At 34.3% G+C, this 287,198-nt stretch overlaps 2 protein-coding genes, 1 long non-coding RNA gene and 1 pseudogene across 7 annotated transcripts; 2 read left to right on the top strand and 2 right to left on the bottom strand.

Annotated features, from left to right (window-relative positions):
* Positions 1–74,345: 74,345 nt before the first annotated feature.
* Positions 74,346–121,359, top strand: HECA (hdc homolog, cell cycle regulator). 3 transcript variants are annotated; one of them, XR_012489178.1, is made up of 5 exons: positions 74,346–74,637; positions 102,221–103,261; positions 112,329–112,483; positions 114,411–114,564; positions 117,455–117,564. XR_012489178.1 is itself a non-coding variant. In XM_074309686.1 (4 exons), the coding sequence occupies exons 1-4, from the start codon at positions 74,346–74,348 to the stop codon at positions 117,617–117,619; spliced, it is 1,653 nt and encodes a 550-aa protein (XP_074165787.1). In that variant the 3' UTR covers positions 117,620–121,359. The 3 variants fall into 3 exon arrangements, 2 of the variants coding, with proteins under 2 accessions (XP_074165787.1, XP_074165788.1); XM_074309686.1 differs by lacking the exon at positions 114,411–114,564 and having other exon boundaries at positions 117,455–121,359; XM_074309687.1 differs by lacking the exons at positions 74,346–74,637; positions 114,411–114,564 and adding an exon at positions 94,191–94,251 and having other exon boundaries at positions 117,455–121,359.
* Positions 121,360–125,945: 4,586 nt separating this feature from the next.
* On the top strand, positions 125,946–202,563 carry LOC141565917 (uncharacterized). The gene is made up of 3 exons (XR_012489177.1): positions 125,946–127,871; positions 134,148–134,246; positions 202,156–202,563. It is a non-coding gene; the product is annotated as an uncharacterized LOC141565917 (long non-coding RNA).
* Positions 195,795–271,628, bottom strand: TXLNB (taxilin beta). 3 transcript variants are annotated; one of them, XM_074309685.1, is made up of 10 exons: positions 271,535–271,628; positions 247,444–247,905; positions 234,803–234,894; positions 223,998–224,168; positions 214,294–214,488; positions 211,765–211,884; positions 210,451–210,525; positions 206,398–206,490; positions 202,557–202,652; positions 195,795–201,386 (listed from the first exon to the last, which is right to left on the bottom strand). In XM_074309685.1, exons 2-10 carry the CDS (start codon positions 247,889–247,891, stop codon positions 200,598–200,600), a joined length of 2,079 nt encoding a protein of 692 aa, XP_074165786.1. In that variant the 5' UTR covers positions 247,892–247,905; positions 271,535–271,628; the 3' UTR covers positions 195,795–200,597. The 3 variants fall into 3 exon arrangements, with proteins under 3 accessions (XP_074165786.1, XP_074165784.1, XP_074165785.1); XM_074309683.1 differs by lacking the exon at positions 271,535–271,628 and adding an exon at positions 257,082–257,197; XM_074309684.1 differs by lacking the exon at positions 271,535–271,628 and adding an exon at positions 256,957–257,159.
* A 2,943-nt stretch (positions 271,629–274,571) lies between these two features.
* On the bottom strand, positions 274,572–275,696 carry LOC141565916 (histone-lysine N-methyltransferase EZH2-like; annotated as a pseudogene).
* Positions 275,697–287,198: the final 11,502 nt, after the last annotated feature.

Here is a 287,198-nt window from a genome sequence, read left to right as displayed (position 1 = left end):
ATTCTCTATTAACATGCTTGAAGGATGACCCTCCCCAACTATTCTGTGCTGGCTGGATCAGTGGGTGTGGACAAAGAAGGGGAAGTGACATGAGTGGAGGAGTAGGAGGAGGAAATTGAGGCATTCTCCTGGAGGTGGAGAGAGAGGAAGGAGGTGTAGAGATTGCTAGATCTAATCCCCTGACCTCAACCACAAAAGACCAAGAATAAAGACTTTGGATTATCCTGACTCAGGCTGATTTCTGGGAAGACAGGATTCCAAGAGAGAGGAAATCAAGTCTTCAAAGAATGAACAAAATAAAAGAGCTAAGAGCAGTAGATTTTAAGGAGCTTTGACTGTCTCATAAGAACTTTTGTATTTGACCTCAGAGGCAATAGGGAGCTACTGGTTGTTACTGAATGGGGGAGGGACTGACATAATTGGATCTGCTCTTTAGGAAAATCATTTGTGATTGAATAAAGGATAGATGGAATGGGGAGAGACAAGGCAGGCAGAACCAACAGCAGTTTATTGAATAGTACAAGTGTGAGGTGATGAGAGCCTACACTTGAGAGGTAGGAGCAAAGAAGAGAAGGTGTGCAAGGTAAAATCAACATGTCTTGGCAATAGATTGGCTTTGAGAGGTGAGAGAGTGAGAATTCAAAGATGATATCTAGTTTTTGAGACTGAGAGACTAGGAGGAAGATATTGGTTTCACTGATGATAGGAAAATTAGGAGGAAGTGAAGGAAAGAATTCTGTTTTGGACATAATGAATTTAAGACATCTACAACTAGTTTAAGAGGTTTTAAAGGCAGTTGGAGATTGGAGAGTACTAGAGAGGTTGGGGCTGGATAGGTAAATTATCAATATAAAAATGGGAAGGGCTGATTAGATTAGAAGTAGTACAGAGAAAGTAATGCTATAGCAGAAGAAAAGAGGACCCAGGACAAAACTCAATGAGACATTTTATGGTTAAAGAGCATAACCTAGAGGAAGGTCAAGTGAAGGAGACTGAAAAAGAGTGGAAATTGATAGGTAGGGGACCAGAAGAGAATAGTGTTTGCAAAACAGTAAATCTGCAAAAACTTACAAAAAAGAAAATGCCAAGAAGTAAGTGATCAACAGTGTGAAAGGCCGCAAAGAGGTTAAAAATAACAAAATCAAGAAAAAGACCATTTAATTAATAAATAAATTAATTATATTAAAGCTTTTTATTTACAAAACATATTCATGAGTAATCTTTCAACATTGACCTTTGTAAAAGTTCCAAATTTTTCCCTCCTTCCCCCCCCACTCCCTCCCCTAGATGGCAGGTAGTCCAATACATGTTAAATATGTAGAAATATATGTCAAATCCAATATATGTATACATATTTATACAGTTATCTTGCTGCACAAGAAAAATTGAATCTAAAAAGAAAAAAAAAACCTGAGAAGGAAAACAAAATGCAAGCAAACATCAATAGAAAGTGTGAAAATGCTATGTTGTGGTCCACGCTCAGTTCTCACAATCTTCTCTCTGGATGTAGATGGTTCTCTTCATCACTGAACAATTGGAACTGGTTTGAATCATCTTATTGTTGAAAAGAACTACGTCCATCAAACTATATAATCTTCTTGTTGCCGTGTATAATAATCTCCTGATTTTGCTTATTTCACTTAGCATCAGTTCGTATAAGTCTCTCCAGGTCTCTCTGAAATCATCCTGCTGATTGTTTCTTTTTCTTTTTTTTTTTTTTATATTTTATTTTATTTTTTTATAATATTATCCCTTGTATTCATTTTTCCAAATTATCTCCCCTCCTCCCTCCACTCCCTCCCCCCGATGACAGGCAATCCCATACATTTTACATGTGTTATAATATAACCTAGATACAATACATGTGTGTAAATACCATTTTCTTGTTGCACATTAAGTATTAGATTCCGAAGGTATAAGTAACCTGGGTAGATAGACAGTAGTGCTAACAATTTACATTCACTTCACAGTGTTCCTTCTCTGGGTGTAGTTGTTTCTGTCCATCATTGATCAACTGGAAGTGAGTTGGATCTTCTTTATGTTGAAGATATCCACTTCCATCAGAATACATCTTCATACAGCATTGAAGTGTACAGTGATCTTCTGGTTCTGTTCATTTCACTCAGCATCAGTTGATTTAAGTCTCTCCAAGCCTCTCTGTATTACTCCTGCTGGTCATTTCTTACAGAGCAATAATATTCCATAACCTTCATATACCATAATTTACCCAACCTTTCTCCAATTGATGGACATCCTCTCAGTTTCCAGTTTCTAGCCACAACAAAAAGAGCTGCCACAAACATTTTGGCACATACAGGTCCCTTTCCCTTCTTTAGTATCTCTTTGGGATATAAGCCCAGCAGTAATACTGCTGGGTCAAAGGGTATGCACAGTTTGATAACTTTTTGGGCATAGTTCCAAATCGCTCTCCAGAATGGTTGGATTCTTTCACAACTCCACCAACAATGCCTCAGTGTCCCAGTTTTGCCACAGCTCCCCCAACATTCATCATTATTTGTTCCTGTCATCTTAGCCAATCTGACAGGTGTGTAATGGTATCTCAGAGTTGTCTTAATTTGCATTTGTCTGATCAATAATGATTCAGAGCACTATGACTAGAAATAGTTTCAATTTCTTCATCTGAAAATTATCTGTTCATATCCTTTGACCATTTATCAATTGGAGAATGGCTTGAATACTTATAAATTTCAGTTAATTGTCTATATATTTATATATAATTTTGAGGAGAGTAGTTTTGGTGGAATGTTAAGGCTGGAAGACCTTGTAAGAGGATAGTGGTTGGAGAGAAAATGGAGGCAGCTATTATGGATTACTTATTCAAGGAACTTAGCTTCAAAGGGCAGAAGAGTTATAGTATGATGATGATGAATCAAATGAGGGGTTTTTGAGGGAGACATAGGTATGTTTATAAGTAGTAGGGAGGGAGCAACCAGATGGAGAGGTTGAAGATAAATGATAGATTGAGGATGATGGAGTATTTAAATAATCTCCTAACTACTCTCACTGCCTTCATTCTCTTACTCCCCCTACTATTTAATCCAAGCATTGTATTTAGATTAATCTTTTTAAAGCACAGATCTGACACTTTCATCTCCTTTCTAAAACAAATAAAGTAGTCTCCATTGTCTACTAAATAAAGTCATTTGTTCATAAAAAAATTGATTTTAAAAGGATCTCAGATGTTATCTAGCTCCAATTCTATGAATTCATTCTATAAGATGCCTTTTAAAATTCAGAATTTTTTATATTGTAGTCCCAATACACCTTCCTTGCTTTTTTCCCACAACCCTCACAAACACAAAACAAACTAGATAATTTATTGTTTGTCATTTTTCTACTCCCATGTTTTTGTTTATATTTTTGAATGTCTTTTTTCAGAATTAACCATCAGATGGCATTGATAGTTACTCCTAATTATTTGTATCTTCCCATTTGGGTGCAATTGCCACCCAATTAAGTGCATTGTGAACTGAACTTTCTAAGAGAAGATTAGATAGATAGAAAGTTAGATATCTATGTATATATGTGCATACATATATATTTGTTTATATTTATGTTGAATGTATATATGTGTGTACATATATTGTATATGTTTGTGTGTAGAGTGGATAGACTGCAAGCCTTGAGTCAGAAGATCTGAGTTCAAATCCTGTCTCAGACATTTACTAGCTATGTGACCATGACACTTAAACTCTGTTTGCCTCAGTTTTATCATTTGTAAAATACAGAATAATAATAGCGCTTACCTCCCAGGATTGTTGCAAGGATCAAATGAAATAAGAATTGTAAATCTCTTAGCACAATGACTGGCACTGTAAGTGCTATAGAAATGTTAGCTATGACATATATATATATGTGTGTGTGTGTGTGTGTGTGTGTGTGTGTTTCTATATATAATGTATATATACATCTATAAATGTCTCATTGACAAAATTGTTTCTTTTTTTGTCACCCTTAACATCCCCAGCCCCTCATAATTCTCTGTCATCCTCCCCCCTACAAGAGAACTTTCCTTCATAATAAATAAGTATAGTCAAAAAAAGAAATTCATCCATTGGCTATATCTAAAAGTATATGTCTTTCTTTCTTGTCTAGTCAATCACTTCTTTGCCAAGAGATAGGAAACATTCATCAACAGACTTCTGGAGTCATGATTGATCATTGCATTGATCATAGTCCTTAAATCTTTCAAAGTTGTTTTTCTTTATAGTGTTGTGATCATTGTGTAAATTGTCCTATAGGTTTCACTCACTAGATTTTTCCACCTTTAGCCCATTACAGGGGCTAGTCTTTCCTTGCCTGCAATGCTGAAGACAATTAATAGCTGTGTCTCATGGACTTTTTCAGACTTTTTAGTGCAAAACACTGACATGGGGTACTTGAAAGGACAATTGTTTTTCAAATTTAATTTAATAATTTTCTAATTAACAAGCATTTATTTTCTCTACTTTTTATTCCCCTTGCATTGAGCAATACAAGGAAAAAAAAACACTCAAAACAAAGATGCATAGTCGAAAAAAGCAAATACCCACATTGGCCATGTATAGAAATGTCTTTCTGCATTTTAAGACCATTAGTTGTCTGTCAGGTGTTGGATAACAGGTTTCATTTTCAACTTCCTGGAATTGTGATTTGTCACTGCAATGATGAGGGTCCTAAATTTTAGATTGTTTTTCTTTAGAATATTGTCATTGTCTAAACAAGCTGCTCTCCTAGTTCTGCTTACTTTTCTGTAATCTTCACAAAGTTCTGCCCAGTTGCCTCTGAAACTATCTATTTTATCATTTCTTATGGTGCAAATAACATTTCAATTATTTCAAATACCAAATTTATTTAGCCGTTCCCCAACAGGTGGACATTCCTTTAATTTTAATTTTAATTTTAATTTTTTTTTTGCTACTATAAAAAGAGCTGCTATAAATATTTTTTGTGCATGTGGATCCTTAAAAGGAAAATTTTTTAGACTCTTTGATACTGCAAGATTGAAGATGTGGACAAATGTGCCAAATGTCATCTTGTTGATTTGTTCAGGACATTTGACTGGAGGAAGAATGTATTAGAGGAGCTGAATTTGAGTAGGCAAAGTACAAAGCTGATCTTACCAGAGGCCAGCTGTATTTTGGTACTTTGGGGATTAAGCTTCTGCCTGTGTGTGACTCAGTCCTGAGACTGTTATGTTAGTGAAGAAGAGAAAGTTCTATTTCTTCAATTCTCTTGTTTGAGAAGTAGTTCTCTTTATCACTAGACTTCTGTGAGAGGAATGGGAGTGGGTGGCTGTTCCCATATGAAGACTGTATTAGATGATATTGTACCTGGGCTTCTTTTCTGCTAATATTTCCTTTACTAAGAAGATGATTGAACTTCCTTAAAATGGACATATCCAGAGTTAGAGGTGATTGTGGGAGTTTGGAAAATTCTGGGTCTATTAGAAGTCGACTAAAAGCAAGGCAAAGCAAGATTCTTCATAAGAGAAAATGAGAACTAGCAGAAGATATGGATGAGAAGCTGATTGAAGAATGAAATGTTGAAGTGAAATGTGAAATGCCTACCTGGTAACCCCATAGAATGCTTTATGTTCTGATGAGCTTTAAGTATTGCTCTTCTGAGAGAGAGAATAGTAGTTATAAGTTAAATTACTGAATCTTCTTTTTTAAAAAATATTTTTAAATGTAAATAGTATTTAATTTTTTCCAGTTGCATGTAAAGATAGTCTTCAACATTAATTTTTATAAGATTTTGAGTTCCACATTTTTTCTCCCTCCATCCTTCCCCTTCTTCTTCCCCAACATGGCAAGCAATCTGATATATGTTAGACATGTGCAATCATATCAATTATAATTTCACATTAATTGCTATATCACAATCTGAAGTTTTCAAGGTACTGAATCCTCTTAAAAGTTATTCTGTCAGTGCATGCATGTGAATGCTTTGTGTCCCTTAGCATTTCTTTTTTGTATGTAGAAAATAAATAGCAATCCCATGCTTGATTAAAAATGTATGTAATACACTTCTACTCCCAGTTCTGAGGAGACCCTACACATAAGCCAAAATCTAACCTTTAAGTGATTCATTCTAAAGGCAATGGAGTAGAGATTTCACAAGCCAAAACATATGAGAATTAGACTTGCCTATTATTCAGAAGCCAGAATGCTCTGAAGCTGGCTTAAAATGCATGCCCACGTTGGTCCAGTACATAGAATCCTCTGAGTGAAGAAGATGAACATAGTGCCTTAATCCCATTGGGCTTGGGAATGGTTCTTTAATATTAGACATATGTCATCAGTATTTATGTATAATTTCTGCTAAAGTATTTAAATTCATAGAAAAAGTTGTATCCACTTATATGAAAATACATAAGAATAGGACAAATCAGTTGAAGTCTTGTCAGAATAAATTTGTTATCAAATTTATTCTATATCAATAAAAGACTTTCTTTGCATATTTCACATCATATTAATAGTATTTTATTAGTTGTATTATTAGTATGTATTAAATGGAAGGTACAATATGAAAAGTTAATTCTTGATGATGATATACAATACCATATCCTTCAATTCTATCTTCTCTCCATTTTCTTTAAAACACATTATAATACCTAAACTCTGCAGGTGATGATTATTTTTAAAACTATTAATCACCGTATGTAACAGAGAGCCAAATGAGTACCAGATGTTGTTCAAAATTCAGTACCTAACTTAATATATTCCCACAAAAATCTGATCATCATTGTCTATTGTAAAACTTGATTGCATAATTGTAGTGATGAATGCAAGGTGTTTCCCAAAGCCTGGGAAAGGAATGAATGATGCACATTATTATTAAAAAATCATCACTAATTCCAAATAAGTATTAAATACTTACATTTGATGTTGCTGTTAGAACCTCTACAATGCAAGTTAATCAGATATGCTAAACACCTAGTAATGTTTTGCTTCATGAAACAAATAGTAATGATGATAAAATTCTAAAAGCCACAAGAGATAGTGAAATTGTGTGGTGTGTTCTTTAAAAAGTCTGCAGCTCCTACTTATCACTGGTTTCTTTAGAAACAGGGATTCTTCTAATGCCTACAAATGCATCAGCATTTATGTTAAACACAATGGAACTGAATGTGTGCTTATCTTGTGTTTAAAATTCCTATTCATTACTTTGCTTTTTCTTCCAGAAAATATTTGCATGCATAGTTATAGTAAATTGGTCTTTAGAATTCCCGTTTCTCAAATGATTTTTCTGAATACCACCCAACTTCCCTCTTCTTTCTTCTTTTGTCCTTCCCTTCCTTTCTTTTTTCCTTCCCTCTCTCCTTCCATCCTTCCATCTTTCATTCCTTCCCTCTTTTTTTGCTTTCTTGCCTTCCTTCATTCCTTTTTCATTCCCTCCCTCCCTTCATTTTGCTTTTCTTCCTTTCTTCCCATTGTTAGTGCTCTCCCCACCTTGAACCACAGAATTAATTTAGTGTTTGTATATTTTATACTAACTCATCTATATACAGGTTTTTTCTCTCCAAGGAAATGTGAAAGTAGGGACTTTCCTGGATTTTTGAGGGTCCTTTTATCTTATGTATCTAGCAGTGATCACATGTAGTGAAGTTTTAAAAATATATGTTGAAAGAATGAATGAATACTGATTTTATTTTTGATAATCTTTATGTATTTATTTTTACTTTATACATGGGGCAAATTCTCCTAAGCATTCTTTTAAAATTTAGGTTACTACTAGCTTTCTGTTACATCTAGTTTACAGGTCGGGGTATGTATGTAAACAAAAGCAAGATTTTGATATATTTATTTATTTATTATTATTCTCGGTGATCTCTAGTATGGCAGGAAACTTCCTACATGGGATCCAAAAGGATAAGCAAATTCCAATAGAAAGATTCTAGAAGTGTTTCTCTTCACAAATACCACTATGCTGATTATAGAAAGCTCTGGACAGAGTGTGGTCAATGGGATTTGTGGTCATTAAGAAGAGATTAGTTTAGCAATCCTGGAATCCAATACTGGAAAAGAAAATATAGGAAAAACACATATTTCTGAAATCATGGCATAGTGTAGACCAGATAGCACTTTGAGTTGATGCAATACTACATATTTTGGACAGATCCTAAAGATTAACTGTGATCTAGGTCTAGAACTGAATAAGATGAAGAAAGTAGACTAGATTATCTTGAGAAATTATGCAACAATTTCAATAAACCCAGACTATCTCCAAGGGAGGCCAAGATCTCTTTCACAAAAAGAATTTATAAAATATTTAATTTTAAATAATTGTAATCACTTAATTTCCACACTTCCATTATTAGTATGTTAAATAGTTTGCTAATTGTTAATTTAGGCAAATAAAAAGTTAATAGATATAAATATATAAAACTATACAACCTAAGTTTTAGCAAAGTGTATTTTTTTCGTTATTTTGTGCATGACACACAGAAACATGAGTATTATCCTGTGCAAGATCAAAAAATGAAGATTGTATATAAAATCACAAATCTTTATTACTAATCAATCAAAAAGTATTTATATAGCTGTTACAAAGTACCAAGCACTATGCTGAGTACCTGATACAACAGGCAAAGGCAAAATTGGTTACTGTCCTAAAGGAGCTCATGTTCTAATATGGAAGAAAACATTTAAGAATAAGTAAATACATACTAATTATATATAGAGCAGATGGTAAATATTCTTCATGGGAACACACCACGAGCTAAGATGATGTTGGGGGTAGGGACTGAGAAAGGTCTCTGATGGGAGGTGGGATTTAAACTGAAATTTGAAGGAAAACAGAGAAGCTAAGAGGAAGTGTAGTAAAGAAGAAGAAAATTGTAGGCATGGAGGAGAGCAAGCCCCAAGACATTGAGAGGGAAGATGGCATGTTGTGTACAAGGAAGAACAAAAAGACAAGTGTGTAATGTACCTGAATTATAATGTATGTGAAATATAAGAAACATGAAATGGGAGGGAGGTTCCAGTTTACAATGATTTTTAAAATATCAAACAGAAAACATAGGGTGAAGATGGTTAACAGGACAAAGTATTAGGAAAAAGTGTAGCAAGCTCCCCTCCCCCACCCAAATTCATTCAAACAGATCTAGAAAACACTCTAGAATTGAATCTTTTTTTCTAGCCCAGAGAGGTCTGTGGGTAATGAGGGTAGAGTCTGGCCAGAAATGCATCATGCAGAATCCCAGAGACTGAAGGAGAATTGAAGCTGTACATTGGGGTAAAATGAAGTGATATTGTCAAAAGGGTAGGAATAGGTGCTAACAGGTAGCTTTGTTTCTCACTACATAGTTCCAGGTGACAAATCCAAGACTGAACAAAGCAGGGATCCATGCCCAGGGACAGCATTTTGGGATAAAAAGAAGTTGGGAATTCTAGCTTGTGTACTGAGTAAGGAATAAATTTAAAATCAAGCAGTTGCTGTATTGGGGAGTCTTAAGGGTCTGGAGAGTACTGGGGTCTCAATTTCAATTTTTGATGCAGTCTGAAGGTCAAACAGGTATAAACAAAACAGGAATTCCAGACTAAAGGGAAGTCTACAGTTTTATTGCTCTGAACCAGCAGAATTTTCCAGTTAGATGACAGTGGCTGAGTCCTTCAGCAGTTTCCTGGAACTACAAATGGGCAAGCTCATACTTGTTGCTCTTTCTTGGTGCAAAGATCTAAACCTGGGTCAGGATGTATAAAGTCAGAGCAAGGGGATAATGACCTACAGACTTGCCCTGAATCAGAACATTTTGGGAGCATTGTAAGCTTACATGTCCTCCATTTGAGCTATTTCTGAGATCCTGGAAAAACATAATATTCAATACCCTAGGTAAGCAGAAATAGGACCAGCCCATGTATTCCCTCAGAAAGTGTACATAACTTGGCCATTGTCAAGAAATAGACTGGAAGAATGACCAAACAACAAAAAAGAATCCTATTATAAAAAGCTATTATAGTGACAGGGTCATTCAAGATAAAAACCCAGAATAGAATAAAGAAAAACATCTATAAAGAAAACTTTTAAGAAAAACAGAGCTTGGGCACAAATTCAACTTAGAATTATTAGAAGAGATGAAGCAAGAGGGTTTTTTTTTTAAGAGAGTTTAGATGTTTTTATAATGAAATAATGAAATGAGAGCATTAAATGGAACAATTAGAAAAAAAAATGAGAGAAATGGAAGAAAGAATTGGAAAGAGAAATAACATCCTAGCACAAGAGATAAAAAAATCTGGCCTAAGTAACAAACTCCTGGAAAATTAGAATGGCTCAAATAGAAGCTATAACTTCATAAAACAAGAAATATTAAAACAAAATTGAATATCTGAAAAAGTAGAAAATTTAAAGTATTTCATAAAAAAAAAATTGACCCAGAAAACAGATTGAGGAGAGAAAATTTAAGAATTATTGAACTATATGAAAGTCATGAGCATAAAAAAGAGCCTCAAAAAAGTTTTTATTGATAGGGGATATCAGGAATGTCTTCTCACAGATTGCATTTGACTTGGACTTTAATGAATGGATAGAAATTCAAGAGCCAAAGAAGAATAAGAGAAGGCATTATAAATATAAGAAACAGGCTAAACAAATGGAAGGATATAAGGATATAAGAAGTCATTCCAGGGAGAAAGGAGTTGGTCTAATTTGATTGGTATTGAGTACACAGAAGGAGTAATGTCAGATAAGAGTGGAAAGCTAATAGCAGCAGATCATATAAGGCTTTGGTCTATAGTCCAGTTATCCTTCACCTCTCTTCTGTCCCCCAACTCTCAAACTGATGCCTTGGTTGGATGCATTTTTGCTTTATCTTGCTCAGAAATTAGGCCTTAATACCACTTTCTGGTTATCTCCACATAATGCTGCTGGCATTACTCTTTCCCTTTCCCAGCTACGTGCTGTATATTTATCTTTTCTAACTAAAATGTAAGATTCTTAAGAGCTGTTGTGACTGTTGTGGTTTGCTTATATTTTTATCTCTAGCACTTAGCACGGTGTCTGGCATGAATAAAATCAAGATATTGGTGGGTGTTTGCTAGAGTTGTATACAGCCTGAATTTTTAAGAAAGTATAATAAATTCAACATATTAGTTCAAAACTATATTGCTTCTCTGTCTCCTTCCTAACATTCTCTTCTGTGCATTTAAAAAAATGCAATGAACTACATGGATCTCCTTTTCTTTTATTATTATTATCTCTATTGCTAGTTCTCCTTTCTCCCTCTCAAATCCCCACCCCCAATAAAAAAAAAAACAACCCAATAACTCTTGTAAGAGCCCTTTAAATGGGCTGCACAACAGTGCATCGGGAGATTGAGGCCCAGAAGTAATTTCTGTGGATATTAGGACTGCCTTGTAGGTGGGATCGCCATTTATAACGTGTCCTCCTGGCAGTTACAAACTCTCCCTTATAACAAATAAGAACAATTCAGAAATGTATCCAGACATTGACTATGTATGAATAATATATATCAATATGTCCTTCAAATCCCTCACCTCTTTTTCAAGTGATGAGTAACATGCTTACATGATTTGTCATTGATGGTTTGCTGGAGTAATGGTTTCTCATTGTATTGATCTGGGTTCAAATTTTGTTTTCTTTATAATTTAGTCATTGGATAAGTGGTTCTCTTGGATTTTCTAATTTCACTTTGCATAAATATATAATTCTTCCCAGATTTTTCTGAATCCATTTCTTTCATACTTTCTTATAATGCTATAATATTTCATTATATTTTATTTGCCACCTATAATTTTTTAGCACTTCCCCTATTTATGGTCATCTCTTTATTTGCTGATTCTTTGCTACAACAAAAAGAACTTATACATATTTTCTTTCCTAAATAAGATAATCTCTGAGTCTAAAGGGAAAAAAAACTTATGGGCATGTGTGAATAAGGACTCTCATTTTCCTTCATGGCAATAACAGGATAAAAAAGAATGATTGTACTTTTAAACTGGAGCTCCTCCATTTTAGAAAATTTCTTTCAGTACAAGGAATTCTGGTAAAAGTAATCACAGAGAAATGCATTTCCCATAGGGAACAACCTGGCCTTTAATAACTCCTGTAACCCCAAATTTTGTGCACATGTCCTGTTCTGCTGGGGAATTCCATCGATGGTTCTGTGATATAAAAGAGGCCAAAAAGCTATTTTTAAAAATCCCAATCTGTACCTAAGAAGCAGAAACTTATTTTTCTTTCAATTTGTCTATATACTTTTTGATTGTCAGTCTTATAGACCTCATGTCTTTATTGCCCCTGGGTACTTATAGAACCCAGGATAGGGAACTCCCTCATCAGTACATAGAATCCTCTCCCTTTTACTTTGATCCTTTTGGGGAATATGTTAATATAGTGATAGCATGTACAGTTTAATGACTTTTTGGGTATCATTCCAAATTGTTTTCCAGTATATTTGGTTGAACCAAGTCAGAACTCCATCAACAATGCATTCATACGCCTGCCCTCCCACAGCTCCTCCAATTGTTATTTATTCCTTAAATATTTTTTCAAAATAAGTTTTCATTGATTTTTTTTTCACCAACACAGTTTCCTTCAGTATCTCTTTTCTTCTCCTTCTTTACAAGCAATCTCACATAGCAAATTGGATTTTTAAAGACAAAGAAAAAGAGGAAGAAAATCAGGATTATTGATTAACATATTGGAAAACTCTGTAAATATATGCAATGTACAACATTTATGAATCTTTCACTGAGGCATAAGGCTGGTGAAGGGATGTTTTCTTATATCTCTTTAAGTGGAGCTTGTTTGTTTTTTTTAATTCTGCAACATTCAACTTTTGATGTTTGTGGCTGTTTGCATGTGAATATATATGTATGGATGCAAGTATATTTGTTCTTTCCAAATACATTGTTGTAGTCATTGTGTATATTGTTTTCTTGGCTCTGCTCATTCCTCTCTGCATTTTAGGAGATCTTTCCATGCTTCTCTGTATTCTGTCACATTTATCATTTCTTACAGTACATAAATATTCCATTATTTCATGCTCTGCAATTTGTTTAGCCATTCTGATTTAAACAGCCATTAGTTGTTGGTCATATACTTTGTTTCCATTTCTTTGCTATCTTTGCTAAGTGTTGTTATAAATATTTTAATATACAGACTTCTTTTTAATATTGCACATCTTGGTGTAAAAGCAAGTAGCTCCACCAATAATACACAATATCCCCAATAATTATTTTGGATATTTTTTCATTTTTGTCAATTTGCAGGATGTGAGGTAAAAGTTCAAACTTGTTTTCATTTTCATTTCTCTTATTATTAGTGATTTGGAACACTCTTAATGTGCTTCTTAATAGTTTGTAATTCTTTTCTGTTTAAAGAACATTTTATTCATATTTTTTTAATCACATATTTATTTGGAAATTGTTTTTGGTCAAATGTGTGGATTTGTGTGTGTGTGTGTGTGTGTGGTATTTTTCTTAATTATTTATACATCCTGGATACCAAGTGCTGATCAGAAATAAAATTGATATGTAGATTCCCCCCTCCCATTTGACCTCTTTCCTTCTCGTCCTAGTTGCATTAATTAGTCTATGCAGAAGCTTTCTAATTTTATTCAGTTAAAATAATCTATTTTGTCTTTTTTTAACTGCTTCTGTCATTTGTTTGATTAGGAATATATCTTTTACCCATAGCTGTGAGAGTTATATGATCTGTTCCTTTCCTGTTTTTAAAAAGAATAGTATGGTCTTTAATATTAAGGTCATGTGTTTATTTACATTTAAAAAATGGCATAAGGTACTACTGAGTTTAAGCCTAGTTCCTGCCAGATTACTTTCCCATTTCTCCAGCAGTTTCTTTCATATAAAAGTTCTTTTCTAAGCAATTTATGTTTTCTGGCTTATCAAACATTGAATTTTTTAGTTCCATTGTTTCCAATTTTCCTTTGAGTAATCTATTCTATTGCTCTATTTTTCTATTTCTAATCAATACCAGATGTTTTGATGACTTTTGTTTTATAAAATAGTTTAAAGTCTGCAATATTATTCCTCTTTTGCTCCATCCCCTTTTATCATTTCCTTTGACATTGTGGATCCTTTTTATTTTATTTTTAAAAATTTTTTGCTGAGGCATTTGGGGTTGTGACTTGCCCAGGGTCACACAGAGAGGATGTGTTAAATGTCTGAGATCTGATTTGAACTCAGGTCCTCCTGACTTCAGGGCTGGTGTTCTATCCACTGCACCACTTAGCTGCCCCCTTTTTAAAATTTCATAAGTGAATTTTGTTATTTTTTAAAAAATCAATTTCCATAAGATATCTCTTTGATAATTTGTGTGGTATAGCATCAAAAGTATAAAGTTTATTGGTACAATTTTATCATATATATATATATATATACATATATGGAGAGAGAGAGAGAGAGAGAGAGAGAGAGAGAGAGAGAGAGAGAGAGAGAGAGAGAGAGAGAGTGTCCAGTCATGAGCACTGAAAATTCCTTCAGCTATTTAAGCTCTTTGTTACTTTAAAGAGCACTTTGTAATTGAATATATGCTAGGTTTTTGTGGGCTTTGGCAATTTGTTTCCCAGATGCTTTATGTGTTTCATAGTTATTTGGAGTAGGAGTTTGTAATTTTTTTTCTTTTAACATTGCTTCTAGTCTGATCCCTCTGACTTAGAATCTCAGTTACAGTGATTTGGAGCATTGTTCAATATGGTTATTGACAGCTTAGATGTCTTCTGAGAGTTGCTGTTCATAGTCTATGACCATTTATCTACTGAATATCTCTTGTGTATACTGTAATTAGTTGGATATCAGACCTTTTTCAGAGAAACGTGCTGCAAAGAATTCCCCCCTTCTCCCCCTTAACTGTTTCCCATCTAACTTTAACTGCATTGATGTTTATTTATTCATATTTCATTTTTAATTGACACAGCAATGGTTTTATTTTTTGATGCAGTAGAAACATTTTCTTGTGCAGTATTTGGAGTTTAATCTGCAGATGATGAGGAGATACAAAAGGAAATTCTGAAGCTGCTTTTGGAAATCTGGATTTCAGGGACTTCATCACCCAGCAAAAAAAGTTCTGTAATCTCTGGGCTTTTGCCTTTCATAAGACATAATTGAAGCCTCTGGCTTTGAACAGCCCATTTTTATATCCTGACTGACTCATTCTAACTCATTATGTTTAATATCACTGTTTGCAGTGGGGATTGTCGATATGCTCTGGAGACTCAAATATCTAGGTTGCTAGTTCCACTCTAGCCTGAGGTCAAAGTTGTGCCTGAAAGTTATTACCCATTAGTGATATTCAGTGACACATCCTAATGACAATATTGTAAGGTTCCCAGACAGTTTCATGAATAGTGCTATCTTATCCATACAGTACTCCTGAGAACATTTATCAATTTAATACATCTGTGTGTGTGCTTATGAATTCAAATTTTGGAATTCTTTGTGCTGGGCTCTACCTGACTTGATTCACTTTGATATGCAGCATCTGCTAACCACTTAGCTTGTACTCTACTAATTTGTTTTCTTTTTAGCCAGAGGCTGGCATGCTCTCTGGGACTACATAGTGTATTCAAAAACATACAGTGTACATGATTACTATTGAATTTGTCTTATGTAATGAATTACTGCTAAATTAGTGAAGGTTCATAAATGTCCTTATGTGGTGTGACTTTATGGGCAATCGGAAGCCTCTTTTGATCCCCCACATAAAAAAGTCTTCCTCCCTCCAGCTCAGTACTTCTTGGTTCCACAATTAGAGTTTCACTCCTTTCACTTAAGCTCCTTTGACTTAAGGAAGCCAGGAGCATCGTTCCCTGATAAGAAGCATATTACCTTGAGAAAAATATTAGATCTTAGTCTCATTTATGCTTTAGTTTAAACAAATCCATTAAATCTTTTGCTGGGAGCAGCATTTGGCAAATGGGAATGTTAAAAAGAGCTTGAGGACAGTTTGTACTTAGAACAGGGATCTCCAAAATGAGGACTACAGCCCCTGGAGGAAATATGTAACCTGGACCCAAGACAATCATGGTCTGACTTCTAAATGGTGTTTGATCAACCAATGGGTTGCATCCCATCCTGACCAGCAAATCTATTTGTGGGCTCCTCTCCAACACAACTGTACCAGTCCTTCTATTTATTATAAGGCAACACTTCCCCATTTAACTTCTTCCCAATTATTGACCTCCTACTGGGCATTTGGGTTATAGGTTATAACTTAACCTAAATTTAGCTACACGGGCAACATTTTCCCTCTAATATCTCCCCAATCCCCAGTCATTTTAAGGCTGTCACAGGCCTTGTGCCTTAATTAGAGGCTTGTACGATATTTCACTTTTTCAATGGGAAAAAATTAAGAATCACAGGATGAGCAGGTATGAATAAGTTTCCGTCTACATTGCATATTTCATTACATTATCTTATCTTTTCTATCAATCCTTCTTTTAAATTTTCCTTCCACATAAAGAACCATGTTCTTTCTCATTTTTTTCTCATCCTTTTCTTCACCCTTTTTAAAGTTACCAGTAATTTAGTTGCCAAATTATTTTTTTCCCTACAGTTTTTCAAAGTTCCATGTTCAGATAAGATATAGATAGTTAATAGTAGTAGCAAAACCAGAAATTTCTCCTTTTCTCTTTCATTTTCCTATTCAGCTCCTTCCCTGTTTCCTAAGCAGTGGTCTCCAATCTGTTTTGATTAAGTACCCATGAATAAACAATTTGAACTCAAAGCTTAGTATCTGTATATTTACTTTTTGATAAATTATATGCATGTACTACTGTACTAATGATTATGTGGGTTACTTCAGGGCTTCTTAAACTTTTTCCAGTAGTGACCCCTATTTGCCCAAGAAATTTTTATGTGGCTCTGGGTCTATAGGTATATAAAATAAATATATAAATGAAATATTTGCTGATAATAAATCATAATTTTGTGATTCTAACATTCAGTTATGAGACTCCACATAGACTCTCAAACCACAGTTTAAGAAGCTAAGTATTATATAACACATGCAAAAATTAGACATTTAAAAAGGATAATATAAAGAAGAAATAATATTTTATTTATGGCACAAAATCTTTCTTGCTTCCACCAAAATTTTTATTAATAATTATATTTTTACTGAGAGTAATATGATCATATAAGCATCATTATTTTTTAAAAGTCACGATTTAATATTAAGTCATAGTTTAATAAAATGAATCTGAGATCTGGTCCTAGGCTCAATTTATTTCAATACTTGCTTTTAATGACTATCACAAATGAAAAAGATACTTCACAAAGAATAGATGCAAATGAAAGAAATGCCTTGTTAGCTCTGTTTACAAAATTATGATACTCATTTTCTAAAATTTCCCCATTTTGCAAAGATTTTTGCTGAAATTGAACCAGTAACTTTCTAGTTTCCTTGATATAATGTCAGTCGGTTGTTCCTGAAAACCAGAAAGTGTTACATTTTAATTTTTCAACAAAAGAGTTCAAAGCTCACTAAAATGCTTCATTTAGGTTTTAAAAAAGGTTAGAAAATCTGTTTCTATGTTTTTAAAGTATAGATAACAGAGTCTTGATAGATGGGCACATTTACATTGTTTTCACCATGAATTCTGAATGAGTCACAGTTTAGGGAATGGTTAGTGAAAATGGGTAAGTTAGAAGTAATCATGTTAATCTATGTTCCTAAATTCCAGTACAAGATGTGATCTGCCCGTGAAAGATATATCTATCCACATAGGTTGTCTAAACATATAGAAAGGCTAAATATCTCTGAAATTTTGACTGCTTTTTCCAAGGGAGACTTTGATATCTTTTTCAAGGAACCAAGAAAAGGGGCCATAAAATGAGTCATTCTGTTTCCCTCTAAAAGAGTGAGTACTTGACTAGAATTACACTGATATGCTTCCCTACATATTGCTGGTATAGGGGTATGATTTGTTTTTAGATTTAAAAGCAAAAATTTTAAAAAGCAACTAGTTTTCTTAGTCATTAACCCTTAAAGGCAGCAGTTTTCCCACCAAACATTAGTTACAAAAAAAGACAAATGGCAAATAGTAAAATCCTTTATTGAAATAAATAGCAAACAGAAATCAGACATGTTATAAAGATTAAAATACACTAGGAAATATGCAGAGTCAATGAATTCTCTCTCTGGGAGTGAGATATCCCAGTTTAATCAAGAAAGAAATTCCAATCTTACTTAAGGGCAGATTCCCCCAAAGTCTATAGAAGATAGCTCCCCCTATATGTTTGCTGCTTCCAATACATTTTTTTCCTTTCGCTTTCCTGGAGTTGATATTAAAGAGAGCCTGGATTACTCAAATTTACTCTTGAAGAAGGAAAAAAATAACACCTTTCCTCTAAAAAGATCAGGGTATATCATACTGGACTTGAAGTTATTAAGATTCAGATTTTAATTTGCCTTAGGTATTTCTTAGCTGTGTGACTGTGAGCTAATCACATAATTTCTGCCTTGATTTCTTCAACAATAAAAATAATAACATTGTTATTAACAATAATAACATATTATATGTTACTATAAAATAATAATAGCACTGTTTCCCAGAATCAGGGTTGTTGTAAGGATCAAATGAGATAAGATTTGCTAAAGTTCTTGCCATGATACTGGCACAAAGTATATACTTAATAAATATTTATTCTTCTCCAAAATTTTTGAACCAACTCCTCATTCAGACATATAAAATTAGGTCATCATTCTTTCTACCAATCCAGAATCATGTTCTACAGGTAGCATGCAGGACAGGGGGTTCTTGTCTCCCACCCAACTTGGTTGAGAGTTGAGTTATACCAGATACTAAGGGAGGGAGATCTAATTCAGTATCCATGAAAGGACAATAGCTGAACATTGCGTACACTGGCCTAGGGAATGCTTCTAGTATTTCAAGCAGTAAAATATGATTTCCCTTAGTATAGAAAAACAATAGGTTGACTACCATCTGGCAAATTTTATATTCAGTTCAGTTGTACCCATTCATCTGAAGGCCTCAAGCTTATTTATTTTAAATGAGTTAAAATCACCTGCTGAAATGCAGGTTTCAGAGTACTAAAAAGAAAAAAGAAACTGTCAGATAGATTTGATTGTCAAGGTAATAGGAACTCCTCTACTTGGCATTTAAATCTGGTTCCAACCCATCCTTCTAGACCAATTAAACATTCCTCCCTCTCACAAACTTTTTGTTTTAGCCAAACTGACTTTTCTTTTGGTGGTATAGCACGTTCTATATTTCAACTCTATGTCTTTGCAAGGTTAATACTTTTGCCTGGAACTCTCTTCTTTACTACTACCTCTTGAAACCCTAAATTCCAATCAAGGCTCACCTAAATGATGTATAAATGAATGAGCACTTATAAGCAATTTCCTCTGATTAATCATTTAGTAATGATTCTCTTACACCAACTTACTTTGCCTTATTTTGTTTTTAGCATAATGTCTACCTGTAATTCAACTGATGCCAAAGATGTATTTGCTATCTTTTACAAACAAAAGATATACATTTTTTTGGCCAATTTCTATCTTTTACCTAGCATAGTTTGTCTATTGTACTGAGATTGTCTGCCTCTTCAATTGTAAAATTGGGCTTCCCAGTGCTTCATTCCATTCTTTCATTGGATTCCCAAGGAACAAATTCAGTTTTGGCTCACGGTTAGGCCTTCCCCTCAAAAGATGGGGTAGAAGCAAAAAAAAAAAAATACTGAATATATTACTCAAATAAATTCTATGATAAGTTTTATTCCCATATAGAAAGCAATGATAATCACAAGATAAACATATTGAACATTCTACAGAATGATTTAAATGGGACTCAAAAGTTCAAAGGATAACGAGGTTATAATAGATTGGTAAGTCAGGAGTAACTTTATTTAGACTTTTTAAAAAATTTAAAAATATTTGTCAATTTTGCAAATTAACCATATCAGAGCATATTACTTCTACTGAACACAGTTGAATAGTTAACAGTTGTTAGGTGTCTGGAGGTCCCTCTTTCTCTAATGTGAATTCTTTCCCTGGTGCTAGCATACTTATGCTGCTGCTACTGCTGCAACGGAAATGAATTGTTCTGATGTTAAATGTAGTTACTGTCCTACTAAGATGTCATGATCCAAAAATCATAAAGATTTGTCCATGTCTAGATTGAAGGCATAGGATTTCCTAGGAAAAACATATGCTTATGGATTCATGGGACACATAAACAATAAGACTTCCACCATTATGTACTTGAATCTCCCAGACAGTTCCAGATTGTGTGAACAATTGGAAATTAGAAAAAGAAGAGAAGCAGTGAGGGGTGAATTGCCACATTTGCATATCCCTAGAGTTATGGCTAAGTAGAGAATTACAAGACTTTTTGTCGTCACACAGTACAAACTCTTGAGTCATTCTGATTGATAGGAAACAGTCAGAAGGAAGGAAGGTGTGGTGGTGGAGTCAATTCCTTGAACTGGAGTGCTGACTGAGCCTACTCTAAGGAAGGTGCCACTAGGGGTCACTAAATGTATATATATTATGTATTTTATTATTACTTCTCCCCAGCATACTGTTTCTAGGAAGCATACTCATATTATTGTCTTCGTATTTCCAGCACCTGGCACAAATTAGGTGTTTAATATATACTTGTTGGATTTAATTTGTGGATTAAATCTGCAAGGAACTGTGAGAGAATGGGATACATGCTAGAAGATTAGAGGCAAGAAAAGTATCCTATTTTCAAAAATAGGAAGAAAAAATTCTAGAAAGTATAATCTATTGAGCTTGATACTAATTTTCATTAATTCTCCAGAATAGATTACCAAAAATGGGTGACTTGTGAGTCCTAGAGAAGAAAGTGGCAATCACCAGAATTCAGTGTGCTCCCACTAAACTTACTTCCTGTTTTGATAATAGTATTTGATTGGTAGATAAAGAAGATGCTTCAGATAGAGTACATGGATCTTAGCAAGGAATTTAATAAAATCACCTCTGATAATCTTTTGGATAAGATGGAGAAATTTGGGTTAGAGATATGGGTAGATTAATAATTAGGTGAACAATTTTACTCAAAATGTTTCATAATGCTTTAGTCAACCTACAGTTAGATTTCTTGTTATATTCCAGAGGACTCCCTATTTGACTCTGTTCTATTCAATATTTTTATTGGTGGATTGAATGAAGAAATGAATGCCATACCTAGTGTCATTTGAGGATAATGGGGAACTTAGGATAGCTAATTAAATGATTGAGTCAGGAACCAAAAGTATCTCCATAGGCTAGAAGAAGGGATAATTCTATAAAGCCATAATTGTATAGGCAAAAAATGAGATCTTGCATTTATATTTTAAAATGTTTATTTTTTTATGTGTATATTGTCTATATTTCCATAGTGTATCACTTCTCCCTTCCTGCCATCTCAGCCTGGACTGAGTCAGTAATCCTGGGCAAGTCATATATTTTCTTACTATATTTCAATTTCAAAAAATGAAGGAGTTGAATTAGATAGCCTCCACCGTCTCTTCTAGCTCTGAATCTATGATTCTAGAATTCTTATAAAATGAAGAATTAAAAAGAGAGAAAAAATTCAGCAAAACTAACTCATATAAAAAAAGATATGATGTTACTTGTATTGTGCTAGACTCAGTCCTAAACTTTTTCAAAGAAGTAGAAGATGCTTTTCATAGGTCTTCTTTGGGGCCAAATCTGGTGTTTATATTTTGACAGCATTCAGTTTACATGATTTTTTTGCTATTCTTATAAATTTACATTGTTTTAATCATTGCATTTGTTGGTTTCATGGTTATGTTTAATTTACTTTGAATCAGTTCATAAGCATCTTCTTATGCTTCTCTGTGTTAAACATTTCTTCTAGCTTACTACTCTTTCCAGTGCCTTCATGTATTACAATATATTTGGCTATTTCCCATTCCATGGACATCTACTTGGTTTCCAATTCTTTCTTACTACAAAAAGCTAAACTTAATTTTAAGAAATCAACTACATAACTACAGGATGGGAGTAATATGAAAAAAATCTTAGGGTCTGGGTTGACTTAAACTTCAATAGAAGCCAAGAGTGTGACATAGCTACTAAAAAAAAAAAAGAAAGAAAGAAAAAAAAAGATAATGCGATCTTGGACTGGATTAATAGAAGTATTGTATTCTGGCCTAGTTTGGCCACAAATGAAGTATTTTGTTCAATTCTGGGTGTCTCATTTTAAGGGGAAGTTTGCCAAAGTGAAGCATGTGTGGGGAGGAGGGCGAGGAACTATATTGAGGGTTGAGAAGGGGGACATGAAACTATGTCTTATGAATACTGGGCCTGAATGAATTGGAGTTGTTTAGCCTGGAGGAAGGAAGATATAAGGGGACATGATAGCTGTGATCAAATATTTAATGGATTGTTATGTGAACAATGGAGAAGGCTTATTTGTGATTCCAGAGGACAGAATTAGGAATGGGTTGAAGTTATAGGGAAATTGTTTTTGATTCAGTATTAAAAAGAGTGTCTGTACAATTTGAATCAACTTAAAATATAATGAACTGCCTTATGAAGTAACATGTTTCTCTATTAATAAATATAATAATAACAATATTATTATTATTATGGTATTTCTGGAACAAAAAGTTGTAATGTTCTTAAATTGTGAGGGTCTGGTCGTCTCTCAGTTGTAATCCTTCTCTGGGAGGAGGTTTCTTTTCTGTATAATCTTTTCCTCTATGAGCAGGTTTCTTGGGAGGCTTCTGGAGCCTCCAGCCAGCCCCTTCTTCTTCCTGAATCCTGGCTCTGAATCTCCTCCAGCTCTTGTCCTTCCCCAATCCAGACTGCTCTCCAGGCTCAATGTTGCCTCTTTTATCCTCCCAGAGTATAGGGCTTGGGATCATACAAGGGCTTCTGGGAAGAAGTACTCCAACCAATGAGCTTGCTCCTCATAGAATTCCTAAGGTGTAAACTCCCTTTAAAGGCCCAAACCAAAGGTCTGAGCCAGAGAACTGTCAAGTCAACCTGAGTTCTCACCTTGTCACTGTCCAGACAACCTGAATTCTCACCTAGTAATCCTAACATTTCTCCATCATAGAAGTTGTTCAAGTAGAGACTTGATGGTCACTTGGTTGGGACGATATAGTGGGGACTCTGGATCAAATCCAAAAGATTGAATTTCATGACTTCTAAGTTCCCTTTCAACTCGAAAGATTTTATGAAATGATACCCTAGCATCATATAGGGAGGGAGGAAGAGCCAACCTTCAAAATAGAATTAAATATATATGTCTGGTACCTCCCTAATATGATTTGGACACTAGAAAGACTGATTTATTTGATACTATTCCAAGAATCATATGTAAGTAATTGAAATAGATCTAGTTGTCAGCACTTTCTTATATATTTTATTTATAATCTCATAAAACTAGACAAATGATAGGCTTTATATTAATAAAAACTGTTGGAACATGTTACAATAGAAACACATTGCAGTTTTTAAAGCCTGAATATATAGTTTCTCATCAAGCACTTTAGTCAAACTGTCCTTAAAAGAGACACAGAGGTTTATTATATTCTTGAAATCTGGTCATAATGATTCTTTTCATCTTTATTTAACTTTTAGACTAAGCCTAGGAATCATTCAGGCAATTTGATATGTTGAAATTGAATTTGTTATAATTTGCTAGTAATGAAATGTTCCAGAATACCCTGTCAAAGAATATTTTTAAAAAGTAATCAAGATGTACCAACATGTTATACCCAACAGTTACAAAAATCCCTTTTCAGAACCAGAAAAATAATGTTCACAGTTTTCCCCAATGACTAATCTTCTTGTTAATTAAATTATGTGGGGGAGGGGAGAAGCTACATTAATTCTTTGAGGCTACTCAGGTGCCCTTTTGTGCATTAAAACAGAAATAACACAATATAAGGCCTTTAATAATTTATCACACCTTCCTGATGACAAGGCCCTCCTTTTAATTATATTCTCAAAGTCTGTATTCCAATAGTAATGTACTAAATAGATCCCTTGTGGTCTGAAAGAGTTAATGGTTCCCAGTAAGCTTAGAATTCATACAGTGAATTCAGGGCTGGAACAATTGTACTCATATGTTTATTTATTTATTTAAAATATGAAGGTGCTGTTGCAGTCTTCAATAGAGCAGGGGCTTGGAGTTGCTTTTCCTGGAGTGGGAATATATTGGGTACTAATCAAGTCCCAATTTCAACCTGTTAGCCCTATATTTTCATTTTCATATTGTCCCAAAGCTAAGAAAAAAGTTTATCTTTCTTTCCCCCCATCTTTTAGTCACCATCTCTTCTCTCTCTTATCTTTCAATTACAAATTACAAAATTTGAAAAAGTTTTTTGAAGGCCTCTATTTCTTCACCACCCACTCTCTCTATAAAACCTTTGCAGAATGGTTTCATTTCTATTAATTTACTGTTCCCTTTCTAGAGATCCTTCCTGAGGTTTCAGATCTGACTTAAATGAACACTTTTTGGGAAGGCTATAAAGGGATTCCTTTTACAAATAGTTGAACTGGATAACCCAGACTGAGGTTTTTTTTTCCAATTCAGATTTTGTGATCTCAAAGTCACTAATAGTTTCCAATCTATGTAGTCTTCATTACATGTCATTCTATCACTTCTCTGCAGTATTTGATATTAAAGCATTCATTCTTTCTGAACATTTTCCCCATTGATTTTAGAGAAATCACATCCTAGTTCTTTCCTTTCCTTTTGTGCTACTCTTCTATCTTCTGTTCATTGTTTACTTGTTCTTTTCCAGACTTCTTAATGTAGGTATCCTTCCTAAGGATAAGTTTTTGTTCCCCCTTCTCTTTTGTCCTTACATTCTTTGGTATCAGCTTACATCTTTATACTAGAAATTCCCAAATCTACACCTGAAATCTTGACTCTTCTTCTGAGTATCATACTTGAATCTTCAATTAATTACAGGACATATTCACCCAGATCTTCAATCATCAACTCAAATTCAACAATCCAAAACAAATCTTATCTTTTTCCCTAATCTCACTCCCCTTCCTGACTTTGCTATTTCTATCAATAATACCATATTTCACCCAATTTCCCATGTTTGTAAACTTCAGGTTATTTGTATTTCTCTTTTGTCCCATCACTACTTATGTTATATTATGCTTATTGACATACATGTTATACCTCTCCTACTAGACTGTATGCTCTTTAATGATGGGACAGTCCTCAGTGCTTAGCATGGTACCTTGTGTTTATTAGGCTGAAATCAAGTGAGGTTTCAATCTTTCATCTTTTAAATTCAATTAATAAAGTCCATCAAATGTACCTCCACTACACTAATGTAATCCATCACTTCTTCTCTATTCCCAATGCTGCTAAGTCTTATTACAAATAATTTCCTATTTGTAGTAGCCCTTTTTATAGGGGCAAGGAACTGGAAACTGAGTGGATGCCCATCAGTTGGGGAATGGCTGAATAAGTTATGGTATATTAATGTTATGTAATATTATTGTTCTATAAGAAACAATTAACAGGATGATTCCAGAAAGACTTGGAGAGACTTACATGAACTGATACTAAATGAAGCATCAAGAGAACATTGTACACAGCAACAATAAGATTGTGTGATGATCAACTCTGATGAATGTGGCTCTTTTCAATGAGATGATTCAGGCCATTTCCAATGGTCTTGTGATGGAGAGAACCATCTGTGTCCAGAAGAGGACTGTGGGGACTATATGTGGATCACTACATAGTTTTTTCAACTTTTTGCTATTGTTTAATTTTTTTTCTTTGTCATTTTTCTCTATTTTGATCTGACTTCTTCTGCAGCATGACAAATGTGGAACTATTACAGAACTGCACATGTTTAATATATATTAGATTACTTCTCTAGGGGAGGGAGGGGGGAAGGGAAGAAAAAGAGGGGGAGAAAAATTTGCAATGCAAAATTTTGCAAGGGTAAATGTTGAAAATTATCTTTGCATGTATTTTTAAAGTAAAACAAAACTATTATAAGAATCTTCCTGCTTCTCTTCTCTTTCCCCTCTTTCTTGCTTCTGCCAAACCAATTATTATTCCTTATTATAGATTGTCATTTGACTAGTCTGCTCAAAAATCTTTATTGGGTATTTATTGCCCACTTTGTAAAGTTCAAACTTTGTCAGATATTCAAGGTCCTCACAATCTAACAAAACTCCATTTTTCTAGCATCATCTCATATTTATTATACAGTAATGCTGCCTATCTTGGATTCTACTTCCTGTCAGGGTTTCCCATCCTTTTTGAGGACTAAAGGTGTCTAGGATCTCTGAAAATGGTTTCAACTGCCACTAATAGTGTTTTCCTTAGAGTAGGAATACTTCCCCCTACCTCAGTTCCATTTAGCCACTAATAGTAATATGTTTTTACAAAAAGAGAGTTACTTCAGGTATAATCACAAATGTACAAACAGTCCACCAACACAGGGGAGATGTAATTGTCCCCACCCTTAACCCCATTCTGGCTGTTAGTCTCTGAGAAGAGAAAATGGATTAGGTTCGTAGATTAGCTCAGTTCTTATAGTGCATAGTCACATTTCCAAGTCCAAAAAACTCCTTAGGTTTGAGTTCCAGGTACCCTGACTTTTATGGATTTCTCTGCCAGGTTGATTGGCTGTACCATCCCACCTACAATCCTGACTATAAGGTTACAACTCCCAGGTTCCTCTGGCACCTGAGACCAAGGAAGATAAATAACAAGAACAGAAACAAACAACACCAGGCTCATTTCTCAGAGCTGAGAGTAAGAGAGGTTTAGTCCATGATGAGCAGCAAGAAAGAGCACACAGTATAAAGAATGATGGAAAAAAGCAATAGTTTTAAAGACAAAATTAACCAATCAAAAGAAGCTAAACTCAACTTGCCCAGATGGTAGAGGAGATAGAGGCTTCCATATTAGGCAATTTGAAGATCCTTGAAAGGATAAGTTCAGGTGACAAGATTTTGTCATAACATTCTCCCCATCAGTCTGACTGCCTCTGAAAATGTTCCAGGTTTTTCTGCTTTGTTACTTTTGTTTTCCTTTCTTTCCTTGCCTTTATCTGTTGGAGTGCTACTTTTATTTTATTTAAAAAAATCTATTCCTTTATTTCATCTGTATCTGTTAGATTTCTATTTTTATTTTAAAAATTATTTTTATTTATGTTTTCTGAATATTACTTCACCACAGTATCCCATATATACCTCACTCCTTGCTGCCCTCAAAAACCATCCTATATGACAAAATTCTATTTTTTAAAAGAGGAAAAAAAGTCCACATAATTTGAGAAAGTCTGAAAAATCCCACCTCCACAAAGAAGGAGATAGGTTTGGGGATTGGGATATTTCTCAAATCTCTTTGAGTCACACATGATTTTTATAATTTTATTATATTCACATTTGATTTTTGGTGTATCATTCTTTTTCCACTTATATTGGAAATTATAAATTACTATTTATATTATCATTTATGTTTATATATATTATATGTTTGTATTATATATATGTTACATATTACTTTATATAATTATTATGGATATTATTTTCTTGACTCTACTTACTTTATTCTGTATCACTTTATATAACTCTTTCCATGCTTCTTTGTATTCATCACACATCTTTTCTTACAGCATAATGCTATTCCATTACATTTATGTGCCACAATTTGTTTAGTCATTCCCAGGTTGATAGTCATCTACTTTGTTTCCAATTCTTAGCTATCATAAAAAGTGCAGCTATAAATATTTTGGATTATATAGAAACTTTTTCTTCAGTGACTTCCTTGGAGTTCCTACTCTATTTTAAATCTCTTCTTAAATGTCACCTTTTCTGTGAAGCCTTTTCCTAATTCACCCCTGTCAACAGTAATTATCCTAATTAGAATTAATATAACTTAAAGAGTTTTGCAAAATGCTTACAAATATTATCTCATTTGTTCTTCACAGCAACCCTGAAAATAGGTGCTTTTTTTACAGATGAGGAAATTGAAGCAGACAGAAGTTAATTGATTTGCCCAGGGTCACACAGCTAATACATGTTTAAGGCTGAATGAATTTGGGTCACCCTGATTCCAAGTCCTGAACTCCATCCTATAATGATCTTATATTAGCCCTTTATCATGTAATTATCACTTGTATTTTATAGTTACCAGTCTTTGACTTATATCCCATTAGATTGTAAGTTTCATGAAAACATTAACCATATCCATGGAGGTAGTGGATGGAAACACTATACTTGGAGTAAGTAAGACCCCAGTTGAAATCTTAGCTTAAGATATTTCTTAACTGTGTGACCTATAACAATTCACTTTCAAGTCTCAGGTTCAGTTTCTTCATATATAAATTGAAAGAATGAACAAACTATTACACATTCATTATGTACAAAGTTCTGGGGATATAAACAGAAAAGTAACATGTTAATAGGGGAGATAATACATAGGAAAGATCACAGTTTCAAGTCACATGGAAAAATTCCATGGTAGTAGCAAAACAAATGTCGCTACCTCTTCTTTTTTCTTTTTTTTTTGAATTCTGAGACAACTCTTTATTTTTTTCCCTCTTGATTTTTTAAAATATACTTCCACATTTATGTTGCACAAGAAAAATCAGATCAGAAAGGGAAAAAATGAGAAAGAAAAAAGGCAAGCAAACAACAACCAAAAAGGTGAAAGTACTATATTGTGATCCACATTTAGTCCCCATAGTTCTCTTTCTAAATACAGATGGCTTTTTCTATCACAAGTCTATTGGAACCTGCCTGAATCATCTTATTGTTGAAAAGAGCCACATCCATCAGAGATGATAATCACATAATCTTATTGTTGCTGTGTAAAATGTTCTTTTGGTGCTATTCACTTCACTTACTATCAGTTTGTGTAAGCCTCTCCAAGCCTCTCTGAAATCATCCTCCTGATTATTTCTTATAGAACAATAATATTCCATAACATTCATATACCATAACTTATTCAGCCATTCCCCAACTGAAGGGCATCTACTCCATTTCTAGTTCTTTGCCATTACAAAGAGGGCTGCCACAAACATTTTTGCACATACTGGTCCCTTTACCTCTTTTAAGATCTCTTTGGGATGTAAACCCAGTAGTAATGCTGCTGGATCAAAGGGTATGCACAATTTGATATTTTTTTTGAGCATAGTTCCAAATTACTCTCTAGAATAATTGGATCAGTTTACAATTCCACCAACAATGTATCAGTGTCCCAGTTTTCCCACATCCCCTCCAACATTTATCATTATCTTTTCCTGTCTGAAGGTGTATAGTAATACCTCTTCTTTAATGGGATTTTCACTAATATAGCCATATTAGCTTCTGATGTTGAAATAATGATGATAATATTACATTTACCTTATAGGTTTGTGGTGAGGATGAAATGAATTTCATTTTGGTCCTCACAACAATAGGCAATTTGTAATACAGTGGATAGAGTACAAGGCCTAGAGTCAAAAAGAACTGAGTTCAAACTAGCTTCAGACAACTTACTTACTAGCTGGGTGGCCAAGCCACTTGACCTCTGTTTGCTTCAGTTTTCACAACTGTCAAATGGAGTAATAATATCTATCTTTTAGAATTATTGTGAGAATCAAATGAGATAATATTTGTTAAAAATGTTCAATGCCTGGCAGATAGTAGGTGCTACATATGTACTTATTGTCTTCCCCTTCCATATATTTATAATACTCTGAAGATTTTAAAGCCCTACACAATGATTAGCTGTTCAGGATGATTTCGAAAGGCCTGGAGAGATTTACATGAACTGATGCTAAGTGAAGTGAGTAGAACCAAGAGAACATGGTACACAGCAACAATAAGATTGTGTGATGATCAATTCTGATGGATGTGGCTCTTTTCAATAGTGAGGTGATTAAGGCCAGTCTCATGGACTGGGGATGGAGAGAGCCATCTGTACCCAGAAAGAGGACTGTGGGGGTTAAGAGTGATTACAACATAGTATTTTAACTTTTTTGTTTTCTTTCTCATTTTTTCCCTTTTGGATCTGATTTTTCTTATATATCATGATAATTATGGAAATATTTTTTTGTACAGCATAATAAGTGTGGAAATATGTATAGAACAATTGCACATGTATAATATATATGCTGTCTAAGGGAAAGGGTGGAAGGAAGGGAGGGAGAAAAAATTGGAACATAACTTTTTGCAAGGATGAATGTTGAAAACTATGCATATATTTTGAATATAAAAATTTTTAAAAATAAGAAAATAAATGTTATGTATACATATATTGTATTTAATTTATACTTTAACATATTGAACTTGTATTGGTCAACCTGCCATCTGGGGGAGGGGGAAAGGAGGGGAAAAATTAGAACAAAAGGTTTGGCAATTGTCAATGTTGTAAAATTACCCATGCATATATCTGGCAAATAAAAACTATTAAAATAAAAAGAATTAATAAAAAATGTAAAAAAAATAAAATAAATGTTAGCTGTTGTTACTACCTTATCCAAGTGTAATTATATAAGCTTTGTATCTCCTATATATTACATGTTTGATAGGTATTTGCTGTTAAATGAAATTTTTTCTTAGTAGCCCAGAATTTAACATTACTTGTCTAGATTGTAAGTTAAGTTAAAGGCTGTCCTATGTCTCTACCCAGAAGCAAAATAGTTAGCAATTTAAATGGAATCAAATCTTTCCAAACCAAAAATCTCTTATCAATCAGGTGTGAGACTGAAATAGCTTCTCAAAGACTTTCTTAAACAAGTGTATTTGAGCTGGTTTAAGGCATGACACCAAGAGGCACCATGGCTTTGGAGCCAAGAAGACCATATAGTTGTTTGACTGTGCAAATGGATTAAGTTTTTCTTTTCCCAGACTAATTTCCTAGTTCCCTAGCAAAGTTTTTGGGCAGCTAGATGGCACAGTGGATAGAGTGCCAGATCTGGAATTAGGAAAACTCATCTTCCTGAGTTTTTGGCCTCAGACACTTGCTAGCTGTGTGACCCTGGACAACCCATTTAACTGTATTTGCCTCAGTTTTCTCACGTGGCAAATGAGCTGAAGAAGGAAATGGAAACCACTACAGTATCTTTGCCAAGAAAACCCCAAATGGAGTCACAAAGAGTTGACTAGGACTAAACAATAACAATAATAAATTCTCTAACAATGTTAAGTTATGCATGAATGCCAGAATTGCACTGGCAGAAGGAGTTTCTATATTGGGAATCCTCTATACTGATAAAATGGCAGATCTATTCCAATTCAACAAACATTTATTTTAAAAGTCCGCTATTTATAAGGCACTGTGTTAGATATTGCAGACAGTATTTGAAGCTGTTGCTGACATTTTGTGGGGAGGGGACGACAAGTAATTATGTGGGAAGTCTATCATATTAATGCATTTGCTCTCTTTTGTTGTCACATTATAGTTAGGCAGCATAGTTCAGTGGAAAGGGTACTGATTTTTTAATTGGTGGACTTGTTTTCAAAACTCTTGTACTTACAAATTATGTGACTTTGGGGAGTCACTTAATCTCTCTGGGCCTCAGTTTCCTCAGCTATAAAATGAGATTATTGGATAGACGATCTTTGAGATCTCTTCTACTTCTGTGAAGCTATGATCTCAAGATTGAGCTGAGGGATAACCAGGTCTAGGTAGGTAGTTTTGGGAATCTGACAGCAGCCTTAAGGTACTAGATAAGTGGCAAAGGTGGTGATATTGAGCACTGGGAATGAAGTGGGGAGGAGAACATCTATTAAAAATCTTGCTTTCTTCCCATCTTGGACCTTCTTATATTCCCACAAATTAGGTTACTGAAGACAGACTTTGTCTCATGTTCTCATCATTTCAAGAGACATACTCAATGATACTTCTCTTCTTTGCCTGGATTGAATATCTGCCTTAGTTATCCAGTACAGTTCAATTCAAGTCAATGGAGTCCAACAGAACAAGCATTCAATTGACAAAGTTTTGTCCTTCAAGGTGATCTTAAATTCCACTCCAAATGCTACTTACCTTCTACATAAAAGGCACTGTGCTAAGGTCTGGAGATACAAAAACAAAAATCAAAACCAAAATCCAAACACTTCTGCTGTCCAAATTCAGATTACAAAATTCTTAAGCTTAGATGTTTAACAATTAAATGTTGGGTACTAGACCTGATGGCATGTACCTGTAATCCTTGCTACTTGGGAAGATGAGAGTGGTAGATCTTTTAGTTTCTGGAGTTCTGAGTTTCAATGAACTGATTCAATCAGGTCTCTTCATGAACATAGAGAGCTCCTAGAACCAGGGGCTATCAGGTTGCCAAAGGAAGAGTAAATTCATTCAGGTTAGAAACAGAGCGAGTCAGGGTTCTTGTACCATTCAGTATCTGGGTGAGAAAAGGAGATTCAGTCAACAAATAAATAAACAAATAAATTAAGGATATATACATAAAAAAGTAAATAGATGAAAAATAAATTGATAAATGAATGAAGGAATAAATAAATAGATGAATGAAGAAATATATGATTGGGTAAATAAATGAATGAATAAATCAAAAAATGAATGAATGGGCAAGAGACAAATAAACAAATAAATAGATGAATAAGTTAAAAAATAAATGAATAGATAAACATGTTATATTAAAAAAAATCTTATATCTTTTGATACAGCAGTGTTACTACTGGTCTTATACCCCAAAGAGATATTAAAATATGGAAAGGGATCTGTATGTGCAAAAATGTTTGTGGCAGACCTTTTCATAGTGGCTAGAAATTGGAATTTAATGGATGCCCATTAATTGGAGAATGGCTAGGTAAATTGTGGTATATGAATGTTATGGAATATTATTGTTCTGTAAGAAATGACCTGCAGGATGAATACAGAGAGGCTTGGAGACACTTACATGAACCAGTGCTAAGTGAAATGAGCAGAACCAGGAGATCATTATACACTTCAACAACAATACTATATGAGGATCAAATCTGATGGAAGTGGATTATCTTCAGCAATGAGAAGATCCAATTCAGTTCCAATTGATCAATGATGAACAGAACCAGCTACATCCAGAGAAAAAGCACTGGGAAATGAATGTGGACTGCTTGAATTTTTGTTTTTCTTCCCAGGTTATTTTTATCTTTCTAAATCCATTTTTTCTTGTACAACAAGAGAACTGTACAAATATATTATATTTAAGATATACTTTAACTGTTTAACATGTATGAAACTGCTTGCCATCTAGGGGAGGGGTGGAGGGAAGGAAGAGAAAAGTTGGAACAGAAGTGATTGCAATGTTAAAAAACTACCCATGCATATGTTCTGTCAATAAACAAACAAATAACATGTTCATATAAAAAATAAAAATAAAAATCCCTACCTTATTTTTTTACCCATTAAAAAACTTGTTATTAAATATCAATATAAACAACTAAAATTGTTGAAGTGTGACATAACTTCCACTTGCAAGGTTAAGATGGCACTCAGCTATAGGAAGAAAAGAGCTGGGCTCACTGTTAATGGGCATTTCAGATTACTATGCTCAAGTCACTGAGATCATTAGTAATAAAAGGAAAAAGTGAAGAGAAACATCCTAAAAATCATAATATAACAGATTTAGAATTAATTGGATATAAATGATAAGTGCAAAATTTAATTAGAAATCAGATAATAGTTTTCCATTAAGAAGATTTCTAGATAATTAAAATTTAATTTAATTTCTGTGAATTGAATCCAAAACTAGGGATTTGATAATCTTGCTTAGTCTACTCTGATTGGATCATGTTTGGAATATTGACTAGTTCTGGATACCACATTTTAGTATGAAATGGAGAGTAAGTACTCAGAAAAGAGTCATATGCCATATGAAGATTCTTTGAAAGAACCAGAAGTAGTATGGGGAAGAAAAGATTTGGGGTAGTGGTGGGGAAACTACAAGATTGCTGCCTTCAAGCACTTGAAGATCTATCATTTGGAAAAAGGATTAATTTTTTCTGTTTGGCCCCAGAAAGAAGAGCTAATTGTAATGTAATGAAAGTTAAGGGAAGGCATATTAAGGCTTCAATGCATAGAAAAACTTACAGTTATAACCCTACAAAGTAGAATAGGCTACAAAAGCTGGTCATGTTTCTGGGGGCAATCACTGTGAAATTATTAGCATCTCAGATACCTTTTCAGATTTGAAATTCTAGTCGATTTGGAGTTTGGGACCTGGAGTCAGAAAATGCTGTGTGACTGGACAGATTACTTAGGGATTGGACTAGTAGGCTTCTAAGGAACCTTCCAACTCTCCTGTAATTCTGATCACCCACAGAAATTGAAACTCTTCATTATAGGCACAAAATAGGAATATTGTTGAAATGAAATGTGTCACCATTTGCTGAGCATCCAATCTGATTATGGCATTGATAACAACTATAGGAATTTTTATAAGATAGCTGAAATGACTTAAATACAATGTGAGACAATTTCCTTTGCAATTGTTAAACTAGTCCTCTGCCTATGGGAAGAAAGAATTGGGGTCAATGTTGGTGGGCATTTTAGATTTGTTCTTAGATCACTGAGCTTATAAATATTAAGAGGGAAGGCACCCTTAACTACCCTCAATTATAGTTTCTGTTTCAACTTTGCACACTGCTTATTCACATCCGTTTCTAGTTCCGGAACATATTTTCTCACGGAGGTAGAAAAAGATTCAGCAAGTTGTCAGGGAAATAAAGTTTCGAAATCTCCTATCTGGAATAGACCTTAGAGTTCATTGAATCTAACCTAATATATGGAAATGGGGACAAGAGCCACAAAAGACAGATCTGTATTTGCTATGATCTTTGTTCAGATTGAGCCAGAATGGGAAGAGCTTTTTTCCATTAACTTCTTCTATGCCAAAGTGTTTATAGGAATAAAGATGTGACCAGAGCTTATAGAGAAGATACTAATACCTGGAAAGCCTTAGGATGTATAAATTCAATAAAAGTTAGTATTCTATTTTACACAAAGTACAGAGAGACAATTTGGAATGAGTTTGTATCTTTGTTAAAGATATGAAGGTCTTTAGGAGGAAAAAAAAGGAAAAAAAACTAAAAACAAACAAATAGCTATAGTTTGTTTTCCCCTACTTTCCCTATCTTCTCAGTTTCTCAGGAAAAAAAAAGTTGGTTAAACATTTCCTTCTTTCTTTGTTTCTCTTCCTCCCTGAGACCTTCACAGTTTTAAATTAAGCATAGATTATAAGTAATCATCAGCCAGTTTTCCTGGTATTCTCTCCCTTGTCCAGATATACATATGCTTTTTCACTCATTCTTAACTCCTAACATACATACCTTCTGCTCAGTTTCAGGTGATTAAAAAGAAAAACAAAAAACAAAAAACAAAAAAAAAAAACTTGGGTTCTTAAAAGGGCCAGAACTTTTTTTTTCCTGTCTGAAGTTTCAAAATGAATTTACAACCACAGTCAAAGATCTACTTCCTAAATACATTTTGATCAGAACAGAACACTTAAAAGACATTTTTAAAGTATTTTCTGCATAAGATGCTGATAAGATTACAAGATCTTCTAAAGTCAGAAACTGATTTATCTTTGGCATTCTTTGTGATCCCTAAGAAAGTACTTGGCTAGCACTTCTTATTGGTTATGTACAATTCTATTATGATGTTTTTGGGTTATAACTACCAAACTGATAAAGCCATCACCTAAAGTGTCACTCCAGTGTTAGGCATACCAGAGACAAATAGTATGGAAAAATACACTTAAGTATGTTAAATTGTTATGCATAATTAATTATGAAGTATTTTAAATTAATTATTTAATTTATTATTATTAAATCATGAATTTTTAATTAAATTATGTATTAATTAAATTATGAATTTGAAGTATTTTAATTAAATTATGAAGTATTTTAAAATACAAAGTAAATAAATAAGTGAAACCAAATAGGAAAAGATCTTCTGTATTCGTATATGAAAGTGTACAAATGTCCTAAACCTTCAGGGGAATCATAATCAAATCTTCTTTCAGTTTAGTGGGAAAGGAAGGGTCACTTTGCCCTCGGGCTGAAGGGTGAATGCTTATCAAGTGCTAACACCAACTTATTAAGTCTTTTTGAGAAGATTGTAGAATAGCCAATGGTTCTTACTTTGGGTTTGTAGTTATCCTGATCCTGATGCTCATGGGTGCTGGAGTTCAGTGCCAACACTGTTGCACATCATCTCTCCTTGATTTCTGATCTTTTTCTCCTACTTCTGTCTTTGACTCTGACAACAAAACACTGTGGCTTTCTCAGTTCCATTTCCCAATCCTCCTGGGCTCCTGCTTTATGATGCAGTCAGTCTTTGCCTGATGGTACCACAACATTTTAGGTTCATACTCAGCCTTTGGAGTTTTATTTTCTAAAGACATTTTCTCCTATGAGTGATGCTTTCCCAACCTATATCATGTTGGAAATGGAGTCCTTGAACATTTCCTTTACACTTGCTGTATTGAAATGGATAGATTAGTGTTGTCCAGATGCTAAAAACCGTTTTGGATCTTTTGAAACTATTAACAACCAGCTCTGATTTAGTATGCAAATCTATCCCCAAGTTGGTAATAATTCTGTTTTACCAAAGCAAACTGCAAAAATATTTCTTTTTTTTTTAATTAAAGCTTGTTATTTTCAAAACATATGGATGGATAATTTTTCAGCATTGAGCCTTGCAAAACTTTGTGTTCCAAATTTTCCCCTCCTTCCCTTCACCTCCTCCCCTAGATGGCAAGTAATCCAATATGTGTTATACATGTTAAAGTATTTGTTAAATCCAATATATGTAAACATATTTATACAATTATCTTGCTGCACAAGAAAAATCAGATCAAAAAGAAAAGAAAATGAGTAAGAAAACAAAATGCAAGCAAATAACAACAAAAAGAGTGAGAATGCTATGTTGTAATCCACACTCAGTCCCTAAAGTCCTCTCTCTGGGTGTAGATAGTTCTCTTCATCACAAGGTCATTGGAACAGATCTGAATCATCTCATTGTTGATGAGAGCCACATCCATCAGAGTTGATAATTACATAATCTTATTGTTGCTGTGTAAAATGTTCTCTTGGTGCTATTCGTTTTGCTTACTTTCAGTTCATGTAAGTCTCTCCAGGCCTTTCTGAAATCATCTTGCTGATTGTTTCTTATAGAACAATAGTATTCCATAACATTCATATACATTAGTTTATTCAGCCATTCTCCAACTGATGGGCATCCATTCAGTTTCCAGTTTCTTGCCACTACAAAGAGGACTGTCACAAACATTTTTGCACTTGTGGGTCCCTTTCCCTCTTTTAAGAGCTCTGTGGGTTAGATTCTTTTTTTATAGCAAAATAACTGTATGGACATGTATACATATATTGTATTTAACTTATACGTTAACATATATAACATGTATTGGTCAACCTGCCATCTGGGGGAGGGAGTGGGGAGAATGAGGGGAAAAATTGGAACAAAAGGTTTTACAATTGTCAATGCTAAAATTACCCATGCATATATCTTGTAAATAAAAAGCTATTAAAATCTGTTTGGAATATAGGACCAGTAGAAACACTGCTGGATCAAAGGGTATGCACAGTTTGATAACATTTTGAGCATAGTTCCAAATTGTTCTCCATAATAGTTCACAGCTCCACCAACAATGTATCAGTGTCCCAGTTTTCCCACATCCCCTCCAATATTTGTCATTATCTTTTTATGTCATCTTAGCCAATCTGAGAGGTGTGTAGTGGTATCTCAGAGTTGTCTTAATTTGCATTTCTCTGATCAATAGTGATTTAGAGCACCTTTTCATATGACTAAAAATGGTTTTAATTTCTTCATCTGAAAATTGTCTGTTCATATTCTTTGGCTATTTATCAATTGGAGAATGACTGCCAGAATATTTTACAACTTACTTAAAAGGTTTTTATTATTTTGCTCTGCTTATCAGAAGTCAGAGGCACTTTCCTTTAGCATTGTTTAACAGTATTTTTCTTTCATAGTATTTTCCATTTTTAGTTAATTTAAACAAAGTCCCATAGGGTTTCCTCAGTTTTGCTCATCAATGTCCACATATGATAGATATATCTTTTGATTTACCTTTACACATACACACATACATACAAATAGAAACATAGAATATAAATGTAGCAGGTGCTGGGTTTATAGAGAGCAGGTGTGCCCAGGTTTCCCCCCTCTTCCCAGAAGAAGCCTTTCCTAAAACACAAACCTCTTATTTTTCTTTGACAAGGTGTGAATTCCCTAGACGGGGTGTTAATTCTTCTTTTTGAGTCCACCTTACTTACAAATGAGGCCTTTGTTTTGTCATTTGATTCAAGTTCATAGCTAGTTCAATTTTATTCTTCACCTTAACCTTTAAAAGCTAGTCTGAACCTCAGATCAAGACAGCTGCCTAATGAAAGTAGGTCATTTTGTTAAAACCATATCCCCCAACTCCCAAGAAAAACTGGATTTCAGAAACTGGGTTTGAAAAAGCCCTAAACTTAAAATGACTAAGAAATCCCAAACTCTTTTGCACATCTAAATAAAAGACCCTAGTCTCCTTCTCTATCAGAACCCTCCTCCATAAGAATAGCAATGGAAATCTCAGGCAAGACTTCCATCTCCCTGCCCTTGTCTTTGATGTATCCCCTTAACAAACAGTTGCAAAAATGTCAGATAAAGAAGCAGGTTAACCTGTTTTCTGGTCTCTGTTAAACCCTATAAAAAACCCTATGTGGTTTTGTGCAAGACCATGCGATTTGGATGCTAATCCTGTGTGGTCAAGTCAACTTAATAAATTCTCCAATTAAAAATGAATATTTCTCAACTCTTCTTATATTTTGATACAACATTTTAACTCTCTTATAACTACTAAGGCAAAAACCTGAATTCATATTGGATCAAATAATGATCAAGGAATTAAATAATAAACTTTAGAAAGTTACTTTTTCTACTCCAGAATTTCATCTAAAGTCAGCCATTAGCCCATAGGCAATGGAAAAGGACACCACTACCAAAGTCACTGTCACTACAGGTGAACAAGCCTTATAGAGAGACCAGGGATAGATCATAGACATATGTAACTTGCAATGAATGCTCTTTGTGTCCAAAGGCATCAAGAGTGAAGAGATCCTCTGAGAAATCCCTGGGCAGAAGGAACAAGAATTTAAGAGCTGGAAGTTTTAACAATGAACAGTGCATCATAGAGGCCCAAGAGCTCTAAGGCCTCTAGAAGTCTGAACTGAGATATCATAAAATATCTTAAAAGATCCAGAATAAACTGAGATAACTATGCCACTATATTCCCTACCACAATTGAATATTTAGCTACCAGGTTTCAAACATCTGGGTAGTGGATAGTGTTTTATTTTGTTCTGTAGACGCCCTTTATAAATATTTAACAAATAATAAAATTAAAAAATAATTGAAGTTGAAAAATAAAGAATATACTGAGACTCAAAGACTCAGGGGATCCTAAGTGTTCCAATGTAAGACCAAGCAAGCCAAATCATTTCATTTAAAAGGATAACAGGTCAGGGAGCCTGCCCCTGACAAAAAAGCCCCAATTCAAGATCTCACTATAAAAATGAGTAAATCAAAGAACATTCAATCTCGTAACAGAATTATTGTAGATCTAAATCTCCCTCAAAAGAAGAAGAGAGTAACATCTGCAAGCAAAGAATCAAAGGAAAAACTGGATTTTCTACAAGGACTGCATGAATACCTAGAAAAAGCAAAACAGAAATTATAAAATGAAATAAAGACTTCCAAGGAAAGAACTAAAAAGACAACTTTATCCAAGTGATGGATTTCTTGAAAATTAGAATAAACCAAAAAGAAATCAGTGACTCTATGAAATAGTAGAAATAGTAGAACAAAATCAAAAAATCAGAAAAAAATAGAACAAGTAAGATATCTAATATGAAAAAATAACTGTCCCAGAAAACAGGTCACAGAGATAACTTAAGAATCATTCAACTTCCTGAAAACCATAACTATATTTCAAGAAATCATAAATGAAAACTGCTCCAATCTGCTAAAACCAGAAACAAAGGGGAGATAGAAAGAATCTACCAATCATTTCCTGAATGAAACCCCCAAAGCAAAAGTCCAGAAATATCATGGCCAAAATTCAGAACTCCGACATGAAAGAAAAAATAGTGCAAGCATCCAGAAAGAAGTAATTCAAATACCAAGAAATCATACAAGATCTGGCTGTTTCTATGTTAAATGAAAGAAGACCTTGGAATATATTTTAATAAGCAAAATATAGGCTTACGCCTAAGAATAAATTTAATTTACAATGCTAAATATAATCCTGCAGGAGGAAAATGGATATTTAATGAAACAGAAGATTTTTGTGTATTTCATATAACATATAAGAGCTGAGTAGTAACTATAAGTAGCAAACATAAGGTAAGAGAAAACTAGGAAGTTAAATTTATTTGATCAATTGGGACTCCATAATAACATAGTGCTTGTATTCTAATAGGAAGAAAAGACATAAGTATTCCTTTAGAAACTTAATATCTTCAAAGAATAATGAGGAATTAAAGAACCCAAGTCTTGAGTGGATGCCCATTAATTGGAGAATGGCTTAATAAATTATGGAATATGAATGTTATGAAATACTATAGTTATGTAAGAAACGATCAGCAGGATGATTTCAGAGAGGCTTTGAGAGGCCTACATGAACTGATGCTAAATGAAATGAGCAGAACCAGGAGATCATTATACAGGATAACAACAAGACTATACAACGAACATGGCTCTCTTCAACAATGAGAGGATTCAAACCAGTTCTACTTGTTTAGTGATGAAGAGAGCCATCTATAACGGGAGAGAGGACTGGGAACTGAGTGTGGAACATAATATAGTATTCTCACTCTCTGTTATTTGGTTGCATTTTGTTTTCTTTCTCAGTTTTTCTTTCTCTTCCTGGATCTGATTTTTCTTGTGCAGCAAGATAACTGTATAAATATGTATACATATATTGGATTTAACATGTATTTCAATATATTTAACATGCATTGGACTACCTGACAGCTAGAGGAGGGGATGGGGGAAGGATGGGAAAATTTGGAACAAAAGGTTTTGCAAAGGTCAGTGTTGGAAAAATTACCCATGCATATGCTTTGTACATTAAAAAAAATAAAAATATATAGCTAAGATAAAAAATTCTGATTATGATTTAATCTTTTTTATGACAATGAGTAAGACATAACAGTTAAGATCGCCGCAGGATCCCACAAAGCCTTAGTGTCCTTATTATGATCATCAGTTTTATTGTGCACCATTAAAGATACAGGAGATAAAAGAAATTTGACTAGAAATGTACAGATTCTATGACATATCCTAGAAGATAACTTACCACTTCAATGTTAAACTTATCATTTAGGTCTTTCTAATGGATATATACATACATACATATAGATATAAAGTTTTTTTGTATGTATAATAGATGTATACCATTAAATTTTCTAATGATTTGAAATCTAGATAAGCAGACCTTTTGCCAATTTCAAAAGATAGTTTGAAGGAGGTGGTTCAAGAATTTTAATCAAGAAAATAAAATGCTTTGTTTTCTTACTCATTTACTTTCTTTTTTTATCTGGTTTCTACTATGCAGCAAGAGAATTATATAAATATGTTTATACATATTGGATTTAACATAAATATTTAACATGTTTAACATACATTGAATTGCTTGCCATCTAGGGAAGGGGTGAGGAGAAGGAAGAGAAAATCTGAAATACAAGGCTATGAAAGAGTGAATGTTGTGAAATTATCTGTGCATATGTTTTTAAAATAAAAAGCTTTAAAAAGAAGAAGAACTCAACTCTTGAGGATGAATTGATTTGATTTCAAGGATTTTAAGAGAGGACAGGAAGGTAAAAGGAGGAATAGATTGCATATATACACTAATGGATACAGAAAGGAGGAGCAAAGGAGTGAAACTTACTACCTCTCATAATTGGGGTATGCTATAGAAAAATTTAAAAACATGGAGGAAAAGGTAGAGATAATACATATCAGGTGAACCTCACTCTTATTTGAAGCAATGTTGGTTGAACATACATACAATTACACACACAAATAGTTTGGTGTAAAAATATATCAGATACAATGAGAAAGCTGGTAAGATTTAGAAGAAGAATATCAGAGAGGGAATAATCTTAAGCAAAATAAACTTCCTCATTCTGCAAAGAGCTAGAACCTAAGAGGGTGGCTTAGATTGCCTCTTTGACAATTGGAAAATGGCTGAAAAACTTATGATATGTGAATTTAATGAATCTTATTACATGATAAGAAATATAAGGATGATTTCAGAGGATCTTTGATAGTATGAAAGACTATTACAAAGGTTACATATAAAACCAACTTCTTCATTTTATATATTTGGAGTCCCAAGGTTAATTTACTCAATTTCATTTAACTTAAATGTTCTTTTCTATTTACTATTTTACCTATTCATTATGCCATCAGGTAGAGAATGCTTTCTTTGTGAAAAAATTACGATACAGGAGACAATGAAGTAGCACAACAGAAATTTATTTTAAAAGGTTAGAGAATTTTACTTTCCCCTTTATCTCAGGATAAAGATTTGGGTAAAGCGTATTCAGACTTTTTAGTCTGGGCTTTGGGTTTTAAATTTCTTTTCTTAGACTCTGCCTCATTTGTATAAACTGTATAATTGATACCTGCTTCTTCCAAGAATTATTTCAAAGAGAATGGAAAAGATTAGTCTTTGCAAAAAGAAAAATTAAAAAGTAACTTCAATGCTTCTGTAACGGAGTTCTCATCATCAAGGCCCAGGCACTGAACATGCTGGGGATAACAGCTGGTGTGGTGACATTAATAGACAGCCATTGTCCTTGCACCTGGCCAGCGGGCTTGTAGTCTGAGGCTATAACCAGGGCAACTACAGAGATGCCTGTCAGATTTTTCTGAGACATCAAAATTAGATGATAATCATAGTAGAAATATATAACACAGAGTGTTAATGAAATACCTTAGATATCCAGTCCAAATTAGGAAGGTATATAGTGAAAAAGAAATTAGTCTCTCTTCTCTGGCCTTATTTCTGGATTCCTTTAAACTATTTCATTATTTTCTTGATAAAAATGAATTTAAAAAAAAAAAACCATGTTATTCAGGAAAGCTGACCCAAAATAGAAGGATGTTTCTTTTTTTTTTTATTAAAGCTTTTTCTTTTTCAAAATATATGCATAGATAATTCTGCAAAATTAGCCCTTGCAAAATACTGTATTCCAGTTTCCCCACCACCACCATCTCCCTCCCCTAGATAGCAAGTAGTCCAACATATGTTAAATATGGTATAAATATATGTTAAAAGAAGGATTTTTTTAGTGAAAGAATAATTTTTCACTAAAATTTAGACTTTATATAAATGTTAGCTACTTTTGGAATCTTACACTATCTGAAGCCTTCTATAAATAGTAAGAATATGATTGTAATTAAAAAAAGAGAAAGAAAATGAAGAAAGTGAAAATAATGCTCCATTTGTACTTTAGATATATCCTGATTTTATATATATATATCATGATTTACTTAAACAATTTCCCTCTTAAGTCCACATTTAAGGAAAAGGACAATGTGATTCTTTGTGTCAGAATTATTAGATAAAACTTTTTTTTCTTTAAATAAATTTTGAGATATCAGAATTTAATTATTAAAGTCCTCCAAATCCTAGTAATATGCTCAGATTCAAACAGGCTATTAATCAAAGAATAATGAGGTTTCTGAATTCTAATCTTAACTTGCTAGGAGTTCAGCCAACAAGTTAAGCCATCAGAGTCTGTATTTTATATGGGTCAGTCCTATTTTCATACATATTTATACAATTTTTATGACAGATCTACTGATATTGATCTGTATTATGTTGATATAAATACAGGTTACAGCCTTAAAATAAGAAAATTCTTTGAAAGAGAAAAAAAACAGTCTGAAAAATTACACTAAATTACTTAATTTTATGGATATATCATTCTAATATTTTGCATTTTCCAAAATGACTATATAAAAATACATTCACTTTGAAAAATGTTTATTTTAGTTTTCATATGAATGTGATATTTTATTTACTTTTTTATTTTATTTACTTCTCTTTTCTTCTCTTTATAATTTTTATTATTTTCTTGAGGGCAGGCATTTTAAAAATAGCACCTGGCATGGTATTTTGCACATAGTAGGCATTTCATAAATGTGTTTTTGAATTGAATTCCCCTTATTCCCACAACCAATCATCTTCATGACCATCCATTAAATTTAACAAGTAACATTTTTTTTCCTTAAATCATGGATGAGATTGGTGAAATGCTATTTTCTCCAAAGCTCAATATGCTATCTAAGATCACATTTTACATGTAGAAAACCATACACTAGGAGCAATTATAGGCCATACTCAGTTTTTTATACAAGCTAGCCTTTGGGGAGAAAGGCATAGAAAACTTTTTATTTGAACAATATGGTATTTATTGAGTTCCAACATGGGTCTAGAAGAGTAGCATTTTTCAGACAGAATTCTTTTAACTAGTCAGTTTTACAAAATACTATAAGAAGTATTTTATATATATATATATATATGTGTGTGTGTGTGTGTGTGTGTGTGTGTGTGTGTGTGTGTGTATCTACGCATATACATATATACTTTTTTGGCCTTTTTTGGTTTTGTTTGGCAATGAATGTTTTCATCTAGCTGACATAGTAGAAAAGCATGTTGAACTGAAGAGTCAGAAGGCCTGACTTTTAATCCCAGTTCTGTCATTTACTAGCTCAGTTACTTTGATCAAATGACTTCCCCAATCTGATTCTCAGTTCCTTTATCCATAAAGCAACGAAATTCTTCCTTTCCAGTTGGGCCATTTGTGAGATTGTATTTTCTTTGCTAGTATGTTTCTTTTCCTTTCCACTGCTTTTAGAAGGGGGAGATTAACTGGAATATGTGAGTGGATTGCCCAGAAGTTTGCCTTTGAGAAGGAGAATTTCTGATTGGCTAAAATTAAACCTGAGATCTTAAATCGGACAAATGAACTCTGTTCAGACTGCTAAATCTGCAGCTGTGAGGCGGGGGAGTTGTTCTGAGAAGAAAGAAGCCAGTTTTGTTTAGAAATAGAGCAGAGCAGAGGAGATTGAGACAATTAAGTGTAGAACCCAGGGCCAAAATGATTCAGGACCAGATTGAGGATTCATCTGGTGATTTATTGTCAAACAGATTATATTAATACATGTAGAGGGCCAATTAGTCTGTATGAGGTTGTTTTATATTACTTCTGAAGTTTTACTTTACTTCTTTTAAAGGAACAAATAAATAAATATTTCTTAAACCTAGGAAAACTTAGATACAGTAATGAAAAAGATGGAATATTAGAATTAAAATTATCTCAGAAGAGCAGCCTTTTTATATGGGGATCTTTGAATCTTAGGAGGCAGTTCGGTGGCTCAGTAGAAAAAGTGTTGGACCTGAAGTCAGGAAGACATGAGGCCCAAGATACTTAGTAGATGTGTGACCTTTTGCAAGTCACTTAACTTGTTTTCCTTAATATACTGGAGAAGAAAATTATAAACTACTCCAATATCTTTGTCAAGAAAACTTCATGGACAGTATGGTCCACAGGGTCACAAAGAAGCAGACATGATTGAACAACAACCTAGACTTCTAGAGAATAAGGTTTAGGAGTTCATATAGTTAAAGAAACCCTGAAAAAGCTCAGGAATTTAACAGAATAGGTGAATTATCTGCTCCTGTCCACAAGTAATATGGTTGTAGAAAGGACTCTGGATTTGAAGTCAGGGGATCTGTTAGAATTCCATCTCTTCTACTTAGTGCTGTTCGTGTGATGTTATCAAAATATATATTTTTAAAAATGTGCTCAGGTTTAAGAAGTCCTAAACAATAAACCCAACTTCTAAACCCCCAAAGAATCTAGAGAATGAAAAGCAATTAAAATATCTGTATAATTTCTTTGGATTCTTGAATTGATCTTACTTTTTCTATTCTTTGGTCTGAGTTAGAGATTTCTGCCCATTTCTTCCTCTCTCTGCACTATCCCACTCCTTAACCCCAGTACTTCAAGCATTTTTTTTCTGACAAGTAACCCCTCCTCTCTCCTAGAAATGCCACCCCCTTAATTCAGACACTCAACTTCTCTGTCCTATTGTTGTTATCTTTCATTTTCAAAGAGGACCAGTGACATCATGGATGATATCTTTACTTGTACATGAATTAGATTTAAGTGAGGTGGAGTTGCACCAAGCTATCAGCCTCATTCTCTCTTCCAGTCATCAAAGTCTCATAGCAAGACACACGTTAGGATGACTGGTGACAGCTCAGGTTGCAGCGGATGACCTTGGTGATTTCAATGTCTGACAAAGCTTTAAGTGTTCGACAGCACCTGCTTCAGCTGTCTACATGTCTGTTGGAACAAATTGTTCTCGTCTGTTCATTCTTCTGGGAGAAGTCTTCCCATGCTTGGAGCAGACATTTCCTTAAACACACTGATGGATTGGAGACCTGTCAGTTACCTTCAACTTGGTTTAGCCTGTTTGCTCAGACAGTTTTACTGGGGATGTTCAGGAGGGACCAGCACCTCTGGCATAAGGGTTTGTCTAAGCCCTTTCAGGGCAGTTCATTCATGTTTGGTGTCCATCTGTGGCTCCAAGAAGCTTTAGCAGGGAGATACATTGTGGAGGCAGAAAGCTTTGGCAACTAATTGGATATTTAATTATTTTGAAGTAAAGCTAGTTAGTTCAGCAATTGGGTTTCGGGTGTGTGTGGGGGTGAGGGAAAGATTTGGAAACATAATAACAGAATAGAGAGGGTTAGGGAAGAAACTTACTCAGCTTAACATCTTATAGCTTCCTAGTTGTATTATTCATGTTCATTAGGTGTTAAAAGAGTACCCTGGACTAAAGCTATAGTCATCCTATTGTAGTTATATGTTGGTACTCTACCACTCTTGATCTTCTAGAACTATCCTATCCCTCATCTCAAAAAATACTGTGACACTTAACCCTGTTTGTCTCTGTTCTTCATCTACAAAATGAGCTGGAATTAGGGAATGGCTGAATAAGTTATAGCATGTGAATATAATGGAATATTATTGTTTTATAATAAATGGTAAGCAGGTTAAATTCAGAAAAGCCTAGAAAGACTTACATGAACTGATACTGAGTGAAGCAAGCAGCACCAAGAGAATATTATACACAGTAGCAAGATCATGTGATGATCAACTATGATGGACTTGGCTCTTCTCAACCTTGTGAATCAAGGCAATTCCAATAGGTCTGGAATGGGAAATGCCATCCACATTCAGAAGGAAAACTATGGAGACTGAATATGGATCAAAACATAGTATTATTTTAACCTTCTTTTGTTTATTTATTTGTTTATTTTCTGTCTCATGGTTTTTTCCTTTTTGGTCTGTTTTTTTTTGTACAACACGGCAATATGGACATATATTTAAAAGAATCATTCATTTATAACCTATATCAGATTGCTTGCTGTATTGAGGATGGAGGAGGTAAGGGAGAGAGGGAGAAAAAAATGGAAACACAAAGTTTATGAATGTTGAACACTATCTTTACATGTTTTTGGAAAAATAAAATACTATTGAAAATTTTAAAAAATACAGTATGACAGATCTTAACCAATAGTAATTGGTTAATTACTATTAGTAATTGGTCCTACATTATATAGGCTCCTGTTTAGCCTCCCTGTCTCAAGCATCTCTCTACTTTAATTCAATCTCCACAATAATTTCAATGTGATTTTCCTTAAGTGCAGGTATGATCATGTTTCTTATATCAGTAAATTCCAGAAGCTCTATTTTACTTCTAATATAAAATAAAAACCCCTCTCTTTGGCATTTAAATCAGGAGGATGAATTCAAATCCAGCCATAGACACTAGTTACATGACCTTAAGCCACTAACTATCTCCATCTGCCCCAATTTCCTTCTCTGTGAAATGGGGATAATAATAGCACCTACCTCCCAGAGTTGATGTGAGGGTCAAATGAGATAATATTTGTAAATCTAGAGGTCTTATATAAATGCTATTTGTTTGCTCTGACTTTGAGGAATGAATATTTAGTTCTAAAATTCTATGTCAAAAGGCAGAACATTGTAAGAGATGAAAAAGAGAAAGGAGTCGGAACAACAAAACCCTTTTCACTCTTCTGAATGAGGTAGAAGAAGTAAAAAAAAAAAGCTTTGTCTTCCTCAAATGGTAAAATGGGAATAATAATAGCCCCTACCTCCCTAGGTTATTGGGAAAATTGAATTATACACACACACACAGAGAGAGAGAGAGAGAGAGAGAGAGAGAGAGAGAGAGAGAGAGAGAGAGAGAGAGAGAGAGAGAGAGAAAGAGAGAAAGAGAGAGAGATACCTGGTGCATAATATGTTACTTAATAAATACTTGTTTTTTTTTTCTTTTCTTTCCTTCTTGATGATTAATCAAAAATTTTAAAAGAACAATAGAAAAAGAGATGATATGAAAAGAACACTGGATTTGGAGTCAAGGAACCTATTTTTGAATTCTAGCTCTGCTATTTATTTATTACTTCTGTGTAATTTCTGCTATAAAAAATTCTGTAAAAATTTCATCTCTCTGCCTTACTTCCCTTATTTGTGAAATGGGGAAATTGGACTAGATAGTCTTTAATGACCTATAAGTTTTACAGTTTGTGTGATACTGTTGTCAAATGGGCAAAGCCCACTGACAGGCTTCAGTTTTTTTCACCTATAAATGAAGAGGTTAGACTAGATTGCTTCTAAATTTTCTTCTAGATCTGCATCTATGATCCTGTGTCTAATCTGGCAAATTTTCAGGAAGAAATCAAATGTGTATCTTTTTAATAGATGAATCAGTTTCCATTAGAATGAATTCAAAAAGATAATACAATAGCATTGAAATTTTGTCATAATAAACTTTTTCCTGTTGTGATCCACACTGAGTTCCCACAGTCCTTTCTTTGAGTGTAGATGGTTTTCATCATCACAAGATTATTGGAACTGGTCTGAATCTTCTCATTATTGAGAAGAGCCATGTCCATCAGAATTGATCATCATATAATCATGCTGTTGCCATGTACAATGAAATCCTGGTCCTGCTCATTTCATTCAGCATCAGTTCATGTAAGTCTCTCCAGGCCTTTCTAAAATCATCCTGCTGATCATTTCTTACTGAACAATAATATTCCATAACATTCATATACCACAATTTATTCAGCTTTTCTCCAACTGATGGGCATCTGTAGAGGGCCGCAGATAGTGGGGGAATTCTGGGTAAGGTATAAGACCCTTTAGCCCAGAGGAAACCTGCTGAAAATGTCTGGTTTGACTCCTCATTTCCCTTGGTGTTCACACCTTTTCCTGAGAAGTCAAGGAGGGTTTGATTACTTGTGTTCTACTTGAAGCAAGGGATACTTTGCTATCATATAAAAAGTTGCTACCAACATTTTTGCTCAGGTGGGGCCTTTTCTCTCCTTTATGATTTCCTCCCACTTCTCAGGAAGGCTGATAAGCTCCAAGGGAAGATGAGAGCTAAACTAGACATTGTCATCAGGTTCCCTCTGGGTTAAAGCTTCTTATATTTCACAGAGAGTTATTCCACCATCTGTGCCTCTTTACAAAAAAAAATACCAGTAAGAATACAAATACATTGGAAAATATAAAATCTTCATTCTTCAGCTTAGTGAATTTCCTTCACTTTCTCTTCCATTTTATCTCCACATTACACACAAAGATCATAATCTCCTTGTTTTTCCTATTATTCAAAACTGCTTTTCTTTCATGTTCATGAAGTATAAAACTCCTTTATTTCATCATAATCTATATCATTCCAGTTTTCTCTATGAGTTCTGGTTCCTGAATTTAGTCTTCATCTTGATTGTGACCTTCATTCTCTTTGTTCCTATGTTTTTTTAACAGGCAATCACTCCTATATCGGTTATGCTTTCCTTCCTTCCCTAGACTTGATTCTTTGGTGAACCAGTTTAACTCTTAAAAATTTTTTTTCCAAATCATTTTTATTTTTATTTTCATTTCCAAATCCTTTCCTTTCCCCTATCTATTGAAAATACAAAACAAAACAAAACAAAAACCTTATGATACATATGAAATCATGCAAGACATTTCCACATTTTGTTCAGTTATTTTTTAGTGGCGTCTTACTCTTGGTGACCCCATTTGGGATTTTCTTGGCAAAGATATGGGTGTGGTTTATTATTTCCTTCTCCAATTTTCACATTAGCCATGTTGAGGGGAAAAAAGTAATAAAAATAAAGATAACTTAAATTCTCATTTGCAAATCCCTTGTCTTTTTGTCCGAAAGCAGAATATGCCTTTCAAAACTCATTCCTGGCTTATTTTCCATCCTCCTTCTTTCATATTCAAGGAATATGTGTGTAGTGGTACCTCAGAGTTATCTTAATTTGCATTTCTCTGATCAATAGTGATTTAGAGCACTTTTTCCAATGACTATAAATGGTCTTAATTTCTTCATCTGAAAATTGTCTGTTCATATCTTTTGACCATTTATCAATTGGATAATGGGTGGCTTATATTTTTTTAAATTTGAGTCTTCTCTCTATGCATTTTCTTCTGCTATTATCCTGACCTTCATCACTGTCTCACATGAGGGTTGGCCCTCCTTCTTGTCAAGATAATCCCCTCTATATTCACAAGAGGTCTTCTTCCATCCTGTCTTCCCCAGTAGATTCTCCCTCCTACCTCTGCCTCTATCATCCCTTCTCTCTCACTTATCTTCAATCTCTCCCTGTCTACTGATTGCTTTACTACTGCCTACAAATTCACCAATCTCTTCCTCATTCTTAAAAAAGCAAAAAACAAAAAAAAACAAAAAACTCTGACCTTATTCATTCATCTCTGATAACTATGAGCTGTAGAAAGCTGGAACTCTGAAAAGGTGTATTTGAATCTAAGACAGCAGAGCTCTTAAGGTTAATTACTTACTCAGTGTGAGATATTGGTTGTATAAGCATATACTTACATGATATGGTGATGTGATGGCTCTCTTCACGATTGGTGCTTGCTGAATGTGGTGTGGTGAGGTAATCGGAGGCAAGGATTGGAGGGCTGAGGGAGTGGGTCAGAGTCTCTCTGCCACGCACTCTGAGGAAGGAAGACTTCAGGTTCCAGACTCCAGAGTCCAAGATTTGTCTTTGATGAGCCATGTGGCAGCTTGCCTGCCTCCTTTACTTCTCCTTCTAAAGACCAAGAACTCTGACTGATCCTGACTCTGATTGATCCTGAGGCCCTCCAGAGAGTTAATCTGGACATTATAATGGTCCTATATTATTTCTTCTTCTCTTCCTTATCCTTCTCCTCCTTGCTGTAATTGTAATTATAATCGTCATCCTCCTCCTCCTCTTCTTCCTCCTCCTATTCCTTCTCTTTCTCCTCCTCCTTCTTCCAATTGAACTTCTTAGAATGGTTATATATAATCAATGCCACCATATCCTTTCCTCTTATTCTTTTACCACATTTCTGTAGTACATCTTCCAAGCTCATCAGAAACTGTTCTCTCCAAAGTTAACCTTTTTCTTTTAATTGCTCAGTCTAACAATATTTTCTTAATTCTCATCTTTCTTGATTTAGCTGCAGCTTTTGACAATGGGAACTATTCCCTTCTCCTTATGACTCTCTTGCTCTAGGTTTTTGTGACACTGCTGTCTCCTGGATCTTTGCCACCTGTCAGAACACTGCTCAATCTCCTTTTGTCCACTTTAATCCAATCAATTCTTATTAACTGGGAACAACTTCAGGGTTCTGTCCTAGGTCTATATTATTAGATAGCACTATATTATTAGATAATAATTTTTACCCACCAGAATAGGAATGACCCAAATCCAGAATTAACTGGATTTCTATTGGCTATAGTACTGTAGTAAATATTCTCTTTTAAACAGTTTTTAAAACTGTTTGCCTGACCAATTGATAGTAATGGATAATCATGGGGTAGAGGGAGCATACCCTTGGAGGTATCTGACTATATAATCCCCAACCCCAAGACTTCTGTAGTCTGTAGGGAAAAGTAATAGTCTTTCTCTGGGCACTTATTTTAACAAAGTGAGTGGGAATTGAGAGATAAATCCAGAATCTCTGTGAAGCTATATAGATATATGTGTTGATTTCCTAAAGTCTTGTGATTAGAGGTTGTTTCATTCTTTGAACTGTATTCCCAGCACTAGCACAGATGATTGGAACAGAATAGATGTTTAATACATTCTTGTAAGTGATTGATTCCTCTCTGTTCTATGTGAGGCTCCCTAAACCATCTGGTCTCTAGTTTTCATTCTCTTTCATCTCATAATTTTAACCAGGGTTTTATAAACACCTGAATACAAAAAGATAGAAATAGCTTTCAAATTGAAGACAGATGATGAATTTGGGCTGAGAGAATCAGTTAACATAGATCTATTTAACTTAAAACTAAGCACAGAGTAGAAAATCTCTAAGTATGAAATAGACCTCAAAAACCTTCTAGAATACATTAAACCACACATGGACAAAGATATCTTGTACAATCTTCCCTATATGTGGTTATATAATCTCCCTCTGAAGGCCATTAGTAAAGGAGATAGCCTCCTTTTGAGGCAAATTATTATATTTTGAGAGAACTCTATTTGGAAGTTTTTTTTTAATGTCAGTACTATCTACATTCCTAATTCTGCTCTTTCAGGTTAAATAGGACAATTTTAAACCTTTTTTTCACATAACAGCATTTGTTAATACTTGAAGATAATTACCATGTCTCCTCCTAAGTCTTTTCTTTTTCAAGTTAAGACATACTCTATTTCTTCAACTCCTCCTTATATGACATGGTCTCTAGATTCTTTTCTATACTGGTCATCTTCCTCTGGATATGTTAGAGTTTGCAAATGTAATCTCCAAACTGTATTTTCCAGAATGAACATGATTTTTCATTTATAGTCTTAATGTAACAGAACTATCATCTCTTTTGTTATGCATACTCTATGCCTCTTTTAATATAACCTTCTATATAGTCTCATATCAATTTTTTGCTGTTTTGCCATATTGTTGACTCTTATTATGCATGTAGCATACTAAATCCCCTAGGTCTTTTGCACACTAACAGTTGCCTAACTATATCTTTCTCACTCTGTATTTGTACAATTGACTATTTGAATCCTCTTGTAGAACTTTATGTATATTCTTATTAAGTCTCAACTTATTCCATTTGGTCTATTCTTTTGGCAAAGCAACATATATATTTTGAATCCTGACTTTCAGCCAACACATTCATTATCTCTTGCAACTATAGTTTTATGCTTTTTCCAACATGAATAAATATACCATCTCCATCTTTATCCACCTTGTTGATAAAAATGTTGTATAGCACAAGGACAGGAATAGAACCCTGGGGCACTCAACTAAAGACTTCCCTCCAGGATGATATTAATATGTTAAGTGCTACTCTTTGGTTCTAACCATTCAACTATTTTTGATCTATACTACCTAACTGCTCAGTTATGCAGGTCACATCTCTTGACAAGCCACATCTCTTGATGATCCATAACTATTATGAGAGATCTTGACTAAAAAGGAGTTATGTATACTTGGGGTTGAAGTGAAGGATGAAGAAGCTATCACTTAGTCCTTGAGATAAGGGAAAGATTTCAATAGTTGAAAGTCATGAATAGGTAAAACATTCCAGATGTGGAGACATGGACAAAAGTATGAAGGCAGGAAAGAACATGGCATGTTTGAGTAATTATTAACTCACCTTAATAAGAATATAAACTAGGGGCACTTGCCCTAGGGCAAGTTTAAAAAGTAGGATGAAATCAACTTACCTTCCTAGGTCCAAGTTAATGAGCTTAAATTTTATTTGAAAGGCAAAGAGAAGCTAACAAAATTTTCTTTTGTTTTTGTTTGTATGTGAATAAGATACTAAGAATTGTGCATTGGGAATATTTTTCTGGTAGCAATACATAAAATTATTTGAAACTGAATTGAAGATTTATTAGGAATTTATTGGAACAGTCTAGCCATGTTTCCATGATCAGACCTTTATGTGTAAAAGATTATTTATAAGATAATATTAAGGATAGCTTGGAATAGTGCAACAATGAAGGTGGGAATATCTGTAAGACTATTGTAACAGTTCAGTTGGTTATCAGAAAGGTTATGTACTAGGCTGATGGAAGAAGGAAAAGAGAAGAAGGTCTAAATTCAAAGGATATTGTAGAGGTCAAACTCTACTGATAACTGACTAGATTTGAGAAGTGAGTTAAAGAGAAGAGTTCATAATAACATCAAGATTATGAATATGGGTTTCTGAATATTGAACATTGAAGGAAATAGTGAAGATGGACATCTACTTAAGGTTATAACAAAAGGTTATAGATGAGCTGAGCTATCCCACATGTACTCCAGTACTCATCTACAAAATATGCAAGATAAATGATTATGAAATCAAAGAAAAATATCAGTAAGCTCTTTCATTTGGGTCAGGATTGAATAGAAAAATAGCTAGAAGCTATGAGCACTGGATGAGACATCCCCTTGGAAAGCTACCTGGAGCTCAGGTGAATAGACTAGAAGCTGCATCAACACAAGACCAGGAATACTCTATGAGATTGAAATTCAAAAGCCTATAATAAAGTAGAGAATTTCCAAGCAATTTTAATGAAAAGGGCAGAATTGAATAGAAATTTTGAAATGCAAAGCATGAGTTGAGAAAAGCCTAGAAAGAAAAATGCACTTGAGCAATTACCTCGAGTTACAGCATGATGAAGTGTTTGCTGCATTTTATTAAGGGAAGAGACAAGTCCCTTCAAAATATTGATGTCTTCAAGGGCCACAGAAAGAAAGAACAGAAATAGAGAAATGAGATGGGGATGACAACAATAGAGTTTTCCTATATTAGTGGTCTTAAGAGAGGAAAGAAAAGAGAAAGGAAAACATACTAGGAAGGAAATGAAGATGGTAAAACTTATTATAGCTCATAATTGGAGTACATGTGAAAAAGCATATATAAACATGAAAGAAGAGGGGATAAGACATCAAATGACTTTCAATCTTACCTGAAACAAAGGGAAAGAATACATATTCACATATGCACAAATACATAGTTTGGGAAATAGATGGGGACAGAAAAAGGGGAGGAAAGGGTTTAAGAAGAAGAAATACTCATAAATAAAACAAATTTCAACTTTTCAGACTGATAAAGGAAAGATTTGAAGGGAAGAAAGCTCATGAATCAATTTTTGGGATATGATCAAAGGAAAGAGAGGAGGAACAATGGAGTGGAAATTGATTGTTTCAATTACAATGACTAGATATGTAACATTTCTTGCCTTTCACCACTATCTTCTTTGTGAAGAAGACAGAGTAGAGAGAAATGGGTATTAAAAATAGTATAGAGGGAAATTCATAATTAACAATAACTGTAAATGTGAATCAGATTAACTCACTCATAAAATATAAGAGAAGAGCAGAATAAATTGGAAAGTGGAAACCAACAAGTCGGTCAGTCAATTAAACATTTTTTAAGTGAAGACATCAATATTTTGAAGGGGCTTGTCTCTATATATAATGGGTGAGAGAACAAAAACCCTGTATGTACAAACATACAGAGGGAAAGTACTGGGATTAAGAGAGTTTGGGAAAATTTTCCTGTGAAAGATGGGATTTTAGTTTGAACTCAAGCAAACCAAGGAATCCAGTATGGAGAGATGAGAAAGGACTTTGAATGTCAGAGGATTTTATATTTGATCCTGAAAATGATAGGGAGCCACTGGAGTGTATTGAGAAAGGGAGGTAACGTGGTTAGTCCTGCCCTTTAGTAAAATTACTTTGATGGCTGAATGGAAGATGGATTGGAGTAGAAAAAGACTTGAAGCAACAGATCCACAAGTACATTCCCATAATAGTCCCTGCATGAGGGTTGAAGGTTTGTACCAGCGTCATGGCAGTGTCAGAGGAAAGGAGTCATATTCAAGACATGTTGTAAAAGTGGAATCTACAGGTCTTGGCAACAAATTGCATTTGAGGGAGGAGAAGATGATACCTAGTGACATGACTGAGTGATTGGGAGGGTGGTGGTATCCTTTACAGCAATATGGAATTTGGAGGGAGTCAAATTTTAGGAAAAAATATAATAGGTTCTATTTTGGACATGTTGAATTTAAGATACATGCTGAATATCTAATTTGAGATATCTGAAAGCCAGTGGGAGAGGTGAGGTTGGAAGTCTGCAGAGAGATTTGGCAGCATAGCTCTGCTTGAAAATTATTAATACAGAGATGGTAGTTAAATAAATCCATGGGAATTGATGAGATCACCAACTGAAACAATATGCAAAGAGAAGAGAAGAAGGTCCAGGACAGAAGCCTGAGAGGCACCTATAGCTAGAGGGCATGACTTGAATGAGGAGCCAGAAAAGGAAATCAAGAAGTTATAAGGAAAGTAATATGTTTATATGAAGCATACTTAAAACCAGAGATTGATATAGTTAATTACAACAAAGGACAAAATCTAACGTGTCAGGTAAATTAAAAAATTTAGCGTAACCATTATAACTTCAGACAAAGCAATAGTAAAAACAGAAATAACAAAAAGTGACACACCGGGAAACTATATTTTACTTAAAGTCACTTTATGAAATCATATTGGTCCTTAACATATGTGTACTGAATGCAATGGCATTTAAGTAATTAAAGGAAGAGTTAATTGTTTTCCAGAAAAAAAACTGGACAGCAGAACTTTAATATTTGGGGATTGCAGTATTCTCTCTCAGACATAGGCATATTTAACAAAAAGGTAAATAAGAAAAAAATTACAAAAGATAAATCTTTGGTGATTTCTGAATAGAGAGAAAAGGATTATACACTTTTATTTACTTTCATGACATCTTTAGAAAAAAAATGTACAAAAGCTTAAAAAGCAAAAAATCAGAAATAAAAAAACATTCTTTACTGAACATAATGCAATAAAATTATAATCAACAAAAGATTTTTCAGATAGGACTCAAATGATGATCAAAAACTTAATTCTAGAGAATTGTTGAATTAAAGAATAAATAATAGAAATAATAATTTTATTAAAGAAAATTGTAACAACAAGATAACATAACAAAACTTTGAGGATATAGTCAAAGCAGCAGTACTTAGGTGGAAATTTATACAGCTAAATATTTTCATCAGCTCTCTCCTTCCTCTTCTCTGACTTCTAGATTCCCTGGCTTCCTTCAAATCTGAAGTCCCATCTTTTCTGAGAAGTCTTTTCCATTCCTCCTTAATCTTTTCTTTCAAACTACTCCTAATTTAGCCTGTTTTTGTCTTGTTTGTATGTAGTTGTTTAATATTGTCTCTTCCAAAAAACTGTAAGATCCTTAAAGGCAGGGACTTATTTTTTGACTTTCTTTGTATCCCTAGCACTTAGTATATGCAATTCACAAAAATAGAAATCCTGAAAATCAAAGAAGAGATTAACAAAAGCAAAAAACCTCATTGAAGTGACAAAATAAATCCAAGACCTTTTTACTTAAAAAATTAATAAAATAAATAAATCATTAATTAATCTGATTTTTAAAAAGGGAAGAAAGTTATCAATATTAAATTGTAAAAAGGAGAATTTACAATAAATGAAGTAGAAATAAAGGAAAATATTAAAAATTATGTTGCTCAATAATATGTTCAACAAAATTGTTAACTTAAATAAAATGAGTGAATATTTAGAAAAATGTTCTAATTTCTCCAATACCCAGATTCAGAACAGGTCAGAAAATTTAAAGCAGTCTCAGAAAAAAGCTTGAATAATCCATAAATGAAGGAGTTTTGGGGAACAAACTCCTAGGACCAAATGTATTGACTATAATAAACATTTTTTAAAAGCAACTAAATCCAATATTAAATAAACTATTTTCAAGAATAGGAAATGAAGAAATTCTATCATGCTCCTTCTCTAAAATAAATATCATCTTGATACCTAGACTAAGAGACAAAATAGTCAAAGAAAACTATAGACTGATATTTTTAATGGATACTGATGTAAAAATATTGAATAAATGAATAAAGAATCTATGACAATAAATATACACATAGATAGGTAGATATGATATACAAATGTATTTAAAATATGACATAACAAAGTTGGATTTATGCCAGGATTGCAAGATTCATTTAATATTGGGTAAACTATAAACTTAAAAGACAAATTAACAACAAAATTAATTAATTAATAACAAAACTTAAAATTATATCATTGTATCATTAGATATAGTAAAAGTTTTGACAAAAATAACACCCATTTATTTTAAATTTTTAATTTTTCAAATAACAAGTATTTTTATGATATTCCCTCCCGATAGATTTCTTCCCATTCCACCTAATTGAATAATTTTTTTAAAAAAAGGAATCCTTAAACCAAATCCCTCAAGGAATATTTACATAGTCTGGCAAAATAATGTCTGAAATTGTATGTTGCTTTCTGCATTTTAAGTTCATTATTTCTCTAGAAGGAAGGGAAGTAACATGTTTCATCATTATTCTTTTGGATATGTGAACTTCATTCTTGCACTTGTGGTTTGTAATTATATATTTATCAGATGTCTAAAGTTTTTCAAAGTTTTTTTTTCCCCCTATAGTGTTGTTATCATTGTATATATTATTCTCCTAGATCTGTTTAGTTGACTTCACTTCAAAAAAGATTTCCAAATTTCCCCTTTAATTATTCATTTCATGATTTCTTATGGAATAATAATATTTCATTACATTTATACATCATACTTTGTTTAGATATTTTCCAATTGTAGGACAGTCCCTTATCTTCCAGTTTTTAGTTACCTTGAAAAAATATGTAAATATTTGTGTATATATAGATCTGTCTCTCTTTTCCTTGCTTCCAATAATGATATAGCTAAGTCAAACGACTTGTACTACTATGTATTAATTTCCTGGGCACAGATCTAAATTGCTTTCCAAATTGGCTAGGTTTCTATTAACAATACTCAAATTAACTATTTTCCCACAGCCCCTTCAAAATGTTATTTTCCTCTTTTTAAAAATATTTACTAATATTTTATTTCTAAGATTGAACCTCAAAGTTAGTTTAATTTGCATTTTTCTAATTATTATTAATTTAAAGTATTTTCATATTATTATATGGTATGATAGATTATGTTGTTTCTTCCTTTGAAAATTGCCTATTGCTTGATGTCTAGAGGAGGGGACAGGGAGAATGGAGGGAAAAAATTTTGGAACACAAGGTTTTGCAAGGATGAATGTTGAAAATTAGCCGTGTATATGTTTTGAAAATAAAAAAGCTTTAATAAAAAAATTTAAAAGAAAATTGTTTATATTATTTCACTATTTATTTATTGGGAAATGGATCTTAATCTTATAAATTTAAATTAGTTGCTTATAAAAATTGGAAATTACATATGAGGGGAGTATGATAAAAGTGAGAAACTTTTTCCCAATTAACATTTCTTCTCAATTTTTTTACATTTGTTTGTACAAAACCTTTTAAATTTATGTAATCACAATTATCCATTTTTATTTAGTGATATCAATCATTGGATTAGTACTAAACTCTTTCCCTATGAATAGATTCAAAAGTTAATTTCTTCCTTGATCTACTAATTTATTTTTGATGTGATTTAAAAAAAAGAAACCTAAGCCACATATGCATTTAGAACTTAACTTGATATAAAGTTTGAAGTGTTGATTCAAACCTAATTTTTACCAGCCTGCCATCTAGTTTTCCTAAGAGTTTTTATCAAGTACTGAATTATTTACTCAATAAGTAAAATCTCTGGATTTATAAAATACTATGATGCTAGGTTTGTCAGCTTCTTTATGTTATATACCTAATCAATTCTACTGATCTACCTCTCTTTTAACCAGCAGTAAATTATTTTAATGATTATGGCTTTATAGTACAGTTTGAAATCTGCTGCCTTTTCCTTCCTACATTTTTCATCATTAGGATTGAGATTCTTGATATTTAGGTTTTCCATATGAATTTGTTATTATTTTTTTCATAAAGTATCCTTTTAATGGTTTTATTGGTATGGCAATAAACCAGTTAATCAACAAATACTTAAGTTCCAGGCACTGTGCTATTGGCAAACGATAAAAAGAAAAGTAAAAGATCATCCTCGCTTTCACTGAACTCACATTCTAATGGGGGAGACAATATGCAAACAGCTGAACAAATAAGGTCTATATGAGATATATTTGGGATAAGAGGGAAGGCATTGTAATTTAGGAGGATTAGGAAAGATTTCCTTTTGAAGATATAATTTTAGCTGGGACTTTTGACACAGAGACAAGGTTGGAGAGAATTCCATGTATGGAAGATAACCAATAAAAACACCTGGAGTTGAAAGATGGAATCTTTTGTGCAAAGAACAGTAAAGGAGCCAGTATCACTAGATCCCACAATAGGTTAAAAGTTTTTTTTTTTAATTATTTTCAGGGGCAGCTAGGTGGCCCAGTGGATAGAGCACCAGCCTTGAATTCAAGAGGACCTGAGTTCAAATCTGGTCTCAGACACTTAACACTTCCTAGCTGTGTGACCCTGGGCAAGTCACTTAACCCCAGCCTGGGGGGGGGGGGGGGAATTATTTTCAGTTCCAAATTCTCTCCCTCATTCTGTCTCTTTCTCCACTCATGAGAAGGCAAACAATATCATTCTTATTACAAATGTTGTCCTGTAAAATATATTTCCATATTAGATATGGTGGGGAGGGGATTAGCCATTGCAAACAAACAAAAAACCCCAAGCAAAATGAAGAAAGTAAAAAAAAAAGATACACACACACATTAATCTGTACTTAGAATTTATCAGTTCTCTCTCTAGAGATAGACATCATTTATTTTTTTCATGAGTCCTTTGGAAATGTTATGGATTATCCTAATGATTAGAATTGCTAAGTCTTTCACAGTTGATAATTATTGCCATTATTATAGTATTGCTATGTACAAGGTTTTACTGCTTCTAATTTCACTTTGCCTCAGTTCATATAAGTCTTCCTAGGTTTTTCTGAAACCATCCTCTTCTTTGTCTTTTCTTATAGCACAATAGTATTCCGTCACAATCATATACAACAACTTATCCAGCTATTCCCCAATTAGTGAGCATCTCCTTAATTTCTGATTATTTTCCTCCACAAAAAAGATCTGCTATTAAAATTTTTGTACATGTGGATCATTTTTAGTTAAAAAAAAGGCTCTTTAGGGTATATCTATATATATAAAGTATTGATTGCTCTTTAGGGTACAGATCTAAAGCAGTATTGTTGTGTCAAAGGGTATGTAAAATTTTACAGACTTTTGGGTATAGTTACAAATTGTTCTCCAGAATAACTGGGCCAGTTTGCAACTCCATCAACAATGCATTAGTATATTTATTTTTCCAAACCCTCTCCAGCATTTGTCATTTTCTTTTCTTGTCATGTTAGTTAATCTGAAAGTGAGGTAGTACCTCAGAATTATTTTAATTTGTCATTAAAATGTCAAGCAGAGGATTTTATATTTGTTCCTAGAGGTGATTAAAAATATATTGGAGCTTATTGAATAGCAGGTGACATGGTTATTAGACCTGTTCATTTAGAAGAGCAATTTGATAACTGAGTAAAGAATAGATGGAGTAGGGAGGGATTTGAAGTAGAGATCCAATCAGCAGGCTACGGCAGTAATCTAGATATGAAGTGGTAGGATCTGTGATAGTATCAGAGGAGAAAAGGAGAAACTAGGAGATATTTTTATAAAGGTAAAATTTATTGGCCTTGTCAACAGATTTGATATGGTAGTGGAATAATAAAGGAAAGTGAGGAGTCAAGGATTACAAGCCTAGGTGACTGGAAGAGTTACTGGAGTTATAAGTTTAGGTGACTGATAGGATGGTAGTACCTTTAAGAGTAATCCAGAAGTTTGGAATATGGAGGTTTAGGGAGGAAATATAAGTTTAGTTTTAGACATCTGGTGTTTAAGATGTCCAGTTCAAGAAATCTAATAGGCAGTTAGAGCTGCAAGTCCGGAGGTAAGGAGAGATGTTAGGCCAACTAAGCAGATTTTAAAATCATTGAAATGGAAATGATAATTGAATCCATGGGAGCTGATAAGATAACCTTGTGAAATATAGAAGAAAATAAGAAGGGAAACCAGGACAGAGCCCTGGGGAACACCCACAGTTAGTGGATCCGACCTCGACAAAAATCTAGCAAAGTAGACTGAGTAGTCAGATAGGTAGAAAGAAGATAAAAATAGAATAGTATCATGGAAACAAAGAGAGAAGAAAATATCAAAAAGATGGTGATTGACAGTTTCAAAGTCTCAGAGAGATCAAGAATAAGAATTTGGAAAATTAAATTTGGCATTGAAGAGATTATTGGTAACTTTGGAGAAAATAGTTTTGGTTGAATGGTAAGATTGGGAGGCTAGATGCTAGAGATTAAGGAGAAGAGCTGAGAGCATGGAATTGGAAGCATTGATGCAACACTACATAAGTAAATTAATTTACTTAGTATTGTCATTTTTATTTTATTGACTCAAGTCACAAATGGATATTAATGCTTCTCCAATTATTTAGTTTTGACTTTATTTCTTAAAAGAATATTTTATAGTTAGATTTATAGAGTTCTTGTGTGAATCTTGGAAAAGAAACTACCAAGTATATTGTAGCTTCTATTATGGTTTTGAAATAATTTTTTTAGCTCTTTTAGGAAATATTTTATTATAATGCTCAAAAAAACATATTAATTAGTATGCTACTTAAATCTAACTAGAGATTGTTAGAGATGACACCCTGACCTTAGTAAATCTCCAAGAATGTTGAGATAGCTACAAAGAATTTTTGTTTTCCTCAGGTCCTGGTTCCACCCAAAACAAGGATTTTTTAGATCTCTACACCCTCTTCTTGTTTTGGCTCAAGGCAAACTTGTGTTTTGTGTTCCCTTGGTATTTTGGCTATGCCCAAATTTTATTGAATGTTTACATTTACTCATATCTGTTTCAATCTACTTTGCTTTCAAATTGCCCTCTCCACAAAATTGCTTAAAAACATACATGTGGTTTGTGTGTGGGTATCCTTGTCTAAGTCCTATATAATGCAAAACTTCTAGAACCTGGAGGAAAGGAAACCTCCTTTACATCTTGCTCTGCTCTTATTAAATGACCTAATAAATTTGTGTTATATATAAGAATGCTGATGATATGTGGATTTATCTTATATAACTATTTTAATTAAATTTGAGTTAACTCTCTAAGATTCTCATATAATCTGAAAAAGATGATTATTGTGTCTTCTTCTTTTTCAATGACCATTCATTTTCTTTTTCATCTTGTCTTGTTGCTAGCATTTCTAGTATTAAGTTAAATAGTAATTGTTATTGTGGTGGCGGTTGATGGTGGTAATGGGTTTTTCCCTTATCTCACTGGAAAGTTAACTTTTTACTATTACATATTATGTAATGAATATAGAGTAATACTATTTACAATATGAAAAATTATATTCCTATATTTTTCAACAGAAATGAATGTTGCATTTTGTCAAGAGCATTTTCAGTATTATTGATATAATCATGTTTCAATTATTTATATTATTAGTGGTTTATTATATTTTATTCTTCCTTATATTAAATCAATCTTTCATCCCTAATAATACATTTCTTTTAAAAAATTAAAAGAATAGATAATAAGAGCAATCATGTACAATGTTCAATTATAAAAGATTAGGTTCTTCTCAATGGCTCAACAATACAAAACAATCCCAATAGATTCTGGCCAGAAAATGCCATCTAGATCCAGGAAAAAAAAAAACAAAAAAAAACTATGGAGACTGAATGCTATGATCATTTCTTTTTTTCTGTTTTTTTTTTTCTCTCCCATGATTTTTCCTTTTGTTCTGTTTTTTCTCTCCCCACATGATTCATAAAGCAATGTGTATTAAAAATAAATAAATTAATTAAAAAATTAAAAGACAGAAATAAATAATAGAATAAGTAATATCTGTCTAAAACCAAGGGCTCATATTATATCAAATGGAAGAACCTAGCAGACATTCCAATAAGATTGGGTTAAAGAAAAAAATGCCCAATCTTAGCATTATTATTTGATATAATTCTAAGGAATTCTAGGGGAATAGGCATAAACATGAAGAAAATAAAAGATATAAAGGTATACTTGGAGGATCCTAGCAATTCAACTAAAAAAATAGACAAAACGATAACCTTAGCAAAGTAGCAGGATATAAAATCAACAAATTACAAGAAATTATGAAGACACACACACAATTTATATGGATATAACCAGAAACTACTCTTCACAGAAATAATGACAGATACACATACATACACACACACACACACACACACACACACACACACACACACACATTTATAATTGGAGAAATATTAGTTGCTTTTGGTTGGATCACATCAACATAATAAAAATGGGCCAAATTAATTTGCTTATTCAGTGCCATACTAATCAAAATATAAAAGGATTATTGTATAGAGCAAAAAAAAATAAGTACAAAAAATAATCTGGAGGAAAAAAAGATGAAAGATCTCATAGGAAATAAAAAAGAAAGAAAAAGTGGGATACAGCAGTATTAGATTTCACATTACACTAAAAGCTGAAATCACTAAAACTATTTGGTATTACATAATAGAAAAGTTGATCAGTGGAAAAGATTAAGTACATACAAAGCAACAATTAACATAGCAAAAGAGTGTTTGAGAAACTCATAGACTTTCTAGTAGGGAGTAGGTTTTTTCATTAAACATCTGGGAAAACAGGAAAGCACTGTAACAGAAATTAATTTTAAGCCATCATCTTCACACCATTTACCACAATAACTTTTCACATATGTATGTTTTACACATATAAAGTAATATTAATATATTAGAGGAAAAGGGAAGAGTTCCTGACCAAAAAAGAAAAGACAAAATCATTGGAGATAAAGTAGACTTTTAAAAATATAAATTTGAAATTTTTTGCACAAAACCAACAAAGTTATAATTATGAAGAAAATGGTTAACCAGATGTGTTTATAATGAAATTCTCATATTAAAAATCTGTTATATCTAACTTATAAAGGAAACATGCAATTATATAAGAAAAAGTGCCATTCACCAATATGTAAATGTCAACAATTATAATATACAGATGATTTTCAAAAGAATACAAACTTTCAATATTTACATGAAAAGCACTCCAAATCACTAATGATAAGAGAAATTCAAATTAAATAACTCTTAAATTCTACTTCCCATCCACAGATTAATAAAACCAAAAAAGAAAAATCACATTCTTATAAGCTATAAGGAAGGACAAGCACACCAATGCATTGTTGGTCAAACTGCAAATTGGCAAATTGGACCAACAATTGTGGATATCACTTTGGAGCAATTCCTCTAAAATATACTAAACTGTGTATACTTTTGATCAGTTATGCTATTCTTAGGTATAATAGACCCCCAAAAGAAAAAAAAAATGAAGGGAAGGTGTCATGAGAACAAAAATATTCATAGTTGCACCTTTTGTTTTAGCAACTTGTTACAAAGGAGGGATCTTTTCTAGGAAGGTAAATAGGGATAAGGGGTGGTAGAAAGTGATATTGGTACCCAAAAAGTAAAAGAAAGAAAATTAGGTCTGAAGGATTTAAAGAAAATGAACAAAGAAAATTAGAAGGAGGTTTAGAAGACAACACAACATAGTTTTTGAACTAACAACTTGCACTGAGTAGACACTTTATAAAAAGCTGTAGATGTTAAAATTTGCAATTCTATGTACAATCTTTTTTCTATTCTTCTTTGTATTTAGAAAAGTTTGTAATTGTTGGTGTTATTAGGTACACAATAATAAAACACTTTTTAAAAATAGTGAAATCAGAGGAACACTACCTCATAATTTATTATGTAGTATATATTTTATGTTTTTTTTTTTTTTTAAGTAGGTGAACCATTTAAAAGATGATAAAATAGGGGAAGTCAGTTGGGAAAAAGATTGAAAATATTTTCATTGGCAATTGTAAAAGTGACTATATATTTTATATAGTAAGAATGCTCATTTAAAATATATTTCATTCATTCTGAGAAAGTTCAGTGCATTGCCAAAGGTTTGAATACACTTGTGAGTACTTGCAAGTTCTATATGAAAATGAAGGGAAATTCTCTTAACACCCAGAATCTCACACCACAGTTTCCTGCTAGAACTTGCTTGTCTCTTTCATTTCAGCAAGAAAAACCAGCTGCTGTTTCAAAGCAGTCAATAATCACCCTGCAGTTTGTAGGTCCTATTTTCTTTACAGTAGCAGGTAAAAGTGAAAAAAAAAAAAAAAAAAAGCCAAAAAGCCAAAACAACAACAACAACAACAACAACAACAAAATCCACCAAACACACCACCAAACACAAAGTATAACTGATCTAGTCATCTACCCATAATAAAGGCCTATTTACCAGTTCTTACATGACTTTGGAAAATATCTTACAACACACACACACACACACACACACACACACACACACACACACACACACACACACACACACAATGAAAAGCAATGCTCAAGATGTCCATCTTTGAGTCCTGGGGAATGATGCTTAGATTGATAAAGCTTGGAAGACATGAAGTTCTTGGCAAAGCCCTCCTCTCAGACTGAAGGCTAAGAAGGGATGGGAAGTTGATTGTAACTCAGTCCCACTAACAGCAATCATGAACCAGAATGAAAACATTTCTCTCAGGGAGTTCTTTAACTTAACTGTGTCATCTGTTTAGAGACTTAAATCACTAATCTCAAAATGTAATACTTTATATAGTAAATAGATTGGTAGGTTTGATTTTAAGAGCTTCCTTAGACAAATACTACCTACATGACTGGGATAAATTACTTAACCTCACAGCTCATTTGGCAACTCCACAAAACTGTAAATTATACATGAGTTATCAATATTGATAGGCAGACTCATAGGTCTGGGGGAAAAAATAGTCCCTGAAGAGGAGAACTACCTTTGTTTTAGGACTAGTAAGCAAATTTGTTTAATTTGGACTTTAAAAACAAAACAAAACAAAACAAAAAAACACCAGAAAACTTTAGTATGTTTCCTTGTGGGGCTTTTAGAAGACAGAAAATGTTATTTTCTTTGCTCATCTTGTTTTCATTCTTAAGAATATCTCAGCTGGATGACATGTTAATAAAGAATACAAATAAAGAAACAACACAAAAAATATTTAATTCCTCACTTTCATCCCTATCCCCCAACTAATACATAAAAACATTAAGATTCTGACATGAAATCTTGTACTTTATTCACAATGTTGTCATTTCTAGACAGTCACAAAATCTCTTGTATAGATCCCCTTTACTCCATTCATATAGCTCTTATTCTAGCTCAGAGCCTCATTACTTTTTGACTGGACTAATTCAATGGTTTCCTAATTGGTTTCCCTACTTCATGTGTCTCTCCCCCCTCAAGCTGATCCTTCATTCGACTGCCAAGGTGCTTTTCCTATTAAAGCATAGGCTTGACCTTGCTACCCTCTTACTCACTAAACTCCATTGGCTCCCAATTAGCTTCAGGATCAAATATAAGATTTTTTATTTGACATTTAAAGCCATTTGTAACCTACCCCTTCCTACCTTTTAATGCTTCTTACATTAGCCAACTTGCGGTTCCTCTCACATGACACATGTTCTTGCTCCTTATCTCAACTTTTCTGGCTTCCTAATCTCAAAACATGTCCTTTGCTGGTCCTTTGAGCAGCTATTGCCTTTCCCTATGAGATTATCCTCTATCTCCTCTGTAGGCTAATTCTTCTTAGAAGCCCTATTTTCTTTTCCCTACTCAAGAAATTCTTATTTTACAACTTCAAACTCTAACTCCTCTGTTTTTAACGTTTGACAACACAACATCACATTTATTAAGACAATATAACATACATTTATTAAGACTACTGTGCAACATGCTGGAGAATATATATAAATTAAATAAAGCATAGGTCTACTTTTTTGTAACTTCCAAATTGGTAAGTAAACACTAGAGATTCACAAATAAGTATACCATACTCAATCTAGTATTTTAATTAATCATTGTGGACGTTCTTTCCAAAGATGCAGATTGTAACTCAAATAAGCCCCATTCTGCACAAACCCTACCTTAATTTTGCCCTAACTGATTCATCTAACACACTAGAGACCTTTCTGGCTTTCTCCTGACATACTGAGAGTTTCAGTGGAACAGTCTCTGGCTGTCTTTCTATCATCCCTCCTCTTTGGCAACCTCCTCCACAAACCTCTAAACAGCTACTTCAGTGATCACACCCAAAGACCTCCAAGTCTTTAAGGAACTTCTGTCCTGGGATCTCCACCTCCTAATTAGGGACTTGTCTTACCCTGAACACCATTTCAGCAAGTTTTTCAAAATGTTAGAATATATGCTCCTTGAGATTAAGAATCATTTCATTCTTTTTATCAGTATTCCCAGTACCTAACAGTGTCTGGCACATAATAAATATGTGATATTTGTTGACTTATTGGTAGAGAATAATAAATCATGCTGTATAAGGTCAACAGAATGCACAAAACAGAGATAGAAATGAGTAAAGGAATTAATTCCCTTTTTGTGTATATTTATAATAGTATTTATTGTTTTACATCAATTTTATAGATGAAAAGTGGGAATATATAAATATGCATATATATATATATATATATATATATATATATATATATATATATATATAAATATCTGTGCAAGGAATTTTAGGAGTGCATGTATATATAAAAATATACACATAAAACATACACACATTTGTTCAATTATTTTTCAGTAGTGTCTAACTCTTTTTGACTCATTTAAGGATTTCTTAGCAAAGAAAAGTGTTTTTTTTCCAAAAATCTTTGATTCCAACTCAAATTGCTCCCAGACTCCAGCCAAAGTTTCAATTATAAAAAGAGGCAATGCTCATTCCTTACAGAGGATCCTCTCTCTCCCCTTGGCATAGCTGTGACCCTCTGCCCGCTTAAAAGACATTCTCTTTCAGTGTTACTCCCTCTTTATCTCTTACCTATTTCCCAATAGGATTCTACACCTCTTTACTTTTCTGTCAGAATTTCTCTGCTAGAAACATTCTCTGCTAGAGGATTTCTCTACTAGATCTTTACTTCTCTGTTGGGACCTTGCCACAAAAAAGTCAGCCTGCAAAAGCTGACCTCTCAGTTCTAATAATAAACTTTTTTTTTTTTTTTGCCAATTTAACTTTACAGGTTCATAAATTCATTTTTGAAGCACCTGCACTGACTAGAAGGGGGTTCCCACAATTCCCTGCCCTGCACCAAACTTCATTATTAAGGCATGTGTTTATATGTATTTTTATATATTTATGATGTTTTAGAATAGAATAGTCAGAGGATGCAAGGCAACTAGATGGTTCAGTGGATAGAAAGTTGGGCCTGGAGTCAGAGAGACCTGAATTCAAATACAGTTTCAGATATTTACCAGTTATGTGACCCCCAAGCAAGCCACTTAACTTTTATTTGCCTTAATCCAATGGAGAAGGAAATGGCAAACACTCTAGTTATTTGCCAAGAAAATCCCATCATGAAGAGTGTGATACAACTTAATTCCACAACAAGCTAGAGGGTAGTAGGCCTATTAAAGAAACATCATGACATAATTAACTCTCCATTGGATTGGGATTTAGAAAGATCTAGCTTTAACTTCTTTCTCTGACTCTTTTTAGCTATATGACCATGGTCAAAACACTGACTTTTTCTATTTCTCCATTTACGCATTTATAAAATGATAATAATACATAGCACTTACCTTATACGACTTTAAGAGAAAATGCAAACAAAATGTTTGGCATATCTTAAAGTGTTATAGAAATGAGAGTAATTATTAGACTTTTTTAGTGTTTACATTATAATCTTTCAGTATTTTCATTCACAGGTGTCTTTCTGAGATATGTTTATGGTCTGTCTAATTGCTGATCACTGAAAAAAGATAGTCACACATTTTGTCTACAATATACATATCATTTATCATGACATGATAGTTTTTATTTTCCAAAAGAAAAAGAAACACAAATATAGTATCAATTATTAAGTAGTATCACCTTAAGCTTTTTGCAGTGCTGGATTTAGAACTATTTATTACTTGTGTTTCCAAACAGCTACATGTGTAACTTTGGTTAGTCAAATTTGCATGGGACCAAGTGAAGATTTCTCAAAAAGTCTGTGAGATGGAGTGAGTCTAGACCTACGGTTCAGGAAGTCTCGTGATCCTTATTCTCAGAGGCTGAGGCAGAAAACGTTAGACCCTAGATCTGAGCTTCAGGAAGTTGTGTGACCCACAGGAAGTAGATAGCATTGATGACCATTGGTCAGTGATTACTTCCTTTTCAGTCCATCCAATGAACCCATGTCTTTTGCTATTTAATCAAATTCACTATTTCCAGCTCACTAGGCCAGCCAGGCACAATGCTGGGAGATGGGAGCTGAGAGGCTCTGGGTCTGCTCAGAAGGTATGTTTGGGTCTCTCCTTTTAAGGACCGAATAATTGCTTCCTCTTTGTATCTGAAGATGCCTCTGAGTAGTCAATTTGGTAAGGGGATCTAGCACCTGTCACACACAAAGTTAATCCTATAGTCAATTCTAAGACTCTTGATAATCTCCATTTTGATAACTAACTTTTCATTGCTTGGGTTGCTAATGAATAACCAGTGGAACTCAATTTACCTTGAGATCTCAGGACACAGATCCAAAGTGTCCAAAAACTAGGGCACTGGAACAATGACTGTTTTATTTAACTTTGGAGGATACCATCCAGAACTGGAGGTCCTTTTCTCTAGGGACCTCATTCTCCTACAATGGCGCCACCATTCCCACCCCTTTCTGCCAGAGGCTAATTTGGGAGTCCATAAGACTGGAGGCAGAACTGTTTTAGTTGAGGTAATTCAAATTATCTAGGAATATAGTTTCATTCTATTGCTGATAGACTAGATTTTTTTATATGGCTGGCCTCACTAATTGTGTAAGAATGGACATTGGGTCACAAACTTTTCTAATCCTCAGTTCCTTGCTTTTTAAAGAATTAGAGACTGGATTTAGGATTTTATTGATATTAGAACTCCTGGAGAAGGAAACTTCCTGTACCAATTACAGTTTGTTACCTTCTCTGCTATGTATAATCTTGAATAGTTGTTTAGAGCACTGAGAATTTAGGTGACTTGAATGAGGATCACTCAGCGAAATTCGTCACAAGTAGGACTTGAATCTAGTTCTGAATCTGAGACCACCAATTTACCAATATGCCATACTGCCTATCTTGTATGTAAGATAGAGAAGTAATAAGATCTGCAGTATCTATCTACTTTACAGAGTTGTTTTGAGGCTCAAATGGCGATGTATGTAAAGTGCTTTGAAAACTTTAAAACCTATAAACAGGTCCATATTAATTATGATAAAATTAATAAAACTTTATTGACTGATAAAACTAATAATGTTACTTCTAGGGTTTCTTATATGAGAAGGATTTCAATTGTTTTTCCTTTTTATATTTTTCAGCATCTTACCATTTGAGCTTTCAGAAGCAAGGCAGTTAATAATCAATAAACATTTATTAAGCAATTACTATGTGCCAGGAACTAAGGTAAGAGCAGAGATTAGAAATAAAGGTTTAAAAAAAAAGTTCAAGAGAGGAGGCAATTCACAAAAAGGAGCTAGAAGGTTGGGGAATAGGGGTCCAAAGATGGTGATGGGGAATGGTGCTTTGGGAGTGTCTGGCTCCATCTTCAATAAAATGAAGTCAAAGAAGTCTCAAAGTAGTACAGTCAGATAGGAAATGAAATTTCTGTTTTAATCCCCTTAAGTTTGGAGTTCATGGTTCTCATGATGTTAAAAAAAAAAAAAAAAAAAAAAAAAAAAAAAAAAAAAGGGGCATACACACACATAATAACAAAAGTGGAGTGGGAGAAAGCCTTGTATCAGGAAGAACTACCAACAGGCTATTGCAGTAATCAAGGCATGAAGTTATGAAGACCTGCACAATGGTGATGTAATCATCAGAGTAAGAAAAATATGCTACAGATGTTACAACAGTGAAATAGCAACAGATTGGATGGGTATGTGTGTATGTGTATTGAGAAAGAGAGAGAGAGAGAGAGAGAGAGAGAGAGAGAGAGAGAGAGAGAGAGAGAGAGAGAGAGAGAGAGAGAGAGAGAATCTCTTGACTTTGCTATTTATCCATTGTTATGCTGCTTCTCAGGTTTCCTTAAACTTTGTTCCTATCATCTAGTTTTTCTGCATTTCTGTCTTTGTAGTTGATTACTTAGATCTATAATCTCCTCACAAAGTTTGATTTAGGCTGATAAAACAGTATCTGGAATGAATTAGGAATGGAATCACTTGGCTTTTCTTCAGCCTCTTTTTTTAATTCCTCAGGTTTGAATAAGGACATGCATAGTTCATTCAATTAGGAGGAATAACAATGAGCTCAGATGGTGGTACCCTTTGAACCAGTTACAATCTTGTTTGCAAGGAAGGGTTCTAATCTTAGTTCTTGGATGTATGGTTGGTGGTAGCTGAGAATTTCTGGAAGATATTCACAACTACTTACATAAATAAAGTCCCTTAGATGATAGTAAACTTTGTGGTACGTCATCTCAGTTTTTGTATGCTCTTAGGAGAATGTGTTTTAGAGCTAAAGTTAATATGTTTCTGAATCCTTCACTATTAGAATGTGAAATCACATTTATATAGTGTTTTTAGTTTTACAAAGCATCTTCCATTAAAAAATCTAATGAGATACAGTATACATTATTGTCATTATTTTACAGATGAGGAAACTGACAAATCACAAAACTAGAAAACATAGAAGCAGAACCTAGAATAGGGCTGCAATTCTTCTTCTTTTCACTTCTACAGGGTTGTGAGTCAAGACTTGTACTTGAAAGGTAACAATATGAAACTACATAAGAGCCAACCTTTTTCATATCAATTGCTTTAAGACAACGAGGTACAGTAGTAAAGCACTGGGGTTGAAATCAGGAAAACCTGAATTCAAATCCTAATTAGTAGACAAATACTAACTGAATGACTTTAGGTAAGTCATATTACCTTTTTCAACCTTAGTTTCCCCATGAGTAAAACAGGGATAATACCACCTACCTAGTGAAGTTGTAAAATTTTAACTAAATAGCTAACATTTGTATAACACTATGTTTCAGGTACAGTGCTAAGAGATTTACAAGTATTATCTTATTTTGCATAACAACTAAGGAAAGTGGGTACTATTATTATCCCTATTTTACAGATGGGGAAACTGAGAAACAGGTTCAATGATTTGTCCAGGTTCACACAGGTAGGACGTATCCGATGTCCTACTTGAATTAGATCCTGTCTCTCTCTCTCTTTATATATATATATATATATATATATATATATATATATATATAGGGGACTAGACTAGATCGTTTTTTTGTTTTTGTTGAGAGGCAATAAGGGATAAGTGACTTGCTCAGGGTCACACAAATAAGTGGTAATTATCTGTAGTCGCTTTTGATGCTCTCTCCATTGCGCCACCTAACTGCCTCTACACTAGGGGGTCTTTAAGTTCTCTTCCAGCTCTAAATCCCTAAGCCTTTACTCGTAACTACCTAATTTTGTTTCTATCATCTAGCTTTTCAGCATTTCTGTCTTTGAGGCATGATGAGCTAACTCTATTATCTCTTGACAAAAGTTTGATTTAAGCTAATCTAGGATATAGACTAGGGTCTCCAGTTCCTTAGTAATTTAAGGTCCTATTTCTACCGCTGTCAGTTACTACAGTAAGAGAATTCAGAACCACTTCAGGAAGGACTGCACGGGGCCGTTCAGTGACATCACTGTGGGAGGGATCTGTCAAAAGCCAATTCGCAGAACTCCATCAAAAGAAGGTGAGCCCCTTCTCGCGGAAGACTCGTGACGCCACTGGGGCGGACCCGCTGCCCATGAGATCACCATGTGGGCGTGGCGAGGAGGACTCCTCGGGTGTCGTCACGGGCGGCGGGCGGGGACAGAGCGTGTAGGAGAAGCAGAATCAAAACAAGCTGGAGACCCGCCTTTTCCCTCCGGCTCCCAAGTGTCTCCCTCACGCCCCAGAAGCAGGCGGTGGCCGCGGCGGCTGCTGGCCCTGCGAGTGCGCCGCCGAGCCCCAGGAAGCTGGGCGGGCGGGGAGCCTGACGAGGGATGGAGCGGGAGATGCATGAATAGACCGGACCCTGGCCCGCGCCTTTCATTCTCCGCTCCGCTGCCGAAGGGGCGGGTGGCCGCGGCAGCCGCCGGGCGTGGGGCGGGGGCCATGAACAGCCTCCCCCGGGGGAGCCGCCTTCGCTGAAGCCCGGCGGCCCCGGATCCTCGCGAGATGCCCAACCCCAAAAGCAGTAAAGGTGGCCGCAAGAACAAACGCGCCAACAGCAGCGGGGACGAGCAGGAAAATGGAGCCGGGGCCCTGGCGGCGGCGGCCGCGGCTGGCGCGGCGGGCGGAGGAGCTCTGGCCGCGGCGGCGGGCTCGGGAGCGGCTGCGGGCGCGGGAGCGGCGGGAGCCGGAGCGGGCGCGGCGGGAGCCGGAGGAGCGGCGCCCGGCGCGGGCTCGGGAGCGGCTGCGGGCGCGGCGGCTGCGGCGGCCGCGTCCGCTTCGAACGACGCTAAAAGCGGTAAGCCGGCCGGGGCTCACCTGGGAGGGGGCCCGGACCGCGCGCCCCGGCTGCAACTTCCTCCGGGCTGCGCCTGGAGCGCGAGCACAATGCGAGAGTCGGGAAGTCCCCCCAGCCCGACCGGTGACAGCGCCCTGCGGCCCGGGCCCCGAACCTCTGCGGCAGCGGGCACGGGCCGCTGCGGGTCCGTCCCTCGCGACCCCCGCCCTTCCTTCCCTGCTTTGTAAGGGCGGCCGGAGGAAGGAAGGGGCTGCGAAGTTAGGGAGAATGAGCCAATGGAAAACTTGGGCATCACCACTTCCCCCCAGCTCTTTTAAATAAAAGGAGGGAGAAGAAGGGGGAGCATCAGCTCCTGCAATCTGGGGGTTTGCTGTCCTCGTGGTCGCAGGTGACTGGGCTCCCCAGAGAAATTCACACTGGGGTGAGACTGGCTGTTTAATTGGCTAGAGGAAGAGACTCTCAACTTGACTTCCGTTCTTAATCGGAGTGAAAACTATTTGTAATTCTGCTCTACGGATTTCCTTTTTTTTTTTTTTTTTTTTTTTTTTTTTGGTTGGGAGGAACCCGGGTTTTCAGTGGATCCTAAATTACTATACATTTTTTGGAAAGATGTTTGGTGGTTAGCAGCTCTTGAGGCGCAGAAAAGTTTCAAAGTACTTCGTGTTGGTTTGATCTAGTGCAACCTATTCATGAAGTGGTTTTGTGTGTGTGTGTGTGTGTGTGTGTGTGTGTGTGTGTGTGAGAGAGAGAGAGAGAGAGAGAGAGAGAGAGAGAGAGAGAGAGAGAGAGAGAGAGAGAGAGAGAGAGAGAGAGAGAGAGAGAGAGAGAGAGAGAGAGATGCTTTTCTAGAATGTTTCTGTGATCATTTTCAACTTTGGGAAGCATTTCTTAGCTATAAGTCCATATCTAGGTGGTGCACCTGCACTTTAAAAGTAGCAATTCGATGCTATTAAGAGAAGATAAAAGAAGTAGTGCAGGTTAATAAAACTAAAACTGCAAGCTTCATTTTTTATGGCTCTGTGATTTTGAATTAATCTGTTACACATGATTTTGAATAACTGGATAATTAGGGCGATTCCCCCCCCCCTTTCTTTTTTTTGACTGATAGACCTGGATGCTTAATTTTATTTTAAACTTTTTGGATCAGTTGAATTTAGGTTTTTGTTTTTCTCCCCTTTGACATTCTCCTACAGTTTTTGGTTATAATAAAAGATTGCACTTGAGAAACCCAAGCAGTCAATGTGAATGCCCCTGGTGGAGTGCCAGTGAAAGACTGAGAATTGCAGGCAGGTATGCATTAAATAGAGTTTATTAATTCCTAATGAACTTTTCGGATTGTTTCTGATTTCCAAAAGGAACCTGAGACATTCCATAATTAGTTAGATCCATGGTGCTTTTTGTTGGTATTTGCTGCTTATAGAGAGGTCCAAGGGATCTGCAGTGGAAGTATGGCTCCTTGAATTCAGTGTGAAAGGTTAAGTGTATATTTGTAATTATATCTATATTTGTATGTCTTTATATAGCTATATACACATCAGTTTCACTTAGTAACTGCTTATAGTTTTTCCTTAATAAATGTTTAGACTTTTAAAAATTCCATTTACTTTACCACCTCTTGAGGAGGGAGGCTGGAGGTAATAATGAGTCCCATTTTTTAACCTGCTCTACTAACTAGTACTTGATATGTCCTAAATATACCCTGTTCAAATTGAAAGTATCTCCCTGTTCTCATATGAGTATTTTGATGAACAAATTTTGTGTTCCCTCCTATCCATGTCTTTCATTATCTTTTAGATTTCCATTCTGCTTCCTTTTAATCTTTGCCCCTAGCATGAAGATTCCTTAACTTTATTATAGTCTAATATAATACTTTGGGGAGTGTTTACATGATATTGTGGGGGAAAATCCTGTTTTTTGAGTAAGAAGACCTGGATTTATAGTATGCTTCTTCCACTTAATCATCTTTGTAATCTTAGGTTAAATTGCTTTACAAACTTTCTGGATCTCAGTTTCTTCATCTTTAAAAATGAAGAGGCTGCACCAGATTGTTCTAAAGTTCTTTCTACTTTTAAATTTATGATCCTGTGATCTTTCCTCTTCTCCATTTTTGGTTACAACCTTCTGGGAGGGACATTCTCAGAGAACAATAGTAATAATAATGGCATCTTAGATGCATCTTTTTTTCCTTCTGTTGGCAGTATCCAGGTTCATTGGATTGATACCCTGTGGACCCAGACAAGAGGCACATAGAATTAGGGAGCATAGATGAGTTGTGATCTGTATCTTTTGGGGAGATCATCCATGTTGTTGAGGACCGTTGAAGTAGTGAAATAGTTTGCTTTTGTGTTAGATACAGAAATCCTTTCATATATCCAACTATTTTATTTGATCCTCACAGTGATCCTGCAAGGTTGATATGGATACATATCTATCCCAAAAAAGCTTGTTGTGAGAAAGGAACATAATAAATCTCATGTTAAATGAGTAGTTTTTTTTTCCCCAGACTATAATTTCTCCTTCTTTCCCTCCCTCTCTCTCTCTCCCTTTCTCCCTCCTTCCCTCTCCCTCCCTTTCTCCCTCCCTCCCTTAATCCCTCCCTTCCTTCCTCCCTCCTTTCCTCCCTCTCTCTCTCTCTCTCTCTCTCTCTCTCTCTCTCTCTCTCTCTCTCTCTCTCTCTCTCTCTCTCTCTCTCTCAAAAAAAAGAAACAGATTTGCTTAGAAGTTAATGTCTTAAGAACTGACAGACAGACCAAGTGTTTTTCAAGTCCATTGTGCTATCTACTCTATGATACCTTTAAGTAATGATCATCCCCCTTTTTCTGTGTTTGACTTAGCCTAAAGACCTTCATTTATACCTCCAGTCTTTTTATAAGTGATTATCTTGTATTTATTTTATTATATTTTGTATTTTTTTTCTTTCCTGGAATAGATTTCTTAGCTCTTCCTATCTTGTGTCCTCTTTAGTTTGGCATTTGTCTACATTGCAAAGTTGAGTGTCATCTGAAAATGTAGAACTTTTTGTACACTTTTCAGATAATTAATGAAATATATTCAATAAGACCCATGCTAACCACTAACACCTAAAGAAAGGCCTTCTCACTTCACATCCAGAAATATCCCCTTTTATTCTTTCTTTTTTCTACTCTACTCTACTACTTTTTTCCTTGTCAGAGAAAACAGAACCCTATTATACCTCTGATTCCAGGGTGATTTAGTTTTTTGTTAGTCTTTGGTGTTCAACTTTTTATTAGGCTTTTTAAAAGTCTAAGGGACTTGGAGAAATATTTTTTTTCTTGTTTAAATGCCTATTTCTATAAGAACTCCAATAAATTAGTCCATTTACTTTCAGTATATTTTGGTGCCTATGTGGAAACTCAAGGCTATTTCCTCCCCCCACCCCCCTTTTTTCTTTCTCTAATACAGAGTGTGGACTGAATAGATAGTCTAAGAATCAGGACTGTATGAGGGAAGTCATTTCTTGTGGCATTGGAAATCTTTTGGCAAGTTCTTCATGTGTTAAAATAATCTGAAAATATAATTATTCTTTTAAGGAATGAGTTGAAAGATGGATAGAGGATCCTTTAGGATATGTTTCTGGTTTGGGTCTTATTGAATAGGTAGGAAAACTGAAAGAAAGAATGACAAAGCAAACATTATTAAAGGATTCATGATGGGGGAGATAGTCAGAATTGTATGAGGTCAGATCCTTATCTCTAATATGGGAATAAAATTGGCACAAATCTGAGAAGGCACTGGTTCAAACTAACTGCATGTGGGCCAAGTCTATCCATTGTCAGAATTTTTTTTTTTGAATTCTGAATGAGGAGATTACCATTTAGGGGAAGGAGGGTAGTGTTGGAAGAGTAATGCTGTAAATTTATAATGAAAAGAAGAGGCAACAAAAAGGATCTGTGATTTAAAACAGTGTTTTTGGGGTGCTTTTATATATTTGACTGGAGAAAAGGTAGAGATTTAGCCACTCTCTTCTATCAATGTTGGTAAAGAAACAATTTCAGAGAAGTTATGATTTTGTTCAAGATCATATACTGCTAAGATATAGTAGTCAGGACCCCTTGAGCTTCCTAGATTTAAAAAATAAAAAAAAATTAAATTGATGCTCTTTTTTTCCATTGTTGTCACTTTCCAATTACTTTTCTTAATCCTTTTCCTCTTCTTTTCTCCTTGGACCATCAATTTTAGGTACAGCATACTCCTAAGCAACTTCACTTAACCTAAAGCAGTTGTGTTTTTTAGTTCTTAGTTCTTTTATTTCTTATCCAAGTGAATATCAACTGGTTCCCATAACAGGTGGAGAAAACACTAGTCACTGGTTGTAGTAAGTACAGCTGGAATGAAGAGATAGGAATTTGTATATAGATCTTGGATAACTTGGATATTAATTTTGTAATTTCTTTTTTTTACTTTCTGAGAAGAAATTGAATATAAGATGTTTCTTTTTACTTATATAAAATTGGATATTTGAGACTTTTGGTAGGAATTTGTGGGAAAATATAAAAAGCTTCATTTTGTAGCATTATGACAACAGATAAATACTTTTAACATTTTTTGGGAGGGGGGTAGAGAGGAAATACATTTATTATACTGTGTATCATAAGCTATAGTTTACATAATATTTGCCCCTTTGCACTCTTCTTGGCATCTATGAAATTCTGATGACTGCATCTTATCTCTTACACTATATAAATTTGTAAGATTTTGATTCCCAGTATATTATATAATCTCTGTACTGTATTGATGCAATAGTCCCCAGCTTTTGTTTTTATTAATCCCTGTTACCATCACTGTCTAGATGATTGTTATTTATTCATTTGGCATATTAATTAAAAGATTCAGTGTTGACTAGTATGAGGCACTGTGTGGTATACAAATTTTTAGCAGATATTGTCCCTTGCCTTTTAGGAGCTCGTGATTGAATAAGGGATATAAAACATATACAGAAATATGGCATAATACAAGGGAATTCAGGATAAATATAATAGAAGTGTTTTAACTAAGTACTGTAAAATACAGAGGAAGGAGGGAGTTATTTGTAGCTGAGGTAATATGATAAAGTATCATAGAGGAGGTAGCTTTTGAGCTGGGCTTTGAAGGTTTAATAGACAAAAGATGTAAAGTGAAGGCATTATAGGCACAGAGAATGACATGAAGGAAGCTGTGGAAGTGGAGAGTTCAGTTAGAGGAAAATGTAGATTGGAGAGGGGGAAACTGGAGTTTAAATCTGGACTCATATACTTATGGCTATGTGAACCTGGGCAAATCACTTAAACTCTCTATGCTTCAGTCTCCCCACACATCAAAAAGTAGTTGTAAGGATTAAATGAGATAATATTTGTAAGTGCTTAACAACTGCCAGGCACATGGCAGACACTATATAAATGTTAGTTATTCTTATTATAATCTTGATCCACACTAGTCTCCATAAAAGGTCATCTTAAGTACTACCTTCTCTTTGAGGTCTTTTCTGATCCCCCCAACTATTAGTACCTTCTCCCAAAAAATTGACTGGAATATAATGTTTGTGTTAGATTTAGGGCTTATTTTGTAGATAGTGAGGAGCTAGTGAATATTTTTGAGAAGAGACGGGCACAAAGTGGTATTTTTAAAAGATTAATCTGCTGGCTTTGTGTAGGAAGCAGAGAGATCAATTAAGAGTGTGTTACAATAATTTGGCATGGGGTAAAAATTACATCCTAAACTAGGGTGGTGGAGGCTGGGGGAAGTGGAAAGGAAGAAACAGATCACCCGGCTTGCTGGAGCTGATATGCAGCCTGTCTTCATTATTACAACACCCTCTAGATTTACTCATGTGAGTAGCTCTTCTTGAGGCAGCTGGATAGAGTAAGTAAATTGGACCTTGGCTTTACTGATGGATTCAATTCAAATCCCATCTCGCCTCTCTGGGCCTAAATTCTCACTTGTATTATGAGGAGGATGGCCTCCCAGACCCCCTTTTTATTCTTAATATATTATTTTATCCTTTGTGTTATTTTATCCTATGCTTTGTGACTTCTGAAGCCAATGTTGGGAGAACTGGAAAGTCCCCAATCTTATTTCATGGGTGCAAAGGAAAATTGGGTGTTTAAATGGAATGTAAGCTTTTTTTTTGGTTAATCAGCATGCATTATCTAAATGCTATGTTAGTTTCTGAGAATACAAAGACAAAAAAAATGAAGCAGTTCTTGCCCTCACAGCTCTGTATATTATCAGGAGAAGCATTGTGTATATGAATAAGCATATTTCCAGAATAAGCATATATAAAATGTTTTAAAGGTGAAATTCTTTTGGGAGAAGGTACTAATAGTTGGAGGGATCAGAAAAGACCTCAAAGAGAAGGTAGTACTTAAGATGACCTTTTATGGAGACTAGTGTGGATCAAGATAATAATAACAATAACTAACATTTATATAGTGTCTTCCATGTGCCTGGCAGTTGTTAAGCACTTACAAATATTATCTCATTTAATCCTTACAACTACTTTTTGATGTGTAGGGAGACTGAAGCATAGAGAGTTTAAGTGATTTGCCCAGATTCACATAGCCATAACTATATGAGTCCAGATTTAAACTCCAGTTTCCCTCTCTCAAGGTCCAGCACTCTAGCCACTTCCCTACCTAGCTGCTGATTTTTTCTTATTTTTATCTTTGCATCCTCAGGGTGGAGAGGATGTGTTCTAGCATTTGATATTGAATTCTGAACACATAGAAATTACATAGAAATATATGCATGGTAGTTTGGTTCAGTGGAATATATGCTGTAATGCAGAGGTTCTCAAAGTATGGTCTATGGACCAGTGCACCTTCAAGATCCTTTTAAGGCGGTCCAAAAGGTCAAAACTATTTTTATAATAATATTCAGATTTTATGTGTCGACTAAAATACTCCTCCCTTTCCCAATTACACATCCGTATGAAGCTAGATCTTAATATATTTCAATTGAAACAACATATTGCAATAGATTATGAATGCAGAAGAGGTATGCAAATTTAGCTGTGTTCTGTTAAGCTAGACATTAAAGACATTTGCAAAAATAAGTAAAGCAGTGCCATCTTTCTCAACAATATTTTAATTTTAGAAAAGTTATTTTTTTTCTAAAATAAGTTATTTGATATGTAATATATTATTATTTTTAAATGAATCAAATATTTTTAAGATTAGCTTAAATTTCTAATGTGATGAATATTGATAGATAAATCCACAATCATTTTAAAACACTTTATAAAAGTGTAAAGGGGATCCTGAGACCAAAAAGTTTGGTGAAAAGTGAATGGAAAGAAAATAAAGAACACCAGAATTCTCTGGAGTTCTAGTTCTAGCTGCTCAATCATGGGCAACTCTTGAGCCTGAAAGGGTTCCTCTGTAAAATTGGATAAATATAATAAACTACTACTTCACTTCACAGGTATGTTGTGAAGACTGTGCTTTGTATTTCTTACATTATTGAAGAAATGTGAACTACTATCTCATCACCTGGTTGAAAGCAAAGTATTTTTTCTACTTTAAAGTGAGATATAAAGTGAGTTGTCCCTATTGTTAGTGTTCAGCTACATTGGGCTTCCTTTTGAAAGTAAAGAAATATAAATCTTAACTAAATGGTTTGGTAAATTTGAGAGCAAGAATTGTCTTTCTTTAACCCTTCTAGTTCTGCTACCTTCCACCTGGTAGATGTATACTAAATGCTTATTATTGCTAATGAAAAAGACTTTTGTGGTCTAATCTTTGAATCTAGCTACCATTTACCCCTGTGGGAAGATGTGTTTTGAGTTCTAGATGGTCAGTGAACTTTGAGTATATGGCCCATTTTTTTGTATACTAGATCACCTTATATATTTATGTCCTAAGTTTGTAATGCCTATTGAACTGTAGACATTGGGTAATTTCCAACTTAAGGAATCAATTCAACTTGTCATTTCAGTTATGTTCCCCTGTTTCTCTCTTTCCTCCCCTTTTTGCATTGAAGAAAATAGGAGCATTTACTTGCCCTTCAATTCAACAGCCGTTATTCTGAGTTATTAACTGGAAATATTTTCTTTCCTTATCTAGAATGCAGCTCTGTCAGGTATTTTAAAAGACTTTGGACTTAAAGGACTTTATCTTCTAAAATCCTTTTTGTAATTGGGATTGGTAAAAGATGTTTTCACCTCATTTCCTTTCTTTACATTTTATCTACTAAAGGGAATGATGAATTATTCTTAACCCTGGAAATGGCTTCTTTCTTGTTGCTTATATTGCTTTTCATATTGCTTATCACAAGGTCTGGAAATTTAACCATTTAGCGAGTTCAATAAAATGTTTCCTTGAAAAGATCTTTAGAAAGAAGTAGCAGCTAAGTGTTTATAGAGAATCCTTTGTAGATCGTTTAATTTGAGAATTGCTAAGGGGATCAGAATCAAGATTTGGCCACAATATTTCACTTTTGCATTCTGACTTCTTTAGATCACAAACTCCATGATTAGATAGGAGAGACTTCCTTGGATTTCTCTTTAAAGTATTTGAAGGTATATCATTGATTGGAGGCCTGCTGTGGGGCCTGAGTCTGCAGCAGTAAATTTGATCTGGACTTTACATCTTCTTAGGCTGGCATCTCTCTGTTCTGTTGCTGCCACCTCTCTAGTTCAGACCCTCATACCCTCACATCTGGACTGTAAAACTAGCCTGCCAATGGGTCTGTCTGCCTCAAATCATTCCTATCTATTCTTTATTTAACTACTAAAAGTATTTTCTTACAGCACAGGTCGGATCATGTCACCATTTTGTTTGGTGTACTCCAATAAAATACAAAATATTCTGTTTGGCAGTCAAAATTCTTCATAATTTTGCCTCTTCCTACATTTCCAGCCATGTGCTCTTTGATCCAATACATTGGCCTTTAGCTGTTCCATAAACAAGACACACCATTTCTTCTTAACTATAGACATTTTCTCTGACTCTCCCTCATGCCTGGAAAGCTCTTCGTCCTCAGTTTCTGCATCTTGATTTCTCATTAGACAACCCATTGGCCTGTGAGCTCCTTGGAACAGAGACTGCCTTTCACTTTTCATCATATTTCCCATGCTTAGCACAGTTCCTGACATATAGTTGATCCTTAATAAATATTTGTTGACTGACTGGCTTCAGTACTCAGGATTAAGAGTTTCATAACATTTGATTCTGTATGCAGAGTCCTTAGTAATTATGGGCATCTCTCTGCTTCCTGAACCATGGGGGGTTAGCTAATTGAGGTTCTTTTTGGACAATTAAATATCAGAGGAAGGCTTTGGAGCTGAGTAGAAAACCTTCCTCAACGAAGAGAGAGAGGAGGGCATCCTTTTGTTTTTCATGCATCAGTAGAAAGTGGCTAATTCCTGGTTTTGGCAGTGAACTAATTATCTTGTTATATCATTTTAGTTTTTGGTTATGATTTAAATACATTTTAAAACATCAGACTTGCTGGAAAATCTTTTACTTCAAAAATGAAGAATTTTCTGTCTTTCAGATCTCTAATTCTCAGTAGCTGGTGAAGCAACAACTCTGACACAGGATGTTTTCGTTTGAATTAGAATGTTTACTTTCTCTTTAAAAAAAAAAACTACATGGCCATCAAAAAGTGGGTGATTTTTGACAATTTAAAAACTATATTTTTAAAGTAGAAGTTGAATCCAGAATATTTCACTTAAAAATAAGCACAATTTTAAAGGCATAGTCAGGGGAAAGATGTTTAGGGGAAGTTTAAACCAATAGGAAGAGTTTAAGAGGAAGTATGTGTTAAATATTAGTCATGTTATTAATTTAACTGTAGTAGCAACAAGTTTAGTTGAATTTTCTCAGACATTTAAAACACAGATTATGTCACATGAACTCCAGTGTACCAAGTATCAAATTATATTCCCTAAAAATAACCATATGCTTGTGGCAAAAGCCTAATAGAAAATAAGGTTTTCCTGTGATTCTCTTACTAATCTTATACTGGAAATTATAAAAGTATTTTGTTGTATTTTTATATTGGTGCAAATAAATTATGCTTTTAGTTTCAGATTTTTTTTTTTAAGTTCAGACTTTGAATGTTTATATGCATTTAGGTAATGTATCTAATAGGAACCCCAATTACTCATATCAAGTGCAGAGATAATTGACAATTTTTAAGTGCATCTGTTTTCCTCAGGTAAACATAAGGATCAGGTTAGCATTATGCCATCTCTCTTCAGGATATAGTAGCTTACGGCCAAAGAAATTATTTTGGCACTCCAGTTCTGAAGCTTGATATGTTCTAGGTTTCTAAATGAGCACATATAAATGTAGTGACTATTGTATAAAATGCAATCAGACTTCATTATAATATGGCTAATTATTATAGTAATACCTTTCCTAAATAAAGCTTGGAATTGGGTGCTTTCAGCAATGTGAATTGGACCTGAGAACTCAAGTTAGAATTTCCCACAGCACTCAAAATAACTGTCACAAAGCCAGGAACTTTTCTTCCTGGACAAGTCCATAAGCCCTTACTCAGAACACTATTTACAGTGTTTGTAGGTTACACAAAGTATCAAATGGTGTTTTACCTCTGCAGCTAATTTGAAGCAGAAAATTAGAAAAGAGGTAACAGTAAAGGGGGAATTAGAGCTAATTTATGGAAACTCCATAAAAGGAGAAGGTGCCACTGGCAGTTGGTTAGTAAGTAACAGCTGTAGTATCCCAGCTGAATAATTTTTTTGGGTGAGGTTGGTCAGATGCAGCAAACAAAATAGACAAAAAATGAACCTCTGTGTTTGTAGGATTTCAGAGAGACTGGCAAACTCACAGGTATGAAAATGTGTGAGTACTAGAAAGTTGGCAATTACTTCAACTTTGCAAAAAGTGAATGGTTATTTCTGAACTCAGTAAGATGCATTGTTCTGCTAAATTTCTAAGGTTTTTCAGTTCAACACACTACTCCTTGCCATGTTGACAGATGAGCCTTAACTTCTGCGACCCTCAGTTTCTTTGCTCTGATCTAAATTGCCTTGTACCTTCCTTACATTGTTCTCATCCCAAGGTAGTTTAGTTTCTTACTGTGAAACTTGTAGGTACTGAAACTCAATATTTACTTATTTACTGAATCTCCTTTTCCCCATCATCCTATCCATGAACTGGGTCCAAAATGCTACAGTTTCCTTACTATAATAACAAGGTTAAATCCTAGACCATCAAGAAAGACCTCATGGTTCTCATTTTGGTTATTTAATTGAAATTAAATGTGCATACTAACAAAAGCCTCACTTTTTTGCACCTTGTGCGCCAGTATTGACCCAATTTCTTCTATCTTCTTCCCAAGTAATTATGAGCCAGAAGAATTCTCTGAATTTAGTGCTTTGTTGATCATATTTTAACTTTGTTGCTCTTCTGGGCACAAGTGGGCTTTTGACAAATCTGAGTGTGATTACTGTGCTTTCTTTTCAACTTGAGATGAATAATCAACAAGGATGTTTCCTCTTGAAAAAAGAAACTTTTGCTTTCAGAGCTCACTGTGGAGACTTTCAAATATGAGGATTGCTTGGCTATTATGCTAACATAGATCCTCCCCCAAGATGATTTAAATGGCTAATAAGATTTGTTTTTTAATACTTGGGAGTAACACACAGTTACTGTGCCTTAGTGTTAGTCTTTGGATTCACATGTAGATCCTTAAATGAACCCCTCAATTGTGTAAATGCTTTACTTTCCATTGAATCATAGAATGTTAGAACTGAAAGGGGAATTTAGAGATTATTCCAGTTGAGGCTCAGAGAGCTAAAATGATTTAATTTGCTCATAGTTAACAGAAATCTGTATTAAGTAGCAAAAGTGGATTCTATTCAATCCAATCCATTGCTCCTTCTGTTAGCTTTCTTGTTCAGCCGTAAGAAAGTACTTTCCAAAAGTATTGATTTTCCTAGATTACTCCAACTGACTTTGGTTTTTTGTGTGTGTGTGTGTTTTTTAAGGTTTACACCTATCATATAGGTATATAACTAATTAATTCCTCATTATTCCTATGTCATTTTATTCACTGCTATATATTTTCTATACTTATATGATTTATTTTTTTCTGCTGCCACATGAAGTAGGAATTCTAGGACTGTAATGTTTACGTTTAGTTTAATATGGGCTTTAAAGCTTAAAAGGACCTTAGGGATCTTTCAAGTCCAAACATAATTTTTGTTGTTTTTGTTAATATGTACTATTTTAAGAAGAAAAGAGGATGGTTAATTTTGATTTGTTCAATCATCTTTTCTTGCTATCTGAATTGGAATTTTTACTAAGACCTATCTGAATTTGTCTCTTCTGAATTTATCTTTTCCTTTTGAAGAATTTTTTTTTTTTTAAATCACTTACCAAGGCACCTGTGAGTCATTTCCCCCAAACTATTTCCTAATTCCATGGTGGAGTTAAACTCAGGGCTGGGGCCAGAATTAAGCAATCCTAAAGTATAGGTTTGCTTCTGAAGTGACACAAGGTATATGTTAGATTAATAAGGAAGCCTTTCATTTGTGTTAATATATCAAGCTCGTGAACTACATTTAAAAAGGCAAACTAGATTGATCAGTTTGTCAATAAGTATTTATTAAGCTACATGCCAGGCACAGTGACAAATGCTGGAATCTCTTGTTGTTGTTCTCATAGTTTAAGAGGACCATAGAACCACAGACAAATGGATTCTTGCTTTTTTCTTTATTTTTTAAGTTAACAAACATAAATGCCTCATCCATCTTCGATTGCTTGATTTTTCTTAACTGAAACAGTTCCATTCTAGACAATGTCATGAGTGTCCTAATAGTTCAGTTTTACTGATTTCTTCGTCATACTTTTATTAATTTTAAAATTAAGGAAGAAACATTGTCTTATAGTAGAGAAAGTGCAGACCTCAGTGCCAGGATGGCTCAAATCTAGATATTATTCTTGATAACATGGTGAGAGTGTGACACTGAGTAAGACCCTGAATGTCTTGACATCCTAGGCAACTCTATAAAGACCATAGGTTGTAGAGAAAGTATCTACTTACATTGGTCCTCATCAGGGAATTCCTTATATTAATGAAATAACAGGTATAGTACCTATTTCTATTAAATTAAGTAATAAATACCAGCATGAATTCTATGAAAAAAAAAATCTTATAAATTTTACTGAGATGAATTAGACATGCCAGTTAGACATACTAATTCAGCATCTTGCCTGGAAGTTTTTCTTGAGGTTTAAATTAATTTTTTTTGAATTAAACCTTGAAACAGACATATTTAAAAATTAAAACTCTTATAAGTTGGATAGCTAATTTTAGTTAAGTTTTTTTTTTTTTTTTAATCTATCCTAGCTTCATAGTTTATAGGTGAGTTGAAGGAAGAATCTTGGGGGAGACTATCAGTTTGAAATTTTTTTATTTAAAAGATTTCAGTAGATCTGTTTGGAAGTAAAATATTATATTGAAATAATGATTTATTATAGCAAAATTAATAATTATAATTGTTTTCTTGGGGCTTCTTAAACTAAATGCATATTTGTTTCTGTGGCTGCCTCATGGTTCAGCATTCCTAATGAACTGGCTGGCTGATTGTTTCATCCACACATCAGTCTAGTCATACCTTTTCATCCTATGTGGGCCTTGTCTATAAAGTGCCACATAGTTCCTATAGATAATCTGTCAAATGTCCTGCATGCCTTCCTTTGATTCTTTTAGTATTTCATTCTTCATATATGATTGACTCATTTTCTTTTCCAGTCATGTCCATCTTTGATGTCTTTTACTATCCTTGCATACTATTAATTGTTGGTAATAGCTGCTACAGACTTTGACCAACCATGCATCTTTCTATTACTGTCAAAGCCCTTTATAATTTTGATTCTTCTGAGATCATTCTGTTCCATAGTTTATTAATTGCCACATGTTGCCCTGTAGATAATTTAAAAAAAAATACTGACTTTTGCAGCAGGGAGCAGTTTGGCTGTATTAGAAGTGATGTGCAATTTCTCAGATGCTATCTGAGCATTTCTCCTTGGAGAGAACAAATTAATTTTAACAGATATTTTCACTGAGACTACAACTTCATAGTTGAGTATAAGGTCCCATAATGTTTATTGTTTGAGCTTGTGAGTTGGTAGACCAATTTAAATGTAGCCTATTTAAGGTGGTGCTCTGATGAAGGATATACTATGCATTGTTCTACAGTCTGCTGAGCATTGAAGCATAAAATAGGCAAATGTATATCTACCAATGAAGCATACTTTGCACAAAGTGCAGATGGGTGAGGCATTCCCTATAGGTCAAGAATTCTTAACATTTTTTGTGCTGTAGACCTCGTAAGAAGTCTAGGAAGCATTATGAACTTACTCATAGAATAATCTTTTTAAATGCATAAAATAGAATGCTCAGATTTACAAAGGAATCAAATTATATTGAAACTTAATTATCAAAGTGTAATGCAAGCAAGTAAAGAGACAAAAAATAAAAACCCAAGTTCATAAACCCCAGGTTAAGAGCCCCTACTAGAGATAATGAGGTTTTCTAGGTGTTTTGATTATATAGAATCCTAACACTCTATAGAGACTCCTTATCTGTCAGTTAGAGGCAAAAACACTGAATTTGAAATAAGGGTCTGGTTCAAATTAAAGCTCTCCTACTTACTATTTTGTGTGATTATGAGCAATATGTTTATCTTTTCTGGACTTCAATTTCCTCATCAGTAAAATGAGGTTGGATTTAGATGATCTCTTAAGGTCTCTTCTTGCCTTGAATCTTAATCATCCTAATGAGATCTATATAGTCACTTAACACATTGTCCTTAGTAATGCAATGGAAAAAATGAGTGAATGAAGAATGTATAAATGCAATTTATAATTTTGGAATATCCATTCAGTAATTGTAACTTAAAATACTACTGCATTTTAATAATACCCCAGTATTCCCTATTAAAACTACTGTTTTGGGATAAAAGAGGGCTCAGTATTAGTATTTTGACATGACTAATTTAAAGTTTCAATGATTCCCATTACTTTGAACTTCTTATAGTAGGGAAGTTTTATTAAAGCTTCTAAGTCTATGTGTATTATTTGGTAGCTAAGTTTATTGCTAGAATTTAGGCATGACTGTGGTTCTTGAATGTGTGGTTTAATTTTATTCTAAGTATATAAAATGTGCTGACACTCCCTCTCCTTTGGCAAGCCTTTATTTGTTGAAACAGATCTTGTAACTTGTCTGCAACTTGGTTGCTGGTCTTGCTCTTAAAAACATTTTTGACCTGAAGCCCCCAAGGCTTTATCTGTCAGCTCCACACCCTAGGAGAAAAGCTATTTGGGTAGGATCTTTCTAAGGCTTTTTAAAAGGTTAATTGGGAGGGGAGAGTTGGAAAAGAAAAGCAGATGTTTCAAGGAACACTAGGAAAATGGTTACATGCTACAAGACAGTATCTGGTATTAGTTGTTGGAGGATATAGCAAAGCAGAGAAACTAAGTTGAAAGTGATGGCCTAATTTGCTGCTGTATTAAAATATATTACTGTGAAAACAGTCTTGTTTTCAACAGCCTTGATATATTGACATGAAAGTGGTGCATGTGGGAAAGGAATACAGTGTATATGTATTCAGTGCTTTTATAAGATATGTATCATCACAAAATAGTCTGCACATATAATAACTTTCCCTGTGTGTTCTTCTATTTGGCAAGTTTATGCTCCCCCTACATGAATTAAACACATGGGAAATTGGAGCTCTTAATGTGAAACAGTGAGAAGCCTCAAGTCCTACATGCCTTCCTACTATCTTATATGCTGCTAAATTGCTTATTCTTTCTTTCTTTCTTTTTTTCCCCCCCTGAGGCTGGGGTTAAGTGACTTGCCCAGGGTCACACAGCTAGGAAGTGTTAAGTGTCTGAGATCCAGATTTGAACTCGGGTCCTCCTGAATTCAAGGCTGGTGCTATATCCACTGCACCACCTAGCTGTCCCCTATTTTTTCAATATTAATGAAATAGCTAGTATTCCTCTACTTAATCTTCATTGCCAATGAGAATTTCTTCATTTAACTAAATGGCAAAAAGTAGGTCCTCACAGATGATGTTTCTTTCTTTGTTTTTTTTTTTTTTTTTGTTTTTTTTTTGTATCAAGGTAATTCCATTTAGACTGCTTGGTATAAAGAACCAAGTTTTGAAGTCAGTGAACTAATTTTTAGTTAAGTGATTACTTAGTAAAATCAGTTGGTTATAAATTGGTCAAGTCCATAAACCGGATTAATTTCCCTGTAGATCATTGAAAACCTGGAGTCCCAGATACTAAGAGGATACTGCCATATTGGGTAAAATCCAACCCTACTGTTAAGTATATAGGAAAATTAATTTGATTTTGATGCATTCTGAACATATTAAATGGCATACAATTGTTATAAATTAAGGGGCAAGATGTCATAGTCTTGCTGTAAAATTGTTGATATCTTTCTTGCCCATTATTTTTCCTTCAGTGAATGTAACTAAAAATGGAAAAGGTATAATTGCCCATTTCATGTTCTTAGAACCTCACTTGGTTTTTGAAGGACACATTCTGGAAGAGCTACAATACTAATTTCTTAATCAGATATTTAGTATAGATTAGTTATATTGGGCTATTCATTCTTGGTCTCCATCATACATTTGCCTCATTTGTGTCAGTCTTCCACTGATACCTGGATACTTCTAAGAAAGAATAGTAAGTTAATTGTTGAAGGAAAAAAAAAAACACAAAACCCTGATGCTTTGGCATGTTGATATACTCAAAGTTAAGAAAGATTTGTGGGTTTGAACTGAAGGTGTGAAAGAAATTAGGTTTGGGAGAAAATTCAAAAGCAAACATTAAACTATAATTTGAATTGGCTGTCTACCTCTAGGGAATGTTCATTATGTTATAATGGTTTTCTTATTTGCATTGTGTAGGCATCAGATTATTTCTAATGGATGTCCTCTGTGGTATGGTAGAGTGCAAGGTTGGGTTCTGGTCCTAGCCCAGATGCTAACAAAGCCAGTAAGATGAAGTGAGTTAGGTGGTAGTGAAGTGTGTGATGCAAAGAACATAGGATTTTGAATCAGAAGGCCTGTTTGAATCCCAGGTTATACTTATCTACCTAACAGACTTTGGCAAGTATCTAGCCATAAATCCATGAGTATTATGTTTGTAGCACTCCCCTAGTTTATTAGACTTAATAATTCAATCCAAAAGCAATCTGAGATTAGTCTGAAATAATTTTAGTGTTAGTGAGTTCACCATTCTGACTTAGTAATTATTGCTTCCCTTTCTAATAGTTCACATATCATCTATATGAGGAACTTTTTAAAAAAATATACCAATGATAATAATGCTAATTTTTGAACATTTAAACTTACTAGTTATGTTGTTATTTTTTTTTGTTGTTGTTGTTTGAAAGATTCCTCTGAAAATATTCTTTTAGACAGCTCAGATACATAATTGGCTTCTAATTGACATTAATAATAAAGCATTGCCATGTCTTTAAAATGATAGCTAACATTTCCTGTTACTTGTATTCCTTTCTGAATACAACATTTTGGAAACAATATTAAGTTAGAGAACATCCTTCCTTCCTATCAGGAAGAGATTGAAAGCCGTCCTCTGAGGAAGACTGGTTGTGTGTTCTAGGATGTTTGGACTGAGGATGGGAGAACTCTGGAAATGTGGTGGGATATGTCTTTGCCAGTAGATAAAGAATTGTCATATGGAAGAAGCACTAGACTGATCTTTGCTTGGCTTCAGAATGCAGAACTACAAAAAAATGGGTAGAAATAATAGATTGGCTAGGATGACAGGAAAAGATAATGACAAATGTTGGAGGACGGGATGAGGGAAAACTGGGGCACTAATACATTGTCAATGGAACTGTGGAGGGATCCAGCCATTCTGGAGAACAATTTGGAACTATGCTCAAAAAGTTATAAAACTGTGCATACCCTTTGACCCAGCAGTGCCCATCAATTGGAGAATGGCTGAATAAATTGTGGTATATGAATGTTATGGAATATTATTGTACTTTAAGAAATCAGGAGGATGATTTCAGCGAGGCCTGGAGAAACTTATGTGAATTGATGCTAAATGGAGTAGAATCAGGAGATCACATTGTACACAACAACAAGAAGACTATACTGATGCGGGCGTAGCCTCCTTTAAGATTCCTTTTCTGATCTACAACTTCCTTTGAGACTGACCTTTGATTTATAAGATCTGGTCAAAACCACCCTTTTGTATTCCAAGGGGAGAGATCTGGATCTGAGCCAGTTTAGGCTTGTACCCAGCCCCCACCGGATCTGAGCTGGCTTGGATTTTCTCAACCCCCCACTATCTGCTCAGGTTTCCCCAAAACAGTTTCTTACTTATCTGAAAAGCCCGCCAAGAATCTGACACTGCCCTAGGCTCCTTGAAGCAAGTAAGAAGCTAAGTTGGAATCATCCCTGGGTGGAGAGTTGAAAGATACCAGCAAACATTCTTTGCATCACAGACTCTCTGTCCCGCCACTTTGGTGTATTTCTTCCTCTATCTAATACCTTTTACTAACTAGACTTTAACCTTACTTCCAAACCCTATAATAAACCTCTTTTTATCAATCTAGGTTTTCAGGCCTGTAAATTCATTTACAGGGGACTCTCGCTGCTGCTAGACCTCATTTAACTTTATATCCTTGTGCCGAATCCAAAGGGGCTGCAGGGGAGCTCCATTTGACTCCCTGTACCTCAAACCTGCCACTAGACCTCAATTAATCCTAATTTTATTGAGGTATAGACCACATCATTAGGTATATATCTCATTCATATATGATGAACAATTTTGATGGATGTGGCTCCACCACAATGAGATGATTGAGGCCAGTTCCAATAGTTTAGTGATGAAAAGCCATCTACACCCAGAGAGAGGATTTTGGGAACTGAGTGTAGATCATAACATAACATTTTCACTCTTTTTGTGTTCTTTGCTTGTATTTTGTTTTCTTTCTTATTTTTTTCCTTTTTGATTTGATTTTTCTTGTGCAGCAAAATAATTGTATAATTATGTATACATGTATTAGGTTTAATATATTTTGACATGTTTAACAGATATTGGATTACTTGCCATCTAGGGCAGGGGTTGAGGAGAAGAGAGGAAAATTAGGAACACAAGATTTCACAAGGATCAATGTTGAAAAATTATCCATGCATATGTTTTGAAAATAAAAAGCTTTAATAAAAAAATAAATAACTAGAGCAAATTTAGTCTTCATATAAGGGAAAAAAGCTTCTTAGCCATTAGAACTATGATGTAAACTGCTTTAGAAATGAAGGTAAGGATGTATTAAATGCTTACTGTATGTCAGGTATTGTGCTATACTTCAGTATATCTCTTTTGGAATAATGAGGGTCCTCACTAAAAGGGGAAAAGAATAAAAATTTGTATGTTTGAGTAGCATGAGATGTGATTAGTATCCTGGGTATGTCAGAAGCTGTTTATTTACTATGTGAGGTAGACCTGTGTGGAAAATTAAGTCATTTGAAGATCAGAACACTGTGGTGAAGAACTTTTTTTTTTTTTTTTTTTTTTTTTTTAATCAAGTAGGTATCCTAAAGGAAATTGGTTTTGACCTGAATGAAAGAAAGCTGGGAGTATGATGGTAAATATTTCACAGTTAACTATCTGGGGGGGAGGGGGAAAGTATCTATACAATTCTGAGTCTAATCAGCATTATGAGCATTTTCTTCATTCTTTTCTTATTTGAATAATCAAGAAAACAATCAAGCCCTGATTTATAGTGTTTGCTAATTTCTGAGGAGCAAATATTAATGCTGAAAATTTAACAGTGAGCCTTACTGGTTTAATTGGTCCCAGCAATTTGTGGGGAAACACCTGCTGACAGCTAAAAATAATTCTCTTGGCTTGGGGATTATCCCAGTAAACTCATATTATTATTTCAGTTTTTTGGGGGAAAAAGGCAATGATTTAGCTTGGTGAGAGCTGTTTAATTTGGTTGAGTTGAAATCTTGCAACTGACCCCAAAAACATAACATGTAGTTACATATTTTCAATATGTATAAGGTTTGCCCCTAGAACCAATGTTTAATTTGGACTTGGGACAAAAATATACAACTTTTTTCTTAAAACTATAGGATTTTAGATCTGAAAAAATTGTAAGGAATTATTGAGGCAATTGTAGACTTAGGAAAGAAGAAGAAAAAAAGAAAGTTAAATTCTACTTCTTAACAGTTACTAACTATGTAACCATGGGCAGAACATTTGCCCTATCTGGGACTCTTATTTTTCGCATTTATAAAATGTATATTTTATACATATACATCTGTATGTGACAGTGGTTATGAGGAGAAGGGGTTGTATTCTGGGGCATGTAAAGGGCAGGTCTGTGGCAAAAGTACGGAGACTGGAGATGGTGTCATATAGAGGAACAAAGATTGTATGAAAGAGTACTGAAAAGGGAATGATTAGAGAGGGGTTGGCTCTAGCATGTGAAGGATTTTAAAACATAGCAGAAGATTTATAATCTATCCTGGAGATAGTAGGAAGCCACTGGGATTTTCTGCAAAGGGCAGTAACATGGTTAAGATCTGCATTTAAAGAAAATCACTTTGGCAATTGTATGGATGACATACAAGGAGAAACTTCAGGCAGGAACAACAGGTGGAAAGGTGATGAGGGCCTGAACTAATATAGCTGTTAATAGAATAAGTCAGTTTTAAGATTTATGGGTTAGAAATGGCAAGATTTGGCAACTCCCCCCTCATTGAGGGGGAGTGCAAATTTGAGGATAAGGCTGGGATTTAGAACCAGGTTGCAAACCTCAGAAGCTGGAAGAATTATGATGCCTTTGACAGGAATAGGGAAGTTTGGAAGAGAGAAGTGGTTTGGAAAGAAATGAGTTCTGTTTTGGACAGCTTTAGTTTGAGATGTTCTTGACATGTTTATTTTGAAATATATACAATAGTTGGTGATATAAGATTCAGGGAGAAGATTGGAGTGAATATACAAATCAGTGAGTCATTTGCATTGAGATTATAAACCCAAAAGAGCTAATGTGGTCAACAAGTAGCTCATAGGGAGAGAAAGGACAAAGTCTTACGGCATACATGCTTTAGGGGGCCCCAAACAATAATAAGCCAGCAGAGGAGGGTGAGGAAAAATGACCAAATTGGCAGCAGGAGAATCAGTTATCAAGCCATGTTAAATGCAAGTCAAGAAAGATGAGAACTGAGAAAGGATAATCAGACATTCATATCATTGATTACTTTGGAGAAAGCTCTTTCAGTTGTGATGAGTTAAGAAGCTAATATCAAAGGTAGAGAAGTGAGGGAGCAGTTGTAAATAAAATTACCTTTTTTGTATTTTTCATCTTGCATTACAGTTTTCATATTTGTAAATGTTAATTTCATAACAAAATCAAAACAAGAAGAATAGAGGTGTCAAAGCAGGAAACATAGGCAACATTTTCTGGTTGTTGGCTGAGAAAAGGAGGAGAGATATAGGATGAAGGATTGAGGAGATGGATGAAGGAGAGTTGGCCTCATTTGAAATTAGTAAGGGAAAAACAGTAGATAGAGGGAAAGTTTGTAGATTAATGAAAGGTGAATAATTGAATGTGTAATTGCTGGAAAAGGAAAGATGAGATCAAAGGCATTCTTGGTCTTGGCAAGAAAGGCCATCTCATTATCAGATACTGGAGGAAAGGAGGAGAGAGTAGGGAATGATGTCAGAAGGCTTTAAGATGAGCAGCAGAAGAAAAAAGAGCTCGTAAATGGTTTCAGTTTTCTCAGTGAAATAATTAATGTGAAGGAAAACTGATCGTTAAATTTTCAGTGATATCAAGAAAGGAGAGATTTAATAATTGTCTTAAATACACACATATACACATATAAATTTTCATGAATTATTTTCTGCATGCCAGCATTACACTAAGTATTGAGATAAAAAAGCAAAAGAAAAGACAGCCCTGACTCTGTTGGAGCTTTAATTATTATAAAAACAGAGTGCTAACTATGGAATAGTGGTCAAGGATGGCACCCACTTTAGGTTGTTTAGTGGGGACATGGAGGAATGGACATGGTCTTTCCAAGAGCAATATGAGAACTAATTTCATAAAAAGGTTTCAAAACTAGAGAGCAGGGAAATGAGATGGGGGAGTGAGATTGCAGAGTAAAGGTCTCAAAATATAGATGAGAGATGGGACTTGAATTCAGGACTTCCTAATCTTTGTGTCAGCTGTTTTTGACTCTGGGTTAGGCAACATTGCCTCTTGGCATCTTCTATAATGTGGTAACAATTCAGTATCAGGGTGACAAGTGTTTGAAGATTTCAGAGGTAAGTAGGTTGATGTTTGGGAAGGACATAAGCCAAACAATAGGGAGGAAAGCTATTTTAAAGTGAGCAACAGTGGCTCTTTGTTAAAGTGATAGAAAAATATCAGGGTATTAGAGTGCTCACACAAGCTCAAAAGAATCTACTACATGGACTTTTTTTTTTTTTTTTTTTTTTCTGAGGCAATTGAGGTTAAGTGACTTGCCTGGAGTCACACAGCTAGGATGTATTAAGTGTCTGAGACCAGATTTGAACTCGGGTCTTCCTGACTTCAGGGCTGGTGCTCTATTCACTGCGCCACCTAGCTGCCCCTACTTTATGTAAATAGTGTGATGCCAGGGGATATCCCTGGGGATTTTGTACATAGCTATGGTATGACAGTCTCTTTGTTCATCATATTAGAGTCATTTTCCTTCTACTGGCCAGTGGCCTAATTTAGTGTCTGAAATATGTGCTGTTTAGTAAAAAGTCCTTATAAATACTTACTGATCAAATATAAATTATTCAATCAAATTGAGTGAGAATTTGATAAGTGTTGAAAACTTTTGTTTTCAGTTTCCGTTAGTCCTTGAGAGCAGGGACTTTTGGGGGGACAGAGAGAAGGGGTGCTTTTCTTTGTATATTTAGATCTTAGCACAGAGTCTGGCATATAAGCATAATAGGCTCTTAAATACTTGTCTGCTCACTGACAATAGAATGGCATATAGTACTAAAAAGGATCATTTTCTCGATGGTACACGAATAAGTAGTATTTCGATATGTACGAAGAAGAGAGCATTGCAGGTGGGAGAAACTACATGAATAAGAGGCCAGAATCAGCATGGCTCATTGGGTAAGGCTATTGGGGTATCTCATTACAGTTTAGAATTAAATGAATGTCAGGAGATGGAGCTGAGTAGGGACAGAGTTTTAAGCCTAGAGGATATGAGTGAAAATGCCAAGAACTGGGAGGTACCACTGAGTCCTGTTTAAGGAACAGCAAAGAGGCCAATGCTTGAAAAGAATGTAGTTAAAGTGTAAGAAGACTGATAAGGTAACAAAAAGTTTGGGAGAGAATAGCAAACTAATTATTTTGGGTAGTGTGGAGGGGCCATGTTCTAGCTAGAAGGCAAGTTTGTGAAGCAGATTTTATTTTTTGTAGTATATTTTCTCAGTTACATGTAAAGATAATTTCTAGTATTAATTTTAAAACATTTTTGAGTTTCAAATTTTCTCCCTCCTTCCCTTCATTCCTCCCTAAGCAATTTGATATAGGTGCTATCTTTGAAACATATTTCCACATTAGTCATGTGAAAAAGAAACAGACCACAAGGAAAAAACCTTCACCAAAAAAAAATTAAGTGAAAATAATATGCTTTGATTTGCATTCAGCTTTTATCAGTTCTTTCCCTGAGTGTGGATAGCATTTTCCATTGAATCCTTTGGAATTGTCTCATGTTTTTCTGATGTTCTGTGCACATTCATTTGATATAGATTTGGATCATGATTACTTTTACATGTGTTTATCATCCTGTTTATCAACAGCATGTTGCACATAGTTGGCAATTTAATAAGTGCTGTTGAACTGAACGATAATAGAAGTTTTTCTTTTTCTATTATATAAAAAAGTTACCTTTTAGTAAAGATCCTTTACCTAGAAGTTATTTCCTATTTTACAATCTATACTACATTATAGTCTTGTGAATTTTTGTCTAGCAGTATTTTTATCAGCTCTATTTTTTCAATACTTTTTTTATTTTCCCCAATATATGCAAAGATCGTTTTCAGCATTTACCTTTACAAAATCTTGTGTACCAATTTTTTCTCCCTTTCTCCATTCCCATTCCTCAAGACAGCAAGCAATCTGATATAGTTTAAACATGTATAATTCTTCTAAACATTTTTCCCTATTTGTTGTGCTGTGCAAGAAAAATCAAATCAAAAGGGGAAAAACCACAAGAAAGAAAAACAAGCAAACACAACAACTATAACACAACAGGTGAAAATACTATGCCTTGATCCACATTCAACCCCCATAATTCTTTCTGGGATATCTATTGGGATTAACTTGAATCGCATAATTATTGAAAAGAGCCAAGTCTGTTATAGTTGTTTTATTAGTTTATTGGTGAAAATCACAATAATTTAGAACGCAGTATCACGGAGATAGCATATAGAGGTTTGTATTAAAATGAGCTAAGGACAATTGTAGAATTGTAAGACTTTTTAGAGTTGAAAAAATCTTAGAGATCATATAAGTTAATCTCATTTTGCAGATAAGGAAACTGAGGTCCAGAGAGGTTGACATGGTGAGTTATCTGAAGAGACAAATAGCTGATGAGAGGAGGAAATTTTAACTTTGCTTTAGAGCTGGGATCTGTCATATAAAGTTAGGGAACTAAGAACTCATGATAAATAATAACTTAATAACTTTAGTGTAAAAAGGTAATTTTAAAAGTTTTTGAAGTACTTAAATTTTTTTTTCATGGTATGTTTTTTATTTTAGTTTTGGCCATGATGACTGAAAAATAAGATCAGGGAATCAGTGAGGGATAGGGAAACTCTAGCCCAGAGCTTCCTGGCATTTGGCCCTAAGTTAATTTTGTTATGCCTGCCACCACAGTTTTAAAAGATACTATATCGTTTCCTTTCCTGTGCCCTACCCTGAATATTTTCTCTCAGGTTATGTTCAGCATTTTAAGAACAGCTGGCAGGTGTTTAAAAAATGTTTATTTGATTAAATTTGTTGACTTTTAAAAATTTTAATTAGAGATTAAAGGCCCAAATAACTGAGCATTGGTAGTTAACTACCATTTCAAAAGAAAGGTGTTAATAGTGAAGTTCCATAGTTCTAGCTCTTGACAGGGTTAGTATTCAAATTTTAGGAGGTTCTATGTTTCTGTCTTTAGTGGTGGTTTTCTCTTTGAGTTGCTGAGACTTGGATATTTCTTTGGTTAAAACTATAATTCCTCCTCCCCTCCCCCCCTTAGTTTAACCAAAGAAACCTTTCTTTCTTCTCTCACTGTCATCTTTTTCATCTCCCCTCCCTCCCCCAAGATTGTAGATTTAGAGTTCAGGAATTAATTTTTTTGATGATTCATCTTATAGATGTGGAAGCTAACCTCCTCCATTCCCCCTTTTCCATAATCACAAAAAGCAATGGAATTAAATTTCAAAGTATTGTTTTAATTTTTTGCCTCCTGTTTTAACTTAAAAATCAAGTGATCTTAACTTTTAAAATCCAATTTTAATTTTTCAAATTTATAATTAACTATTGGACCTGTTAGACCCTCAATAGCAGTTCAGTTTATATGGGATGCATTTCAGTGATTTGTAGACCTGGTAGACTTGCAGAAGCTACAAACCTGTACTAAAGCTATTGAACTTTCATGCAGAATAGTGTGGAATTTCTGGTAATTGTTTCCTCTTGTGTTCCAAGATAAGTCGTCTTTACCAAATGAGTCTTCTAATATTAGTAACATTTTATTTTATTTTTTTGAAGTTCAGTTGAATGGATACCTAGTTAGGCTTAGGTTTTCCTTTGTATCAGTTGTTGTTTCACAGAATTTATTCTTTTAGCATGATTGCTATGCTATCACCAAAGATGATCTTGTCAATTTTGTCTGGTAAGCAGCATTTCAAATCTTTGGAAGCTGTGCTGCCATTGTCAGAGGCAGAATAGATCTTGATTTTTTTTTTTTAAAGTTTACTTCTTCCACCTTTATTTGTAGTGAGACAGAAAATCAGAAGATAATATATCTAGAGCTGGAAGAGACCTTACAGATTTTCTAGACTGGGGTTCTTAACCTTTTGTTGTTGTTGTTATTGTTTATTTAACAGACCCTTGGGCAGTGTGGTGAAAACCTTCTTTGAATAATGGTTTATTGCTTCCATAATAGGAGGAAGTGCTAAGTTAATGGTTTGTGAAAATTAAGATGTAATTTTTTTTTTATCATCCAAATTCATGAATCCTTTGAAGTCTGTCTTTATTTTTATTACTTTTGGACTCTAAGTTAAGAAAATTGATTCTAGGCCACCCCTTAGAGAAAGTAAGAGTTTGCACACAAGCAGATAATAGATCAAAGTATCTATGCAGATATATCTAGACAGATCTCTCTATATACATAGAGAAGCAGTAAGCTGACACAGGAGTTAGAATTATTGCCTATGATGCTTAATGATTTTTCGTCTTTGGTCCAAGTGCCTGCAGGAATCTCTTTCAAACTAAAAGCTGCAGAGATAGATTGGTAGATGAAATTCCTCACCATGATCTTCTTTTACCAATGAAATTACAACTCCAATTTAAAAGAATTCTATATAAATAGAATTATGCTCCACCATGGGATCTCTCAGAGATGCCTATAAATCTAATGTTTTAAACAACTTCAGCAGTTGAGTTGAACTTTTCTAAGTTTTCCCTTTTACACTGTCAGTCATTCAAAAACATTAACATCCCTCATGCTTTGAATTTACTTCCTTCCAATTTTTTCCTTTTGGAATCCCTAGCTTCTTTGAAATGCAACTCAGATTCTACTTAAGGAAAACTTCCTGAAATTTCAATGTTCTCTCCACTCAAATTACTTTGAATTTATTCTGTATATATGTTAGATCTTCCCTACTCCCACCCCCAGCCCATCATCAAGTTCTGATCAGCAATTATAAATAAACTTTGATTGATTATTTGATTTGATTGTCCCATTTGTGCCACACTTCTTATTTTGGTGATAATCAGTGATGTGTTTCTTTGGGTAAGGAATGAACATGAAGTAGTCTTATAGTAATACTGTTTTAGTTATAGGAGATGACAACCTACCTTCTTTAGAATCATTTTTGTTGGTTGTGTTGGTGTAACTTGACAATGCATGGCAATAATATGTGCTTATCATGTTGCTTCATGATTCCCTTTGGTGACAAAAATAGTGAACATGTTTGAATAAAAGACGTGTCAGGAAGACATGAGATAAAGTGTTGACAAATATAGTTACTTTTTAGAACATTTGATTTTCTCAGGTTCATGGATAAAGTTACCTTTATATAACAGAATTCTTCCATCCTTTCCCCCTTCCCTCCCCAAAGTAGAGGTGGGCATGGAACATGAAACAAGAGCAAAATGCTGTCTCATTCTATGTGTATTTTTTGGCTCAGTTGCAAAACCTTGACAATACTTTTTTGCTGTATCAAACTGGGTCAGAATGATAGCTTTTATCTCAGAACATGTGTCAGCGTGAAGTTCAGCGTAGGGTAACATGAATGGCAATAAGTGTCCATCCTGGTTGACTTGTCTGTTTTGTTTTCCTCAGAAGCACCTTGTGCCACGCCACTCATCTGCAGCTTTGGAAGGCCAGTTGATCTTGACAAGGATGATTACCAGAAAGTGGTCTGCAACAATGAGCATTGCCCTTACAGCACCTGGATGCATCTTCAGTGTTTTTATGAGTGGGAAAGCAGTATCCTGGTCCAGTTTAACTGCATTGGCCGAGCCCGGAGTTGGAATGAAAAGCAGTGTCGCCAGAACATGTGGACCAAGAAAGGCTATGACCTAGCCTTTCGTTTCTGCTCTTGCCGCTGTGGACAGGGTCATTTGAAGAAGGATACAGATTGGTACCAGGTGAAGCGAATGCAAGATGAAAAAAAGAAGAAGTCCATGTCAGAGAAGAGCACAGGGAGGCCCATGACAGAAACTGGGGAAGAGATAAAAAAGTGCAGGCCTCTTAATAAGACCCAGAAAGGACTGAGTCATGACCTCCCACGGCGACATTCTATGGACAGACAGAACTCCCAGGAGAAAGGGGTCAATGCAGGGGGCTATGGAGTACGCTCCCCTTGTGGCTCTCCTGGCCAGTCTCCTCCTACAGGGTACTCCATTCTCTCTCCAGCACATTTCAGTGGACCCCGCTCCTCAAGATACCTCGGGGAATTTTTGAAGAATGCCATTCACTTGGAGCCTCACAAAAAGAATATGACTGGAGGGAACATGTTCCGAAATGCTCACTTTGACTATGGAGCAACTGGCTTGCCAGCACACAGGGGTGGGCATTTTGATGCTCCAGTGCAATTTCTGAGGAGGCTTGATCTCTCAGAGCTCCTGGCTCACATTCCCAGGCACAAGTTGAACACTTTCCATGTAAGGATGGAAGATGATGCTCAAGTAGGCCAAGGGGAGGATCTACGGAAATTCATTCTTGCCGCCCTCAGTGCCAGCCACAGAAATGTTGTAAACTGTGCCCTTTGCCACCGGGCCCTCCCAGTATTTGAACAGTTCCCCCTAGTGGATGGAACCTTGTTCTTAAGCCCATCAAGACATGATGAAATTGAATATGATGTTCCCTGTCATCTTCAAGGTATAGGTGTTAGTTCGCCTTACCTGCTTTCCCTTTTTTAAAGCCCAGGAATATGTTTTTGTGTTTCATTTTAGCTAAATATTGCTGCAGTGTTTCTACTCAGATGCTGGATAACATTTGGACATTTGTTATTTCAACTTTACCTAATGATATTTTAAAAACTTGATGTCATTCTTCCCAGCACAGGGATATTTTTTTAGTAGAGAAGGTCATTTTGTGTTTGTGTTTTCCAATGAAGAGAGATTTCCTTCAAGGCTGCTGGTGTGTAGCAATTCCCTTTTGATCATGTGAGATTTCAAAGAATGAATTGAATGGCTTATTCTGCAGCTTGTAGGAAATAAGCTGGTGTTACAATTTTTTTTTTTTTTCTGTTGATGTCCTTGGAAAGCTTTATATAATAGGTTACTTTAAACTCTTCATTCCATATTATGATATCAAGATTGAGAAAGATGAGGGTTGGAAAGGTTTGAAGAGGTTTTACATCTGGTAAAATAGTTTTAAGGGTGCCATGGGGAGTAGGGATAGTAAATTTGATTTAGGACTATTAAAGACTATTGAGAAAATGGCTTAAGAGAAGCTCCTTTTGACTATCTATAATCTATAAGGACTTTGTGTTTATCCTATCCTAGCCCTCCAGAGAAAAATCAAAGGAATTCTCTGAGGAACCTGCCATTTCAAATAAAATGTAAAGATAGGTTGAATTAAGACCTAGAGGAAAAAAAAAAAACCTCATAGAAAATAGGGTCAACCTCTATCCTTTCTGGTTAAACCCAGACTTTTTATTCAAATAAATATTTATTGATTTATTTATTTACTAGGTACTGTACCTCTCCACCTCAGGAGATAAAAATATATTTGGGGAGAGCCGATACCTATAATTTGTGGTATAATGGAAAGGACATTGGATTTACAGTCAAACTCAATTTGAACTGTAGTGTGTGACTTTGGGCTTAATTATCTGGGGTTTGGTTTTTGCATTTGTTAAATGAAGGGATTGAATAAGGTGACCCTCAGGTTCTTTCTGGATCTAAATCTATGATGATATGCTCCTGGATTCCAAGAAATAAAGAAATAATGATAAGGTAGAGAAATATCAAATAAGCAATACAGACATATTCAGAGGAGGTAGATTTTTTTTTTTTTAACTTGGAGGTAGTCAGGGAAGGCATTTTCTGAAAGGTATGATTTGAATTGAACTTTTGATTGGGAGGTAGGATTTGGGTAGGAAAATTGATAGATTGAGAAATGGGAACAAAAGTACAGATGTGGGAAAATTCAGTTTATTTTCGGGAAACCTGAGATATTTGGCTTGAAGTAGACAGTTTACAGAGAAGCATTGATCTTAGAAAGATAGGTTGGGACCAGTTTATGGAGGTTTTAAATGCCAAGTTAAGGATTAGAATTTTATCCTGCAGGTGTTGAGGCACCCCTGAAAGGAATGCTCTTATGAAGGTGGTATTTTAGGCAGTTTACTCCAGTAGCACTGTACAGAATGACTTGGTGGAAAGGACAGAGAATGGAAGCAGATAGGAGGTTAGTGCATTAATCCAGGTGGTTTGATTAAGATGTAAATTAAGGTGTAGAAAAGGAAGGATAAGTGTCAGAAACATTTTGAAAGAAGAAACTATTGAATTTAACTGGCAGGGGACAAAAGTAAAGGAGTCAGATTTCAAGATTTCTAGCCTGGGATACAGAGAGAAATAAGCCCACAAACATTTATTAAGCACTTACAGTGCGCCAGGCACTATGCTAAGTGCTAGAGAAAAAGAAAGGCAATAAAACAGTCCTTGCTTTCAAGGACCTCACCGTCTACTGGGGGAAACAGTATGTCATCAATTATGTCCAAATAAGATAGAAGCAGGAAAAACTGGAAATAAGAGAGGGAATGCATTACAATTAAGGAATACTTGGAAAAAGCTCCTTATAGAAGGTGAGACTTTAGCTTAGACTTGGGGGGGGAAAAAACCTAGCAGATGGAGATGAGAAAGGAGAGTTCTAATTATGGGGTGCAGTCACTGAAAATGCCTGGAGTCAGTAAATGAAAGTGTTTATGCAAGAAACAGCAAGAAAATCACTGTTCAACTATATCATGAGTAAGTGGAGAAGGAGGAGATATAAGATTAGCAAGATAGGAAGGGGCCACATTTTAAAAGGCTTTAAAAGTTTAACAGAGGAGTTTGTATTTAATCACAAGAATTTATTAAATGGAGATATATGATTAGACTTGTTATTTAGGAGGTTCAGTTTGACAGCTGAGTGGAGGACAAATTAGAAAAAGGAGATATTTGAGTCAGGGTGTTTATCCAGTAGGTTATTCTCTTATCAGAATAACTCAGGCATGAAGTAATGATGAGATTGACTTGACTAGTGTGGTGCCAGAATAAAAAATGAAGAGAGAGTATTTAAGAGAAATGGAAGTTTAAGTGATAGACTTAAGTGGCAACTGATTTGCTGTCCAGAGAGAAATGGGAGGGTAAGGAGAAAATAGGGATAATATTGGAAGAAAAATCTGCTTAGTTCGAGATGTTAAATGGGTTGTCCAGAGATTGAGCAGTATTGGTAGCTAGTCAGAAAAAAATGACTCAAACTCAGAAGGTACTAGAAGTAAATATGTGGCAATCATATATATCAGGTTGGTGGGTAAAGTTATCAAGGTATATGAGCTCTCTAAGGTGGTTGTTGAGTTTAAGAGAAGAAAATATAGAACTTTGGGGTGGGGACACGGGGTCAGAGAGGCAATTGGACTGCTCAGCAGATTCAATTAAATGTTGTGTCTGCTTCTTTTGTAGACTTTTAACCTTTTCAAGATCTGTTTGTGAAAAATTGTAGTTATTAGTGTGCCACAAGGGCATTAAAGTACATTAGCTTATTATGATAAAATTGTTCAAACATCAGAATGTTATGATTGGTGGCCACAAATTTGTCCATGGCAAAAGTGTTGACATTTTTTGGGAAGATAGCCTCTAACTTCTATGAAATTCCATTTCTAGGATGCTAAAGTAAATCCTTCCATTTACCACCATATTTTCATTGAGTATTCTTTAAAATGCTTTATTTGAAGTTCTAACACAAAATAGACTGACTTTTGTTTTAAGCAGCATTGTTTCCAGGACATTAATTGATTTTGCTTTATTGAAATTTTCTTCTTTTCCTTTCCTTTTATTCTTCTCTCCCCTCCACCCCCAATTCAACTGCCATCTGTGTCTTGACTTTGAGAAAATGTTCTTTTGTTTTTAGAATGTGATAAGATTTACCCAATGAGGAACTCCTTTATTTCTTCAGGAAAGAACATTTATTCCTTTTCCAACTCTTTGGACTTTTCCCCCTTAAAAACCTTAATCTTTTTTGTGTCATAGACTCTTTGGACAGTCTGGCAAACTGCATAGCCCTTCTCAGAATTATGTATTTTAAATGCAGAAAGTAAAATTCATAGAAGTTCAAAGGAAACAGTTTTATTGAAAAAATTGCTAAAACTTTTTTTTTTTAAATATAAGCTTATGAACCCCCAATGGAGCCTGCCAGGTTTTTTTGCACTTGGAATGCTAACTGTAGTTTCTAGAAATTTGAAACACTTTTGAGTACTTATTTTGCTCAGAGTATTTTACGACCTGGCTTCGAATTTGGAGGCTTATTCCATAGTTTCTAAACAGCTCCAAAATAGTCACATATTAATAGAAAGTTTGTTGTCTTCTGACATAACCCTCCCCTGTCTTTAGAGCTTAACATGCTATTGACAGGAATTTAGGGTCAAGCTACTATTAATAACAACTTGCATTTACAAAAGAGTGTTAAGATCTTTGGAGGAAAGTATTATTATTGCCATTTTATAGATCTGAAAACTGAGGGAGATTAATTGAGATAAGAAATGAGGATGAGGAAGCTGAGAAAAGTGATTTGCCCAAGGTCAAATGTTTGAGGCAGGATTGAGACTTAATTTTACCAATCTCCAGCTAGTGCTTTTACAACTGTGCTTTTTAGCTGAAAGGTGTGCTTCATGACATAACTTCCTCTATGGTGCCCCTGAGTTATATGCACTTGGAATGCTCATGGTCATTCATGATCAGGAAGAGAGGAAAAACTTGGGGCTCAGTAGTAGCCCTTTATGTACAAGAGGGAAGAAGCAAAGCTAGGGGCTACTAGTATACACTCTTCCCTGCGTCCTCCAAGTCTTTCTGGTTAGGATGGGGTTGTGGCTCAAAATTCTGAAGTTGCATCACTGGAATGACCAACTTCCTTTTAGCCCCTTTAGCATTTTCCTTGTCAGCTAACTCTTCATTTTACCTAATCTCTCTGGATGAGACTTCAGGTGAGCAATCTCTATTATCTAGAACATTGAAGAACACCTAGGGTTAACTTCTTTATCAGAAGATTCTAGACTCCCTTAAATAGCAAATTCTAATCCAGTAGCTCTCCCTAGTGCTACAATAAAGAGTTGCTCTTTGTAATGTTCACTTAAGATAAGAACTGGGCAGTTTTTCCTCAACAATTCTAGCATTCTCTTATCCAAAGTAGGATGGTGACTTCACTTAATAGAAGAAGAATGTGTGTGTTATAAATAAGAATAAGGGTTGTAATGGCAAAGAAAAAGGTGATTTCAGCTGCTTTGTAGCTTTTATGAGCCTGGTACATAAAAATAAGTTTATTGCTTCAAAGGGGAAAAGACCTGTTAATGTAAAAGATGATTCTGGTTCCCAAATTAAATATAGGGTTTTTGTAACTTTGTTACAGTGATGTATATATATATTTTTAACCATGAGTTGGGGAAGGAGAGAACAGTTTACACAGCAAAGGTATCAGTACAGATAGATATCTTTATGGGGAATTCTATTCGTTTTCAAAATTATTTATTCCATAGAATAGTCTCCCTGGATTCTTCTCATTCTGTGACATGTCTGTGAAATTCTTTTTCTTATTATAACAGTTGAAATGAATGAAAAACCTGAGTCAGAGTTTTTGGATAGTTAAGAATCAATTTATTAATTAGACTAGCTGATAATAATACATTGATAGTGTTTTTTCTCAGGTAACCAAAGACCAAAAACCATGGAGATCCCAGAATGCTTAAATACTTAAGGAAAAGTTGGTGCTCTGGCCAGGTGAAAATCAACCTTGACTGGTGAACAACTAATGGGGGGGGGTAGACATATTAAAAAGAAGGGGCTAAAAGTCTTCAGCTTCTCTTGCTAGAATGTGACTTGATCATGAGACTGAGGTGCCTCCTGCAGTTGGATAAAGGAGTCTATTTCTACCCAGACCATTTTGGTTGGTTTTCTTCTTCATAAATTGAGTTATGCTAGACCCGAAGAGGTTTATAATATAATAGAAAAAGTAATCCCTTCTCTCATTGCTGGTTAAATAATAATTAACAAAATAAAAATTTGTAGAATAATCATTATAGTTGATGGAGATTGTTCTGGCTTCTTAGATAAATGAGGTTTGAGAAAGATCCTTAACTGGAATATTTCTTTGAACATGCATGGGTATGTGTATGTATGCGTTATATTTATGTGTAGTTACTTGATTTTTGAGGTGCATTTAGAAAGTAGAGCCACAAGAAATCAGGAGCAGAAATTTTGTTAGTTTATACCTTATTAGTCAGAATTTTAGAATATCAGAACTGAAAGAGAATTTAAAGATTTCTAGTCTTTTCAGATAGAGAAATAAAAATACAGAAGGTAAAATAACTTTGTCCAAAATCATTCAAGTAGTTTAACTAGAGCTAGGATTTAAATTTAGGTTCTCTGACTCTAAATGCTTTATTCCTTTCACTGTTATTAACTAACCTTTCAAAAACAATAGCAAATGAAAGTATCTTTTTGTATGTAGGTAGCGAAAATAGAATTTGTCTTATTGTTGCCTCCTTCTTTTTTTATATATTGGTGATGATGGCTTATTGCCTTTTTAAAAAATAAATTCCTAAGTGTGTCCCTTTAAAAACCAAAATATATCTTAGTCTTACATTCATTCGTTCATTTTATTTTTTTTAAAGAAAGTTAAATTAGCCTGGGATAGTTTCTCTACTAGTGATGAAAATTCATTGGAGAAATGGTCAGATACTTAAGTAGGAAATAGAATTAATGTCAGACCATAAGCATCTTCAAGGATCTTTTCTCTTCCTCATTTCACAATGATTCAAAAATTTTCTCCTTAACTATTGTCTCTAAAGGAGTGACCAAGGCAAATTCTCCATCAACCTTTGGTCACATCCCCTCTTACCTTTTCCAGCAGATGGTTCCCTTTTGTCATCCCTACTCTTGCTCTTATCTTTGGTCTCTTATCTCCTGACTCCTTTCTTGCAAAAATGTCCATGTTGCCATTACATCCTTTAATAAAACCTCAGAGCAGCTAGAAGGCATAGTGGATACAGCACTGGTCCTGGAGTCCAGACGATATGTGGCTTCAGACACATAGCACTTCCTAGCTGTGTGATTCTGGGCAAGTAACTTTAACCCGTTACCTTGGGAAAAGCAAAACAAAACAAACTCAAAAAAAGAACCTTTCTCTTAATGCTGTTCCTGCTATCATTCCATTTCTCTTTCCCTTCTCAATGAAACTCCTTGAGAAAGCCATTTATCCTAAATACCTCCTTTTCTTATTCTCTTTTAAATTCTCTGTAATTTGGCTTCGAACCTCATCATTTCAATTGAAATTACTCTCTCCAAAGTTATTAGGGATCCTTTAATTGCCAAATCTAATGTATTTTTCCTCATTCCTCATTATTCTTGATCTCTGTATAGCATTTGTCATTGTTGATCATCCTTTCTTCCTGGATATTCTTCTCTCTACATTTCCCTTCTATCTGATTATAGCTTTCATTCTCTTCCAATTCTTCTTGAGTGGCCCACCTACTAACACTACCCCCAAGTCTCTGTGCTAGACTCTTTTCTCACCCCACATATCCAGTCTCAAACTAGAGATGACCATTTTTGCCTTTACAACTCTTGTATGCTTCACCTTTTTTTTGCTCATCTAGTCACACTCTAATTAGCCTTCTAGTTGGCTTTCCTCAACTCTTTTTTTTTTTGCTTCAATTTCTTTCTCCACTCATCTTTCAAAGTGATTTTGCTAAAGCCACAGTATGTATATATTACTCACTCTCCCTCCCCATCCTGTTTAGTCAGTGACAATGGCTATCCATTATTTCCAGGATCAAAAATAAGGTCTTTTTTAAAGAATCTGATATTTAAAGCCTTCACAGGTTCTCTTTACATTCCTCTCTTTACAGTCTTCTTCCATTTATTCCTCTCCATTTATTCTATGCTCTTGCTACATTGGCCTATTTGTTCATTATATTTTGATACTCCTATCTCCCATCTCAGATTTTAAAAAGTGGTTGTTCTATAATCCTGGAATACTTTCCCTCATCATCTCTATCTCTTGGCTTTCCTGCCTGCCAGTTTTGCCTTAACTCCCACCTTCTTCAAGAGATTTTTCTTGATATTTCTACCAGGCTACTGCTTTATCTCTGATATCCCTTTAATGGGCTCTGTTTCGTATATACCTAATTTATGTCTCATATATCAGAATGTATGTTCTTAATAAATGCTTTTTGATTGATTGATCTTTTTCAGATTGTTTAATATAGGGACATGGAATATTGGAGCCTTGCCATTTATCACACTGCTTGCTGTGCTAAGTAATTCAGCACCAAGCCAAATAGGTCTTGGAGCATGGTTCTCTAATACTAATTACTCAGAAGATATTGTCCTGTATTGCAGTTGACAGTGTGTTAGCCAAGTTATAGGTTATTTTATCATGAGAGGAAACCAGTTCCTTGAAAGTAAGACTTTAATAAGAACTACCTGTTTTTTTTTTCCCCTCTGATTCATATGTGTATCATAGGTGCATTTTTCTCTTATTGATATGGGTCTTGACAGTACATATAGACTTACATGCATTGATTAAAATATAGAAAGTTCCATTAAAATCAAGGTTATTTATTACCATGCAGATTTGTTCATTTATGTAGAGGGCTGTATTCATCAGAGAGAGTCTAATGAATAGTTGGAAGACAAATGAATGGTTGAAATTTGTAATTGAAGAAAATATGTAGAAGAAAAAATTAAGATTTGCAATGAAAAAATATGGGGCTTAGTTTCTCTCATCTGTGAATATGAGGGGATGGTTCCAGATGGGTTCTAAGATATCTTATAATTATAAATCTATAGGTCTAATTTTCAGCACTAAGAAATTAAAATATAGTGGAAACTTAAATGCTTATTGATGAATCTTTGAAAATTGTATCAGAAAACATAAAAAGGAAGTATGCAGAAAGGGGTTGTGTTGAGTGCACCACAACTTTTGGGGCTCTGAGCTTGTATTTTGACAAAGACTACAAAAGCATGTGTTGGCCTTTTTTACAGCAGTACTTTTCATTGTAGGGCAACACCTAACCTATTGATGAATAGGAAAGTCTTAGACTTTATTAATGATATTTACCCATGAGTTTTTTTTAACAAGGAGAGTGATATAATTATGGAAAACATGCTCCAAACTCCAAAGCACTTCATGAAAACTGTGCAAAAAAAAAAATTAGGTACTACTGGTTTTATTATCTCCATTTGACACATGAGGAAACAGGCTCAGGGAAGTCAAGGGACTTTTCTTATGGTCGTACAACTGCTTGAACCAGTGAATCCAGGGTTTTGGCTTTGTTCTTTTATATGATTAAGTTAATTTTCTTCAGAGAAGGTGAGTAGTTCCAAACTGAAGTTATGATCCTATCTAGCTATCTCAGAAATGCCTGTTTTCAAAAACTATGGATAGCTTAGCTTAATCCATTATTACTATTGAGAAAATCAATCTAACTTTGTGTACTAGCTCAAAGCATGTGGTCTGCTGATATGGATGCCAGCTCGCCATCCAGTACCAAGATGGTATCTTTGGATCACATGATGTACCTAATATATTTTGGTTTTATATTTACCTGGAACCATAAAGACTAACTTTTAAAAATCTGCCTTGTAGCTGGTTGGTGAACAGAGGAGAATATCTTAACATTCTGTAAGAGAAAAAAGAAATCTTTATTTAGAATATCAATGCCTTCAGGATTGCTTTTTATTTACAGGGAGGCTTATGCATCTGTATGCCGTGTGTGTAGACTGCTTAGAAGGGGTTCATAAAATAATCTGCATCAAGTGTAAATCTCGATGGGATGGAAGCTGGCACCAGCTGGGCACTATGTATACCTACGACATTTTGGCAGCCTCTCCATGTTGTCAGGTTGGTATCACTCTTGAACAGAATAACAAATTGTGTCAGTTTTCTTTTGTCTCAGTTCTGTGAGGCTCTGTAACATTACTGTGATTCACTGTGAATCTTTTCAGTTTCTTCTATTTGTGGAGGTGGGAGGCATGTGAAGAAGCAGCTTCAGTAGCTTGCAAGATGGTGCTTCCACGTTCTCCAAGAGACAAGGAAGTTCATACTAATCATTCCAGTTTCTGATGTCAGTAGGGAATTCTTCATTCCACTGGCATCCAAAGAAGAAGAAAAGATTAAAATGAAAGAATAAATTTAGGTAATTCACAAAAACTTTTGATTGGAACTTTTAGAAATATCTTGAGTAATTTCTGATGCTTAAAAAAAATAATAATTGTTATTTAATTGGCAGTCTTTAATTAATTGCCATTAGCGGGAACAGAGAAATTTTGTTTTTTTAAATGAGATGTAACTTTTCATCAAAGTAGCTTTGCCTAACCTTTTATTGATTATCACATCCCATTCTTCTAAGGAATAAAATGATTTTGAAAAGACAATGCCTTTATTGATAACTATTCATCAGAATATAGACTTCTATATCTGTGGGAGTTCCAGATTGGTAAGATCTTTGGTTTTAATCTGAAGTTCAGAGATTTGTTTGGAAGAAACATGACAGATAAACTCCTTTCCCAGATGAATTTTAACCCTAAGATAAATAAGAGATCTGAGGTAATAATTCTATTGAGCTTTCCCTAGGAAGCCACAATAATCTTAAGAATCAGGAGATTATAAGAAAATCTGGAAAGGTCATGGAGAGCTTAATTTCTCTTCTACTAGTTATAACTAATTAATCAGCTTTAAACTATTCCAAGTAGATGAGCATATTAAAAATCTCAAAGGAATTAGATGGTGCAGTCTTTCAATAATCAAAAAGACTTAAATTTTACTTAGTATTTTTAAGTTAATAATATAATGTCCTATGCCTGGAATATATTCCCATTTTTCTTCCCCTTTTTGGAATCTCTTGTTTCCTGAAAAATTCAGCTCAAGTGACACAATCTCCACAAGACCTAGCCTGATTAAAATTTACTTTTCCTCTTTTTTATATAAACTTATTTATATATTGATTTCTCTCAGAAGATGCAAGCCTCTTGAGGCCTGGAATTATTTCATTTTTGTCTTTATATCTTCAAGACCTAGTCACATGCTTGACTCTTTATTCAAGAAATTTTTTGGTGTAATTGATTTTTATGTTGTATTTTTTTTAAGCTGTATGTTTGTATTTTTATAGTTTTATATGCACTTCTCACAACAATTTTCTGTTAGTTGAGAAAATAAGGGATCACTATCTCATTTTAGAGGTAAAACTAAAGTTTAAAGAAATTAAAGGATGCAAGGAACTAAAAAAAAGAACAATAAATATGTAGTTAAACAATACAGTTTCAAATCCCATAGTTGGCATCTACTATCTGTATGATCTTGGACAAGTAAGGGTTAAGAGACTGGGTTTGAGGCCTATATCAGCTGCTTGAAAGCTATAACATTCATTTAAACTCTGTTATTAACTGGACAAGAAGTTTTCTTGTTCAGTTCAGGATTGTTATTTCCCTAGAGTTACACAACAGTGGGCCTTGGTATATGAACCAAGTATTCTAACTCTGTTTACTCTCTAATTTATGATATCACTAGACCTCTTCTCATAAATTTGTGGTGAAATTCAAATGATATATACATTAAAATACTTTGTAAATTGAAAAGAGCTGTACAAATGGCTGGTATTGCTGTAATATTGTAATTGATGCTGCTGCTTTTGAATTGAGACAGATAAAGGAAATGAAGATTTGTTTATATCCTTTAAAATTTTTTTTAAAAAATCATTTATCCTGCTTATAAGATTTTGGAGTTGGGAGAAATCTTAGATTCCATCTAGTCTAACCCTTTCATTTTATAGATGAGGAAACTGAAATCTGTTGAGAGAAACTGATTTGCTCGGTTATATTAACTGGTCATAGAAGTCATATTGCTGGTTATGGCTGACCAAGAATTAGGACCCAGCTCTCACAAGAGCTCTTTCTTCTACCCCAGGCTAGTGAACCTGCTGAAAGGTAAGGGGATTTTTTTCAGGCTAAAAACCTGAGTGCACAGAATACAGCTTCAGGTTGCCCACTACTATTCATAAGTTAATAGCTTTTATAATTACAAGTTAAATTCAGAATTTCTTTTTTTTTCCCCCAGCGAGGAGGGAAAATAGCTAATTACCAGTCTATACACTTCCTTGTGAAGATACTACTAAATGTCTACATTATTAAGGGCAGTCATCCTAAAAAATAGCATTGTATTTTGGGAGGAAATGTAAAACAAGGAGGAGGAACAAATGGAAAAATTTTCTTAGACTCAATAGTATTCAGATGTGTGGGTATGTTTCAGGAAGTTTAGTGCTATAGCAGGCTGTTTTGGTTGTCTTCGCTAATGAATATTTTTAGTATGAGCCTATGTCAATGAAAGTCACCATTATTGAGATACTTACATGTAGGTTACTTGCAAGTCCTAGATTATTCAGATAAGTTGCTTGGATTGAGATCTCTATCATCATAGGATCATAGATTTTTTTACTTAGAAGAGATTTTCAGAGATTGTACAATCACCTTTGTTTTGTAGAAGAATAAAGGGAAACACAGGTTGAATGACTTGCCCAAAGTCATACAGCTTATAAGTGTCTTATATAGTATTTAAGCCTAAATCTTCCTGAATCTAGATGTAGCATCTTTATTTGATGCTTGACTTGGCCATTTCCATGACTCCATTTTCTGTTCTTGCCATTGCCATGAAATTACAAGTAGTTCTGTGTGCTACTAGAAAATAAATTTGGAGAACTTAAATTTTTTCACTTCAGTCATTAAAAGTATAAAAAAACCAGAAATATGAAATTCTTGAGAATTGAATGACTTATTTCTCACGTCTGTGTGGTTTTATGAGAGTGAGGAATAAGTAATACATGTATCCTCTGTTCCAGAGGAAGTAAGCTTAGCTTAGTTGCTTGCCCATGTAGTTTTGTGGGTTGCACTTGTCTAGTACTTGCAGTTTTTAAAAATAATTTTTCCAAAACTTTGTATTTCAAATTTTTCTCCCTTTCCTCCCTCCCAACACAGCAATTTTATATAGATTAAATATGTCTATCCTTCTAAATATGTTTCTACATCTGTCATGTCTTACAAGAAAAATCAGACCAAAAGGAGGAAAAAAAAAAATGAGGAGGAAAAAAAGCAAAAAGATGAAATACTATGCTTTGATCCAACTCAGTCTCCATAGTTCTCTCTCTGGATTTGATTGGTATCTTCTATCTCAAATCCATTAGAATTGCCCTGGATCACTGCATTGCTGAGAAGAGCTAAGTCCATCATAGTTGTTCATCACATAATCTTCTTGTTACTGTGTACGATGTTGCTAACTTCACTCAGCATCAGTTCATGTAGGTCTTTTCTAAAGTCAACCAGTGCATCATTTCTTATAGAATAATAAAATTACCTTCATATACCATAACTTATTCAGCCATTCTCCAACTGATGGGCATCCACTCAGTTTCTAGTTCCTTGCCACTACAAAAAGAGCTGCTGTAAACATTTTTGTAGCTATGGGTCCTTTTTCCGTTTTTATTATCTCTTTGTGATACAAACCCAGGAGTGAGACTGCTGGATCAAAGGGTATGCACATTTTGATAGCCCTTTAGGCCATAGTTCCAAATTGCTCTCCAGAATAGTTTAATCAATTCACAACTTTACTAACAGTGTATTAGTGTTACAGTTTTCCCATATTCCCTCCAATATTTGTCATTATTTTTTATGGTCATCTTATCATTTGAGAAGTATGAAGTGATACCTCAGAGTAATTAAATTTGAATAATTCTCTATATGTTTTAGAAATGAGGCCTTTATCAAAAACACTGGCTGTCAAATTCTCTCCCTCCTTCCCCCCAGTTTTCTGCCTCCCTTCTAACTTGGCTGCATTGGTTCTATTTGTACAAAAGCTTTTTAATTTAATGTAATCAAAAATATCCATTTTGCATTTTATGTTTTATATTTCTTCTTTGGCCATAAATTCCTCTCCTCTATAGATCTGAGAGGTAGACTATCCCTTGCTTTACTAATTTGCTTATAGTGTCATCCATATTATTTTCCAATTTCCCCAGCAATTTTTGTCAAATAGTAAGTTTTTATCTCAGAAGCTGGAGTCTTTGGGTTTATCAAACAAACACCAGATTACTATAGTCATTGACTTGTGTCTTGTATATCCAATCTGTTCCACTGATCCACTTCTCTATTTCTTAGCCAGTACCAAGTGATACTACTTTATAATATAGTTTTAGGTCTGGATTGGCTAGGGCACCTTCCTTTATATTTTAAAAATTAATTCCCTTAATATTCTTGACCTTTTTTTCTAGATGAATTCTGTTATTGTTTTTCTAGCTCCATAAAATAATTTTTTGGCAATTTGATATGGCACTGAGTAAGTAGATTAATTAAGGAAGAATTGTCATTTTTATTATATTAACTTGGCCTGTCCATGAGCAAATGGCATTTTTTCAATTGTTTGTTTAACTTTATTTGTATGAAAAGGGTTTTATAATTGTGCTCATATAGTTTCTGGCTTTGTTTTGGCAGGTTGACATCTAAGTTTTTTGTCTAATGTTATTTTAAGTAGGATTTCTCTATTTTGCTGCTATGCTTTGTTGGTAACAGAAATGCTGATGATTTATGTGGATTTATTTTATATCCTGCAACTTGACTAAAGTTGTTAATTGTTCCAGGTAGTTTTTTAGTTACTTCTCTAAATATACCATCATATCATCTACAAAGAGTAATAGTTTTGTTTTCTCATTACCTACTCTAATTTCTTCAATTTCTTTTTCTTGTTACTAAAGCTAACATAATCTTTTTTTAATGAAAAGAAAGAACACAGAAAACTTATATTCACAAGTCTTTCTCTTTCCCCTTATAGGCCCGACTGAACTGTAAACACTGTGGAAAGCCAGTCATAGATGTACGGATTGGAATGCAGTATTTCTCAGAATACAGTAATGTCCAGCAGTGCCCACATTGTGGGAACCTAGACTACCACTTCGTGAAGCCATTTTCTTCTTTTAAAGTTCTGGAGGCTTATTGACGAAAGCTTTGGTTTAGTAATAACTATTTTATGGGTATTACTACTTTATTACATATCTTTTATAGGAAACTCTGTTGACATTGGTTTCTTTTTCTAATTTAAAGAAGAATTTCTTTGTATGTGGATGTTACTAAAACTGAGGGCTGACCCTGTACTCTCCTTTGACACCTAAGTATTTAGTTAGTGGTCAGGGCCTGAACCCCAGTGAGTGATTTTATGAATTTGGGGGAGGGGGATCACCATCACTGATTGTCTTTGATAGAGTTTAAGTTAAAAGATAACAGGGAGGGTGGGAAGATTTTAGGGAAGGGATGGTGTGGGTATAAACTGATCACATGGTAGAGTCCAGCAGTGTGAGGAGGTGGGAAGAAGCCCTTACTAAAATGATAGACAGTTCCAGCTGATCTATTTTTAGATTTTCCCAAGGGTTTGGGAAAACTATGTGACATGTGAATGTAAATCTATGCCAGGAGACAAAACAGTGTTTGAGTCTACATCTTGGCATAATGCTTTGCAGTGAACATTGACACGGAATTTACTTTCACTGACAGATCATTTGGAAGTGGCCCCGGTGTACTGTTTCCAAAAGTATTGTAGTTTAGCAGTCAGGTCAAGTGATTCTTACCAGAATTAAATTCCAAGTCATGATACATCTGTTTGAAGCTGTTTATGGTGCAAATAATTTTAGGCAAGGTTTTCTCATTATCCAGAAAGCATATTAAATGACTTGTACTGATGCACAGTGGTTCAGGAAGGCAGGACTGCAAAGGTTAGAATTCTGCCTTCAAAGTGGTTTAAAATGGCTTTAAAAGTTGAAAAATTCACCAATAGTCTGATCTTGACAAATACATGTTTATACCAGTTGCAAGGTAGTATTAGCATCTGGTGTTTTGCAGGTGAACTTCACAGCCATGATCCTTAAAAATGCTGGTGAGCTTCATAAGAAGTCAGTGCCATACTTTCCAAAGAATCACTTATGGCCACGTCTTGCCTAGTTAATACTGAGCCTTCTAAAATCGCATATTTGACCAGAGTCGGGGTGGGAGAGGGTATATTTAAAGGATGTTCAAGAAAAAAAGGGCTAATATTTCTATATGGGATTTATCCTTTTCACATGGGGAAGTTATTGCTTTTAATAAGAGGTATATACTAAAATGTTATTCTTCTAAGGATTTTTTGCAATACCTCGTTGGCTTTACTAGAGAAATATCAAGCATTTAGAAAGTTGGCTTTTTTGTCTTTCTAAGATGCAGACTTCCATTCAAGATTTTTAATTAAATTATAAAAAGCCTTAGATCCCTGTTAGTGACTTTAGAAGGAACCACACATCTCCCTGCCTCTCTTTCAAAAGCTGTAAATTTTGACTTAGAATGTGCTTTTAAAAAATTTGCTAATTTCAAGTATGACCATAATAATTTGGTTGTTTCAAGTGTGTTGAGGTAAATATTTTCCAAAGAACACCAGAAACATTGTCACATACTTGAATGGAAACTAGAGTCAGGGTTTATTTGAACATTTTATATTGCTTAACCAATTTATACCAGTTTTATATTCCAACAGGAACAAAGTTTGGGTTTTCATTTAACATTGTTGAGGCTTTACTGCCAGTGATTTACAGGTGTACCATAGACAATGTTTGATACTTTGTGGAAAGGCAGTAGCATTGGAGGATCAAAAGCATTACCCAATGCTCTTTATCTCTCAGCTTCGTTTGATTCCAAATGTGCTTTGCTGTTGGCAGTTTGGTGGTCTGAAAAATGTTTCACCATTAGGAAAATACTTGAAATGTTTGTGAGAGGCCAAAGACTGTACTTAGTCTGCCAATATTTGATTGAACCAAAAGAGGTTTATGGGAAGCTGACTGTGAATATTTGTCTTTAAGACACAAAGCTATAATTATGAACAGTTTTGATGTTGAATGCATCAGGTGCTGAACCCTAAATTTTCAAAGAACTTCTCTGTCTTAAGAGTATCATTTGGATATTATTTTAAAGGCCTAGAGAGTAAAGTTTCTGTAGCACATTTCTTTTCCCAACAAAGTTTTACATTAAAACCTGTTTATAATATTCCTGTGGGACATAATAAATAAATTCTCCATAAAACCATGTGTTTTCTTTTTTGTTTTCTCCAAGCCTTTAAAAAACAGTATGGCAAATTTTTATTATAATTGAGTAAAATCTCCTTTTAGTTTTTTATTTTAAAAATGAATTCAGTTCAAGCCAACATTTATTAAGCACTTATTTGCAAGGCACTGTGATGAAATTAGGATGCTATGGATTGTCTTTATAGACAAATTTATATATTTATTATCTTTTTTAGCAAAAAGATAATACATTCTACTGTTCTTGAATCTTAAAGATATTGTTGGCCTTCAGGTTTCTACTATTGCAAATTCTGTTGTTTTGGAGTATAAAATAAAACTGGGATACAGCAGCATGTGGGTAAATGTCTTGCCAACCAATTAAACTTATTTTTCTTAACTTTCTCACAAAGTAACTTGCTGACTTGTTTCTTATTGGCTATTATATTGATTAGAATAAGAAATATGTCTACTATAGTTGATCCTTTAGTGAGTGAGAATGAGAAAGTTATGGAGGCAGGGAAGGGAGGAAAGAAAAAGTATTAAGGGACATGAATTACCTGGAAAATGCAGTTTCTATTTCTTAGGAGGATAGAGAAGGATGACATTCTATAGTGAAACATTCTTTAAGTGCAACTATTACTTTCAAGATGACTTTCCTTGTTTTCTTTGACATTCTCCCTTTGTTATAGATTTTGTACAGTTGCATCATGAGCAAATAAAATTCTGTGCATTTGTAAATCACAATACAATGAAAAAATAGTTTTGATGTCAGATTTTTTTTTTTATTTTTCTGCCCAACCTTTACCACTCTACTTGTCCTTACCTCCCTCTGAAGCAGAAGAGACCATGTGCTTGTCTCTTGAGGTAGAAATTATATTATGTAGCCAAGTGGAATACCAATCTTTTTTTTTTAAAGTACTTTCTCTCTTCCCCCCAAATTCCCTCTATCTCTTCTCTCTCTTCTGCCCCCCAATATCACTCAGATGTGACCAAAAAATTTCCCTTAGTTTCCAGCACTAACAGCTATATTTAAAAGGAGGGATATTTTAGGTGGTGGTCTAAACTTTGGACATATTAATTTTGGGATACCTAAAATTGATATACTGATATGGAACTTGACAGACCACCTAAAATAATTGACCTGCAGAAATCAATTCTTCATTTAGTCCAAGAGCCTCATTTCAAGTATTATCTGGATTCTGCTCTGCTTAGATCAGTGACTCACAGTTTACATATCTCTTTTATATAATCAACTGGCTCCTTCAGTCATTTTGATTGGAAGTGAAAGGGTGGAGGGAGGGTGGGATACTGGGAGGGGGAGGGGAGTGCTACTACTGTTCTGTGTATGGATTCCTGCAGCAGGATATTGCCTAACCCAGTTGATTTCCATTTATTGCTGACTTATTCTTGCCAGGCAATGGAGAGAAGATATAGTGGATGGGCACTATTTAAACCAGCTCAGAAATGTGTTCTTGTCAGTAAAGGTTTCTTGTCAAGATGTCTTGGATTGCACTTTCACAAAGGAAAGACAATGTATATAGCAAATGAATGTTGATGAAACTGAAATGTTTGGTTATGGTACTGTTGTGTGTGGTGTAAGAGGATTTCTGTTTGTCATCTGTCTGTATTAAAAATAATAAAGTTGTAAAAAACCTCACATTGTTGCTTCTGTGAATGTGCTGTCTTTTTTTTTTTTTTTTTTTTTTTTTTTTTGGCATAAGAATTTTGAGCAAGGAAGGTTATCTGATCAAAAGAATGTGAAGAAACTTTCTTTGGTCCTGTTTCCATGTAACAACCGTCCTATAGTCAAAAAAACCTTGATTATGTATAGTTTCATTAGAGGCAAACAAAGGAAAACTTAGATGTAATCAAGCTCCTTGTCTTTTTGTTGTATTGTCTTCAAGAAGTAAATTGACTCAGACATCTTGGCCTCCTAAACAAAAACCCAACCAAACATATAAAGCAGTCTAGAATCTCAGGGAAGAAATGTAATGGATTCTTGAGACCTCTCTCTACAGAGAGTTTGTGTGTTAAGAATGTTTCATCTGGAGATTTTACTTACTGAGGATATGGTTACTAGAAATGAATCATTTTAACAAAATTCCATAGTAAATGTGAGGAAAGAGAAGGTTTTCCCATAATTAAAAGGAAAGCTAAAGGTAAATTAAGCAAGCAGTGGTTTATAATGATTGAGATTAATAGAAGCTATTTATTTAGCTTTTATATCATGGTCTTGGGTTTATAAAAGAAAGGTGGATTAACTAATATTTATGCTGCAGTTTCAGTAAGAGACTTTTGTAAAAAGATATGAGATTAGAAAAATTATATTCTAATCCTGCTTCTCTTAGCCATACCTTGCTTAATTTTACTTGGATCTAATGTGTGTGAAAGCTCTTTGAAAAACTTAAAGTATATATGAAAATGTAAATTGTGAACATTTCAGATTTATGTATATGTACACCTGAGAGTATATATATACATGCACATATATGGATATGTAAAATGTGAGCATATATGTATATATAAGACTTTATTTTCATATATAATCACTTTACATATATGTATGTATATAGAGATAGATAGATGAACTAACAGCTGACTTACAAAACTTCTAAATTTTAAATTTGGAAGTAACCTAAGTCAGCTCATCCAATAACTTTATTCCCCAGATTAGGTAATTTAAGATTTCCAGATCCATGTTGAAGTGATTTGCTTAAGGTTACATAGCTAATTGGTAACAGAGCCAGGTCATGAACTCATATGTCCCAATTCAATCCAGTGTTCTTAAATAAATGTAAGATATATTATGATTAAGACCAGAGAACCACTATTCACTTGATAACAATCACTGGGATTTACTAAGGAGAAAATAATCATCTTATTGGGACTTGCTTAGTATTTCCAAGCCAAAGAAGTGACAAATACATGGCAATCTCATTTAGTTTGTTATAAAAACTAGGATTAAGGATTAAGATGAAGCTGGCCATTTTTATACTTCTTAGAGAAAACATTGGCTCTGGTGCTTTAAATTCCTCTCATTGTTATATTCATTTCTTAACGTGAAATTTAGAATTAGAGAAATTTATTTGTAATTTAAATTATTAGGTTATAGAAGCCATAATTAGAAAAATTCATAGGAAACATTAAATATTATGCCCTAATTTCACAGGTTGAAAAACTGAGTCCTTGAAATGGGATGCATTTTACTCTGAAGTCATTAGATGATTGAATCTGTAAATTGAAAGAGTTGGTTAGAATTATCTGTCTTCATTTTTTTTGAAGAGGGGGATCAGGATCCCATACAAATCAACAAACCATGTGTAATTTATTTCCTTAGTTGCCCAGGGAATTGGGCAATTATATGATTAGCTGTAATTGATTGCATAGCTAGAATGTATAAGAGAGAAACCTTGAACTTAAAGTTCTTCAAGACAGATACTAATCTCTTTAGAGGAAGCTAGCTAGGTGGATAGATTGTTAGACCTGGAATCAAGGACACCTGAGTTCCAATCTAGCTTCAGATTTATTTATTATGTGGCTTGAGCAATTGGCGACTCAATTTTCTCATTTGTAAAATGGAAATAATAATATCACTTCTCTCCCAGAATAGTTCTATGAAGATCAAGTGAGAAAACATTTATAAAGTGCTTAGCAGTGCCTGGCACAGAGTAATTACTTAATAAATCCCACCCTTCCTGATTCCCTCTTTTTCTTCCTCCTTTCTTTTACTCCCTTATTCTCTCTCTCCCTTCTTCCCTGCAGAGTGCCAAATCTGCCTTCCTGTTGCTACCTTATTAAGAGAAACTTATTTTGCTAAACTCGGCTTCTCATTTTGCTCTTCAGTGCTTTACCTTTTGGACCTTTATATTTCAGTTCTGTCTTGCTTTTATCTTTTCATTTTGCCTCCTGCTGAATCTAACAACATCAGAGGCAAAAAATAGGGTGAACTACTGCTAAGTTCATGGAGGAGGAAAAAAAGCCTGTGTCTCAAAAGAGACACATACATTTTTACTCTTAAGTGTCTATGTGAATAAAATGATCTGACCATGTTGAAAATGTGTTCTGTTTTACTTGGTGTTTTAAAGATATTAAAAAAAAAAAAAAAAAGGTTAGGCTCTTTTATGAAGCCAAAGATCTGAGTGAATTATAATCAAGATGTGAGTGCAGATCTGTTACATGATGCTGGATACATAGTGGAGAGAAATACCATGCAGAATTTTGAATTTTCTGGATGATGAGCCAAAGATGACCTTGATGGAAAGAAATTTAAGAATATATCTTTGTAGTAACAGATATAAAGATATTTCTATCAACAACAAATAGAAATAGACTCAGCAGGAGTTGTAAAAGGCACCAGGGCAGCCATGAAAGCCTGACAAGTAATGGTCTTCAACATTTAAAGAAAGCATGTATTTGGATGCATAGTGCTTAGAACAGCAGTTCACTGATGGCAAAGATACTGCTTTTGTACTTGGAAGCCCCTCTCATTCAAAAGTCTTTCTAAGTCTATAATATGTGAGGGGAAAAAAAGGTAATCTATTTATGACTGATGAGTAAAAAAGATAATTTGTGGTTTAATGGAAGGAGTTAGCTTATATTACTTATGGACAATTAGAATTGTTTAAAAAAAAATTTCCTTATGTTAAGTTACATCTACCTGTGCAACTTCTACCCATTTTACCGAGTTCTACTCTATGGAGTCAAGAAGAAACAAGTCTAACCAGCCCTTCAAAAAAGACAATTATGTCTTTCAAATCATCTCACAAGCCTAAATTGCATACCTAGTTCTTTCAACAAATCCTTAGATGCAGTTATCTACTCTTTGTAATATTTGGGATATCCTTTAACTAAACTTTAGCTATCAATTTCCTTCTTAAAATAAAAACTGAGCACAGTGCTCTAGATGTGAAGAACAAGTACAGTCACTTTGTTGTGCTTCTAAAAAGGCAGGATGATAGAATAGATAAGAGGCCTGCTCTTGGATTCAAGAAGATCTAGGTTCAAATGTTCCCTCTTACAGAATTAACTGTATGATCCTAAAAAAGTTACTTAATCTCTCTAAACTCCAGATATAAGAGGTTGTTACAGAATAGTTATTCATCTGTGTTCCTAGGGGGAGTTTCTTATCTAGAGAGCATTACCTACCAATGAAGTTAAAATAATTTTTTAAAAAATTGATATTAATGCTGTCTAAAATTGAATTTTGGGCTTCCAGGTCACTCTGTATTGAATCTTTAAAGAAAGGTCTACTAAAAAAAAATGAGTTACTAACATTATAAGAAATACTGCTAGCTTAGAGATGGGAAGCTTTATTTTTTTTAAACATAGAACATTACATTTTTCTCTATAGCAATTGTATCTTATTAAGTTTAATTCACTGTTCTAAACTATAGAAATTATTTGTTCCTTCCTTGTCCATCCAGTATACTTATCTTCAGTTTTTGAAAATTGCTAACCATGCCATCTCTTTAAGTCAGAGGTGGGGAACATGTGGTCCATGGGCTGTATAAGGGCCTCAAAATCATTTGGTTTGGCTCTGCCAAGGCAACAATAGGTGAGCTGAAAGCTAGGGATTGATAATGATGTATGATGTGGGGTTATGACTCCAAATGATGGCAAACACAAGAAGTTGGGGTCGGTCATGTGAAGAATTCACAATGATCATTCTCTTTGGCATAAGTAGATTTATTTAGGGGAAGGAGTTAGACAAAATGAAAAGATACAATAGATACCAGGAATGGCAAATGTGAAATAGAGCACATAAAACACAAGTTCCTCAGTGGAATTCGCTATTATCAAGGAGAAAGGAAGCACCTCATGTAGTTGGGGTATGCTCGTCTTAGCTGAAAGGCTAAATCCTGAGTGGAACTTAGCACCCTAAAACAGTTTAATGAAAGGAGAAGGAGTGGGGTTGTGAAGCACAATGGAGATTCTACTTGGCATGGGGGAGGAGAGATGAAGAGAAAGACACTACAAGACAGAATGCTGTGGTGGACTGACCCAAAGGGTAGCCACCATGGAATGGCCCACAAGTAGATTTCATAGGGGGAAAAAATATTAGCCACCATGGAATGGCCCACAAGTAGATTTTATAGGGGGGAAAAATGTATATATATATATATATATATATATATATATATATATATATATATATATATATATGTATGTATATATATATATATATATATATATATATATATGTATATATATATATATATGTATGTATGTATATATATATATATATGTATGTATGTATGTATGTATGTATGTATAGTGAATCTCAGGAGTTTGACATAACTTGGATTTCATCTTCCTAAAGGGTGGGACTCTGGATCTAAACTGATCTCTATCAGAGCCTTCTGCCTGCATAACTTGGATTTCATCTTCCTAAAGGGTGGGACTCTGGATCTAAACTGATCTCTATCAGAGCCTTCTGCCTGCTTGCCTCAGGGATCAATTCTTTAATTTCTCTTGGTTTAAAACATCTCATCAGGTACAACAACCTCCTACTGGTTGGTTTTTAAGTAGATAATTTTGTATGGCCCATGAATGATGTTATAAACATCCAAATGGCCCATGGCAGGAAAAAAATGTTCCAGCTCCTGATCTAATCAATAAAAATGTTATGGGAAGTGGGGGCAAGGAAACATACTCTACCAGATAATTTTCTCCAGGTTGAAATTGATACTAATAATTACTAATATATGATTTCAAATCCATTCAGCTGTATCACTGATTTGTCAATAAAGAGATCATTAGAAACTGTCCCAAATGCTTTTTTTTTTTTTAATCTAAGCATCAAATACCTATTTTATTCCCCTGGTTTACAATTAGTGTCTAAACTTGTAAAAAATGGAAATATGATTAATTGGGCTTCACTTTTTGGGGAAGAAGGGGTGGGGAATGAAACCCTGCTGGCTCTTATTGAGCATTATTTTCCTTTCTAAATATTTTCAACCTCTCCAGTAATCCTTTATTGAGGAATTTCTTGAAGTCAAGCTCATATCATCTATAGATTAAAGGGCTTACCTATCCCTCTCCCCTCCTTTTTTCCCAATTGATACATAGACCTATGACTTATAATACCACATTTTTTCCATTGTGAAGCTGAATTCTTGACCCAACCCTTTGGCTCATTAACTATACAATTTCAGAACAATCACCCCTTGCAGATTCTTAGTCATCTTGCTTGTAAAATTAGGATTATTCTTGTGCTGCTTACTTCAAGATTATGACAAAAACATGATAATTTGAGAGTGCCATGGAAAATTTGTTATCCTTAACAGACACCTCTTCATCAGATGGTAGGCACTCAATTTAGGTGGAACTAATGGCCTTTCATAGGGTTAAGCTTCTCCCAATTTATTTTAACAGAAATATCCTAATAGGTATAGAGTTAGATATAGGTTATAGAAAAGCCTTTAATCAGTTTATTCTATTCTCTTCATTTTATCGATGAAGAAACAAAAAGATTTGTCATTTGTTTTAGGTCATTTAGGTAATTTAAGTGGCAAAACTGACATTCAAACTCAGGCATGTCTTTGGATGCCACATTCTGTTTTCTACCATTTTGGGTTAGGCTACATGTCTCCCTTTTGGGTTTACATCACAGTTTTACTATCCCTAGCAAAAGGAATCTTTTTCATCTCATTAACCCTCACAGTCACTTCTATTATTGTATTTTTCAATAGTATTTGGTTTAATAAGTGCTGTTTTTAAATTCATTTTACATGTGTGTACTTGTACATATTCCCAAAGAAACTATTGTTAGTCCTTTTAAAATTAAAGTGAATTTAAACTAATTTTGCTTGAGAACTTTTGTTAACATCCCTTGAGGTAAGACATTGGAAAACGGCTTAAAAATCAATGCTGTGTATATACTTGCCTTTTAGGGGTTTTCATACAAATTCATTTGTGCCTCATTAATCAAACCTCTAATGCTCAGAAGCCCTTATAGGATCATGCTGTGGCAACTGATTGATGAACTGGAATGAGGTTAATACAGGCACTTAGCAAAATTCTGAAGTAGGTAGTTGGCTTGATTTTCTTTCTTGCTCTTTTATAGGTTGTCTTCCATCTTTGGGTTTGCCGGCCTTGGCCTGAGGTGCCATGCAGTAGAACAAAGGTGTTCTACATACCATTTGCTGTTCTGCTGAACCAGATTAAAATGTAATTGGAAAACATTTAATAGAAATAAAAATACAGTTAAACATAGATGTTTTCAAGTCAATATGTGGACTGCAGGAAGCCTTGTATGGCTTAGTGACCTATATCTATTTAAGTTTGACGCCACTTTTACAGACCATTCTATACAGAATCTTATTTTTAACCCAGTGACATAGAGTAAAATGTCAGAGGTAGAAAGACTACAAAGAACATTAAATCATATCTAACAAAATCATTTTCTAGATTAGTAAACAGTCTAATAGAGACTTGTGATTGCTCAAAGTTGCATGGCTGGTAGAATTAAAACTAGAATCCAGGTGTTTTGATTCTCAGTGTTCTTTCCATTATATTTCACTCCAAGTTATGCTGAAATATTAGTTAGTAACCACTACTTCAAAGTGCATTTGAATTAATGGCTTTTCAAGACCAAAAAGCTTCCCAGGCTTGAGGAATAGAATCACCATTGATGCAGTTTCAAATATAATTATTAGCAGGTAGTAGGGGAGATATTTTTGGGTTGGAGACCATGTACAGTGCTGATCACAAATACCATGTAGGTCATTCCCTGCTTATAAAATTTTTCTTAAATAAATTAGTTAAGGGAGAAGGAAGTTGAGAAGTATAAGTGATTGATAGATATTTTCCTTCTTATGATGAAAAATATTATTCTTACCCAGAGAAAGAACTGATTGTTTCTGAATACAGACTGAAACATACTTTTAATTTTTTTTTCTTGAGGCTTTTGGTTTTTTTTTTTTTTTGTGTGTGTGTGTGGGGGGAATGGGAATCTGTTCTTTGACAACATGACTTTTATAGAAATATTTTGTACAACTTCACATGGGCCTTCTCAATGCAGAGGGTGGCATGAGGAAGAAGGGGGAGAATATGGAATTCAAAATTTTAAAAACAAATGTAAAAATATGTTTGACATGTAACTGGGGAAAATAAAAAAAATTAAAACAGCAAAAAAAGAAAAAATAGATCTTCCTTCTTGAAGCTGGTTAAAACATTCTGAGTAAGCCTGATTATCACACTCCACAAAACTAGGCCTATATATGAAACATTTTTTTTTCCCTGCAAGACTAGGAAATGACTCAGGAAAATCCCTTCTGTAGTAAGAATAGAAACAACTGTCAATTTGCCCCGTGTTGGTGGTATAAGAAAGATGAGTTATGAATTCTTTACTTCAATGTAACAACAACAAAAAAAGCCAGGAAGTAGTTTTGAGAACTGTTCCTTTGGATCATTGCCTTCCTTGGGCAAACATAGACGTTTTCTTTAATTCCTCCTAAAACTTAGATGAACAGGACACATCAGAGGCATTAAATTGAGTACATTGACCTATGTGCCATAGTTCCCACTTGTTTAGTATTTTTATACCTAAAAATGAAGGAAGAATCAAAGTGCTCAAATTAGATGAGCAAGATATCTAAAAGGTATTAAACTGAGAGGTACGTTGACCTATCTACTACAATTCCCACTTGTTTAGTATTTTTATACCTAAAAATGAAGGAAGAATCAGAGTGCCCAAGTTATTAATGAGGGGTCTCGCTACACAGGCATATGCTTACTCATCCATGAGAATCTACTATGTATGTCTCTTTCTATACATAAATGTCTGTATTTTTTGGTAAATATGTTGATTAGGCCTGGAATTTTACTGAGAAATTCTCCATAAGGCTAGATTGGTAACTCCTATTTTATAATTAAAAAAAATTTCTTTAGGAGACTAAACATTTAAGTGACTTGTCTGGGGTCACATAGCTAATATATATTAGAGGAAGGATTGGAACTGACCCTTACTCCAGTGCTGACCTATCTACTCTGCACATGTACACATAAATATATTGATTGACTTTTGGCATGGACTCAGGGTAGCCAGATGAGCAGTGTATAGAATTCCAGGTGTAAAGTCAGGAAAACCAATTATCCTGAGTTCAAATCTGGCCGGTGTGACCCTAGGCAAAACATTTAATCCTGTTTCCCTCAGCGTCCTCATCTGTAAAATGAATTAGAGAAGGAAATAGCAAACCACTCCAGTATCTTTGCCAAGAAAACTCCAAAGGGGCCATGAAGAATTGAACATGATTGAAAAATGATTGAACAACAAAGGTGCAGACTTATTACTAAAATTCTTCATGTTTTCAAATATGTTACTTTGAGAAGCAGCATGGTATTGTACAAAAATTCTGAGTATTGGAATCAGGATTTCTGTTTTTATTTATTTTTTGCTGAGGCAATTGGGGTTAAGTGACTTGCCCCGGGTCACAAAGCTAGGAAATGTTAAGGGTCTGAAGCCAGATTTAAACTCAGGTCCTCCTGATTTCAGGGTTGGTGCTCTATCCACTGTACCACCTAGCTGCTCCAGAATTTCTGAGTTTTAAGTGCTAAATGTATCTCTTATTAACTGTATGACCATAGGCAAATTACTTTATGTCAGCTTCAGTTTCCTTATCTGTAAAATGGGGGTAGTAATAAGAGCTGAATATAGGAAAGCTCTGTCCTTTTTATAGCACTGGACAGATTAACCTGTTTGTAATTTTGAGAAATCCCAGACTGTGGAGAATAACATGAAGCCCAAAGAAGTTAAGTAAGCTGCCCATAGTTATAAAACCAAACTGTGGAGATGAGGTTTGAACTAAGGAATTCCTGTCTCCAAGTCCATTACTTTATCCATAGATCATGCTATTTCTGCACTGTGAAATGTGAAATAATATATAAATGCAAACCATTGGGACTCCTATTTTCCCTTTCATAACTATATCCAAAATTCTAAAAGATTTTTGGAGATTTCCATGTAGCTAGCAACAGCTTTTCTCCTCCTGACTTGCATGCATGAAACAAATCTTTATCTTTCTGTCCAAACCCATCCTACTTCTGAACATCTCTTGTCACTGTCAAGGATACCACCATTTAATCATGTTTGCCATTTTGGTGTCATTTTTCACTTTCATTCCTCCAAGATATTCAGTTGATTTCCAAATCTTATCATTTCTGTTTCCATAATAGCTTTCCCATCTGTCCTTTTTTCTCCTCATATCACCACTGTCCTAGTTAAGACTCAGATCTCTTGCCTGGACTACTGAAAGTCTCCTATTTAACTCTGTCTTAAGCCTCTCCCAACACACATGCTTCATAAAATCCAGTGAACTCCCTGTTACCCCTGGTATCAAGCACAAACTCCTCTGCTTGACATTTAAAGCTTTTTACAACCTACTTTTCCACCCTTATTTCATATTACTCCCCTCTACATGCTCTTTGATCCAAACAAACTAGTGTTCTTGCTTCTCATGCATGAAATTCTATTTCTCTTCTACATGACTTTTCTTTCATGTCTCCCATATCTGAAATATACTTCTTTCTTAACTTCTTGGAATCCTTGGTTTCCATTAAAACAACTCAAATGTACCTTGTGTAGGAAACATTTCCTGGGGCCCCAACTATTAGTACTTTTACCTCCAAGGTAACCTTGTATATATGATCTGTATAAAACTGTTTATATACCTATTATTCCTTTTTAAAAATATTTTTTTATTTTGTAATTATAACTTTTTTTTTGACAGTTGATATGCATGGGTAATTTTTTACAACATTATCCCTTGTACTCACTTCTGTTCTGATTTTTCCCCTTCCTTCCCTCCACCTCTTCCCCTAGATGGCAGGCAGTCTTATACATGTTAGACATGTTAAAGTATATCCTAGATACAATATATGTGTGCAGAACCGAATTTCTTGTTGCACAGGAAGAATTGGATTCAGAATGTAAAAATAACCTGGGAAGAAAAACAAAAATGCAAATAATTTACACTCATTTCCCAGCGTTCCTTCTCTGGGTGTAGCTGATTCTGTCCATCATTGATCAATTGGAACTGAATTAGATTTTCTCCTTGTCAAAGATATCCACTTCCATTAGAATACATTCTCATACAGTTATTGTTGTTGAAGTGTATAATGATCTCCTGGTTCTGCTCATTTTACTCAGCATGAGTTCATGTAAGTCTCTCCAGGCCTCTCTGTATTCATCCTGCTGGTCATTTCTTACAGAACAATAATATTCCATAACATTCATATACCACAACTTATTCAGCCATTCTCCAATTGATGGGCATCCATTCATTTTCCAGTTTCTAGCCACTACAAAAAGGGCTGCCACAAACAGTATTTTGGCACAGTATATCTGTTACTTCTTCATCAGACTGTGAGCATCTTAGAAACAGGAACTGTTTTATTGATGTCTTTATATGCTCAGAGCCTAGCACAGTGCCATATATATATATATATATATATATATATATATATATATATATATATATATATATATATATATATAAATAACTGAATGATTATTAGATAGCTATGTGGTACAGTGAATAGAATACTAAGCCTGGAGACATAAAGAATGAGTTTAAATCTGACTTCAGACAGATACTTGACCTCTGTCCACCTCAGTGATCTGAACTTTAAGATGGGGATTAATAATAGCACCTATCTCCCAGGATTGTTATGAGGATCAAATGAGACAATTGTAAAGCACTTTATCTACCAATCATTCTATCTGTTTTTCTATATACATACATATGCATCAGCATACACATACACCATTATTAATGTGAATTTTCTTGTTAAGTATTTTTGGATCAATTTTGAACAATTTCGGATTCAATATTAAGTGTTTATTATATGAAAGTTACTGTGTTCAAGGAATTGAGAATATCATGGATATGACACAGTTCAGAGAACTTATAATAGTATATGTGAAACACAACTAATTTAAGGAAGTTGATAAATGAAAAGAGGAAGTCAAGGCAAAATGTTTTAAGAAATAAATGAAGGAGAGAGAAATTTGAGAGTCTGGGGGTGGCAAGAGGAAGGTAGTACTTGTTATGGACCTTCAACAAAAAAGGAGTAATTTCAACAGGCTTAGTTGAGTGGGGAGCAAAGGTCCATTACAGATATGGGATAAAAGATAGATAAAGGAAGAGTCAAAGAGAATGTAGGGAAGAAAGTTGTTCCAATTTGACTAGAATGCAGTTTATTACAGAATTATGAAATAAGGCTAAATAGGTAGAATGCTAAGATCAGTTATTTATGCTTAGTAGGCCATGGGGACCCATTGAAAGTTTTTGGGGAGCAATGACATCAGATTGGGGGATTTGGATGATTACCAGTGCAGGGATACAGAAGATGATTTTGCAGGGGGACAGATCAGAAGTAGGAAGGCCAATTACAAAACTGCGATAATTTTCTCTATGAGAAGAGATGAAAAATCTGAATGAAGATAGTTGTAATAAAAGTGGAACAATATGTGTTTGAGATGGCTGAAACTGAATCAGCAGAATAAGGCATAGTGGATGTCAGATAATGTCACTCATATCAGTTTGAATCCTACTTCTCCTACTTCTTGTTACTTTTCCAAATCACTTAAACTCTCTGCACCTCAGTTTTGTTTGGATCCTGGTTCTCCTACTTCTTGCTACTTCTCCAAATCATTTAAGCTCTCTGCATCTCAGTTTCCTCAGCTGTAAAGTGAGAAGAATTGAACTACATAACTTAAAATATTCCTTTTTGATCTAAGACTAATTCTAGAGAAGGGGCAGGGTTTTTTTTTTTTTTTTTTTTTCCTTTTTTTCAGTTTGGGCTGAGCTTAATTTGAGAGGCCATTGGGAAAGTTGAAAAAACAATAGTATGACTCTGAGGAAAGAGAGAATCTATCTGTCTATGTGGAGACAGGAATTAGAGATTCATTGCATGTTACTTATCCTTGAGCAATGGGTAGATGATTAGATAAGCTCATCAAAAAAGAGGCAGAATCCTTGATTTCAATGTAGGGAGGAGTTTGGGGAACCAATAAAGAAAACAGCTATGAAGGATATTGTAATGAAAACTTCTGAAATGGAAATGTCAGTTTAGTATGTCTTTGATTTTAATTATGATAGTTTTATTAGTACATAGGTAGTGCTTTGTGTACAAGGGAAATGAACATTTTGAAGATTTGTATTAGAATGTTAGTCATTTTCTAGACATCTTTAATCTGTGATGTTCTATGTAGGAGGGATAAAGGCTTGTGGTTCTAATTCTTTTGATTTTGAAGTTGTTTTCTTTGAACATAAATGTTCCTGTGACGGTTCATGTAGGAAGTAATAGCTTTATTACAGCTTTCAGAGCGTAACACATTACCAAACTGGTGATAAATTCGCTTCCACATACTTGTCTATTTTCGGTTACTTAAAACTTTATAATTTTTCATAAAGTTAATGCTTTTTCACATTTCACTTTCAGATTTGCATTTGTGGGAAGTTTGACAAGAACTGTTGAACAAAATCACCTAAGTTCCTTGAGGGAGTTCATTCAAAATTGCTAATCTTAAAAATTTTAAAGGTATGATATTTTCTAATAGTAAAATTGAAGATAAATTCTCAGTTCATGTGCCATCAACTGTTGGAATCCTTTTTCTACTACTTGTTCAAAGGCTTTCTCCACTCTTCTTAAATGATCACTTATCTGTTAATGTATTGTACCTCTCTCTTCCCTACCCCCAACCCCTTGATATTCAGGACTGTTGGTTTTGTCTTTGTGTCTTTTACATTATAGGTCTTTAATAAATGCTTACTGCGTCTCACTGGATTGGATTAGAAAATCATTTCAAGTTAGTTATTAGAAACTTCTGAGAATTGGAAGCAGCAGTTAAAAAAAAGAAAAAAAGCAGCTTATTACTTATTTTTCTTAGTTCTGTGTTGAAAGTTTTATTTGATAACACGCTGATTTATGAGACTTGTGTAAGATGTATTCATTTATTATTGTACCAGAAACACTCATAAGCTGCCTACTTGGATAAATCCCCTTAGGTAAATGAGGTTCTCAGCATGCTCTTTTTGAAAGTGTTCTAGGTTAGATTTCCAGTCTGGTTCATTGAGGTAATTAACTCTTCAAAGCATACTCTGCCATTGAATCAGCAGGGAGAATGAAACAAGATGAAAAACAAGGAGATATGGAATATCACTTTTACCGTGGATGATGTTGCTGATCACAGAATTATTTACTGCGGGAGAAGGAGATTAAGATGTGATTCTTTAGAATCAAGTGATTGACATCTAGTAAGAAAGATGATGATTGCCCATCATTTATTAGAAGATTGATGGATAATTTAGCTTAGATCCTCTCATATATGTATATGTGTGTATACACACACACACACACACACACACACACACACACACATATATATGTATATTTAAAGATGTTTAAGATATAGCAATTAAAGCCACATAATTAAGTGTTAGAACTAGAATTTGAACCCAGATAATCCAACCATACAGGCAGCTAGGTGGTTTAAAGGATAGAACACTGGAGTCAAGTTAAATCTGGCCTCAGATACTAGTTGTGTAACCTCAGGCAAGACTCTTAACTTCTTATTCCACTGGAGAAGGAAATGGCAAACCACCCCATATCTTTGTCAAGAAAGCAGTATGAATAGATTCATTTGCATTAAGATCAGCTCTCACAGGAGCTGATGAGATTATTAAGAAGAATTCTTAATTTTCTGCCTGATAATGAAGATAATTATGTTAACTCCTTCTTTTCTACCTTGATAATGAAATGTAGTGATAATTTTTTCAATTTATGACCCTGGCAAGAAATTGATTAGGGTCTGGAATGGTGGTACATGCCTACTCTCTAGTAATTCCTACTATCAGAGAGGTTGGGGTTGGCAGATATCATGAATTCAGGAGGTTTAAGATGCAGTAAGCTAAGCCAATTAGCTAGCTGGACTAATTCTAAAACTAATATGGTAAGGCCTTGGAAATGAGCGATTAACATGTTGCCTATAGTTAGATGGAACAGCCTGGGTCAGAAACAGCATGCAAGCCCATAAATAGTCCTTTTGTTGAAACCCTCCTGAGATAGGGACTGCTAGTCTTTTAAAAAGGAAACAAAAGGAGAAGAGGAGAAAGGAATTTAGGGAAGGTGTTAAAGAAATGAGTCTTTTATGATGGACAAAATGGAGAATAATGAAGTAGAAAATAGGCAGCTAAATGGAATTTCATCAACTTGACTCACTGGCCCCAAATTGTGATCATTAATGGAATGAAAAATAGGACTTGGTAGAGGGGCTCTGTTCTCAACTCTATTTTCTTCACCATTTTTATTAATAATTTGCATAAAGGCATGACATTTATATGAAATTTGAAGCAGAAGATGAGATGGATAGTTAACACATTGGATAACAGATTTGGGATTCCAAAAGATCTTGACAGATTAGAACTGTGAGCTGAAGCTAACCACATGGAATTTATTAATTATAAATGTGAATTTTTCTTGAATTAAAAAATTCATCTTAAGAATAATAGGTATAGACTTCAACAACAATACTGTATGAGGATGTATTCTGATGGAAGTGGAAATCTTCAACATAAAGAAGATCCAACTCACTTCCAGTTGATCAATGATGGACAGAAATAACTACACCCAGAGAAGGAACACTGGGAAGTGAATGTAAATTGTTAGCACTACTGTCTTATCTACCCAGATTACTTATACCTTCGGAAGCTAATAATTAATGTGCAACAAGAAAATGGTATTTACACACATATATTGTATCTAGGTTATATTGTAACACATGTAAAATGTATGGGATTACCTGCCATGGGGGGGGGGAGGGAGTGGAGTGGAAGGAGGGGATAATTTGGAAAAATGAATTAAAAAAAAAAAGAATAATAGGTATAGGAGATATAGCTATAGCTGGAGAGAAATTCATGTGAAAAAATGTAGGGAAAGTTTTTAGTAATTGCAATGTCAAGATGACTCAGGAGCATGACAGGACAGCTAAGAAAGTAATTGCTCTTAGTTCTGCCTTTCCAGGACAGAGCAGAACAAGGTTCATCCCTCTTCTATATGATATCCTTCAGATGCTTCAAGATGGTTATCATATTCTTCTCTAAATCTTCTCCAGGCTAAGCTCCCTAGTTTTGCTTTGCTTTGTTCTTGTTGAGGTTTCTAAAATGTATGATCTTATGGCCCTTTATCTCTTTGGTCACTTGCTCTGGTTGCTCTTCTCCTTGTTATGTTCTTTGTTACAACTTGATGTTATCTTTGATTATTCTTTTCTTCTCTTGTCCCATTAATTTACATCTGAAGTATTTCTTCCATCTATTGCCTTCTCTCTATTTTTACTGCTTCTTCTTTACCATCTTTCCAAAGTGGTGGCCATATATACTCATAAGGGGCCCTGCAAGGACCCTAGTATGAATCTATCAATTAGAGGTTGGAAAAGTGGATTGCATCCCACCTTCCCTCCTACAGCCAGCTGTAAAGTTTATTTCAAGGACAGCTTTATCTGCACCCCAACACTATTTCATTCTATGCTTTCCCTGCTTATAATTTAACTTTTTTCCCCCCTGAGGCTAAGTGACTTTCCCAGGGTCACACAGCTAGGAAGTGTTAAGTGTCTGAGACTAAATTTGAACTCGGGTCCTCCTGAATTCAGGGCTAGTGTTCTATCCACTGCGCCACCTAGCTGCCCCCATAATTTAACTTTTGACTTACTGTAGACATCAGCAACCTATAGGCACCATTGAGAAAACTCCCCCTTATTTCTGGGAGCCTAATTTTGTCCTCAAGAACCTAAAGATTAAACTATAGACTGGCCTGGAGCTCTGAGGAAATGGCTGGTGAGTAAGACTTCCTTCCCCACCTTTCTTTCTATTTCCCTTGGCTAGAATGGGTCATTCAGGACAGGCAAGCATGCAGGGGAAATTTGATCACAATCTCATTATTTTTTCTTTCTAAACCTACCTCTCTTCTGAAATTCTTGATTCTATCAAAGGAATTATTCTTCTTCGAAGTTCTAAGTTTGTAGACTTGATCTTTTCCTTGACTCCTCACGCTCCTATCCCCTCATTCAGTTGCCAGATTGTATTGTTTCTACCATCACAACATCTATCTCTTGACTCTTATGGCCAGCCCCTCTCACCTGGACTATTGCAATAACCTTCTAAATGATCTCCCTGACCCAAGTCTTTCCCCTTTTCATTCCATCATCCATATGTCAAAGTAATTTTCCTAAAATTCAGATCTGACCATTTCATTTTATCAAACTCCAGTAGCTCCTTATTACCTCTAGAATGAAATACAAACTCCTACACTTGGCATTCAGGTGTGTTCCCAACCTGGCTTCAAGGTACTTGTGAGTGAATGAATATGCATTTGCCAAGTTCTTACTCTGTGCCAGTTGCAATTCTAGGGATACAAAAGCAGGCAAAACAATCCTTGCCTTCAAGAGCTTACTAATAGAAAAATAAGACACAAAAGATAGTCGTGGGAATATGTGCACAGCAGCTTGGTTTGAAAATGGCCCAGAAGGGAGAGGCTTGAATCAGGGCAAGATAAAATGAAAACTTGCCCATCACAGCCTAGTATTCCTGGGATAAAGTTCAGGTTACATAAAGGATTGGGTGGGTGTTGAGTAAGTCCTTGGGATGTACAAATGTCATGGCCTTATATTTTTCTCCTATTCTCAGATTTCTATACAGTTAAATTGACTTCTTGCTTTCCCTCCACCTCCTATCTCCACATCTTTCAATTTTCTGTTACCCATGCCTAGAATGCACTCTTTACTTGCCTCTGCCTCTTAAAATATTATTTCCTTCAATACTCAGCCCAAACCCCATCTTCTATATTAAAGCTCCTTAAATTATGGGTTGTGACCCCATCAGGGTTGTATAACTGAATGTGGGGGGGTCATGAAAAATTTGTCAACAGTAAAAGTTTTCTGAATGCTCTATATCCTGCAGTATCAAATATTTCCCCAAGATTTAATTCTTTATGTAAAAATAAAAAGCATATCCAGATGGATTTGCTTTTGTCTTTAATAAATGGCAAAATTATATGTATACCAAATGATTGTTTTAAATTTTTTTTTATGATTTATTATCAGTAAATGTTTGATTTATATACCTATTTTGTATACTTATATACCTGGGGTCGCACAAAAATTTCTATGGTAAAATGAGGTTGCAAGTGAAAAAGTTTAAGGAGCCCTGCTTTATATGAAACCTTTCCTGGTCTCTCTCTGATCATCAGTTTCTAGTTCTCTCACTCTCAAAATCACCATATGTTTTATATATAGATATAAAGTTCCTAGAAGTTAAGGATTATGCCATTTCTGTCTTTTTATCTCCAACCCCTTAATATGGTGTTGACAAATAGAAGGTGCTTTAAAAAACAGATTTTTATTTATGTCTTGTATTTTTACATTGCCTACAATTCCTTGTTTATCTGTTCCTCATCCCCTATCTCAGAAAGCCAATTTTTATAACAAAGACTTTTTAAGTATGGGGTGGGGGGGAGCAAAACCAATGGACACATTAAAAAAAAAGTAATATTGTATACAACATTTTATACACATTTACTACCACTTCTGCAAAGAAGTAAAATTAGATATCTTCTCTACTCTCTTCTTTAAGGCTACCCAACCTATTCTTTGTAAATTTGCAACATTTATTTGTTTTGTGGTTGTGGTTTTTCTGTTAACATTGTTGTAGTCATTTTGTACTTTGTTTTCCTAGTTCTTCTTGCAGAGAAAACAAAGAAGCATCGAGTAGTCTTTTTCTGTCATTAATAATCATTACTCTATCTACTTAACAGTTATTCTATACCACTGGGGAGTGGTCATTTTTCTCTACTTCCCAATGTTTCTACTTTAAATATGACACTAATCATAAAGTAGTAGAAGAATGGCAGTCCTTTTTTGTTTCTTTGTATAATGAAATTTTCAGTAAGTTAAAAATTTGGGAGCTGTATTTGTTTTTTTTTTAATAGTCTAGATTTGATAGCGAAGTAAATGCTCATCAGTTGGAGGATGGCTAAACATATTATGATACATCAAAGCAATGGGACATTATTATGCTGTAAGAAATGACAACCATGAATAACACAGAAAAACTCAGAAAGGTATATATCAACTTAATGTAACTGGAGAACCAGAAGGCATGTAAATGCATCTAGAATGATCGATTGTTAGAAAGAACTTTGAAATGGATGAAATTACAAGCCTGTTAGTATCTGAAATAGTCACCTGTTTGATTTCACTTAGCTGAATCTGCAATTTCATGATAAAATCTATAGAAAGAATAAAATATGTATTTGAAGCAAGATATGAGGAGAAATGTGTAATACATTGCAAAACCATTTCAAAGATGCAAAGTTTCAAAATTGTATATATTTTACCATGATCTTATGTATATGGCAAATACTATCAAAACAATCCCCTCATCCAGATCTTATCCCAAATAAGAGCAAATAAGAACTAATAATAATAATATCCAATATTTATTAACTATTTTGTTTTTTCCAACTAAATGTAAAAATAATTTAAAAAATCTTTTAAAATATTTTGAATTTCAAATTCCCTTTTTTCCTCTGTTCCCCAATTAAGAAGACAAACAATTTGATATAGATTTTACATGGATAGTCATAGAAAGTATATTTCTACAGACCAAAAAAACAAAACACCCAAGAAAAATAAAATAAAAAACAATATACTTAAATCTACATTCAGTCTCTAGCAGTTCTTTCTCTGAAGGTGAATAGCATTTTTCATGATAAGTCCTTTAGAATTGTCTTGGATCATTGTATTGCTGAGAATAGTTTAAGTTATTCATAGAGGATCATTGTATGATATTTCTGTATATACTGTATATATTGTTCTGGTTCTGCTCATTTTACTTTATATCAGTTCATGTAAATCTTTCCAGGTTTTTCTGAAAGCATCCTGTCCATCATTTCTTATAGCACAATAGAATTATATCATAATCACATACCACAACTTATTTAGTCATTTCCCAGTTGATGGGCGTCTTCTTAGTTTCCAATTCTTTGCTACCACAAAAAGTGCTGCTACTAATATTTTTATCCATATAAGTGCCTATAAATTCTTTTCCTTTTTTTTTTTTTTCATCTCTTTGGGAAACAGACCTAGTAGTGATATTGCTGGGTTAAAGGATATATTTATATAATGTTTACTGTGTGCCAGGAATTCTGCTGTGTGCTTTACAGTTTTTCTCTCATTTGATCCTCAAAACAATTGTGGTAGTTGATGCTATTATCCCTACTTTGCAGATGAGAAAACTGAGGCTAACATGGTTAAGTGACACAGTTAGTGTCTGAGGCCAGATTTGAACTCAGGTCTTCTTGACTTCAGGCCCAGCACTCCAGTTATGTCACCTAACTTTCCAAAATATTTTGTATGCCAATATTTTCTTCATAAAATGAGGTTAGATGATTATCTTCTGGAAGGAATTCTCAAAGAAGTTGTGAAACATAAATATATTATGCATTTTTCTTTTACTAGCATCTAAGTGTCTTAAATTTTGCTGATCTTTTCTGTGATGTGACTATCAGTAGAGAAGCATATATATAACCTCCCCCCCCACACACACACAGAGTCTGTCCCTTCCAGGTAAAGGTGACATTAACATTTTTTATTGACATCTTCTGGTTTTTTACATCATCTTTTTTTGGAGGGAACAATATCCAACCTCCTGCCACTTTACAAGTTAGGCCAATTTTCCCTTTAAGGTATTGAGATTATCTTTGAGATTTTTATTGATTTAGGAGACAAGATATTCAGGGCATCACTTTCTGATTGAATACAAAATAGCTGTGAAAAGCTTTAACCTCTCTCATCTTTTGTTGACTCACCATCATGAGCAGCTCAGAGTCAGGAAAACTTTACTCAGCTGAATTACATCACAGTGTCCTTGATGCATATTCTTAATGAATATTCTTCCTCTGTTATGGCTAAGGAAATATCTTTTTGTTGACTGTTGAATGACCTACAAATGTCCATTTTCATTCTACTATTAAACTTAAGCTATCAAGATACTGACCTGAATTAAGCAAAATCCTGAATATTTTCATTTTTTCATTGTATCTCTTCTTTTTTATCTCACTCAGTATTTTTTATAACAAAGATTTTTTTAAAAGGAAAAAAAAATCAGTGTTCCACTTCCATAGTCACTCTATCTGTAAATAAGAAAAGCAACTGCATTCTAACATCTTTTCTTTTCAGTTAAGCTTGGTCATTATACACAGATATTTCTTATGGTTGCTAATAATTTGCATTTATTTTGAGAATTGTTCATATCATTCAATCATCAAAGAATGAACTTTTGGTTCTCTGTTTTGGTATTACATATTTATATATTAATTCTTGGTTATTGAAAAAAGATAGTATATTAGCAATGAGAATTATGGTAGGGAAAATATTTTTTAAAAGGATGTTTGAAAATGTTTCCACTCTAAGGAGATTTTGTAGACAAAAGAATGTAAATGTGTAGATTATAAAAAACAGATATCTATTCACTTTAAAAACATGGATATGGATTTTTCTAATCTATTAAAAGTCTTCCAGGTGAAGAATTACAAAATATTTTTTAATCCATTTGTAAAATATGTATATATATATATATATATAAATACAATGTCTTTGAATTAATTTTCGAGAATAACTGATGCGATTGGGGAAAATAAAAAAAAAGTTAACTGTTAGGAGAAGTCAAGCTGAATTTCAAAAAAACCTTTTTGATTGGGGGTAAAAATGAGTATCATATTTTAGTAAGTGCTGTCAATGATATATTATTAATAACACATCTTTAAAATCAAGTATTAAAATAATTTGAACTTATACACATTCATAAAATATATATGTCTATACATATACACATAGACAGAGAGAGGGAAAAAGGGGGAAGAGAGAGAGACAGAGAGAGGGAGAGACAGAGATAGGGAAGGGGAGACTTAGAGAGGGGATGGAGAAAGAGAGAGAGAGAGAGAGAGAAAGAGAGAGAGAGAGAGAGAGAGAGAGAGAGAGAGAGAGAGAGCGCGCACTGATAGTTGTACATGAACAAAAAAGTGGAGATAGCTTATTTAATATATTTTCATTCCTCCATTCTTTTTTTTATCAAAATCTTAGTTCAATTAGGAGATTTTTCTACATTTACACCTTGAGGTTGGTTTTTTTTTTTTTTTGACAAAAAAAAATTTGACAATTTTTGACAAAATTACTGGAATGGTTTTCCATTTCCTTCTCTAGCTTATTTTACAGATTTAAGAATTAAGGCAAACAAAGCGAACTTATTTGCCTGGGGTCACATGGCCAATAAGCTGTCTGAGACCAGAGTTAGATTCAGAAAATGAGTCTTCCTTGACTTCATTGTATTTACCTAATTGGACCATCACTTCAAATACCTTTTTTCAAGTCTTTTCAATATAACTTTACCAAGTAGTTTTCATCCTTTCTGACTAAAATAGTGTCCAATCCCATTTGTGTAAAATCTTTCCTGATTTCATTAAATGGTGATTCCTTTTCCTCCCCCCTCAAAATCTTCCTGACTTACTCATGTATTCTTTTAAATTATAAAGATTCAATTTGGTTCCCTACAAAATTGTTATTTTCAGGTTTGGATTTTATGACTGTTACTTTTTGGTTTGCTTTGACTGCTGACAAGTTTTTATATGTCACATGCCAGTTGTTTACATTTGTAAACTGGGGCAGTAGAGGGGTCCAGAATTATGAGGAAAAGTTCTTGGAGCTGATCAAAGGAAAGAAGTTATTGATGACATTGTGGAGAACAGTTGTCTCTTAAGTATTGAGGCCAGAAATCAGATGCAGTCAAAAGGTCATTTTCTGGTAATACCATGGGAATCCACAAATAATTTGAGGATCATAGATATGGAACTAGAAGATAATTTAGGAGTCATCTAATCCTACCCCTTCATTTTATAGATATGGAAAATGAGACCCAGAGAGCTCAAAGAATTTGCTCAGTGTCACATAGTATTAAGAGACAGGATTTGAATCCTGGTTCTCTGATTATCAAGTCCAGTCCCACTACACTATCTTGTCCCATCTATAATACTACCAGGAATTTGTCCATGAAAGGAAAGGAAGCTAGAAGGAAGAATAGAATCAAATGATAGTTTTTGCTTAGCTCTACTTAGACTCAACTCTACTTAAAATCAACAGGGAAAGTTGTCTTAGTGAGAAGAGAGGCTGATGTCAGCGTGAGAGAAGATCTAAGGGGGTTTAATGAGACTCGAATGAGAAAATAGATATAAAGCACTTTGCAAACCTTAAAGCTCTCTATAAATACCATTGATGGTGACTATTGTTAGCTCACACTCAGAAAATCTTCAGTTTGGTGACAACATTATTTCCTGAGCCTTCTACTGCACTCCTGTTGAACCCAAGCAATATTTATAGAATAATTCGGGAAAGGGGGAGGTGTTGATAAATGTTTAATAACCAGGCTCTCCAGGAGGGGGAAATATGCAATTCACTTTTATGTTGAATCTGCATTATTAACACTTTTATAAGTCTAAAAAAAAAAAAAACCACAACCTCAATACATCAAGCTCAGTATTTTCATCCATTACAGATTCTAACGTTACAAATGATTATTCTGAAAATTTAACAATGGGCTCTCTTGTTAGTTGGAACAAGGAACAACCTTGGCTTATGGTAAACTTGCTATTTAAACTTTAAGATGACTCTTTAGGACTTGCAAGAATAGGGTGGGCCACTTTTCCTTAGAGTTCTTTACCTAATTTTTTTTTTTTCACTAAGGCAATTGGGGTCACACAGCTAGGAAGTGTTAAGTGTCTGAGACCAGATTTGAACTCAGGTCCTCCAAACTCCAAGGCTGGTGCTCTATCCACTGAGCTGCCTAGATGCCCCTAACTTCTAAAAGCCATTTTGTCTGAAGCTTTGCTGAAGTATGGAAGTGTTGTTAGGAGGAAGTGTTGTTGTTCAGATGTTTCATTTGTGTTTGACTCTTGTGACTTCATTTAGAGTTTTCTAGGCAAAGATAGTGGAATGGCTTTCCATTTCCTTCTCCAGTTCATTTTATAGATGATGAAACTTAGGCAAACAGGATTAAGTGACTTGCCCAGGGATTACACAGCTAGTAAATGTCATAAAGACATGAATATGAGTCTTTCTGATTTTAAGCCCAGTGCTCATTATGCCATCTAGCTGATCTATGAAGAAGTACCTAGACTAATTCTGTTGTTTATAAGTAAAAAACTTCTTCAGATTAAACTACCTAAAAATATTATGGCTTTGTCTCAGGAGTTAACAAGTGCTCTATGTCTAGTTGGCACAATGGATAGAGCACTGGGCTTGTAATAAGGAAGATTTGAGTCTAAATGTGGCTTTATAGACTTACTAGCTGTATGATTCTGGGCAAGTAATCACTGTCTGCCTCAGTTTTCTCAGCTGTAAAATGGGGATGATAAAAGCACCTAAATCTCATAGTAGTTGTGAGGATAAAATGAGATCATATTTATAAAGTATGCTATGTACTGTGCTGGCACAAAATAGACACTTAATAAATGCTTGTTCCCTTCTCTTTTCTCTGTTGGATGACTATGTATTGAGGATGCTTTTTATGTGAGATTTATAATTTTAGTATGGCTTGGTCTGAGTGACTTGGGGTCCCTTCCAGTTCTGAGATTCTGAAATCAATAAAAAAAATTTAGGCTGCATTAATACAAATGACATATCCTGAAAGAGGTGATAGTTCCATTATACTCTTCCCTCAACAGACTGCATGTGGAATATTGTAACCAATTCAAGGTGTCAACTCTTAAAATACAATATTAAAAAAATACTTCAGTGTCCACTATAGGCTAAGTTCTGTAAATACAGTGAGTTAAATGAATCAATTTCTATCCTTTAGATATAGAAGAAATGTCATTCACATGATGGAGCACACATTAGGGAGCTTGCCCAGGATGATGAGTTGAATAAAAATCATGTTGTATGAAGATTGGCTGAAAGAACTGAGGATTATAGCCTGATAAAAAGAAGACAGTCAAATTCAGAGAAGAGAAACACATGATATTATTTTAAAATATATTTTAAAGATTAATTTATAGGAGCAAGATTACACTTATTCTCTTTGACTTCAGAGAGCATAACTAGGATTAATAGTTGAAAATTGTAGAGGTAGATTTTATTTTATTTTTTTAATTAAGAACTAGAAAATCACCAACAACATGCACATTTCCATGTCCAAAGAAGACCAGAAGGAATATTATATATGAAAATATGAATCTAGTATATATGACTTAAAGTATATATATTCACACCCAACACACACACACACACACACACACACACACATATAGATATATATATGTGAAATTTAATATGGACTAGTACTAACATGAACCCATTTGTCTGTATCCCTTTTTGAATTCCCTTCTTGTCTCTTCTGTATATTTTCTCTTTTCTATTTTGGGCATCAATATCATTACTCTCACTCTCTGTTGGGCCCTTTCCACCAATTTCCTCTCTCCTTGTAACAAATAATCAAATTAAATTTTCCTTAGTCATTTCAGAAAGGATATATCTCATTCTATACTTAACAGTTCATTACCACTTCTCCAAGATATAGTAAGCATGCTTCATTATCAATTCTTTGGAATAATGGTTAGTCATTGCATTGATCAAAGGTCTTAAGTCTTTCAAAGTTATTTTCCCTTATAATGTTGTGATCATTTTATAAAATATTCTTCTGTTTCTGCTTACTTTACATCCATTCATTTAAGTTCTCAGATTTCTCTGAATTCATCCCTTTCATCAATTCTTATGGTCTAATAATATTCCATTAAATTCATAGACTATGATTTGTTTAGTCAGTTCTCCATTGACAGATATTTACTTTGTTTTTACTTCTTTGCTACAACAAAAAGTGCTGCTGTCTATATCTGCATCATCTTAATATATTTTGTACAAGTGAATCCTTTCCCTCCTTTACATCTTTGGGATATATATCTTGTATTGATATTGCTGTGTTAATCATATTCACAGTTTAGTGACTTTTTGGGCATAGTTCCAAATTACTTTCAGAATAGTTAGATAGTTTACTATTCTACAAGCAATACTTAAGTGTTCCTTTGAATAGGGGAAGTTACTGACCAAATAAATAATAAAACCCAAACTATCAATGGCCACAAGAGAAAAAAAATCATATCACTAATAAGAAGAAATGCAAATTTCTGAGGTCTCACACCCATGATATTACTAAATAAGTAATAAATAAAAAAGAAAAATGATAATTAATGGAGGTAACAGAGGACAGGAACATTGACTGTCTTTGGACTCTGTATATAAAATGGAGGTCACAAGAGAAACTCACCAGTCAGAGAGTGGGATGGATCTTATAGAAGGATGGTACAGTAGAAGTGTATTCCACTTAAGTATAGTTAAAGTTTATAAGACAAGCATGACCCACTCACAATCACACCCACACCCATACATGTAAATGTAAAATTTGCCTTCTATTATTTCTATTCATTATACTTCCCTTACTACAGAGGGGTAGAAGTAATTAGATTCCCCTCCTGTCCACAGCACTGAATCTGGGATTTATGATTTGAGTAAGTGTTGGATTCAAACTCTGAGCTCTTTTCCAATTGTGTAATTCTGCTGTTTTATAAGCAAGTGACACTATTCTGAATCTATACTATCATATATAGTCATGATGCATAAGAGCTGATTTAAGTGATTTTCTTAGAAATGTTAAAATAAATTCCAGATTCAATTTAATGAAAGGTTATTTCCTTTGAAGGCACTTAGTACCCTGGAGACTTGGCTTCCTATAAGAGAAACAGAGCCATGCATAAAAATGCATCCAACTTCCCATTTATTGGATCTCAGGATTTTTTATCTCATACTGGTTAAATGCACAAGATGTCCCTTCTGAGACTTCTTGATACCTAATCCAGAATGATCTTCCTTATATCTTTGAGAATCTCTGATCACAAAGCTAATTGACCCTTATGATGGTAGAAGTATCCCATGTACGATTACGATTAAGTATGTGGAGACTACATCTTGGGATTGGGTTAATTCATTAAATTAATTACTTGCTTATATTTCAGGAAATCTTTAGAGTCACGATCTTCATGAATTCTAATAAATGATTGTTTATTGCTCACTTACAGTGAAAGGAGCTATGAGGTCAATAGAGCCTTTCAATAGTTCCTTGCTTGTTCCTTATTAGCTGTACATTTTGGAGTATGAGTGAGTCATGTCCTTAAAGCTGCTAAACAGGGAAAGTGTGACAAAGACAGTTGGATGTGATTACATGATGCAAATTTAAAATCCTACCTAAAGAATAAATGTTGCTTTTGTTGGAAATTAGCTTCACTGGAAGTCACTAGAATCTACTTCTATTAAAAATTTTAAAAAGATTTTAAGTAAATCAGTACATTTGTTTTCTCCCAGTCTAGTTACTTCTTGGTTTCATATAAATTCTTATCTTAGATTGGATTAGATCAGGGATTCTTAACCATTTTATTTTTTTAGATATTTTGATAACTATTTCAATATTTTTTGTTTCCTTTGTAATCCTATATATTTTATTTTATACATTGAAATCCTTACCATACTGCCAAAGAAGTCTTTGGCCCACAAAAAAAAAAAAAAAAATATATATATATATATATATATGTATATATATATATATATATATATATTTAAAAGCCATGATAAATGACCTTTAAGTTGTCTTGTAGCTCAAAATCATATGAACTGTTCTTCAATCATATATGTCAAAGTTGATTATATTTTCAAGTTTTTTTCAGAAGCCTAAAAAATAGTTCATTTAGGTATGTAGGTAAATGCCTTTTTATTTCCCCAGTGCTTAGCTCAGTATATGGTACAAACTAAGGGCTTAATAAATATTTGTTGAATCCCTTTCTAATCCTCATTGCAGCATGAGATTGATCTTAGATTCTTAAAACTTTGTGTAAAGTAAATTCTGTCAGATCTAACCAAATTGAAAAGTCTTTGAGTAAGCCTTTCATCATTGATTATTATGTGAGGACCATACTAGCAAAGCACAGAGAGGGTTATTATTAAATGAATGGGCAAGAGGTAATGAATTTTTATTTTATTTGTCATAATAACTCATTGAAACTGTATTCTAAGGAGTATATAATTGTGTATGTCTTGGAGATATGAGGACAGAATTGAGGCAGATGGAAGGATTGCATTCTGAATGGAAGAATTATCTATCTTGGTGAAATCACATATCTTTTGAAATACTGAAGTAGAGTATCTTCTTATGATTGTCGTCTTACTGGCATTTCCCCTTACTGTACAAGGCCACTTAAGTTATATCTAATTTATCTTTTCTGGTATAAAGATTACCCTCTGAGGGAAAAGATGAAAGCAAAATAAAAATCGATTAGTTTTTTTTTTTTTTTTTTTTTTTTTTTTACCTTTTTCTAATGACATTTTCTAGAATCATAAAAAGCAGAGTGGAAAGAGACCTTTAATCCATCTAGTCTAACCAGTATCTGAAATGGTAGACTCTCTACTACATCTCTGAACCATAGAGGGTTACCTGGTCTCTGGACCATTATCTTCATTGATGGGAGAACTTGAACTTGTTACTTCCTAAGGTAGCTTGTTTCACTTTTGGACAGTTTAAATTGTTGAGCTCTTTTTTCTTATATGGTTCCAAAATGTCCTTTCTGTAATTTCTGCCTGTTGCTCTGCTGCCCTTCTCTAATGTCACAGAACAAATCTAATCTTTCTGCCACAATGACAACCCTTCAAATACTTGAGGACAATGATCACCTCTTTTGAAAGTTTTAGGATCAGACACCATTGAGTCCAAGCCTCTTGTATTATAAACGAGGAACTCTGGACAAGATAGGTTTAGTGACTTGCCCCAGATCACAAGGTACTAGGTAGCTATGAATCTACTTCCTCCAAATCCAAAGTCAGCACATTTTTTTTTTAAATTTTTATTTTATTTTATAATTATAACATTTTTTTGACAGTACATATGCATGGGTAATTTTTTACAACATTATCCCTTGCACTTACTTCTATTCAGATTTTTTCCCTTCCTCCCCCAACCCCCTCCCCCAGATGGCAAGCAGTCTTATGTATGTTAAATATATTACAGTATATTCTAGATACAATATATGTGTGTAGAACCGAATTTTTTGTTGCACAGGAAGAATTGGATTCAGAAGGTAAAAATAACAGTTTACATTCATTTCCCAGTGTTCCTTTTCTGGATGTAGCTGATTCTGCCCATCATTAATCAATTGGAATTGGATTAGCTCTTCTCTATGTTGAAGAAATCCACTTCCATCAGCATACATCCTCGTACAGTATCATTGTTGAAGTGTATAATGATCTTCTGGTTCTGCTCGTTTCACTCAGCATCAGTTGATGTAAGTCTCTCCAAGCCTCTCTGTATTTCTCCTGTTGGTCATTTCTTATAGAACAATAATATTCCATAGCATTCATATACCATAGTTTACCCATCCATTCTCCAATTGATGGACATCCATTCATCTTCCAGCTTCTAGCCACTATGAAAAGGGCTGCCACAAACATTTTGGCACATACAGGACCCTTTCCCTTCTTTAGTAGTTCCTTGGGGTATAAGCCCAGTAGTAGTATGGCTGGGTCAAAGGGTATGCACATTTTGATAACTTTTTGGGCATAATTCCAGATTGCTCTCCAGAATGGTTGGATTCTTTCACAACTCCACCAACAATGCATCAGTGTCCCAGTTTTCCCACAGCCCCTCCAACATTCATCGTTATTTGTTCCTGTCATCTTAGCCAATCTGACAGGTGTGTAATGATACCTCAGAGTTGTCTTAATTTGCATTTCTCTGATCAATAGTGATTTGGAACACTCTTTCATATGAGTGGAAATAGTTTTAATTTCATCATCTGAAAATTGTCTGTTCATATCCTTTGACCATTTATCAATTGGAGAATGGCTTGATTTCTTATAAATTAAAGTCAATTCTCTGTATATTTTGGAGATGAGGCCTTTATCAGAACCTTTAACTGTAAAAATTTTTTCCCAATTTGTTACTTCCCTTCTAATCTTGTTTGCATTAGTTTTGTTTGTGCAGAAACTTTTTAATTTGGTGTAATCAAAATGTTCTATTTTGTGATCAATAATGGTCTCTAGTTCTCCCTTGGACACAAACTCCTTCCTCCTCCACAAGTCTGAGAGGTAAACCATCCCATGTTCCTCCAATTTATTTATGATTTCGTTCTTTATGCCTAAATCTTGGACCCATTTTGATCTAATCTTAGTATGTGGTTTTAAATGTGGGTCCATGCCTAGTTTCTGCCATACTAATTTCCAGTTTTCCCAGCAGTTTTTGTCAAATAATGAATTCTTATCCCAAAATTTGGGATCTTTGGGTTTGTCAAAGATTAGATTGCTATTTTTATTCACTATCTTGCCCTGTGAACCTAACCTATGCCACTGATCAACTAGTCTATTTCTTAGCCAATACCAAATGGTTTTGGTGACTGTTGCTTTATAATATAGCTTTAAATCAGGTACACTTAGACCACCTTCCTCTGCAAAGTCAGCACATTTTGAAGCTTAAATATCCTCAGTTCCTTCAACTCATATAGTACTGTGTTTTCAGTTCTCTCACCATCCTGGATGATTTCTGGATGAATTCTTTTCAGCGTGTCAATATTCTTACCCAAATGGGGTGCTCAGAACTGAACAGAACACACCAGATATCTGACCTGGTGAAGACTATAATTTCTCTCACTATACTGTGAATTTAGGGTGTTAGAGATCTAGCTTTGAAGTCAGGAAAAACTTGGGGTTCATTCTAGCCCCTGTCATAATTTCCAATTGACCAAGAGCAAATCACTTGAACTCTCCAGGCAACTCTAAGCCTATCTGTAATAAAGAAGTTACTCCTCTGAATGGCTGGAAAGGATCTCCAGATCTAGAGTTACTGATACAGATGAAGTTATAGATCAGGACTGGCCCCCACCCTTAAAATTTTGAGAAAATAATGCTTCATGTTATTGGCGCATATTGAATTTATAATCTATTTAAATCTATATCTAAGATACACATGGACTGTGTGCCTCTCTCATCCTATATTTGTGTAGAGTTGACTTTTGGAGTCCAAGTATAAGACTTTACCTTTATCCCAAGAAGTTTCCTTTTTTGAGATATGACCCATCATTCTAGCTGGCTGAAATTTTTTTGAATCCCTATTTTATTATCTCAAATATTAGTTACATGCATTCACATTTGATAAGCAAGCCATCTATGTTAATAATAAGATTCCTGTCATTTATATGCTTCATTTACACATATTCCTTGAGTTCTGAATTGAGCTTTTTTAGTTTTGATAGCATTTGATAACAATCTGTAAGTTATTATCCATAATTCACACACGAATTGTATTTGAAAACAAGAGAGTAATTTGTTAATCATAGAATTAAAATACATTAATCATGGAAAATTTTAGCTTATAGAAAATAGGCAAATAGTTTTTCAAAAAAATGACAATAATTATAATAGTTTTAATATTTGTAAATATATAAAATATTTATTTAAAATTATAATGCAGTTTTGTGATAATCATAATATTCTTATAATAGTTAATATTAGCTCTTCCAAAACATAAATACACATACATACACACACACACACACACACACACACACACACATACACACATATATATATTTCTCCAGGGGAGATAGATGCTGTTTTTATCTTCATTTTACAGATAAAATAAACAGAGGTTAACAGGTAGTGTAGTGTGAAGTTGCTCAATCAAATAATTTTCATTGGTCATTTTAGAGGTTAAACTAAAGTAACTCATGTAGATCATAGACAAAGAAGACATATACAGAAAGATAGGACTAAGGTTCAAAAGGGAGAGAAGAGATTTACACAGAAAGATAGAATACTAGAACCAAGAATGGAGGCTATAGCTTGCAGTCAGAATATTTCTAGGAAGTTTGGAAGAAGTAATAATAGACTTTCCTCAGGGTTTTGTCAGGTTATTCTTGTTGGGGCACATTGGATTTCCAGGTTTGGCCAAAGCAAGAGTTTCTGATCCTCTCAGTCTCCGTGGTGTTGGGATCAATGAAGCAGGCAGAGAAGATGAAGGGTAGGAAGAGAAAGAATCCTTTGAGCTCCTCTCTGAACTAGAGAAATTAAAATGGGTGAAAAATCACCACACCAACAACTCAAAATCACTCTTCTAAAGACAAGTATAAATGGTTAAAAAATAAAAAAATATGAGCAAGAAGGGAAGAGTGCCTTCCCCTACAACTCTGCTCCAATAAACTGCTTTGCAGTGTGTCTTATCCACATTTGCACATACATTTCAAGCTACAGAATACATAGATATCATTGTTTCCTACTTTCCTATGGTAGGGATATATTTCTTTGTTCTTGTATATATCTTTCTATTTCAATCTGTCTGACCTTGAAAACATTTGGTTCTTTTCTAGGGAGATAAGCTGGCTGTACAGAAGATCATTATTGAGCATTTAAGTTATCTACTTCAAGAACCATTTTAATTTACTGTAGAAGGTGGGGGTGGGGAAGCATCTGCCAAGTTTTAGTCTGAAAATCCCAGACTGACCTTGAATGGGTTTCATTTTTCTCTTAATAGTATTTCTCAAGAGTAATGACTAGTCATCTTAGTTTTCTATGTCTCCCCAGTACTTAGCAAATTTTTTCTAAAATCTGATCTCAGAATTGTTGGTTCAAATAATATATGTTCTTCAAAGTTCTGTAGTTAAATAGGTGGGAAGGAAGGATTTTCTTCTGCTTTTCTTTGTATCTTTAGTGCTTAGTACAATGACCTGCACATAGTAGGCACTTAATGAATGCTTATTCATTACTAATAATTAAAGAGAAAAAACAGTGTCTACAGAATAATCTTAGCACTGTCTCAATAATTCCTCTTTTGCAATACTTTCCATTATTCCTATATCCATGTGGAAAAGATTCATTATTCAAATATGGTACACAGATCATTATCATGGCTTTCATGTGTTGTTTATAAACAACCTAGAAAGCAGTCAGCTTACAATATCTTTGTCAAAGTCTTTAATAAAATGAAATAGAATAATGAATAAAATAGCATTAAGGGTCTTGCCAAGATCCCGAAAACTTTACTGTATGTCAACATCCTGGACCCATAGTTGTAATATCATGAAGATTACATTCTATTCATCTTATCCACAAAGATATTGTGAAAGGCTTTATGAAATATACTAAAATTCTAGCAGTATTATGCATTACATTCTTTTGAATTTGTAGCCCTATCAGAAAATAAACTGAAATATAATCAGAATGATCAAATGATCAATGGTGAGAACCTATATTTGTTGATAATACTTATAACCTAAACTTTAATATATTACATAATTTCCCAAGAATCAAAGGCTTTCTAATTTATGAAAATTCAATTTTCTTCATTTTATGAAAATCATTACAACAATGGCTCATTCCCACAGCTCCTCTTATTCTCCATGATTTTTTAAAAAAAGATCATTGATAGTAGTTTAACAGTCACATAGACAATATCTTTTGGTATTGTGTGATTCAGGTTGTGGTTCAGTTGGTGTTGGTGATTTGAACTAATTTAGGGCCGCTAAGTATTCTTTTTCCATTTATCTTGGGTTTTGATTTCTTATTAAATATTTTTGTTTGATTCTAAATTTAGGTATCATTTTCCTTGGCAGAGAAAATAAACAAAATGAAAACTGAATATTTGTAGTCTTTTCATCTATTATAAAAGTTTACTTCTTTCTAAGATTCTCATCATTTCTATTTTAGTAGCTAACCATTGCTATTCTATCACAGAGGCACAGTATAATAATAAGGGAAGATTTAAACTATCTAGACATGGCCTGGAGCTCTCTCTACTGAAGACGGAGCTGATGATATTCTTCTTTTTAAAAGAATACATTTTCATTGATATATTTTATTTTTATATCACCTATGTTTTCTAATGCATCCTGTTCCCCTCTCATTCCCAGAGAACTATCATTTAAAATAAAATAAAAAGGGAGAAAAATTGAAGTTCAGCAAAATTAACCAACATATTGAAAAAATCTGATATTAAATGCAGAGTTCCATAGCCATATACTACCATTTTCCCAAGGAATCATGGGTAGCTGCCTTCTCATTAATTATTTTGGGAGATCAATCTTGATCATTATAATTTCATATCAGTCAGTTTTCATTAATTTGTTGATTTTTTTTCATTTACATTATTGTATATATTGTATATGTAATTTTTGGAGTCTGTTAATTTCCATTTGCATCAGTTCATAATTAAACTTCCTAAGTTCTCTCTACTCAATATATTTATCATTTCAACAGTACAAAAATATTCCATTATATCAAATACCACAATTGTTTATCTGTCCCCTATTTGATGGAATCTATTTTTCCCCCAGTTCTTTGCTACTATAAAAAAAAAAATGCAGTTCCCATATTCTTGACTGGACTCCCTAAACATTTCATTCTGAAAAAATTGGGGGGAATACTACTAATATACTATTTCCTTTCTGACAGATAAGGCAATGTAGGCCTTGTTGAAATAGAAATGATGGGAACATTGGTAGAAAGTGACCTCTGTTGTAGAATCTGTGATAAAGAATTGCTGCTCAGCACAAATAGGACAATAGTAATGATGGAAAGGAGATAGAACTACTCAATTCCTATTTCTGCTGTTTTCTCTGTCAAACAGAATGATGTTTAAACTAGAAAGAGTAGAGCACAAATCATTAATTGGAATTTAAAACCTAAGATAAAAGAGATGTGAGAGAACACCCAGCTATTCATATGAACAATATCCCAGGGTACTCAAAGAATTGCAAGTTATATTTGATAGACTGTTATAAGTAATCTTTTAAAAATCTTGGCAAGTTAGAGGGATGTTAGAGATCTGGAGAAGACCAAATGTTCTGATTTTAACCCCTACACACTATATAGATAGATTTACCTAGTAATTTGATATGATCAAGGATATTTGTTACCTGGTAGTCCAACTTTTGATGCTGAACTTTTCCAAACTCGGTTAGATTGCTTATCAGATAATTGATACAAAATTTGCCACAGGATTTATACTTAATGCATTTTCAGATTGGTAGGGCCTGCCCAACCTTGCATTTTGCTTCTAGACTATAGTGTCATCTCCAGGCCATCATGATTATTAAAGGAAAATTAAGTGGAGAATTATTACTCTGCGTGTATGTGATATAATTATTATAATAAAGACTATTGTTAGACTTTAGAAAATTGCTTGTATAATTTCCTAGGAAAAAAAATTTTTTTCTAGCCATAAGGGAGGAGGTAGATAGGAGGAAGAGAAGGAGAGGTTTATATACCTCAAGCTCTTAATTCTTGCCAATAATTGTCAGCTGTTTTCTACTTCCAAAGGGAGTAACTGGTATGTAAGCAGTCTATTGGACAGCTGTTCAGGCAACAGTTGGAAACACTAACAGGAATCCAGAGCTAGGGCTGGGCTTGAGATTTAGCAAGTTTCCAAAGAGGAATGAGAGGTGTTCTTATTTCCCTAGTAGTGTCCACCTGTTCGCCTAGCAGCCTATCCATTACTCAAATAAGGAATGTGTAAAAGCCAGCAGCAATCTGGCTTCCATAAATTTAGAACTTTAACTTTATCTATTCATTAACTCTTACATATTCAGAGATCTAGAAATCTAGGTGTCCGTGAATGACTCATGTGAAGGAGTTTGCTCTATTTTAAAAGTCAATTTGTAAAAAGATTGGGTTACTTGTAAATGTAGGATCTTAAGCAAAAGCAAAAAAAAAAAAAAAAAAAAAAAAAAAAAAAAAAAGTTGAAATTCCAGAGTAGAAAAACAAAAACAAACAAAAATAAAAACTAAATTCTTTCCCCCAAAAAAACCCCCAACCCAACAAAATCTTGGATCATAGGATTTGTAACTTTAAGGAAGGTTAAAGATCATGAAGTCATAAGATTATAGATTTAGAACCAGAAGATATGATTGACCATCTAACTATACTAGTCATCTCATTTTACAGATTAAAAACTGAGGTCCAGAGTGTCTTGCCCAAGGATCATGTAGGAAGTAAGTAGGGGCTTTAACATAGGTATTTAGAGTCAAAGTTCATTGTTTCTTTCTCCTATATTATATTAATAATGATGGTCAAATGTGGCCAAAATCATTCAGATATTAACAATTCTGTACTATATTCTAAAAGAACATGAAAATAAAAGTAAATTTTTCTCCTTCTTTCCTCCCTTTCCTTCCCTATTTCCTTCCTTTCTCTTCTCTATTTCTTTTCCTTCCCATAATGTGTACCTTTGAAGTATGAAGGTCTATTATTCTATGAAAATGTATATCATAAATTCTGACCTGTGATGACCGCCTCATCCTAATTTAAATATTATTATCATTAAAAAAGCAAAAATCTCCAAATCTTTAGGAAATGTGGATTAAGATTTTCATTTGCACAAGTTACCTGACTTTACACCTGATGCAATTCATCTCAAAAATATTTCCCACCCTGACTTCCTGGTGTTTTTCCAACCATCTTCATCTAGTAATCTTTTATGACATCCTTGATTTATAAGTTTTTGCAAATATTGGTGTATAGGTCTAGTTCATTGCTTAATGGGAGCACCACATCTCCATACCAACTACTGTTATATGTAGCTGATCATCAATGGCCTGTACCAGGATTGATCTTTGAATTCCTAACCCAGTCATTAGTTTATTTAATTGTTGCTACATATCTTCCTGGGGAGCTTGAAAGCCTTCAGAATGCTGTTTATCTGAGCTATTTGCACAGGTAACAGAATGGGTACGTAGAAAAAACTGGAGGGGGAGGGTAGAGTGTTGGGCACTTCATTTGGTAGCAGCTGGGATAATGACAAGTGCCAGATGGGAGATCTGGTTCTGAGCCCCCCCCCCCCTGCTCCAGAGTGCTATAAAATTTGGGGCGTGCTGTCTGTAGAGTGAGTTTGTGCCTGAATCCTTGAGTATGCTTCTGTTAATTGATAGATATACCCTTATAAGGCTTAAATTCTATTGCTTTTTTCAATGCAGACATCTGAGGGTTCACACATTTGTTGCTCCTGTGGAATACAGCCCATCTCCAATCTGCTACCGGCTTCAGCTTCTCAGTCCAGAATAGATTCCCTTGCTGATTCCCAGGAATAGCTGCGGCTAACAATGCTTGCCGCCAGCACAAGGTGAGAGGACTTGCCTTGGGTTACTGATACAGACAGCAACACAAATTGAGCTAAATTGTCCTTGCTTGAACACTGAAATCTTTTGGTGTTACAGTAGGTGGCGCTCCCATTCTCTAGGTGTCTGAAGCTGGCTGCAATGCTATGGCAATGGGTTGGTGCAGCCGGGAATGCAAATTATCAATACAAAGCAGCCCTTTAGGGTGGGGAAAGGCACAAAACGGGTTATCAGTGTAGCTGCAGCTGCTGCTTGTCAGTTCCTGGTCAAAGGCAGTCACTGAGTTTCTAAGGGGCCTTGGACCATGAGGCTGGAGACTCTATGCAGCTTAATCCACTTGTAAAAATTAGGTTGGGGCCACTTATCAGGCTCCCAACAGATTTGATCTGGAGCAGCCTGGAGGCAAAGACAAAACAGGCTGTTTCTATCTGCAGGACTACTGTGAGATGTTAACCTTGTAAAAGTATCTAGCTGGTCCAAGGATAGAAATAGAAATGCTCCGACAGGAGCCTCATGCCGGGCTGTGTCCAGATAATCTCAAACCTGTGGCAAGATTATATTTGTGGTTGTTCCCTTGGAATCCCCGGCAGGATTCCCAAGTCAGCCCAGCTCCCCACCCCTCTCCTGCCCTAGTCTCCACAAAGCTGACACTTGCCGTATCTATAAAAGAGATATAAAATAGTTTGTCAGACCTAGCATAAGACAATATGATAGAAAACCATTCAGGCTTTTTTGCTTTTTTGGTTTGGTTTGGTTTGGTTTGGATTTTTGCAAAAGCTTAAGTCCCTAGGGGCATTGAGAGACAAAGCAACACTGGTAGAAAATCCTGTTATTTAGCAAAAATGTGTCTTATACTTGAAATCAGAAGCCCTGAATTACAATTCAAGTATTGCAACACAGAGGAAAAGATGTTAGCTATCGTCAGAGGACCTGAATATAAATCTGCCACATGCTGGCCTGAGCAAGGAACTCAACCTTTCTGGGCCTCAGTGTCTTATCAATAAAATCTGAAGTCTAAAGTTACCTCAGTGTGTCTTATGAACTCCACTTACCTCGTATGTAAAAGGGGAATAAAGCTTATACCTTTGTTACCAACTTTAGCTGGATGATAGCATGGAAGAAGAATAGACAAGAAAGCATAAGCCTAAACAAGGCTGACTAAAGAAAAAGTAGTAGAGTTGAGGCAAAAATATCCCATTTGTAATCAGTGCATCAAAAATGTGATCCATAGTAAAGAATGTAGGCTGCGGTTACACATCATACAAAAGAATGACGTGTACAGTCTTTATTGTGATTTCATGAGTGGGGAAGAGTTCTACAGGTCAGGTGAGTCATATATAGAGATACCAGGGATGAATCATATAACAAGATTATTAGGCTATTACAATATAACAAGGATATTAGCAGAACCATCCGGATCTCACAGGACCACAAATTGCCAACAGGAACTGGAAATTTGCAGTAATGAGCACCAGTGTTCTGATTCCTTGGAAAAGAAATGGGAATAGGAAGCATGAGGCTAGTACTTTGTGGATTTGTGCCCTTATCAAGCTAAGAGACTGAAGGACTGGTACTTGAACTGCCTATTCTCAGACTTTTGTGAGGAAAACACTTTGCAATTATGTAACCCATGGTCTTGACAAAAAAGATAGTTTGGGGCAGCTGAGTGGTGCAGTGGATAGAGCACCAGCCCTGAAGTCAGGAGGACCAGAGTTCAAATCTGGTCTCAGACACTTAACACTTCCTAGCTGTGTGACCCTGGGCAAGTCACTTAACCCCAATTGCCTCAGGGGAAAAAAAAAAGATAGTTTATGTGGGTTGAGTTCCATCTTGAGAATATATTTTTCCATAAATGCTCTCTTTGGCTTATGACCCCAGTCAATATTTCTCCTGTGAACACCAGAATTTAACTTGTATCTAAGTCTCCACATAAAAGGGGGAAAATGTCTTCAACTCCCATGCAAGCTCTCAGGTTAGCACACACACACACACACACACACACACACACACACACACACACACACACACAAATAGGGAAGATTTCATTTAATCCAACATAAAACAGGAAGGACTTGAACCTGAGATTGTGAATAGTCAAAACAGTTTTCTCTCTTATGAGCCTCCTCTTCCTTTAGAGATCTCTCTATATGTAGTCTTCCTAGGATTACAGAACTACAGTAGCCTCTTTCCCCACAGAGTGTCTAGACAGTGAAATAAGCTATTTCTTCCAGCAAACTCCAACTTGTGACTTTTAAGAGTACCTTGGGTTAGTGCCTCTCACACAAAGGGAAAGCACTAAGTTTAAAGAATCATTCCCTTTCCCCAATTATATATAAATAATGAAGGGCAAAGTACATTCCTCAATATCATGGTTCAATGCCTTGTTGCTCCTAGACTAGAAAAACTGTAGATACTTGTACTTCTAAGCATATAAAAAAATGAACTTTTAGTCAAAATGACTACATGTGAAACCCCAAAGGAAAAAAAGGAAATTATCAAAGAAAACTACCCTGACATATTAGAATCAGAAGGCAAGATAAAAATTGAAAGAATCTATGAATCACTGCCTGAAAGGGATACCAAAATGAAAACTCCAAAGAATATTATAGCCAAATTGCAGAACTATAAGATCAAAAAGAAAATACTGCTAGCAGCCAGAAAGAAAAAGTTCAAATACCATGAAGCCATAGTCAGGATTACATAGGACACAGTAGTTTCTATGATAAAGAATTGGAGGGCTTGGAATATAATATTTCAGGTGGCAAAAGAGCTTGGATTATAACCAATCAATTACCCGGTAAAACTGAACATAATCTTTCAGGGGAAAATGGATATTTAACAAAATAGAACACTTTTAAGCATTCCTGATTAAAAGACCAGAGCTGAATAAAAAGTTTAACCTCCAAATATTAGACTCAAGAAAAACATAAAATGGTATTAAAAAAAATAAAGAAAAGAAAAAAAACATACAAGAAAGCAAACATAAAATATTCAATAAAGTTAAACTGTTTCCATATGACAAGATGATGTTTGTAACTTTCTAGAACTTTATTACCATAAAAGAAATTAAAAACAGAGGATATGGAAATACAGTGAGTTGGGTGGGATAATATCCCTAAAAACAAAATAAAAAGGTAAGAAAGAAAATTGCACTGGAAGAAAAGAAGGGGAGAGATTGAATGGAGTAAATTATCTCAAGTAAAAGAGTCATGAATGATTCCATGAAGGGGGGAAAGATGTGGGTGTGTGTGTGTGGGGGGAGGTGGACAAAGTATAAACCTTACTCTCATCAAAACTGGCTCAAAAAGGGGCTATCATACACAGTTTGACTTAAAAATTCTGTCTTAATATATAAGGAAATAAAAAGGATTGAGGATCATAGAAGGGAATGGGGGATTGATAAAAGAGAGATATATTGGGGAAGGCACTGATCAAAAGCATTTGTGATGAGAGAGAGAGTTGGGGGGGAGGGTAAGCAAGATAGAAGAATAAACAAAGGAAAAATAGCTTGGAGGGAAAAACACAAGTTACCATAACTATAAATATGAATGGTGTGAACTCACCTTTAAAATGGAAGCAGACAGCAAAATAGATTAAAAAACAGGATCCTATACACACACACACACACACACACACACGCACACACACACACACACACACACACACACACACACACAATGGAGTAGAAAGCAGATCTAGCCATCACAATCTCAGATGAAGTAAAAGTAGAAATAGATCTAACTAAAAGGAAAGAAACTATATTATGCCACAGTTCTCTTTTATTGTCCTGACTCAGTTTCCCTAATTATCCTGACTCAATCCTGCCTCAGTTTCCCTACTTCTCAGTTCTGCAAAACCTCCCCTCCCTCTTTATCAGAATACTTGATAAGGATAAAAGATCTTATGTTTTAGAATATCAGAATGCCTCTCCCCATCCTAAGCTATTGGAATGTCAGATACTGTCTTATCAAGATGCCTCTCCCTATGTCCAGGGTGCTCCCCCTTCCCCCATTATATCATCCCCTCTCCAGAGGCTCACCCCACCCTGTCAGAGTCCCATTCTCACTCTCAATACCCTGACTCCGCTCCTGCCTCAGTCTACCCCCTGTGTCTGAGTCATATGTCATTGAGAACTCTGATTGTTGGCTAGATTCTTGGAGACGGTAGTCTCATTCAGCCCTGGGACCAAACATGGATCCATTTGATCCCAGTATATCTCTCCATTTAATAAACTATTAAATACTCTTTAATCTCTATCTTGATCAGTTTCTCTGGCATTGCAACTGTACCTTGCTTAAAGATAATTAGATAATGAAGTCATATTAATACTAAACACATATGCACCAAATGGTATTGCATCTAAAATTTTGGAGAAGTTGACTGAGTTATGGGAGAAAATAAATAAGAAAACTAAATTTGTGGGGAACCTCAACTTTCTCTTCATAGATCTACATAAACATAACCAAAAACAAATAAGAAAGAAGATAGCAGGATGAATAAAATTCTGGAAAAGTTAGGTATGATAGATCTCTGGAGAAAATTGAATGGGAATAGAAAGGGATTTACTTTTTTCATCAATATGTGGAACCTATGCAAAAATTGACAACATATTGGGACCTAAAAACCTCACACCAAATTCAGAAGAACAGACACAAATGCATCCTTTTTGGATCATAACGAAATAAAAATTATATTCGATAATGGACAATGGAAAGATAAATTAATAGAGTAATTGGAAATTAAGTAATCTAATTGTAGAAAATCAGTGGGTCAAAGAACAAATCATGGATGATTAAGATTAAAAAGATAAGGATAAATTCTGGAGGCACCATTGTAGGTGGAATTGTGAAGTGATCTAACTACTCTGGAGAACAATTTGGAACTATGTTCAAAGGGCTATCAAACTGTGGATGCTCTTTAATCCAACAGTGTCTCTACTGGGCCTGTATCCCAAAGAGATCTTAAAGGAGGGAAAGGGACCCACGTGTGCAAAAATTTTTGTAGCAGCTCTTTTTATAGAGGCAAAGAAATGGAAACTGAGTGGATGCCCATCAGTTGGGGAATGGCTGAAGAAATTATGGTATATGAATGTGTTCTATATTATTCTATAAATATTGTTCTATATTGCTCTATAAAATATATTCAGCAGGAAGATTTCAGAAAAGCCTGGAGAGATTTACATGAACTGATGTTAAGTGAAGTGACTAGGACCAAGAGAACATTGTATATAGCAACAACAAGATGATCAACTGTGATGCATATGACTCTTTTCAACAGTGAGGTAATTTAGGCCGATTTCAATAGACTTGTGATGGAGCTAACTATCTGCATACAGAGAGAAGACTATGGGGACTGAATGTGCATCACAACATAGTATTTTCACCTTCTTTTTTGGCTATTTGCTTGCTTGTTTTTTTTCTTTCATTTTTCCCCCTTTTTGATCTGATTTTTCTTATACAGCATGAAAATGTGAAACTAGATTTAGAATAATTATACATGTTTAACATATATTGGATAACTTGCTGTCTAGGGGAGGGGGAAGAGGGGAAAGGAGAGAGAAAAATATGGAACACAGTGTTTTGCAGGATAAATATTGAAAACTATCTTTGCATGTATTTTGAAAAATAAGCTATTATAAAAAATAAAATTTACACTCTTACACATTAAAAAAAGAACAAATCATGTAAGCATGATTTTATTAGGGAATTTCATTAGAATAATGAGACAACATGCCAAAATTTATGGGGTGCTGCCAAAGTGGTACTTAAGAAATTTATATCTCTAATTGCTTGCATCATCAAAATAGAGAAAAAGCAAATCATTGTTGCAGGGAACAAAAACAAACCTAGAAAAAGAACAAATTAGAAATCTCATAAGTAAACACAAAATTGGAAATTCTGAAAATCTGAAATGGAAAGTAAGAAAAACATTGAATTATTAAATAATGAATGGTTTTATTTGAAAAAAAAATAGATAAACCACTGGTTAATTTGATTTAAAAAGGAAAGAAGAAAACCACATTACTATTATCAAAAATGAAAGGGATGAATTCATCACCATTGAAGAGGAAATGAAAATAATTGTTAGGAGTTATTTTGCCCAATTATATGGCAATCAATTTGACAACTTAAATGAAATGGATGAATATCTACGAAAATGTAAATTGCCCAGATTAAGAGAAGAAATTAAATACTTAGCCCAATCTTAGAAAAAGAAATTGAAGAAGCCATCAGTGAACTTCCTTAGGAAAAAAAACCTCAAACCAGATGGATTCACAAGTGAATTCTACCAACCATTTAAAGAACAATTAATCCCAATATAATATAAACTTTGAAAAAATAGGTTGAATCCTACTAAATACCTTTTGTGACACAAATATAGTGCTGATACCTAAACCAGAAAGAGTTAAAATAGAGAAAGAAAAAATTTAGACCAATTTCTCTAATGAATATTGATGCAAAAATTTTAAATAAAATACTAGCAATTAGATTATAGCAATAAATCATAAAGATCATACATTATGACCTAGTGGGATTTATACCAGGGATGCAGGGCTGGTTCAACATTAGGAAAACTATTGGCATAATTGACCATATCAACAATAAAATCAGCAAAAATCATGATTATCTCAATAGATGATGAAAAGGTTTTGAAAAAAATACAGCATCCATTTCTATTAAAAACACTAGAAAGCATAGGAATAAAACGTTAAGTAAAATTTGTCTAAAATCATCAGCAAGCATTAACTGTAAGGGGAATAGGCTAGAAACCTCACTAAGATCAGGAATGAAGCAAAGATGCACATTATCACTTCTATTATTTAATATTATATTAGAAATATTAGCCATAGCAATAAGAGGAGAAAAAAAATTAGAGGAATTAGAATAGCTAATTAGGAAACCAAACTATCACTCTTTGCAGATGATAAGGTGTTAAAATTTAAAAATCCTAGAGAATCATCAAAAACTACTTGAAACTATTAACAAACAAACTTAGCAAAGTTGCAGGGTACAAAATCAACCCATATAAATCACGAGCATTGGTATGTTTCCAACAAAGTCTAGCAGCAAGAGGTAAAAAGAGAAATTCTATTTAACATGAATGTAAACAACATAAAATACTTGGGAATCTACTTGTCAATACCAATTCAAGAATTATATGAACACAAGTATAAAACACTTTTTCCGCAAATAAAGTTAGATTTAAGTAACTGAAAAAATTTTAATTGCTCATGGGTAGACCAAGCCAATCAAAGTGTCAAAAATTATTTTCTAGAGCTAGAAAATATAACAACAAAATTCATCTGGAATAACAATAGCTTAGGGATATCAAAGGACTCATTTAAAACAACAACAAAAAACAGAAGAAAGTGATTTAGCTGTACCAGAGCTCAAACTATTATAAAGTAGTAATTGTCAAAACAATCTAGTATTGGTTTAAGAAACAGAATGGTAAGTCAGTGGAATAAATTAGGTACAAATTACATTATAGTAAATGACTGTAATAATTTAGCATATTATAAAGTTAAAGATTCAAACTTTTGAAACAAAAACTCCTTATTTGACAAAAGCTATTGGGAAAATTGGAAAACAGTACAAAAGAAACTAGGTACAGATTAACATCTTAAATTGTCTATCAAGATAAAGTCAAAATGGATATGTGATTTATACATAAAGGGTGATACCATAAGCAAATGAAGAGAGTATGGAATAATTTATGCATCAAATTTATAGATTAGGGAAGAATATATTGGGGAAATTAAAAAGATATAGAGAGCTTTACAAAATGTAAAATAATTTAATTATAAAAACTTTAAAAGTTTTTACACAAAGAAAACTAATGCAACCAAAATTATAAGGAAAGCAAAAATCTGAGATTTTTTTCTTGCAAAAAGTATCTTTAATAAAGGCTTCATTTTTCAAATACATAGAAAACTGAGTCAAATTTGTAAAAAGTAGAAGTCATTTCTCAGTTCATAAATGGTCAAAAGATACGAACAGCCAGTTTTCAGACAAAAAAATAAAAGCTATCTAGTCATAGCTCTAAATCACTATTGGTTAGAGAAATGAAAATTAAAATAATACTAGATACCATCTAATACCTATCAGATTGACTATTATGATAGAAAAGGAAAAAGTTGGATGTTGGAGGGGAGGTGGGAAAACTGGGACACTAATTCACACTTGATGGAGTTGTGAACTGAACCAACCATTCTGCAGGACAATTTGGAACTATGCCCAAAGGGCTGCATATATATATAGTCTTTGATCTAGCAACACCACTAGGAATATATCCCAAAGACATCCCTCCCCCTCAAAGAGAGAGAGAGACCTATTTGTACAAAAATATTTGTAGCTGCTCTTTTTGTGATCGTTAAGAATTGGAAATTGAAAAGATGTCCTTTAATTGGGAAATGACTAAACAAGCTATGATATATGATTGTAATGGAATATTCTTGTGCTATAAGAAATGACAAGCAGGATGATTTCTGAAAAACCAGAAAAACTGATGCAGAAATGAGCAGAACCAGAGAATGTTGTATACAATAACAGCAATATTGTTTGACGAAGAACTGTGAATGACTTTGGCATTCACAGTTTTACAATGATCTAAAATCATCCCAAGGAGCTAAAGATAAAGCATACTATTTGCTTTCAGAGAAAGAACTGATATTATTTGAATATAGACAGCATACTATTTTGACTTTCTTCCTTTCATTTTTTAATTCAAATCCTCTTATACAAAATTATTAATATGGAAATGTATTTTGAAGTAATTGCAAATGTATAATTTATGTCTGATTGCTTATCATCTTAGGAAAGGGGAAAGGGAAGGAGAGGGTAGTATGTATAGAATTTGGAACTCAAAATTTTAAATAAAGATGTTTAAATAAAATAAAATAAATTGCAGAAAAAATGTCAACCCACACTGAATAGAGGGAGTTTCCTCGTTAAAATCACAGGCTTAGACCAAGAAATAATAAAAAGTACATTTTTTTTTCTATGTAGTTTCTTTGAGTTGAGGTAAGGCTAATCAATGCACATAATGCAATCAATAATACAATAATTTTGTATAATTGTCTCTTACAGAACAGTTAGTCTTTGGTTGAGGATTTTCATTGCAAAGGATGACCATAAAAATTGAGTAAGAGGATTTAAATCGAGAGGTGATACTATTTACAGCATTTTAACATAACCAAACTAATAGTTAATATTTTAAGCTCCTTACCTCCTCATCTTTTGTCTACAGCCCCAGAGAGGCCATTTGAGGTCACTTTCTCCACATTTTAGCTTTTATGGTAGGCAATTAATTTGTTTTTAGAAATCTATCTTTAAATCAAGCCTACTTGCCCTCCTGTGGAGATTGTTTTAAACCTCTTCCAGCCCAAATCAGAGGACCTCATAATCATTTCCTTAATAATGAACTAGGGTATAGCCAGCTGTTTCAGATATGACAGCAGGAGATACTCAATAGTGTATATTTTGGGACATGGTTTTTATTGCAGCAAAAATCTCTCTGCTAAAAATGAATCACTGGAAATGACTGAGTTGGCTATAGGCTTAGTAATCAACTTAGGCTTTTTTGCCTGCTGACTCACCACCTAAAGCACAAACTGGACATTTGCTGTTCCCCCAGCTTTTGGCACAGAGAATAATGTCTTCTATTTGGGGGTTAGGTTCTATCTGACTGATTGACTAACAGAGACAGTGAGTGCTATGAACTTTTGATACCCTCTGCTCCTGAAAAAGCTACTTTAGTTAGGAAGATATATATTGTAAATCCTAGAGAACCAGAAGTTGATATGGATTGGGAGTCAATCTAATTGAGAGTCACCCAAGTATCAGTCCCAGCATGTATACTTAGATATATTCTGTGGACTTTAATTTCACCATATGTAAAAAATAAAATGCAGGGTTTACTAAATGATCTTTAACAGCCTTTCCAGCTGTTACAGCATACATGTGAGATGTTATTATTATAAACTCTGTAAGGAACTATACTTTAGTCACTCTTCTTACATAATTTTCATTCCCCCTAATATGTATATAGTCTCTGTTAGGGGGAGCATTTACAATTTCACAAAATAATGCCCAAGTTTTCATTCCACCTCTGTTCCTAAGTACCCTCATTCAGCCTCATTCAGTGCATGCTGATTATTTAGATAGATATTGCTTATTATTTTAAGGAATGCCCTCTTTACTCCTGTACTCTATAATAGTTTTTAATAGGAATGGGTACTATAATTTTTGAAACCTTTTTAGCATCTATTGAGTTAATATGAATTTTGTTGATTTTATTATATTCAATTATTCTCTCTTTCTCTCCTTCTTTCCTAAGGCATTTGGGGTTAAGCGACTTGCCCAGGGTCACACAGCTAGGAAGTGGCTAAGTGTCTGAAAACAGATTTCATCTTTTCCAAGACGAGATTATTTAGGCATTCTATTTCCTGATCTGTTAATTTAAGTAATTTATATTTTCATAAATATTCATTGTTTTTGCTCAGATTATCAAATTTATTGACATGTAATTGGGCAAAATATTTCCTAATTATTGCTTTAATTTTTTCTTGTTGGGAGTTATTTCATTTTCAATACTATTTTTTTTAAAAGTAAGATTAACTAATGGCTTTATCTATTTATATTGTTCTCCCCACCCCATAAAACTAGCTCCCGGTTTTATTTATTAGTGTAATTTTTTTAAAAATTTAATTTTATTAATCTCATCTTTGATTTTTCAGGATTTCCAATTTGGTATTTAATTGGGGATTTTTAATTTTTTTCCCTAGGTTTTTAAGCTGTATTTCTTTAATATTATAGTTGCCAAGACTTGTGTAATCCTGATTGTAGCTCCCTAATTTGAATTGTCTCTTTCTGTCTACTTGCAGTGATTTTTCATTCACTTGATAGCTCTGAAATTTGGCTATTATGTTTCTTGGAGTTTTTATCTTGAGATCTTTTTCCCTAAGGTGATGGGTGAATTCTTTCACTACGTATTTTACTCTCTGGTTTCAGAATATCAGGACAGTTTTCCTTGATAATTTCTTGAAAGATGATATCTGTATCCTCCCTTTGACTATGGATTTCAGGTAGTCCAGTGATTTGGACATTAACTCTCCTGGATCTACTTTCTAGGTCAGTTGTTTTTCCAGTGAGAGAGATATTTTACATTTTCTTCTATTTGTTTATTTTAAATTTTTTTGTTTATTTCTTAATGTCTTACAGAATCATCAATTTCCACTTGCCCAATTTCCTCAGTTAGCTTTTGTATTTTCCTTCCTATTTGGCCAATTCTATTTTTAAGCAGTTGTTTTCTTTTTCCAAGCTGCTGATGTTGACTTTTTTCATATTTTTCTTGTATTACTCTCACTTCTTTTCCCAATTTTTCTTCTACCTCTCTTTTATGACTTTAAGCTCCTTTTTGAGTCCCTCCATGGGATTTTTTTCCCCTGGACTTGAGACCACTTCTCATTTTTATTTGGGGCTTTGTCCATAGGTGTTTTGACATTGCTGTCCTTTTCTTAGTTTGTGTCTTGATCTTCCCTGTCACCATAATAATTTTCTATGCTCAGATTATTTTTCTGTAACGAGCTGCCGTCTCCAGAAGCTGCCAGATCGCTCTCTGGGAAGAGATCTGCTGTGTCTACTCAAATCTTTCCGACAGATTCTTCTTCCTGTAGTGAACCGTTGTCTCCAGGCAGTTGCTGTTAACTCTTGTCCTTAGAAGTGACTTCCCTTCCTGCAGAGAGCCCCGTCAGGCCTGATGTAATGCAGAGAGTCTTCTTCTTTCTCTGAGAGTCCTCTCTTTTATTCTCCCAGAGAATGGGCGTGGGATAATGCAAGGGCTTCTGGGAAGAACCACCCCAGCCAATGAGCTTGCCCCCTCTATCAAGTCAACCTGAGTTCTCACCTTGTAATTGTCCAGAAAACCTGAATTCTCACCTTGTCACTGTCCAGACAACCTCAGTTCTCACTTAGTAATCCTAACATCTCCCCCTTTCTTTTGATTTAGAACATAGGACAGTCATGACCTTGAAACATAAATCCATCAATATGGGAAGTATTACAGATAATTGCATAAATGACCTTGAAACATAAATCCATCAATATGGGAAGTATTACAGATAATTACATAAATTACATAAGCATATAGTAACATAGTAACATAACACATGCTAGAAGTATATAACATAATCATAAATTGAAAATTTATAAATGTCCATAAGTCCATTGTCCATTAGTCTCATCTTGTGTGAGGAAGTCCAATGATTCCTGCTGGTTTTTAAAGTTCTTTAACAGTCTTCTTATTATCCATGCTCTTTCAGTGTCAGATGTTTCTTAGATCTTCTCCTTTATTTTGAGGTCTTTCTCTTTTTCTGTCTCTCTCTGGTGGACAAGGCGAATATGACTCGTTGGCACCCATCTGATTCCTTCTCCTGCTGAAGAAATACAAGCAAACCCTCTCCCCCAGGCAGTTAACCTATCTGGTCCCTTCCATTCACCACTTTCTGGATCTCTCCACATCACCTGGCGATTATCTAAGGACAGTGGAGATGCTCTCACTGGACACTGCCCTTCTGGTGGGTTATAAAATCTGTCTGCTGGAGCCAGTGCATCTTTGTCAAAAATTAGAAAATTAATGGTATAGAGAACTAAATTTAGAAGTTCCCTAGGGCTACCTGTGGCTCCCCCTTTCTTTTGTTTTTGGAGGAGTGTCTTAATATCTCTGTTTCTTCTCTCTACTATTGCCTGCCCTTGAGGATTAAAGGGTATGCCCGTGGTATGTAAAATCTTATACTGTGCACAAAAGTGTGTAAAATGTTTGGACGTATATGCAGGTCCATTGTCTGTTTTTATTGCTTGTGGCACACCCATAATTGCAAAAGCTTGTATAAGGAATTCAGTGACCACTCGGGCTGTCTCTTTTGCTGCTGGCATTGCAAATGTGAATCCTGAAAAGGTGTCTACCACGACATGAATAAAAGATAGACGACCAAAAGATTTATAATGGGTCACATCCATTTGCCAGATTTCATTGGGTCTCAAACCACGAGGATTCTTCCCTGGAGGGAGTGTAGGAGCATGGAAAGGAAGACAAGCTGTACAGCTTTTTACTATGCTCCTAGCTTCCTCTCTTGTGATTCCAAATTGTAAACGTAAAGCTCGAGCAGCCTGATGATATTTAGAATGAGATTCTTGTGCTTCCTGAAATAAAGGACTACTGGCTAACATGGTTAGAAGGCTATCTGCCTTTGAATTTCCATCAAAAATGGGACCTGGAAGTCCACTATGTGAGTGGACATGCAAGATATAAATCTTGCCTGGATGTTTTCTCACTTGCTCTAGGGAAAGATCTTGATCTTTCCTTTTTTCCTCACACTTCCTCCTCTGTTCATTTTTAGAACTTTTCCTTCTCCTACAACTTGCTTGATAGTTTAAGGCTAATTGAACTATGTTGTAGATATAAAATACTTCTGCAGAAATTGAACGAGGCCCATTTTTTGCTTGAAATTCTTTCATTTCATATCCCACAAGCTTCCATTTATCTACATCTATCTTTTCTTCCTCTAAGAACCAAGGGGATGTGCGTCTTAATGCAGCCAAGAGTTTAGCAATCTGTACCCAGGTTACAAGTAAACTCTGCTCCTCAATTATCTTGATTATACTCTCTATAGTACCACTCCTGAATGGAGCTGAGGTTGCTTCTGGGGCTGGGGTTGAGTCGGCTGAGGTCCAGGGATTGAATATAGCTAACATCTGCCCCATTTCAGCTATAAGAGATTCCTGGTTTAGCCCTTAACAAATTAAGTTCCTTATTTATCTATTAGCACGCTCACTTAATCTTTAACAAAGTTTCCTCGTTACTCACGGTTCTGGGTCAGAGAGACTGAGATCTGGATGGGAGGCTTTTCTACTGGAATCAGGACTGTGTCTGTCCCTGTTCAGGCGCCAAATTGCGAAGGTCTGGTCTAGCTCCTCTTGTCAGGATAAGCAAAAGTCCTTGCCCCACGTTGGGCGCCAATTGTAACGAGCTGCCGTCTCCAGAAGCTGCCAGATCGCTCTCTGGGAAGAGATCTGCTGTGTCTACTCAAATCTTTCCGACAGATTCTTCTTCCTGTAGTGAACCGTTGTCTCCAGGCAGTTGCTGTTAACTCTTGTCCTTAGAAGTGACTTCCCTTCCTGCAGAGAGCCCCGTCAGGCCTGATGTAATGCAGAGAGTCTTCTTCTTTCTCTGAGAGTCCTCTCTTTTATTCTCCCAGAGAATGGGCGTGGGATAATGCAAGGGCTTCTGGGAAGAACCACCCCAGCCAATGAGCTTGCCCCCTCTATCAAGTCAACCTGAGTTCTCACCTTGTAATTGTCCAGAAAACCTGAATTCTCACCTTGTCACTGTCCAGACAACCTCAGTTCTCACTTAGTAATCCTAACATTTTTCTGCTGTTTTTTGCTCATCTTTTTTAGCCTTTTTCCTTTCTTTCAAATCTGAATTCTCTCCAGGCACTGTCTCAGGCTTTTTGGGTCAGGGACTTTAGAACCTGGCTGTTTACTTGGCTGATGTTGCCCGGAGGTCCAGAGGGAACTCTTGCGTCTGGTGCTATGCTGAGGGGATGGGATAGAAGGTAGCTGATACTTCTGGAGGCTGTAGGAGTCTGGCAGCTTACCTGGAGTTGAGTTGAGGTCACAGTGCTGGTGTCTGGAGTATGCTTAGGCTGGTGGTATGTTTCTACATTTCCCCAGACCTACACTGAAGCATATGATGAACTGGCTGCTGAAGGCTGCCTGTTTGCTTAGGCCCCTCAAGGTTGGTAGCTACTTGTTTACCCACAGCATAGAGCTATGCTGAAGCACGTGACAGTTCTTGAAGTTAAAGTCTGCCTGTTCCCCTGGCTACAATGAGACACATGTAGGGAGGGAGTTTTTTTGGTGTTGACACTTTCCTGCTCCACAGTACTAAGACTCAGGATCTTCTGCTGGTTTGCTGCAGCAGGCTATCTCCTGTTCTGGATTGTGCTCTTTCCTTTCCTGACCCCTCCTGCTGTTCTTCCAAGTTTCCTGGGCCAGAAGATTTTTTCACACTTCCCTTCTGCTGGTTCTGTTATTCCAGAACTTGTTTTGGGGCACTATTCAATGGTTGTTTGGAGGTGAATGTGGAAGAATTACAGGAATTCATTGCTTAATCTGATATCTTGGCTCACAGAAGTCTCTTGATTTGGGTTTTTTAAAAACTATATTGTTTTTTTTTTTTTTTTTAATTTTTTATTTTATTTTATAATTATAACATTTTTTGACAGTACATATGCATGGGTAATTTTTTACAACATTATCCCTTGCACTTACTTCTATTCAGATTTTTTCCCTTCCTCCCCCAACCCCCTCCCCCTGATGGCAAGCAGTCTTATATATGTTAAATATATTACAGTATAATTTAGATACAATATATGTGTGTAGAACCGAATTTTTTGTTGCACAGGAAGAATTGGATTCAGAAGGTAAAAATAACAGTTTACATTCATTTCCCAGTCCTTTTCTGGATGTAGCTGGTTCTGTCCATCATTAATCAATTGGAATTGGATTAGCTCTTCTCTATGTTGAAGAAATCCACTTCCATCAGCATACATCCTCGTACAGTATCATTGTTGAAGTGTATAATGATCTTCTGGTTCTGCTCGTTTCACTCAGCATCAGTTGATGTAAGTCTCTCCAAGCCTCTCTGTATTTCTCCTGTTGGTCATTTCTTATAGAACAGTAATATTCCATAACATTCATATACCATAGTTTACCCAACCATTCTCCAATTGATGGACATCCATTCATCTTCCAGCTTCTAGCCACTATGAAAAGGGCTGCCACAAACATTTTGGCACATACAGGACCCTTTCCCTTCTCTAGTAGTTCCTTGGGGTATAAGCCCAGTAGTAGTATGGCTGGGTCAAAGGGTATGCACATTTTGATAACTTTTTGGGCATAATTCCAGATTGCTCTCCAGAATGGTTGGATTCTTTCACAACTCCACCAACAATGCATCAGTGTCCCAGTTTTCCCACAGCCCCTCCAACATTCATCGTTATTTGTTCCTGTCATTTTAGCCAATCTGACAGGTGTGTAATGATACCTCAGAGTTGTCTTAATTTGCATTTCTCTGATCAATAGTGATTTGGAACACTCTTTCATATGAGTGGAAATAGTTTTAATTTCATCATCTGAAAATTGTCTGTTCATATCCTTTGACCATTTATCAATTGGAGAATGGCTTGATTTCTTATAAATTAAAGTCAATTCTCTGTATATTTTGGAGATGAGGCCTTTATCAGAACCTTTAACTGTAAAAATTTTTTCCCAATTTGTTACTTCCCTTCTAATCTTGTTCGCATTAGTTTTGTTTGTGCAGAAACTTTTTAATTTGGTGTAATCAAAATGTTCTATTTTGTGATCAATAATGGTCTCTAATTCTCCCTTGGACACAAACTCCTTCCTCCTCCACAAGTCTGAGAGGTAAACCATCCCATGTTCCTCCAATTTATTTATGATTTCGTTCTTTATGCCTAAATCTTGGACCCATTTTGATCTAATCTTAGTATGTGGTGTTAAATGTGGGTCCATGCCTAGTTTCTGCCATACTAATTTCCAGTTTTCCCAGCAGTTTTTGTTAAATAATGAATTCTTATCCCAAAATTTGGGATCTTTGGGTTTGTCAAAGATTAGATTGCTATTTTTATTCACTATCTTGTCCTGTGAACCTAACCTATGCCACTGATCAACTAGTCTATTTCTTAGCCAATACCAAATGGTTTTGGTGACTGTTGCTTTATAATATAGCTTTAAATCAGGTACACTTAGACCACCTTCCTCTGACTTTTTTTTCATTAGTTCCCTTGCAATTCTTGACCTTTTATTCTTCCATATGAATTTTGTTGTTATTTTTTCTAGGTCATTAAAATAGTTTCTTGGGAGTCTGATTGGTATAGCACTAAATAAATAGATTAGTTTGGGGAGTATTGTCATCTTTATTATATTCGCTCGGCCTATCCAAGAACATTGAATGTCTTTCCAATTATTTAAATCTGACTTTATTTTTGTGGCAAGTGTTTTGTAATTTTGCTCATATAATTCCTGACTCTCCTTTGGTAGATATATTCCCAAATATTTGATACTATCGACTGTTATTTTGAATGGAATTTCTCTTTGTATCTCTTGCTGTTGGATTGTGTTGGTAATGTATAAAAATCCTGAGGATTTATGTGGATTTATTTTGTATCCTGCGACTTTGCTAAAATTCTGAATTATTTCTAATAGCTTTTTAGCAGAGTCTTTGGGGTTCTCTAAGTATACCATCATGTCATCTGCGAAAAGTGACAATTTGATTTCTTCATTTCCTACTCTAATTCCTTGGATCTCTTTCTCGGCTCTTATTGCCAAGGCTAGAGTTTCTAGTACTATATTGAATAGTAATGGTGATAGTGGGCAACCTTGTTTCACTCCTGATCTTACAGGGAAAGGTTCTAGTTTATCACCATTACATATGATGTTTACTGAAGGTTAAAAACTATATTGTTGAAGTAATGAATTGAACCAGCTATACCCAGCGAAAGAACTCAGGGAAATGAGTGTGAACCACTACATAGAATGCCCAATCCCTCTATTTTTGTCTGCTTGCATTTTTGATTTCCTTCACAGATTAATTGTACACTATTTCAAAGTCCTATTCTTTTTGTGCAGCAAAACTAACTGTATGGACATATATACATATATTTGTACTAACATATACTTTAACATATTTAACATGTATTGGTCAACCTGCCATCTTGGGGAGGAGATGGGGGGAAGGAGGGAAAAAATTGGAACGAAAGGTTTTGCAATTGTCAATGCTGAAAAATTACCCATGTATGCATGGGTATCTTGTAAATAAAAAGCTATAATAAAAAATTATAAAAAAAACCACACTATATTGTAGAGAATAAGAGAATCACAGAAGGTCAAGAATTACAGTGTAGGCTAAATGGAATGATAATAACTGACAAATAAGAAAGGGATCAAGAAGAATGATCTTTAGACAGGAAAAGCTGTAGCAGAAATTACTAGTAAATAGTTGAAATTCAAGATAAGACAGTGAGAGAGCTTTTCCTTTTGAGTTTGTTATCTGGCGCATAAAAAATATATTTCAGAGTATTGAATGAATTGGTAAGTGTACAGCTGAGTCACTATTTATGCTCTTTGAAAGATCATGTAGATCTCCCTCCTTTCATTAGACAGGTGGAGGAGTATGAATATAGAATACTGCATTTATTGTTAGAGTCAGTCAATATTGGTTGGTTTTACCAAATTGTTTTTGTGACCTTTGTTGCAAGCAAAGCCTCACTAGATGGAATTAAGGTGGGGTTATATTTGGGAAGGAATATGATAAAAAGAGCAAAGCAATCATCAAGACAAAAATAAAACTTAAAATCAAATTAACACTCATTCTTGGAAAGGATGAGTCAGTCAGTTGCCCTATTTTCTATCAGTTTTCTGATTCCCAAAACCAAAAATCTCTTCTTTGGCTTTAACTCTCTTATACATATTGTATAATCTCTTTGAGGGCAAAAACTTGTTTGCTTTTCATAGTTTTATCTATAGTATTTAACACAGTGACTGGTACATAATAAGCATTTAATAAGACTTTAAAATTAATTAATATATCTATCTGTGTAGAAAAGGGGAAGACTAGAAAAGGGCAGATGTCCTAAATTTTAAAAAATAGAGAAGATTCTGGCCAGTGTGTGCAGCCAGAGATTACAAAATACCCAGTTGAGAAACTGCATGAATAGATAAAACCACACTAAATAAATAAGTAAAAAGGGAAAGGAGAGATAGGAAAAAGAACAAAGAACCTCAAAGAAGGACAGTCTCTGAGATGAGGATAAAAGGACAACATATTATCAATTATTTTAAAATCATAATTGATCAAAACATTCTGAAGGAAAGATAATAGAGGGTAAAAACAATAACTTAAATTCAACAGCACAAGAAATGAAGGCAGAACTAAAATGAGACACTTCAAATTGGATAATAAACATTTTAAAGAAAATGAAGGAAGATATGATATCTCGAGAGAAAGATCTAACACTTATTAAGAAAGATATAGTATACCTAATGAGAAATCTAGCATAAATGAAAACAGAACACAGTAAATTGGTTAAAAAAGATATTAGTAAAATGGAAAACTACAATCAATGTGAATTAAAATTTTCAATTTGAATTGCCAGTTAACAAGTGGCAGAAAATGCAGCAAAATAAGACTACTACTCAATTGGGGGGAAAAAAAGAATAAATAAAAGAAAAAAATGATATGTATAAAAAGTAAAGTTTATAGGTAATCAGACAATCATCACTGAATACCTGAATAAATGCTAATAAATTGGTGAAGACAATTTTTCTGAGCTAATAAGAACAAAATTGATAGAATTTGTTAGATACCCAGAGAATATATAAGGTTTAATCCTCCCACAATAATTGACACTAAACTCCACTGTTTGATCGATAAAAGGTACATTTTAAACATGGATTTGAAAGGATTATTTATCTATTATAAGAAAACAGAAGAAACTGAAACATGATTTATGGAAAGCGAAAGGAAATTTGGCTTCACTTTTGATCAGATAAAGTTGGAATAATATACAAAAATAAAATATATATTTTCAATTCCCCACATATTCCAAGCTTTTTCATAATGTTATTAATACATTGGTTAACTGTGATTCCAGAGATCTAAGGATGAAACATGCTACTCATTTTCTGAAAGAAAGGTGATAAAATAAGGCTACAAAATGAGATACATAGTTTTGGATATGGACAATGTAGAAATTTGTTTTGCTTGAGTATGTATATCTCTTAGAAGGGTTTTGTTTTTGTTTTCCCCAATGATGGAGGATTGGGAAGAAGAAAAAATAAGTCTAAATTAAAAAAATAAAATTAGGGAAAATTGGTACACAAGTGAAAAATGACCATCAAGTAAAATTCTGAGTCATTAAATCAAGAGAAAGGAGTTCTTTGTAAAGATTACAAAGGTTACAGGATTAGTAGAATTGAATCTTCCCCATCCCCTTCCCTCATTTCCAAAATTTTGAAAGGATCAATGAGATTGAACTGAACACAATGCTTCAAATGTGGATGGATCAGGGTAGAACCTTCCTAGACTTAGACTAGGATCTAACTTCTTTTAATATTCCTCAATATTATCTTATAGTTCTTTATGTCTATTTATCTTGAATGTTTTTTAATTCACTAAAACCTCCAGACCTTTTTATAAAATTCAAATACAGGACATTACATTGTATTTATTAAATATCATTAAGTCTGGTCCATTTTTCAAGCCCTAATGAGAAAGCACTCGGGTTTTCTGGCTTCAGGTTCTTTTCCTAGCAATCATGGCTATTCTTTTCATTACTGACTGCTTTGAGGACACACATTTCAGGGATTGGTATCAAAAAAAATCTCATTACAAAACTTAAGAAAGGTACCAATAGATAGGACTTCAAGGGCCATGACTTGAAAGAAAAGAGAGAGAGAGAGAGAGAGAGAGAGAGAGAGAGAGAGAGAGAGAGAGAGAGAGAGAGAGAGAGAGAGAGAGAGAGAAAGAGAGAGAGAGAGAAAGAGAGAGAGAGAGAAAGAGAGAGAGAGAGAGAGAGAGAGAGAGAGAAGAGAGATGAGAAGAGAGAGAGAGAAGAGAAGAGAGAGTAAGATAAAAAGAAAATTGTATTAAAATGAGAGGAAAAGATGTATAAAGTGATACAAAATGAAGACAAGAATAATATACATGGTAACTATGACCATGTAATATACAAAGGCAAAAAATAAGGGAAATAAAATAATATAATTCACATTTTAAAAAATGTTAAGGATAAGGACAATAAATGCCCTACTCTCTTAAAATCAGATATTTTGGAAATGAGGATTAATGATCAGTAAATGATGAAAAATTTTGAGATTTCCTTGTTGGGTTTCCATTTATATACTTTATTCTTTAATTTTTTTCCTTATCTTCTTAATCATGCATTTTGATTTCCTGTACTTGTCAATATAAGTCAAGTGAAATTTATTTTTTTTAAAAGGGAAGAAAGAAGAGACTGCAAACGATAGAACTGAGCTTAGATTCCTGATAAAATTCTAAGATATTTTATTAAAAGGATAGCTGGTGAATATACAGATAAAAGGAAGGGAATAAACATTTATATAGCACCTCATATGTACTCTGCACCGTGCTGAGCCCCATTATTGTTTCTAAACAAATATTCCCTCATTTGACTCGCACCATAACTCTGTGGGGTAGATGCTATAATAAAAGAAGTAAGCAGTAGCCACAAAGGGTCATGATGGAGTGGAGATGGCAAATTAAAGGATTATGATCTTAGATTCCTGGTGATATCCTAAAATAGTAGCTTTTTTAAACAATATTTTTTTTGTTTTCAAAATATATGCAAAGATAGTTTTCAACATTCACCCTTGCAAAACCTTGTGTTCCAAATTTTTTCTCCCTCCCTTCCCCCTTTCTTTAGACAGTAAGTAATCCAATATATGTTAAACATGTGCAATTCTTCTGTACATATTTCCACAATTATTATGCAGCACAAGAAAAATCAGATCAAAAAAGAAAAAAAAATGAGATATCCATCCATACAACCTCATACATACACAGGGTTAATCACGGGGGAGGGAGACACCAACAACTATGAGGATGAATGGATGGATATAAAATTGAGCAGTTCTCTACCAAGAGAGTAAAAATTGTCTGGCTGGGGAAGGAAAGATGAAAATCAATTAATCAATAAACATTTATTGTGATTATTATATGTCTACACAAAGTCCAGGGTATTCAAATGTACATATGAAATAGATCTTGCTCTTAAAATATGACACAATTCCCAATCTGACAAATTTCTATAGAAATAATATCTTTGGGTTTGAATAAGTTATATAAGGTATCCTTCCCTTATGGAGTGGTTTTGTTCTGTTAAGTTTGCTGAAAATGAATTCTATTTAAAAGAAGTGAACTTTCATGAGGGAAAAATTTCCAAAAGACTAGGAAGAAAACTGGTGACAGAGGTTGAAGAGGGTAGTGCTTTCCATTTTATTGGAGGGAGTAGGAAATAGCAGCAATATTATGCTTGCTGGGAGTTTACTCTTTTCTATGGGTTTACTTTCCTTTTGTAAGCTCTTTCCTGATTCTAGGATATGACTGATGACATCTCCTACCTCTTTCATCTTTCCATCCTGTATTGTAGGGAAGTTTTCTCTGGCTAGGATCTCCTTAGTTAGTGCTGTAAGCTGCTAGCTTTTCCTAGGATCTGGGTGTCTTATTTACGACGTGTTAACAGGCTTGGACTGTCATATCACACCTCATCAGTGCCAATAATTGCAGACAGCCAACATGCCTGATATACTCCAGCCTGTTTAATTTCTTAATTCAAGACTTCAGATGATATAAACTAAATGAGTTCCCTATCATACCAAGGTTGTACATATGAAATTCTTTCATGTTTTTCTTATAATAAGGGCTTTCTGTGACCTATATTGCTTTTTATAGCTGCAGATAAACTGGAGCTTTTTTGGGGGGGAGTCAGGTTCACAATATTTTTATCAATTCTCTCTATATGATGTATATATATATTTATATATATAAAATGTCTGCTAGTAAATATCAATAATTAAAATTTATATGATTCAAAGTTTGCAAAGTGCTTCCTATAAATTATTTCATTTGATTTTATGCAACTACTTTTTGAAGAATACATTAAAATATTTAATATTTTAAATAAATATTATAAATAAAATATTTAAAAATATTATCCACAATTAATAGATAAGGAAAATGAAGGTCAGAGAAGTTGACTGACTGATCATAGGACATGAGAGAAAGAATTCTAGCCCAGGTCTTTCTCATCCCCACTCCAGCACTCTATCCACTATTGCTTGTCTAACGAAACACAAGACTAAAGCCATTAGTCTCTGAAATTTTTGTTAAAAATATCACTTACCTGGTGATATTCTTTCAGGTCTGGTGTCTTTGCATATTATTAATTTTAAGTTCATATGTCTTCCTTATATCAGTTTTAGCAATTTTTCCCATATAAAATTACTTGGATTTGCTTAAAGGTTTTAACAATTTTTTTTTCTACTCTCAATTGTTGTTACTTTTCAGTAGTTTTAGTCATGTTCAATTCTTTATGACCTCCCGTTTGTGGTTTTCTTGGCAAAGATACTGGAGTGATTTTCCATTTCCTTCTCCAGGTCATTTTTAAGTTGAGGAAATGGAGGCAAATATGATTAAGTGATTTGCTTAGGATCACATAGCTTTTAAGTGTCTGAGGATGGATTTGAACTCAGGAAGATGAGTGTTCCTGACTCCAACACTGTCATTCCCTCTCTTGTACCACATACTGTTCCTCTGCTCCCAATATGTTCTTAACATTTGACCATCTTACTCTAGTTTATTTATAGTATGTTTACAAAGAAGTCTTTGTAAATCATCCAGGATTTGGAAATATATATATATATATACATACAAGATATACTTCCAATAATGTGTGTATTAGTATGGATGTTTCCTAGGAAACAAGCTCTCTGGCAACTGACTTGTAGGGTAAAAAACACTCAAGTCTTTATCTGTAGCAAGAATATTTATAGTAAAAAAGAAAATTCTATAAGCACTTCTGGACCACTTTTCTTCAGGCTCCATTCCTGAGGCTCTAGGCTTCTTTCTCCATTATGATGAAGCAACTTTCTCATGCTGGAACTTCATTCGTATACTGGGCATTTTTACTCCAGAAGATCATTGCATCCCTGTAGCCTTTAACTTAAACTGGTCAGCTCCTCTTGGGACCTTGATTTTAAGGGCCCAGACAAGTTAGGTTTGCTCCTTCATATTTCTCCAAGCTCCATTCCTGACTCTTTTCCCACTGTCTCCTTAAGGGTACCTTCTGTCATACCTAACTCCTTTTCAGCTTCTCTTTGTTTTCTCCTATTATAATGTAAGCCTATTGAGGACAGAGACAGTCTTGATTTTTGATTTTATTCATATTTCTTGAACTTAACACAATGTCAGCACAAATATAGGAATATTTGTTGGTTTATTCACTTGAAGTCTAGTTTTGTAACTTAGTTCTTACAGTTCTAGACTTCAAACACAACAGATCTATCAAGAAGAGCTCAAAGAAATGCAAATTAAGACAGCTTTGAGGTACCACTTCATACCTCTAAGATTGGTTAAAATGACAGGAAAAGACAATGATAAATATTGTTTTCTTTTTATTTATTTATTATAATTTTTATGGCAGTATATATACATGAGTAATTTTTTTATAACATTATCCCTTGTTTTCATTTTTCCAAATTTTCCCCTCCCTCCCTCTACTCCCTCCCCTAGATGACAGGCAATCAGATACATTTTACATGTATTACAGTATAACCTAGATACAATATATGAGTGTAAATCCAATTTTCTTGTTTCACGTTAAGTATTAGATTCCGACGGTATAAGTAACCTGGGTAGATAGATAGTAGCGTTAACAATTTACATTCATTTCCCAGTGTTCCATCTCTGGGTGTAGTTGTTTCTGTCCATCATTGATCAACTGGAAGTGAGTTGGATCTTCTTTATATTGAAGATATCCACTTCCATCAGAATACGTCCTCATACAGTATTGGGCAATGATAAATATTGAAGGAGATGTGGGAAAACTGAGACACTAATACATTGTTGTTGGAATTGTGAACTGATCCAACCATTCTGGAGAACAATTTGGAACTATGCTAAAAGGGCTATCAAATTGTACATACCCTTTCTTTGATCCAGCAGTATTTCTTATATTCCAAGGCGATCTTGAACGATGTGGACCCACATGTACAAAAATGTTTGTAGCAGCCTCTTCTGTAGTGGTAAAGAACTGGACACTGAGTGGATGCCCATCAGTGGGGGAATGGTTGAAAAAGTTATGGTATATGAATGTAATGGAATATTACTGTTCCATAAAAAATGGCCAGCAGGATCATTTAGAAAGGTCTAGAAAGTTTTGCATGAACTGATGCTAAGTGAAGTGAGTAGAACCAAGAGAACATTGTACACAGCAGCAACAAGATTATATGATGATCAGTTCTGATTGGACATGGCTCTTTTCAACAATGAGGTGACTCAGGCCTATTCCAATAGACTTGTGATGGAGAGAGCCATCTGCACTCCAAGAGATGATGATGGGTACTGAATGTGGATCACAATATAGTATTTTAAATTTATTGGGTTTTGTTTGTTTTTTCTTTCTCATTTTTTCCCCTTTTTGATCTGATTTTTCTTGTGCAGCATGATAAATGTGGAAATATGGTTAGAATAATTGCACGTTTCACCTATATTGAATTGCTTGCTGTCTGTGGGAGGGAAGAGGGAAGGAAGGAGGAAGAAAAATTCGGAACACAAAGTTTTGCAGGGATGAATGTTGAAAACTATCTTTCAAAACATGCATATGTTTTGAAAAATAAAAAGCTATTAAAATTAAAAACAAAAGAATTCATAGATCATAGGACAACAGATTTAGAGCTTGGAGAGAACTTAGAGGTTAACTAGTCTAACCTCTTTCTTTTACAAATGAAGAAATTGAGGCTGAGATTAATTGACTAGCTCAGGGTGATCTAGTAAGTAATAGAGTCAGGATTTGAAAACATATCTTCTGACTGCAAAATCCAGTACTATTTCTACTATATCATGCTGCCTCCAAAAGATAAGTTTCCCCTTGCCCTTCATAGGTTTTCCCTCTTCTGTCTTTCAGGTAGGAGTTTATATTTTATATTCCTAGATGGCATGTATTTTGCTTCCATCAGACCTAGGGGCTCAGGGAAGTACCTACCTACTTTATTCCTAATCATACTTTCATTCTTCCTTCTCTCTCCTTAAACATGCTGGGCAGAATTATTCAAATTACCTAAGCCTTCCTCCAAAAACATCTAGAAGAGAGAAGGAAAAGGAGTTATGAATACTTATCATCTGACATCATTAATAATCCAAGAAGAGGGGCTTGTAATTCTTGCTATGTAATTAATGAATATTTTGTATTCAAAACTGTATCTAGCAGGGGCAAATGGAAATTTGCCCCCAGAATGCCAATATCTGGGGAGGTGAATTTCCTCTTTAAGGTGGTCACAAGCCTTTTCATTGACTGAATATTCATCGTAAGTCAAGAGTAGCACTCAGCCTAAAAAAGATGATTTGTAAAACATTATGGAGGAGAATTATGTTTGATTTCAAGCAGTATTGTCTCACCCAACAATGGAAAATTGTGGAAGGGCATACAATCTTGAAGAAAGCTTGGCCCGAGATCCCATAAAGCCAGATCATCCTGAGACAATTCATAAGTGAAGATGAAAGCATGATGTGGCCACTGTGAAAGGGAACTACATTATTCTGTCTTATACCTGATGATACTGGAACCATCATATTTAGACCCTGCTGCATCAAAACTTAATATGGAGAAATAGAAATATTACATGATGAAACTGGAAGGAGTGACTGGACCCGATCAAATGAACAAAGAAGAAATCCATGCTCCTGGCTACATAATTTTAAGGACATTCAGGGCTTGATTTTCTACTTCTCAAAGAGAAGATTAAAAAGTGGAAGAGATTATAGATTGTATTATTATCTAAATAAAGGCAATTGAGAAGACATTAAGAACTAATGACCAATATGCCTACTTCCCATCTGTAAAACGTGAGAATATTCTAAGCATACATCAAAGTTAGCCTTAATGGAAATGTGATAAGAAGAAGTAAGCTTTCATTCATTTCTTTTTTTTATACCATGAATTTTTTGTCTTTCTCTTTTCACTTCCCTCCATTGTAAAAGAAACAAAAAAATCCCCAAATGCTAAAACATTTGTTATAAATAAACATAATCAAGCAAAACAAATCCCCACATTGGCCATCCGAAAAAATATGTCTCATTGTGCATCTTGGGTATATCATCTATCAGAATGTAGTTAATTAATATGCGAGTACATCATGGGTAGTTATATGTATGGATAAGAGTATTAATTCTTTCAAAGTTACTTGTATTCACAATGTTTATATTGTTACATATATTATTCTCCTGGTTCTTCTTGCTTCACTCTACATTAATCCATTCAGATTTTCCTGAAATCTCCATTTAATTATTTAATTATTTCTTATAGTGTAACAATTTTTCATTATAGTCATAGACCATGATTTGTTTAGCCATTCTCCAATAGGTTGGTGTCCCCTGTAGATTTCATTTTTTTCCTTACTTTTTGAAGGGACCTGCTATAAATATTTTTTGTATTTATGGGTCTTTTCTCTCTTTCTTTGATCTCTTTGGGGTATGGAATAGGCAAATTTTTACAAATGATTTGAGTTGAACTAGTTGATCTCCTTTATAGGTCAAAATCTATGATTCTTATTCTATAATAGATCATATCTTCCCAGTCACCTAATTGACTTATGGAAAAATATTTAAGATCTGTGACTACAGAAAAAATCACTTGACTTGGTGAAGCAAAATGCACTTTCCAACAAGCTCTTCTTCATCAATATGCTAAGATCTCACATGATTTTGTATAATAACTATGTAAAGAAAAACAACTTTTAAAAACCTAAGAACCCTAATGACCAATTCTGACTCCAGAAGATAGATGATGAAGTATGTTTCCCACTTCCATTCAGAGAATTATGTATTATTGATGCAAAATGAGACATATTTCAGACATGGCCCACATATGAATTATTTTTGCTTGGCTATGCCTATTTTTCATAAGAGTAAGTTTTTTTATTGTTGAGGAGTGAAAAGAGAGAAGGACTATCAGCAGTGTTGGCAAAAAGAAAAAGGTAGAAAAGAGCATCAATAAAACATTTTTAAAATGCAGAAGAAAGCATAAGGAAATTTGGAGGGAGACAGAGACAAGTAGAACAGCTTTGGAACTAAAGTGTTGAATTTATTAAATGCTTAAAAACAAGCTGTACATAATTTAGATTTGAAGTTTCATATGTAATTTCTTTATGTTCTTTGTATTTTCAAATGTTTATGCCGCTTGTCAAGTTCAGAATAAGAGGAAATAAATTTTTAAGACTTTCAAGATTCCTTGATGCAATCACAGAGATTTTTTTAAAGCTTTTTATTTTTAAAACACATACATAGATAGTTTTCAATATTCATTCTTGCAAAACCTTGTGTTCCAAATTTTTTCTCCCTACCTTTCCCCTGCCCCTTACCCTAGATAGCAAGTAATATAATATATGTTAGATATGTGCAGTTCTTCTACACATATTTCCAGTTATCATACTGCACAAGGAAAATTAGATCAAAAAGAAAAAAAAAAGAGAAACAAAACAAAATGCAAGCAAAGAACAACAAAAAAGTGAGAATACCTTTTGTGATGCACACTTAATCCCCACAATCATCTCTCTGGGTTCACATGGTTCTCTCCATCACATTGTAATTGGCCTGAATCATCTCATTGTTGAAAAGAGCCACATCCATCAGAATTGATCATCATAAAAATCATAAAATCTTGTTGGTTCTACCCATTTCATTTTGCATCAGTTCACATAAGTCTCTCCAGGCCTTTTTTGAAAACATGTTTTCTTATAGAATAATAATATTCCATAACATTCATATACCATAACTTATTTAGGCATTCTCCAAATGGATGGGCATTCATCCATTCATTTTCTAGTTCCTTTCCACTACAAAAAAGGGCTGCTGCAAACATTTTTGCACATATGAGTCCTTTTCCCTTTTTTATCATGGCTTTGGAATACAGTCTCAGTAGAGACACTGCTGGATCAGAGGCTATGCACAGTTTGATAGCTCTTTGGGCATAATTCCAGATTGCTCTTCAGAATGGTTAGATAAGTTCACAACTCCACCAATAATGTATAAGTGTCCCAGTTTTCCCACATCTTCTCCAACATTCATCTTTATTTTTTCCTGTCATCTTAGCCAATCTGACAGGTGTGTAGAGGTATCTCAGAGCTCTCTTAATTTGCATGTGATCAATAGTGATTTAGAATATTTTTCATATGACTAGAAATGGTTTTAATTTCTTCATTTGAAAATTGTTCACATCCTTTGACCATTTATCAATTGGAGAATGGCTTGTATTCTCATAAATTTGAATCAATTCTTTATTTTAAAAATGAGGTCTTTATTAGCATCCTTGAATGTAAATTTTTTTTCCAGTTTTCTGCTTCCTTTCTAATCTTGTCTGCATTGGGTTTGTTTGTACAAAACCTTTTTAACTTAATAAAATTAAAATTATCCATTTTGCATTTTATAATGTACTGTAGTTCTTCTTTGGCCATAAATTCCTTTCTTCTCCACAGATCTGAGAGGTAGACTAGCTTTTGTTTTTCTAATTTGCTTATAGTATTACTATTTATGTCTAAATCATGAACCCATTTTGATCTTCTCTTGGTATAGGGTCTTAGATGTGGGTCAATTCCTACTCTCTGCCATACTAATTTCCAATTTTCCCAGTAATTTTTGTCAAATAGTGAGCTCTTATCCCAGAAGCTAGGATCTTTGGGTTTACCAAACATTAGATTACTATAGTTATTGACCATTAGGTCTTATTTCTATTCCACTGATTGACTACTTTATTTCTTTGCCAGTATCAAATGGTTTTGATGACCTCTGTAATATAGTTTTAGGTGTGGTAAAGCTAGGTCACTTTTATTTGCATTTTTTTCATTAATTTCCTTGAAATTCTTGACCTTTTGTTCTTCCAGATGAACTTTGTTATTTTTTTTCCTAGCTCTGTAAAATAATTTCTTGGGAGTTTGATTAGTATGGCCCTGAATAAGTAGAATAATTTTGGTAGAATTGTCATTTTCATTATATTCATTCAGCCTACCCATGAGAACTTGATATTTTTCCAGTTGTTTAGCTCTGACTTTATTTGTGTAGCAAGTGTTTTATAATTGTGTTCATAGAGTTCCTCACTTTGTCTTGACAGGTAAACTTCCAAATATATTATATTGGCTACAGTTATTTTAAAAGGAATTTCTTTTGTACACAAAGACAATTTTTATTCAAACATTCTCATATTATTATCAAGAAAGAAATAAAAAAATAAAAAAAATAAAAATAAAAATGTTTTGCCAGCATCATAGAGAGAATGTCATGAAGTAGAGAGATTGTTCATTTTATAGTTGGAGGACCTGGTTCAAATCTCAGTTTTCTCGCTTAATGATAAGGGAACAAAGGAGAGCAGAAAATATACTGGCCTTCCAATCAGAGGGCATGAGATTCATATCCTGACCCATATGCTTTTTGTATGACCTTGGGCAAATCACTCAGTTTCCTTGTCTGTAAAATGCGAAGATTGGAGTAGGTAGCTTCTAAAATCCCCCTTAGCTCTAAATCTGTGATGTTCACAAACCACAAAGATTTTTTAATCTTTAAAATGAGAGACAAAAATGATTTCCAGCTCTAAATCTATGATTCCTCTAAATTATGTCAAATGTCAATGGAAGTTACTCCCAATAAATTTCTGGAACCTCATTTGCATTTGTGTCAAGTGCTAGAACACTGTAGCACTTCCCCATTCAATTCCATTTGATCTTTCAAAAATGATCAACTGCATAACCAAATGTATAATCAGAAGTAAAACTTAAGTACATCCCACAGAGAAATGGGCAACCATTTAATTTATCTAAATTCAGTAAGAAGAAGGATGTGATTTACTTTGCATTTGGGAAATCTTTTTTTTTTTTTTTCCCCTGAGGCTGGGGTTAAGTGACTTGCCCAGGGTCACACAGCTAGCAAGTGTTAAGTGTCTGAGATCAGATTTGAACTCGGGTCCTCCTGAATTCAAGGCTGGTTCTCTATCCACTGCGCCACCTAGTTGCCCCAACATTTGGGAAATCCTTTTCAAGGATCCCAAACTACTTGCTATTTCAATAGCTCATCTTTCTTTTTAAGCATGAGTATTCTCCTAGGTAGGCTATAAAACTGTGAATCCAGAAATATGATAATTTTAAACAAATCAAAATTTCATTCCACCCAAAGTTCAAAGAAAAGATTTATAGTAGGCATAAGTACATTTCACTGTCTAATCAGCAACAGCTTACGTGTGAAAAGAGGTATAAAACGTTATCACGAACATGATGACTGGAAAAGGATATGGGCTAGTTATATTTTGAAATATACTACCTGTTAAACTGGCATTCATAAAATAATAAAACTATCAAAGAAATGTTTCCAGTATATTTAATAGATCTTCTATAATTCTTTTATCAAAGTACATGAACAAAAGTCCCCTAGCATAAGAAGTTATGGATTAGTTATTATCTGACCAACTCAAAAGGTACTTATTAAGCATCTACTCTGTGCATGGAATTATGCTAAGTCCTGAGAATACATAGATGAAATAAAAAGCAGCCTGCACTCCGGAAAACTACATTCTATGTATAGAGATAAATAAATCCAAGGCAATTAGAGAGAGAGCAAAACTTAACTATACACTTACATAAAAATAGGTTTACTTTAAGAGGATTATTTCAGTAGCCATGTGTAACATAAATTATAGAGGGGAGGTAATGAAAATTAGGTTTACTACAATAATTCAAGTGACATGTGGAGAGGGATTGTTCTAGAGTGGTGATTAAATAAGCATGAAGAAGGGGATAGAAATAAGAGATGGGGAAATAAAATTGGCAAGACTTAGCAACTGATTTGATATTGGAAGAGAGAAAGGGAAAAGTTGAGGATAATTCTGAGGTTGGAATTTGCAAATGAAGAAGCATAGAGTACTTAATAGTAATGGAAATAGGGGCATGGCCAAGATTTCTCTCCAAACAATGTTAAAATAATGCCTTGGAATGAATTCAAAAGTGGCAGAACTAATAAAAAAATCAAGACAAGAGTTTTCTATCCCAAGACTGCTTTGAAGGTTGGCAGGAAAGGTCTGTCTCATTGAGTAGACACAGGTATGCCCAGAAAAGCCAGCAACAGGTCTCAAGAGTGACTGAATTAGCAGCATCAAGGACTTCTAGAACTCTCAGCACACAGATGGTAGGAGGATTCAACAACTGGTCAGTAGGAGATTTCAGGGAACCTTTTGCTGGCACTGGGTTCAGGACATTGTTACACTGTCCATATATCATTCTAGGACACAGTCTTAGGGTAGAAAGGAATGCTTGTGATTGCTCTAGACCAGAGCACAGTTCAGGAGAATAGTGACCACATCTTTACTTAGAAACGAAAATTTTACAAATCTCCAAAATTAGGTCTAAAAACAGCAGCATTAAAAGCCCTGAAACATGGGACAGTCTCATCCCAGGAGCAGAGTCCAACTTTAATATTAAGTTAAAAATCAAGAAATAGGCTGGAAAAATGAATAAACAACAAAAATAGAACCTGAGGATAGAAGGTTACTATGGAGACAGTGAAGCTCAAAACACAAACTCAGAAGACAGTGTCAAAACAGCTTTATGCAAAGCCTCAAAGAAAAAGATAAATTGGCTTCAGCTTCTCTTCCCAACCCCACCCTGCACAAAAAAAAAAAAAAAAAGTTCCCAGAAGATCTCAAAAAAGATTTTAAAAACTAGATTAGAGAGATAAAGACAAAAAAAAAAGAGGTAAAATCCCTTTCCACATAACACTTGAATTATTATAGTAAATCAAATTTCCATTATCTTCCCTCTGTAATTTATGCTACATATGGCTGCTGAAATAATCTTCCTAAACTATTTTTAGATAAGTATAATTTAGTTTAGCTCTCTCCTTCCTCTAAAGAGGTAAAAAAGAGAGAAAAGAAATGGAAGTGATTCAGAACAATCATGGAAAAAAGAGTCAACAACTTAGTAAAGGAAGTACACACACACACACACACACACACACACACACACACATCAAAGAAAGGAAAATATAAAAAAACAGAATAGGCCAAATGGTAAAAGAGGCACAAATGTTCACTGAATAGAAAAACTTTTTCAAAAGCAGAATTGACCAAATGAAAAAAAAGAGGCACAAAAATTTACTGAAGAAAAGAACTTCTTAAAGTGTATAATTGGCCAAACAGAAAAAGAAGTATAAAAGCTTACTGAAAGAAATAGTTTCCTAAAAACTAGCATCAAGCAAGTGGAAGCTAATAGCTTCATGAGATATCAAGAAACAATAATATTTTCAAAAGAATGAAAAAAGAAGAAAATGTTTTCACATTTCACATGAAATTTCACATGTCTCAGTAGAAAAATAATTAACTTGGAAAATAGATCAAGGAGAGATAATTTAAGAATTATTTGACTACCTGGAAATAATTATAACTGTGAAAAAATGAATAGAATGAACTCATCTATCAAAGAGAAGTGTAAAACAGACTGGATTACATGATTTGTACAAAGGGTGATACCATAAGCAAATTAGGGATCACAGTTTATCTGTCAAATAAATGGATAAAGTTGGAGTTTATGACCAAAACACATGATAGAAAATATTGTGGGATATAAAATAAAATAATTTTAATTATATGAAATGTAGAAATTTTTGCATAAACAAAACCATTGTAGCCAAGATTAGAAGGAAAGTAACAAACTGAGGGAATTTTTTTTTCTTTTTACAGCAAGTTTTTTTCTAGTAAAGGCCTCATTTCTCAAATATATAGAGAACTGAATCAAATTTATAAGAATACAAGTCATTTCCCAGTTCATAAATGGTCAAAGAATATGAGTAGGCAATTTTCAGAAGAAGAAATCAAAGCTGAAAGTGAGTTTCAGAGGTCCATGGGAATAGTTGTTAACAACACTGAGCTCAGGGACAACTTGAATTTTGTCTTTGTTTCCCTGGAGTCTTTTAAATGTTAGGAACTTAATAAATATTGATTGAATTAAATTGAAATGGTCAACAGTGTCAAAAGTTAGAGAACGATCAAAAAAGATGAGGCCTGAGACAAGGCCAATTAGCAATTAAAAGTTTCCTGAGAACCTGGGGAAGAGTAATTTCAGTAAAGTGGTGGGGTTAAATGGACATTGAATAAGGTTAAGTAGGAGGGGAGAAAGCAGAACCAATGACTGAAGACAACTTTTCTCAGAGCCTATGAACAGGAAAAATATAAGGTGATAGCTTGAGATACAAAGGTTAAATATTATATGCAGGTAGTATCACAAATCTACCCCAAATATCAAAGTGATAAATTTGGGAAGTTCTAGAAATAAGTTGGGTTTCTTTCCACTTTCAATTGGACAATTAACATACTGACATTTTTTTCAAACTAAATATGACATTTTTTTTGTTAAAAGAGAAGGTGTGTGGTAAAGCTTCTTTTGATTTAATTTTTTCCCCTAATATATTTTTTAAAAGATTTCATTTTTTAAAAGGTTGCTTTTTTTGCTGACTATGCATTTTCGTTTACCTAATATTTGGCTAAAAACAAGTCTAGAATTTAATTTACTTGCTTTCCATTTTCTTAGGATGAAACAGTTTCTTTTCAAGGTATTTTTAAAGAGTGCTAGGGAAGACATAAAATATAATTTTTCCATCTCTGTCTATATGTGTGTGCACTGTGCAAGTGTATATATAATATATGTATTCAGATAAAAATGGATAACCATATAAATTAATTACATAGGAGACAGGGAGAAAGGGATAGATTGACTTTGGGAAATTGCAAAGCTCTCCTGAAGATCCCCAAATTTCCCCTAAAACAAAGATCCATAGTATTAGTCCTTTCATTTGGTTGCAAGTCATGTAACACTAGCATCTAAGGAGAACTTAAAATGAACACCATTTAAAGGACAATGGAGAGGCATGTGATGTATGTTTGCAGAATGCCATGTACACAATAAAGAACTGTGAAGGAGATTCAGGATGAAAAATGTAGCCAAAGAAATATACAATCAAAATGACTTGGTCATGTGATAAGGAGGAATAACTGATAGTCTGTGTGGTCCATTAGCTTGCATGGTCCATTGGCACCCTTGAAAAAATGGGGAAAAGGCAATATCAGTTCCTATCGTATTGGATGAGTCCACTATGGTGAACTTATGGGAGCACATTAACAAGAGTCATACGAGATAGACAGGTATGGATGTTTTGTGAATAGCATCATTGGAGAAATATTCTACTTTTCAGGTTTTGCCATGGAATAGGAAGTGTGCTAAGAATATTATTTTGGCAATATGGGGCCAAAGCTTGTCAGTTTATGGAGGGAGACTGACAGAGACAAAGAGACATAGTAAGAGAGAAAGAGGGAAAGCAAAGAGGGAAAGAAAGAAAAGGAAGGAAGCAGAAGGAGAGGGAAAAGGGCAGAAAGGCAAAGAGAGAGAGAGAGAGAGAGAGAGAGAGAGAGAGAGAGAGAGAGAGAGAGAGAGAGAGAGAGAGAGAGAGAGAGAGAGAGAGAGAGAGAGAGACAGAGAGAGACAGAGACAGAGAGAGACAGAGAGAGACAGAGAGAGACAGAGAGAGACAGAGACAGAGACAAAAAGAGAGAGAGAGAATCTTTTTAATAAGATTACCATTTAATAAGACCTTTATTGGCTTTGTGATCTTAGGCAACTCATTCCATCTCTATAAGCTTGAGTTTCCTGTGAGTTGGGCAGGACAGTCTATAAGGTCCTTTCCAGCTCTACCATTATATGCTTCTTGGGGCATATTTATCTCTCTATTTTTTTCTTTTGCTGAGACAAATTGAGGTTAAATGAATTGCCCAGGGTCACACAGCTAGGAAGTGTTAAGTGTCTGAGTGCAAATTTGAACTCTGGTCCTCCTGACTTCAGGGTTGGTGCTCTATCCATTGCACCATCTCACTGCCCCATATCTCTTTCTTGAAAAGTCTTGCTGTAAGTACCTTCTAAAACCAGAAAAAAATGGTGATTTGCATTTAGTAATACAAACAGAACTATAGATAGGGCATAAAAGCAAGAGGTTTGTCCCAGGATACTGATATTTAGAGGTAGAAACAACTGAGCTTAGTACTTAATTAGAAAGAATAATTATTTTTAAAAGGAAGCTGCTGGATGATATGATTCCTCCCAAAATTTGTGTAATAACTCCCTGAGAGAGCTCCTTCTTAGCCCTGATGTAATCTTCAGTGATTTCACCAATAGCAACCTGATGGGATCCCAAAGTTTCTATGTTTAGAGATCTTTTAATTCATCCTTCCTCAATTAAATTTGTCTTTGGAAGTTTATTCTTAACTTCTAAGCTAGCTCATTCTCCAACAACTTTTGTTGGAGTTTTGAATTTTGACTTTTTCTACTTTTACCACCGTAGCCCTCTCACTAATGGTTAGTAATGTTGCACACCTGTGTCCTCCTTGGATTCTCCATTTGAGGAAATACCTATACCAGCTGTACTTACTTATAAAATAACTTAACCCTGGTCTCAGGACTATTCCTCCTTTTTAATTCCATTTTATATGGAATTCCATTTTATATGTAGTCTTTCCTCACAATAATGTAAGCTCTTCAATCTGGAATTATGCCCAAAAAGTTATCAAACTGTGCATATCCTCTGATCCAGCATTGCTGCTATTGGACTTATATCCCAAAGAAATACTAAAGATGAGAAAGGGACCTGTATGTGCCAAAATGTTTGTGGCAGCTCTTTTTGTAGTGGCTAGAAACTGGAAGATGAATGTATGTCCATCAATTGGAGAATGGTTGGGTAAACTATGGTATATGAAGGTTATGGAATATTATTGCTCTGTAAGAAATGACCAGCAGGAGGAATACAGAGAGGCTTGGAGAGACTTACATGAACTGATGCTGAGTGAAATGAACAGAACCAGAAGATCGCTGTACACTTCAATGCTGTATGAAGATGTATTCTGATGGAAGTGGTTATCTTCAACATAAAGAAGATCCAACTCACTTCCAGCTGATCAATGATGGACAGAAACAACTACACCCAGAGAAGGAACACTGGGAAGTGAATGTAAATTCTTAGCACCACTGTCTATCTACCCAGGTTACTTATACCTTCGGAATCTAATATTTAATGTGCAAGAAGAAAATTGGATTTACACACATATATTGTATCTAGGTTATACTGTAACACATGTAAAATGTATGGGATTGCCTGTCATCTAAGGGAGGGAGTCGAGGGAGGGAGGGGATAATTTGGGAAAATGAATATAAGGGATAATGTTATAAAAAATTACTCATGCATATATACTATCAAAAATTATAATTATAAAATTAAAAAAAAAGAATGTAAGCTCTTTGAGGGCAGGGATTGTCTTTCTTTTTGTTTGTTTTACCAACATTTGATATAATACCTAGCACACAAAATAGTAAAATGTTTGAATGATATATCTAATCTAACCTGAGAACTTGTTTTATCTTGTTTTATGGTACTTGACCTGAGCATCCAAAATAGTTTAAAAAGGGCTCTGAATGGTAGCATTCATCAAGTTATTATCAGAAAGGGACATAAGTAAATGAGAAATGAGAAACTGATTCTTTAGCAATGTTCAACATCTTTCTTACCATTTAATCAAACCTCAGGAACAGAAGTCTATAACCCAGTGAGAGTTTTATTCTACTCAATTCCTTCCTCTTATTTTTTTAAGCAGAAGAGATTGGGCCTATCATTGAAGCCTGGATGCTTAAACTACATTTCCCTGGAGATAAATTCTTGGGCCAGGAGTTTTGCTTTGGATCTATAAATACATGCACATAGGCACACATACATACATACATACATACACAAGTCTCATGTTCTGAAAATACTGTATAAATGCATTTTTCTTTTAAGGAAAGCAATTAGCCCACAACTGAGGTCAAATAAAATCTATATTAGGTGTATTTTTGGTGTCAAAGATTGAAACACAGAAAAAGATATAGAAAGGAACTATCACCACCAAAGGAAAAAAGTCAGGAAGGGAAATAACTTTTAATAGATACATAAATTATAATAATTTAATTTAGAAAACTCCAACAGCTGCATTTCTGTTTGACACAGACTTGGTGTCTATATATATAATTAAATGAACTTTATAAAAGAATATAAATTCCTTCTTCTTTCAGCTCTTGAGAGTTATTGTTATAATTATCAAGGCCAAACTCCAACATAAACAACTGTAATAAAACATGCTTTGAACATAAAAACAATCCTTCCAAAGACTATCTCATGCTCAGGAAATGGCAAGGAATTTACATTATTTGAAACTTTTGTCTAATTCTTATATATCAATGAAATAATATTGTGATACAACTTTTAAGTCAACAAATTCCTCTTGGATGAAGTCAAATGAATTTTTGGAATAGTAATATTTCATTTGCTGGATTTTGGCTTCCTTCGTGCCTCTTCTTCATCCTTTTCACTCAGATTATAACTTTACCATGTTTATGTAATTTCCTCCAATATTTGGGAATTCTGAGTCTATAAACTATTGGAACCGAGTTCCTCTGGATGGTTAAATTGAATACACTGTACTGAGTTATTGGAACAATCAAAATCCCTACATTGGCAGTAACATTTTGAATCTGGATGGTAAATCTATTGTTGTCATAACAATTTAAGCCCTCAAAACACGATTCCCAAATAGTAACATGATTTTCCCTGATTTTTTTTTTTTTTTTTTGGTTTAGCATTTATACAATCAGTATCATCATTGTCTATTTAGGACAATTTTATGCAGAGTTTACCAATCCTGTTGAAGTTTGCTGCCATGTACACATAAGCAATTTGAGACCAGAAAAAAGACTACTCTTTTTTCCCCTACCTGTGAGTACACTTTGAGGGAGGGTAATGAATTTTTTTTTAATTATGAATTATTCTGGTCCTAAATAGGGCAACCGATGACAATAGAAGCAGTTCCAAAATTTTACTTAGCTTACATGAAACTAGCCTCCTGACTTAGTTTTTTTGGATTCTCACTCTTTTCCTTAAGAATTTTAAACATATCTCTATTTTTTCTGTTGTTCTTTTGGCAAGTATAGAATTTTTTGGGGAAAAGGCTTCGTTGGCTTTGTATAGATTCTTCTCTTTTACTAAAACTCTGTATAACTATCCAGTTTAGAATAAAAATAATTTTCATTTAATGTTTATTGGGATGAGGGCTCAATCTAATTTCCTGCTACAAAGGATGGAATTTAGCAAAAGCAGATGTTTCAGAATACAGTGTCAGAAATGGAAAAATCCCAGAAATCTTATGGTCCAATACATATCTTTTTGGTCACCCATTCTCTGGGTGTCGACTTCATGAGGAACATACTAATTATTGAGGCAGGCTGTTTCACTTTGGACAGTCCTCATTGTTAGAAAGTTTTTATTTATCTTGAGACAAAATCTCTACAACTTCTACTCATTGCTCTTAATTTTGCCCTCTGTATTAATAAACATAAATAATAAACTTAAATAAAACAACTCTCATTCTTTCAAATGATAACCCTTAAAATACTTGAGAATGACTATTATCCTCCTCTATCCTGTTAGTTCCACATATTGAAAGTAGTCTAAATATTCCTAATTTCATCAATTGATAATTGTGGGCTTAGTTTCATATATCTTTTTTATGGCTGCTTTCATCTGGATATATTCCATCATAGCGTAACCATAGAATGGCATAATTATGATTGGAAGAAACCTTAGAAGTTATCTGATTCAAGTCTTCCATTTTACCAATAAAGTAACTAAGCTTAGCTCAGATTATTAATGTTTTTCCTGAAATATATCTGACAGGCCTGAATATTACCCAAGATCTAGTATGATCACAGCAGAATATAAAGGACATGTAATCTTCCTTATTCTGAATAGTTTAAAGTTGCCTTATATTTTTGAACTGCCATATCATACCATTGACTGCATATCGAGTTTATAATCCAAATGTTATTCACATAAATTTGTTGTCTAGTCACATCTGCCTCATTCTTAGCCATTGCTTTTTTTTTTCTCTCAAATATACTTTATCATTGTTTTTATTAAATCTCATGTTATTAAGTTTAACCCATCACTCTAAGCTATAAATAGCATTTTGAATCATAAATCAACTGTTTAATATGTTAGTTATTCTTCCAAATTCATGTCATTAATAAATTTGGAAAGCATATCATCTATTTCTTCATCAAAGTTATTGACAAAAATGTTAAACAGACTCTACTGGAAGCTTCTTTCCAAAATGACAGTAATTTGTTCATTACCATTCTTTGGGACCAATCATTCAGTGGGTTCCACGTCAACAACACTATCATACAATGCTCTCTTGAAGGCTGTTAAGTGCTCTTTAATTGCCTCTTCACTTACTATGAGATTTCTCTTTGAACTTATCTTGGGTTTTTCCTTTTGGCTATTTTTATTCAAAATTGTACAGTTTGAAAATAATTCTTCTTGGTAGACAAAATGAAGTTAAGTAGTTATGTTTTCTCTCCATCATCTATTATCATCATAACACTTATCTCAAGCAGCAACTTTATCCCTTCTTTTATCTTTCTCTTACTTTTTTGTTGGGTAAGTAAAGACAGGTAAAGTTAAAAAGGAGATTTATATGCCTATGAAAGAGAATGTAATAGGTGTAACTGAGACTAGACTAAGGGATTGGAAGAATGAAATTATGCATTTTGTTTACAACAGAATATTTAAAGCAATGCAGCAGAGAAGAACAAGGTCTACCCATGGTCCCATCTCTGAAGTTCTTTTTCTCACTTCAACCCTTCTTGTCCAGCAGGTCAGTGTATCTTGATACCTCATGAGAAAAGCCAAAGTTATAAAAGTGAAAGCTAATGGCAGTGAAAAGATTGCTACACAAGTGACTGCTTACCCCTATTTTAGTGAGCCTGATGACTACCTTAGTTTATATACACTCTATAACTTTGGAAGATAAAAGTAGCAATTTATTACCTGCTGAAAGTATATTGCTTAACTTTTTGCTTAAGTTGAGTTCTCACTAAATTTCCCAGCACAAGGCATCTTTTTGCTTCATTAACTCCTCCAACACTATACTGATGTGACCTAAGTCTTTATTGCATGCTCTTGACTTAATCATATAGATGGTAGCCATTAATGTGTGAAAAATAAGAGCAATTAGCACTTCCATGAAGAAAGCCAAATAGGGATTCTTCCTAATATGTAAATTCTCTGCTAAACTGCTAACTCTTTATGAAGTCAGCTTCTTTCTCCCTCTCTGAGTCCAGATGCTATGAAAATATTGACTAGAATTTGGCCATTGCTTGCAATATTTACAGGATCATATTATTCAAATCATGGTCACATGGAAAGGATGAAGAGATTTTTGTAGAACAAAAACTCAATATAGGTCTATAGGAAGATATGACCTCAGTCAAGGCATACTTGACTTGACTATAAAAGAACTGCACACTAAAGAAAGAAGGGGTTAGTTCTACCATATTCTGTCACGTCAACTCAAGAACAACTCTTGTATTCTGTTCTTTATGGTAAATTTTATAAAGTACATTGACAAACTACTTCAGAAGAACATCCCTATAACTAGGAGATCAAAAATTAATCAAAAATTATGCCAAACAAGGACTAGTTAAATGAAATATAGCTATTTACCCAAAGAAGAGGTGAATAAGGGGACATCAAGCCCTCAAACATTTAAAGAATTGTCATATGGAAAAGGGATTAGATTATTTGGCCTTAAAGGGCAAAAGTAGAGTCAGTAGCTAGAAGTTAATAGGAGATAAATTTAATCTCCACAAAAGAAAAACTTCAACATTTTCATAGTTGTTTAAAAGTAGAATGGGCTAATCTGATGAACTGTTTATTTTTGAAAGTCTTCAATTGCAGGCTGGATGTCTATTTGTCAAGATACCATAGTAGAGATTCATTTATATATGACTATTACTAGAGGACCTTTGAAGTCTCTTCCAATTCTGAGTTTCTGTTGTATCATGTGGAATTTGGCAAAGAAAGATTCAATTGGTATTTTGTTCACTAGAAGACTGAAAGTTGTTTGGATCTCTGATCTTCACTGTCCTGGGAGTACTGTTGTCAGCAAATGCCTTGATTTTACTTTGATTTTTGGTTCAATGGATTGCATTATACCCATGCATCAGTGGTTTAGTTGCATTTTGTCTAGCACTATAAAAACATGAAAATCCATGTTTAGAATCTATTTTGGGTGGAAACTGACAAAAGACATCATTTATTTGTAGTGCTTAATGCAAAATTTAATATTTTTTTTTACCAGAATATGGATTAGGCAGGAAGGAGAGTGCAGGGGAGGGATTGATAAATAATATGTTTGAGAGATGAGTGACCAACTATTTTTGAAATGTGTGCTCTGTTGCCATAATGACCAACTTTTTAAAAGCATACTGAAACCACTGATACCATTGACAGTGTTCATTATCATGATTCAGAGAAACAAACAGCATGGATTATAATTAAATGAAGTATCTTAAATAAAATTCTATTTTTGATTTAAAAATTTATTTATAATTTATAATTTGATTTAAAAATCAAATCAAATGCCATGTTTTACTGCTTTTAGGGAATACCAGACCATTAACTCTTATTGTCTAGAAAAGCTCCAAATCAATGATTAATTATAGATGGCCTTAAACTGAAGGTGTATATCATAAAGAATTGAAGACATTTGAAATTAATTAACTTTTACTTGACAACCTCCCTCTCATTTCCCATTCTTCTGTGCCTGTTAAAACAGTCAGAAGAAGTCAAAATGCAAACTTCACAGAGGTCAGCCAGAAAAGTAGCCTTTAATTGACTTGTTCCACATCAGTATCTGACTTAGGCATCAATGTCACATTGGGAGACTGTTCTGGATACTGTGAAGTTTGCCTTTGGCTCTCTGCTGCAGATGGTGGGGGCTGACTGTTCGACTCACATACAGATTGCACAAGTTGATGTTGGTCACTTGCTGTAGATTGTAAGAGCTGACTATTAGCCTCTTGGGTTGGTTGTGGGGATGGACTATTAATATTTGCTGCAATTTGTGGGGGCTGACTTGGAACCTTTCCAGTTGGTGAGAGGGATTGACCATCTCCTTCTGCTGGTGCTTGGAAGGGATGACTTTCAGTCCTTGCTATAGGCTTTATGGACTGACTTTGGGAAACTGCCCTTGGTAAGAGAGACTGATTGTCAGTCACTGGTGGAGATGTGACCTCCTCATATTCCTCAGACTTAGATGGAGAATTTGGTTGCACTAAGGAACTCCCTGGGCTGCAGGCTTGAGGACCATGTGATTTCAGCTCTGTATTTTCACAGGATTGGTCATGTGGAACTTCCACATGATGGGTTACCATGAAAGCTGTTGCCAGATTCCTTGGCACATTTTCATCAGTACCGGCTACCTGTGCATCAGCTGTTCCATCAACTGTGTCAGGCTCTTCTTCTGAGGTGTTCCCATTTTCTTCTTTTTCAGGGATTTTAGCCTCTTTAATTTTTTTATATAACTCATTTCTCTCCTCGTGCAGAGCTCTACAGAGGTTTTCTAGCCTTCCAATTTTCATCACAAAGCACTCATATTCTTTAGTCCTCACTGCTTTCTGAGATTTTAGAAAGAAGAAGAAAAACAACAAAAATAGGATATAAAGAAAAATTAAGAGGATTATCTCTTGAAACAAACAAAATTTTTCCTTCAAAGATTGTTCAAAGAATATAAGTGGAGATAGCTGGAGTAGAAATCTAAGCATGACTACTTGTTTCTTTTACAATATCTATCCATCTCTCTTGGAATCCCAACTACTCTACTGCTTTCTTTAGAAAAGAGAGGTATGGGGCAGTTTTATGCTTCTTATTTAGAGCTTCTGAAGCACCAGGAGAACTGCTGGTTCTGAGAATTGGATTGGAAGAGGAAAGCAAAGACTGATCAAAACTATAAGAGGAATTTCCTTGCCCTTAATAACTCTGATGTTTGGAGTGAATAAGGTGATGTGAGACCTCATAATTGGTGTAGCTTTTGATGAATAATAATAATTGTTTTTATAATAGCAGCTAGTAATTAACTAATAATTGGTATTTTATATAGCTTTTGTGTAGTTTATATACTTTGCAAAGTATTTTTTATTATATTATCTTATTTGATCCTCGTAACAATCCTATGATTTAGCTGTTATTATTACATCCATTTTACAGATGAGGAAACGGAGACTAAAAAGAGGTAAGTAATTTGCCAAAGATTCCATGTCTACTAAATATTTGAGGCAGGATTTGAAATCAAGTCTTCGTGTCTCCAAGTCCAAAGCTTTTTGTTCTTAGAAAAAAACTATTACACATCTATACTGACTGATAATCTCTGTTTCTCTTCCTCCTCAGCAACATTGTATGTACTTGGAGAAGGAAAGGGAAGAAAAGGACAAGGGATGGGGAAAGCTACTTAAGATGCTCTCCTGAAATGGCCAACCATATACATCTTGTATTCAGGCAAGTGCCTTCTGTCGAGGAAAGAGTAGTAAATTACAATGATGCTATTCCCCTGGGACAAGCTTTTGAATTAAGAAAAAGTGTGTGAGTTAGGGTCACAAACTTATGTACAATCCCTAATCTAATTCTAGATCATTTTTGTGCTTATTATCTTTGGCTATGTTTTAATATGGCAAGTCCCTGAAGAGCCTGGCTATTTTTCAAAGACAATAATTTTTGCCATTATGTTGCAGGCCTTCTTAGCATAGCTGTTTTGGCTAGAACCTAAAAAAGCTGTGACAGAATTTTCTCACCTCTTCAATCATGTCCAGGAGTGCTTTGTTACAGTTTTCAAATCTTGATTTCCATGTAGCTGTATCCTTTTCCAGCTTTTTCATTTTCTTTGTTGTCTATAATAGTAATAATGGGATGATAAGGATGATGGTAGTTAGTATTTACAGTTTATAAAGCTTTATTCAAATATTATCTTAATTTATCCTTACAGCAACACTGGAAATTAGGTGCTATTATCATCTTCATTGTAGAAGTGAGAAAACTGAGGCAGAAGGTAAATAATTTGCCCAGGGCCACATAGCTAAAAACATCTGAAGTCAAGTTTGAACTTAAGTTTTCCTGACTTCAGGTCCCATATTCTATTTACTTTCTTCCACTTAGCTGCCTCTATTAAAATTATAAGAGGAGTATTAAAAAAAAACCACATCTTTTTCTTCTCCTTCCAAAAAAGAGATATTTATTACCAACTGAAATAGATGGATTTTCTATAGGAGAGAGTAAAGATTTAAGATTATCAGAATGTTAGAGTTATAAGAAACCTTGTACATCATCAAGTTCAATCCCCATTTTATACCCAGATTCTAACTTTTTGTTGTTGTTCATTTGTTTCTGTCATGTCCAACTCTTTGTGACCCTATTTAGTGTTTTCTTGGCAAAGATAATGGAGTGGTTTTGCCATTTCTTTTTACAGCTCATTTTACAAATGAGGAAACTGTGGCAAACATGATTTGCCCAGGATCACAAAGCTAGTAAGTGTCTGAATTTGAATTAAGGAAAATGAGTCTCCTCATTAGAGCAAGCAGTCCATCCAATGTCCCATATAGCTGCCCTTCACATTCCAACACAAGTCCTCAGATCTAGTCCTTTTTCCCTTATATGTTATTCCTTCTTTGCACTTTAGTTCCCAGTATATAGCTCTAGATCTACTTGTTCTTTCATCTAGTATGTAACAGTGAAACTTTTAAGCTTGCTTTAGCTTTTTTTTTTTTTTTTTGGTTGCCATATCACATTGTTGACTTCTTATGAATTTATAATCCACTGAATCCCTTACAGATTAACTGCTACCATCTAACAATAGATACCTTCTTTTGTGTGAGAGAATCTCTGCGTGTGAGGTTGACTTTTTGAATCTAAGTGTAAATTTATTTCTTTTAAATTTCATCTTATTAGGTGCTATTCTTCTTGTTCTTGCTTTAATAAGTTCAGAGGATTCATTCAGAGACTTGTATTACTTTTGCATTTATCAAAATATCTACCACTATGTTAAGTAGTATTTTAGAGACAGACAAAGGATTGTGAGCTCTAATGTCTTTAGACCATCCAGTCCAACCCCCTCATTTAAGAAGTAAGAAAACTGAAATAGAGTGAGGGGAAGTGAGTAAAAATTCATTTAGAATACACATATAATTGAAATATATTTGACACATCTAGATAATTTTTCTCTGACTTCACATGTGAAGTCTGACTATCTACTCTGTCCTTTGATTAAAATTTTGCTTTGTTTCTTATATATACAAGTTTACAACTCGAAAAAGTCATTATTGACAAATAGTTAACTGAAAATCCAACCCTCAAAGACCATGGTTTCATGCTCATACTTAGAAGAGAAAATAATTTCTGGAATGAAATTAGCAATGAGGATGGATCATGATTTTAAATCACTTTAGCTACAATCTCATTTTTGATTTAAAGTTTTATTTTTCTATAAAATTTTTCCCCCTGAGGCTAAGTGACTTGCCCAGGATCACACAGCTAGGAAGTGGTAAGTGTCTGAGATCAAATTTGAACTCAGGTCCTCCTGAATTCAGGGATGGTGCTTTATCCACTGCGCCACCTAGCTGCCCCTTTCTATATTTTCTAACTTTGTTTTTTAATTGTAACAAATGAAGTCATCTTAAGTCCCTGTTTTTTCCTTTTGCTAATTCTATCTTTTAAAATTTTTAATAAATTGATCACTCTGGAAAAGGAGAACTAACTTCTAATTTGAAATTGGCTTTGGTAAAGCTTCTTAATATTTGCTGACTAATAAATATATACACAGACCGTTCACCTAAAACAATTTCAAAAATGCTATCTATTTCCAACTTGAATATTGCATTAAGAGAACATTCTGTTCATAATTCAAATTTCAGTTTGCTTTTGTGTGATTCCTTTAGTGAGAAACAGGGAGAGAATCAGGAAACTGTACCCCTTCTCTATAACTTATTGTGCAATTTTACTTAGCACCATACTTTTTGGGAGCACATGTGCTATGCTATTGAAGAATTACTTGTGTGTATGTATAACTATGTTATATTGTATATTTTTACTTTATATATGTTATAATTATCCTATATATCTCATGCTATATATATGCATATATACCTAAATGCATATGTATGTGTGTATATAATTATATGTATGTATATACATACCCACAAATACATATGTGTACCAAAGAGGAAAAGAGTATCAAACTATCATTTAAATTTCAACTTTGCTATATACTACCTATGTGACCTTGGGCAATCAGTTAACTTCTTTAGGCTTCATTTCTCACATCTATAAAATAAAAGAATTGCTCTAGATGGCCATTAAGGTCCCTTCTAATTCTAGATCTATGATCCTATAATATATATGAGAAGCAGAGTACATGGTGGATAGAAGGCCAACCTTGGGATAAGGAAGACTTGAGTTTAAGTTCTTTCCATTGGCAAGTCAACTTCTCAGTGCCTCTAGTGATTGTTAATCGCCATCTAGAGCAATTCTTTTATTTTATAGATGTGAGAAATGAAGAGATATAGAAGTAGGCATTTTCTGCATTGATAAAAATCAAATATCTAGACTGCTCACAAATTGTATACATATTTGTGTATATTATATGTAGACATATTAGTCTTATGAAATCTATTCTTAAATGCTTCTTGTATTTATGAGTTGGCATATGCTATTTCCCAAGCATGATTCTATGTTGACTCTGTTATAAAAGGAATGAATGGAAAGGGGACTTGACTTCTTTTAAGAGTAAAACAATATGACTATTTTTATTTGTTACAAGAGAAGACTTTATGTCAGGGATATATATCAGGAAATAACTATTAAAATTGTTTTTAAAAGTTGATAAAACTTAACATTTAAAAAGAAAAATGAAACACATATGTATAAACATTTCTGAAAGATGTGCACCTACAAATAAGGACTAGTTTTATATTGAAGAAGTAAGAAAACTAACATGATGATCTAGGGTAGAAGGATCTGGTGAGTAGACTGATAGATAGGAGATCTGGGGTATAGTTCAAATTCATTACTAATTATCTGTACTTTGAGTATATCACTCCACCCTTTTGGACCTGTTTCCCCATCTGTGAAGTAGTGAGGTTAGGCTAAATAATTCCAAGGTTTATTCTCACTCTAATATCCCATAGTTCTAAAATGGAGAATTAAAGTAACTATTTGCATTTTTTTTGGGGGGGGGAAATATAGTAGTTAAATTCTAAGGAATAGCTTGCAACTTAAGAGAATAGTTCTTTTTAACTTTAGTGCCTATCAGATTATTGCAGATTGAAGGATTGTCCTTTCTTTAACTTTCAGCAAACATTAAAAAAAAAAAGTGTATCTTTCCCTTCTACTCCCTCCCAATACCAAGAAAACAACAAATGAGAATGAATCATTTTCTTTTTTCTTTGGACAGTTGTTAAGAGGAGTATTTTACCACAAACTTACCAATAAAAAATACAACCACAATCTCTTCCAAATCTATAAACATTTCATGATTCTGTGAGAAGCACCTAAGTGTCATAGCCAGAGATGAATGAGCTCAAAGGAGAATTGGTTGTCAAAATGGAAAATACCCGTTCAGTCTGGATGATAAGTGATACTCACTTTATCCATTTCCTGCTTGAAAGTGGCAAATACCTCATTGCTTTTTGTCAACGTATTCTGGAACTCTTCAAACCTCTCAGAATAGAGAGTAAGCTGTAAGCACAGGAAAGAGGGGATCTATTATAGGAGTTGCATTCAGATTGATTTAAGATCAAAATGCTATGCTATGGATTATTATTTGAGAAGATAAATTTTTTATGGTTATGATTCTGGAAATACTTGTAGCTCTAATAGCGCTTATGGACTGAATCTAGATCAATGTTCAATGAAATCTAGTTCAACTCATTTATTGAGTGCTTACTGTATGCATGGCACTGAAGTAATGTCTTTCAGAATTCTCAACTGATAGCAATTAATCAACAAACATTTATGGAGTATCTGGTTACCAATGTGACAGTCACTGAGAATACAGATAAAAAGGCAAGAGAGTTTCTGCTCTTAAAGAGCTTACATTCAATATGAGAGAGAGGACAAATATCCTACCAAGAAATAAATACAAGATAGATAAATAAAGAGAAATATAAACTCTAATTTTTCCTATGTCAACTTAAATTTCAATATACCCATAGCAGTTCAGAATTAGAAGGAACCTTGGAAAACATCAAGTTCAACCTTTACCTGTACAAGATTCTCCATTACAATCTCCCTGGAAGACATATCTCTGAACCAAACTCTGAGATTAGCTTTGTACCAAGGCACTCTTTCATTTAGAAATAATAATGAGTGAATCTATTACATTTAAAAGAAATTTTTTTGATATTCTTTTTTTTAATGAATAAAAGTTTAAAAACATTCAAATAATGTAAAACACAATTATGTATTTAGGATCTGTGTCCAAAGACCCATGGGATTAACCTTAGAAACAAGTACAATGACCATCAACAAAAGAGACTGTTGTGGGGTGTATGGTACTCTCCTTCTTTTATAATGAACTCTATAGCCAAGTTCCCTTATGAAGAGGGAATTATGATCCAAAGAAGTTCTAATTTAAGAGGCTATGTAAGCTACACTGTTTCAATAATTGACTTTTTGAATATTTTTCCCCTTTGATAGTGTGAATAAGTGTGTTATTTTGTTGATAATGTAAGCATTCCAAATCTGTGAATGTTCTTCCCTGTTGAATTGCTGTTTGTGACTTTACGAAAACTGTATCTTTAAATAGCAATTGTGTTTCACTGATTTTTTTTTTAAGAACATTGATTGTCCTTTCATCCTGAATGACTGAAAAATACTTGTCTAGGAAAATAACACAACCTTACATTGAAGTGTAATATAGATCTGAAAATGAATACCAACTGAGGGGATCTCAAAGTTCCATTCTAATGCTAATATTTTGTGATTCTGACAATATTTGTCTGTTGGAAGCCCTTTAAAATTGATTCAGGAATATTCTAGTGCTATACAAAACGTTTTAAAATTTTTTTCTCCTACTTTACTGTGATTAAAACAAATAAACAAACAAAAAAATCATCCTCGTAGCACAATGTTTGCTATTTTAAAAGGGAAATCCTTTTAAATTTAGGGATTTTAAGAAGTTCTTTTATGTCTTTTTGGTGGATTTTTTTTGATGTTCAAATTTAGGGATATGGAAAGCAAGAAGAAGAACAAGATTAAATTAAATAAAAGTGGCTGCATAAGAGGCTTCTGGAAACATCCTTGCCTTATGGGGAAGTAGGTTATAGGGAACGATAGGGAGAGCATGAAATGAAACAACGAGATTTTAAAACAAGCCTACTTGTGTATGTGTGTGTGTGTGTGTGTGTGTGTTTATAATAGAGTATGGGATAAATCACAATAGAAGGGCAAATTTGGTTTATGAGTGCTTCCCACCCATAAAAGAACATAAAAAGATTTATTCAGCCTCTCATAAGTATTAGTTCTTGACTATATGCAAATGGATGTATGTACTCTTGCATTATCTCTGCTAAATTTGGAAGCCTTCTGACTTTTTCACCTCCTGCTGATTTATTCCCCAAGTATTCTGTAATAAGTGGTACATCTCTCTTTGAAGCACTAGGAGATTGTTTAAAGAATTCCAGGAAAGAGTCTTTTATTTAAATATGTCATTGCCTCTTCTCTCATGGGAGGACTACTAATGCTTCTCTGGTTTCATCATTCACTCTCTCCTACCTCTATTCATTCTGGGATATAATCCACCATTCTAGGAACTTGTTAGCTCCCAATCTCTGCCTCTTGGAAACCTCTTCCTTCAATATCCAACAAAGTGACCACTCACTCCACTAAACCTTTCCTGGTCCCACTTCACTCTGCCTTCTCCCCCCACTTTAGATGAAAGTGATTTTTGCTTTCTCAATTTTTTCTAGAATATTTTGTATTAATCTCTACTTAGTCTCTATTCATTCTGTCTTGTAAATAATGTATGAATTTTATTGCATTGAATTATCAAAATGGATAGAGCCTGCTAGGCCTGAAATCAGGAAGATCTAAATTCATATATGACCTTAGACACTTACTAGCTCTGTGAATATCAACAATAGCAGCTACCTGAAAGAATGATGAGAATTTGAGACAGTGTTTGTAAAATGCTCTTAGCCTGGTGTCTAGTACATAGTACTGGTGCTATATAAAGGTTTATTCTTTTCCCTTTTTATTGTAATCCATTATATCCCTTCCCTTTAGATTATAAATCCCTTAAGATTAGGGACTGCTGTTTTTTCTTTTGTCTTTCATCTTTATATGTCAAGTGCCTATCACAGGGCCTTGCACAAATTAACATCACAGCATCATAGATTTGGAGCTGGAAGAGACCTTTGAAGCCATTGAATACAACTTCTCCTCTTTTTTTATAGATGAGGAAATTAAGTTTAAATGGGTTAAATATTTATAGGATCATAAGACTATATATATACATATATACATACATATATGTGTATATACATATGTATACACACACAAACAAATCTATCTATCTATCTACATATATCTAGAAAGGACATTCCCTCATTTTTCTCATATGAGAAAACTGAGTCACAGAATAACTTATCCAAGGACATAAGTGAGTTGAAAAATTAGAATTCAGACTCATGTACAAAGATGCCAAATTCAATTAATCTAATGCATTTTGGTCTAATTGAATCAAAATGAAGTTGCAAACCAAAGTGACAGTGAGATGAGATAATATAAAATTACATCTGAGAAGGTCTCTACCATATCTTATCTCACATTTCAGCTTGGAGTAAGAATGAGGGAGTTGTCCAACTTCTTAGATTTTTGTCATTTCTTTACATTGGGGCACCATTGCTTGGTGGTAAGACACATTCTTATTCCAATGCAAGTATTAAGATATACCTTAGCCAAACAGAAGCTAATTCCAGATTATCCTATGTTTTGAACTCATCATTGACTTAGCTCCCTTATTTGAGAGTTGACTAAACTTTTTTTTTTGCTTTATTTTTTTTAATGTAGTATATTTTAAGAGATAGGAGTGTTGGGATCAGGGTTAGAAGCACACAATTTCTGCCACTGGTACTTATTAGCTGTATTATGTTGGACAAGCTATTGAAATTTTCTGAGCTTCAGAATTTTCAAAATCATGTACTATGTTATATGCAGGATCTTTTAGTTAGAAAAAACTTCACAAATACAATCATAGATCCTTACTTGGCATACTGACATGTTTAAAATAAAGGAAATGAAACATACAGAAGAGATTTTGAATCAACAACAAATCTACACTTAAACTACTCTCTATTCTTACCTTCAAAGATTAATTTAAAGAAAGGGAGAGAAAGGGGAAAAGATGTGAGTGCAGGAATGTCTATTTGGATCCTGGTTTGTCCTGACTGACACTTGTGGTTCCATGATTTATAAGAAGGGCATGTAGAATGGGTCATATAGATGAGTAGAATTGTCCTGCTTCACTAAGTTTTCCTTTGCCACATTTTAACAATTGTGAATTTATTCTTGTTTTCCCCTTATTTATTCCCAAAATGAAGACTTTAGCATTGGATTTTATATATTGGATCTTAGGATCATAACTTGAAAACAAATAAAGAAAGGCACATATCATGCATTTAAATCTTCCTACTTTACCTGGGCTTGCAGGACTGTTTCTTGTTCTTTCAGCATTTTAGTCTGAAGCTTCCACTCAGCTGCTTGATTCAGTAACTATGTAAAAAACATATCCAAAGGCAAAAGCATATTACATTCAAAAGATCTTTTAAGCGACTTTGTTGTTACACTTAATATATGCATTTTAGTACTTTTCCTTCCTGTTAGCTCTTTTAAAAAGCTTCAGGTCTAATGCTTTACAAATTCTTTCTTTTCTTTCTTATGGCTTTCCCCCATCTTGAGATAGTCTTTACCCCTTGTCTCTAGTAATCTTAATTCTAAATACATCTTTCAAAGTTTAGCTAAAGCCTTACCTTTATTAGCACTTCCCTGGGTAAACTAACCAACACTGATTCTTCCCTTCCTACAGCATCTAACATTTGAGGATATGGATGCCTTATGTTGCTCCCAAGTTATTTGATGTATATAGATGATTGGGCTTCTGGAGCCAGATTTCAATTTTAAAAAGTCAAAAACTATGTGCCCTTTTTCTTTTGACTTTTTCACAGTAACCCACACAATGATGGACATAGTAGATTCTTAATAAATGACTGTTGACTTGATTTTTTAGTTCAACAAGTTGTTAAGAGCTGCCTACTATGTGCGAGGTGCTATGTTAGGAGCTAGAGATCCAAAAATTAAATACAACACAGTCCCTGTTCTTCAGGAGCCTATAATCTGATAGAGATGAAAAAATTAAAGGATGTTCTTCTCTTTGTCTCTGTCTCTCTACATCTATGTCCTAATATACTACATATATGGATATAATATGCTAGTACTTTCCCTAGAACACATAGTACAAATGTTTGTTTTTAAAGGTCAGCTGAAATTTTAAAAGACCAATATTGCTTTCCAAGGACAAATCAAGAAAAATGCCTCTTTCTTTTTAGTAAAGACTATAGATAATGAATATTGCATATCAAAAATGTCTCAGTCGAATGCAACTACTGGACAAGCTAATTTTTGCAAAGGAGACCTTTGTAGTCTTTAGCAGGTAATACCACCAGGAAATAATGGTATAAAAAAACAAAGGACATCAATTAAAATTCAGGGGGGAAAGCAGTACAGATTACAGATACTTCCCAGGCTCTTGATTATTTACCAAGGTATTTCTTAAGATAAAATTTGGACTTTCCTGCTGTTGGGCATGTGTAGGGTGAGGAAACCATTGTTTCCATTTGTGTTTAGTAATGGAACCTTGTCCCTCTGTGAATTTTCATGAATACAAAGGGTTTAGGAGTTTCTCTATGACATGGGATTAAAGTATAGCAGGCAGATGTTTAAATTGATAAATACATATTCTTTTTCTCTCTGGTGTCGCTCCTCTGCTTCCTTCATCATTGCTTGGGCCTCTTCAAGTTTCGCATCGACCAGCTTCTGTTGGAGTTCCCGGTGCTTAAATATTTTATCTAGATGCTGGAGGAGAACAAAGCACACATGAAAAACAAGGAAGAAAAAAAAAGGATTTCTATATTAGAACCTGAGAATTTTTAGATAATATTCCTATCAATACAAAACCTATTTGCCTGACCTTTGAGGTTCCATGACAAAAAAGGACCCAATGTCAAAAGAACAGAATTTAAGAAATCAAGAAAAGTATATATTGCTCCCTCTTCTGGAGAAGAAAGGGAAATGTCATTATTGGTTACAAAAATTCCCTGTGTTGGGCATTTATGTCTTCACGTATCTAGAATTATAGATATGGAGTTGGGAGAAAACACAGAGATCACCTGGTCCAATACCCTCATTTTACAGATGAGTAAACTAAAAGGAAAGTTATTTGATCTAGGTCAGAAAGTTTTGGAGGCAGATTTGAATCTAGATCCTCTAACTTTAAAGTCAATGTTCTTTCTACTATATCTAGCTGTCTCCTATTGCATCCCAATGGCTTGAAACTTTTAAGTTCCATTATAGGTAAATTCTCTTCAGTTTGCTTCCTGGGCTTGCTTAACATTGCATTATGGTCCCTTTGTAATATTCCCTGAATTTTAAATAATAATTTAAAAATAGCAAATCTATTAAGTTGAAGTATCCAATAGCTTTAGATAAGCCTGAAGTGAAAATTCACTTTTCCCTTTCTATTATCTTCCTTATTGTTGTTAATTCACCTATTGTGTTAAAGCCTCTGAGAAGCAGAGAATCATTACAACTGGAAAAGATCTTAGAAATCATCTACTACAATTCTTTCTTTTCATAGCTGAGAAAAATGAGGCTGATATGAAGTGACTTTCCATATCTCTTGACTCTTAATCTGTCTGACCCAAAGAAGAAGTCAGAATTCTACAAGATGATTGGAGATTTACAATGATGGTTTTTCAAAATTATAATACTTATTTTATTTAGCATATTAATTATAACTAAATGCAATTCTCCAAGACCACTTGCCTTTTAGTAGATATAATTTTCACTTGAGGTGTTTGCTTCACTGATGAAGTTTAGATTTAGACCAAAACAGAAATTAAGTTTCCCCTTCTTCCATGGATTTCTTAAGAATATATTCTATAGGGGCAGCTAGATAGCACAGTGAATAGAGCACCAGCCCTGAAGTTAGGAGGACCTGAGTTCACATTTGACCTCAGACACTTAACACTTCCTAGCTGTATGACCCTGGGCAAGTCACTTAATCCTAATTGCCTCAGGGAGGAAAAAAAATTTATATATATATATATATATATATGCATATATATATATTCTATATTTGAGTCAAAAAGTAAAGGCAGTCAAGATATGTGGCAGCCACAAGCCTATTATATATTACCATCAACAATCTGCATTCAAAAAGTGATATAAAAGACATTGAAGAACCATATGACCAGAAAAGGAATTGAGTCAGTTATGCAATGAGAACAAAATATTATGGAAGGATAGTCTGAGTGGTATGGATTGGTATCTTGATGATTCTAAAAAGTAGATTTTCTTCCATTAGGGAGGTGTTCTGTGCCAGGATTTATGGAAAAATATAGGATATTTATTGTACAGGGTTATATAGGTTGCAATCTATATTAGTGAAGGGAGTACCTATACTCATAGAATTGTGTACCTATTCAAGAAGAAAGAGGAGGTTACTAAAAAATAAAATAAAATCCCTCTTTCTCCAGTATTATTGGGTATTGGGAAGATATTCCAAAGGGAAAGTTGTGGTTTGGATCATATAACCTTATTTCACTTTTTATTTCTTTTTAACTACTGTGAAGATATAAATTCAGATAAATTTCTTAAGCTCTTTCAAATTAGTGATTTAGTAATGTTTTCTGTGATTCTTTTGGTTTACAAAATTGCTTCAAAATATTAGTCCATTAAAGAGTGGCTCAAAATTTAATTCCTCCAATTTCCTCAGCTAATAATAACTTGTATTTGCAGAGCACTTTAAGGTTTACAAAGCTCCAGCATGATAAATATGGAAATATTTTTAGAAGAATTACACATGTTTCACCTATATTGGATTGCCTGCTGTCTTGGGTAGGAAAAAGGGAGGGGGAAGGAAAGGAGAAAATTTTGAAACACAAGGTTTTGCAAAGGTGAATGTGAAAAACTATCTTTGTATGTATTTGAAAAAAAATATTATTAAAAACAATAAATCAAACATTTGCTGAAAAAAGTTTTTCAAAACTCATTATTCATGGAACAGCTTTTTTACAGATGAGGAAACTGCAGCCAGAGGGTAAATAATTGACTTGCCCAGAGCCACACAGTTAAGATGTCTCTGAGGCAGGATTTGAACTCAGGTTTTCTTGACTCCAAGTGCAGTATTCTATCCATCCTACCATCTATCTACCCCCAGTGGCTCAGTGTCCCTATTTTTGCATAGCTTGATAAACTTCTCACCTCTTCTCTCAGTTCATACTGATCAATGATACTTTTCAGTTTCTCTGCTAACTCTGTGTTTTCTTGGCATAGAGTCATGTTCCTTTCACTCTGTTGCTCAATCTGAGCCTGGATGTCACTCAGTGTGCCCTGAAAATGGTTTGTGATCTCTTTCCTTTTCTCATCTTCCTCACGTGCTCTCTGGAGCGTTTCCTCCTGTTGAAAAGAAGAACAATATTTGAGTTTGAGAGTTTCAGTAACTACCCTGTCCCCAGATTTACAAAAAAAAAAATTTCAGGCTGAAGATGTGTAGCAAAGTGAAGAGAAAGAATAATTAAACATGTGTACAAGGGGTTTTGAGTTCTTTTCTAAATCATACTACTTCAGTAAGAAGTAAATATATAAGGGATATTACAGACTAACACACAAATGTCAATGATAGGTGAATAGTTCCTGAAAACAGGTGCTATGAATACCTTGTATCTAGTAGTTATTTATGAATAGACTAAACTCCAACTGAGTGTTTGAATGAACTGCAGCAATTTCTGCCCAACTCACAATACCCAATTCTGATCTAACTGTGTTTGGCTGAAAACAAAGGTCACTTCCTTGCCAGGAGTTAAAAGTGATGGTTCAAATCATCCATTCTTGTGGCTTATTATAAGAAGGAGAAAAATTGGCATTGCCAACAAGACACATCAACTGCTTCATAATATTGAAATGCCATAAATATACCGTAGTAAATAGTATATTCTCTTTATAAGAAAAAAAGTTCTCTAAATAAGCACTAAGGTGATTTAAAAATAGTTACTAAGCAGTTGTACTAATCTCAGAAAACCTGATGAATAGTGGGCTTTTGTTGGAAACAACAATCATATGTCACGCAGGGTAATTAGCATGTTGACTGGAAAATTCTGAGTGCAATGATAAGTTTCAAACCCTTCTAAAACTCTAAAAGAAACATCTAATTTTCCCTTCTTTTGCTTTCTTAGCATGGTAGAATTGGAAATTAACTTTCAAAATGTCAGTTCTTTCCCCTTTTCCTTCTAAATCAAAACTCTCCATTCACTCAAACCCACTAACAATGTACCAAAATTTCCCACACATCTATCCTGAGTGCTATTTGCTTTGTGAGTCTTAGTCTTATTCTTAGAGTAAAAGGGTTTAATATTTCCATGTAAAAATAAAGATAGAGACATACAGCTGGAAAATCACATATAGACATTGATGGGTTCCTTTATAGTCTGTTTGATTAATTTATAATATACAAGGACATTTTATGCATTTACCAATGGAAAGTAAAAACTGTTTAGTGCAGAAGTTTCTAGCAGAAATGTCTAACAAGTCAAATTAAGTCCTGAAAAGCTTTTTTTGGTGTGGTTTGGTATGTGTATGTGTATATGTGTATGTGACAATGTGGTAGGAAGGCAGGATAATTCTGTAAACAATAGTTATGACTTGTCTTTACTATGTATAAGAGTCACATAGGATAGGCAGGAATGAATAGGTTGCAATGAGCATTGTTAGAGGGAGCTCTCAAATTGACAAAGTCAGAGTTTGAGAATTTGAGTATTTTATAGTTCATATTATAGTTACAGATTAAAAAGTACTTACTGCAGATAATTTTGTTTCACTTTATAAGCATTGATTAAGCTATTACTATATGTAAACCACTGCGGAAGTAATGGAAATAGAAGGAAAAAAATCTCAAACCACTCATATCCTCAAGGAGCTTATATTCTACTCTTAGACATAGCATTTACAGAAATAAGTAGAATACAAAGTAAATTGAGGAGGGTGAGATCTGAGGAGGAATAGGGATACTTCATTGAGGATGTAGTAGCACCTGAATTGAGGCTGGCAGTAAGATGAGGATTCTGACCAATGGATATTTGGAAAATGCATTTTGGACATGTAAGAATGACTTGTGAGGAGGCAAGAGATGGAATTTCAAGTCCAGGAAATAATAGAAACCTCATTTGGCCAAGAAGGGAAATGGTAGGCAGTAAGTCTGAAAATGCAGGTGGAATTAAGAGTGTGAAGGGGTTTAAATGATAGGGGAGACATTTTATCCTAGAGGCAACAGGCAACCACGAAAAGCTTTTGAGCAAGGGAATAACATGGTTAGTTGTGTGTCTTAGGAAATCATTTTGGTAACTATTTGGAGAGGTATTAGAAAGGGAAAAATACTGGCAACATAGGGAGACCAATGAAAAGGCTCTTATGCTCGTTCATATGAGAGTAATGAGAATTTGAACTAAGTGATGGCTATATGAGTTGAGAAAGGTAAATAAGAGATTAGAGATATATCTTGGGAATAGAATTAACAAATCGTGGTAGCTGATTGGAAAGGAGGGAGAGATAAGAGTCAAGGATGACTCTTGAGACTTTGAACTTAGATCATTGGAAATCTTGCCTTTAATAGAATGGGGTGGTGTGGTGAAGGTGTATAAATAAAGATAATTAATTCAATTTTGAATATGTTAAATTTGAGGTGTCAAATGGGACATCAAGGTGGTATCCAGCAAGCAACTGGCAGTTTTGGAGATTAAGCATGGATAAATGTAAATGCAAGAATCATCTGTATGCAGATAATACTTGGACCCCTGGAAGTTGATGAGATAACTGAAAAAACAAATATATATGTATAATATATGTGTATATATATATATATATATATATATATATATATATATATATATATATATATAGAGAGAGAGAGAGAGAGAGAGAGAGAGAGAGAGAGAGAGAGAGAGAGAGAGAGAGAGAGAGAGAGAGAGGAGAGAGAGGGACCCTAGATGGAGCTCTGGGGAACTCTTTTGGAGAACCCCATAGGATAAGTGGAGACAGAAATTTATTGAGCCAACAAAGAGAATAGAAAAGTGGGCAGACAGGTAGAACATCATCATAAAAAATGAAATTCTAGTACCAAAAGATATATCTCCAAACCTATACTTTTCTATTTTTCTCCCAAAACTGCTTCTCCTTTTAACTTTACTATTTCTTCTAAGAGTACTACAATTCTCCTAGTCTTCTGTATTCAGAGTTTCAGTGTTGTCTTTGAAATTTCATTTTCTTTCAACTCATATTTAGCTGATTACCAGTTCTTACCTACATAATAGTCTCATCCATCCCAATTCCCACTGCTACCATCCTAGGACAGGGTCTCAATATAACCTACATGGAGTATAGCAATAATCTCCTAAATGGTCTTTTCACCTCCATATTCACCTTTCTATCTATACTTCCTACTTCTTCCAGACTAATCTTTATACATAGATCTGGTCACATCACATTTCTGCTTAAAAATCTTCTGCAGCTCTGTAATCCCCACAAAAAAAAAAAAAGTTGTAACTTTTTTGTTTGATATTGAAGGTCTTCTACAATCTGCATGAATTCACATTTCAATACACAAACATTTACCTTTCTAACTTTAACTTGAATTTCTCCTCAGTGTACATTTTATGTTTCAGCTAAACTGGACTTTTTATCCCTAAAACATATTTTGAGTTACTCAGATTATTTCCTATGCTTTTGTTTTCTTCCTATTTCCTGAACCTTTTGAATTCCTATTCATTCTTTAAAGTTCAACTCATAAACTATCTTTTATGTAAAGCATTGCTTTGTATACTTTGTAGAAAGCAACCTTCCATCTCAGATCCTGTGTCTCTGTAATGTCTTTATAATATATTAATGTGTTTCAGGAATCTGTATGTTACATCTAGGGAACACATCTCATCTATACCTGGAATCTTCACAAATGCCTAGCTCAGCCCTCTCCATATAATATTTAATAAATATTTGTTGAATTGAATTATACCTCCATTTTACAAATAAGGAAACTGAAGCCAAGACAAGTGTGGTTTGAGTAAGCCTAGGTAAATTAGAGTAAATCTAGTATTTCTAGATACAGTGAAGTTTTAAAAAACATACATACCATTTTGTAAAGCATACATTATCAACAGGTATAATAATTCCTCTTGAAATTTTCTTCTAATGTTTTCCATCATTCTAATATGACTTATTCATGAATGTCACGAAGGCTATTCTAGTGGAGCTATGGACAAGATCAGAGTGGTTGGTTTGATAAGACTTATTACTGAGTTCATCACAGAATGATGAATTTTCCAGTCATAACAATTCTCAAGACTGTCTACTCAGGCTTGTCATCTATGTTAGTAGAAGAAGGTGGAATTTGACACTGACAAAACTAGATCTCTTGAGTGTGCAAAAATATGAATTATAATTTAATAATTAAAATACTTGTGCATATAAAAATAAATATGTGTATATAATATGTATGTATGTATGCATGCGTGTATTTGTTGAGTGACATTTCTGTGTCTAGTCCTATTTTTGAGGTATTATGGAGGTTTAAGAGAGATTATAATGGGTGGTTTTGAGGAATCATCTCTACAAAATACATATGATTATACCAACCCTTGTGATGTATATGTGGTTTTTAAGAGCCTGTTATTTTTAAAACAACTGATAATCTTAACTCTTGATAGATTAGTGTGGAACTGAATAGGAATAGGTACAGGGGAAATTCTGATCAACTTAGAATCAGGACTATGTTGGCAAGGCACAGGACTTGTGTTCAAATCCCCAAATTTTGACACATTACTTAACATCCTTGGACCTCAATATCCTCAAATGTAAAATGGAAAGTTTGAATTAGATGTCTTTGCATTCCCTTCTAATTCTAATTTGATGATCCTATAATCATAAGATACTGTTATCATAGGATGTTGCTTAGTTAACAGCTAGTTAGGAATCACCTAATTGTGCCAGGCATTATACTAAGCAGTAGAGATAAAAAAAAAAAAAAAAAAGCAAAAACAAAAACAAAACAAAAAAAAAAAAAAGAAAGAAAGAAAAAAAGAAAGAAAAGAAAAGAAGGAAAGAATTTTAGAGATAATTTAATCAAACCATTTTATTTTATTGATGATGAAATGGAGTCCAAAATGATTTCTTCAAGGTCATGCAACTACTTACGGGAGCTAAGACTGTGTGTATCTCCTTATTTTTTATCCAATGTGGTTTTCATTATTCAATATTCTCTCTCTGGGAGGGATGTAAAAACCACAAAATAAGAGTCTTTTATTGCTTTGCTAGTCAACAGTAGGAAGGGAAAGGGAAATCTTCACAGCATGAAGCAAAACCAGATTCACAGAATGTTAGATGGAAGATACCTTAATATTTTTTAAAGATGAAAAGGCAGAAGCTCAGAAAGCTTAACTGACTGGCAGGGGAATATACAAACTGAGGAGGGGCTGTACTAGAATCCATTGCTCACGATTCCTCCTTTGTCCATTTTATGATATAATGTTTAGTTTTGTACCATGATATGACAATGCTGGGATTTTGCAAAAGATACTTTGCTAAGAGGTAAAGAAAAGCAAGTAAAATAATGCTTAACTCTTGATTCCACTGTCTTGAAAAGTATTATTCACTACTAGTTGAGCTGAAGTATTTTGTTATCACTAAGCAAAGTCTTCATAAAACATACAGATTAAAAATGTAAACAAAACTGCAAGAGAAAATGCCTAAAATGCTTACAGGAACAAACTTTCTCTAGCATCTTCAAATACTTTAGATCAGGTGTTCTTAACCTATTTTGTGTCATGTACTCCTAAGTAGGCTGGTGAAATCCATGGACTCTTCAGGATCATGTTCTTAAATAATTGGGAAAAAATGTTTAGGTTCAGTTTGAGGTTAATAAAAAATAAAGACCTTCCACCATGGAGAGGGCCCTTGGATCCCAAGTTAGGAATCTTTTTTTTTTTTTTCAGATTTGCCAATTTAAATTAATGAAGTGATGATGAGTGGTATACTAGATGATTCCTAAATTCCCTTGAAGCTTTAAAATTATGACCTATAATTATAAATTTTTTAAAAACAAAGCAGATATCCTAGCAATTTTTCTACCATCTTAATTGCAGTTTTATTACTTGCAAGTATATTTCTTTAAAAATAATCCCATATCTCCCAAAGAGATCTTAAAGAAGGGAAAGGGACCTGTATGTGCAAGGATGTTTGTGGCAGCACTCTTTGCAGTGGCCAGAAACTGGAAACTGAGTGGATGCCCATCAATTGGAGAATGGCTGAGTAAGTGATGGTATATGAATATTATGGAATATTATGGTTCTGTAAGAAATGACCAGCAGGATGAATTCAGAGAGACCTGGAGAGACTTACATGAACTGATGCTGAGTGAAATGAGCAGGACCAGGAGATCATTGTATACTTCAACAACAATATTATATGATGATCAATTCTGATGGATGTGGCCATTTTCAACAATGAGATGAACCAAATCAGTTCCAATAGAGCAGTAATGAACTGAACCAGCTACACCCAGCAAAAGAACTCTGGGAGATGACTATGAGCCACTACATAGAATTCCCTATCCCTCTATTTTTGTCCACCTGCATTTTGGATTTCCTTCACAGGCTAATTGTACACTATTTCAAAATCCAATTGTTTTTGTACAGCAAAACAACTGTCTGGACATGTATACATATATTGTATTTAATTTATACTTTAACATATTTAACATGTATTGGTCAACCTACCATGGGGGGAGGGGAAGGAGGGAAAAAATTAGAACAAAAGGTTTGTCAATTGTCAATGTTGTAAAATTACCCATGCATATATCTGGTAAATAAAAACTATTTTAAAAATCCCATATCATATATATATATGTAATATATATATACACACACATATATATTTCTTTTAAAATGATCCCATACCACATATATATATATATAATATAAACACACACACAAATATATACATAAAATACACACACACACACACACACACACACACACACACATATATATATATATATAAAACACATACACACATATATGAAAAGAAGAATTCTTTGATCCACTGAAGAAAAAAGGTTGTATTTGCTTCAGGAGTGATGGAAACAACTTTGGAGGGTTATAGTAAGCTGGCATTCTCTCCATCTCCCTTGTCCTACCTCCTAGAATTTCAAGCTTGTTGTAATAACTTGAGTGTCATCATGGCAAATAGTGTTTCTTTCTCTCTATATCAATCCTTATAATTTATCTGCCATGTCTTCAAGTCCTTTTATTCTTTATTTCCAATTTAAATTTAACTTTTTAAAAAATTACAACTGAAGCTTTGTTGAAACAATTAAAAAGTCAGGAATTCTGCAAAGGGGCCTAGGTTTGATGTCAAAAGACCTGAGTTGGCCTTTGCTACTAATTACTTTTGGAAATTTAGGCAAAGCATTTCTCCTCCCTGGGACTCAGTTTCATTATCTGTAAAAAGAGAGGTTAGGACAAATGATCTCTTAGGTTCTTCTTAGCTCTAAGCATCTAGATCCTTAAATGTTAAATTAAAAATTAAAGAGAAGAATATAGATAAACACATCAGACTACTGCTAGTGAATACAATTCTCAAGTTACAAAGACTTCCCACACCTACTCCCTCCCCCATTCCTTGTTTATTATTTTCCTCAGCACAGCCTTTGTGATGATGCCAGGTTTGAATGTTACTGAAACCATCACTCCTGGCAACGAGGTAACCTGAGAATTAGAGATGTTCATCGTACTGGATTCCCCATTTCCCAGAGAACAAATGTGATCTCTTGATTAAGGAAGAGGTCAAGGTATTAGGACCCATACAGTTTGCTCCTGGTTTTATGTCTAAGGTTTGCACATTTAGGAAAGTCTTTGAATCTTCCTCTGTCTCAGTTTATCCCCTTATGAGCACGAGTAATACTGTGTACCTCATAGGAACATTGGTGTTTAATTAATTAATGTTTGTCAAATGCTTTAGGATCCTTAGCTGAAAAGGAGTATTGTAGAAGCGGGAAGTATTATCTATTAGACAGCAGTATCTTGCCAGCACTGAACAGAGCCAGTGTCTGTGTGTAATCAAATTAACCACACTGCTGAAGGCTTATGCCATAATTAGTGAAAACACATACAGACAAGTGAAGTGATCACTCCATTATTTTTGATAGGAATTATTTTCTGAATAATTAGAATTATTGCTCCCATGTTTTCCCAATCCTTTTATGTGCCTTTTTAAAGAATGACTATTCTAATGCTTACTGTAACATTACCTTGTAAATTACCTTGTCTGTAATTTTTTCATCTAATTCAGATCTTTTTGGGGATTCCCATTGCAAATGCTAAAAGTTTTTGGTTCTTGGAAAATTTGTACATGGATAGGGCTGAAAGTTGCCACTTTAAATTAATGAAGAAACTACATGATGAATATATTGGTAATAGCTCTGGAATTAGGAGTCAAGTAATGTGCAGTGAGGAGTAGTAAATAGATACTGGATTGGGAGATAGAAAGGCTTGACTTAAATTCTGCCTTGGATACTAGCTGTGTGACCTTGGGCAACCCACTTTACTTACCTGCCTCAGTTTCTTCATCTATAAAATGGGGATAATAATAGTACCCATATGAAACAATATATTGAAAGTAACCTTAAAGAATTATATAAATGCTAGTTATTATAGCAATAATAATGATGCATTTTATTGTTATTATCACCTACTTCCTGGCTCTGTGATAGTGGGAAAATCATTTCACTTTTCTAAGCCTTCTTTTTCTCCACTGTATAATAGGGATAATAATCTCTATTTCATCTATCTCATTAGTTTAATATGAGAGATGAAATAAGATAGGGTTATGTAGAAAACAGTTCATGGGACTATTTAAAGCTGGAAGAAACCTAAAAAATCATTGAATTCAATCCTTTCATTCTCTAAAGTGAAACCCAAATAATCTTGACCCAGGCTAGAAAATGATTACTATGAAGGCTGCCATATTAATGGTATATCAATAGATCTAGCAGACCCTCCAAGATGAAAAGAAACTCTGCCTAGGCCAAATAGGTCCAGTTCATATCTTCTCTCCCTTCTACCTCCAATGGATCAAGAATGTTATCTGTAGGACTATGTGAGGGAGCGAGGGTCAGGAAGCTAAAGCAGACAACACTGGCACATAGTAGGCACTTAATAATATTTGTTGAATTTGTAAATCAACCAGTTAAAAAGCAACCATTTATTAAGTGTGCCAGGCATTTAGGCCCCAGAGATATAAAGGGAAAAAATGAAACAATTCCTTCTCTCTGGAGCTTAAATTATATTGGGGGAGGGGAAAATTTGGCTTCTGTTTTCTTTTTCAAGAGAAGTAATAGGAGAGCAAAACTTCAAGAACAAAGGGATAAAACATCCTCCTAAGTATTTAACTCCTGAAACATGCATATAGCACTAGGATAGGACCTCTTTAATCTTCTAATGTTCCCTGAGTATATCATTTTAACCCCCAAGTAGTTTCCATTAAGATTTAAGTAGTATTTTAATACTTGAGTCCTAAGTAATGAACTTTTTTTTTTTTTTTTTTGGCTCGAGCCTAGTTTTTAAGGAGCAGGAAGAAGGAGAAAAGGCCATCTGTTTTCTCTCTCCTGCTCAGAAAGCCAGTTGTGGAGAAGAGCTGGTAGCAGCTAGATACCAGTAGGGGTCACCAGCACCCCAGTCCTTGGGCTTGACAGAAAAAAATTAACCTCAAAAGTGTAGCAGAAAGCAGAAAGTGTACTAGAAAGCCTCCAAAATGTATCCAGAATATACTTGGCTGCTCCACTCAGGGAACTGAAATAAAGGGTAATAGGAGTGATGAAGTGAGTTTGGGGAGCTCAAATTTTGCCCCCAAACTAGCCTTCTCACCTTGAGAGTTTTGTTGTGTCTCTGAAGCTCACGACACAGACTTTCCAGCTTACTCCGGGCTAGGATAGCTTTGCTGTGTTCACTCTGCAACTGGTCCTTCTCCTTGATGATTTGGGCCTGTCTCTTCTGCAGGTGCTTCAGCTGCTTCTGTTCAGCCCGGTGTTCTTCCAGCTGCATGTGCATGAAGGAGGGAGGAAAGATATGAATTCTCTTGTGGGGAAAATAAGCAGTGCAAAAGATGAAAGATTTTTAAAAGTCCCTTGAAATTGCTTCTTGGAAATGTTTATGGACTCATCCCCATCTGTGTCTATTCCCAATCTCCTCACCTTTTTAGTAGCCTCAGAAATAATTTTGGGGACCCAGAAGCTTATAAATCTTTTTTCTTAATTTTTCATCCATTTCTGTTTTGATTACTATTTGAATGCTTTGTCATTATTGGGTTAATGTGTCATGATCTCAATCTTAAAACAAGAAGACTTTCTTAGAATTTATTGATGATGCCAGATTTCAGAGATCAGATGATGGCTTAATTGTTAGGAAGTTACCTCTCAGGAGCATATTTACTTTTTTTTTTTTTTTTTTTTTTGAAAGGCTGCATAACATAATGATCAGAGTCAAGAAGTCATGGGTTCAAATTTCATCTCATACATATATTTACTGTATGAGCCTGGGCTAATTGGGGTCTCTCTGAGCCTGTTTTATGTAAAATGAGCATAGTAGTAGCATCCACCTTGACACTGGTTGAATCTTATTTGTATTGATCAAATGAGGTGATATTATGCAAAGTTCTTCGTGAATCTTATAGTGATTGCAAAAATATAAGCTATTACCTTTAATGTTTTATTCAAAGATTAATAATGAACTTCAATACAATCAATAAAACTTGATTAGTAACTGTCAGAACATTTCAATATATATCAAATAACATGTCAACAATTTTTCCATCAGAAAAAAACAAAACAAAAAAACCAAACAATTTTTCCATCAGGATTAAGTCCTTATAAGATTATTTGTCTATTCATTTGAATTCACTTTTGTTCTCATATATTTGTAGTTTATATGTACTCCTTTCTTTTGTTTCTTTCTTTTGCTTTGCTTTTGAGTTATTATTATCATTATTTGCCTTGTTCCTCAAAACGACTCTTTTGTGCAACTGTGGGAAAAAGGAGGAAGAGGGGGAGAGAACCTCATAGCAACTGAAGCATAAAATCTTCTTTCTTGTGCTGCTTTTTTTTTTCTTTCTTGGAGACAGGCTGAAGGAAGAGATGGTGCAGTATACATGGAACTAATATATTCTGAAACACCTGAACATTCTCAGGTTTTACCCAAAGCTACTGAGATAACCATTGGGTGGCAGTGTGGTTTTTATTTTGCTATGCTTTGGCTCAGATTACCTCTCTAGAGGCAGAGAGAATGGGGACCAAATCTGTTCTAGAAACTAAAGGAGTAAATGTATTTAGCTGTTTAGATTAGCACAGCTGCTAGAAAGGAACAGTCAAACTAATGTTTTTGGTTTGTTTTGGTATTGTGCAGCTACTTCTATCCCTAGACTTGAACTAGAGTCCCTTCAGAATAAACTGCAATGCCCTGTAGGCGATCTTCCAGGAGGTAACATCCCAGGACACCATAGTGGAAGGCTAGCTAACAGAGACACATCTGGGACTTTTTTTCCACCTGGGGCAAAAACAATTAAGGGGAGCAATTCTAGAAATTTGATTAGGGGGTAACTTCTTCTAACCTTTCCTCATTCTAGGTCCCAGGACCACATTTTCTCCCCATATCTTGGACTTCCTTTCTCTCCAGGGGCCAGCCAGTGCAGTGTATGTAGTAAATGGGCAAGGAGCAACTTATCTCATTTCCCTTCTTTGCTTATCTCTGCTAGTCCCTCACTTTCATAGTCTGTCTTCCTCCACCCTTCCGTCATCTTCTGTGATGGATCAGTCATAACTGGATGAGTAATCTGTACAATGGTACCTTCCACCCCTATATCCAATAAGTCTATGGCCCTTAACTCTTTCTGGAAACTGTTTACCCTCAAGGAGAAAGCTGTGAGGTACATAGATGGTAATGATGTAGAGAAAAAACATACTTTCCCCATCTTTGCACCCCAAACCAAGGCCTAGTTGACCTGCCCTAGTTTTGGTTCTGATAGCTAGTAACTCCCACTCCATGACTAGCTTTTATGGATAGTCAAAGCCGGGACTGATCTCTTTGGCTTATAAATACATTATACTCTAGCAAGTGTTCATCATATGAGAAATAAAGGCTTTTGTTTAAAGTACTGAATCTTTCACAGTAACTCTTTTGAGTTTTCAAGAATTAAAATGACAAAGCAAAACAAAACAAAATCCAAAGTCACTCTCATCCTCACAGAACATACTAGGGAGACACACACTGTCATATTCTGCACTTGTACTTTTGAACAATTTCTACTTAAATAAAATCAGGGGGAGTTAGCCTAGGGAAAAATTAGACACATATACATGATGAATTGCTACTGGAATTGGTATCTTAATAGAAGCACAATTAGAAAATGAGTGGCATTTTGTAACATGGTTTCTTGTGCAAAAATCTCGTTTATGGGGTTAAATGAGGCCTTTTCATTGTGTAACCCAGTTATTAGACATGTAATTTGATTATACTTGAACTAAAACTTCTCATGTTTATTCTTAGCTTTTGGTGAATTTTTTTTTTAATTCCTAAAAGTTCTTTTTTAATTTTCAGAGAAATAATTTGTGAAATGATTTCCTTTGAAGGACTAAAAACGTAGGAACTCTGGATTTACTTCAGTGACAACATATAATATCTTTATGTAATATGAGTAGAAGGAAACAGTTCAAAGCTTATCTTTTGACCATATAATATTTTCTTGTATTATAGGATTCCAACTCTACATTGAAATTCACTATGAAGGTTATCTAAAAATGAAAACTCTTTTCTCTGTTATTGGTTACATTTTTCTTTTAATTCAAAATTACTTTTAAAAAATAATTATTTTTTATTGCTAACTTTTGTTTTTGTATCATCTTTATTTTTGAATTCCTATATCCATAACTAAAAAGTCATCCCTTGAAATAAAGAATTTAAAGGAGGAAAAAAAAGCTAACAGTATACCAACTGTGTCTGAGTGTATGAAGTATTTCACATATGTAGGCTCCCTCTTTTGTAAAGAAAGAGGTAAAAAAATTACTTTATTTTTAATACTACAAACCTGTGCTTAAAGTCCTTGATGATGGGAAATAATTTTAATTAAATTGAATAAGTCTTTTAGAATAAGCATGCTCTTTTAGAAATGTTCTTAATATCTTTGGGTCTAGCACTCTACAGTATAGAAATCCTAAAAATCTTAGTGCAGTTCACTGCCTGTACTGTCTGAGTCACTTTTTCCCCCCTCTTTATGCTTTCAGTATATAGAATAGACCAAAGACCAGAATCTATTTAAAGGTGAACACAATCTTATTGTTAAAATGTAGTAAATTACACTGACTTTTGGGATAAACTGTATATTCATGACCAAAATAGATATATTGACTTTTCATCTATAAAAACTTTTTTCTTTTTAGGAAAGAAACTTAAATATTTAAAAGTAGAATCATTTAATGATAGAATGTTAATACTGGAAAGGACCTTCAGAGCGCCAATCAGAGCTCCAATCATATACTGTTGAGGAAGCAGTGACCCTAAAGCCTAAGCTTTAATGAGATGGAGCAGCAGTGGAGCTATGGTAGTGATCTGATGAATGATTGCAGATGCCCCAGTCCCAATCCCACTCAGGTACTCAGTCTGGAGTCCTGCTTGCCTTGAATCCATTGCCCACTAGGGCAGCAGTACCCTATGTAATTGTTAATTACAATACTGCTGCATCTCTCTTAGGGATTTGGAAATCTCCTCTCTTGGAAATTGCTGTCAACTATGAAGGAAATATTTGATTGGCACTGTATCATTAAACCATTTGAAGCAGCCATCTAAAAGTGGTATCTCACTGTTCCATTACAATTAGGTACTCTAGATAGTAGGGCCAGATGGGTGGAACCAGCTGCCACATGGGGAGCAGGAATGTAGTCTGAGAAAACAATAGTATGTTAGCTTTGGGTGGCCACTGAGCACCCTCGTAAAAGGAAGCCATCACTGACCTCAAAATCTCTGCTATAGCACCTCCCCCATTCCTTCTCCTTCACTGAACCAGTGAGAAGAGGGCCTCTAAATTCCAGATTCTCTTGGATTTAGAACCCCTACATCCAAGAATCTATTGCACTATATGGAATCATGGTCTATTTTCCCCTTCTTCACCAAATCACATAAAAAAAATTTTAGTCCTTCATGACCATTAAGCCTCAGAAACCAGGCTTCTGGCCGCCAGGACCCTCTCTAGGACCAATGCCTCCTATTAGGAGACAAATATCCTTCCTTGTATTTCTGGGTGTGGATGATCTCCCTGCCAACTTTGGCCTAGGCAAATAAACTATATAGTATGCCAATGAATCTTTTGATCTTACAGACCAATGAAATGAGGTAAGTTTTTTATTTTCTTTTTTTTTAAATAAATTTATCAAACATCAATAAGCATGAACAATTAAATATACAAAGAACAGGAAAAAAGATAAAAGCATGAACTTACATAATATGTAATTTGTTTTATAAGCACATATTAAATTTAATGTAATAGTAATACTATTTTGATATTTTGTGTTTCCTTTCAAATTCCCTTCTGTTCTTTTCTGTGTATTTTAAAATGTCTTTGATGCTTTTTTTTTTAAATTGCATCATTAGCTATTCATCAATTCTTTTACCTCACAATTTATTTCTCCCTGAAAAGTACTCTTCCTTTATAAGAAATAAGTACAATCAAACAAAAAAAAAAATATACCCATTGGCTTTATTTGATAATGTGAATCTAATTCTGCTTTATCACTTCTTTGACAAGAAGTAAAAAACACGCTTCAGTAGTCTTTTGAAGTCACATTGATTAATGTTCTTAAGTCTTTCAAAGATCTCTTTCTTTATATTACTGTAGTCACTGTAAAAATGTTTCCTTGGTTCTGTAAGTCCTCCAAAATTTTTCTGAATCTATTCCTTTCATCATTTTTTACAGTATAATAACAATTTGCAGTATAATCATATCCCTATAACATAATTTATTCAACCACTCTTCAGTTGATGGACACCCACTTTGTTTCTTATTCTTTGTTACCATAAAGAATGCTGCTCTGAATATCTATGGGTCTTTTCCTTCTGTCTTTGACCTTTTATTGGGTATGCCTACTTGATGATGGTATTGTTAAGTTAAATAACTTACAATTTAATGACTCTTTGAGCATAGTTTTAAATTGTTTTCTAGGATTGTCAGACCAATTTACTGCTCTCCCCAAAATGCATTAATGTGACTATCTTCTCTCAGTTTCTTTAACAATTGTTTTTTCTCTTTTTTTTAACTTTGCCCATCTGATAGTTTTGAAGCAGAATTTCAGAGTAAACAGATGGTGTTTTAATCTCATTCAAATTCAAGAAATTTGAAATTCTCTTGAATAATTTCTTAATTCATCTGTGTGCTGTATGTTATTTATCTCTAATTATGAATGAACAAACCCAGAAATGTTAGAGGATTCAAATTGTGCAAAGGGGAACACATTCCAGGGATGTATGATTCATAACTCTAAATTGGAGAAATTTGTCTGCTTTGCTAGATTCATGATTTCATTAGTATGGATGCTCCTTCCAACAACATAGATTCCTTTATACCTTCTCATTCTATTACTTGTCTGTGATTCTTTATTAAACATCTAGAGAAGATCAAAATAGTGCATGTGTTTCATTAGTATCTCAAGGATATCAGTGTACTACTCATGCTGTCCCTCATTATTGTTATATGACTAGCTCACGTCCTTTCCTCATTATAAATGTCTTCAAAAATGTCTTTTACATGGCTTTCCCATATGCCAGTGATAGTAACATATTACAACCTGCTTACACATACCACATATTTTTAATTACTCTTTGATACATATGTAATTTAAATTCTTCTGAGTTCATAGTATTCTATGATGTAGTATCAATGGGAGAATATTAGTGTTAAAGAGATAAGCTTTTGCTGCAATGGGCAATTTGGGATTGAAAGCACCACACAATTGACCAAACACAGTCCATCTTTATTTTTTTTCTTCCTATTATTCTAGCTAAGCTCATCATCCATCTATATTATTTGTCTCAGATACACACATTAACTGACTGATTCATCTGAATGACCAAATATCTGTTTGTCATAATGGAGGGGAAAATGTTTTAAAACTATATATAAAAATAAAAATATTTAAAAGCATATAAAAAAACTTTAAAACTATGTTTCCTGTGCATTTGGTTAGACCAATCTCTTTGATATGATAATATATTTCTCTGATAATGCTTTATGGTATTACAGAACTTTATTAAATTAAAATGACATCACCTAGGAATATTTAGAATACCTCATTATAAATAGGAAATCATCAATTTATTTGGCTCTTATTCAAAGCATTTGCTAAGATACTAGTGAACACCTTTTAACAATCCATTTGTCAAAATTCAATATATTGTTGAATTAAGTTATCTGTGATATCATATCTATCATAAATTCAAATATTATTTTGATCAAACAATTTATATGAGGGAAGCTTTAAAGGCTACATTTTGTTTTCTTGAATGAAATGCTTTCCTGAAATCTATAAACACTAACCATATCAAGATAGCATATTCTTTACATCTTCAGTTATGTGACTATAAATATGGGATCCTCTATAGAAAATTATTTTTTTCCTTTTTTAGGTTTTCAGAAAGAATTTCTTTAATTTATACTATACATAAATCATTCTCATAAAGAATCTTATGGATATCTGAAAATGGACATAAAAGTCAGTATCTGCTGATGTCTGCTCAGCTGATTTTTTTGGTAAGAACTCTTCATTATTTTTTTGTCTTTTCTTGAAAATGGACTCCAAGGGCCTTTAAAATTGTTACTTCTGCTAAAGATTTCTTCTACAAGAATTCTTCAACAAGTTCACAGTGCAAAGTCAAATCCAGCCACTCTTCTAGATTTTAGCTTCCTAAGAACTAAATCTACTTTATATTGTAGAATGGGAAGAGTCCAACTGTGGTGATCCGGCTTTTGCTTCTGATGAAAATATATAATTTTGTTAAGTACCAGCAAATCTGTTCTATTTTGTATCTTTGTTAATTACCACTAATTTAACTACAGATGCACTTTGGGTAATTTGGCAGTAATAGAACAATGCCAGTCTCTTTATAGGTTCATTTTCTCTTTGGCCACATCCTTTCCCCACCCCCACTCCCTTTTGAAATGGTACAATTCATAGTATTCCATCATTTTTTTCTTTGCAGTTTTTTACATATCAGCATGTATTCTAAATTTATGATTCTCTTGTAACTATACTTGATTACATAGGATTCTTCTCACCATCCCAATAAATGGGTTTTCCTTAGACACTGGGATTCCAAATTATGGCTTTGTCATATACATCATAAGCCGAGGAAGGCAAAACTAATTCAACTAAACAATGTTTTATGTTGTCTTTGAAGCTATGAGAAAATTGATTCTCTGCCTATTCTTTATTTGCATCTTCAAAGAGAACATTCAGGCCAAATTTCTTTATAGGAATAATTTTTATATCTTTTGTTTTTGTCAAAGTAAGAAAATTAATATGACTATGATTTGATTTCTCTACTAGTAGATTAGCTGTTACATTAGGGAGAGACTAAGATAAAAAGTACTAATTGCTGAATTAGTGTTTGTAGTGGATTTAAAAATTGAAATTTTTAGCACCCTCTGCTTGATTTTTCCCTGGTCAGACATCATCACCCAAAATATAGAAGGGGCTGGGAAGGACTAAAGATTCTTTTATTTTTCTTGCTGTTTTATTAGTTGCTTCAGCAAAAAAAAAAGAAAAAGAAAAAAAAAATCTGCTAATTACCAGATTTCTAGTGATTAGATAAAACTTAGCCAAGCATGTCCACGTTAAGTCTTCAAGAACTCAAAATTATCTTAGCATCAAGAGTAGAACTTTGGTGAAAATGTTTTATGTTAACCTGGAAAATTCTGATATTTATTATGTTGTTTTTTGGTCATATTTTAGTCATGTCTCTGCATGACCTCATTTCGGGATTTCTTATCAAAGATGCTGGGGTGGTTTGCCATTTCCTTCTCTAGCTCATTTTACATTTGAAGGAACTGAGGTAGAGTTAAGTGGTTTGTCCAGGGTCAAATAGCTAGTAAGTGTCTTAAGCCAGATTTAAACTCATGAAGATAAGTCTTCTTGATTCCAGGTTTGTTTCTATATTCAATGTTCCAGGGACCATGAAGACTCAGATGTGACTGAAATGACTGGGCATTTGTTATGTTGTCATCCAAATTAGGAAGCAGAGGATTGGCAATGAGTAATTAAAACAATAAAATATTATAGTTTTTCAGTCCTAGATCATTCATTTAGTCAGTTTTCTGATATGCTTTTTTTTTTTTTTTTATATAGGGACTGACTGAAATACTAGTAGTCTTATCAAACTTTCAATTGGGTAAGATTTTGTTAAAAATGGAAACTGTAGAATAGTATTTTTTCTGAACCCCCTATTGCTTTGAAATCATTGAGTATCAAAGGGAATATTGAATTAGTTTGGAAAATCTCATTAAGATCTGACTGCTTTCAGGTTATAGCATAAGTACAAAAGTTTATGGAAGACTTTGGCCCCACGTACAAGGTTTTAAGCAAGCTTGACAAGTGCTTTTGTGGACAATACAATACAATAGAAAAGACATTGCTTTTAGAAACAGAACTAGTGTTGAATTTTGGTTCTGCTACTTATTGCTTGTGTGACCCTGGAAAGATCACTTTCCCTCTATGAACCTCAGTTCCTTTGTCTATAAAATGATAGTGACATCTGAGTTTCCTTTTAGCACTTAGTCATAGCTCCCTTAAATAGCTTCTTGTATTAGATTCAAGAGGTTGTATAGTTCTATCAGTGTAGGGCAATTAGTCCAGAAACTGAACCATGGATTCCTGTATCTAATGATAAAATGTCAGTGGACGAATGGATATTAAAGGGAGGTAAATTTTTGCTTAGATGGAAAGAACTTTCTAATAACCAGAGCTGTTTAAAATAAATAAATAAGCTGCTTTATGATGAATTGAGCTACCTCTCATATGTACAGACATAGTTTGTTTGGATACTTCTCAGGGATTTTGTAGAAGGTATTTATTCATTTATGAGAGGCATTATAGTGTAATAGATAGAAACTCAGGCTTGAAGTCAAGAAGACTTGGTTAAATCCTGCTTCTAATGAAAAGTAACTATGTGAATCTGAGCAAGTCACTTAACTTCTCAATCACCAGGTAAGTCTCTAAGACCATAATTTGCAGAGCAGATGCAGATCTTCATAGCTAGAGGAGGTTTCTTTACTAGAAATGCCTAACCCCTTTCCTTTATTCCCCCATTAATTTATTCATCCATCAAAAAGGCAGCTGTGCTATTAGGTAAGGGGTTTTTAACCCTTTTTGTGTAATGAGTTCCTTTGGAAGTTTGGTGAAGCTACGGGATCTTTTTCCCAGAATAATGTTTTTAAGTATATAATTACAGCAGAAAAAAACAAAAACAAAAACAAAAACAAAAAAACAGGAAGGCAGCCATAACAGTGGTACTGACTTAGCCAGCAAATGGGAGCAGGCTGTTGGCCTGCTTGATCATTGAAGGGCAGTTTTGGTATTGTGTAAACACATAGGCTTTATTCTTATGTCTTTGCCTCACAAATACCAATAGGGTAAGAAGAATTAAACAAACAAAAAACCACAGACAAAAATGAAACTGAAAATGAGTTGTCTGACTACAGTCATAGCTGTGATCTGAGTTTTAAATTTGAGAAAATACACGGGCCTTTGGCTATAGGTGGCTGATTTCAGCTGAAGGGGTACAGATTATTTAAAAAAACAAAACAAAACCCTAAAAGGTTTGAAAATTGGAATGGTCCTTAGAATTTGTGGAGGAAATGGATGAAACCTGTATGCTGTGAGTTTGGGGGAAATAGCTTGTTCTTGAAAAGTAAGGTTAGAGGTCAAAGAAAAGGAGCTTCAAGATTATATAAATAGACAGAATCTCAGTTGATTTTTAAAATTCAACAAGTCTACAGTTTCTGTCTTGAAGGAGGCTTCCACTATCTTAGAGATCTTTTACTCCACCTGTTTATTCTGATAAATTGACTAGAGATTGACTTCCTATGCCTTCTGCCTCATCAAGATGGTCTGATGAGATTAATTATAGAGGATCATCCCCAAAGGAAAAACCAGATACTTGGCAACACTAGAGACAACAAAATTAGAACTCAGTCTAATCAAAGTTAAGAATATAATCCCAAGGATAAAACATTCTCTCCATTCCAAATAACTTGATGACCTGTCTCTAATGTTTCAATCTTCCAACTAAGTGACTGAGCAATCTCACTCTTAGTCTTAACTCTGACACTTACGTGGTTTGGCTATGGGCCAGTCCCTTAACTCCTTAGTGTCCTAACCAACTAACATCTTAAATTATAAATTTATCAATAATCTTCATGGAGGGAGTTTCCATAACAAGAGTTCTTCATACATTTGAAATCATAGGTGCACATAAAAGCAAACAAAAGCAAAATTAAATAGGTTGTTAAATTAATATTAGAATGATGATTAAATTAATTTTAAAATATTAAGTCACATAATTATTAAGTTGTTAATAATAATTATTACATTAAATAATATTTATTACACAGAGAGGCTAACAAAGAACATACTGACCAATTCAGCATACTTCTTGAATAAAACGTCAAGTTTTTCCTCAGCTGTTGGCAGTTTGTTCAGATTTTGCATTAGCAGTGTAGCTTCTTTGCCTTAGAGAGGACAAAAAGATATGTTTTAGAAACCAAACTGGAAATAAAGGAGCACTGAGCACCAGGTTCTCTATACCCAGGAGAGTCTTCATAAATTTTTTTTTTTTCCCTTAATGAATGAATGAAAAAGGACTAGTGAACAAGAGACCATGGCAACCGTATGTAACTATGAACTTTTTGTATTCTATTTCTTTAACTAAAATGCCATGAAAATAGAATGTTTTCATTATATATTCGATAATTGACTTATTTAATTAATGAAATCAGGTTTGTAGTTAATTGTTAGATTACAACTTAAAGTTTAATCCCTATCTTCAATCACTTTTGGAATTAAAATTGATCTAGAGCCTAAAGCTACTGCAGAGGTCATCTAGTCAAATCCTATCATTTTATAGTTGAGTAAACTGAGGCCAACAAAGCTTAAATGGCTTGGCCAAGTCACATAAAAAGACTCAGAGGCAGAATTTAAACCCATGTGCTTTAACCTCATAATTATGCTCTTTTGACTATTCCACATAGTCTAATAATCACTTTTTGTGTGATCTTCATAGGAATCCGAAAAAAATTCTGAACCTAAGACCTCAACAGGATATAGCCTATAACTAGATGAAATTTAAAAATAAATTTAGTAAAACATACTAATTTGGGTTTTTTTAAAAATCTCAAAAAAACCCAAAACAACTCAAAGCTTTTTCTAAGCCATGTAAACAATAAAAGAAGGTATCTGGAACAAAGAACTGAGGACAGAAATACCTAGAACTTTTGTCTTTTGCTTCTCTCTACTTCTATTTGTTTTTGTGGGAGATTACAAAGGGTCTCAGAATTGAGAAAGGGGAAGGAAGACTTTAAACCTAGACAGTCCTTGAACATTTGTTGAAAGGATCAATACTAGAAAATGATTCTGAATGGGTTTAGATGGGCAATCAAAAAATGAAATCAGTGACAAGAATTTTTTAATTCTAAATCACACACACACACCACTTGACCTTGTTAGGAAGGTAATTAATTCTAACTTAGTAATCACTACTGTCTGGTGTAGGCCCTTTCAGAATCCTGGACTAAGGTTCATATGGGTCTAGTAATGTGAACTTGACAATGGCAGCTTTGTGCTTTGTGTTCTTACTTCTGCCCTCTGGAGATAACACATTTAGATTTTTCTACTTGGATTTTGCCTTGCTAACAGGAATATTTAAAATGTTCGTTAAAATCCAAAGATTATTCTCCCTGAAAGAGATTTAAAAGCATAAAAAAATTGGGGAGTTGTACCTTCTCTTTTTCTGTCTATTATTATTTATCTATCTCAAGTGATTCTATCCTTCTTTTAGTTTCATTTTTTACTACCTGATCTCTTTTTGTTGTCCTTAATATTTCTCATCCTCAACTTATCCTGAGTTTTAGTAATCTTAGTGACATCCTATAAGAATTCTTATAAGATTCTTACGTGCTTCTGTATTCATCTCCAGCTACCAGCTCTCTTGTTGCCAATTTTAACATATTATCTCTTAAAAATCAAAGTTGGTCTGTGAATTCCTTGTGTATCCATATTACTCTTTTGAGATATATGTTTCATTTTGTCATAGATATGATCTACTACACTATGTATAATTAAAATAATTTTGAAATGTTAAAAATTCTAGATTGTAATATCTAAAAATAGTTATTTTTAGTCTTGAAGGTACATTAGATATGGTACATCAGAACCTAACTCTATAAGTCAGGTTCAGTAAATATTTATCAATTGGTTGATTTTGTCAGGAAGATACCAACTTTAGTCAGGGCAAGGTTCTGAGGCTTTGAAATTAATGAAACTTAACTATCAGAATTCTTTATCCAGAATCCTGACAAACATTTTATTTTTGAAACATAAAACAAATGAAACTAGGTAATAACACAGATTGTCTTCCTTCGGTTCCGATGATCTGTACTATAAGATTATTGGACTAGACAGTCATTACAGAAGGAAATATGGAGCTCTACTCAGTCTCATTCCATAGGGGCTAGATATCTTGAGCAAACTCCCAGATTTCTCTTTTTTGGATCGTAACCTGTTCCTTCTGGCTCTGTATGTTATAAACCCAGAGATGAGCTATAGCCAGCTCTCATTACTGATGAGACCAATTGTTAAATAAGGGCTCAATTTATTGTTTTGTTGTCCTAAGAAAGTAGTGAAGAGAATGTTAACAATGCAGATCAGACTCAAAAGTGTGTCCTGCATTTTGGAGAGTCAGTTAAATTTAACAATATATATCATTTTAGAAATCTATTAATGTCAGAGTCTTCTCTCTATATATACTTTTTTTAGACTCAGTTTATAAGTTTTCTAGGGCCAAATTTGACAATCCTTTTGTCCTCTTGTTAAAATTCTACCTCTTTACCATTCAGTGATCTCTGACCTGTTTCTAGCTCCATTGTAGAATATCTTTTGTTACTTCTTAGAGGAACAGAACTAAGAACAAAGAATAGATAGTACAAAAAAGATTTGATTTGGTTTTCTGTGTAGAAAACCTTTCTAACAATTAAAATGAACACAAATGTGCCATCTAGGTAAAGGATGAAATTTTGAGACTAGATGTTGACTTGCCAGTAGTAGCTGACTAACCATTTGTGTGTCTGGTACTGTGCTAAGACCTAGGGGTATAAAGAAAAGAGAATTCCTTCAAGGAGCCCCCCTTCTAATAGTAAGACAACATGCAAAAAATATATACATATAAGCTATATACAAGGTAAATGGAAGGCAATCTCAAAGAGAAAGCTTTTGCTGTGCGTTTGGTTTATGAGGAGACCAGGAAAGACTCCTACAGAAGATCGAATGTGATCCATTGAAGAAAACTAGGGTAATCAATTAATAATGTTATAGCAGGATTCTTGGTCATATGAGAATTGTAATGTTTGAGAGAGCTTTCTGAAGGTCCTTCGGATGGGCCTTGGTCTCAGCAGGATAGACACCACAAGAATGGTCAGGAACAGAGTCTAGAGTCTTTATTCTGGCCTAGTCTTGATCTTAGTGGAGGAGTGCAGGAGGCAGGAGAGCCACCAGGAGGATGGTCAAAAAATGGAATGTCTCATTTCCAGTCCTTCTCAGCCATTATATACCTTATTACTTCATTACAGCATACTGATTATGTATGAATTAGAGAATGATTACATCACTATGCTAAGTACTAAGTATATCTATTTATCTACACACACACACACACACACACACACACACACACACACACACACACACTATTCCATTGAGTTAATACCTTGTTGTAAGTATCCTTGTTTCAATATACTTCTCCAGAATTCCAGCCCTCTACATAGAAGTCTATCCTAATTCTTTCATTCTATGATTCCAATTTTTTATTATAGGGAATAAAAGAATATTCCTTTTTCCTCCTCTTTTGTTCTTTAGATTTTACTTTATGCCCTCTTGTCTTTCAGCATTCAGTTTTTGTTTCAGATCTGTTATCCTTAACACACAACATTACTTTTGACTATCTGTGATAGTTATTATCTTATCTTTCTGCATATCTCTAGGTGGGATTCAATGAAGCAAAATAGGGAAGCTATATTATTTAAATTGATTTATCTTTTTAAAAATCAGATGGTTGGGGCACCTAGGTAGTGCAGTGGATAGAGTACCAGCCATGAAGTCAGGAGGACCTGAGTTCAAATTTGACTCAGACACTTAACACTTCCTGGCTGTATGACCCTGAACAAGTCACATACTCAAAATTGCCTCAGCAAAAAAAAAAAAAAAAAAAAAAAAAAAAAAAAAAAAATCAGATGGGTAGTTGGTTGATGACATTGGTTCATTAAGAACTGCCCTCCTCCCCCAACAAAGATACCCTCATTAGTTGAATAGAGAAATCCAGATAATAACATTGGGTATCAAGTCACAGTCTTGCTAACTATAAAGCCTGAGCTAAAAAGGAATTTACTTAAATGAAAACTTTTCACTTTACAGATAAGAAAACTAAAGCACAAAGAGGTGATCTATGTCCATTGTCACAAAGCTAGTAAGTGTTAAAGGTAGGACTTGAACTCCATGTCTTTTCCAATATTCTTTCCACTATCTCTGTCTGCCTCCACCTGCATCACACTCTCATAGGACATTTTTTCCTTAGGAAATTTGCTTTTAAAGATTAAAGTCTTTATCATATCTGGTTTGTCCTTATCAATACCTAGCCTTTGTATTTACTTTCCTGCAAAGATAGATAAGTAAAGAATTATAGAAAGTTACAGATGGTGCGACCTTAGAGATTATCTTCCTCAGCTCTTTTCTTTTACAGATGAAGAAATTGAAAAATTTAGTGAACTGTTGTTCATATTCTTTGACCTAGGGATAATTTACTAGAACTATATCCCAAAGAGATAAGAGAAAGAGGAAAAGTACCCATGTGTGCAAAAATATTCATAATAGCCCTTTCTTTTTTTGTAGCAACACAAATCTGGAAACTAAGGGAGTTCCCATCAATTGAAGAATTAATGAACAAACTACAATGTATAAATTGTAGAATATTGGTATGCTAAATCTGGCTTCAGACACTTACTTACTAGCTATGTGATTCTGGGGAAGTCACTTAACTTTTTGCCTCAGTTTTCTCAACTGTAAAATGAGCTGCAGAAGGAAATGACACACCATTCTGGTGTCTTTGCCAAGAAGATACCAAATGAAGTCATGAAGAGTCTAACATGAATGAAAAATGACTAAAAAAAATAAATAATAAGTGTGTTGATGAAAAAAAGTTTCAGAGAATCTTGGTAAAATTCATGAACTTCCCACCAGAGTAAAGTGACCAAAGAGGGGAAAAATTGGAAAAAAAAAGTTTTGGCAATTGTCAACATTGTAAAATTACCCATGCAAATATCTGGTAAATAAAAACTATTATTATTAAAAAAAAAAAAAAAGGGTAAAGTGACCAGAATCAGAAAAATAATTATACAATAACAAAAACATTGTGAAAACAAAGAACTTTGGAAGACATAAGCAGTCTGATCAATACAGGGATCAAGCATGATTTCAGAGGATTAATGATGAAACAAACATGTTACCCATTATCTGAGAAATGTGAAAGTTGAAGATACAATAGAAATATTTTTTTTGATATGGCCAATGTAAGAATTTGTTTTGCTTGACTATACATATTTTGTTATAAGGATTTAGTTTTTCTAAAAGGGAGAGAAAATAACTGTTTACCAACTAAAAAAAAAAACTAAATTTTTTTTTAAAGAAAGGCCTAATGACTACACAAAGTCATACTAATTAGTGATAGACTCATTAGGTTTATCTGAATTTTCCTAGGTCATTTTAGTACCAAATTATAGAAGTAATTCATTTAACTACTGCCTGTTTGTTTTCTCAACTATAACAAAATAGGTGTACTTGTTTTGCAGCATAATTGTGAGGATCAAATAAGATGATACTTATAAAATGCCTGGTACAGTGCCTGGTAGGTAGCAGATATTTAATAAGTGCTTTTTTTTTTTCCTTAATTTCTACCTTTTAGGATTATTGCATATTACTTTATTCTTCTGCTGAATTCTCCTACTTTTGATTCCCCAAAAGTAATGTGTCAATTCCAGCCTTCTTGACAATGTATAATAGGCTGGTCCCTGTACCTGAAAAGTGTTCTTCCTTATCTCTATCTCTTAACCTCTAGTTTTGTTTTGTTTTTTTCAAGGCTCAGCTTTTGTGTCTTCTCCTACAGGAGAATTGTTAACTAATTGCTAGTGTTGTCTCCTTTTTCTCACAAATGTTGATTTATATATTGATCCATTTACATTCACATCCCCTTGGTAGAACATAAGATCCTGGAGAACCGAGATTAAGCTGTTTTCCTCCTTCTCTCTCCTGTGATTTGCTTGGCACTTAATAGATAAATCATTGCTTGTTGGAATACATTGGATTAGATTGAATTGGATGACAGTAAAACCTCCCAGGAAGCAACAGTTATCAAAAATCAGTAATTTCCCTCTTGATGCATTGGAAACGCTGAAGTGATTATAATATTTTTTTCCCCTTCCTATATATCAACCAATTCTTTCTTTAGTCTTGAAGTTTAATATTTAGATATACCTTATTTGGGGCTGTGATTTCTGAATTACAACAGAAAACAGACAGACAGAGGGTGGGTGTAGAGGATGTGACTTTGCTAAAGTAAAGAGTTTGTGTTTTTTCTACTGCTTCAGGTTTCCCCGGCACTGGGATGTTATGTGGGATTATTGTGGCCTAGGGTGATCAGACAAAGGGACTTGTCTGTCTTTCCAGAAAGGCTATAATTACAGCAAAGGGGAAGTGAGGGTAGTTTAGGAAACAGAGGGACAGACACAAAAGGGAAAACCTACTTTTATGCAGGGAATCACTTAAAAGGAGAGTACTAACTGAATTCTCCCCAAAGTGTCATTCAAAAGAAATCTGCGTCTCTTTTGTGTTCAGTCTTGGTAAGGCATGTGGTGGGCATATGGTCCCCATACTGTGAAATGTTCAGTTTATGTAGTGAGTATAAAAGGGAGCACAGCCACCTGCGCAGCAAGAATAACAACGGCCCACATATGGCTGTGGGGACTGCGCAGATGTAGTCTGAAGGAGCTGTGGAATATTAAGAGATTATTTTTACATCAAAGAAAAAAAATCTTAAATTAAGATGAGCAAACCAGCTGTACACAAGTGGTCTGGGAGCTGTTTAAACTTATAGCCTGAGAATAATTATTTATAACCAGTTCAGGGATTCTTTATTTAGCTTTACCAAATATTATAAATTTGCTTTTCCCTTCTTTTCTTTCCTTCTAGTCTCCTTTGCCCCACCCCAATCCCTACCTTTTTGGGGGTTCTCACCTATAAAACGAGAGGGTTGAACTAGATGGGTCCAAGATTCTTGTAACTTTTTATGGTTCTTACAATGAATATTTTTAACACTGCTAAGAACAGCTGAGAAAAAATTTTTAGAGAATATTTATACTCTTAAACTTTTTTACTGTTTATTTTTACTTGATTTAAAAGTTGCTTATCTGATAAAATATTATTAGATTTAAAAATTTTATTCATACTTTTTTCATTATATTAAATTATGTTTGATTTATTTATAGGATTTTATGATTAGAGTTAACTTTTTTCTATTAAATTTAAACTTACAAATTTATGCTTTTAGTCTTTGCTAATTATAGTCTACATTTGAACAACTTTATGTCTCCTGTAGTTTAATGTTTTTTATTTCTTTTTTGAGTTTTTATTGACTTAATCATGTTTACAACTATGTTTGTGATTTCCCCAAAGATGTAGAGAAGCCTCAATGAGGAAACTATCAGTGAAAATTATTAGCACTTGCTCTATAATTAATAATCTTAGAACAGAGATTTTTGTGTCTTGGACCCCTTTGCCAATATTGTGAAGCCTGTGGACTCCTTCTCAGAATAATGCTTTTTAAATGCATTAAAATAAAACATATTACATTACAAAGGTAATCATTTATATTGAAATAGTTGCCAAAATATTTTTGAAAAAGTTCAAATGTCTCAGGTTAAGAAAACCAGTGAATGGGGCAATAAGAAGTTAAATGACTTTATCAGGGGTCTCATCCCAATAAGTGTCAGAAGAAAATCTTAGTTTTCTTGAATCTGAAGTTCTCTATCCACTATACCACAATGCCTGTATGAAATTCTTTATTCTACTATACAATAAATTTTTAAGATTAGAATTTTGGAGATAATCTTCTCTAACTGCCTCTTTTTATGGAAAAGAAAGTTAAGGTCCAGAAAGAAGCGGCTTGTTCAAGATCATACTGCTAATTAATGAGTGATAGAGCCAGGACTAAAATCTAGGTCTTTTCACTTTCAGTCTAGGATTCTTCTCATTTCACCAAACCATATGCTTTGGCATTACATTTAGATAAAGAAGACATTTCAAGATTTCTTTCTAGATTAACTGGGTAGGAAAAAGAATGATAGTATAGATGTTTGTGGTAATTAAGTGGTTGGAACTGCAAAGAAAAAAAATCTATTAAAAATCTTGAGAAGGAGGAAGGGAAAGAAGAAACAAATAAAAATGCCCCTTTTATTAAAAAAAAAAAAAAGAAATAGGGATAAAAGAAGCATGAGAATAAGACATTACTGTATTGCCCACTCTTTTCCCAGAAGAGAAGAGATAATAAATATGAGGGGAATAAATATTTATTTATGGTGATGAGGGGAAACATCAAAACTGTTCCAGATGGTTCAAAACCTGACCCCTCCATAAAACTTTTCTTGACTATTCCAGGCCAAGCTTCATGGATCTTTCTCTGATCATCTAGAGAGCTTATAGTTTATTTCATTAAATTTATCTGCTACTTATATTGGTCCCTGTTTTGTATGTGGTGGTCTGGTTTTTGCAGTGAAACTGAAAGCTTCTTGAAGGCAAGGACTTTCATCTTATACTTTTAAGCATTCTCTTTAGAGAAACCAAAGTAGTGAAACTGGCTCAGACATTCCTTATGTAACCCCAAGGCTAGTTTCTTTACAATTCCAAGCTGGTTTCCATATCTTTCAGATGGAGATAAAAACACCTGCCAACCTCCAGGGATTATTGGGAGAAAAGTGCTAGCTCTTTGCAAATGTGAACTTTTATTTTTATTATTATGTTTCTCAGTCCCCCCTTGAAGTTCCCATCCTCCCTCTTTCCCCCCAAGCTAGAAGTAAATAGCTGATAAAGTAGTAGATAAGTTAATACTTACTTGAAAATTTAAAGGGGTCAGGGATAGAAATATACTTACACTATCTGCTTTAAAATTTACAAAGACCTTTATAATGTACTTACAATTTTGAATCATAGTAACTGAGTGATATTGAAGATGAAACTTGACTTGGAGCTTTAAATAACTTGCTTACTGATACAGTGTCAGGGGCTGGATTTAAACCAGGTTTACATCTTTCTTAAAAGATCACACATAACTAAACCTATGTGCCTTGTGACTTGTGGGAAGCTAGATGGGTTTTCCCCTTATCAATTTTTCTGAAAATTTGGAAATTGGAAGGCTTTGGCAAAGATGAACAACTAAAATGAACAAAGAGGTAAAAAATAAACAAAGGAGCAGTTTTTGTTTTTTTTTCCTTTCTCTTCATTCTCCTTTTTCCCCACTCTCACCATACATCTTTCTAATTCTAATTTTCTATGCAAATGTAAACATAATCAAATTTTGAAACCTAAATTTTGGGGATTTAACACAAAAATTCTAGTTTCCTAAATTTGGGATTGCTGAAGTCATTCTTAAAGCTAAGGTTTTGTTAATAGTCTATAGTATTGCTAGGTCCTTTAAAAACGACAAGCATAGATAAGAAAGCCCTAGATAGGAAAGTTTGTATAGAGACTGGGAGAGAAAGCAGCTGTGAAGTCTTTCTTAGGATGAGCAAATGCTAAAGTGATATTTGGATCTCTGCCAGATCCAAAGGGATCTTGAATTTAACCTTGAACTTTTAACTTGTTGGGTTCTCCCCCTCCCCCTTATCTCCGTTATTTTAATCCTAATCTCTAAAGTGGGATGGATCAATTGTGCCGAGGCAGTTACCTTAATACGTTTTTTAACCTTTCTTAAAATGTTAACTGGTGGTGTTGTTTTGCGCCTCATGGTGATGTTTCATGATAGTATGGAATTACTTTTCAACTAATCAAAGGCATTCTGCTCTTGGATTCCAAAGAATCAATAAACCAAGTGAAGTTATCAGATTAAAGGAGTTTGCCTGAGGGTGACACTATTATTTGTTTGAAAAGTTAATGTATTCTGGGCATCCCAATCCCCTATCTCTTCTTCCTTCCATATTTTCTTATTCTAAAGTTTTTTCTGCTAGTTTTACTTACATAGCCAAAAAAAAAAAAGAAATTTTGGTTTTTGCATCCTATTTGATAGGAAGCTAACATTTAGTGTGCTTTGGGGATGTTATTAAATGACAGGATGAGACATCTCATAAAATTGTGTTCTATCACCCAATTATGTTCTGCTGTCTCTATGTTCCATTTTTAAAATGCCAAAATCAATTACAAGATAATTATGTTTGAAATGCATACTTAAAATTAACAATTATATGATTAAGCTCTCTTTCTCCATTGGTATTATAAATGATTGATGGGAAAATAATTTTTCCTACAAATGATCAATTTTGCTTTTGTTGCCTATATTTACTACATTCCTAGATTATTGTAATAGTCTACAAACTGATTTTTATAATAGAAGGAACCTTATAGTTAAGTGAAGGTTTATTTTATGTACTGGAGAGAATTGGGGACTTTTATAGATGGCATTTAACCCTTAGCATCTATTTTGTAATCATTTTGTCAAGTAGTCATTCATTCAACAATCTTTTATTAAGCAAGACGCTACAATCAATCTCTGACCTGAAGGAGCTTATAGCCTATTTATTCATCCTATGTTACTTCCAAATCTTCTTAAAACATTATTGTTGAATGAGATGAGGTGAGATCTTTCAAGACAGTTGGGAAAATCGAGTAAGGTTTCATCTACTTCAGTGTTTGAGTAGGCCTGAAGGACTCTGAACATCTAGTAAAGAGCATAATTGCCTTCCCCTCTCAAGATATCATCTCCTCCCTATTTCAGCCAAATATGGGCAACTATGTAGTTATTGGTCAAGTTCAACGTCATGGGTAGATCTCGAGTTTAAAATGTAAGACTCTCAGCCAATGAGGATGAGGGTCAGTGGTGGGAGGGGGTGTTTTGTGTTAGGGATTAAAGGTGCTGTCCTGCCCACAGGAGGCGCTTCCTCTCTTCGATGGTCTGCTCGAAGGGTGGGACACCCTTCTCTCGAGAATGTACAATCAACTTTGCTTTATTCTAGAGATCTCTCCAGTTTTTTATTAAATGGTGACCCCCTCACCATTTCCCTACCACACAGTGTTATCAGATCATTTTCCTGCTCAGAAGCTTACAATGTGAACTATTGTCTATGAAATTCAAACTCCTTTGAATGTGAATTATTGTCTATAAAATACAAACTCCTTTGCAAGATCCTTCATGTAAGTAAAATTTTTTCACTTCCATGTTCATTATGAACCCTTTCACGTAGCAATATATTTCCTCACTGTTCCCCAAATATACTAAGTGATTTCCTGCTTCTGAGCCTTTACTGAATCTTTCCTGGAATGCCACCCCTTCCTTCCCCATCCTAGCCATTTAATTCAATCTTATTCTCTTTTTAAAGCTCAGTTTGTTTCGATTCCTTCTAAAAATCTTCTCCAACCTAGATCATGGGGCTTAGAGATAAAACTTATTTATTTGACATAAGAAAAATAAGACCTAGGGAGGACAAATGAAATATTTGACTATATAAGTTATAGTAAGGTAAAATCAGAATGTGAACTCAAGTTCTGACAGTAGTATTCTGTAGTATTCTTTCCACTAGAACACACTGACTCCTCAGAATGATATCTCTGTTTCTGATGAGAGCATCATCCTGTTTTCAAATCACTCAAGTTTCCACCTCAGATCTTGCAGTCACCCCCTACTTTGTGCTAACATGTCTCTCTCCTCTAGTCCAGTCTTTTATCACTTCTTCCGTGGACTATTGCAGTGGCCTCCTGAATATTCTTACCATCTCCAAACTCTTCTTTGTCCAATATATCCCCTAATATTTGTCAAATTGTTATTCTTAAAACACAGGTCTGACTATGTCATACTCAAAAACCCTTAGTAGCTCTTGATTGTCTCTGAAATAAGATGCTTGACACTCACAATCCTTTACCTTTTCAGTCCTATTTTATATAATTTCTCTTTCCTCGATCTCTGTGCTAGTCAGACTGCTCTTTTATTTGTTCCTAGGACACAGTATCTCTGCCCTCTGACTCCTCACTTCCATGGCTATGTCTTGAGTGTCTTGAATGAAATCCCTCTTTACATTCCTCTTTCTCATAGGATAACTATATTCCATCAAAGCCCGTGTCTTCTTTGTGAAATTTTTTTCTAATATCTCTGCTCAGCACTCTCTCTCCTAAAATAACTTTGTATAATTTTCCTATACTTTATATTTACTTATTTCTATTCATATTTAATTTTCCTTCTGCCCTCCCTCCACTCCCTTTCCCCCTAAGGAGTATGCAAACTCCTTGAGGGCAGGGACTATCTTGCTTTTGCCTTTTTACCCCCAGGACCCAGCATAAGGCATTGCCCATTCATGGTAGATGTTAATATTTGTTAAAATGGATTGAATTTTTAGTGTAGATACAAATTTCCACAAAGTATCATTACTTAAAGAGAGTTATTTCTATAACTGATTGTGGGATTTTATGAAGACTCAAAGAAGAAATGGTATAGAGGAAAGAGTACTAGATTTGGAGTTAATAAAAACTGAATTAGATTCTTGTAAGACTCCGGGAAAATCACTTAATCTCTCTCAGACTTATGTTCTTCATCTATAAAATGAGGGTAATAGTATTACCTACCTCTCAAAGTTGCTATGTAGATACAATGAGAAAACATATATAAAGTGGTTTGCAAACCTTAAGGTACTATGTAAATGTTAGTTATTATTATTATTCATTGTCAGAAATAAATAAAGAAGGGCTCTATGTTAGTTACTTGCCTAGTCCTTTCAGGATTTTCTTTTCCCGTTTTTGTTCCTTATTATTGAAAGGCTCCTTGACTGCAGATATGGGGGCTTCTCCAGCAGCTATTGGTTCTTTTTCACTGTCATCATTTACTTCTTCATATTCCCCTTCCTCATGGTTGAATGGTTCTGTTTTCTCAGACTTCTCATCTCTTACACTGCTCTCTTTCCCCATTAGGCTGGAGGCAGATCCATAGGTCTTTATAATGTCTTCCAGCTGCCGACTGAGCTCTTCCGAAATATCACTTCCCATATTTTCAAGGGCAGATATTTCTTCTTTGTCAGGTACCTGAGACTTGGGCTCTGGATTCTGCTCAGATTGTTTGTCCAGGCCATTCTGATGAGGTAGCAAGGAAGTGTTGTTCTCTGCTGAAGGGGGTGGCTGCTGTTCAGCAGACAGCTCTGTGTGCTGGTTACTCTCCATGCTTGATCCAATACCTGGTGTCAAACATAATAAAGTTTAATGTAATTCCCCCAATTGTGCATGAATGAGATAGAGCAATGTTGATTTTGAATGGATTTATGACACATATCCAAAACAGATGGCTATTACAGGCCTATTATCTAAATAAAACTCACATTTATAAATTTCTGTTATTATAATTGGAATGGAAAAATGTTTTTCAAAGCCATTTATCCTTTTAAAGGCATTCTTATCAACACAGGATTTCTACCCTTCCTTCTCTTTCCCTCCTCCCTAACTTCTTCCTCTCTCCACTTTGGAGGCAGGGAGTAGAAAGGTAAATATTATGGAAGCATAATTACAATCTATTTTTCCTATGTTTCCATTGACATTTGACTCAGGGTGGATCAGTCTGAGCAGTTTTACTTTATCTAATACATCGTAGGGTCATAACTTGGGAGGAGAATAGCTCTGTAAATAACCCCTAAAATTATATATATATTTTCATATTGGATATATTTTATCACTATCACTGTTATAATTGGGGAAGATTTCTCAATTATAATGTTAAATATAAAAAACAAATTTGGAACTAAAAGCCTAATTTATATGAGGCAACCTTCTACTTGCTTATAATTTTAAAATGACCACTATTATATAATGACATTATATAAGAAGTATAGTATTTAGAAATAGAATCATAAAACCTCAGATTTGAGCACCAATACCAATCAAAATAGCCATCTATGGTGGAGTAGAAAGAGCTCCAGGCAGATCACCAAACGTAGCCTAGCTTTAACACTAGTTGTATCACCTTGGACTAGTTAATAATCAATGCTCTCTGAGTTTCACTTTCAATATATAAATTGAAGTAGTTGAACTAGACAATAATGGTAGCTTATATAAAGTGTATTTTATCTGTAGGAAGCCTTTTCACAGAGTATTTCTTTTGCCTTCCTAAGATTCTTTATGACTCTAAAAGTCTATGATCTAATTGATATAACTAGCATGAAAAACAACAACATAATAATAATAACAATAATGATAGACTTTGCCATATTTTGTTTCACCTTTTTTTTCCCCTAAGGCAATTGGGATTAAGTGACTTGCCCAGTGTCACATAGCTAGGAAGTGTTAAGTGTCTGAGACCAAATTTGAACTCGGGTCCTCAGGACTTCAGGGTTGGTGCTCTCTCCACTGCACTACCTAGCTGCCCCAAATTTATCTACCTTTTAGCAAAACATTTGATAATATATTATTATCAATAATATTATTATTATATTATTATAATATTATTAATAATATATTTTATTATTAGTAATATTTGGTACACTATTAATATTAATAATATATTTCTTTTGTAGAGAAGATGGAGAGATTATAAGGATTCAGAATTGGTTGAATGCTGGACTCCAAATGTGGTCATTAATAGTTCAATATCAAAATGATAGGTCTTTAGCAGTATACCTTAGAATATGTTTTTTATCCTGTATTGTTTGACATTTTTATTAATGATTTGGATAAAGGCATAGATGGAATGTTTATCAATTTGCACATGATAAAATCTGTTAGGATGGCTGACATGTCGGTTGACAGAAACAAAGATAATGACAAGCTAGAACACTGGTTTGAGTCCATTAAGATAAAATGTAATGAGGATAAATGTGAAATCTTACATTTGGACTGAGAAAAGCAATTTCACAAGCATAAAATGGGAGTGACATGGTCACAAGCCAATGTTTAACAACAGTTTAATATTTAACAACTACCTCTTTGAGAAATAAAAAGGTACATATGATACATTTTTAAATTTAATCAGCATCAATAATATTTTCTCCATTACTTCTTTAATTCTAGACATTCAACAAAGCAAAAACAATTTGTAGCATTTGCTGTCTTTTGTGATGTAATTCTCATAGTGAGAATTTAACAATTAACTCATATGGACTGGTTCAAGTAGGCTCTCACATGTCCTTGCATGGAAAATTATCAGTCTGGAAAATATATGGATTTAATTTTTTTTTCCTGAGGCAACGAGAGTTAAGTGACCTGCCCAGGGTCACAGAGCTAGGAAGTAGTAAGTGTTTGAGGCCAGATTTGAATTCAGGTTGTCCTGACTTCAGGCCTGATTCCCTATCCACTGTGCCACCAAGTTGCCCCAATAAATTATTTTAGTGTACTACAAGCTTGAAGTGGATGTTCCATAGATATCTTGTGTATAGATATACAATGTACATAAAACCAGACTCATTATCCTTCCCCTTCAATTTTCTCCCTTTCCTATTACCATGGAAGCCATCACTCAAAACCAAGGTGTCGTAACATTCTCTTTCTGTCTCTGTCTCCCTTCTTCTCCCATCCCATATCCAATCTATGTTGAAGTCCTTTCAATTCTACCTTTGTAACATTCCCTCTTTTTTTTTTTTTTTAATTATAACTTCTTATTTACCAGATATATGCATGGGTAATTTTACAGCATTGGTAATTACCAAACCTTTTGTTCCAATTTTTCCCTTCCTTCCCCGCACTCCCTCCCCCAGATGGCAGGTTGGCCAATACATGTTAAATATGTTAAAGTATAAATTAAATACAATATTACAATACAGTAACATTCCTTCTTTAATACTACCATTTTCCTACTAAAGTATATTATTACCTCACTCCAAGATTAAAAAAAAAAAAAAAAGCCTCTACTTGATCCAGTCAATCATTCTCCATTCAGCAGCCAAATAAATACTTAAAGTTCAGGACTGACCATTTCATTTGACCATTTCATTTGCTCTTCAATAAATTACAATGTCTCCTTATCACTTCCTGGTGATCCTCTGTTTGATATTCAAAGCTCTTCCTAATCTGTCTCCTCATGCCTTTACAATCTTCTTATACCTTCTATCCTATCATTCATTCTTCTGTTCAGTAACAGTGTCCTTATTGTTTCTTGAACAAAATACTTCACTTCCTAGGCTGCATTTTCACTGACAGAATTCTCTCCCTCTTAGTCTTAGTTTCAATTAAAGTCTCAATTTTGCTTCCTCCAAGTGTCAATTAGAGTCTGGTCTACAAGAGACCTTTCCAGATCCTTCCTGTATATAATTTATTGTATATAGCTGTTTGAGTTTTATCTCCATGGACTGTGAGTATCTTGAGAATGGGGACTGTTTTTTGGTTTCTACTTTTGTTTTTCTTTTGAGTTCCCAACAATTATTACAGTGCTTGACATATAATAGACCCTTAATAAATGTTTCTTGACTTCAAAGACCAACCAGACCAACTTATACCTGAACAAAGAAGATCTCTAAAAAATATCCCATGGTCATCAAGACCTTTCTTGAAGATTATAATTGACAATGATTTCACTCCCTTCCAACATACCCCAATTGATCCTGAACTCCTGTAGCCTACCTATCTGATCAGGGCACAGTTCGTTTTGGGATCTAGAGAAAGACATGACCCTCCTTTATTCTATAAATGAAGGAAATTATCTCCATGGGGATAAAGTTACCTTAACCTAGGATCTCAAAGGTAAATGAACAATAGAGCTGCAATTTATCACAAGTTATCTGACTTCATATCTGGGTCTCTTTCAAATATACCATGATTCCTGCCCTTCAGATGACTTAATTAAAGTTACAAGATAATTTCAGAATATAACAGAAGACATGGAATTTGGATTTATCCAGGGCTACTCATTTGCAAGGAAGATCCATTGCCAAATTACAATGTGGATCATAGTAGCACTGATCCTCAGATAATAAAAATATGTTTCAGCACTGCACAGTCTTCACAAAATCCTATTGTAATGACTCATTGTGATGTGTAAAGGATCCTGGTTTCTGAAGCCCATGCCAGTAGAACTCACACTGTGGCAAGTTCAAATAGGTCAAAAAAGTTTGAAGTGTAAATCAGGCAATAGATAGAGCCTTTTTTAAGAGAGGGCTATCCTAGCTAGATTTGGAGAGGTATAAAATCAGTAAGTAGAATGGTCACTTAATGAGTCATTCTTTGGCTATGGCAACCTATGAAATAAAGTTAAAAACAAAATAGCCTTGGGCTCATGGGGGCCCCTTCTGCTTTTGCACAGGTGATGCATCATTTTACATATAATCACATCATTTTACATATAATTTCCATCAAGTGACTTTTTCTAGTGACTAAATGACCATTAATATCAATTCTGATATTCTTACTATAAACACAATCAAAGAAGAGAATTTAAGCCAATAGAAGGCTAGTTCACAAGTTCTCTTTGGAGAACCCAATAAAAGAGTTAGTGAAATTGCTTTTATTGAGAACTAAGGACAACAAGAAACATAATTTCAGGAAACATTTTTTCATCTTGTATTACAGAAATGTTTACTAAAATCAAGGAAATAATTTCAGTTTATATGAAGAAATAGGGAAATTCTATGAAAAATTTGATGAAGACCTTCTGACTTAAATCTACATACTTTGGTGAGGAAATGTGACATAATATGTAGAGAACTGCTCTCATAGACCAGAAGATTTGCTTTTAAAACCCACTAGTTCTGTGATCCTGGGCAAGCCACTTACATTTTTATTGAATACAGATAACCCTTTAAGACTATAAGTTGCAGGATGATTTCAGAAAGGCCTAGAGAGACTTACATGAACTGATGCTGAGTGAAATGAGCAGGACCAGGAGATCATTATATACTTCAACAACAATACTGCATGATGATCAATTCTGATGAACGTGGCCCTCTCCAACAATATGATGAACCAAATCAGTTCCAATAGAGCAGTAATGAACTGAACCAGCTACACTCAGTGAAAGAACTTTGGGAGATGACTATGAACCATTACATAGAATTCCCAATCCCTCTATTTTTGTCCACCTGCATTTTTGATTTCCCTCACAGGCTAATTGTACACTATTTCAAAGTCCGATTCTTTTTGTTCAGCAAAACAACTTTTTGGTCATGTATACCTATATTGTATTTAATTTATACTCTAACATATTTAACATGTATTGGTCGACTTGCCATGGGAGGGGGGGAAGGAGGGGGAAATTGGAACAAATGGTTTGACAATTGTCAATGTTGTAAAATTACCCATGCAAATATCTGGTAAATAAAAACTATTGGAAAAAAAAAAAGACCATAAGTTGCAAAAGGGATAGTGATCTGCATTGATAAGAGTTTCCTCTTTGGGAATTCCCTACACCAATATAAACATATATACAGTCAAACAAACAAATTTTAATGCTTAGTGACCTCAGAGCAAAGGTGAGACTTTTTTTAAACATCCACAACTGTGAGCCTGTGTAGTTTACTTTCCCATCCCTCTAAAAATTTTGAGAGAATCATCTGCAAGGGCAATCTTGATGAAACAGAGAACAAGAAAGCTATTATAAGAAATATTCTACAGTAGAACACATCTACAATAATAACAAACATCAACTGAGATATAAAACAAAGAACTGTACATTCTCTAATGGTAGTCACCCCTGTGATGGCAGAGACTGAACCCAGAGCTCTAGGAAAAGGGATTCTCTGTGAATAATATGGTCTTTCAGATACTCCTTTTTTGCAGATGATATTGTGATGATTTCATCAAATCTCATAACATTGCAGAGACTGTTGGAAGGAATCTGTAATCATGCAAAAGAGTATGGCCTATTATCAGTGCAGGAAAAGTGAAGGAAGAAAGTTTATTGCCCAGATTTCAACATGCATTTGGATGGATACTTTATAGAGTTTATCCAACTGTGTATTTGTGTATGTGTTTATGCATATATTTAGAGAAAGAATCAAAGATAGATAAAGAGACACCCAGAGACACAATGACACACACAGAGACACAGAGACAGAGATATAGACACACACACACACACACACACACACAGAAAGAGAGAGAGAAACTTTTACTGACTTCAAGCTTATCATAAAAATAAAACTTCATTTTTGCAAGATTAATATTTTACTGGCTATAGCAATAAGACATGGAACACCATTTCCTACAAAATTCTAAAGATATCACCTGCATAGAGAGCCATGGAATATCACATAGTGACTATGAGCAGGCTACATAATTTTCCTACAATAGAAAACTCTGAAAAAGAACAGCAGTGAAGGAAGTCATCAAGGAATTGTATAATAGGAAGAGAAGACAGGTTGGTCATTTGATAAGATTAAGATATGACAAGTGGACAGCCAAACCATTCCATGACTATCTTGTAATGTTGGGAAGAAGTGGGAATGGCATCCAGCACACTGGATGGATCCCTTATGGTAAACTTTTGGAAGAATATAAATAAAGACTCACAAGAGTTGAGAAGGCATTAATAGATCAAGATTTTCATTACTGGTGGGAACTTTCAAATGATGAGACCATTTATCCATTTGGGTTTTTGAGCATGACATAGTTAGATGAAAAAATCATAGAAGTCATCTATTAGTCTCTCTGTCTACGTGTTTGTCTGTATTCTCTGTGTCTGTCTTTAAATATATGTTATACACATACACACACATACACACACACTTGTCTTGGATAATCAGTACAAATGTACAAGAAGTTGAGATTAGAATTAAACAGGAGGAGAAAGGGCTTCTTTAGGAAATTGATGATGCTCCTCTAAGTACCCTAAAAATTCCCCAGAAACGTAGCACTATTTTTTCAATACCAATATTCTACCCAGTTTACATGGTCACAAGCCATAAAATACAACACTACAGTTTCTGAAGAATTAAAAAAATTAGTATTACTCAAAGAACAATGGATATGTAAGTATGTATATATACATGCATGTATTGTGTATGTGTGTATGTACATCTGTAGTGGATATAAAGAGCTACAAAGAAAAACTGGAGTAAAGGATGATGAAAAATATATGATAGAACATATAAAAGATAGAAGAGAGATGTGCTGATTATGTGGTGAGATCAAGAGATAAATGATACTCGGTATGCTGCACTGGTATTCTTATGAGATGATGAGAAAGTGAAGATCTTTAGCACAATGGAGCAGTCCACCAATGGCAAACTTTGGGAAGAATATTGGATGAGCAGCCATAGATGATTTGTCATTTGCATCATTGGAAGGAATATCCATACTGATGCTACTATGGATGCATTTGAGTGAATATCAAGTAAGATGATTAATTCTGTGATTCTAATAGATGCAGTAAATATTGCTTTAAAGAACTTGATTTACTACAAAGAACAAGGAGAATTATACATTGTCCTCTTTTGGAAACAAATTTCAATCTCAACTTAAATAAATTTTAGAAACAAAGATATTGCTATTTTACATTCTATCCAACAGCTAGAAACCTGAGACCACCATGATTTAAAGGTGAAAAATTCTGTATTTGTAGTTAAGTGACACAAGTTGGATTCCTGACAGAAGATTCAAATCCTGGCTTTCTGCTTCTAATATTTACTTATTTACATAGTAAAGACATTTAACTTCTCTGAATTTCAGTTTTTGAACCTGCAAAAAACAGAAATTAATAACTTATAATAATTTTATAATAATTATGAATAATAGTAAATATTGACTTTATAATGTTCAAATGATATAAAATAACTTTACAACTCATAAAACTTTATATAAATATTGGCTGAAATTATTTGAATCATTAGGCAAAGCTCAGACCTAGTAAGCCTTGGAATATATGATTTTGTCAGCCTGTGTCCTATCAAGTACTACAGAATAAACAATTCTGGCACCTGTTATATGGACTTTATTAAATTGTAATAACTTTAATCTAATCCAGCATTTAGGCCCCTGTTGACATCAGTTCTATTAATACTGAGTGATTCATTTATCAATTGAATATTTAACAATAAAGTTGTTTACTCTTACAAAAGAGGCCCCATTTTGGGCTCCTAGTGTTTTGCTATGTTGAGTAGAATAATATGTTAGATACTGTATGAGATAGATGCAGGATTTGTTACCCTTCCTCTCACCACTGTATTTAATGCTAGGATCTTAACAAGAAACAGAAAATATTCTTCAGTGTAGATAGGTCCTTCTTTCCTCCCCCCCTGTAAGTCAAAGAATTTAACACTGCAACCTGACAGCATCAGCTAAATACTGACAAAAAGTAAATTCTCCAATCTTTATACTATTTCTGCCTAGCCCATCTTTTCTCAATCAGTTTTGTAAAGCACCTTTTTACCTTCTTAATGAGAGGCATTTTAAATTTGACCTCCATAGAGTACACATGTCCATCTATATATAGCTTCTGCCTCTCCCCACACCACCAAGCAGAAAGACACATGGCACCTTTTGTCCAGCCAGAAGTTATTTTAAGCTCTTCTAAAAGGAGGTTTGGTATTTAGTTAACACTTCATCCTTCAAAACCTTGGAAGGAGAACATTAGTTTTAAAAATTAAATTCAAGATGGGAAGAATTAATGAGTTAAAATATGTACATTAAAATGGTTAGATAACACATTCATATAAATATCTGTGTACTTTAAAGAGGTCCTCTTTGGTTGAAATTAGATTCAAATTTACTCAGATTCTACAAATAATAATTATAAATAATAGCCTGGGTTTGAGCCAATGAAACTTGTATATGAATTTGCCCTGTACTTTTCAGGTGTTAAATTGCTCTAATTCCATATAGTAAATCTACTATAAGCCCTTTGGATTTTCACATTATAGTTGCTTTTAAAAAAGAATAATGAGTCACTGAACACCCAGGAACCCTTATTTCCTAAGAGTAGTTTGGCAATGGCAGGGAGAAGCCTAATTTAAGAAAATTTCTGTGTTCCTTTTTTTATTGTCCCTTTCTTAGCAAATATTGATCTCCTAATTAATTGCTGGTGGCAAAAAAAAAAAAAAAAAAGTATTACAAAACTTTTTCTTGTATAAACTCTACTATTTTGACTTTTTTTTTTTCTAATTAAAAACTGCTTACTGCCACTTTTGGCAGAAAGTTATAGGATCCCCTGTGCCTCAATGAGGCACTTATTAAGTATAAATAAAAAACAATGGAAAGGGCTTCAGTAGTTCACGGTCAATCTCCAAATTGAATTGTTTGGGCGGCGAACACCTCCCCCCAACCCCAACGTCACATCTTTTTAAGTTGCCTGAAAAAGTGTTTGTTGAACTTACCAGTAGGCGAGGAACAAAGCAAAGAGAGGAAGAGAGGGCCAGAGGAAGAAGGTGATTAAAAAACAAAACAAACCCCCCAAAGTACCATCAACAGATCAGAGCAGGAATCAAAGCAGGACACTCACCCCTGTTCCTGCTGGAGAGAGAGAGGGAAAGAGAGAGACACATGGAAACACATACACACACACACACACACACACATATACACACGTACACGTACAGGCAATGACAGATGAGGGTGGGGCAAAGCAAGGGACTGAAGCCTGGATGACAAAAATAACAAGGGATAAGACCTATGCAAAATTTAAGTGTGATACCCCCCTGGAGGGGGTGGTGGCTCAGAGATAATTGGCAGCTTCTAGGGTTTAACAATTTCTTCCACTCTAGATTTTTTTCCTAAGAAAATTGAAGACAATCACTGCAGTGAAGGCTAGAAATATTGATAGTTTTTTGAGGTCAGTTAATATTTTCAACCTAGAAGGCTTTTCATGTAGGTGTTTAGGGTTTCTCAGTTCTTGATATATTTCTGCTATGATTTATGATTTCTCTTCCTTTTCCTTCCTATGCCAGTTTAATTAATTAGTTTTATTTTGTTTTTGGGTATGTAGTATCAAGTTGCTTAATGATAAAATGGGCAGGGATGGGAGGAAGAGAGATATTGGCTTGAAAACTGTAATAATTGAAAAACTTTATGATGTAATTGATATTTACTTGTGAGCCTTGAAACAAACAAAACATGGAATAGCAAAATTTCCTGTCCTGATGTATAATTTTATCTATTTTGTATTTTCTCCAAGATGGCTAAATTGTTTCTCTTATTATTGATATTTTAACATGCCCTCAGAGAAAATATCTGTAATGGTAGTAATTGAAGATTTTGACAGTAAGGTAAGGTGTCACTGAGTTCCAATTTTACAACTTTCCTTCATGATTCTGCTATAGCAAATAAAAAAAGGATGCCAATTTCTAGTGGATCATTGTTGCAACACTGTGCTGAATGACATAGGAAATACTGTGGTGTTCTAAGCATGGAAACATTTTTATTAGATTTGGAATAGTCTTTCTATTGTGAGACTTTTAGGGATTGCTTACATAATTAATAATTAGTCATTATGGCTTGTGGAAAGAAGCAGCATATGGAGGGGAAATGCTGTTCTTTTTTGGATTTGGAAGATGTGGATTTGGGCTCTAGCCAATCTATAACTAGTTCTGATTTTAGACAACATATAGGAGTCTCTGTTTTCTCCAGTATTAAGTGAAATCAACAATACTTAAACCTAACTGGGTTTGTTATGAGGAAAGAGCTCTACTATTACAAATCTGAGTAATTGTTATTTCTCTAAATTATATCATCTGCAAAAACGTACATGCATTTATTAGATGATCTCTAGCATTAAAATGTTCAACAACTGCTGATAAAACTCTCCAATCCATTCCTCACACCTAAAGTGAAAGTTCCTAAAGTGAAAGTCTAAATATGTCACTCCTTTGCTCAAGAAGCTTCAGTGACTCCACATGTCTCTAGGATAAAAATAAAAATCCTTCCCTTTAGTAGTTAAAGACCTTCTCAGTCTGATTTCAACCTGTCTTTTGTAACTGACTTCTTATCACTTCTCCCTCACTCAACATCCAGTCGAACTAATGATATGCATTATTATATATATGAAACACTATATATGTGAAAGTCTATCTCCCATTTCTTGCTTGAAAGCTCTCTTCATGCTTGAAATGATCACTCTTCTTACTTCCCTTTGTTGTTGTTTGGTCACATTTGACTCTTTGTGATCCCATTTTGGAGTTTCTTGGCCATGATATTGGAGCGGTTTGCCTTTTCCAGCTCATTTTACAGATGAGGAAACTGAGGCAGACTGAGTCAAGTAACTTCTCTGAGGTGACCCAGCTATTAAGTCTCTGAGGCTGGATTTGAATTTAGTTTTTCCTGACTCCAAGCCCACCTAATTCCTTCCTGAATCCTAGCTTTCTTCAGAACTCAAGTACTACCTACTACAGAAGGGCTTTTCCTTTTCTCCCCAGTGTTCTCCCCTTACTTTGTATTTAATTTGAATACCTTTTGTATACCTTTTGTATATACTTACTTGTTTTCATATCACTTTCTCCTAATAGAACAATATTTTTGAAAGTCTGAAATTATTTTTCTAATCTTTGTTATTGTTAGTGCTGTTGTTAAATGGGTCAGCAGTCCACATCAGGTTGGGAGATTGCTAAAATGTGATCACTTTTATGATGTCACAATCTTGCAAGTGATTTTTGTTTTTCTAATATTTTCTAATATTGTTTTTCTAATATTTTTGTTTTTCTAATGCTTTTAAACAGATAAAGTTTATTTCAAAATAAAGTTTGCTTTCTAGGATAGACTTACATCTTTTCAGCAATGCAATGATCCAGGACAATTCCAAGAGAATTGGGGTAGAAACTGCCATCCACATCCAGAGAGAAAACTATGGAGACTGAATGTAGATTTTTTTTTTTGTTATTGTTGTATGTTTACTTTTTCTTTCTTGTGGATTTTTTTTCCCTTTTGGTCTGATTTTTCTTGTGTGACATGAAAAATATGGAAATATATTTGAAAGAATTGTATATAAAATACAATTAAAGAAAAAAAATTAATTTGCTCCATGGCCTAGAAACTCTTAGTAATCAGTCCTAAATATTTAACCATTTTTGGAGGGAGAAACCTTACACATCTTGGAAGGCTTTTCTGGGTTTGTTTTCTTTTGAAGTTAACTTATCTTAGTGAGTAATATAATTCAAAAGATCTTGCTATCCTCTATGTGGGAAGGCGCACCTGGGGACTCTCTTTTTCTGGACTTTCAGTTGAAAGTTCTTTGAATTTAAGAGATCCCTGGAGAAAATTTTGAATGCCTTATGATGTTACAGGGGCCCAGAAAAATTTGAAGGTGTTAAAAACACTATGATTGTAGACCTATAGAGGAGGGGGAAGATTAGTTTAAGATGAAAAGAACAAAATAATACAATCCCTTCTCTACATAATTTGCAGACAACAAAATATATTACTTTGGTTTCTTGCTTGAAGCTGAGGGGGTAACTATCATTTGAGCTCAAACCCTTTAGGATAATCTGAGAAGCTCTGTAAGGACAGGTTTCCTTCTGAGATAAGCTCGAGAAGCTAATTTTCTAAGTGAAAAGAGTGACTGGTGAGAGGGCACAGTGTATTCAGCTGATATGAACCTTTCTTGGAAGAGGCTGCAAGTATGCTTATAAGAAAGGTATGATAATTTGTAATGGAAAGGTCTGTTTAGATGATTTGGAGCTTGCCTAGACATTTGGTAACTGGTTCTGATCTGTTTTCCCTATGTGAAGAGGAGCCATTTTGATAAGCTGAAATGGAAATGGTATATATATATTCAACAGGTCCTGTTGGATGACCACAGTGAGGCTTCATCCTCATTCCTGCCTGGGTGTGAACGAGTAAAGAGTGAAGAACAATGCAAAGTCATCATCAGAGACAGAGAAGTCAAAGACCTTTATTTTCCCACTGGGTCACAGTTAATATGCCCTAGCAGCTGGGGAAAATGCTTTATATCTCTGTTCATATTTTTTCTCAGCAAATATCTCTTTGAAAAAATTAATTCATATTAGTTGACTAAATGACCATAAGGCCCTAATCAATGATGATTGATACTGGGAGCATACATCAGAATGGGATCCCAAGCTGATAGTGTTAGAGGTGAAATTTCCCAATCCCTCAGGGATATCTCTGGAACCCAGAGGAGGAGATGTAGAAATGTGGTTTGTTCTGGAGACCTGATTCATCAGTAAAAATGGGAGTTCAAGTAAGGACTTCCAGAGTTTAGGGCTACACAAGTCTTTGAGATAATATTTCAAAGGACTTTCTAACAACTGGAATAATCCAATGATGGAACAAGGTACCTTATAAAAGAAAAATGAGAAAGTATTTATTAAGTGCTCACTTTGTAACTAGCTCTAAGGATACAAATATAAGACTGTGCCTGACTTCAAGGGACTTATATTTTAATAGGCACCAACATAAAACATTTAGGGCCCAGGAAGGAAACTTTGGTCAGGGTTGTCATGAAAATGGTCTAAGGGACCATTATATTATAGAAGGATAAATTGAAATATCCCTATCAGGAACAATAGCAGAATTGTTTTAATTGTGGCTCCGTGACTTGGGATTCTCTCAGTATATCTGCCTGATAGAGGTGGGTCAGAGGAGACAGCTGCAAATAAGGATAGACATACTACTATATGGCAGGAATTCTATAGATAAAAGAATTATAGTAAAACCTTTCACAAAGTATTTTAAATCCTTATCACTGAAATTTTTAAAGCAGAATTTGGATGATTTTGTGTTAGATATATATCATAGAAAATGTTTTCTATTTATTTTGAAAGGAATATTGGACTTGACCTGTGAAGTTTCTCCAACTTTAGGATTTTATGGTTAAATTTAAGTAAAGGATTTATAGCTTACCTTAATTAACACCAAACAGTTAATGGTGTTAAGTATAAAAAGCTAGACAGAATAGGGGAATGAATGGGATTTATAGTAAACAGATTTTTGAAACTGTGTTGTCTTGGAATGTGGTTTCTAGAATAAAAGCCAAATTTTTGTACTATTACAAATTTATTGGAATACTCCAGAGTAGGGGGAAGAGGAGGGGCATGATTAGAACAGGATAAACTTGAGTCAACCTTGTCTTCATATTCAGCAAGGATTGTAGCTTCATTTTATTCCTGTAGATAGGGTAGGACTGTAATCAAGTTGACCTTATTTTTTTATTAGGCTAGATATCTGGAAAAATATGGCAAAATCTAATTAATTTGAGCTTGGAGATAGTCGATCTGGATTAGTGAAAGTTACTCCACATTTAATTCAACAAAAACTTATTTTAATACCTACTATATGCAAAACTGAGATATAATGGTAAATGAAATATTTTCTTGAATTATAATGTGAATTTTTGAATAAAAAAGGATAAAAATATAGAAACTATCTAGGATTAGGTTACCTGGTAAAAATTCTTCGTGTACTTGCCTTGTCATTAATGTAAGAATAAATAATGAATTTTAGCTATATGGTTCTTTGCAAGTCTTTGCAAGTACTTTGTTTTTTACTGAGATAAACTTTTGCCCCTCTTAAAGATTACAAATTCCAAATTAATGGAGTCTGAATTGATCAGAGTTTTTTTTTTTTTAATTATGACTTCCTGACAGTTCATTTTAGCAGTGAGAAAGACTTCGAGGATGAAATCTGAGGGTGCAATTGATTTTCTAATTATTATGAAAGGTTTTCTTTGAATAACTGTTACAGTATTTGAGAGATCTAGAGTGACATTGTGATGTGCTGGTGGGGTTTTGTTTTGTTTTGTTTTTTAACTCCAGCTAGCCTACAGATAGAAAATGGTTATTTCTATCTACCACTGTCCCTGGCTACCCCAGTAGTGAGTGAAGCAGGTGACATCCCATGTTGGGGAAATTCATTATATAGAAGTATGGAAGCTAATAACTATTTTTAAATTTATTTGAATTCTCCATGGCTAAAGTATGAGGATATTTCTATTCTGAAAGCTTCAGTTGTTATCTATTTTTAGTTGTTAGCTACAAGAAAATTTTAGGTTGACTACTGCTGTGTAGACAATATCTCGTAATTTCTATCTCTACAGCTGTAACATAGTTTTCTGGATTCTCTAAGGCCATGCCAGTGAAATGCAGATTCTGCCATATCCTAGCAAGCTCAAAAAGTTTTGAGTGCATTTATTCACACATTAGTGTTTGTTGCCCAATGACCAGTGGAGATTTGTCATCTAGGCGCAATAGAGATTCCTCTGGAAGGTTCCACCATGCTGTAGCTTCCCAATACAATTAGGATAAAATATAGAATGACTACACAAATATTTCTAAATAATATTGCATTTAGGCCAAATATTTAAGCATTTAATTTGAATTAAATAAAGTAGCTGGGATATTTTTCAGAGACTAACTATGCTGTCTGTATGTGCCAGTAAGTTCTAAGATGAGGAGAGTGTGAAGGAAAATCCAGCTTAAGTCAGAAACACACTAGATGTGTGGCCTTTAAATGCAGCATTTAACTATGCCCCAATCTGTTTTCCCTTTAGGGATGAAGGTACTTGGTCAGTGAAACATAAAGGAATTTAGAATATAAGCATTTTGAGGGCAAAAATTGTTACATTTTTGTCTTCCCATATCCAGTGGGAAAAGTGTCTTTGCCAGAGGGAATGCTTTAGTGCTTATTGATTTGAATTTAATCATGCTGATTATAGCTTTGAAATACTACTTGCTGCTTGGAAATTAGTATATTTATTCCCAGGCAAAGGCTGTGATGATTAGAATTGTTGAGATCAGAGTATTTCTTAAAATACTCCCTGTGAGCCATTCCCTTACCCTAGAGATCTATAAGTGTCAGGGGATGCAGGATTGTGGCTGCCAGAAATCAAGCATTCTAGGATGACATCTGGCATTGCTGCAAAGGTGGGAATGTCCTTCCTGAATGCTTTGTTGTGATATAAATACATTTTAGTTAGGAAAATTCCCAAAGTATGAACTGTGCTGCTCTCTCTGGCACCTCCAAATGAACTGTTATAACTTCCCTCTTCATTTTCAAATTTAAAGCTCTCTAGATAATATTTGCAAGTCTATAATACAGTTAATATATTTTACTATGTCTCATTATGTGTATTCTACTCTTGGTCAAAAGCCATTCCTAATTTCAAGCTGGGGTCTAGGTATCCCAAATCCATATTTTAATTTCTAGCTCTTATTCATTTACCAAATCCACTCTTTTTTTATTCCAAACTGTGTGTGTGTGTGTGTGTGTGTGTGTGTGTGTGTGTGTGCACATGCACACACAGGGAAAGAAGAGAAATTGAGAAAGGGGGAAGGAGGGAGGGAAGGGGAGAGAGAGACACATACACACAGAGACAGACAGAGAGATACTGGGACACTGAGAGACACAGAGAGACAGAGACAGAGACAAAGAGTCAGAAAGAGACAGAGATAGACAGAGAGACAGAAAGAGAGAGAGAGAGAGGGAGACAGAGACAGAAACATACAGAGAGAGAGAGAGAGAGAGAGAGAGAGAGAGAGAGAGAGAGAGAGAGAGAGAGAGAGAGAGAGAGAGAGAGAGAGAAATAATGGATGAAAAGCACTTTGCAAAACTTAAAGTAGTATATAAATTCTGGTTATTATTATTATTAGCCTTCAGTAACCAGGCCTTCATTCCAATGATGACATCATTCTCCCAGCCTTCTACAGTGTGCCAACTGAGCTCCGGCAGTGTTTATTGAGCAATAAGTGGGTGTGCCAGTAAATGTTTAACAACTGGGGTGTGTGTGGGGAAGTATGCATGAATACTTTTAAATTTAATCTGCATTATTAGCACTTTCTTAAGTCTAGACAATCAACAAAACAATAAATCAAGCCTTGCTTTGTAAAGATTGCTGATTTCTAATGTATAAATGCTCATACTGAAAAAATTTTTACTTTGGATTCTAAAGCAGGTCCTGGTGGGCTTCAACCCTTGACCTATTAGGTTTGATTTTTATATCATTTGCTATCTTCCTTCTACATTTCCCAGGTTATAAAGGATCACCACTTGCTTAGTATGTTTTATTTGACTTGATTTGGAAAAACAGCCCAGAAATATAACTGGTTCTACTCATGCTCACTGTGAGCCTCAACTGCCCCCCAAACGCAGAGTGGAACTAAGTCAGTATTGTGATCCATGCTTCTTAGATGAAAACAGTGATCCAAAAGAAACTAACTGCTTAAGAAACATTGTAACTTGGATGTTGGAAATCTTTCCTTTCACACAACTGCAGAACAGATCAATGAACTGTGGCAAAAAAAAAAAAAAAAAGTGGTGACCTAAAGAAAATCATCATCAACCTGAAGAGGGAAGAACATTGATATGTGGGCACTGTTGTACTGAATGTTACTCCAGAGGAGGCACTGAGAATGTTACCTGGTATATGGTGGAATTTGCTTGGATAGTTGAATCATCTGTACAGCTTGGGATGCAATTTAAAAGCAAGTTAAAAACATATTGATGTGCATAGTCTGGAGGCCAAGAATGAGATGAGTATTGAATAGTAATTTGAAAATTAAATGCTTCTCTCCTTTGCTTCTTTTGAAGTCTTGTTTTTTTCCTCCAATTTATTGTTCTTTTCTCACTGAATTATTTTTATTGCTTGGAGTTTAGCTTCTTATACTTTCACTACATGATAATGAGAGGATACTATGGGAGAAGAGTACAAAGACAATGAGTGATGAAAACTCATCCTTTAAAAAACAGACAATCCTGGAATGTTAGTTGATATTGTAATTTTAAAAACCCCAACAAAATATAAACAGAGAGCTAATTTGGTTTTTAAAAAGAGAATAAAACCAGCTTTTTTACATCAACTAAGAAAATAAATAATTCACAATAACTGACAAAGGAAGTTATCAGACAATTTTGTCGAGTTATATGCATTTATATGAAAAATATATATGCTAACAAAAATTACCTTGAGGGAATGAATGAATACTTAAAAAAGATGAAATAGCTATAATAACTAAAAAGAAAAAAATAACTCATTATCAGGAAAAGAAATTGAATAAGCTATAAATGAAATCTTGCAGTAAAACTCTAGAACAAGTAAATTCTATCATTCAGAGAACTAAGATTTACTGGGATCCTTCCAACTTCTCTCTATAATACAAATATGCATTTGATACCTAAACCAGGGAGAGACAAAACAGAAAAAAATAATGTAGACCAATATCCCTAATAAACATTGATGCAATATTTTGAAATATTACAAAACTGCTTTCCTACGATATAAATACTGAGAATACAGATGCAAATCTCACATGTGCCAGTCACTATCTTTGTACCTTGAGCAGATCATTTCATCCTTCTGGACCTCAGTTTGTTCCTCTCTAAAATGGGTATTTGATTAGATGGTTTTTGAAGTCTTTTTAAACTCGAAATTCTATCATTCTAAGAATTTACAGTCCCCATATTGAAGCATTGAATAGAACTTTAAACAATAATAATGCTAGTTTATTTAACTCCCATTTCTCCAAATATTTCAAAGTATCTTTTATATGTTTTCATTTCTATAAGATTCCTATGAGAAAGTCTGACTGCCTTTCAGATTGGAGAGTTGAATTAAAAATGATTTTAAGTCACTTGTCTGACATCAAACCAGTTAATTACAGAGTGAAGGCAAGAATGCAGATTTTTAAACTACCAGAAATAGCAAGCTTGTCGCTTAAACTGAATGCTTGGTTTGGAATAAATTCCTAAGTTCTTTTCATAAAATGAGATCCCAAATTGGAGGTTAACTTATACTTGGAATAACACATGGTTTTTCTTTTGGGAGATTGCAAATTTGTTATTCTGAAGAAAATGTTATTGTTCTCTATATTTGTGAATGCTAGAAGAGAGTAAATTACCTCATAAAATTCACTATCTTTGCATTCTCAGGATGAGGCCTGCATTGTGTATAATTATTTGTTATTCATCTTTTTTTTCCCACAGAGCAAGACTCAAATGAATGAAATAATAGAGAAGTGAATATTTGGATACAAAGCTCATACAAACAGAATATTTGTCACATCCCCAGAGAAAAGTGAGAGCTTGAGATTCTGTTTAAATAGCTTGTGTTACTAAAAATGTGAAGGGCAAAAGATGGATATTACAGACGAGGGAATTTGAGACTCTGCAAGAGAACAAAATAACTGAGAGAGGAAAAAGAATTTGTATTGAGATGAATAAAATTTATATAGACTTTCTTTCTATTCTATATAACTCCTGGTAGCGCTGAAGGCAAGCCACTATATCAGGAGACTAGAAACAGGGGAAAAACTGTAGAAAGAGAAAATTTATTAAGAGAGTTCGGGCCACAAGAAATTAGGTTTTAATAAATAAGAAATGGATCATAGGAAATGACTGGGAATAATCAATGACACAAGCATTATGTTCAGAGGGGAAAAAATCCTCAAATTAAATGTTTACTAGAACTACAGTCTAATCTCATTAAACTAGCATTAAATTATTGTAAGGAATATATAATTTGATGCTACTAATGTCTCAGTGCCAACTAGATGCCCTGTGGTAAGTTAATCATATATTATTATTTAATAAATATTAATTTAGTACCTATCAAGAGATCTTTCTACAATGGAATCACATACTTCACATGGATAAATGTCTATACATATATGAATATGCATACATACATACAGAAATATAAACAGTATATATTTGTGTGTATTCTATATTTTTGTCTATCCAAATATACATGATAGTTAGGTGGCACAGTAGATAGAGCATTGGGCTTGGAATCAGGAAAACCTGGGTTCAAATACAGCCTCAGATATTTACTACCTGTGTAATCCTGGGCAAATCATTGAATCCCATTTGCGTCAGTTGTAAAATGAGCTAGAGAAGGAAATGACAAACTACTCCAGTATCTTTGCCAAGAAAACCATATGAAGAGTCAGACATGGCTAAAATGAATGAACAACATCTATATACATATACACACATGCATATGATGTGTATATATATATATATATTCATATTTGTACATACATGTATAAAGTAGGTTGGTACATGGGTACCAGTGCAGTAGATTAACAGTAGATTTTGTTATTGAGAATTTCTGTAGGTAAAATCATAGCTCTATATGAATGTATATATATATATATATATATATATATATATATATATATATATATACATTATAGTTAATATATATGTGATTTGACTATATACCTAGATTTAGGAAAAAACAACTCTAGAATTCAGACCTAGCATGTTTTCTGAATGATTGGGAGAAGGCTTATTTGACATTCAGTGCTTGTATAAGGGATAGAGTTGATGTCAGACTTTGAAAAGAGAGAGATTTTTTTTTCTTCTCTGTCTTACTCTCTCCTAGAGAGGATACTTGTGGTCCCAGGCTTTCTTCAGAGAGAGGTCCTGTAGGAAGAGAAGGACTTTGAGAAGAAAGAGAAGCTGGTATCTTGAACATATCCTTTGTGTATGTTTTATATATGTATATTCTGTGTCTATGTTTTCCAGCTTACTCACTAGAGACTTCAGGGAACTTCCCCTTAGGTGATTTCAGGAATTTTCTCTCTTGATCAGTCTAAACTATCTTACTCCCAGTGGTAAAACTCATTCACTTTGTATTGTCCAATCTCTATAATTTATCTAATTTCTATTTGCTTGGATCAATAAGTTTATTCTCGATTTACCACTGTGATCTCCTTTGTCTAAATGGTATAATGGAAAGGGAATCAATTCTTTGGATATAACTTTGGTTACTCCTTCCCAGTAAGAGATATCAACCAGGAAAGTGGCTTAGATCTAAATCAATTTTCCTTAGTAATATTTAGGGGACAGACATATATAATTTTAGTCTCTTATACTTTGTTTGAAGAGAGCAAAGTGAGACAGCAATTTTCTACTCCTCTCCAGCTAATAATCAAAGTCTTTCTTGGTGACTGGTAACTAAGATTCCAGTGACACACTCCCTTTGAATTGTATTTAGACACATCGATATGCATATATAGTGGTAGGGCAGTGAATAGTGTTCCAGACTTGGATTCAGAAAGACTCCTCTTCCTAAGTTCAAATCAAATCTCAGACACTTACTAGCTGTATGACCCTGAGGAAGTCATGGTTTGCTCCAGTTTTCTCATTTGTAAAATGAGCTGGAGAAGAAAATGACAAACTACTTGACTATCTCTGCCAAGAAATCCAAAAGGGAGTCATGAAAAGTTGGCTATGACTAAAAAAAAAGACAGCAATGTGCATATATACATAAACCACATTGGCAATATACATACTGTACATATATAGACCCACACAAATATATTTCAATAGTAATAGGAACTAGCATAGAATTGCAGGAATTCTCTCTGCTAATATACATCAGTAATGAAAATTTCTTCATTGGGATGTCCCTATGCCAAATAGTTCAGCTTGATTGTAAGACATATTTTGAAATTTAAAGGGACTTTAATTTAGTTGTATTACCAATGTGGGAGTCATCACTGAAGAAGTACAGTCAGATCAGTTCCTTATTAAAGAAAATATTAAAGTCAATATCATATTAAAAGTTATAAACATAAAATACAACATGCAATTAGAACAACTATAATCTGATCTGTTTAAATAAGGTACTGCTGTAGTATATGACATGTATAGAGGAGCAAATATCAACAGGGAAGATTGCTGCTTCTTACTTCTTACTTCTTTGACTGATGTAAAGCAATCACCACAAAAAAGGGGGCCCAGAAAAGCTAGGAATTCCCTCAGACATCAAATACTTTATCTCTCAAGCAGATAGACGTGGTTTCCAAGTACAACATTGGTTTAAAAATATAGATTCATTGTCAAGACTTTACAAATAAGAATGATGGAAGCTCATGAAGAGTGATGCTTCATTTTTTTAAAGTAAGAAGCAGAGGGAGGAAGAAAAGAAAAAAAATTACAAAATTTAAGGCATGAAACCTAATTCAGATCATTTGAAGATGTACAATAAAAACAGAAATGATAAGTAAGAAAAATGGGAAAGCTTTCTCAAAATTTCTCTAGCAAATTATTTTCTTCTTCAATGGCAGTTTAATGCCTACATGTGGACTCTGATATTTCAGTCTTTAATATATGCTATATGAAGAAGAAATAGTATCAAAGAAAATGAGGTGTTAAAAACAGCTTGTATTCATTTTTTTCCCTTTATGCCCTGTGACTTCATAGTGTAAGTTTTACTTACCCAAATATTTGACAATGCCCAAGTATTTGACTTTCTTTGTTATTTTTCTAACAATTTACCTGTCATGTCAAGTGAGTTTGCAGTTCCACTTGGATTACCTTGGATTTGCTGTGGCAGGAATCCATTGGGGAAACTTCAGGTGCCCTTTGTAATAAGGACCCAGAGGAAATTTGCCTGGACCTCTAAAGTTCTATTGTTTATTGTCTAGCTGGAGGTCAATAGAGAATAAGAAGGATCAGAAGACATTTTGTTACAGAATATCTACAAAGAAACATAACTGGAATAAGAAGCTGAGGGTTTATAATCTTTGCTTTCAATGTGTCTTTTGGCTTGAGATAACATCTCTCCTCTCTTGATATTCAACCCATCCTATATACCCTAAAACCTTATCTATCACCTTTTTCTCACAGAGGTAAGTAAAACCATACCCTCTGATCCAGAGCAACAATTTCCAGATTTCTCAAGGGCTTTATTGTCTATCTGACTTTTAAATCCATGGATTTGGCAAAAGGATTAATTAGTTGAAGTACTTTCCCCATGTGTTCTCACCACCCTTTATATTGTTTCCTTATGATGGGTCCACCATCTCTCCCTCCTCTGCCAAATCCTCCTTGGCTTTCAAGAAAATTATTTTGCTCAAACAATAGTAACGATTAGATTAGCATGAGGTGAAAGTAACATCTTTATTGAATGGGAGGTAGAGTCCCTTAAGCCAAGAAAATGACATGTGGATGGTCAAAATGAAAGAATCAATCCACAGTATTGTTTTTTCTAGCTGAGATAATATCTTTTTGTTAGTTGTATTGATATTGTCTACCCTAATATACAGTGGAGTGCTAATATGGTTCATTGGTCCTGCCCCCCCAGGTTATCCCCCTTAAAGATCCAAATGTTGAGCCTCTAGGTTCCTTACTACTATTTACTACTCCTTACTACTCTTAGCAAGAGAAACCTATGAGTACTGTTTAGGTCTTTGATCCTTTGGGTTCTTATTAGAGATGGGGCAGCAATGGATACCATACCAAAAATGAGTTGTTTGCAAATTGAGCATTATAGTATTAGAGAAAGGAACTCATTGGAAATAACACCTTTAAGGAGATTGTTTTCATGATGAGTGCTGGCATAAGTGGGCCCAGGCTTAACATATTTCTGGCCCTATTTATTATATTAAAATTTGTGTTTATTAATGGAAAGAATAACTTGAACTAGAAGCAACCCTCACAAAACCAATACATCTATTTGTAAAGGGCTAGAACTGAGCAGATGCAAGGTGACCTAGCTCGTAGGGCTAATTACCAATTGGATAATTCTCTATTAACATATGCTTGGAGAATGACCCTTCCCAACTATTCTGTGCTGGATCGGTGGGTGTGAACAAAGAAGGAAAAGAGAGAGATGAGAGGGTAGAGTAGGACAGGCAGGATCATTCTTTTGGCTGTGGAGAGAGAGGAAGGAGGTGTTGAGATTGCTAATCCCCTGACGGCGACCCCAAAAGACCAAGATTAAAGACTTTTGCTTATTCTGACTCCCGCTAATTCTAAGATATCCAGGGTTGCAACATCTATCCCCACTATATACTCAGGCTGATTTGTAACTGTAATAGAATCATGGGCTTCTAAGAAGAAAGAAACCTTAAATGCCATTGTGTCACAGATGGAGAATCTGACACACAATGAAGATTAATGATTTGTTCATGATCATATATTTAGTGTCTCCAATACCAGTTACCTAGCTACTATGCCAGGCTGTATTTTATATATAATACCATTATTATATTGTCCTACCTTTAGTGAATCAGTGATTTTTGTTCCTCATATAGTGATTTCCCCTAAACCTCCACCTCTAGATGTATTCCATATTTAATTCAAATGAGAACTCTCCAGGTAATGGTTACCTGATTTCTGGTATCCAGAAGATCCCTAAAGATCTGAACTTTACCATCCATCTAATAAAGGGTTACTCTTGCCCAGTATTTGTGAAGCACTTTTATTCTTATACAAATATTGAACAACTTTGGAGGGCTTGGCTCCATTCCTGGTGATCCTTAAATTACACGTAAGCTTATGGTACAAAGGAATCAGTAGAAACTAGTTAAGACCCATTTGCCTATTCCTTCCTCTTTGATTATTTCAAAAAACTTTTTATATGCACAAATATGTAAGCATATTTCCATATTAATTACAGTTGTGAAAGGAGAAATAGACCAAAAGGAAAAAAAACAAACAAACAAAAAACTCAGATAAAATGAAATAAGTTTATTTCAATCTACTTTCAGAGTTCATCAGGCCCTTATCTGGATGTTCTTCCATTATTATTAATCTTAACCCTAATCCAATCTGTAATGCTAAAAAAAGAAAAATTGGTTACTAATCTTTCTCATCAACCCCATGTTTTGGCTCTTGGTCTCCTTTCAGACAAAGCTTCTTAGATTCCCATGCTTTTAGAGTAGCTCACCAGAGAAGGCAGCACTACTAGTGTCTACTTAAAATCAAGGAGATCCAATTTATTCAAACTTCAAAAGCATAGCCTGAATTGTAATAAACAGAGGAAGTGCCATAGTAAGCAATTACTTCCAGATATGAGGAGCACCTTCTAGGAGCTTTTCAGCTCTAATGACCTTTGAAACAGGCTGTTCATAAGGGCACTGGAGTTTCCTTAGTATCAACTATTCTGTATCATATAGCCAATCAAGAACTCCCTGATCTTTTAGATAATGAGTATTTATTCTAGAGTTTTTGAACAGGCCAGGAAGGGAATTCATCCTTAGAGAGCTAAACCTATCTGATTCTCACCTGAGTCCATTGAAAAAGATATATATCCCTGTCCCAACTGTATAGGATGTCAGAATGACCTTGCAACTAGGATTTCATTTCGTTCTCTAAAGTTATGAAACTTATCATCAGAATATAAATCAGTGCTGGTTTCTTTTCCCCACAAATGCACGAGCCAATCCCTTAAACTCTCTATTTCCTTCCAGTAATATTTAGCAGTAAGCACCTTATTTCCTATCCTGAATATCCTTTAATTTCTTCCTGTTAACCATCCCCTAAGAGAATACTGCCTTGTGATGGTGACTGAGTATTCTTTCCAGTTTCCTGTCTATGGGAGAAGACCAGGGCTGGGAACAAGGGGGAGGGGGAAATACCAATACAAGGAGAATCTTTCTCATTCCAACCCTTACCCTTTCCCCAAATTTCATGTCTAATAACACAAATATCCTGAAACAACATTATTAGGTTAGGGTCATGATCAGATCTCCTTGTAGTGCTAGGAAAACATTGACCCTCTCATCTTTAGCTGGGTTATCATAAGTCTATCAATTGGTCCTCTGCCTTTTGTACATTTCATTGATTTCACTTTTATTAACATAGGTGATGGCTTTGCAATAATTAGCAACAATCAGAAAACAGTAAAGTTACTTTGTTACCTGTCAAATTCAACTGGTCAGTGCTCCTGTAGGGACCTTAGAGGACTAGATGTCCTACTAGTGTTTTACACTGATGTCTTGCCCTGATGAAATGTTAGAAACTCAGAAGACTATCATCCATTGGAAGGATTTGAATGAGTCACAAGGGAAGAGAAGGCATGAATGGATTTTTGACTTGCAGCAGTAACTATATTACTGACTCACAGAGCCATGGAGAAGGAAGAGGATGGATAGGAGGAAGAGGAAAACAAGATAATAGTAATGATGATAATGAAGATAAAAGATGAGAACCAGATGCTAATTATAATAAATCAAGATCAACCTGTTGCCATTAGAAATTACAAAAAGCTTATATTTGAGTAGTAATCTGTGCTTAATGATCTATGCCAATTGGTCAATGAAGTGGTAGAAATAATGTAACATATTAAGTCATGTTACACAAATTTAGTATCTACTAGATACCTAGACAGACAAGATCAGATGACTATAGTCATTCACTAGAAGTTTACTATCCTTTATAAACTAACAACTAATGACAATTCCTCTTCCTAAAAATATAAGCCCTGAAATATCCTAAAACCCCCCCCAGCAAATCCTCTTTGAAGGATGTATTTGAACCCAAAACATCACTTCAGAAAGAACCACCATTATATAATACTGATCCATAAAAATATCAGAATGTTTCTGCTATATGTTATAATACCAGGTACTTATAATTTCCAAGCTGCATAGAATGAAAAGCTTTTCAAAATGTAGAAATCTAGGAGATATTAAAATAATGTGGGAACAGGATTAAGATAGATATCATCCATCTGCCTGCTATGAGAATTGTTCTGAAGACATTTTCAGTGAGTCCACAGAAGTTGTGTTTACATTTCAATATACTTTTTCAATTTGAAAAAAAATTCAATTTATTTCTCTGCACAATAGTCTGCAGAACATTAAATTAAAAAAAAACATACCCAGTATAGTAATTTGTTTTTAGATTGCTTTCATCTAAACTCCATAAAAAAAAAGATGAATACAAGAAAACAGAATACTAATCGTAGTTATTATTATCATTTCATTAATGGGAAAAAGTCTCTATACCTAATTGAATATAACATGATATTATAATCATATGATAATATGAATATAACACATAAATATATATATATAACACATATATAATATAATAGGAATATAACACAGACGGATTTCAGACTTCATTTACTCCAATTTATACTTGGTTAAGAATCACTTCTCCACCCCTTAAGTGGTTGATTGGTCCCTTCTTAAAGATCTTCAAATTTGGGGATTTCATTTTTTTGCATTTTATTTTTCTAAAATTGCCCACAGTACTAGAAATTCCTGAAAATAAGGCATCTGTTTTAAAGAGGAGAGAATGGATGATATCAAGGGATTTCCATTTCTCATTCAATGTCCACATACTTCAGGACATCAGCCTGGCTATATCTGTAGTCCAAAAATGGCTCTTCACCAGTCTGGATTGTTCTCTTAGCAAAAATACCTATCCTATGGTCACTGTTAACTATCAGAACTTTTGCATAGCAGCTGAGATTTACTGAATGATTTGTAAAACAAATTTTATTATCCTTGCAGGCTGCATCCACCAAAAATCATTATTCAAGTTGAAGAGAAATCTGCACATATACTTATCATAAACTTTTGGTCTTCTGTTTGCCTTATCCTGAGAAATAATCTCACCACAGTATTCAGAGATGAATTTATTCTTTTGTACAGAATTTTTTATGAAAATTCCCCAACTTGCCCCATCACATGGTACCATTAGTAAATGCTTTTTGGATCCTCTCTGAATGCTGCAGTTCTTGCAAGACACATTTTTATTATCCTAGTGATCAGCAGCCCCACAAGTCAGACAGAGGATTAGATCACATTCATGGACAATCAAATACACAAGGGCATTGTTTAATGTTGTATTGTGCTTTATAACAGCACCCAGGGAATTGGTTTTGGCATTCTGAGCTACACTGACAAAACTTTTCACAAAAAATTTGAACAATCCCACATGGGCAAGAACTGTCACAAGGTTGATGTGGATGATCACAGGATTGATAGTTGTAAATGTAGTTAGAGGAGCCATCCTTTTTCAGTTGTATCTTTCTGCAATGTATAGGCCACAAAAAATAAAGATTCCTTTACTCTAAACTCATAGATCTGTCTACATGTTTTGGTTCCAATCATAGCAATGGCACAAAATTATCATAATAAGTGTCAATAAGAATGGAGTCAATAAGAATGTTGAACATTGAGGCTTCAGCACCACTCCATTCCACGTTTTCAGGAGGTTCAATATTTGCCTTCATTTTTATTGGTGTTTGACACCTGGAGTTTGCCTCAGAAGAGCTGGAAGTTTCATCTTTCTTTTCTTCTTTCCCTTTATCAGTATTCTCCTTGTCATCATCATCTTTATCATCATTGTACTGACCAAGAGCATTCATCAACTCCACAAATATTTCCTCATTTGTAAACTTGTATTCTCTATCTTCGTGTACTTTTCCATCATAATTTGTTTTATTAATTCTTCAATGAAAGCTCCATCCTGATTAAGAACTTTATCCTCTATATGAGGAATGTTATGTAAAACTGTCTTATCTTTCACCATAAAATTCTGCTGTAGAGGAGACCAAAAATTCATTATAGGTACTGAAGAAACAGCATTCAGAGTCTTTAAGTTTTATTTTGGAAAATCCAAATCACTGGTCACAGAACAAGAAGTCAAGAAGGCTATGTCCTTTGCTATTTTCATTCTTGGTTTAAGATTTCTGTCCTTAAAGATAATTATGAATGTTGGAGGAGATGTGGGAAAACTGGAACATTAATCCATTGTTGGTGGAGTTGTGAACTAATCCAACCATTCTGGAGAGCAATTTGGAACTATGCCTAAAGGGCCATCAAATTGTGTATATCCTTTGATTCAGCTGTATCTCTACTGGGCTTGTATCCCAAAGAGATTATAAAAAAGGGAAAAGGACTCACATGTGCAAAAATGTTTTGTGGTGGCAAGGAACTGGAAATTATGGTATATGAATGTTATGCAATCTTATTGTTCTATAAGAAATCATCACCAAGATGATTTCAGAAAGACCTGGAGAGACTTATATGAACCGATGCAAAATGAAGTGAATAGAACCAAGAGAATATTGTGCACATCAACAAACAGATTATATGATGATGAATTCTTATGAACATGATTTTTTTAAAAAATGAGGTGATTCAGGTCAATTCCAATGGTCTTGTGAGGGAGAGAACAATCTCTTCTCAGAGCTGGTGTAAGCCTGTTGAACTTCCACAATGTCATGTATTCAGAATTTACATGCTTTCACCCACAAACTGGTTCCTTTTCAATTTCTTTCCAGTTTGGACTATGATGATCCACTTGAGTTTCTTGTTGCTATTTGCAAACCAATAAAAGTTGATGAAATTTTGCCTTTTTCTTTTCTCATGCATGTTTTGTAATATTTTGTACCATAAATCCAGGCATTCCAACATCTTCAAAATTAGAACTATCTATGATTGAGTCATACTTTCAATTGCATCATTTTTTTTCTAATAATAAACCTCTTTTTTTTTTTTTTTTTTTTTTTTTTTTTTGTGCTGTCAGTTCCATCTGAAGTGTTTTTCCTTTTTCCACTTGTCAAAGGCCCTCAATAGGAATCAGAAAACTCTGATTCCAGTCCCAGGTCAGCTCCTGACTTGCTGTGGGACCTTGGCAGTGGCTTTACCTCTCTGAACCTCTGTTTCCTCATCTTCTTTCCCTTTCCCCAACCTTTGCTGCAAATGGGAGCAGCGCTCAGTAGTGCAGGAAAAACATTTAGTTTATCAATCAAATGCACTTCAATTTTATTGGTTCTATGACTAGTATTACCACTGATGGCAGTTGGATTTCATTAATTTTCAAAGCTGATCATGTGACTGTTTAACAGCTCTAATTGTTATATTAAGCCTAAATCTTCCTCTTTGAATCAATCTTTCATTATTTGACTCTAATTCAGCGGAGCCAAACAGAAAACAACTGTAAACATATACATACACCCACATCCATGCCTATGTCTAGATGAGGCAGTGATTACATTGGACCTGAAGTCAGAAGACCTGAGCTCACATTCAGCCTCAAAAATGTACTTGGGCAAGTCAGCTAACTTTTATTTGCCTCAGTTTCTTCAATTGTAAAATATAAAATACTACTTCCTAGGGTTATTATTAGAATCAAATGAGATAATTATATAGTTCATAGTGTTGTGCCTAGTAGGTGCCATATAAACACTAGATGTTATTATTATTATCATATGCATGTTGCATCTTTCTATAAAATATAAGCTCTTCCTTTCTTTTTTTTTCTTTTTTCTCTTTTCCTCCTTCCTCTCTCCTCCTTCCTATTCTCCTTCCTCTCTCTTCCTTTCCTTCCTTCCTCCCTTTCTTCTTTCTTCCCTTCCTTTCTTCTTTTTCCTTCTTTCTTTCTTTTGTTTTTCCTATCTTTTGTTTTCTTTCTTTCTTTTCTTTTTTTAATTTCTTTTTGCTGCTCATTTTGCACACCTAGTAGCTAACATAATGTCTGGGTACATATTAGGTACCAAAATATGCCAGGCATCATGTAGAACAGAAATGTCAAGCTAACAGCCAACTCCTGAATATAGCCCAAACCAAAATTAAAACATAATTGATAAATATTCAAGAAAATAAATAAAAATAGATAATATTAAGTGAATTTCTAAGTTAATATGTAGTTTTCAAGGATTTGTTTTTATATGAATTAACACCACTAATTGTGGAAGATGAAACTAGTTGTTTTTCTCCTTAAATTTTTAAGATTCCATTTGATTTTTCATCATCTCAGAAATGTTAATTTGTCTTCTGTAAAGTATGAACTCAAATGTGATCTCTTAAAAAAAAGTCCTAACAAAAATGCAGGAAAAACATTTAGTTTACCAATCAAATGCACTTCAATTTTATTGGTTCTATGACTAGTATTACTGCTTCAATATACTAAGTGGCATGGCTACTTACTCATTTGTAATGGGGTGTTAACTTTAAGGCATCATTGTGGCCATGTTTATACTCCATTGAAAGACCCATAGAGGAAAATAATTGGGCACTTAATTGTCAACTATTTTACATTGTGGGCATAAAAGAGAAATTTATTTTGGAAAAGAAACAACTATAAATTCCAATTTACCTTTTCCCACCTAGATGGTAGTACTTTTGTTTTGAGATACCCTAAATCACTTCTCCTTGGATACTCAAGAACTCAGATAAAATCAAGCTCTGCATTGCCAGAGAGGTGGAGAAATAGAGCCTTTGACTGTGTTATAATGCTCTTTATGCATATTTATGTATTTGAAGCTCATAATAATTTTGAACTAAGTTATGTAAATAATATAATTTCCCTTTTTAGGTAAGGAAAATGAGGTACAGAGATGTTGGGTAACATGACAGAATGTGGATTCAAATTCAGATCCTTCAACTAGAGATCAGTGTTCTTTTCAGAAAATTTCCAGTAGAAGAGTACTAGCAAACTACTGCTTTGGGTAATGAAAATTTTAATATATGTCTCTAGCACTCTCCACTACCTTTGCCTGGTTCTTCCTGTATACTCTCCTTATTGTCACAATTTTCTCCTTTTTGTGAGGGGAACTTGGTAATCCCTTACATCTCTGGGTGTTTTGCATTCTGTGACTGTGGTCTTTAAGTCTGAGCTTTAACTTCTCTCCTTTGCTCCATTAATAATTTTTCTGATGCAAAAGTTTTATAGATATATATATTTTAAAAGCCAGTGTATTACAAAGGAGAAGGAATTGAAAAGAATCAACCACCTACTGAGGGAAGGGTCCAATTGCTATCAATGCCAAAAAACATTTAGATCTGCTTTCCTTCTTTATTCTAGTCATCATCAAAATCATAGCACTTCTCTTGGTGACTATAATAAATAACTGGGAGTAACATGAAATTTAGAAAGCTATTATCACCCATTCTCAAGGCACTTGTATTATTTTTAAAAGGCAATATTGAAGTAGATGAACATAAAATAAAACATTTTATCTGAATTTAGGAGGAGGAAGAAGTGAATGTTTTTCTTTTAATGGAAAATGATTATTTGGTTCTTTCTCTCTGGTTTTTCAGTCTGTCTATAAGTGGATTGTAAGGTAGGTGATAGGATAAAAACCATTACAGAGTGATTTAGGAAGACTGAGAAGATAAGCAGTTAGGAGAATGGAAGGAGAGATGACAGGATCAATCACTGTTGGATTCCAAATTGCTAAGGGATTGCTCCATAAATAACATGGCCAAATTTGGCTTCCTACCTTCTTGCAAAAGTTGAAGCCTACTGAAAGTGTTTGATAGTAATAACCACAGTGTTAGAATGGTGATTCATAATGTGCCAATTATTTAACAGGATGCAACAGAACTGCTTCCTTTAGTGGAAACAATGTCTCTTGTTAATCATGACCCTTTTCTGGACCCTCATTACTTTCTCCTAGACTGTTGTTTAACTACATAATTGGTATCGCTGCTTCCTGTTCCATAATTGGTATCCTTTCTTCAACTCACACAGCTTCTAAGATGATAGTCCTAAAGCATATGTCTCCCCTTTACTTTTCTTCTCAAAAATCTTCAGTGGCTCCTTCTCCCCATTAAAGTAAGATACGATCTCTTCAAGCTGATATTTTAAAGTCCTTCACAATCAGCAGTGTAGTTCCTCAGTTTGACAGGAGATTGAAGCTGTTTTACTTCAGGCTCTTCATCGTGTCAGCATCCATGATTTGTGGAAACACCCCAAGACTTTCCATTGGAGATCAGAGGTGGGGGAGGCATTTTTAGTCATTATGGGCCTCTGAAGCCCTTCTTTCTTAAAATAATAGCTTTTATTTTCAAAAAATATGCAAAGATAGTTTTCAACATTTACCCTTGCAAAATCGTGTGTCCAAATTTTTCTCCTTCCCTTCCCGCCACCCTCTCCCCTAGACAGCAAGTAATCATATATATACTTCTATACAAATTTCCACATTTATCATTCTGCATAAGAAAAATCGGATCAAAAAGGAGAAAAAATTAGAAATACAACAAAAAGCAAGCAAACAACAAAAAAGGTAAAAATGCTATGTTGTGATCCACATTCAGTCCTGACATTGCTTTTTCTGTATGTAGATGCTCTCTCCATCATAAGTCTATTGGAATTAAGCCTCTCTTTTTAAAATCTAGATGTATAAAAACAGATTTTTTTTGTCAGCACTCATGCAGCAATATTATTGTGAGATTTGCATTGTAACAGATCATTCTAGACAACTTTAAGCCCTGGCCCCTAATTACTCTGCAAACTGATAATTGCCGATAAGAATTATACATTCTGGAAGGAAAACCTGCTCAGAGGTAAAGTTTCATTTGATAGAAGGAAGCATCATCTTTGAGAAAATATGGTACCTCATTACTGTTTGCATTAGCTGTAATAATCCAAAAAACTTTTAGACCATCCAGAAGTTCTAAATGACCTGAATGCCAGATCTGGTGGTCATTTTTTCCCAAGGTTTATAGACATTGTCATCTGTGGACAGGGGAAAATAATAAAAATCTAAATTTGGATACTTGTAGTGTTCAGCTCTGACTAACATTGCAAATTATGAATAGAAAAGTAGAATACATTGTTCAGGGTACCCTAATGGTAATAGGCCTGTCATCTGCTAGAAGAGAGAATGTAGAGGCTAGAATCTTATGTATACCCTGTAGAATTTGTAGACATCTTTCAACTATGCCATTCTGTTTAGTCATAACCTGGAAGTTCAGGGAATTTCTGGGAGAAATGACTCATTGGAAGTGCCTGAGTCAGGAGAAGGCTTATTGGATTTCACTTGTGATCTTATTGGCGTAGCTATTCTGGGCAGAAAAAAGCAGAAAACTCAGTGAAATACAAAAGCTTTAGAGGAACAGATTAAGCCAGAAAAACCACTTCCTTGTACTTTTGGTTGTAAGAAATTGATGTGGTATTGGTGGGGAAATCAGGACAATTGTAGGAGAGTTATCTTTGAAGTATTTGCAGATATTTCCTGCTTAGTTTTAGTCCTTAGAATATGTTCTTGTATACTCTTCTTGTTTCCAATCCAATAATATGGAGACTTTGAGGAGTCTGTTTCTGGACATAACTGTGTGATGCAAATGTCTCAGGATTGAGTACTGTTATGATAAAAAGTCTTCTGTTTGATTGTAGAGGCGGAAGAACTGATGACTCAGGAATGGCTGAATCAGAACTGAATTTTCAGACAAAGGGGAGCTTTCCACTCTTACTACACTGTACTTTGACTTTCCTAATTTAGTACAAAAAAAGAAACTACCACAGTGGATGGAAAGCTGGTCTCAGAATTAGGAAGTCCTGGTTGTAGGACCATCAACAAGGCAGTTAATCTGTCAATGTCGCAGTCAATTTAATAAGGCCATAAATCACAGAACAGTTGCCAATCTCTTTCAGCAGAGGAGTTGGTTATACTAATGAAATCACAGGCTTAGACCAAAAATATCAGTATAATTCTTCTGACCCTGAATTCATGTTTTGACAATTTTTAATTTTCATGCACATTTGAACTTCTTAAATCTCAGTGCTCTTCAGACACCCTGGTAATAATTACCCCATCTAGTTTATCCATTTATATTTATTAACTCCCCAACTTGAACCCTGCTTTTTATGCCCCAGAAAGAGATTGCTGAGGAATTAGGGCCATATAAAGGAAAGAGTACTAAATTTGGACAAGAATGTGGGTTTAAATTCTGAATATACTTCTCAGTACCTGTGTGATCTGGGGGAAGTTTTTGTTTAATGACTCTGGGCCTCAGTTTCCTTCTTTGCAAAACTACAAGATTGGACTAGATGTTCTTTGATAGTCTTTCCAACCCTAAATCTGGGATCTTATGATTCCTTTTCATTTCCCCTTCCCATCTTCTACTAGAGAGTGGACTGTTCTATCTGTAGGATGTAGTAGCCAAAATAAAATAAGATTCTGGTAGATCAGTACGCTGGGAGCCAAGAAATGAGTGATCAGAGAATCTGATAAGGAGGAGAAAGTTAAGAATCTGAGCTTAGAAGGAGCTAATTCATTAGATTCAGGATATGACTGTGATCTCTTCTTTGAGAGTTGAGAATTGGGAATCTGTTCACACAGGAAATAGGAGCTTAATGGATGACCTTAAAAGAGCCATAAATCTTGAAATGGAACAAGACTGTTTTGAACTATTTAGAGGCAGCTAATGAAGACATGACATGTACCTGAACATAATGGAATAGCAATACGCCATAAGAAACAATGGATAAGAAATTTTCAGAGAAACATAGAGAGACATGTGAAGTGACACAGGATGAACTGAACATAACCAGAAAATTTACACACAGAATCACATATATGTATATGTGTATGTACATCTATACATATATACCCACATTTACTGTATATCAAAAATGGAAATGGAAAAAAAACAAAACTGAATACTATGTAATTAAAATGACCAGTCTTGATCCCAGAGAAGAGATGAGAATATATACTTCTTTTCTTCTCTTCATTCCTTTGTTATATTCTTTATAACAACACTCTTTTGTTATAAGGAATATTTCATTGGATAGTGGTAGAATCAATATATTATATTAATAGATGTAGAGTTGAAAGAAAACTCTGAGGTTGTCTGGTCCAATCCTGTAAATTTACAGATGAAGTAAAAAGTACATAAAAGCAAAGATAGCAATAATAATTAAGAATTTTTAAAAAGAGACAGCACATACCATTCTAAAGCCATTTGACCTAGTGAGACTAAGCTCAGTTACTAACTTAGAGTATTAGAGTGAAAATTTAGGTTTTGACAAAGGGTAGAAATAGCCTTATCAACTTAAAAATATTTTTATTTTCTTTCAATACATGTAAAAATGTTATTTTTGGTTATACATGTACATTCTTTTTTAAAAAACATATTTACTTATAAATCATGTCAGGAGAGAAAAATCAGAACAAAAGGGAAAAAACATGAGAGGGAAAAAAAAACAGAAGAAAAAAATGAATATAGCATGTGTTGATTTATATTCAGTCTCCATAGTTCTTTCTGGATGTGAATGGCATTTTCTATCCAAAATTTATTGGAATTGGCTTGGATCATTGAACTTCTGAGAAGAACCAAGTCTGTCATGGTTGATCTTTGCATACTCCTGTTGTTGTTATATGCAATGTTTTCCTGGTTCTGTTTGTTTCACTCATCATGCATTGATGTAAATCTTTCCAGGCCTTTCTAAAATGAATCTGTTCATCCTTTTTGATAGAACAATAATATTCCATTATTTCATATACCATAACTTATTCATCCATTTCCCCATGGATAGGCATCTACTCATTTTCCAATTCTTTGCTACCACAAAAATAATTGCTACAAAAATTTTTGCACATTTCCCTTTCTTTTATGATTTCTTTGGGATACATACCTAGTAGAGGCACTGCTGAATCAAAGGGCATACACAGTTTTATAGCCCTTTGGACATTATTCCAATTTGCTCTCCAGAATTGTTGGATCATTTCACAATTCCACCAACAATATATTAGTGTCCCAGTTTTCCTATATCCCCTCCAACATTTATTATTATCTTTTCCTGTCATCTTAGCCAATCTGAAAGGTTTAAGGTGATAAGTTGTTTTAATCTGCATTTCTCTAATCAGTAGTGATTTAGAGCTTTTTTTATATAATTATAGATAGCTTTAATTTCTTCATCTGAAAATCATCTGTTCATTTCTTTTGACCATTTATCATTGGGGAATGACTTTTAATTTTACAAAATTTGCCTCAGCTCTTTATATATTTTAGAAATGAGACTTATCAGAAAGACTGGATATAAAAATTTCCCCCAGCTTTCTGCTTCTCTTCTAATTTTTGTTGCTTTGGCTTTGTTTGTGCAAAACCTTTTTAATTTAATATAATCAAAATTGTCCATTTTGCATTTCATAATGTTCCCTAGTTATTTGAACTAAATTCCTCCCTTCTCCAAAGATCTGAAAGGTAAACTATCCCTTGCTCTCCTACTTTGCTTATATTATCACCCTTTAAACCTAAATCATGTACCCTTTTTGATCTTATTTTGTAGGTCTATGCTGAGTTTCTGACATATTATTTTCCAGTTTTTTCAGCAATTTTTTGAAATAATGAGTTCTTATTCCAGAAGCTGGAGTTTGGGGATTTATCAAATGCTAGATTACCATAGGCATTGATTATTATATCATGTGTATCTAACTTATTCCATGGATCCACCATTCTTGTTTTTTAGTCAGTACCATATGGTTTTGATAACAGCTGCTTTATAATAGAATTTTAAGTCTGGTACCAATAGATTACCATATTTTGCATTTTTTTCATTAATTCCCTTGATACTCTTGATCTTTTGTTCTTCCAAATGAATTTTGTTTTTATTTTTTTCTAGCTCTATAACATAATTTTTTGGCAGTTTAATTGGTTTGGCATTAGTAGACATTAATTAATTTTGGATAGAATTGTCATAATTAATTCAGCCAACCCATTTGCAATTGATATGTATCTAGTTGTTTAGATTTGACTTTATTTGTGTGAAAAGTGTTTTATAATTATAATTCCTGGGTTTGTCTTAGCAGGTATATATTTTATTTTGTCTACAGTTATTTTAAATGGAATTTCTTTGTGTGGATTTATTTTATATCCTGCAACTTTGCTAAAGCTGTTAATTGTTTCAAGTCCATTTTTAGATGATTATGTAGGATTCTCTAAGTATACCATAATGTCATCTGAAAAAATTGATAGTTTTATCTCCACATTGCCTCCTCTAATTTCTTTTTCTTTTTTTATTGCTAAAGTCAACATTTTTAGTTCAAGACTGAATAATAGTGGGTATCCTTGTTCCATCCTTGATCTTATTGGAAATGTGTCTAGCTTCTTCCCATCACAGATAATGCTTGCTGATGGTTTTAGATAGATAATGCTTATCATTTTAAAGAAAACTCCATCTATTCCTGTGATCTACAGGATTTTTAATAGGGATGGATGCTGTTTTTTGTCAAAAAGTTTTTCTGCATCTATTAAGATAATCATATGGTTTCTGTTAAGTTTGATACTGATATGGCAAATTATGTCAATAATTTTTTTATATTATCATTGGTACAAATCCCACTTAGTTATAATACATTAACTTGTTGATAAGTTGTTGTAATTTTTTGTTAATTTTGTATTTAAAACTTTTGCACCATGATAAATGGGGAAATATGTTGAATAGAATTGCACATGTTAAACCTATATTGGATTACTTATTGTCTAGAGGAAGAAAGGGTGCAAGTAAAGGAGGAAGAAAAATTTGGAATACAATGTTTTTGAATGTTGAAAATGCTCTTTGTGAAAATAAAAATCTATTATTAATTTTTAAAAATTAAAAATAATTTTAAAAAATAATAATCAGTCAAACAGAAATGAGTAAATAAATAAAAATTTTGCGCCAATATTCATTAGGAAGATTGTTCTGTTTTGGCTCTTCTTGGTTAAGTATCAGCATCATATTTATGTCATAGAAGGAATTTGTTAGGATTCCTTCTTTGCCTGTTTTCCCAAATAGTTTACATAGTATTGGAATTAATTGTTCTTTAAATGTTTTGTAGAATTCACTTGTAAATCCATTCTGGATCTGGAGATTTTTTTAATAGCCTTTTTCAATTTCTTTTTAGAAATTTTGGTTATTTAAGTAATTTATTTTCCCTTCTGTTAATTTAAACAATTTATATCTTTGTAAATTATTCATCCATTTTAATGGGTTGTCATTTTTGTTGGCATGCATTTGGGCAAAAATAGCTCCTAATTATTGCTTTAATTTCTTCTTCATTGGTAGTAAGTTCACCGTTTTCTTTGTTTGTTTTTTGTTTTGTTTTGTTTTGTTTTTTGATGCTAATAAAATTTTTTTCTACCTTCCTTCTTTATTGTAATTCCAAGTCATTTGCCTTCTGGAATATGATATTCCAAGTCCTTTGACATTTTATTGTAGAAACTGCCAAACCTTGACTGTGGCTACTCAGTACTTAAATTATTTTTTTCCTGGCAGCTTGCTGGAATTTTGCAACAATATTTCTTGGGGTTTTCCTTGTAGGATCTCTTTCTGGAAGTGATTGATGGATTCTTTCCATAATTATTTTGCCTCTGGTTCTAGCATATCAGGGCAGTTTTCCTTGATGATCTCTTAAAGAATAGTATCCAATATACTGTAACACATTTAATATGTATGGGATTGCCTGTCATTTAGGGGAGGGAGTAGAGGGAAGGAGGGGAAAATTTGGAAAAGTGAATACAAGGGATAATGTTGTAAAAGAAAAATTACCCATGCATATGTACAGTCAAAAATTATAATTATAAAATTAATTTTAAAATATTATCCAAACTCTTTTTTGGGTCATGCCTTCAGGTAGATCAATAAATTTCAAATTGTCTCTCCTGGATCTATTTTCCAGGTCAGCTATTTTTCCAATGAGTTATTTTACATTTTCTTCTATTTTTTCATTCTTTTTAGTTTGTTTGACTTGTTCCTGATGTCTCATTGAAAGCTAATGACTCTCTTTTCCGTTTTTTGCTAATTTTCTTTCTTTTTTCCTATTTTATGACTTTTAAGGTCAGCCTCTGCTCCTAGAAGACAAGGGGCACTGTCACAACCTTCTTGTAAAGCTTTGAGCCTTAGTCTTGAGCACAGAAGCCTCTTGTGTTTGATGTGTTGCTCTCAACAGGACGAGACTATTTGGTCACTTTAGGCAACAATCTAGTTTTTTCAGGCAAGGCAATTTGTTTTCTCTGCTGACTGGAAGCTGCCCGATTGATCTGCTCTGCTATTGAGCCAGGACTGAGGGTCTCAGTTGCTGATCTGCTATGTTTAAGACTCTCTTCCTGGCTTTCCCAAACACCATCTGAGTTGGGCTAAACACTCTTTTCACCCCAGTAAGACTGACCTTTCTTGAAGTCCTTTTGATCTATCTTGAGCTGGAGAGTGG

Source organism: Sminthopsis crassicaudata, chromosome 4, assembly GCF_048593235.1.
Source record: "Sminthopsis crassicaudata isolate SCR6 chromosome 4, ASM4859323v1, whole genome shotgun sequence".
In the NCBI taxonomy this organism is placed as follows: domain Eukaryota; kingdom Metazoa; phylum Chordata; class Mammalia; order Dasyuromorphia; family Dasyuridae; genus Sminthopsis; species Sminthopsis crassicaudata.
This window is presented reverse-complemented; position numbering and strand designations above follow the sequence as displayed.

What these genes read in the sequence shown, in the direction of transcription:
- HECA (XM_074309686.1), top strand. Translation starts at nt 74,346, where the DNA reads ATGCCCAACCCCAAAAGCAGTAAAGGTGGCCGCAAGAACAAACGCGCC. An exon ending in TTCGAACGACGCTAAAAGCG is followed by an intron (nt 74,638 to 102,220) that starts GTAAGCCGGCCG and finishes TGTTTTCCTCAG; the next exon opens with AAGCACCTTGTGCCACGCCA. An exon ending in CAGCCTCTCCATGTTGTCAG is followed by an intron (nt 112,484 to 117,454) that starts GTTGGTATCACT and finishes TTCCCCTTATAG; the next exon opens with GCCCGACTGAACTGTAAACA.
- TXLNB (XM_074309683.1), bottom strand. Translation starts at nt 257,124, where the DNA reads ATGTGTCTCTCTCTTTCCCTCTCTCTCTCCAGCAGGAACAGGG. An exon ending in GAAAATCCTGAAAGGACTAG is followed by an intron (nt 234,895 to 247,443) that starts GCAAGTAACTAA and finishes GTCCTCTCTAAG; the next exon opens with GCAAAGAAGCTACACTGCTA. An exon ending in ACCAGAGAGAAAAAGAATAT is followed by an intron (nt 210,526 to 211,764) that starts GTATTTATCAAT and finishes TTTTTTACATAG; the next exon opens with TTACTGAATCAAGCAGCTGA.